Here is a 255,750-nt window from a genome sequence, read left to right as displayed (position 1 = left end):
AAGCAATAAAACATGGTCACATCAAATCCCTTTGGCCTTAGAAGCCCTTTGACTTATCTTGGTTTGACCTAAATGCTGTGCATCTATTGCACTGAGTGCTGCAGCGTTTGCCAAATACACCGTGGACATCTCTTCCAGTTAATGAAATATAGCTGTCCTTCATTCATCTGCCCTGACCAGAACATGCCACCTGTGTCATTTCATGCCAGCTGTGTTTCCCTGGAAGATATGCTTGGTTTGCCTTTTCATAGCTGGAACCAGGGCTCATTCAATACAATTTGCTGGCCAAAGGACGAGATGGTATTCGCTCCCCAAATTCCACATACAGAAGCCATCCAGATTGACAACTGAATCTTGCTTTGACACTGGTGGCAGGCAAGTATCTTCTAGGTGCTGGTGGTTATAAATGCTGCCCAGCGATAAACTATTGTTACACATCACCCCAATATCCACATCACTGTGACATTCCGGGGATTCCAGACGCTTACCTGGGGTTCATGTTTCCTCTTGGGCATGAGGCACAGTGGAGATTGTGATGCCTTTATCATATATGGTTTATTTACACATATATACAACCTGAGTCTATAACAGAGAGGTTCCTAGCATTCCACTCCAAGAGCGTCTCTTGATTCTCCCATAGGTGCTGCTGCCTTGGATCCAAAACAGAAATCAGCCATGCTCTCTGTCTCTTATTTTACAGCCTGCTACAGGTTTTGCCAGTACATCACTTCCAACTGTTATCCCAAAAACTCTGGCCTTTTGTCCCCTTCTGACTACCTATCTGGGCGCGGGTGGTGCTGTGGTCTAAACCACAGAGCCTAGGACTTGCTGATCAGAAGGTTGGTGGTTCGAATCCCTGCGACAGGGTGAGCTCCTGTTGCTCCGTTCCAGCTCCTGCCCACCTAGCAGTTCAAAAGCACGTCAAGTGCAAGTAGATAAATAGGTACCGCTCCGGCGGGAAGGTAAACAGCGTTTTTGTGCGCTGCTTCGGTTTGCCAGAAGCGGCTTAGTCATGCTGGCCACATGACCCAGAAGCTGTTTGCGGACAAACGCCGGCTCCCTCGGCCTATAGAGCGAGATGAGCGCACAACCCCAGAGTCATCCACGACTGGACCTAACCTTTACCTAACTACCTATCTAGAGAAAGACGGGACTCACACCTCTCTGCTATCTGGCACAGAGTAATTGCTTTGTTAATCGCATAGGTAAAAGGTAAAGGACCCTGGACAGTTATGTCAAGTCAAAGGCGGCGATGGAGATGCGATGCTCATCTCGCTTTCAGACCAAAGGAGCCAGCATTTGTCTGCAGACAGCTTTCCCGGTCACATGGCCAGCATGACTAATAGAAATACTCCATTGTCACAGTACCACTTGTTTGAAGTGAGATTAAATGAGCCCCCCCCCCCCCAATCTCTCAGTCCTTGTTACACTCTGTGTGCTGTTGTACAACCACCAACACCGAACGTCAGCTGCAATGTTGCTGTCTTCCATTCAGCAGCCTCACGGCCCACGGGTAGAAACTGTTCTTTAACCTGTTGGTGCAGCTTATCATACTTCTAATCAGGCAGGAGATTAAAAAGGTGCTGGCCAGGGTGTGAGTCAACCCTGAGAATGTCCCTCGCTCATGTGAGGCAACAGTCTCTTGCAATAACATCTAGCGGACTCAGGTGACACCCCATGATATCATGTGCTGTCTTCACCACCCGATGTAGGGACTTTTTGTCCATGGCTGTCACACCGTAATACAGTATGAGAGAACACTTTCTATTGTGGACCGATAGAAGGAAATCATCAGTTGCTGTCTAACATTGTTCTTTCGCAAGACCCTAAGGAAATGAAGTGTCTGTTGGGCCTTCCTAACCACCTGGGCTGTATTGACCTTCTAAGTAAGGTCTTCACTAAGATGGACTCCCAGGAATTTAAAGGAAGAGACTCTCTCCACACAGCCCCCCCCCCCGATATACAACAGGGCTAGCTCCCCTCTCTTCCTCCGAAAGTCCAACACCATCTCCTTTGTCTTGCCAATGTTTAGGTGTAGATTGTTCTCAGAGCACCATGTGGATACCTTTTGAACCTCCCCCCCCCCCGTACGCAGATTCGTCTCCGCCTGTAATTAAACCCATTATGGTGGTGTCATCAGCAAACTTAATAATTGCAGTAGTTGGGTCAGATGAAATGCAATCATATGTATACAACGAATACAGATATGGACTTAGCATGCATCCCTGTGGAGTGCCAGTGCTGAGCTTCAGGGAGGTAGATGTAACAGGCCCAGTTCTCACTATTTGTGTCCGATATCTCAGAAATTCTTTGATCCAATCACATGTTAGAGGAAAGGTCCAGGTCCCTTAACTTTCTGATGAGAATGTCTGGAAGGATGGTATTGAAAGCTGAGCTATAATCAGTAAACAGCATTCTGACATAGTTCCCTAGTCTCTCCAGATGACTCACTGCAAGGTGAGAAGCTATAGCAATGGAATCATCTGCTGACCTATTTTTCCTATAGGTGAACTGGGGTTTATCAAAGTCCGGTGGAAAACATGTTCTGAGGTGTTGAAGGATCAATCTATCAAAGCATTTCATCACTACAGGTGTTAATGCAACGGGTCTATGGTCATTTAGGCAGTTAATTGCTGTTTTCTTTGGGACTGGGATAATGGTGGCTGCTTTCAAACATGATGGAACACAAGTGGTTTGCAGAGAGATGTTAAAAATCCTCATCAAGACCCCTGCTAATTGATTGGCACAAAATTTTACCACTATTCACAGCACCCCATCTGGACCAGCAGCTTTGCTGGGGTTCACTGCCTGCAATGCAGCTTTCACTTGATGGTCATATAAAACAAGTGGCTGTGAGTTTGTAGGCTGGCAGACAGGAACTGAGATATCTGTTCTCTTTGCCTCATAGCAGGCGAAATAGATGTTCAGCAATTCTGGTGCAACAGAACACCATGACAGAAACCAGAGCGCACGGAAACAGCATTTACATTCCTGTCGCAGTGGTACCTATTTATCTACTTGCACTGGTGTGCTTTCGAACTGCTAGGTTGGCAGGAGCTGGGACAGAGCAACGGGAGCTCACCCTCTTGCGGGGATTCGAACTGCCAACCTTCTGATCAGCAAACCCAAGAGGCTCAGTGGTTTAGACCACAGCGCCACCCGTGTTCCCCTAATGATCCACACTCAGCAATGGATCAACAGGTTGGCCTGGCCTGTATTTTTAACACAAGCAGTTTGGCACAGTTTAACTCCACAAACTTTGATTAATTCTAACTTTTATTGGACCCAGGAATTTAGGGTGTCTCGCATCCCACAAACTCATAATGTTTTATTGTGACATCCAAACGCAGCCACTTTGTTCCTGGAGATGGCTATGGCAGTGATCCTTGCCCCCAGAGCAGGGTATTACAAGTGAATCAGCCTGTTCCCATGCTCATCTTGGATGGTGACCAAGATGCTTTCTCTCATGTGAGATCAGACTGCACAAGGGGCAAGACGGGGGGGGGGGGCTCAATCAATGGTGCAAGAGTGTGAACAACACTTGCCTCATTAAAAAAACAACGCAGAAGAGAAGGAAGATGCTCTGAGCTGGCAGGTGTGTAAATAAAAGGAGACAGGAGATGTTGAGACAGAGCCAAATTGCATCAATGCCAAATCAGTCTAGACCCAAGTGTATTGGACTGAAATAAGTGCAGCTGACGCTGGCAAAAGTCTCCCAAGCAGGAGAGCTCTGGGGTCACTAAAGAGCAGTTCAACAAAGCCAGGCTACCCATGGAGCAACTTGAGTGGTAAGACATTTCTGGAGTATAGAACCATTTCTGGCAGCAGCATGTTGAGAGGGCAGGAGGCTGCGTATCTGAATGATTCCCCCACAAAAAGAAAAAACTAGATGTGTAAAAACTTTCCTTGGGAAGCTTCTATATCTTATACATGACATGACATTTCTCTAAGTGTAGGGAATATATACAGTGGTACCTTGGCTTACAGACGCTCCAGGTTACAGACTCTGCTAACCCAGAAATAGTACCTCAGGTTAAAAACTTTGCTTCAGGATGAGAACAGAAATCATGCAGTGGCGGCGCAGTGGGAGGCTCCATTAGCTAAAGTTGTACCTCAGGTTAAGAACAGTTTCAGGTTAAGAACGGACCTCCAGAACGGATTAAGTTCTTAACCCGAGGTACCACTGTATAGGGAAAGCACCAGGACAAAACTAAACAAAATCCTGCTCAGACAGGGAGCTTTAAAGTGTGGGCCTATGCCTGGAAAACACAGCACAAAAGGAAGTACAATGGTACCTCGGGTTACATACCCTTCAGGTTACATACGCTTCAGGTTACAGACTCTGTTAACCCAGAAATAGTGCTTCAGGTTAAGAACTTTGCTTCAGGATGAGAACAGAAATCGCGTGGCGCCAGCGTGAGGCCCCATTAGCTAAAGTGGTGCTTCAGGTTAAGAACAGTTTCAGGTTAAGAACGGACCTCCGGAACAAATTAAGTTCCCGAGGTACCACTGTATAGATAGAACATGTTGCAGAATAAGGCCTTAATAAAACATGGTTCTGGTGGGACCCCAATATTCAGTTTAGTCCCTTATGAGCTGGTGCAGTTTTTCCAAGCTGCAGGAGAGGGAGGTTATAGGAACACAATTATTATTTCACAGTGGGCAAAATCATTGTTCATGCAAATTCATCTTAACTCAGTTTCTTTTAGGTTGTAGGCACTTCCCAGCCTTGCAAAGGATGTTTACTTGTGTTTCTGCATTAAATGACGTAAGCAAACAAGTGTGGCAATCAGTGGGAAAGGGTAAGGCAGAGTGTATGATTCAGACTGAACAAGAAAACAAAAGTAGAAAACCTGGAGCCTGAGAAGGTTCCTCGGCCAAGAGCTGCTGTAAATTGGAACGTCTCTTCACTTGGCTCCTGGCGCCTGACCGCCATCATCTTTCTTTAATTATTGTGTTAGTGTGTCTTTTTATTTAGGGCAGAAACCATTTTCCAGAAATTCCCTCCCAGGTTCATTTTGCTTTTTCAAATGAAGCAATTGTGTTTTTTAATTGTTAAAAAGCACACAACCCTGAAAACCTCACATTGTCTCCACTTTGTACTTTCCCAAACTTGGGTGGCCTATAGAAGTTTGCTTTCTTTCATTATTATTTTTTTTAAGAGAGGCCAGTTTCTAAAGTGTTAGCAGTAACGATTCCATCCTAACCACGTCTTCCAGGGAGAACTGATCTACTTTTCATTGCACTGTTTGTTCAACCCTGACTACTGCATACCCCTCAAGCGTCCTGATTTGAGCAGGACATCCCAGAATTACAGAACCCATCCCAGTTTCTGACCAGATCTTGGAATGTCCCATTTTTTGATCTGGCACTCTAGCGCAAGTCAGCTGCCTCGCAGCAGAGCGCTGGACCAAAAGACTCTCATTTTTGTGTCTCATCAGCTAGCTTCTGTGAGAGTTCAGGAACAAAAAAATTAGTGTCCTAATTTTGATCAGTGGGATGTTGGAGGGTATGCTACTGAATTCAGGTTGCACAGGGGTCCTGGTAACCCAACAGTGTTCTATAAAGTTCTGTAAAGCAGGGTTCTAAACACAGGCCTGCAGCACAAGATGCAGTGGTGCCTTGCAAGACGAAATTAATCCGTTCCGTGAGGCTCTTCGTATAGCAGTCTTTTCGTCTTGTGAAGCAAGCCCATTGACAGCTTAGCGGATTAGCGCTATTAGCGGTTTAGCGGCTTTTAGCGATCAGCTGTTAAGCGGCTTATCAGCGGATCAGCTGATAAGCGGCTTAGCGGCTTAGGAAAAGGGGGGGAAACCCGCAGGAACTCGCAAGACATTTTTTCTTGCGAAGCAAGCCCATAGGGAAATTCGTTTCGCGAAGCACCTCCAAAATGGAAAACCATTTCGTCTAGCAGGTTTTCCATCTTGCGAGGCGTTCGTCTTGCGGGGCACCACTGTGTTTTTATAGCAGGCCTGCCTGATGTCAGGCAGTGAAAGGGACACGGGTAGCGCTGTGGTTTAAACCACTGAGCCTTTCGGGATTGCTGATCAGAAGGTCGGTGGTTCGAATCCGCGCAATGGGGTTAGCTCCCACCCCAATGACCTGCACCTCCATGGACAGCTGTGAGTCCAAAATGACTCCTGGGCTGTAGTATTAGTTCCTTTCATGTAAGCTGCATCTTACCCATTTGTAAGTTGCTTTGGGACACTTCTTGCAAGGAGACAGATGAATAGACATAATAAACAGCAATAATCATAATGTTCTTAAGCACTCTGTTCCCATGTTTACCTAGAGCTGCAATATACCAGTACAGTCATCCACCTTCATAAAAGACTCTTTATTAGGAAGACCCAGTACTTGGCTCAAAAACTCTTGACCTGATCTTGCCACAAAGTAATCATGAGTAGGACAACTGTATGAAAAATAACAAGAACACAGGAGGCTGCTTTATACTGAGTCAGAACCCTGGTCCATCTTGCTCAGTGGCTCTCTGGCTTTTTGGACAAGAGGCTCTCTCTACCTGGAGATGCCAGAGACTTAACTTGGGACATTCTGCATGCAAAGCAGAAGCTCTGCCACTGAGCAGCAGACCCTCCCAAGTGTCCCTATTTTGCAGGGACAGTCCCGGATTTACAGAAGCCATCCCAGTTTCTGATTTGATCCTGGAATGTCTGTCTTTCCCTTAAGTAAAGGTAAAGGGACCCCTGACCGTTAGGTCCAGTCATGACCGACTCTGGGGTTGCGGCGCTCATCTTGCTTTATTGGCCGAGGGAGCCGGCGTACAGCTTCCGGGTAATGTGGCCAGCATGACTAAGCCGCTTCTGGCAAACCAGAGCAGTGCATGGAAACGCCATTTACCTTCCCACCGGAGCGGTACCTATTTATCTACTTGCACTTTGACATGCTTTCGAACTGCTAGGTTGGCAGGAGCTGGGACCGAGCAACAGGAGCTCATCCCGTTGCGGGGATTCGAACCGCCGACCTTCTGATTGGCAAGTCCTAGGCTCTGTGGTTTAACCCACAGCGCCACCTGCGTCTTTCCCTTAGGACATCCCTATTTTCATTGGTGAAATGTTGACAGGTATGGAGTTATGAGACCCCTGAGTCAAGGAGATAAGTAACTATACATCCATTAGAAGACATCTGAAGGCAGCCCCATAGAGGGAAGTTTTCCAATGCTTAATGTTTTGCTATGTTTTTATATATGTTGGAAGCTGCCGAGAGCAGCTGGTGCAACCCAGTCGGAAGGTGGGGTATATTTATGAATGAATCAGACATCCCTATTTTCATCAGAGAAATGTTGGAGGGCATGTACCAGAGAAAACACTTCTGAGGCCTGACAAATAGCTGAAAGGAAGTTGCTTCACTGGGAAAGATAAAGGATGTCTGTTTCCAGTTCCACCCATCCTTTCTGCTTTCATGAAACTCCTTTCTCTTTGCTCTGAAGGCTGATGCTGCTGGTGAGATTGAATAATCAGGATGCGATTGGTGTGGCTGCAGCTACGAAAATATTAACCCCTATGAGCTGCAACCAGGTGGTGTTCCTGCCTTCCCAGTTCATATTTGAACAGAACAAATAAGCATAGATAACGCTGACCTACTGTACATGGCCCTACCCAGAGTCCTATTGGGAAAGCTCTTGGAGGGAAGGGGAGAAAATATCAGCGAAGCCTAATTTCTGCAAAATAAAGGATGAGTAATTTCCTCGCGCTGTGACGTCAAGAGGGCTCTTCTTCCGAGAGCACTGTTTGTTTAGGTGACTGGACTTTCAATGCACATTCATGCGTCAACAGTCCTCTTCCTTTGTGAGCTGTGGTTTTGTGCCCAGCAATAAATCCAGTTTCCAGGAGAAATGGGGAAAGCCAACACCCTCGTCGTTACGCAAGAGATTCCCCCCTGTGTTTCCTGTCCGTTTTAATGCCTCCCTAATGCTCCTTTGACGGAATAATAGCTGAAGGCATCAACATCCTCAGTGGAGAAAAGCCGGCCGAGAACCGTGCCACTGAAAAATCCATAAACAAACCTTTTGGGATTTCAGGGTTAGTAATTTCTTCATAAGTGGGATGAATTGTGAAGCAGTGGCAAAATTAAATTGATTCAGACTGGAGGGAGGCAGTGTCCAGTTGATGTAATTCTCCCACCGGCCCAGAAAATGCTTCCATTCCCATGAGTCCTACTGCAGTGAAAGCAAATCTGAGCTGTGGTCCTAAACATAGAGGGCAGGGGTTATGGGAGACACATCTGTGCCATCTGCCAGTGGGGTGTGTGTGTGTGTGTGTGTGTGACCAAGACTTTCAGTTTTTAAAGTGAAACCATCTCAGCACAAAATAAATGTTGGGGTGCTCAGCATAATGCAAGGCTAGAGACCACCATGGCACAATCCCATGGCACAAGTCTTCTCTTTGTTTTGAACTATTTTGTAGCGATGGATTCCAACATATACTGTTTAAGCAGAACTCAGTATGAGTCAATAAATGGCTTTGACTACTCACGTAATTAGTCCCATAACATACTGTTACAAAAAGGTTGTGAAGATGGAAAAGAAACAAGTTTTCGTTTTCATTTCTAGCCTTTAAAAAACCTTGTTCACATCTATTTCTTTTTAAGAAACAGCCTTGTTAAGTACCATATCCTCAACTGCACAAAAACTATTTCACAACACACCTTTTTCTTTACGCTGCAAAGCATATGCCTAGTTGCATGTTGCAAAGACCTGTCCCCTAAGCAGCTAACGACCTTCACATTCAGACACAATGCAAAAATATGATATAGCATTACACAAACAAACCTCATGCCGTGAGCTCCCCATCTCCACTATTCCCAGGCTACACTTCACGCTAGCCCTACTTCATGTCCCCATCAAGAGCTTTTGCCCAGCTCAAATGGGACCTTTGACTGAGCTAATGCCTCTTGCTTGCTGGATGGAGAACAGGGAGATGTGTTTGGCTGGCGGCTGTCCATAGAAACCTCTGACTTTTGCTATACTGTACAAAGATGGGGGGGGGCTGCACGGCATAGCTCATAGCTTCTCTGAGTTATGCAAGCCCCTTCGCCACAGCAAGGCAGTGATCCAGAGCAGAGACATCACCTTGCCAACAAAGGTCCGTATAGTTAAAGCTATGGTTTTCCCAGTAGTGATGTATGGAAGTGAGAGCTGGACCATAAAGAAGGCTGATCGCAGAAGAATTGATGCTTTTGAATTATGGTGCAGGAGGAGACTCTTGAGAGTCCCATGGACTGCAAGAAGATCAGACCTATCCATTCTGAAGGAAATCAGCCCTGAATGCTCACTGGAAGGACAGACCCTGAAGCTGAGGTTCCAATACTTTGGCCACCTCATGAGAAGAGCAGACTCCCTGGAAAAGACCCTGATGTTGGGAAAGATGGAGGGCACAAGGAGAAGGGGACGGCAGAGGACGAGATGGTTGGACAGTGTTCTCGAAGCTACCAGCATGAGTTTGACCATACTGCGGGAGGCAGTGGAAGACAGGAGTGCCTGGTGTGCTCTGGTCCATGGGGTCTTGAAGAGTCAGACACGACTAAACGACGACGACAACCACAACAACAAAGATTAGAGTCACACCTCTTACACCAGCCACTTTTTCCTCTGGCTGGCATACAGCACTTAGAAGGCTGCCCATAAGGAATGCCACCCTCAGGCTGAAAATGGTTTCATGTATCTTCTTTAGATGCTGCTGCAAATGGCCCAGATGTGGAGGGAATGAGCAGCAGTGACAGTCAAGGAAAGGGGCCCATTGAAGATATCTTGCCCAAACCTAGAGCCAGCATTGGAAATAACCCTTGTCTCTGGTTGCCTTGGAGATCTGTTTCCAGTAGGTTTAGCCCAGGGATGGGGAACCTGTTGCTTTCCAGATGTTGTTGGTCTCCAACTCCCATCATCCCTGGCCAACAACCTTTGGAGAGCCGTAGAGAGCTTTGACAAATACTGACCTAGACTGGCATTTTCAATGGGTTATGCTGGGGGGAGCTCAGCGCAACTGGATGCCTTCATCTGCCCCACCTGCAACAAAACACGTCTCTTCCATATCATTCTCTACAGCCACAGCAAGCACTGTACCTCTCCAAGAGTTTGAACCAATAGTTTGGCTGGTGGCTGTCCATAGAAACCTCTGACTTTTGCTATACTGTACAAAGATGGGGGGGGGCTGGATCACTGCCTTGCTGTGGCAAAGGGGCTTGCATAACTCAGAGAAGTTTGAAGGCACACTCTTCCATTGTCTCCCAAGACAGATGGCTGCCAACCAACTCATTTTTTGTAAACACCCACACCCACACAAACTGTTATATAGTTTGATGATGGCCCTTGGCTAAGCAATTTGGATTTTACACTTCAGCCAGAGGCACTAATTGTACGACTCTGGATAAGGTAAGGTTACCAGATTTTTTTTTCAAAGAATCAGGGAACACTTTTTTTAAAAAAAGAGAGAAAAAAAGTTATTTAAAAAAATTAAGAAGTAATATCATCTCTTCTGTGGTCTCCTTTGTCACACGGCCTTCCTCTGGGCCCCGGCCTGATCTCTTGGAGTGCTGGCCGCCGTGGAGTCGGCTCGGCTCGGACTTGGGCTCGGCCACGTGTCCTTGCCCTCCTGGTGCTCTCCTACCTCTCTTCCTCAGCGGCAGCAGCAGCGCGGCAAGGTCGGGGCTCCCCTCTTTTTTCTCCTTCCTCTTTCTCTCTCCTCCTTCTCCTCTCCTCCTTCTCCCTGCATCAACCCCGGGATTTTTACTGGCCCTGGAGTGCCGCTGGGGAGTTGGCTGGGTGCCCGGGCGGGAGATTTGGGTCAGATTTGTTCTTCGAGTTGACGCACCGGGCGTCCCTGGTTTCCCCTCAGCAGCAGTAGCGGCAGTCTCAGCAGCCCGGAGCCAGCCTGGTAGCACAGTTGGCTCTGGCTGGCTTCAGGAGCTGCTCGCTGCCATGGCACCCACTATTTTGCCTCGCCGGAAGTCCCCATATGATGTGTCTTGTGCCGTTGAACCAATCACACAACATTCATTCCCTACTAATAAATCTACAGCACTTAAAATATAAATCCAGGGACATTAAATGAATTCCAGGGACGGATTTTGTCCAGGGACAGATTTGTAAATCTGGGGACTGTCCCCGGGAAACAGGGACATCTGGTAACTATAGGATAAGTCAGCCTCCTATTTTTGTAGAACATTTATTGCTACTGAGGACATTTGCTGTATTCCAACGGCATCAGCTCTCTTACTGGGCAGAAGGCAGGGAGGCCAACAGTAGGTGGCAGTAGAGCCAATGACAGGCAGAGCCAATTAGTTCTAGTTTTGTCCCCATCCTCCTCCCTGCTGAGCTCTACGAGGGGGCAACTCTAAGGAGGTGGAAGGAGACAGGCAATACCAACTCCTGAAACTCTGAGTAAGCAAACAGGCAGGTGGGGGCTGGCTGAGAACAGGCTTGAGGTTGGTGGGGCAGCCCCCCATTTGTGCAAATAGAACAGGCTCCACTGCCATAGTCTGAAATGGTCCAGTCCATTCTATCATAGGGGGATTATTTTATCTAAACCCCCCCAGTTTGGCTGCATATGTGGACCCGGCCATATGTACGCACAACTACAAAGCATTACAGCTGGGGGGGAGTGGGGGAGTAGGGGGGGAGATTAAAACTAAATACACCATACGAGGACACATGAGTGAAAGAGGAAACAGATGCAAAGCAGCTTAATGGCAGTTCTGCTTCGTTGCGCCAGATGCCTCTTATCAGAGAACAGCTTCTGTGGCTTGAAATAAACATTCCCCCCCCAACCCCATCCCAAAAAATACATCAGATAGGGCTAGTGATTTGTAACTATCTTACCCTTGAGAACATATGGCTGATAGCTTTGGCAGGCTAAAACTATCATGATAATTGCCACACTTGGTGGATAGTTAACAAAGAGACCTAGATGTATCAACCATGAGTTGTTAATAATAATAATAATAATAATAATAATAATAATAATAATACCCATCTGACTGGGTTGCTCCAGACATTCTGAGCAGTTAATGCAGGGATCGAAGATCCAACTGTGAGTTGCTGATCAAACCACGTAGCTTATTTACTGGGGTTCAGGGAACTAGGGATGCTTCTCAGTGGATAAAATCCAGGTGGTGATGCTTTTGTCTGCCGTTGACCTCAGTGCAGAAATAAGGAGACCATAACGTTCACATGTTGCACAAGTGGGAGAACACAGCGGGGGTGCAGTTAAATATAATTTTAGGCTGTGGACGAAAGTCACTTCCAGGCAACTTGTTTATTAAGCCTTCATCCTGTTCTGTTTGCACAAGGTTAGCAGCTACTTATTGAGGATTAATTCAAATTTGCTGGCAGCAGGGATGGGGAACTTTTTTTCAGCACAAGGAAGTCCACCCAAGATTTAATACCAGCTGGGGAGGGCAAAGTCAGATTATGAATGGGAAAACAGGAGTCTGCTTTTGACTGAATGCAAGGAAGGAACTCTAGAATAAAACTCCAGATCTGTTGAGCTTAGTCTGAATCTTCATTCATATTTCTAAAAGTCAGGGGAAACAAACAGAAGAACAGGAAAGAGGTGTAGATCAGTGGAAAGCACAGGTTCTCGATGCAGAAGGGCCCAAGGCATCTCCAGGTTGGGAAATACTGTGTCTGAAATCCAAGTAATCTTCTGCCAGTCACCATGGACAATGCTGAGCTACCTGTAGATAACCCTATGGTCTGACTTGGTGTAAAGCAGCTCCCCATGTTCCCAATGCAGTTGTGAGACTGCATCAACTCCTAAACTTTCTTCCAGCACGGCAGGCAAATGAATCTAACTCTAGGCTGGAGGTTCCTGAGAAGAGAGCAGAAATCCTCTACGCCGCTCAAGTGCAAAGCCTGATTCCCTTGGTAACAGTTCAGCAGTTTCCAAAGGAACCGGCCAGACCGTGATTAATCTTGGGAGACGTTCTGTTTGCATAAGCTTACTTTCACTTTTCTCTTCCTGTTAGAAGAGTGGAAATATGTGAGTGGAAGCTGGAGCTATTATCTCCAGTGACCTTCAGAAAATTTCCTGGAGGTGAAACACAGATTATCAAATGAAGCATTCAGCATTTCCTATCAAGGGGAGATCAGACTTGGGAGTGGGGTGCGTGAGAGATATTATGGTCTTGAGGGCTTCAAATCCTCCTTTCCCCTTACATATCTTTACATGTAGAAATGAACAATATTCAGTGGTGTAATGAGCATGAAAAAGTATTGTAGAAACTCTAGATGGGAACCTTATTTCAGCCCAAAGTCTACATTCCCTGCAAGACTACCTTCCAGGAGCCAAATGCTGTTGGGTGAGACCAGAGTCAAGCATGGGTGAAACAACAAATGTAATTTTTACCTTTCTAAAGTAGACTAGTTTCTTCACCCACTCCACTTTATCATCAAGGTGAACAAAAAGCATTGTCTAAGTTCAATGAGTTCAAGGGCACACTCAATGGCCAGGCCAAAATACCCAAGGAGGGTTTGATTTCTTTTACAAAATTTATGTACCGCTTGATGGTAGTAAAACCTCTGAGCAGTTTGCAAGAAATATTGAAAATCATCAATAAGGAAACTGTTTTAAACATTTTAAATTAAACATAATTACAATTAACAATAAAGGCCATTCAAACACATCGACTTATATGTGCCTGAATAGGTTTTCCTAACTTAAAACGTTTCAAGCAGGTGCCAAAACAAGTACACTGAAGGCTCTTGATATCAATGGGCCGGGAGTTCCAAAGTGTAGGCGCCACTGCACTAAAAGATCAATTCCTTACAACTGTGAAACGGGTATAATGTGGCACCTGTAACAGGGCAGTTATTTAGGGTTGTCATATTTCAAAAAGTGAAAATCAGATTTTGGCAAAGTTGCTGAGCTTTGTAATCCCATGTAAATTGGACGCTTGTGAGCTGTTTTAGAGGGAAATTGGCAAAATGACACAGCCAACATCTGTTGCCATCCCTGATTGTTGTTGTTGTTTAGTCGTTTAGTCGTGTCCGACTCTTCGTGACCCCATGGACCAAAGCATGCCAGGCCCTCCTGTCTTCCACTGCCTCCCGCAGTTTGGTCAAACTCATGCTGGTGGCTTCGAGAACACTGTCCAACCATCTCGTCTTCTGTCGTCCCCTTCTTCTTGTACCTTCCATCTTTCCCAACATCAGGGTCTTTTCCAGGGAGTCTTCTCTTCTCATGAGGTGGCCAAAGTATTGGAGCCTCAGCTTCAGGATCTGTCCTTCCAGTGAGCACTCAGGGCTGATTTCCTTCAGAATGGATAGGTTTGATCTTCTTGCAGTCCATGGGACTCCCAAGAGTCTCCTCCAGCACCATAATTCAAAAGCATCAATTCTTCAGCGATCAGCCTTCTTTATGGTCCAGCTCTCACTTCCCAGATTACAGGATGTGAAACGTATCTGGCGATGCATGTTGCCTCAGGAGAGGGAGTGTGGCCTAGGGAGACTTAGTTTAAAGGGGCAGAAAAAGAGACTTAGCCCTAATGTTCCTAACCTTTGCTCTGGGTCTTCTAGTGGCAGCACACCACCTCCTTTAACCACGCCTATTCAGCACCACTTACTCTAGCTGTGGTAATGCCCCCACTCTGTCTCTAGACTTAGATAAACATGCCCACACTAGAGTTGTCATATTTCAAAGTTGTTGAGTTTTTGGGGGGTTGGTTTTAAGCTTTTGGAACTGTTTCTGCTGCTTTTTCCATCACATTGACATACATCCGGTTCGGCAAAATTTCCCCAAAGCCATTTTTACATCTGAAAACCAGGACATGTTAGGAATTTTCCTGAAGTATGGCAAGCCAAGGTCAGACAGTTATTGACATTCACATGTATTGCCCTGTCACACAAAGGTAAATACAAAACACAAAATTATTTTTATACTCTGCTCGATCCAAAAAAATTGGTTACTCCCAAAAGCTCTTCAGAATTCAGCAGCTTATCAAAAATTTAAAAACCACATTATATTTTGAATGAAGCAGAGACAGGCAAGAAAAAATGAGACGTTGCAAAAGGATATGACTGAAGGGAGTATTCGGACATGTATAGAAAACTCATCCAATTTAAGCTTTCAAGCAAAATGCATGCAACCAAAGTTGGGTTTGTTCTGTCGGCTCAGTGCAGAGGACCAGAAGCCATTTAACTCTCCCTCTTTCCCAACTGTTTTCATTCAAGGTGGTCATTATATGTAGAACTAAGGAACTTGCAGAATTGCTACCCGAGTTTTCGTATTTTCATCTTCATGTTTTCAGCCTGTCAGGATTAAGGATTGAGCGTGTGTGTGTAGAAACAGCCTACTGTACAAAGGTTAAATTGACATTTGTTGCTCCACCTACTTTGCCTCTAGCATGTACACCACAGGCATGTGGCCGTTCCGAAGGTTGCCTAGGGAATGCAGCCCTCAGACTGAAAAAAGATTCCCCACCTTTGTCTTGGGACTGTATTCCTGCAGGCAGGGTCAGCCTTGCACAGCCCTAAGTAAATTTTTAGGCACTTGAAATGGTGAATCACAAGGAGAAAAGCACAATTGAGCATGTACAGAGTGCCTTTCCCTCAACACCAAGCACCCACCACCTGTCCCAACAGCTCTAGAATTCAGGAGTAAGGCTTCCTCCCTGAGCATGTCTAGCGTAGACACTTTAGACAGTCTGCCTGAATAGCACAGTTGGTTAGAGTGGTGCTGATAACGCCAAGGTTGAACCCTGTATGGGACAGCCGTATATTCCTGCATTGCAGGGGGTTGGCCTCAGCCCAGTATACCTAAAGAAGCGTCTCCACCCCCATCGTTCAGCCCAGACACTGAGGTCCAGCTCAGAGGGCCTTCTGGCAGTTCCCTCCCTGCGAGAAGTGAGGTTACAGGGAACCAGGCAGAGGGCCTTCTTGGTAGTAGCTCCCGCCCTGTGGAATGCCCTCCCATCAGAGGTCAAGGAAATAAACAACTATCTGACTTTTAGAAGACATCTGAAGGCAGCCTTATTTAGCGAAGTTTTTAATGTTTGATGGTTTATTGTGCTTTTAATTCTGTTGTGAGCAGCCTAGAGTGGCTGGCAAAATCCAGCCAGATGGGCAGGGGTATAAATTATTATTATTATTATTATTATTATTATCCTCATCAGGGTCTCTTCCAACTTTACAATTCTAGGATTCTAAATAGGAAACACACTTTCAATAAAATAATAATAATAACAACAACAATAATAATTTTTATTTATACCCCACCCTCCCCAGCCAAGACCGGGCTCAGGACGGCTAACACCAGGTATAAAAACAATTGACTGAACTACAACTTAAAAACAAGATTAAAACACAACATTAAAATGCAGCCTCATTTCAGTAGGAACTCAAATCAAAAACTTTTGGGGGGATAAAAACGTCAAGTCTTCACCAAGGCCAACTATCCAGACTGGTCCTAATTCCAGACTGGTTCTAATTCTTGTTTCACATTTTCTGCTCTAGGAGTCAGCTGGGAATTGAAGACAGGAAACCTCCACTGACTTTAAATCTTCGGGGCAAGGAGCCTTTAAGGACACGTAAGTTACTGGAAAGCGAAAGCAATAAAGCTGCTCGCTGATTGGCACATTTGCACAGCTAAGCAGGGTCTGGTCTGGTTTCAAATTGGATGGGAGACCACGTTTCGAGATGCTTGCATTGCAGGGGGGTTGGACTAGATGACCACCTGTGTCCCTTCCCAACCCTACAATTCTATGACTGACAGCCCCACGAGTGAGAGAAAGCAGCTCAGCAACCCCCTCCTGCAAAAGGCTAAGGCCAGCTGCGCGTGCGCACTGCGCTCTGCTGCGGCGGGCGAGGGACAGAAAACGAAACACTCCGCGAGCTCTCTCCTATGAGGGTTACGTCAGGGAGGGAGAAGAGAGCCAGTGATTGGCCCGCTCCCTTTAAAGAGGCCGGCACCTCCCTCACCCAATCCAGCGCCGCGTCCCGGCGCGGCAACAGCCGCAGTCACGGCTTATTACACCTGCGCCAATCCAGGGGGCAGAAGAGAGTTTATGGCGCTTAGAACTCTATGGTTGAGAGGAACGGGGCGTGTGGAGGGGGGGAAGGTAAGGGGCGCGGGGAGCGCATGCGCACGCCGCCGTCGGCCCACGCTCCTCATTGGTCCGCCCGGCTCCTCGCTCCCTCGCGCTATCGCGCTCTTCCTCTCCTCCGCCGCCGGCCGCGGCAGGGTCCGCTTATAGAGATACAGCGGAGTGAGGGTCAAGAGGGGGGGCGGGCCTTAACCCGGAAGTGGTGTCGCAGGGGGGAGGGGGGAGGTGGTGAGGGAAAAAGAAGAGGACGAGGAGGGACCCGAGACGTGATGATGGCCGCCGCCGGCAGCTCCGTGTGAGAGCCCTCATTCGACCCCCCGGCCTCTCTTTCCCCCCAAAGTGGACCTGCCCGCCTCAGGGAAGCAGCCGCGGCCGAGCGGGAACGGGGCGACTCTCCATCCCCTGACTGACTGACTGACTGACAGGCAGACACTCAGACTTCCAGCTGTTCCCCTGCGGGCTTTGGCCTTCTCCTCCTGCTGCTGCTGCCCTGCTCTGCTAGGCGTCCCCTCGAGGCCTCCGTCAGTGTAGGGGGAGCAGTTGGGAGGTCGCGAGCGTGTTGTTTGTGGCCTGGTTAGGTCTTCAGTGTGGGGAGGGAGGCGGAAGGGGGGCGTCCTAGTGAGCTCAGGTGTTTGGGGAGGTTCTCCTTTGAGGAGGGAGAGGCTGAGGGGTCTGCAGGAAGGGGGGGGAAGGTTTTCCCTTTTTGAGGTTGGGACAAGTGGGCTTCAACCGATTAAGGGGCGAGGCTCCTTAGAGACCCTGTGGGACTCTATAGAAGGGAAGGTTTTCAGATTAGGGCTAGGTAGATATTGGGAAGAACTGGAAAGGTCTTTTTTATCTGGAGAGTTCATGGTCTTCGGTTTGAAGGGGAATTGTGTTGTTTTTTTTAAAGGGGGGAGGACCACGTATTTTGGCTGAGCTCTGGGAGGGGCTTCTTCTACCCATTCAGTTCAGATAGATCTGTATAGCACAGGTCAGGAGAGCAAACCCTTGTGGTGTGTTTCAGGTTCCTTTGGTGACAAGATTGTATTGGGGTCATGCAGGGTTTCCGAATCTGGGTTAGGTGACAGTTTTAATGCTGGGAGGCGAGGAGGGCCTGGTAGCGCATGAGGTGGAGGGTCTTACAGGGTGTAAAGATTGAACTTAAGCGGCTTCACGTTGCTGGAAGAAAGAAGCATTTTGTGAGGGCTTGGGTGGGAGGCAATTTTCAAGGAGCTATAGAGAATGGTGTTGAATTTTGGGTGTCGTCTTGGGTTTCCCTGCAGGTAGTTGGTTTGTTGGGTGTAGAAGACTAGTAGTAGTCTAGTAATTAGACTGGTAGTTAATGAAACGGGTTGCAATTAGCCTGTGTAGCTTGGGGTGAGACAGTTCATCCCGTATCCGCTGTGAATTTCCCTCCATCTCTCCTTGGTGCGGTTCTCCATCAAGCGCCTCTGATGCCAGAACAAGGCCCCAGAATGAACGGTTTCTCTCTGGGCGAGCTATGTTGGCTCTTCTGCTGCCCACCTTGCCCCAGCCGCATAGCTGCCAAGCTGGCTTTTCTGCCCCCAGAGCCCACGTACACTGTGATGCAACCAGAACAGCAGGAAGGTGGGGCTGCTGCAGTGGGGACGCCGACAGGTAGCTGCAGCCTGCACTTGACTGAGCGGGCGGACTGGCAGTATTCCCAGAGAGAGCTGGATGCCGTGGAAGTCTTCTTTTCACGCACAGCCCGGGATAACCGGCTGGGATGCATGTTTGTACGCTGTGCTCCTTCTAGCCGGTATACACTGCTGTTCTCCCATGGCAATGCTGTTGACCTGGGCCAGATGTGCAGCTTCTATATTGGTCTAGGCTCCCGCATCAACTGCAATGTTTTCTCGTATGATTACTCTGGTTATGGAGTGAGCACTGGTAAACCATCTGAAAAAAACCTTTATGCAGACATCGATGCAGCTTGGCAGGCCCTCAGAACAAGGTAAATAGCTGTTGGGTAAACATGCCCATGAAAATGGTGGAGGGTATTTCTGATTTCTTTGGGGCTGCTTGCTTGACACAATACTTTTCCCTTGTTGTGGAATCACTGTAAACTGGCCTCCTTTGATGCAGTAAAGGTCTCCACCCGTTTTTTGTGATGATTAGTTAGATGACCTCAGAATCATACAAGCTTCTGTTCAAGGGAGTTTATGTTCCTTGAATGGCAGCCCCCCATGCTGTTTAGCAAATCTCTCCTGAAACTGAGAGGGTGTTCAAAAACAACTTGTAGCATAGTATTGCGAGCTACGGTTGGAGTGGTGGGGAATGCTGGGGGTCTTAATTGAACCTAACCTATCTTTAGATCCTAGATTTTGGAAGGTGGTGGTATTCTTGACTTGCTGCTCTGATCATGGAGCAAGAAAATGCTCAATGTAAAAACATGGAATTAAGAAACATAAGGGAAGCCCTGCTGGATTTAGGCCCATCTAGACAAGCACCTTGTCCTCATAGTGACTACCCAGATGTGCATGGAAATCCCACAATCAGGCCTTAAGTGCAATAGCCACATGTGATTTCTGGCAACTGCTATTCAAACACATACTGCTTCCAACAGTGGAGATAGAACATAGCTTGTTGTATGTACTCATGACAGCTAAATGGTACAGGAGAACAGTAATGGCTAATTATTATACATCATGGTTTCTTTGTATTCTTGGACAGTGCAACAGGGTAAAATATGACATTTTAGAATGCTAGTAGCATTACCAAGGATTAAATGTACCAGTTGCATCATTGCATACTATGATGCAGCTTCAGCACTGAGGTGAGTATGGGAGTACCAGAGCTGGTGTGCTGCACTCTTCAGAGTTCTTAATCTATTTAGTACGTGATGAACTTATGCAGAGACCTTTCACCCACACAGTCTGTCTATTTTTAAAAGATCCAAAGTTCAGGTACATTTGATAACTACCTATAACAAGGAAGTTTCTATCAGTGTTTGTTTCTAGGACTTTGTCTTTACTTTAGATTTAGTTCTTGGCAGGTAGTTGATGGTTTCGTTTTGAGTATTTGCTCCAATGAAGCCAAGATGGATCTTGCCCTCAATGCAACTTGTTTGATTTGGGGCTAATGCTGAGTAGATACTGTATAGTTTTGAGCATAAATGTTGAAAGACTGTGCTAGATTGGCTGCTGGCTGAGAACACCAGTTACTTGGAGGTAGGAGTCAGAGGCAGTATGCTTCGGATTACCAGTTGCTGGAAAGTTAAGGAGTGGCAAGTGCTGTTGTGCTCAGGTCCTACTTGTGGACTTTCCATAGGCATCTGGTTGACGGCTGTGAGAATATGATGCTGGAAAAGAAGGGCCGCTGGCCTGATCAAACAGCCTTTTCTTATATTCTTATGTGTCTAACATGTTTCCTTACAGTTTCTCAGTACTGTATACAGACTTTTCACTCGCAAATGGAAACCAGTTTAATGTCTTGTAATTTTGTTCTCTGTGAAAAAAAGTGAACAAGTTCTTGACTTTGCTTTGTTTACTGTCCCAAGCATTTAAATCAGGTAGGGGGAACCTGTTGCACTCCAGATGTTGTTGGTCTCCAGCTTGCACCATCCTCAGCCAGCGTGGCCAATGGTCAGTGATGATGGGAGTTGTAAGCCCAAAACATCTGAAAGGCCAAAAGTTCCCCATCTCTTTATTTAAACCCTGTTAAACTGGGAGGCTCTTGAACCCATCATTGCATGTGGAAACCCAGGTTGTATAAATGACTAAAAGTGTTCTTCTTCCCCGTTCCTCCCTCCAAACAAACATACTTATCCTGATGAGACAACTGTGACCTTTCAGCTCAGAATGATTTGTTTTCACCTTTATGGGCTTGAGATTTGACTAGTGGGAGAGGTTGTCTTCAAATACATGTCATTTTGTCTTAAGTTTGTTGTCAATCCCAAAGAAAGCTAATCTAACCCAGGAAGCATGTTCCCCATGAACAGAATAATCAGTTTGGTAATTAACACAGGTTATGCGTGTGTTTGATGTAATAAGAAACACTGATAATCCATTCAGTTTGAGAAGAGGCTAACTGAGCTAGGGAGGCTCTGTGTCTTAATTGAAAGTGAACGTTCAGGGAGGGATGGAATTTGAACAATATTAGAGGGCAGAAAGGAGCCCATAGGGAATTTGGGACTGGATTCACGAGGAAGGACATTTGGCCACTGAAACATCTCAAATCTGTGCAGTCTTGTCTTGAGTATGTGGCAGTGGGGTGTATTAAAACAATTGTGTGTCACATTTTTCCTATGAATGGCACGCAAGCTACTAGCTAAAGACAGAGGCTGCATTCACATTTTTAAAGGAAGCTATCTTGCTAATATGGCCTTTTTGTTTTTATATGATTCTTTGGCATTTGGTGAATGTACTGTTAGAAGCCGGTTTCTGAGATCTGGTAAATTTGTTTTTTTGTAAAGTTCTGTGCCTAATTTCCTCTAGTCATTCTTGGTACTTTATTTTAAGATTCATGAGCAGGTTTGATGGACCCATGTACTGTTCATTGGCATCAAATCTTGATCTGGTGATTTAAAGTGGCCACACACCTTTCTGGCTTAAGCTGTTTAAAGGGCCACCTTTGGTACTAGCCTGCCTGTGCTTTGAGATGGGCCTTGGGGGCTTTACTGGCCTGCCAGCCGGTGAGTTCTCATTGGGGTAGATGGACATGAGAGAGATGGTATTATCAGCAGTAGCCCTACAGTTACGGAATTATCTCCCAGGTGGTGTATATAAGACACCTTGTATGCAAGCCTTCAGGCAGGCACTAAGTTATTTCAGGTTGCATTTTCTAAATAAGTGCTGTGATCCTATTGATTTTTAGTGATGTTTAAATGGGCTTTAAAAGCAATGGTGTGTGACTGGTTTTATGACTTAGCTGGGTTGTGTTTTTTTCACGTTGTAAATTTTGGGATTTGTAATTGTATTTAGTCTTGTAGAAGCCAATTTCTGAGGACATTTGTTCTAAAAAGCAGATTATAAATGTAAATGCATAAATAGAATGTAAATGCTTTCCCACTGAAAGTTCCTTGTCTAGCAACCTTCACTTGTGCAGCATTAAAGGCTTAATTTAATTTAGGTCACACTGCCTCAATTTGTTTCGAAGAATGGAATACTTGGATATATGAGTTTAAATAGTATGTTTTGATTGTGTGAGGAAATTCTTGATATGAAAAGTAATCTCATAACAAAATTGCCTGCTGTAATAGATTTTTGTTTGTAGGCTTATGGTGTGTTTCAATAATACCTCTTAATGACATTATGTGAACAAGGGAAGAGCATTTCAGCCTGACTTGGAGAAAATTAAATCCGGCTTTCGGCCAAGGTGTACAGTTAACTACAATCTACTTAGGATTTTTTACATTGCATTCTTGAATGCATTTGAATTCTTTGGGACTTTAACAATTGCCTCTTTCTTTCTACTGCAGACAATATAAAATGGCATCGTATTCATTATTTGAGATTGTGATCTTTAACGTCTTGACTAAACTCTGCATCTGGTTTTCAGTGAGTGGAAAATAATTTTGGTAGAAATATAAAAGTACCTTAGGCTAGCTGTGTTATTGTGCATAAATGATGGCTAAATAGGTGCCTATTGCCTATTCTTTGTCTCCTCCCACCCCTCGTAATAGACCAACAGCTTGTACTTAATTTTCTTCCATACTTAGCATTTATATATAACACAGATTATGCATTTAATTGCTCAACTAAATTTCCAGAAATTCATTATGCATGTAATCATTCCATTGAGATCTCCCAAGTTGAATAGTAATAAATAGAAGAGTGATAACCCCTTAAGACATCTGGCCTATATTTTTGTTACAGTTAAAGCTGCAGTCCTGTATACACTTACCTGGCAGTAAGTCCCATTGAATTCAGTGGCACTTAGCTTCTTCTGTGAATACATCTATAAGATTACACTGAATATGTCGGTTTTTAAAAATTAAATGCACGTACTTACTTGGAGCTGTACCTAGTTCCCTATGACTAGTAACAATCTCTTGCAAGCAACCAAACAGGGAAACTTTTGCAAATCAGAGAACTGGTTCTTTCCCCCCTTTGTGGCATCAGTCTGTCATAAATCAGTAATATAAGTGCAGGTGGGCTACTAAACCTTTGTGGAATCTTTCAAGGCTGCTTGATATAAGTGCTAACAAAACTTATTATAAAGTTAAAAGTAAGCCACCAGCCATTCACATTGTCAAGGCATTAAAACAGGTGTGGGGGGCCCTTGTAGTCCTCAACGTGATTGTTCATCCCAGATCATCGGCGAGGCTTCCTAGGGCTGATGAATGCTGGAATCCAATAACATCTGGAGTGCCACAGGTTTCCAATTCCTGCAATAGAGGGCGAAAAGCCTTAACTCTTCTTTTTAATGAACTGAGAAAGGACTTTAAAAACAAACTCAAAATTTCCTAATTAAGCATGATACCAACTGGTTGCTTAAACAACATATTAGCCAGGTCTAAATTGAGCATTTATTTTGGGCTATAAATAAGTCCTTTGGTCATAAAACTTAAAAATATTCTATAGTGCAAGGGGAAAGATAGCAAGGCTACTAAGGAAGACGATTTGCTTGGAGTACAGTTTTAAATTCATTTATTTGGAAATGTCCCATTTCAGAATTTCTGCGAAGTAAACATTCATAAAATTCTATTGTAGGTATTCAGAACTTTCCAGTAGCAAAGTCTGGTGGTTAATGGACAGATCAGTGTTTTCCTATGAGATGGAAAGAAAATGATCACCATGTTATCCGGTGATGAATATTTATGATTCTGCTTCTATGAAATGGAGTATAATATAGAGCTCAGGTAGTTCAAGGTATAAAATAAATGGAACCAGGACTCTTTGCAAGTCCTGACTAGTGGTTACACATGGTTGGGGTCAGTCTAGCTCTAACACTGCACCTTGGTTAACTGTAAGCAGGGAAGAGACTGCAGCATGTTTCCCATTTCCTAACCATGGTTAAATGGTAATAGAATTGTTGGAAGGGACCCTGAGGGTCATCTAGTCCAACCCTCTGCAATGCAGGGATCTTAACATGCAGTTCCCTATTCAATTCAAAACCATCCCAGACCCTGCATAGCTTTCCAAATGTGCTAGCAGTTTTATTGCTGCCCCATAGCCTATTCTCGCATCCACACCAGACCTAAAAAGAAACACGACAGGCAAGCTCTTAAGTCTTGTTGCAGCAAAAACTTGTTTGCGTGCTAAATTAGTAGAAAGGCTAGTCCCTGTGGTTTTTTAATAACAGGTTTGTGCCGTAGCATGTTAACCTGCCGCATGCCAAGAGGGCACAAAGCAGTTTTCAGAAGCACTTGAAGTTGTGGCATGGGGAAAAACAGACTGTGCCAGCTTCATAATATCCCTTCCAAATGATACCAAAGGAGGTTACGGCCCTTAAGTGTGTGGAAACAAAAACTAGGCTTTAGTCATTTCTGCTGGTCTTACTTTTGAAGTACCAAGAGGTTGTTAGAAACCAACATAGAAACAAATACAGCTTGCAATATATGAGTGTTGTAGTGTGTTTCAGATCTAAGGATTTGGGTTCAGTTGCTGTCACTAAGGCAACTCAGCCAAGTGTTCTTCCACAAGCGCAGTATGGCTGTCAAAATACAATCCTGTAGTGGGGAAGGAGAGACACCATGTAGCTGCTGAAGCTCTTTTGCCATGGTCCCATCCATACTACCGTGTGTTGCAAGCTAAATCAGACATTGCCAAGTAGGGTAGGCTGTGCATGTTGGCATAGCCATGTTCATTTTAATAATAAGTGCTTCATGTGCCCCTGTACCCCTGAAGCACAGTACAGACAGGAATGCGACCATGTTGGCACCATGCCATCCTGCCTAAAGCTACACTAGTGGCCAGAATTGTGGAAACGTTTTGGAGAAAGTGTATTTTCGAAGTTTGATGGCTCTTAACACCACTTTCTTTTGGAGTCATACCATCAAATTATATATCAATGGAAAGATAATTGAATGAAGAATGTAATGCAACAAAGTTTGTTCAATTACCTGTATTCTATCAAAGCCAGATGACACCTGATTGGCTGTCTAAACACTCCTGTTTCTGGTTATTTGGCAATATCTTTTGAAAGAATACAGATAATTGAACAAACTTTGTTGCATTACATTCTTCATTAAATTATCTTTTCATTGATATATAATTTTATGGTTTTACTCCAAAAGAAAGTGGTGTATGAGCCATCAAACCTCGAAAATACACTTTTTTCAAAAGGTTTCCACAATTTTAGCCACTAGTGTAGCTCCTGTTTTGTGGGTGCCTTACTGAAGGGAACTTAATGATCTCATGCATCTGTTTTATAGACGGCTTTAAAAAAAGGTGCTGTTTCTTCACTTCTAGGAATTAAGTACTTATTTTCTTCCAGACTTGTAGCCTTTTTATTCATCATGGAATAAATTGATTGTGTCGCATACACAGTAGCTGACCATTAAATGTACATCAGGAAATAGCTGAGATGGCTGATTTTAGGCCTCAAAGAGATGGGTCCTAGAGAGTGAACTTTTGCCCTTCCAGCTGGTAGTAGATCTCATTAACTGAGTTGTAATTGTTTATAGCTGAATTTTGTTTCTGTTTTTTTGTCTAGAGTCCTGGATTGGGGCTCATCTTGTTTCTGCTCTGCAGACTGGGCATTGTCTAAAATCTCTCAACTGCACCTTGCATACAGTAACTCACTAGAAATCTGCAGCTCTAGTACAACAGCCTGCAAACTGTAGGAGAGCCATGTGCTTTTGACCAGCTTGATTCCTCAAGCATTCAAGTTGCCTAGATACAAGTTTCTGAAAATTGCTGGATTGGATATCTTGGCGAGGTCTGCATCCGGTTTCAAATGCCTAAATACTCTAGGACCGTAACTTCAGATTGCAGCCAGGCTGACTTGATAGGACCAGTGTGGTTTTGTTTTAAGGTAGCTTGACGGGAACTTTGTGTAACTGAATACACTTCCTACCTGTAAATACCCTTGCTTGTCACAGGCTGCTGTGAGCCACTTAAGGAAGGTAGGGGAGCTTCAGAGATTGCAATGTGAGTGCAGTTTATGACTGCAGAAAACAACACTACTTTGCAGGTGGCAGAGGAAAGTAGGAACTGCCTTTGGCTGGTAGGCTACATTTGGCTTGTGGGCAACAAGTTGGGCAGACCTTCTGCAGCATACTTAGGATTTCCTAGTACTTGTATGGAATGTTCTTTTAAGGATGTAGTAGTTATTCCTTCAGGCCCCCTAGGAAGACATGGGCTCCAATTTTGAATAGCAAGGTGGGATGGATTAGCACTTTCTGATTAATTGGTAGAATTAACCAGAAATATATTATACAGTGGTACCTTGGTTCTCAAATGGCTTGGCTCCCGAACAAATCAGCTCCTGAACGCCGCAAACCCGGAAGTAGGTGTTCTGGTTTGTGAATGTTTTTCAGAAGCCAAACGTCCAATGCGGCTTATACTTGATTGCAGGAAATTCCTGCAGCCAATCGGAAGCCTGGTTTTCAGACTGTTCGAGAGTTGAACGGACTCTTGGAATGGATTAAGTTTGAGAACCAAGGTACCACTGTACAAGTAATCAAGCTTTACAGTAAAGTGAATCACATATTGGTGAAAACTGATGTCAGAAATGTTAATATGACCAACAAGCATGGCAAGGGTTGGTAACTATTGTTATGGATGGGCGTGGGGTGGGAAAAAGCTTGCATGTTGCCAGAGAGAAGGGGACTAGCACACTAGTCAAAATCTACTATAGTGAGGGTGAAATACTACTAGCAGTACTAAAGGAAATTTGTCCCAAGCTTCTTGCATATAATTATCAGCAGTGGTAGATTAACCATAATTATTCTACAGTGCTTGTGTTGGTCAGCTAATGTTAAAATTCCTGAAAGTATACTGCACAACCAGTGAAGCAAAATGATTCAAGCAAGTATATTGAATGTTATAATTCCAAATCAGTTCTTTAAGTGTCATTGCTTTAGTAGCTAAAACAGCAAGAGCCCCATATGAGAAGATATCAGTATTGTTTATTGTCAGTTAACTCTTATTTTGCTTTGTATTTATATACCTAAACCTAGATTGTGGATTTTTCTTCTTGTAGTATTGAATTTATTCTGTATTTGTTGAATAGTTGGGGTTTTTTTTTTCATTTTTGAAAGTACAGTGATACCTAGGTTTACAGACTTAATCCATTCCAGAAGTCCATCCTTAAACCAAAACAGTTCTTAAACTGAGGCGCGCTTTCCCTAATGAGGCCTCCCGCCGCTGGTGCCCTTCCACCATTCAGCTTCTGCTCTTAGACTGAGGTAAAGTTTGCAAACAGGAACACTACTTCTGGTTTTGCGGAGTTCTTAAACCCAATAGTTTATAAACAGGGCAGTTCTTAAACCGAGGTGCCACTGTATTTTGATGTTATGAATGTTTGTTGTAAGCCGCTTTGGGCACAGCTCATTGTTGAAAAGCAGCATATAAGTAAACTTAATCAATTTGCAATAGTATAAAAAAACTTTGGGGGGGGGGCAAACCCTGCTTAATCAGAACTGAACAGGTTGGCTGACTGTTGCATGGATAAAAACTGGATGGGAAGGAAATCCATCATTGTCTGGATATATAATTTCCTGGTTAATATTGAGAGAGGCTATTTTTAAATGTCCTAGGGATAGAAGTGGAAATCACCCATAGAAATCAATTGAGAAATTCAAGATGTTAATTAACTGGGATTGGGCACTTCAGGGCAGAAGACTATCTCTTCCTGGTTTTAGTCTGTTAAGCACCACATTTAGTGGTGGTTGTGTTCTAAGAATAAAAAAATCTACAAAAGTTGCTAGTTCACTTTTTTAAAAAAAATAATCTGCCCACTTATACAGTCTTAAATTGCTATCACAATACCATCTATCTGAAAGGAGAAAAGGCAGCAACTTTTCAGTTGGTAAAAACTGAAACATTTTTTGTTTCAGGCAAATGATCTGGTTACAGAGACTAAGACTGCTACGCATAGGCAGGTTACTAAAGATATTGCATATACATGTGCTCAAAAAAACCATTCTGGTTTCCTGGAGACCCTTGATTTACTTCTACAATGCTTTTTATACTTCTGAATCAAGGGGGGAATATATTCTCAGAGCACTATTTACCATAGGTGAGTGGCTACTTAAAAGCCAGAGAAAGTGTATTTTTATAAGGAATCCAAATAGCAAGACTATTTAGAGACACATGTTTCCTATTTCAGAAAACATCATGAATTCTGTACTTTCCTAAAGATCAGGGAAGATAACTTTGTCCGGGGGTATCTGTTGCAGAAAAATTCCCCAGAGAGTAGCTTTGTATAGAACTCATACACCAATCCAGTTAAAAGTATATAATGGAATGTAGCTCAGCTCTTCTGAATTATTGATACTTCGGTCAGTGAAGGGATTCCTTAGTGACCAGAAAATCCTTGCTGCCTGTGGTAAGTAAGCTTTTCTGTTGCTAACATTCCTTTGCTACAGGGCACGTTTAATTAAATGCAACTAACTCAGTTAAAGTGAATTTAGTGCTCTGTGTGTGGTTTTCTAAATGAAGCTGCGTACATTGATATGATATCAGACGATGTTTATCTTCTCGCTGTTCTTTGGAAAATGAAGCCATAACGTTAGGGAAGTCGTGTAGTAAAAGTTAATTCATGAGACATGCACAATCTCTCTTCTCTTTCCATTTAATTTCCCTCTGACCTTCCCACCATCTGCATAAATGCCTGCCAATTTTGGAATACACTTCATTTATCTGAATTGGACTGTGGTCCTTGCAAGTTTACGCCACACTAAATTTGTTAGACTTTAGGGCAGGGGTGGGAAGTCATTTTCACCCCCAGGGCTGCATTTCCTTTTGGGCAGCCTTCCAGGGGCCACATACCTGTGGTGAGGAGGGCCAGAGGCAGAACAACAAATGAGAATGTTATCTTTGTACAGTAGGTTAATTTCTGCAATGTTTCCATACCTCTGTCTGTCTGCCCTCCATCCAGACAAGCAAGAGGCATGATCAGAGTTCAAGAATGCATTTACAGTCAGGCAAAAACATTAATGGAGGGGGGAAAGCAGGACCTGTGAAAGGCATGGCAGTTCCCTTCTGTCTTGCTTATACCACTGTTTCCTCTCTGCTTTACTGTACAACATCTCAGCTACTTGTCTAGAGTTAAAGGGTTAAATCTCTAGGTGTACATTTCACACATAAGACAGGAGTCAAATGAAAAGAAAGTAAAATGAGTGTCTCAACCATTGCATCCTTATTTGTCTGACTTGCAACTTTAAGGAAGAAAATGCTTTGACAGTCTTTCCACCGGAGTCTCCTTCATAGCAGAATAGACAGGCTTCTGGTGCCTCTGTAGCCTCATCACAGCAGGGTTACCTGGTAGCACCAGCAAGGATATTTTTCTTTGAAGCACACAAGTATATTTTGTAGCAAACCAAACTAACTCTTCCATTCATTCGTATCATTAAGAAAAAAAAACACCCAAGCACCGCAGTCATAGTCGTAAAGCCATTAAGCTCTGCATTTACTTCCTAAATAAGCAGCTAGTGTAAATGTGTGTGTTATGCTAACTGCCATAGAGCAAATACACAGGAACTGAGTGCAGTACGCCAAGTTCCGTTTTAATATACCAATGCAGAAAGAACAGCTGTTTTCCATACTTTCTGGTTCTCCCCTGGTCTTGCCATGTGAACTCTGTAGATCTGTGCTGTGCATTCAACACAAGAGAAGCTGCTTGCACGGTCATAGGTTGTTTTTTTTGGGGGGGTGGGGAATTCACTTTCCCTGGTTATTTATAGCAGGAGGCATTCCATGTTTTTGTTCCAAGTCAGTTTGTGGTTTCCTTCTGTTTCCAGCCAGTTCCAGACTTCTGCTTGCTGCCATACAGGTTTCTACCATGGTGTCATTGTGCATCCCCCCCTTCTCTTGCATTGGTAGGTGTGATAAGTGCTCTGCATGGTCTTGTGGTGCTTGCACTGCCACTGGACTCTCTCTTAGTGGTGGCGGTGGTGGTTTGGACGTCATGGTAAAAGTAAGGATTTTCAAGCCTAAGTGGGAACTGTGTATCATCTCTTTTCCTCCCTCTGCACGATGGACCAAAACTGGTTCTGGGCTGCAGCTTTCAATATTAGCAGAACTTAAGCTGCTTCAACATTCTGACCCCTGTGCTTGAGTAGGGCCAGCTGAGGTGGGCTCTCTCAAGATAATTATTGTGAATGTTTGCATTTTTCCGTTTGCCAGTCAAATGAATCCATTCAATCTAGCTCTCTAAAACCTTTGGAGTTCAGGTTAGTTTTGTTGTACAGATACAGTTGAAAATTGCCGTAGACTTTTTCAAGATTGGCTTACTTAGAAGAGCCTAACTTAGTGTACAGATTTGACTGGCTATTTCCTGATTATACATTATCATTCCCATGCCACGGATTCACATTTTGATAGTACCTTAAAAACCTGTAGAGGGTGTGGGGCAAAAGACACTTGCCTGTGGCCAGCTCTCTATGTCATCAGTAACAAAGTCAAAACAGCTGGGGGGTTTTTATACAAAGAAAATGTTGTGGCAACAGAGATGGCATAGACATTTGAATGTGGACATTGTGTTTATACTGTCTCAAGGACGAGGATGGTTCAGCAAGAAAACCTAGTAATTTTTAATTTTAAATGCTGTTTCCATTAACCCATGGGTCACAAATGCTTTTAAAACGTACAGTAGGCACCAACAACCAGCAGATCAGGGCTAAATCTGACCCACCTAAGAAGTGCTGTCCAGTTCCCTTAGTCCAGGGCTGGGTAACCTGTGGCCCTCCAGATGTTTTGGATTAATCCAGCAAAACCTAGAGGGTCATGGGCTCCTCATACCTACCTTAGCCAATCCAGAAGCATGTGTTTATGTGTGGTGGGGAGGGGTCTTTTATATATATAATTGATTTATCATAAGCATATATACAAGCACATAACTGTACAAAAAATAACAGAACTGTACACAGAGCATAATCAGTATTAATTTTTTTTACAGAGATGCAATTCCATATAGCTAAGATTTTAAGATGAGTCTATATAGCCCAGCCTCAATGAAGAGTGAGTCATGGGAGGAGGAGTAATGTGATTCTCCCTTACATAACTCAAAACCAGCAACCAGACCACATCAAACTGTCTGATTTAGTTTTGCCACAAACTATGAATTAACATCTGTTCAGATTAAAGCAATGTTCCATATACAGTAGTATTTTGGATCTTGAACGACTTGTGAGTTGAATGTTTTGGGTCCTGAACCCAGAAGTGATTGTTATGGTTTGTGAATGTTCTTTGGAACCCGAATGTCCGTTGTGACGTCCGTGGGCTCCAATCGGAAGCTGTGCCTTGGTTTCTGAACTGTTTTGAAAGTTGAACGGACTTCTGGAACAGATTCCGTTCGGCTTCCAAAGTACGACTGTATTGGTAAAGCATGCTTCAGGCATAGGAACTTTAGATTGTTTCTAATCTGGCTGCTGATAGTGACATAAGTACTAGAGTTTTATAAGTTATGGGAGGATTAGCATAATTTGATAAAGAAAGAAGGGATCTGGAGGCAAATGTTGTTGAGTAATAGTCACTATCATTGAGAAAACCCAGGTCCAGAATTATTGACTCTCCTTACATTCCCACCACAAATGAATGAATGAACCCTTTCCCCACACCCCATCCAACAAGAAGGAGACACAGTATTCATAGTATGGAAAGGTGTCTAGTGCTGTCACACAATGACTTTAAGAATGGCCGAAATGGATTTAATAGGGGGGCTTCACCCATAATCAATCCCATTGTGCCTCATTGTATGGGTTCTGTGGCCTTGAGACTGACTATAGCAGTCTCTTTTGCAGAGATGGCTCTCCCCCTGCTGTGACTTCAGTAAAACTTGTTTCTGACTCGGAGTAAATAGGGCAGAAACACTGTTTTTCAAGAGGAGAATATGAATAAAGGGTATGCTACTCTGAAATAAGCTGTTGATAATTCGTGAGTCTAACCAATATCGGCTAGCAACAAATATTCAGATTCGCAACTTAATTTCCATCAGAGCAACGTGCATTAGGGCATGGCTGGAGGCTTCGAGCTGAATTGCATTGAACCATTCCAAGTGCACCAGAGAATCACAGCAGTCTCTAAACTGAAGAGTGCTTCTGATATTTCTGCAGTTACGGTTCTCAACACCTACAACTTAAAATGTGGATCATTATCATTTAGGGCTGAAAGAGTAAACATTCTTCCTTCAAGTGCATCCCATTGAACTTGCTGAGTTTTAATTACACCTTGGGTTAGGCTATGTGATGGTTATATGTAGATTTGTGGGGTGATTTACACATGCTTGTACACCGCTTGTTGATTTCTCTGCAGTTGATGATAGACAGCTGAATGTGTGAACCGTCACTCCATTGAAAAGCATTGCATTTGAGAAGGTGTGCCAGTTCTGCTGAGGGTTGTTAGCTATGTGACAGCTCCCTCAAACATGCAACTTATCACTTGATATGACAAACACTCAGTTTGTGCACCAGACCAGTGTTTCTGCAGAATTGTGCCAGCTAACCAGTTCCCTGTTTTTTGGAATAAAAAATATGTGTTCAAATGCTGAAAAGAATTATTAGAGGAAGCAATAAAGTACATTGGAGCAATGAACCTTTTGGACCTTTTCCTTCACCCCTTCTACTCTCTGGCTGAACTATGTATAAATAATACCTTGTTCATAACTGCAGCCAGCCTTTCTCAACACACTGTTTAGGATACAAAGCTAAAGAGTAAACTGTAGTATCTTTCCACTGTGCTGCTCCCCCCTTCCATATTTTTTAATGTGCTCTCCATCTGTTGTTTTTGGGACTGTTCTGAGGAGATGATCTTTACAGGAGCAACTCAGTTTCATACCTATAAATTTCAACCTGGACATTCCATTGGGTTTTCTGTTTTTCTCAGAGGCAACAACCCTGTTGATTCAAGGAAGGTATTTTTAGTAGCTACTCTGTAAGTCTCCTTGAAAATGCACTCTCTCTAAGATAGACCACCAAAGAGCTGACTAGGACAGTCTGCTTCAAGCTATACAACGGGTCAAATGTTTTTGTACAGGAGCAGTGCTCTAAAACTTCCTTGTTGAATATTCAGTAGTATCTGGGAAGCTATCTTGTATACCTCTCCCCCCCCAAAAAATCCTGCATTATTGATTATATAAGATATATTTGCTACAATTTTGTCCTGCTTATGGCTATTTACGCTTTATGTAGAATTTATGTAGTTCTTTCTTCACAATGTATCTTCACAACAGCCTTATTAAATGGATAGTGGTTTCCATATTGCAAGCAGGGAAACTGAACAAGGAACAATTATTTGTTCAAAGCCACTCACTGCATTAGTAAAGAATTCTGAGTATTGCTCCTTGATCATAAGTATTGAGAATGGAAGTCTATGTTTTTTAATGCACTTGATTCCCGGAACTTTTTCTTATTGTTGCACTAAGTCAGTTCGCTGTCAAGATCTCCTTTGCTTTCTTGCTTTCCTTTCTTTGCTCAGCTCTCTCTTTGTTTTTCCACCCGCATGTGGGGCTTGGAAACTCCAACAGCTGTGGGGGTTGACCATGCAAATCTTTTGCACTTGGCTGAAACTAAACATCTTTGAGCATCAGCAGTGCAGTTGGTGTCCCTGACCTCAAATGCATTTCTAGTAATGTGGCTATATATTAAATTTGTTTATGCATCAAAGCAGCTGCTTTTCATGGTCCAAGTCAAAATGGCAGGTCTTGTCCAACGGCAGGCTTGATAGTCTCCCACCGTATTTGCTTCCCCATCTACATTCCTGTGTCTGTATCCCAAGTGGGCAAGTGGGTATTTTACATATGAATCATAGAATCATAGAGTTGGAAGAGACCACAAGGGCCATAGAGTCCAACCCCCTGCCAAGCAGGAAACACCATCAGAGCACTCCTGACATATGGTTGTCAAGCCTCTGCTTAAAGACTTCCAAAGAAGGAGACTCCACCACACTCCTTGGCAGCAAATTCCACTGTCGAACAGCTCTTACTGTCAGGAAGTTCTTCCTAATGTTTAGGTTCTTCCTAATGAGCTCTCACACAGAACTGAAAGCAGTAACAAGAGTATTGAACACTTAAAATATCATATATCCAGACAAGTATTCCATATTCCATACAAGACAGGAGTAACCAACATGGTATCCTCCAGATGTTGTGGACTACAACTCCCATAAGTCCCAGCCAGCAACATTTAGAGGGCATCATGTTGGCTGCAAGGACCTTCAAAGTCCCATGAATTGACAGCTTGGAAAAAAAAATCTGAATTTTACATCTAGAGAATAAAAACGCCAGTTCCCCTCTCCTAGAATACCCTTTTTTAAAATAAATGCAAAACAAAGACAAAATACACTTCTCTTTTCCTCTTTTCTGTGTTTACAGGTATGGGGTCAGTCCTGAGAACATCATTCTGTACGGACAGAGTATTGGAACCGTTCCCACTGTGGACCTGGCATCTCGGTATGAGTGTGCCGCTGTAATCCTTCACTCACCCTTGATGTCTGGGTTGCGTGTAGCTTTCCCGGACACTAGGAAAACATACTGCTTTGATGCTTTCCCAAGGTATGTGCAGAACTTGCTCCCAGGAAACCATTGTTCATTTATAATACTTAAATTGGACATGTACCTTTCAAAATGACAACAACTAAGCAAACGCCATGGGTACATTACTTAGCCAAGAGTAGATGTGGTGGCCTCAGGAATATCAGCATATTAGAGGGTAAAAAGCCCCCTGCTCGGTGGTGCTTTGAGGATTTTATCTTCTAGATATATCCTCCATTTAATGTTTATCATGAAGTATGTTGGTGATGATTTAATGAGGGTGGCCTCATTAGGAGACAGCACCTGCAAAGCATGCCAGGAGGGTTCCATGTTCACTGCTTGGCACCTTCACGTTATTTATTAAATTTGTATCCTACCCTTCCTCCCTGAAGGGTGCCCAGGGTGGCAAGTAGCATAAAATCTGCTGAAACCATATCCAGCATACAATAATGAAAATTATCTATAAAAATCACAGCGCCTAGGTGTAACTCTTCCCTTCAAAAGGCCTGGGGAAATAAAAGTGTCTTAAAATTCTGCCTGAAAGTAGTCGGGAGAAGGGGACTGCCAGATTTTCCCTGGGAAAGGAGTTCCAGAGGCGGTGAAGAACAGAAAGTGACCTCTGAGACTGTGGGAAGACGCTGGCAGCCAGAGTTGATCATGCTTGGCAAGATGGGCCAGCATTCTGGGTCAACAGAAATATCTTCAAATGTTCACATATTGCTATATACTTCTTAACTTGAACTGGCATCTTGAGTGCGGATCCATTGCTGACCTTTGCAAACCAAAGGTATTCTGTGTTTCTCCTGTAAATGCTTTTCGCATTTTCCTGTAAATATTGTGGGGTGTGCCTTTTTCCCATGTTGGAGGGAGTGGTGACTGGACTGGACTGGACTGGAGAATTGTGAAGGGGATATGTAGTTCAACTTGTATTGACCTTGAAGGTGAGAATGGTGGGTGTAATTGCATACAACTTGTAGCAGTGATTGAGTATTAGTCAATGACTGGTTACAAAAACCATTTCTACCTCCATAGTAGGCACCCACTTCAGTATGGATGTTCTATTTCCAGCCCCACCTTCAGAATATGAAAAGTCACTTAGCTGAACTGGTTCCTGTGTCTTGTTCTGAGGGAATGCGTAGCACTTAATAAACTCTGCAGTTAGCAAGTTTGAAATGGTCCAGAGCGCAAGCATTTTGGTGGTACAAGATCCACTGAAATGAATGGGCCAAGCTTTGAGGACCGGAGCTGAACTGGAGCAGTTCATCCATTCTTGGAGGGACGTTTCTGGTGGGTTGCGCTGGAATTATGTGCTTTTGCTATCGTGTCTTGGTATAATTCCTCTGCCCTCCTGCCTTTCTAACAGTTACAAATATTTACTATATGACAAATTCTTCCTCTGAACATTCAGGCTTTAAAAAATTATTCACAAGGTTTGGAACAGAGCTTGGATGAAATAGGCCAAGTCAAATAGGAGGTGAAAAACATCAGGGCAGAGACAGCGGAGGTATTATATCATTCACTTTCTCTTTTTGCTTTCTTGAGAGCTGTTTCTTACCAGTGGTCTGAATTCACTTGATCTGTTAAATGCTTTGGTACTTGAACGAATGCCCCCCCCCCGCCCTTGTAAGAGAGAGAAAATTGTTCATTGCAGTTTACACAGAAATCTTTTGTGTTTGCTGATGTCCGATAGTCTCTGTAGATTTCTCTAGCTGCAGAACGGTGTGGTTAGGAATACCAAGTGAGGCTAATGTGCTTTCTGAATGCTGCGTTCCCAAGCAGCTGAGCTGGCAGTGGGATGCCTTCCAGTGGTTTTGCAAGCTGTAAATATTGTTTTGCTGAAATGCCTGATTAGGGATGAATGACACTAATTATGTGAGCACCACAATGGAGAGACTTCCCCCCTCAAGTTTCCTAAAAGTGAGGACTGACAATCTTGCTGTTAAGTCTTTGCATACATAATTTCATTAAGTGTTATTAATACATGTATGGGAGAATCCCACTTGTGGCTGTGTCAAGGATTCCAAAACATAAGTTAGCAAGGGTAAGATACATTTTAAAAGAAATATATATTTGGGGAAGGATCCCTCTGAGTTCTCACTGAATCCTCACACCAGTTCACTACCCTGTTAGAAATAAAAGACATAGAACAGTGGTTCCCAACCTGTGGCTGGCAGACCTCCAGAGGCCTGTGGGGTTATCCCAATGGGTCAGTAGCAGTGGCACAGGACAGTGAGTCCCTTGAGTGGCAGGGTGAAGGCTAGGACAGGACCTGAAGGCTGGGGTGCCAGCAAGGCAGAGGGATGGTGGCGGCTAACTTTGCCCTTCATCTGAGGTGTGTAAGGCACTTGAGTGGCAGGCTTTTTGGTGCAGGGCGTGTCCAGTGCTGCCGTCCATTGGAGGCTCCTTGATCTCCCTCCCTCACCCAGGGTTTGCCCTGCTTGCAGAGTGACTATCCTTCCAAGATGAGTGCAACCCCCATTCTTCATTCCCTTTGGCTTTACCCAACTGCTTCCATGCCACTGGTGCCTCCAACAGAATGATGCATAGTGAAACTGGCTGGCAGAAAAAACGAAAAGGAGCTGCATTGTGGTACAGCAGGGGTAGCTAGCTGGCATCCCGGGTCATGGCTTGGTGGTAGAGAACATCAGAAGAACCTGGCTGCTGGGTCAGGCCAATGGCCAATATGGTCCAGTGCCCTATGGGAAGCCTGAAAGCAAAGTGTGTGCTTTGCATGCAGAGGGTCCCAGGTTTAATCCCTGGTATATCCAAGGAAGGCAGATAAAGTCCCCTGCCTGAAACCATGGAGAGCACGGCCAGTCAGTGTCGACAGTACAAAGCAAAATGGGCACTGGTCCAGCATGGTATAAGGCAGTTTTCTGTGTGCACTCTCCCCAGCACAGCTCCGATCGAATTCCAGTGTGCCTCAACTGTTCACTTCAACATACAGGCAAATATCCTGCTAACCCCCTCCTCCCTGGTGGGAACAGCATCTAAAGTTTTGGCAGAATGCTTGTCTCGTTTCTGCTGTTCTTCTCATTTGCTTCTTGCATGGACATCAGCTGCTGAGTTGCACAAAGAGAGACTTCAGACAGAGACTTTGATGTTGTGCACACTGGTACGGAGAGGGTTAAATGACCCCTTCCCTGTTCCCCATTTCCTGTGGGAGTCAGGATGGACAGCCATTTCTGCCAGCCCCCTTTGCTCAGTTCAGAATATGGCCTCTCTTTAATAAAAGCAATAACCGTGAGCTGACATCCAGCCCTCCATGCTGTCCTCACAGAGAGGGCTGAACATAATATTTTGCTTTCTTCCTCTTTAATGATTCACAAGAGGTTCTTGCATCTCCCGCAACAACTGCCCATGGTTGCATCAGAGAGGCCTGCCTCAGAATCCAAGAACTGCGAGCCTCCGATGACCCCCTTGTATTAATTTTATTTACTTATTTACATTGTGAATTTCCAAAATCCACTGCGTATCTCCAAGTGGCTTCTTAGAAAGAGCAGCTGTAACCTTCCTGCCAGGCACAGTTGGACAGTGTTGGCAGAAAAGAAAGAACAAATGGCACTTTCTTTTTCGGGACATATTGATGGAAAGACACAGAGCGTAAAGCTCTGAACATGAGAGTAGTCTAATTTAACAACAGCAGCATGAACGCTCATCCGGGCTTCAGAAGTGGCCAGGCTGAATTAGCCATTTCTCCTTCTAGAATTCTGGAAACAGATGACAATAATTGTGACTTGTGTATGCCTGTGGCTTTTCAGTTACCTGCCAGGAACCCTTTTCGCTAGAACAGTAGATAAGACCAGTCGTTGAATTAGACCACCGTCCTGCTTCCTCATAATGGTCCACAAGATGTCTCCAGAAAGCAGGGAATGAAGACAGTTGCCCTCTCCTGCTCTCTCTTCCTCCCTCCAGTTGTTTTTTAGAGGTTTTCTACCTCTGAAATATTGAGTTTATATATAGCTGGGCCCTGTTGCCCATTATTGTCTCGGAGCAGGGCCATAGAACACACCTAGTGCTCTCCTGCAGCTGTTTGATGCAAAGGAGCATCTGCAGTGGAAGACGGGATTATCTTTCAGGTGCTGCTGCTGAAGGACCAGGTGCAAATCCCGGGAGTCATTTTCGACTCACAGCTGGTCCAAAATGGAGGTGTAGGTCAATTCTGTGTCCAGGGCAGCTGTCCACCAGCTCCATCTGGTACGCAAGTTAAGACCCTACCTGCCTGCGGACTGCCTTGCCAGAGTGGTGCATGCTCTAGTTATCTCCCACTTGGACTACTGCAATGCGCTCTATGTGGGGCTACCTTTGAAGGTGACCCGGAAACTACAACTAATCCAGAATGTGGCAGATAGACTGGTGACTGGGAGTAGACACCGAGACCATATAACCCCAGTCTTGAAAGACCTACATTGGCTCCCAGTATGTTTCCGAGCACGATTAAAAGTGTCTGTGCTGACCTTTAAAGCCCTAAACGGCCTTGGTCCAATATCCCTGAAAGAGCGTCTCCACCCCCATCATTCAGCCCGGACACTGAGGTCCAGCTCTGAGGGCCTTCTGGCGGTTCCCTCCCTGTGAGAAATGTGGTTGCAGAGAACCAGGCAGAGGGCCTTCTCGGTAGTGGCGCCCGCCCTGTGGAACACCCTCCCATCAGGTGTCAAGGAAATAGACAACTATTTGACTTTTAGAAGACATCTGAAGGCAGCCCTGATTATGGAAGTTTTTAATGTCTGATGTTTTATTGTGCTTTTAATTCTGTTGGGAGCTGCCCAGAGTGGCTGGGGAAACCCAGTCAGATGGACGGGGTTTAAATTACTTATTATTATTATTATTAATCTTTCCCAGAGTTTTCCAAAACAACTATGACAAACTTGGTTTTCTCTGGTTACTGAACTTAACCAGTAATGCTTTTTTGGTTTTTGTCTTTTACATCCTCAGCATTGACAAGATCTCTAAAGTAACCTCTCCCGTCCTGGTGATTCACGGTACCGAAGATGAAGTAATAGATTTCTCGCATGGTTTGGCGATGTACGAGCGATGTCCCCGGGCGGTGGAGCCCCTGTGGGTGGAGGGGGCTGGCCACAACGACATAGAGCTTTATGCACAGTACCTAGAACGACTAAAACAGTTCATATCTCACGAACTCCCCAATTCCTGAAGAAACCTACTTGATCTCTTTTCCTTTTCTTCTTCTTTTTTTTTACCTCAGTTAACTGTGAATGGAAGAATTTACCTGTTTTTGCACATGCATTAACTGGCTTAGCTGTAATAGCTTTATACTATGAATAAATGCCCTCTCATTAGGGTTTATCCAATCAGCTCTCGACTGTCTTTTTATATCAGGAAACTGTTCTAACAGTCACTACTGTAATCCCAATTGTTTTTTTACCTTCAATACGCTAGAAAAGCTGGGAGTTTTAGAAGGGGTGCTAGCTAAACTTGAGGGATACTACTTAATCTAGCAGTTATAATACTTCCAACTTTTTCCCTACCCAACCCTTCAAGTTGCTTGTCTTATAATGTTTTCTTTCTCTTTGAGAAAAAATCTTCCCACAATCTGGAATGCAAGAAATCTGGATGATAGCTTCCTACTGATGTATGGAACCAGTCTAAGAGCATTCTCCATGTAAAATTTCTAACTGTGCTATTGTAACTGGAAAGGTTTTTTTGTGGTGATTTCTCATTGTGTTTTTTTGTTTGTTTTTTTGCCAACCTTACCTTCCTAAGTAAATTAATTAATGAAAATTTCCTGGGGCCACAGATTTCTAAATGGGGCTAATTCTGAAATGACCTTTCACCAGTTTTCTGCATATTTACAAAATATTCCTAAAGGAATAATGACTGAACGGCTAGACCCTTTAATTCTTTTTACTTTTTAAAAAAATGTGTAAATTTACTAAACCCAGTTATTCAGATGATGTTTACACTCTGAATAGAAGCCAACTTTGGCATTTCCTTGTGTAAAGCATTCCTTATAGAGGTTTTTAAAAGTATTGTACATAAGTGTATTTACATTTATGCATAACTCCTGATTGGTAGTTTAAAATTTAAGTCTAGTTAACAAATTCTGGTTTGTATATGAATACATTTTGTTAAAGTTTTTATCCCTGCATTATTTTGCTATTAAAAGTTTTATAAGATTTCCAGGACAACTAAAAATATTTACACATTTGTTTTTGACAAATTTATGTAAGAAACTTTCATTGAAACTGATCCTTTTTGTTTAGGGGAAATTTTTCATTCTCTGACACTGGAATCGCACAGAATATGCAAGACAATTAAATCATTACACTAAGAGGCCTGAGGTTTTTTCCCAAATTGTACGGCCTTAAATGTACTGTAAGCCTCTGATTGTTGTAAAAATGGATTGCGATGGATTATGGTTTGTGTTCTTGTTGCCAGAATGCAACAACAGTGATTGTAATGGAATAAAGGATGCATGGAATAGAGAATACTGGACTTTGCTTCACTTTGTCCCATGATCAAATTGCACCAAAGGCCACACAAAGGTAGTATATAAGTCTTTTATTACTGACACCAATCAAAGGTTAAGGACTTGAAGATGTACAGACAGTATTGTGCTGCAGTGTAGACCAGAGACTGTTAATGTAGTGTAATGACTGTGGTGTTGGGCTTTAGTCCAGTGGGTCCTGAATTCAAATCTTGACTCCCCATTAGTCACCAGTAGCTTGCATGCTTTTCATGTTGAAAACCATCTCTGGCTTTCTCCCTGCTGCCGATAGGCTATTCTGGCCTAAAATGATGGGCCAGTGGTACAGGCCCTCCCAGTGTCCCTATTTTCTAGGGACAGTCCCGGATTTACAGAAGCCGTCCCAGAATGTCCTGTTTTTCCATGGGCACCTCTATTTTCATCAGAGAAATGTTGGGAGGGTTATGCAACCCTCGAGCCAAGGAGATAATTATGCAACCTTGAAAGCTTGGGGAAGTTTCTTTAATGTCAGCTCGGCGGGTATAAATAATAAAATTATTGTTATTATTACTACCACTATAGAATAGGACACCCCTATTTTCATCAGAGAAATGTTGGAGGGCATGGTGATGTGACTCAGCCGAAGGCATCTTCATCTTCAAAGTTGAATTAGGCAGCCATTGTATCCCAGTCCAGGGACATTCAGACTTTTTGCCTTCCTGGACCCCTTGCACATCACCAGAACAGATGGCCCTTTCCAGCACATTGCAGTCTGCTGCATGTTCTAGGGGCAGTGGCACTTACTTCCACAATTGCTACGGAAGATCAGCAGTGGGCTTGCAAGCTGTCTTTCATAGATCCTTAGCCTGCTGTTCTGAACTCCCTTGCCGATTGAGCCCACCATTCCTTGGGACACAGGATGCAGGCTGCTGTTAGCCTAATCTACCCTGAAGGGCTATTTATGACACACCATTCTCATGTTAAGGAATGTGACCGTTACAGTACAGTACACTAAAACGGAAGCCTTCCTTTTGACTTGTGTAATGCAACTGCTTATGAGTGACACTTGATCAGCTCAGAGGGAACTATTCACTCATTGGAAATCACAGCTTGGTACTTGTGTTTCAGTTTGGCCGTTGTGGCCTTGCTTTGACAGGAATGCAATTAACTCATGTCAGTACTTCAAGTGTGTACGGATTTGATTTCATGAAACCGCAGGGGCAGAGTAATTAACATTAGAGTGGTGCTTCCTTTCAGTACCCGGAACACACGAGAAGAAAACGTCTTCCTGTTAATCCACAGTATCTGGGGAGCAAGTCTCTGAAATAGCCAGTCTAATTCTAAACTTATATGCAGCTATTTTTATTTTATTTAGATTTGTACCCCACTCTTCAAATTATTATCAACACCATAAAATAACTGAAGTCTTGTGGCACCTTAAAAAGATGAACCAAACTTCTTATGGCTTAAGCTCTTGTGTAGTCATAAAATTGGAAGGGACCACTAGCTCCAACCCCCTGCAATACAGGAATATCCACATGTTGTGTCCCATCCAGTTTGAAACCATACCAGACTCTGCTTAGCTTTGCAAATGTGTTAGCAGTTTTCTCGCTGCACCACTATGGAAGCTGTTTCTTTAATAAATCTGTTACTATTTAAGGTGCCACAAAACTTAGTTGTATTTGCATGGCTAACTGGAAATAAAATGACTAATACAAGCCTATAAAAGACAAAATAATAATAATAATAATCCAAGTAAAACAAATATTAAGGGTTTGCCTGGTGCCAGCAAAGCATTCCAAAGCCAGGACACAAAGTGCTGGAAAAATCCTCTCCCCCAGTAACCACTTGCCCCAGCTCAGCGCTCAGGGAAACCCAGAGGAAAAGGGTCTGATTAGTCCCTTTTAAATTATATGAAGGGCTCTGTGGATGCAGCTCCCCTTGGCAAAGGTTCCTTACTCAAGAACATTCTGTAATGCATTTTCTTGTACTGTAACTAGATTACATGTTCCCTGTTTCAAATGAGAGAAAAGAACAGAAGAAAAGTCTCAAACTCTTAAAAGCAACCCTTTTTTGGCCAACCACAGTAGCATCTTTAATAAGCGTAAAAAAAGGTGGATATCTGGAGTTCTTTTTTGTGCACATTAACCCTTATTCATGAGCAACTTGCACGCACACTATGCGTTTACCATCACTGCTATAGTACTACCTACCTTTTCTGCTCAAATGCTGAATAAGTTCTCATTTGTCTCTTGGCCTTATGGGATAATTGGTATTTTTCAGTCCACTGCAGTGAGATTATAGCAGAAATCTGTGGAGGTGTTATACTGCAGCAGGCTGGGGTTTTCCCCCTGCTGAATTTATAGCTGGTGGGGAGGAATTAGCAAAAAAACAAACCCAACGCTTTCTCCGTAAGTTTTCATCCTCCGAACTTGAATTTCATTCCCTCTTTATACAGCCACAGTAAATACCTTTAAAAGATTGCCTACAGAAGACTTTTATCCCTTCTCACAAAAATGATATTTACATAGCTTTCAACATTTTGCTGGTTTGGGGTGCGTGATATTACATGAGTGAGTTCAGATGTCATAAATCCTTGCATCATCACAGGAGCTTCAGAGAGTTGTAGCACCTTAAGGACAAACTAATGTATGGCATAAGCTTTCATGGGTCCACTCCATCATTTTATTATTTACATTTCTACCTCACCCAACGGAGTCCAGGGCAGCAAACAGTGGTGAATAAATAAAGCCTGGTGAGAACACATACAAACATATCTAAAAGCATTTTAAAACACCCACATGCCCTCATAAGCTAATAATTTCAAGGTTGCCAGGAACAGTATTTTTCGGCCAACAAATGCCTGGGCAAACAGGAATGTTTAAAAATTCCTCCTGAATGTGCATTATGAGTGCGTTATATGTGGCGAAAAGAGAGGTCAGAAGGAAATGCAAATGCAAAATTCAGATGGGATGATGATGATGATTATTACAATTTGTATACAGTGGTACCTCAGGTTAAGTACTTAATTTGTTCCGGAGGTCTGTACTTAACCTGAAACTGTTCTTAACCTGAAGCACCACTTTAGCTAATGGGGCTTCCTGCTGCTGCTGTGCCGCCAGAGCACAATTTCTGTTCTCATCCTGAAGCAAAGTTCTTAACCTGAAGCACTATTTCTGGGTTAGCGGAGTCTGTAACCTGAAGCGTATGTAACCTGAAGCGTATGTAACCCGAGGTACCACTGTACCTCCCTATACCTGCAGGTCTTGGGGCAGTATGTAACATAAAATCACAATATAAAAGCAAAATACATAATATAAAACAAGAACAACATGCCTCCATCATGAACCTCTTCCCACCCTGAAAATACTTCCAAACTCAACCCCACCCCCACTGAAGGCAGTCCCCCTCCTCACTCCCACCCTGAAGTAGGGACCTGGCTGTACTTCCCAGCCAGCCCAGCTACCCCCTCTCATGTCACCTGTCCTAATCTCCCCACCACCACTGGGGCAGGACCCCCAGTATTATGTACTTGACAGCCAATCACAAAAAGAAGTAAGTTGCCAGTAGGGACATCTTGCCTTTGGAGAGATGCAATACAACTTCCAAGTCTACAGAAGCAGTCTCGACCTTTATCTAACCTGAATTGATTGGTCAAGGCACAGGTGATCGTTTGGTGTCAGCATCACTGCTTGATAGCCCTGCAGAGAGCACTATTCAACACCTGCAAAGTCGATCCCGTTGATTTAAATAGGGCTCAGTCCCAGGTGAGTTGGAACAGCACTGCAGCAGCCCTAGTTTTTGTGTGTGTTTTTCTTTGGCTAAAGGTTAGTTTAGTTTTGGAGGAAGGTGTGAAAGAAGGGCACGCAGGCTTGGAATTTTGCATCGACGGCAACTCCTGAAACCTCGGCGAAGGAGAGAAAATAAATAACGCAAACCAGGTTATTCAGAGTACAGCCGCCGGGTAAATTTGGAAAGCAGACGCGAGGTGCACGTCCGGTGTGTGTTTATTACGATGAGTAATCCTTATTTTTAATTTTTTTTAATGGTTTTGGGTGCCTTGGAGACACGGTGAAGCTAAAAGCAAGGATAGAAACGGGGTGCAAAATTGATGGCAAGCTGAAGATCGCTCTTTGCTAAGCAACTACGCGGGAGGGAGGTGGCCTCGCATCATCTCGCCTTGGGGACAGCCTAAGTTTTGGCACCGAAAATGCAAAGAGGCTGAAGGGCCGCAAGCCTAGCAGCTAGTTACACTGCCTCCTTCCAAGTTGGCTGCAGTTGAAGGCGGCGGAGGCGTCTGCTGAGGAGGAAGAGAGATAGAGAGAGGCCGTGCGGGAAAGATCAGCGGCCAACGTCCATTGCAAGATGTTGCACAGGCGACCCGACCGTCCAGGTGAGGAGCGAGAGGGTAGGACTCGAACCCGCAGCCCTGTTCCACGTAGAGGGGTGGGGGCGCCGATAGGAAAGCGTGGCAGCCCAAGCTCCTCCTGCCTGGTCCTTTAGCTCCTCCCGGAGACTCCCTCATCAGGGCGCAAAAAGCTGGGAAAAAATGCCTCTCTTTGCCTATCAGATCAGCCGCCCTGAGCCCGGCCTTGGCTGGGGAGGGCGGGGTATAAATAAAAATTATTATTATTAATAGGATCAGACCAAGGCTGTCCGACCCGCTGCGTTCTGTTTTGGGATAAATGTCCACTCACGTTACTCAGGCACCCGAGCAAAGTGTGCACGTGGATCGGGCCGGGCAGCGGGAATCCTATGGGGGCATCCTTGGGGGGCGGGGCAGGAAGAGTACGTCTTGTGCCCCTTCTTGCAGCTGACTCCCGAGTAAGGAGAGCAAGTGGATCGGGGCCTATCCGGCTGGATTTCTAGGCACACTTAATGGGAAGGAAGGCTTCGGTGGGATTTCCGGCGAACTGCGCCTAAGCTGGCATGGGCTAGCTCGGCTGCGATCCTAAGGACGCTTCCTTGGGAGTCAGCTTCATTTCAATTAGCCGGATGGACTTGCTTGCCAAGTTTAACTGCGCCTGGGGATCGAGCCACAAGGCTGCAATCCCCGGCACACTTTGCTGGGGAGCAAACCTCAACGGAGCTTGCTCTCGAGTAACCATGCATGGGATCGGGACTGCACGAAGCCACCTCGTTGCGTCCTTCCAATTCGGGGAGGATCGCTTTGGGCTGATCTAGTGCAAAAATCATGAGGATCCGTGTTTTTTAACCATGTTTTTGCGCCCCTACGAAACAGTGGATGCATGATTTTTTTGATGCTGCCTAAAGAGTAAGAAAATGGTCTACAGTGTCATGGTGGTTTTATTTAACTTGAATGAAAAAATCATATGAATTCATGAGGATCCGTTTAAAATCAGCTGGATCCGCCTTTTACTCTTTTCCATCGCTTTGCGTCCTAGATGCGCCAAGGAATCTTCCAAGGCACGTTGCGCGCGTTTTGGAACACGAATCCATTAAAGCGCATTTATTTCCACCCGACCCCCCAAGACTTCTGGGCCCTGTAGTTTACCCTTCGCAGTACTACGATGCCCATCAACCGTTAAGAAACTACAGTGCCCATAATTCTTCCAAGGGCGTGGGTGCCCGCCGAATGCATTTCATCTCCATTTGCGCCAGGCTCATATTCGCCGCCTGCTCAGGTCTTGAAAAGAGAATCGGAGCGGCTGAAGCTGCTGCAAGGGAAGCCTCAGCCGTTTGCCGGGGAGGAGCGATCGCTTGTCCTTAGACGGTCCTTCCCGCACCCCTCTTCCTGAGCTTTGCAAACATGCCTCGCCTTCCTAGGCGGTGAGAGTGAATGAAGCTCATTCCCTGGAGCAGTGGAGGCGGCGAGACAGGGAGACCGTGATCCGGGCATCCCAACCCGCAAGGAGATTTTAGCAGCTGCTCTTCCTGTCTAGGGAAAACTCTGTAATAGCTTCCCGTCTGCAGGGATGGCGCTAAAATGTATTTTGGAGCAATATCACTCGTCCTGCGGTGGTCCCCACAGGGCAGGACTCTTGGGGGCAAGAAGTCCAGCAGAATGAAAGGCAACATGAGCAGGTTGACATTACAATTTTAAAGGCTGTTCACTAAAACCATTTCTAGGGGAGAACCTTCCGAAGTCTAAAACTGCAGATTCCCAAACAGCACATTTGCAGCCCAGCAACCCTCACACAAGTCCCCCCCCCCACAATTTGTTGTTGTTGTTGTTTAGTCCTTTAGTCATGACCGACTCTTTGTGACCCCATGGACCAGAGCATGCCAGGCACATCTGTCTTCCACTGCCTCCCGCAGTTTGGTCAAACTCATGCTGGTAGCTTTGAGAACACTGTCCAACCATCTCATCCTCTGTCGTCCCCTTCTCCTTGTGCCCTCCATCTTTCCCAACATCAAGGTCTTTTCCAGGGAGTCTTCTCTTCTCATGAGGTGGCCACAGTATTAGAGCTTCAGCTTCAGGATCTGTCCTTCCAGTGAGCACTCAGGGCTGATTTCCTTAAGAATGGATAGGTTTGATCTTCTTGCAGTCCATGGGACTTTCAAGAGTCTCCTCCAGCACCATAATTCAAAAGCATCAGTTCTTCAACAGTCAGCCTTCTTTATGGACCAGCTCTCACTTCCATACATCAGTACTGGGAAAACCATAGCTTTAACTATACGGACCTTTGTTGGCAAGGTGATGTCTCTGCTTTTTAAGATGCTGTCTAGGTATGTCATTGCTTTTCTCCCAAGAAGCAGGTGTCTTTTAATTTCGTGACTGCTGTCAACATCTGCAGTGATCATGGAACCCAAGAAAGTAAAATCTCTCACTGCCTCCATTTCTACCCCCACCCCACACGATAGCTTGTGGTGAATCGTCAAACTCGGTGTAATTGGCATACGTTGAATTGTGTGTGCTCTATATAATTGGGATTTAGCAGGGTGAGTTCTGGTGTTATTACATGAGTAGAATGTGTGCATTTATTTAAAATGCATCTCTGGGTTATTTGTGGGGCATAGGAATTTGTTCATTATTTTTTCCAAAATATAGTCCGTCCCCCGACAAGGTCTGAGGGACAGTGGACTGGCCCCCTGCTGAAAATGTTTGCTGACCCCTGACCTAGAGAGACATGGGGTTGAAACCAGGGCCTTCTGCTTACAAAGCAAATCCTCTCCCACTGAGGAAGAAAGTGTACAGATTCTGGAGAGGAAAGCTGTGTTCTATGTTTCTTGCAGGGTTCCTCTGGCCCTGGGCTGCTTCTCTCCTGCTCCCTCCCTCTAAGAAGCTGCTGCCAGCAGGAACAGCACCTTGTGGGACCAGACTGACCAATTTCTTCCTTTTGGAACTTCCAAAGTCACCCTCCCTCCGACCAAGAAGAGGATCTGAGAAATGGCGGCACCATTGGAGGGACCAAGCTTACCACCATGTGCCTGTGTCCAGTGTCCTGGCATTAGCTGGCTGTCTCCTCCTCCTGTCTGCCTGCGTGCCGGCCAGGTGCTTACGTAAGACATTTAAACAACCATTTCCCTGATGAAATAAATCTGCCTTACCCCTACATGGCCAATGGAATTGAAGTAAATTCCCAGTTTTGTGGATGGGGCTGTTTGCACAAGGAAACTGAATGTTTGAAAATTCCGGACAGCATAGAATTGTAGAGTTGGAAGGGACCCAAAGAGTCATCTAGTCTAACCCCCTGCGATGCAGGAATCTCAGCTAAAGCACCCATGATGCTTAGGTTTTTATACAGTGGTACCTTGGAAGTCGAATGGAATCTGCTCTGGAAGTCCGCTCAACTTCCAAAATGTTCAAGAACCAAAGCACGGCTCCTAGTTGGCTGCAGGAAACTCCTGCAGCCAACTGGAAGCTGTGTCGGACGTTTGGGTTTCAAAGAACGTTCGCAAACTGGAACACTCACTTCCGGGTTTGCGGCATTCGGGAGCCAAAATATTCAAGTCGCAAGGCGTTTGCCAACCAAGGTACGACTGTACTTCCCTTCATTCAGGGAAGGGCTGCAAACTTTAATAAAAGCAATGCGCTCTACGTGGGGCTACCTTTGAGGGTGACCCGGAAACTACAACTAATCCAGAATGCTGCAGCTAGACTGGTGACTGGGGGCAGCCGCTGAGACCATATAACACCGGTCCTGAAAGACCTACATTGGCTCCCAGTACATTTTTGGGCACAATTCAAAGTGTTGGTGTTGGCCTGGGCCTGGGCCCAGTATACCTGAAGGAGCATCTCCACCCCATCACTCAGCCCAGACACTGAGGTCCAGCTCCGAGGGCTTTCTGGCGATTCCCTCACTGTGAGAAGCAAAGCTACAGGGAACCAGGCAGAGGGCCTTTTCAGTAGTGGCATCTGTCCTGTGGAACGCCTTCCCATCAGATGTCATAGAGATAAACAACTACCTGACATTTAGAAGACATCTGAAGGCAGCCCTTCAGCGAAGTTTTTAATGTGTGACATTTTAATTTATTTTTAATCTTTGTTGGAAGCCACCCAGAGTGGCTGGGGAAACCCACCCAGATGGGCGGGGTACAAATAATAAATTACTATTACTATTGGGGGGCAGCTGAGCCCCACTCCACATAATTGATCTCAAGACATCTCACACGCACAGTATTTGAATGGTGATGCCCATCAACTTTGGGTTGGAGGGTGGCCTCCTCAATTTTTTTATTGGCGGGCCAAAGGGACCTTGGCCCCTAGGAGTTGGCTCCTATGGTTCAGGAGCAGGGGATCTCACTCAGCACGAGGACCACTTTACATCCTGGGCAACCTCCTGGGGGCCACATGCCAGTGGTGGGAGGAACCAGAGGCAGAAGTGAGCAACAGGAGCGAACCTTTAGTTTGTACAGAAAAAGTCAGAGGTTTCCTCATACAACCGCCCCAATCACTTTGTCTTCCATCCAGACAAGCGTGAGGTATTTTCGCACCTCAAGGACACAGTCCAGCCAGGCAAAAATACTTGAGGAGGGTACACAATGGGCCATTAAGGGGTGTAGCATGACAATAGAGGGTGTGGACTGGGCCAAATAGAGAGATCCAGAGACCCACATCTGAGCTTGAGATTACACATCTGTGTTCTGGTAGCTCTGAGAACAGAATGTCTGACTAGTTGGGCCTTTCACCTGATCCATCAGGGATCTCCTTGGTGCCTTATTTCATGAGCGTTTCCCCAGCCACTCTGGATGGCTCCCAACAGAATATTAAAAACGTGACAAAATATCCAACATTAAAAACTTTCCTAAATAGGACTGCCTTCAAATGTCTTCTAAAAGTCTGGTACAGTGGTACCTCTGGATACGAATGGGATCCGTTCCGGAGACCCGTTCGCATCTAGAAGCAAACGTAACTAACGACGGTATGTCTGCGCACGCACGTGTCACTTTTTGCTGCGTATGCGCGCGATGTCATTTTGAGCGTCTGCACATGTGCAAGCGGCGAAACCCGGAAGTTATGCACTCTGTTACTTCCGGGTTGTCAAGGAGTGCAACTCAAATGTGTTCAACCTGAAGCACATTCGACCCGAGGTATGACTATAGTTGTTTATTTCCTTGGCATCTGGTGGGAGGGACTTCCACAGGGCAGGTGCCACTACTGAGAAGGCCCTCTGCCTGGTTCCCTGCAACCTCACTTCTTGCAGGGAGGGAACTAGGCAGAAGGCCCTTGAAGCTGGACCTCAGGGAACCTTTCTGAGCTGCTCTTACAGAACAGGGAGGTGCTTATTCATTTATTATATTTAGTATATAATGGGAGAAAACACACCTAAAAGTTATACTTGGTCCTGATCATTTGGTTACAAGAAAAGAGAGAGAGAGAGAATATGTCAACGGGGTACATTTTAAATACAGCTGCATGTGGTCAAATGAATCTTGTGATAACCTATCGGGGAAATAAATATTTTAGGGGCAATGAAGTGCCACAAACAGAGTTCTTACGATATTTATGATTGTTTCAGAAAATAGCCTGAATCCAAACAGTTCTTTATGGGATACAGATTATAAGGAGCTGTTTCAGAGGATTCTCCCAGAGGCCCCTGGATCTTCTAAATTCATGGACCCGCTCAGAAGTAACAGCCCGCTAAGTCGTGAGGAGCAAATGCAGTTGTTAACAAGTCAGAACTTGACGGCAAAGATGGAGGTTGAGCGCGGAACGTGTGATCTGCTCCTGAAGTTTTCCCGATATGTCTTGGTGAAAGCTTTCGGGCCTAGCTTGGCTGCTGCTCTTGTTCAGCGCCAAAGCTGTGACCACCCGGATGACCCACCCCAAATTCAACTGAACCCTCACAAACTCTTGCATTCCAAAGTAAAGCCTTCGTTCTTACACTGGGTCCATCAGCTGCTGAAAAATGTGGGAGTGGCGGTTGAAATAAATCCCTCCAAGATGCCCTCAAGGAACCGGATGCCCGAAACAAAGAAACATCTGGCTAAGCCTGAAACGAAACAAAATGGTAGGTGTGCAAAGAGATTATGCATGTTCCTCTGTGGCAAGGGTGGGCGGCTACTTTGTGAAGGGCCATTAACTCGTGGGAAAACCACACACAGACCATCTTGGACGGTGGGTGGAGCCACAGCTGATGGTGGGTGGGGCCAGAACCAAAATGGGCGGAGTTTGTAGCATGATATAGCTCTTTGTGTGAACCTTTTCAGCCATTCTGAGAGTCACATGAAGTCCCCATCTGCACCATACATTTTGTCATTGAATTCTACTCGGTATGATCTGGAGTAGATTCCAATGTATCGTTAGCAGAGTAACAATTTACACATGTTGCAGGATTCCCAAAAATAGACCAGAGGTAATTGTATTTAATCCAGCAGAGCTTTACTGCTACTGAAGGCAAATGAGCATAATGGTCACAAATCCAATACATTCAGGACTGGTACAGTCCATAAGAAATCCAGTTGCAACCGACTTAACTTAAACTTACAATAACTTATAATAAGTCTAACCTCAACACTAAGCATACTATGTACAGAACACTACACCAGAAGGAGAAGAAACAGAAAGAGAAACCCAGGCTCCTTCCAGTCCTACTTTTATAGTCAGCATGACCTTGAGTCATGGGTAGGCAAACTAAGGCCCGGGGGCCGTATCCGGCCCAATTGTCTTCTAAATCCGGCCCGTGAATGGTCCGGGAATCAGTGTGTTTTTACATGAGTAGAATGTGTCCTTTTATTTAAAATGCATCTCTGGGTTATTTGTGGGGCATAGGAATTCATTCATCTCCCCCCAAATGTAGTCGGGCCCCCCACAAAGTCTGAGGGACAGTGGACCGGCTCCGTGCTGAAAAAGTTTGCTGGCCCCTGCCTTGACTGAAAGAGAGAACAGAACCAGTTTAATCCAGCTGTACTCAGCTTCTCTGAAGGAATAACCCAAACACCAGGAACCTTCTGCTTCTTTCTTTCACATAGAGAAGCTTCCAGAACCCTCTTGAATTAATTCGAATAGGGAAGATCTCTACACATCAGATCAATACTTTCTGTACTAAGAAATGCAAACTGACACATTTAAAGCAGTATCATACCACTCTAAACAGCCACGGCTTCCTCCAAAGAATCCTGGGAACTGTAGTTTGTTATGGGCGCTGAGTGTTGTTATGAGACACCTCTTCCCCTCAAAGAGCTACAATTCCCAAGGTTCTTTAGGAAGCAGCATTGATTGTTAAACCACTTTCTAAAAGGTTCTCCCCCCCTGCAAAAACTTGAGTTCCCCCTCCCCCAAGCCTGCTGATACCTCCCTGTTCTATGTGGATCATGTGCCCTTTTTGCTGTTTGCAAGGACATTCCATGCCTGGACATTATAAATAGAGGGAAATATTGCATGGGGGTTACGTTCTGGGGATCGCACCTAAAGCCAAAATCATGTATAGTCAAAACACATTGGGTGCAATGGTGGGTGAGATTGCCAAAATCTTCTATTCTGGATGTCCGCTTGCTTTCCATCCCCTTTTTAATTTTTTTAAAATTACCGTATTTTTCCCGTCTATAAGATGCCCCTATATATAAGACAGCCCCCTATTTTGGGGGAGTCTGATTTAATAAAACAGAGAGATGACAATGCATGTATAAGATGCCCCCTATTTTTTGACATTATTTTAAAGGAACAAAACCATAGTCTTATACATGGAAAATTACGGTATTTTGCCAAGCAGGCTGAATGCGCACAAGTTAAATGTGTGCAAGTCACGGGCTTACTGTATTGTTGGCATTCATTAACCTGTTTCCCCCCGACAAAGAGCTTGCATCCAAAATGGTATTTACATCTAAAATTGCAATTTTATGAATTTGATTTAAGTGGAACACACACAGAGTGTATTGATGATGCCCGGTGCAAAATCGTTTCCATGATAAGATCAATAGGGAAGGCATTAGGGAGGTGATTGGTGTGTAAAGGCGACCTCTGTTGGTTAAAGTGAGATTGCAGCACTTAAATATTTGCATAAATCTGTCTATCTTAAGTCTTTTCTTAGAGAAGATCACTGCGCAGAGGGGGGAGCCTCTCTTTAATTCTTATCTGCAAAATAGGGTCTCATGTTTCTTTTCTTTTTCTTTGAATGCGTGAAATCTGATTCCTCCTTTTCTCTGATTATTCTCCTCTCACTTTCTGTTTCCTCCCACTCCCCTTAACAGGGCAATTAGCTTTTATTTCTTGGCAAAAACATTGGTCCAAGCTTCAACTTTTGGATCTGGGCTTGAAGGTTCCAATAATACTTAGCATTACAGTGGTACCTCGGGTTACAGACACTTCAGGTTACATACGCTTCAGGTTACAGACTCCGCTAACCCAGAAATAGTACCTCGGGTTAAGAACTTTGCTTCAGGATGAGAACAGAAATTGGGCTCCAGCGGCGCCGCAGCGGCAGGAAGCCCCATTAGCTAAAGTGGTGCTTCAGGTTAAGAACAGTTTCAGGTTAAGGACGGACCTCCGGAACGAATTAAGTACTTAACCCGAGGTACTACTGTATATGGTATTTTCAGGTGTTCAAAGCATTTAACAAACACCCTGCAACATATAATGGTATCATTATCATAGCTGCCAACCTTCCCTTTTTTTGTGGGAAATTCCCTTATTTCAGCGCCGTTTCCCGCCGTTTCCCGCTGCTATCCCGGATTGTTAGATATCCCATAGACTGTCCCCGGGACAGGTGAGGCTGCTGTTCCCTTATTTTCGAGGCTGCTGATCCCTTATTTTCAAATCTGAAAGTTGACAGCTATGATCATTATTCTCATTTTGCAGATTTGGCAGGGGAAGAGTGAGGCTGAGAGAAACCAGCTTGCCTATCTAGTGAGTTCCTGGCTGAAGTGAGATTCAGATCAGAGGGTCCCTGTTTCATTTCTTCATTTCTGAAGAATTCTGGGTGCTGTGGTTTGTTAAGAATGCCGAGCAGAAAAGCAGTCTCTTCCTAACAATGCCCAGCACCCTCAACAAACTACAGCTCCCAGAATTCTTTGAAGCCATGACTACTTAAAGGGGTATCACGGCCCTTTAAATGTATGATGCGAATATGACCCAGATATTTATCAAGGAGCAAAACACACTTCCTATTCATTTGGCTTTTTGTAAGTTGCCGGATAGGGAATTTATGCAGTTGGGAAACCTGGTTATCTCCCCCAGTCCCCCTGCAAATTGCAATTTCTAGCTGTAGGGCATGACAATTAAAGGCAGATTTTGTGTCTTCCTAAAGACTGAAACATTGTGAAATCTGAAAAGAATAATCTACTGGCCGGATTTCAAAGGCACAGCTCTGGTATTTGGCTCACTGTTGGCCTAGCTATCACCATGCCAAGAAAACATAAGAGAAACCTGGCTGGATCTGGCTAAAGGACCATGCTAATGCAACGTCCCATTCCCTGAGCATGGCGGCTCAATTTAATTGCAATGGCCAATGCCTGCTGATAGAGTTTCTCCTCCGTGAATTTGCCCAATCGTGAAAAGGCCTCTGGTGGATCGGAGCAGAGGGTAAGAATTTCCCCCCTGCTATGGCAAACCAGAAGGCAACAGCTCTCCCCTACTGTTGTTCCCTGGCAACTGGTATTTTCCGTGTCATACGGTTTCTGCCATGATCTAGAATTCAACAATGTCTAGGCAACACCATGACCATATACATACGTAATAGATAATCTTTATAGAATTCCTTCAAATCATAAAAAGTTCAGAATGAAATCTTTAGTCTCAAAGTCTTTAAATGAAGCAAGGTACTAAACTTTGTACGGTGGAATGTATATAAATGTATATACCCTTAAATGAAAATATCAAATGCTGTGGAACAGTGCTCATGTAATAATGTAGTCATTCATTCGAAATAAGATGGGTTTATGAAACATTCTATATCCACCCACCACGCTGACGAAGAATTCTACGAAACAGTAGTCAATATCTGGAATTACTGTTCAGTGTTGGACATCATTGTTGAATACACAAAGCTTCACAGCTTGTCTTCCACCGTACAAAGTTTGGTACCTCGCTTCATTTAAAGATTTTCAGAGTCTTTGAGACTAAAGATTTCATTTTGAACTTTTTATGATTTGAAGGAATTCTATAAAGATTATATAATACATATGTATATGGTCATCGTGTTACCTAGACATTGTTGACGTTCTCTTTGCAACACAGGTTTGTTGGGATACTTAATGATATAGAATTCTGCAGGCCCGGCCACCCATGGCTCCTAATACCATTTGCTCCCTTGTCGAACAGATGTCTGGTCAGGGCAGAAAGTGCGGGAAAGCTGTATCTTAGTAACACTTACTTGAGAGAAGGTATAGGTCTCAGTTGCTCATTTGTCCAACCAGTTCTCAATGTTTTAACATCAATTTGCAACACACACACCCAACGTCCTCACAAAAATTCATCAGCATTTTTGGGTGTGAATTTCTCAGACGCAATTCTTATCTGCAATTTTGCCTGATTGATGTACACAATTTTGGCAAACCCATTCCCCCCTTAATACAATCAACATTTTTGTACGTTCGTTTCATCGGTATATGCATTTATATATATATAGTACATGCATTTTTGGACACGCGTTATGTGGCTGGAGAACTGTACTGCAAAATTCAGTGTGGATTTCAAAAGACGGGCCGTGTTTCATTTTGTGTATCGTTTCGGAAACGTTAATTTGTTAAGTTTGAACTGAATCTCCCCTAACCCTACTAAAGATGTACAGTGGTACCTCGGGTTAAGAACTTAATTCATTCTGGAGGTCCGTACTTAACCTGAAACTGTTCTTAACCTGAAGCACCACTTTAGTTAATGGGGCCTCCCACTGCCGCCGCGCCGCCGGAGCACGATTTCTGTTCTCATCCTGAAGCAAAGTTCATAACCCAAGGTACTATTTCTGGGTTAGCAGAGTCTGTAACCTGAAGTGTCTGTAATCCGAAATGTCTGTAACCTGAGGTACCACTGTACTCCAAACGAACTCAGTGGCTTATCATTAGAATGCTATTGGGTTGCACATCTTAAAGGGGACTTCCTAATGCAAAACACACAGAGAGAATATTCTGTGAAATGTCAAATTTTCAGGGATACTGACTCGATCCCTGTGAACCTCATTCATCAGTGAAAAGTGAGTAGTTCTTCCTTCCTCCATCTGGGCAAACAGAAGGAAACAGGACACTCGTCAGGAGGGAGTGGACTAGAGAGAAAAGAAAGGGCCACGCCTCTCTGTTCCTGCATGATATTTCTTTCCAGATCTTGGAAAGGAAAAATATATATGTTTGAATTGTGTTGTCAGAAGCATCTTAGAGATTTGGTTTCTCTGAAAACCATGCCCATTGGTGGTTCTTATGAGGAGACACCACCACCAGATTCACATTTGAATTATGGATACTGATGGAGGAGAAACTCCATACAGTCTGTACATACAGTGTGAACTTACTTTGCACTTTCTGAAATAATGTAAGAACCAAAACACAGCCCTCTTTCTGCACTTCTATTAATTTTGCAAAGCAGTTATCCAGCCAAGTGATGCATCTGCTAGGATAAAGTGTGCATATAATTGCATATATCACTGAAAATAACATACAGAACCACATATTAGGGGGACATTGCTTTGCAAGAATGTGTGTACAGTATTAGGAGAAATTCGGACAGAAATCCTAATGAATTTTTATGAGGATTTCTTTTTTAAGGGGAAAAATTGCAAAGTGATGTGAAAGTATTGGAGAATCCAATTTAAGACTGGAAAAATAAGAAACTGTGAAATAAATTGGAACTGACATATTCGCCCACCCCTAATTATGGGTAGAAAGGAAGTGGTCCCTATCCCTAAGTCCAGTGCTTTTTTTCTTTTAAAAAAAATTGTTTAGGGGTCCTATCATTTTCCTACTCATATTGAAATACTGCCCCTCAATGAGGCCAAACTTAGATTCACAAAATGTTTAGGGGTACGTTACCTCTGCGTCTCCCCCAGGAAAAAAAAGCACTGCCTAAGTCCAAGCCATTGTTTCATCTCCCACTTTCAGCCATATCATATTCTGTAGCCTAATAAACCAATAGCTAAGAAGACTGGTGTAAAAAAAACAAACCACCAACGAAAATTAGGGAGTGGCGTTCCTCTGTGCCCCCTGTAATTTTACCGCTAACATTCATAGCCAGTTTATACAACCAAGAAAACCATGTGCCCAAGCTTTTCTAGGGCTGTATCTCTTTAGATAGTTGGGTGGTGTGTGTGTGTGTGTTTGTGTGTGGAGGCTTTTTATTTTATCTTCCCAAAGAAATGAGGAATCCAGAAACATTGTTTGTTCAGACGATACACTAGGTATTATAAAAGCAATGTGAAAAGCAAAATAGTAAGATTATGCATATAATAAGTGCATCAGAAGTAGTCCGAGACTGCAATTATGTGTGCATTTACTCAGGAGCAAGCCCTTTTGACATTTCTGGGGGGTGACTTACCAGTAAACATGATTGGTTGAGTGTGCTGCAAAATATAATGATTTCGGGGACTTTAGATTTCCCATGTCTTTAAATAGCCATCAGACTCAAAGATAAATAAAGGATTATGAAATAATTCAGGTGAATGATTAGGTAAACATTGACCTGCTTTTCCTAAGTGACACCATTCCACAAGGTTAGAAAATCACAAAAATTCTGAGTAAACTGGATTGTGCCGAAAAGCCATGTTTGGAGTTGCATCCAGTGCTAGTCCTGCTCAGAGTAGACCTATTGAAATGAATGGGCATGATTAACTAAGGACCACCAGTGGCGTAGCGTGGGGGGTGCAGGGGGGGCCGGCCGCACCGGGCGCAACATCTGGGGTTAGGGCAAATCCACGGGTTAGGGGGCGCAAATCCACGGGTTAGGGGGCGCAAATCCACGGGTTAGGGGGCGCAAATTACTTGCCTTGCCCCGGGTGCTGACAACCCACGCTACGCCACTGAGGACCACTAATAACTGGACTTTCCATGGGGGACAAACACTTTGGAAGGACCCGGGTTGATGAAGCAATGACTGTAAGCCTTCCCTTTGTACAGTGAGCTAGTTTCTCTGTCTACCCATCCAGGCACTCGGGAGGCGTTAGCAGAGTTCAAGGGCACATCCTGGCTAGGCAAACACACTCAAGGGGTGTGTGGCCTATGGAGAGTCCCAAGGGCCAGTCAGGGAGGTCTGGAGGGCCACATGCTTTCCCTGTCCTTGTGTTAGCTCATGCCATTGCAGCTATTAAAGATTAGGTGTGTTTAAGTCATGGGGTGAGGAACCATTTTCACCCCTGAGTACGAAAAAATCCAGATTAATGACTAGGTAATAATCAGCCAGGATTTCCCCAAGAAGCCTGGTTGGGCATCCACCCCAGGGGTCAGTTGGGGAGAACATCCATGGATACCGTTCCACAATGTTGGATGGTGCAACTGAGCATCGGTTGGCTTTCCATTGGGTGCCAAGTTTTTTAAAGGTCCAAGGCTGGTGGAGCCATGAATGCCCTGGAACTTGGACGTTTTGGCTCCCGGACACCGCAAACCCAGAAGTGATTGTTCCAGTTTGTGAACGTTCTTTTGGAACCCGAATGTGGCTTCCTGCAGCCAATCAGAACATTCTTTTGGAACCCGAAATGGGTTCCTGCAGCCAATCAGAAGCAGCAATTTGGTTTTCGAATGTTTTGGAAGTCGTGCGGACTTCTGAAACAGATTCTGTTCGACTTCCAAGGTACAACTGTAGTGGGTTGGCCAAGGGGAGCAACCGATACAGCCAAGCAAAAGTCAGAAGGTTCCACACACATCCCTCTGTCCTCTGTCCAGGAAAGCAAGGAGTGCAATCAAACTGCACCATCCAGCCAGGCAACAGCACTCAAGGATGGTGTGGAGTGGGATTGGTGAGGGGGAGAGACCTGAGGGCCAGTTAGAGAGCTCTGAGGGCCACATTCAGTCCCCAGGCCTGCAGGTAGATTTCCATCCCTGGTTTAAGTTGTAAAGGGGTGGGTGTGTGTGTATGTGACATGACATGACAGAGATTATGTGAAATTGTCCAGAGCAAAGAGAATCTCAGCATTCAAGAATTTGGGGACCCCACTGAAATTTATTGGCAGCAGGTTTATGACCTTAAAAGGGAGGTGGGAAGGTCTTTCATATATACAATGCATAATTAACTAATCAAATTCATGGTCCTGATATGTTATTCATAATCAGGGCATATTGGGGAGGGGGGAGGTGCCATAACCCAACATCTGCAGAAAGCAGGATCGAGCCCACTCCATCCATCAGCTGATGGGAGGGGGGTTTTCAATCCTGAGGGAGATCATCTTATCTCAATCCTGCTTAGAATGCAGGATTTCAGTTTATGAATGCTGTCATCAGGTGATTGACAAGTGCGTGGTCTCGCCCACCTGCCCTAGTTGGCCCATGGGATGCTGGAAGGCTCCACACCCCTGCTCTGTGGGGGCAAATACTCCATACTGGAGCGTACAGTTTGGGGCAGGGAAGTCCTGCTATTTGTTAGGATTTATATAGTGCTCTTGAGTGGTCCCCCCCAATTATATTTTATTGTTCCAACATTTTTAACATATGCCATCAAAATACAATTTAGTCTTTTCTCTTAATCTTATCGACTTCCCACCCCTTTTCCCAAGGAGTTCTTGTTTCTCCCCTTCTGTTGCACCCCACCTTCTAGCTATTAAATCAAAGTCAAACTGTATTACCATCTACAGTGGTACCTCAGGTTACATACGCTTCAGGTTACAGACTCCGCTAACCCAGAAATAGTGCTTCAGGTTAAGAACTTTGCTTCAGGATGAGAACAGAAATTGGGCTCCGGCGGCACAGTGGCAGCAGTGGGAGGCCCCATTAGCTAAAGTGGTGCTTCAGGTTAAGAACAGTTTCAGGTTAAGAACGGACCTCCAGAACGAATTAAGTACTTAACCCGAGGTACCACTGTAATTACCGCTGTTGCTCATAGCTCCAAACCTGCTTGTGAGTTCATCAGTGCACCTGAGTGTTCAAAGCACTCCCCACGCATTGGCCTGGTGACTTTACAACAGCCCTCAGAGGCGGATCAGTATTATCACTGCAGAGGTGAGGCTGGGAGTGAGCCCTATGGCTACTTTGCATCCATTTGAACCAGGCACCTTGATTTGTAGCTTAGGCTGCAACCCTTATACACATGTGCCTGAGAATAAATATTATATATGTTAACTTGTGAGGTCTTCAGATGTGGTAGACTCTCCCAGCTTCCCCATCAGTCCAGCCAATATGGCCTGTGGTCAGGGATCATGTGAATTGACAATCCAGCTTACACCTGGAGGGTCACAATTTCTTGCAATTTCTCTATTTCTGATGTATTATAGGGCTGCACTGCATATGGATAGTTCTGTTGGTTAGAGCTTGGTGCTGATAACATGATCGGTCCCCATACGGGACAGCTGCATATTCCTCCATTGCAGGGGATTGGACTGTGATTCTATATCTCTTAGCCACTGTGCTTGCGGTGATAGTAGGGCTCTAAACTGTGGTCTAAACCACTGAGCCTCTTGGGCTTGCTGATTGGAAGGTTGGCGGTTTGAATCTCCGCGATGGAGTGAGCTCCCGTTACTCTGTCCCAGCTCCTGCCAACCTAGCAGTTCAAAAGCACAGCAGTGCAAGTAGATAAATAGGTACTGCTCTGGCGGGAAGGTAAAAGGCGTTTCTGTGCACTCTGGTTTCCGTCACGGTGTCCCATTGCGCCAGAAATGCTTTAGTCATGCTGGCCACATGATCCGGAAAGCTGTCTGCAGACAAACGCCTACTCCCTCGGCCTGTAAAGTGAGACGAGTGCCGCACCCCATAGTCGCCTTTGCCTGGACTTAACCATCCAGGGGTCCTTTACCTTTTTACCTGATAGTAGGACTCTAGTCAAATCCATGGTGCATTGGTCAATCAGCAGCTGTTAGCCATGATGGTTTAGTGGAACATCCATTATCAGAGGCAGTATACCTCTCAATACAAGGCAGCGAGGTCAAGCCATCTGCTTTTGTCCCCCTGGGACTCCCAGGGGAATCTTGCCAGTCAGTGTTGGAAGCAGAATCCTGGGCTAGATGAAACTTTGGTCTGATGCCGGAAGGCAGTCCTTACGAATTTCTGAAGTGCAAAGTTAATTTGGCAGTGTGGGCAAAACAGCCCCCTAATGAAGGTAAATATAATTGGCTGGTTGAATATTAAATATAATTCTCCTGCTTTCCTTTGGACCACATCAGCATCATCTGGGCAGTCCAGGACACTGCAGAGTCTTGCGCCCTGGAAGGGCCACTTGGCTGCTGCTAACGTAACAAAAACAACATGAGAGGCAGCAGTGATGAGTTACTGGTATCTGCAGCCACAGCAGGTGCAGTGATTCCCCAGCGGTTTTTTCACCCCTGGAGGCACACTCCATTGTCTCTTGGATAATGATAATGATAATGATATATTTATATTATATTTATTATATATTATATTATATTATATTATATTATATTATATTATATTATATTATATTATAATATAATATTTATATCCCGCCCTTCCCAGCCGAAGCCGGGCTCAGAGTGGCTAACAACAATAAAAGTAACACAACATTCTAAAATCAATTCATTTTAAAATCAATTCAAAATCAAATTCATGGCAACCATTGGGCTGGATGTCAGCAGCTGCCAGGAAGCTTTGCATAGGATCGGGACCTGCGGCTACACGATTCTTCAAAACCAGTGTGGTAACATGAAGAACGAGTGTGTGTACATTGTGGGTGAAAACAACAAGCCCTCCTCCGTGATGGTCAGTTGGGTAATTTAATTCTGGAAGAAAGAACAAAATGTTAGTACAAATTATTATCATGTATGTCTCGCTACATTACAGCCCTCCCACTGCCAGCAGACATTGCATTTTCCACTATGGGTGTGTCTGTATCTCAGGTTTGATAAGCATCTGTAAGAAACGGTACATCCTGTCTCATTATAAGGAGTAACAGAAATTCGTAGAAACACAGGAAGCTGCATTGTACTGAGTCAGACCATTGGTCCATCTAGCTCAGAGGCATCTACACTGACAGGCAACAGCACAGATGGATTTCAGACTGGAGAGGCATGTGCTCTAACCACTGAGCAATGGTCCTGTTCCCCACCCTCTGCGTGACACTTTTGGGGAAAGGGACTGGTGGATCCTGTTGCTTTTTTGCCTTTGCTATGGGCATCCTCAGCCAACTGCCCTCTTTTATCTCTTTCTTGAGCTTGGTACAGGTAAACCAGGACTGTATTTCCTGGGCACACTAACAAGCCTGGATAGCTCAGTTGGTTAGAACGTGGTGCTGATAGTGCCAAGGTTGCGAGTTCGATCCCCGTACGGGACAGCTGCATATTCGGGGATTGGAATAGATGATCCACAGGGTCCCTTCCAACTCTACAATTCTGTGATTTGGGATTAAGTCCAGGCTGAGCATCAGCACCCAGCATGCACAGCCCCACCCTTCCCCTCGCAACATGCGGGTGAGTCAAAGCACAGCCGCTGTTTTAATTTCCCACAATGCCCCTGCCATAGCATTCCAGTGGTGGAGCACTGTGGGAAATTAAAATGGTGGATCACAGAAGCAGACATCTAGTGCTGGATCAGGGTGGTGCATAGCTGTCAACGTTTCCCTTTTTTAAAAGTGAAATTCCCTTATTCCGAATAGGATTCCTCACAAGAAAAGGGAAAAGCTGACAGCTATGGAATGATGCTGCTCTTTGCTGGGTAAGGCAGCCGGGAGGATGGGGGTGGCACTTGAGAAAGGTCCTCTCTAATCTGAAGCAGGTCCGGATTAATCACTGTTAAACACAATGGGACTTGCATTCCCAGCTTGTGAGTCAGAGGGAATTTTAGGGTCACATAGCCAGTTTGACTGCCCTGGGCCCAGAGGGCGCTGCAACAGTGATGTTGATGGGGCATGGGGGGCAGCAAATGTTAGTGTCTCACAGAGCACCCCTGAAATTTGGGAGAAGGATGTCGGCCACTACGTGGGTGCTTATTTCAGATCCCATGATACAAAGAAGGAAGGGTGAGCCGATCCGAATTTGGGCAGGGGCTCCTGCACCTTTCATAGCTGTGCAGAGAGAACTGCTCTTCAACTAGTGGGTTGGGAAAGGGACGATCCGATAGCCATCTTCAAATATCTCAAGGGCTGGAAGAGGGAGCAAGCTTGTTATCTCCTGCTCTGGAGGGCAGGACTCGAACCCAAGGCTTCAAGAAAGGAGATTCCGACTAAAAATCAGGGGAAAACTTTCTGGCGGTAAGAGCTGTTCCGACAGCGGAACTGTCTCCCTTGGGACGTGGTGGACTCTCCTTCCTTAAAGGTTTTAAAGAATCCAACCTCTGGGTTGGATGGCCATCTGTCATGGCGTGGATGCTTTGGTTTAGATTCCTGCATTGCAGGGGGTTGGACTAGATGGCCCTCGGGGTCCCTTCCAACTCTACAATTCTCTCATTCTGTGACCCGCTGCTTCAAGGTGCGTTGCGATGGGAGCATCGCCACCGTGCCAATATGTGGTTAAATTCAAATAAACAAGGAATGAGTGTCCAAATGCACTTTTGGGTTGCAAGCGAGTCCTGGGTCTGAAAAGGTTGAAGATACCTAGCATAAAGGAAGGGAAATCTCACCAGGTGCCGCTTGCACAGCAGGCGAGAGGGTCCGTGGCTACCGCGTGGCACCTGTCGCTGGCTCCTTGACACTTGAGCCCCCTCTCGCAGGCAGGCGCGATAGCGCAAACCTGCGCGCAAGCCCCCTTTGGAAGCGCATAGCTCCAGTGCTCACGTTTCTAGCGCAAAAGGAAGGGGACGCGTCGCTTTTGGGAAAAGGCACGTGTGGTTTCTGGGCTGCTTGGAAGAAGAGGCGCCCAGGGGTGCGGATCCCGGGGAGTCCTCGCTCCGAACGCTCTCCAAGTTTGCGCAGACTTGGACCTGAACCAGTTCGCTTCCGAGCAACTGAGTAGCAGCCAAGGACACCGGGGGGGGGAGGGGGAGGCGATTCGCTTCCAGGCAAAGTTCAGCGATCGACTAAGAGGAAGAGAGATCGCGACCCGCGCGGTATTCTCTCCCCCCCCCCCTGTTTTTTTCGGGGTTTGCTCTCGCCCCCCTTTCTTGGCAACTCGGCGCCAACAGCCGCGCGGTATGTCCAGAATGCGAAGCGGCGTCACGGGCCGGGGAGGAGCCAAGCGCTCAGCTGGTGTAAACAGCGCGGCTCCGAGATCGCCTATAAATAGCGAGGCTGGTGGCCGGGCAGGAAAAAAAAAAGCCGGGCAGCGGAGCGCTCAAAGGAGAAGGAAAGCCTTTGGGTTCCCGAGCGCGTCTCTGTCTGTCCCTCTCCAGAGCCGTCTAAAAATATAGATGTCTCTAATTAATTCACGTCGCTTCTCTTAATTGCTTCTGGGGGGGAAAGAGGATCGCCACCAGCTCAGACCGTCCAACTAAAACAGAGAGCTGGGTGGGAACAGGGAGAAAAAACCACGCTTCTTCTGTTACCAAAGGGTTCAATAAAAGCGTTGTGCGCTTTTCTGCCGAGAGCGCAGAGGTAAGGTACGTGATGATGGACTTTCTCGAGGGCTTTTCCCCCTTCAAGTCGCCACCAGGAGGCGCTGCTGCCGGTGGAAATGCAGGGAGTTAGGGACGCTTGTAAGCCTGTACGCCGAGGGGAGACCGAGCAGCCCGGTTCCCGTGTGTGTGCGCGCGCCTGCATGTATGTGCGTGTGTGAGAGAGCGCGCGTGGTTTGTGGTGTGTGATCGGAAGGGAGAACTTGTCCTTTGCAATCATCATGACGACAGTAACCAAGTTCTTGCAGAGATTGTTGGACGAGGAGGCAGGCTGCAAAGGCGAGGTAAGGAACGGCGCGGCTGAGGATCGCACGCCGGCTTGCGCGGCCACGTGCTGCTCGACGCCGCGGCAAGCGCGCTTGTGCGAAATCAGGGCTCGCCCTGAGTGGGATTTTTGCGTGCGGCCGACGGTTAATTGGAGAAACAGAGAAGGGGGGCGCGTGCGTCCCAATCGCTGCAACAAGTTAGGAACCTCGACTGTGCGGACGCGCGTTTCCTCCGGCGGCGCCCCGGCCGGCTTGTTCTTCCAGCAGGTGCCGGGATCCGCTTGGAGGGGTCAGGCTGGGCTGGGCGCGACAGCCCGGGGCGCTGCTCTTTCCGGAGTCTGCAGGATCGCTACAGCGCCGGATCCCGGAGCCGCAGCGCGCAGGCAGGTGGGTCCTCGATTCCTTCCTTCCACGCCCGCGCTCTCCCTCTCCGTCGAGGGCTGTGCTCTTGCACGCCGGGCTTGGGGCGGGAGCGCTTGCTCCCTGGGAAACGTGCCCAGGATGGATGGAAGCCTGGGGGTCTTTTTCTCTCTTCCTTTCTGCAGGGAGCTCCTGCCCGCCGCCCGCCGCGCACCTCACCCCGTGGCGTCCGGGACACAACAGCAGCCACGCTGCCGTGGTGGCCCGAGGGGCGGCTCTGCGCTTGGAGAGCTCGGCCACTTTCCACTCGCTGCTCATCCAGGAAGGAGGTAAGGCGGAAAGGCTTTTGAGCGGGCAGCAGGTTCTTAACCTCAAGGGGGAAAAGCTGGCGGTGGGGAGGGAGGTGTGTGTTGGCGGGTGCTTAAGCTGCGCCCGATCCTGTACCACTTACCTTGGACTCAATCCCCACGGAACTCCAAGGGGCCAAATCCCATGTAGGAAAACCCATACCAGTTTAAGTTCAGGTGTGTATTCTCTGACTTCTGTATTTAACTTGGAAGATGTGCCGGGTGGTGGTAGTTGTTTCCAAATGTAAACTTAAATAGGATCTAAACTTGAATAGAGGGATGCAGGTGGTTCTGTGGGTTAAACCACAGAGCCTAGGACTTGCCGATCAGAAGGTCGGTGGTTCGAATCCCCACGACTGGGTGAGCTTCCCTTGCTCGGTCCCTGCTCTTGCCAACCTAGCAGTTTGAAAGCATATCAAAGTGCAAGTAGATAAATAGGTACCACTCCAGTGGGAAGTTAAATGGCATTTCGATGCTCTGGTTTGCCAGAAGCGGCTTAGTCATGCTGGCCACATGACCCGGAAGCTGTACGCTGGCTCCCTTGGCCAGTAAAGCGAGATGAGCGCCGCAACCCCAGAGTTGGTCATGACTGGACCTAATGGTCAGGGGTCCCTTTACCTTTACCTTTAAACTTGAATAAGTGGTGCTGTCTGATCTCATGACATTTGCTTGGCTGTAAAAAGCTCTCTGCATTTCTATTGACCGAATGCATTGATTGATGCATCTAATTGATTCAGATTGCATTTTATGCACCAGGTGCAAGTAACTTGGAGTTAAAGACAGAGGAAAGAGGCTGAGAAACAGTGAAGTGTAGGGGTCGGAATGTAAGACTAGGCCCCTTGAAACGAGGTTCAAAAACCCACTGTCATATTTAATAATAATGTTATTATTATTCCTCTCAACCTAACCTGCCTCACAGGAGGAGGGGGGAGAAGCATGTATATTGCATTGAGCCCCTTGGGGGGGGGAGTGGGACATCATCGCAATAAAACTAGCCAGTCATTCATTCATTCAATCAATCAATCCTGAGCTTTCCAGTGACATAAATTGAATATGGGTTGGTTGCCCTTTAATGTTCTCGGGTTCTTGTGACCTTGTTATATTTGCAATTTTTTAAAAGGGCAAAAGCATTGTTCTCCTCTGTTCAGGGCATATTTTTGTTCATGAAGAGTTGGCATTCATTTCATCAATAAGAATATCAGAGGAGCCCTGCTGAATCAGACCAATGACCTGCTGAGCACAGCATCCTTTTCCTCCACACAGTGGCCCTCTGGGTGAGACTGAGAAACCACAGTGGGCAATAGTACAATCACCTCTTGGTTCTAATGTAGCTCTGTGCAACCTCCAGCATCAAGATGCAAAGTACCAGCAGCTGGGGAGCAGGAAAAAGCTGCCTTTCCCTGCTGCCCAACTGCTGGTACTTGGAGGCATTTGGCATGTTGATGCTGGAGGTTGCATAGAGCTACATTAGAACCAAGAGGTGATTGTACTATTGCCCAGTGAACCTAATATAAGAGTACAGATTATGCAGTGGATGGATGGCTGTGTTAGCTTGTCACACCAAACAGCGGATTGGGGACATCTTGTGGCTCATTACTGTGATGTAAGCTGATATCACAAATATATTTTAGGCTCTTTTGGTGTTGGAAATTTCTGCACCTGAATGTGATTCCTGTGCAATTACCTTTCCCCATCCCCTGTTCTTTGAACAATACGCGTGGGGATGTTTTATAGTATGACCTGCTGCTGCAGTTTAGAACTTACTCCTGAGCCCGCTCCTCCTCTAGTCCTTATTATCTTCAATATTGCAGATGTCGGGGTCTGAGACCAAGAGAGTGACTTCCTTGGGGTCCACCTAGTAAGTTGGCATGGGTGAGATTCAAACTGGGGACTGGCCAATCTGTTGCTTAGCCATTACACCAAGGCTGGATCTAGACACATCAAAAAAAGAGTTTCAGGAAAACGTGCTGTAAAGCGCAAAGCGGGAAAACGTGTTGGCAACAGACGGAACTCCACAGCGCCATCTGGTGTCACCTAATGCATATACAATGCCTTTTCTTTACTAATGTAAGGTAAAGGGACCCCTGACCATTAGGTCCAGTCGTGACCGGCTCTGGGCTTGCAGCGCTCATTTCGCTTTATTGGCTGAGGGAGCCGGCGTACAGCTTCTGAGTCATGTGGCCAGCATGACGAAGCCACTTCTGGCAAACCAGAGCAGTGCACAGAAATGCCATTTACCTTCCCGCTGGAGTGGTACCTATTTATCTACTTGCACTTTGACGTGCTTTTGAGCTGCTAGGTTGGCAGGAGCAGGGACCGAACAATGGGAGCTCAGCCCATCACGGGGATTCCAACCACCAACCTTCTGATCGGCAAGTCCTAGGCTCTGTGTTTTAACCCACAGCACCACCCCCGTCCCATTTAATAATGTAGCTGAGTCCTAAGTGTGGGGAACCTGTGGCTCTCCAGGTGCTATTGGGCTCCCATCAGCTCCGGACAGTGTGGCCCTGTGGTCAGAGATGATGGGATTTGTAGTCTTGGGGTGTCTGGAAGGTCGTAGATTCATCACCTCTGCACTGCAGTAAGCTATGCCAACTCACAAATCTGAGAAAATTGTTGTCTCTCTCTCTCTCTGCTTCCCTTCCAGGGATCTTAGTATTTGCAGATGATCCAGAGGAAGCTATCACCTTACGAGCCCGCAGCATCCTTCTTGAGGATGGCGGGGCACTGTATGTGGGCTCTGAATGCCGCCCATACCATTCCAAGGCCACCATTTCTCTCTACGGGAAAGCCACCGACGAAGCTGACGTGGAGGGCTATGGCAGAAAATTCATGGGAGTGGGCAGAGGTGGCATTCTGGAGTTGCATGGAAGGAAGCCTCGATCCTGGACGCTTTTGGCCAAAACCTTGTACCCGGGTGGACTTCGGTACGGCCGGTACACTTCTGAGAAGCGCTGGAGTAGTCGTGGCCTCAATGTCCAGATAGTGGATGCGGGCACAGCCCAGGTAGTGGCCGCTGAACGCTTTGACACCCACCTCCTTGTTGACGAGAGCCGCAGATTGAGGGAATTTCTTGCCCACCAATCTCTGGGCCATGTAGTAGCCGTGGCAGTAGGGGATTCTGCAGCAAAGAGTTTGACCTTGGAGACCCGGCTGTTCCTCAAGAACCTGCTGCACAGCAAATACGTCCTGCACCTGCAATACAGGTAACTTTGCAAATGTGGCTTCTTACTTTCATGCATGCAATTGTGCAAACATGTAGGGCATCCTGGTGCCCTGTGCTGTGGGGGCTACACAGATAATGACCTCCATATTCCCCCCCATCCCAGATTAGATAATTATCATGCTATGATTGTTTGGATGTGTATATCCAAAGAGATTGCACCCTAATGTTTTAATGTTGTATCTTAATCTTTTAAATTGTATTTTAATCAACTTGTTTTTATTATTGGTTGTTAGCCATCCTGAGCCCAGTCCTGGCTGGGGAGGGCGGGGTATAAATAATTTATTATTATTATTATTATTATTATTATTATTATTATTATTAGCTATATTACAGTGTTTCCCAACCTTGTGCCTCCAGCTGTTTTTGGACTACAATTCCCATCATCCCTTGCCACTGGTCTTGCTAGTCAGGGATGATGGGAGTTGTAGTTCAAAACAGCTGGAGGCACAAGGTTGTGAAACACTGCTATATTATATTTAAGTTCTGCTTGTTTCCTAAGCATGGCCTGTTAACACTAACTTGGCAATTAGGATTAGCTGGCTGTTCATTGTAGTCTTGCTTTAGTGGTGGTGGTGAAACCTCTGGCTCTCCAGAGGAAGCCGAACTACAACTCCCATCAGCTCTGACCATTGGCAATGCTTCTTAGGGCTGATGGGAGTTGTAATTAAGCAACCTCTGGGAGGCCAAATGTTCCGCATCCTGGGTTCAGTGTTGTGCATGCACGTGGTGATTTCCAAAGAAGGGGAAAGGGAAGGAAATGAAAATAACCTGGGTTGTCATGTTTGCCAGCAAATGAAACTCTACGAGGTTAAGAAGCAGTGAGGTGACTTTTTTTGATGGCTCACAAATCCTGTTTTCTTCCATAGGCAATGTGGATACTTTAGTTTGGTACATTGGGGCTAAAAAAAAACCCATGTTCAGTGCCTGTGGAACTTGCCAGTTGAACTGAACGGTGTTCTCCTTATATATTTTTGATAGTCTTGGCATTTTGAGCAGAGTGCAAGAAACCAGAAATTCTGTGGCGTTTAAAATGAGGTTATAGGGATATCTAAGCACAAGGTGTCCCAGCAAACTCTTTTTAGGCCTATTAACCTGTGACACTTGGCGCAAAAGAGAGAGCATGCTTGGTGCATGTAGCAGTGAGCTCCTTCAGAAAATGGTTCTATTGGAAAACTTAACAGTGCCACCATGGACAGCTCCTGGCCCCTTTTCCTAACTGTTGTACTGCTGTCCAATCTAACAGAGTTATCCCCTCCTCTTTTGTGCTTGGCAATTCATGCAAGAAGTTTGTCGGCTTCCACATTCCTCTGAAGGTTTGTCCCCAAAGCAAATGACATCCAAGCTGGAAACCTGTGCCCGTATTTAAAGGATGCGGTGTGCAGTTTTGAAACTATCAAAACTCAGAAGCCTGTGCTACTTTTTTGCCACTGCTGTTGTGTTGCTTTAAGGACAGAGTTTGCCTTCTGCCTGATAAGCTGGTCCCATTTCCCCCTTGTGAGATAACTGAGTGCAAACTAAGTGGGAACTTTGCCTGTATTCTTGCCGAACAGGATGAATTATATTCAGTTCCAGGTTTTGCATTTTGTGGATTAAGGCCACAGCTTGCCTGCAGAATAGCTGCTGGGCTCTGTTGGTCTTTGGAGTTACGGTGCTTCGTTGCTTAATCAGAATTTCTCAAAGCTAGCTGCAGGTCCGTCACGGCAGTGGGAGTTAGCTACCTCCACTGTTGAGCTAAACTTGTGTCCCAAGTTTAGGTGTCCCACTTCCCTGGAAGCAGGTGGTTTTCTGAGAGAGCGTCGTATATTTTGATTGCAAATTTTTGGAGCAGGACTTGGCCTTCAGACGATGCTGGACACTGAATATCTGAATGAATTTGAGGTTCAGATGTGAACCGGGTGTTCCATTTCTGCATCACAAGTCTGCTCCCCCCCCCTCCTCCAGGCAGCCCTGGGTTCTGGTTGGGATTCTTGGCGGTGATGCATCTTCCATCACAGAGGATGCAACGCCTTCTCAACGCAACGGGACAACAAGGTTGGCAACAGCGACAAGAGAATTTAAGACATACGAAGGCATTGTCTTTACAATCGCTGCTCACAGTGGATGGATCAAAGGTTTTTAAGCCCTTTTCTAATCTCTTGTTCAAGTGTTGTTTATCTGCTTTCTCTCTCCTCCCTGAGTATGTCTTTTGAGCTGTCGCCCAGTTTATAGAAATCTCAAGTCTATCTGATTGATTAAATTTGCATATGAGTAAACCAATAAGGCTGAACCAAAATCCACACTCCCGTTTTTAGATCTTTAACTGTGCTTTTTTTTTTTAAGAGCCTTTGATAGATTACAAACCAGTTTATTGATTAAACCCTGCTGTTCTAGCTTTTTATCTCTGAAAGCCAGACAAGGTCATAGGCTGGGGCAGTCAATTGATGATCTATTATTTGGCTGTAGTCAAATATTCCATGAGGCTAAAATTATCCTTGTTTGGTACATGGTATGCATTTTTACAGTGAAGTGTATGTCAAAAGAAGGTATGAAGGCTGCTTGCTTTTCCCAACCATGTGTGAGTTAAGAACTGTGTGTACACACTCTCTCTCTCTCTCTCTCTCACACACACACACACACTTCTTTCATGCTTCCTTTAATTTTCTCTATTATTCATTTTATTGTTTCTTTATTTTTTGCATTTCTATCCCAAGTTGCTCAAAGCCAGAGTTATTTTCACAATAACTTTGTGAGTTAGAAACAAAATAATAAAAAATAAATTCCTTCCAGTAGCACCTTAGAGACCAACTAAGTTTGTTATTGGTATGAGCTTTTGTGTGCATGCACACTTCTTCAGATACGAAAGCTCATACCAATAACAACCTTAGTTGGTTTCTATGGTGCTACTGGAAGGATTTTTTTTATTATTTTGTTTCGACTACGGCAGACCAACACGGCTACCTACCTGTAACTAGATCTGTGAGTTAGGTTTTGCAGAGTGTGTGTGACTGGCAAAGGTGACCCACTGAACTTGACTGAACTTAGGGTCTCTCCAGCCCTAATGTGACACACTGTCCTCTATATTGCACTGGCTTCTGTTAGCACTGGCCCATTCAGATATGGCTTTGATCTTTCATAGCAGGTATCTTCAACCTTTTCAGACCCGGGACCCTCTTTTAACCCAAACACGCATTTGAGGATCTTTTTCTCAAACTTTTACCATGTATATATGCATGGTGGTGGTAGCACACCTGTGACACCTATTTTGGATCAGGCCACGACCCCTTAGTGGATCCTAACTCACCAGTTGAAGATCAGTGTCTTCTACTGACTACACTCACCGGAGACACACACAAATTTAGAACGGTGGTTTTGTGTTTCTCTGGGGAAGCCAGCGAGAACTGCTTGATCTCTTGAATGTCGAAACTCTGCTCATTATGCTAGTTAACAGATTTTTCTCTTCTTTCATTGAAGTATTCAGTGTTATCTGCTGTCAAAATTCTTGTTGATAACAGTTCAGCCGAGTTTCTCCCTCCCTCCACCCCTTAGTATCTTTCCTCATTACAAAATTAACACTTTATGTCCCGGGTCAGCAATTCGGCTTTTTTCTTTTGAGGATATAAACAGCCTTCACCAGCCCAGCAACTTTCAGATGTTTTAGACTGTGATAGGAGTTTGTAGTCCAAATATCAAGAAGGTATCAGGCTGCAAAGTCTGATATATGTGTAAAGGATAGTAGGTCAGTGCCTCAATCCCATTCTCTTATAGAGTCCACTTCCTACATAGCCAAGGTGCCGTGCTTGGGCAAGGACATAGATTTTAATCATATTTCATTTACATCCTGCCTCTTCTCCCTGCTGGAGCTCAAATCACCAAATGTTATGCCTTCTGTCCTGGAGCTACAATTACCCAGAGCAGCTTCCTGGTTGAAGAATTGGGGCCAGTGAAGCCAATGAATTTGAATCCCATGAAAGAGCAGCAAATGTTAATTTATTTTATTTTTTACTGCCAGAGAGGGAGGTGAAGAGGTGCTGCTGGGTTTTTCCAGCTGCTGACCTCTGCTTCAAATATTAGGCCCCTTTGGGGTATGTGTATAACATTTGATCTGTCAATTCACTGGCTAGTTTTGACTGCTCAAATGGCTCTCTCCAATGCAGGAATGGCAAAAAGAAGCAGCGTAGGGAACTGTTCTACTCAGGGCCATATTTTATGTCAATCTATCCCAATATTGGGGACACGGGTGGCGCTGTGGGTTAAACCACAGAGCCTAGGACTTGCCGATCAGAAGGTTGGCAGTTCGAATCCCTGCAACGGGGTGAGCTCCCATTGCTCGGTCCCTGCTCCTGCCAACCTAGCAGTTCGCTCCAGCGGTACCGCTCCAGTGGGAAGGTAAACGGCGTTTCCGTGCACTGCTCTGGTTCGCCAGAAGTGGCTTAGTCATGCTGGCCACATGACTCGGAAGCTGTACGCCGACTCCCTCGAGATGAGCGCCACAACCCCAGAGTCGGTCACTACTGGACCTAATGGTCAGGAGTGCCTTTACCTTTACCTTTTTATCCCAGTATATGTTACTGATCACTCCCCCCCCCCTTTCTAGGAGTACCCCATCATGGATTCAAAGTGGAAGTGTCTAACGGCGTAATTTTGGATTTGGTGGACGAAGTGACTAGCTGGCTCCCCGGAGACAAGGTCGTCATTGCCAGCACAGACTATTCCATGCACCAGGCTGAAGAGTTTAATCTTCTGCCTTGTCCTGAATGTCAGACGAACCAAGTGAAGATTGATGGTACGACCAACAATGCCTCTGTAAGGTCTCCTTTGTTGACAGAGCTCCTTAGTTTATATTATGAATGAATTGATCAAAGAGCTAAAAATGGAAACAGTTTTCAAGTAATGAGGACTGGTAGCATGGAGAGTTCAGTGTCCACCACTAGTTCATGAACAGCAGGTGCAATTATTTGACTCTTCAGTGTAAACAGTGAGCTAGAGACAGGGGTTCCCAAACTGTGGTCCATGAACCACCCGTGGTCTGGGAGCTCTGTTCAGGTAGTTTGAGAGATGTCCTCAGTAAATATTCATATTTATTTTTAAACATATTTTCACTGCTTTTCTGTCTAATATTGTATTTTATTGTATAACAGCTGAATTGAGCTAGGGAAAGTGGGCTAAGCTGGATATGGGGAATTATTTGATAAGTTCTCCTTTTGGTAGAGCGTTAAGACTCTTAATCTTGGGGTCTTGAGTTTGAGCACCACGTAAGGAAAGGTAACAACAGGAAGAATTAAAGGAACTATTGGAAACTCAAGGCAGTAGAGATATAAGATGATCAGAGCCCCACCGAACTTGAAGCATGGGAAGCCCCAATAAAAAATTATAATTTGGCGGAATATTTGGACTATATGATATGTATTTTTATAATTTGGAATATTTAATGTGATTTGATTGAATTGTTAAAATGGAAAATTTAATAAAAATTATTTTTTAAAAAGAGAGTTTGAGCACCACGTTGGGCAAAAGATTCCTGCATTTCAGGGGTCAAACTGGATGACCCTCATGGTCCCTTCCAACTGTAAAGTTCTATGATTCTTTTACTAGGGTCATAGGAAGCTCCTTTAAGCAGAGTCAGACTATTGATCCATGTATCTCAGTGTTGTCTACATAGATTGGCTGTGGCTCTCCAGGGTTCAAAATTGGGATATTTGTAGCCCTATCTGGAGGTGCTCAGGATTGAACCTGGGACCATCTGTGGGCAACGGAGATGCTCTACTTGTAATGGCTTGAGAAAGCACAGTTACTATACTGTAGCCTTCAAATGAATTTCCCTCACTCTTCCACCCTAAGGGATGGTCTTTATCCCTTTATCAGTTTCCTGCTCTCAATTGCGACTGATATTTCACAAGGCTCAGTGGGTTGGGATAGGGCATGAGGAAGACCCTTTCAAGCTTCTTAAAATTATTTTGCCAGGAAGTCCCCTCTATCTCCATATGGGTGAGATTGTGGATGGAGTAGACATGAGGGCAGAGGTTGGCCTCTTAACCCGAAATATACTTATCCAAGGAGAAATGGAGGACTCTTGTTACGGACCAAACCACTGCCAGTTTTTCAGCTTTGATACTTTTGGAGGACAAATTAAAGTAAGTGTGTTTTTGGTGGACATTGACCAAACCCGGCCCAGATATTTAGTGACCTGAATCTCCCAGCCCTAAAAAGACAGGCTCCAAAAGTCTTGGTTAACAAAATGAATACAGTATTGTAGGCCTAGCCCTTTATCTACTTTAGGAACCTCCAGATTCCAAAACAAGGGTAGAAACTTAATATCCTCTTGCTCTCCACACCTCTGGCTACTGTTCATTTCCCTGTCAACAAATGCTGTACCACTTGCTGGTCCTGATAATCAGTTTGTGCTTCTTCTTTCTGCCACGGACTCTTTCCTTATGTGTTCTTGTTTGTCTGAATAGATCCAAAAAGGTTTTACCTCTGTCCACATGTCAGGGGTGGAGTTGAAGAACATGGGCCAGCAGGTCCTAGGCAGCTATCCGGTACATTTCCATCTGACGGGAGATGTAGATGAGAGAGGAGGCTACAGCCCACCATCTTACCTTAACAATCTGGCCATCCATCACTGCTTCTCGAGATGTGTCGCCATCCATGGAGCCAATGGCCTTTGGGTAGGCAGCTGTTTTCGTGTTTCCTGATTATAGTAACTCGCATGTCCATTATAGTAACTCGCATGTCCTTTATAGTAACTCGCATGTCCATAGGGGTTTGGGTACCCCTAAGCTAACGGCAGTTAGCAGTACGCTTGTTGCAGTGGTGGAATGTTTTGGACTAGGGCAGGCATGGCCAAACTTTATCCTCCAGATGTTTTGGGACTACAGTTCCCATCATCCCTGACCACTGGTCCTGTTAGCTAGGGATGATGGGAGTTGTAGTCCCAAAACTTCTGGAGGGCCAAGTTTGGCCATGCCTGCACTAGGGGAATGTTGTTATTCAAGAGAATGCATAACAGGCTGCTGGGAATGTTGTTGTAAGATAGATTGGGCAATCCAATGAGTTTCCACTAGACCAGGGATGTCCAGCTTCCGAGAGACTGTGATCTACTCCCACTAAAAACACTGGCATTGATCTACCCATTGTATTGACCAGAGTTGAAATTGTTGGGCTTTTTTTAGGGAGCCAGAGGGGTCGGGGTTCCACAATCAACCAGGGGCATCCCGCAATTGACCGGTAGATCGCAATCGACCTGTTGGACAACCCTGTGTTGAAGTCCTCCTTTGCACAACATGAAATTTAATAGTGTTAAAAGAATATAATGTCGTATTTGAAAATGGCGCATGTTGCAGTATGTATTCTGTGTGGAAAGTTGAAGGTCAAAATGCAGAAGGATAAATGGAGATGTCTAAATAAGGATAACTCTGTATTGCATATTTGGAAGGTCTTGGAAATATGATATAATTCATGGACCACATTGGTGAAGCCAAAGGGTCTTGTTATCTCGGCAGCCCAGGGCCTCCATAGACACTGCCCAGGCTTGTGCCCCAGGGAGGTCACGTTGGTGCTTGCTAGCTAACGCAGCAGTTTGACCACCCCCAGAGGTGCACTCCATTGTCTCTCTCTCTCCAGAGATGGATGCCAATAGCATGGCTAAGTCTGTTCTTTCTATCCATCTCAGTTTTTAGTGATGAGATGATTTGGGATGGCTCCAAATAGCTAACTTATATATAGCTCTGCAACACAATAAATGACCTTTGTGCTCTCCAACAATGCGTGTTGATGGCTATTTCATGATGTTCAATCATGGTTAGGTTTTGGCACTCAACCTATCACGCAACATGAGGCAGGAGGAACCTGGCCAAAATGTTTCTCAGACTGTATCACCCAGGCTCACAGCCAGAAGTGTGTGATTGTGTGTGTGTGTAGCGTCAAAGAATATTTAGCAGGAGGAATTGTAAGTCAATGCTAAGCAAAACCTTAATCCAAGTAGTCCCATATGTTTAAAGGTGTGTGTTTCGGGTTAAACCTAAAATGTAAAAAAACACCCCAAAAGTCAAATGCTTCTCCTTCAGTGTGACTTGATACAGATTTTGCATTCCTGTCTTTGAGAGCAATCAGACTGGTGTGTCCAAGGAATAGGACCTTTTTTGGGTTCCTTGGCCCCATGCTCAAGGAATTGTTCCAGCTGAAATGCTTAGCATCTTATCATTGTGGGTGTTCAAGGAGGCTGTATACAGTGGTGCCTTGCAAGATGAAATTAATCCGTTCCACGAGTCTCTTCGTCTTGCGGTTTTTTCGTCTTGCGAAGCATGGCTATTAGCGGCTTAGCGGCTTAGCGCTATTAGCGGTTTAGCGGCTTAGCGGCGTTTAGCAGCTTAGAAAAAGGGGGGGAGGGGAAAAACTCGCAAGAACTCGCAAGACATTTCGTCTTGCGAAGCAAGCCCATAGGGAAATTCGTCTTGCGAAGCACCTCAAAAGATGGAAAACTCTTTCGTCTAGCGAGTTTTTCGTCTTGCGAGGCATTTGTCTTGCGGGGCACCACTGTAAATCAATCTTTTTTTTCACAACTCCCTTCTCTTGAATGAGGATCCTTCATGTCTAAAGAAGATTGGAAAATGTTTATTGAATATATGGGGGGAAATTATGTCTACTTGAAAACGTTGGCAGCATTAAGAGAGATTCAACAGCATAAACAAGTTTTGGTGGATGTAATAATGGAATACTGAGCGGTTTAGTTTATGATACGCAAAATGAACCATGGAAGAAGGGAGGTCATTGACATTGTAAGAATATTTAAATGAATATTCTAAATTGTAAAACAGAAAATTCAATAAAAAGTGTATGTGTGTGTGCAACATCTGTAGAACACTACATTGGCTGTCTCCACACACAGGCTCATGGGTGCCAGGGGTGTTCCTAGGGGGGATGGGGGCGGCCCTCTCCTGGTGCCATTCCAAAGGGGGGACAAAAAAATGCCAATCCCCGATCGGCGGCACCCTCCTGGGCTTGCGCCGCTCACTGCGCACCCCCCGGGAGGTGCGCCCTACTGCGCGGGCAGCATGCCACACCCCCAGGACACGTGCTATGCCCACTGCAGGCGGCACACCAGGCCCCCTGGGAGGAGCGCCGCTCCTGTGTACCAGAGCAGGTTGCTTCGCCTCCGATGAGTGCAGCCTATTTTTAACAATTGTCCCTCCTTCTTTTGATGTGGGTGGCTTGTTTAGGTGAAAGATACCATCGGCTATGACACTCTGGGACACTGTTTTTTCCTGGAGGACGGGACAGAGCAGCGGAACACGTTTCACCACAACCTGGCTCTCCTTACCAAGGCAGGCACAATCTTGCCGACTGACCGCAACGAGGCCATGTGCCTCGCAATGCGAGATCATGTGCATGGAGGATATGTTCCTGTCCCAAGCACTGATTGCATGTAAGTAAAACCTCCCAGCCGGGGAGATTGTTGTGTGTCGCCATAGAATGCATGGAAAAGTTCTGGTGTTTTTCCTAATATAAACAAGGTGCTGCGTAAAGGATCAAGCAATTGATTTGTACAACCTGGTAGCTCACTTAAGGGTTTTACAGTCATACCTCGGGATAAATACGCTTCAGGATAAGTATTTTCGGGTTGTGTTCCACGGTGACCCGGAAGTAACAGAGCACGTTACTTCCGGGTTTCGCCGCTTGTGCATGCGCACTGTCAAAATAATGTCACACACATGCACGGAAGCAGCCAAACGCGACTCGCGCATGCACAGACACACAGTTGCATCTTACATTCTGTTCAGGATGCAAACGGGGCTCCGGAGTGGATCCCTTTCACATCCCGAGGTACCACTGTATTTCATCCACACACCTGTCCCATAAAGAGGCAGCGTTTGGATTTTGGTGCATGCAAATGCTGTGTCCGTAGGGGGATTCCTCAAGAACCCTTTCACCAAGACGCAGGGCCACATGGATCTTGCAGCACTCACAGTGTTTGCTTGCAAAATCATTTGCAGAGGAAATAATAGAATCATGGAGTTGGAAGGGACCAGGAGAGTGCAGTGCAAGAATCTTTTGCCTATCGCGAGGCTCGAACCACAACCTTAAGATTAAGAGTCTCAAAGTCTGCCAACCGAGCCAGTATGCAAAAATGGCATATGCTGGGCAACATGCATGCACTAAAAAAAGTTGCAGATTGGGAGCACTGAATTTAATACTGGAAAAATGGAATGGAAAGAACTGAACAAAGCTCAGCGCCCTTCCAGAAAATAATTCTGCTCCTGGCAACCCCAATCACTCTTTTTATCTCAGTAATATAATTAGGGACAGAGTCGTTTTGTTGTTGTTAGGGTTAAACCTTTGGGAGTCAAGAGTCTGTGCCGATTTATTGTAAACCACCCAGAGTTCTACCTTCTGGCACTCCTCTAATGACACATGTCACTTAAGTTTAATGTTTAACCGTTGATTGCATTTTACACTGTCTGCATAGGAGGCAGTGGCACAGCCGGGATAGAGAAGTCATGCAGACATACTGGTACGATATATCTATATCTGGACTTTTGATAAGATAGCACTCTCGAGTGCTCTTCCTCCTACGGAAGTTTTCCTGGAGAAACTCACCAGATTGGTGGTGATGACTAAGGAGATTGCATTGTTGCAGATGTTATGGGCAGTCGGCTAGGTTTTGAGCCTGTTCTGCCAGCTGATATCATGTCTTTATTCAGCAGAGCGATCTGGGAATGAGAAAGATTGAATAATTAGAGACTGCATAGGTAGCTAGTGCTCAATAGAAGAAGAAGAATTTGGATTTGATATCCCGCTTTATCACTACTCTAAGGAGTCTCAAAGCGGCTAACAATCTCCTTTCCCTTCCTCCCCACAACAAACACTCTGTGAGGTGAGTGGGGCTGAGAGACTTCAGAGAAGTGTGATTAGCCCAAGGTCACCCAGCAGCTGCATGTGGAGGAGCAGGGAATCGAACCCAATTCACCAGATTACAAGTCAACCGCTCTTAACCACTACACCACGCTGGCGTGATGGCAAAATCAGGATCCGTTCTTGGGGGGATGCATATAATTTCTGGGGCAAATTTCTTTGTTTTCCTCTGCTGGCATTAATGATTCAATTAGAACAGCCTTGTTCTGAAGGAACATCTGCAGATGGTTCCAGGTTTAATCCCCAGCGACGCCAGCAGGGACTGCTTGCCTGAAACCCTGGAATGCAGCTTCTACTCAGAGTCAGCACAACTAAGTTAGATGGACCCAGTGGTCTGCCTTAGGCTGTGTACACACTCTGCATTCGAAGCACATGACTTTCCCCAAAGAATTCTGGGAATCCTGTTTCTCCTGTGGAGCTCAGCTTTTCCGCTAACGATTTCTTAGCTGTAATTTACAACTCGGTCCGTAATGAGCTTCTGTGACTTGCCTGACATCACTTAACGCCTTGAACTTCTCATAAAGAATGTCATTTATAGGACTTTGCAGACTTTTAAGGATTCATGGCAGTATTGTGGCCAAGCACCAGCCACTGCGGCGCTATAACATTTTTTTATTTCTTCCTGTTCAGTGACTTAAAATAAATCTCTGTGTTTCCCTCTCCCCAGGGCTGTCAGCTCCTTCTGGATTGCTAACCCAAATAATAATCTCATAGACAATGCGGCTGCAGGTGCTCAGGTAAGTCTGATAAAGGCTGTGTGCTTGCTTGTCTCCAGCCCTGAATCTTAAATCTTGTTCTTTAAGCAGGTTCCCTTTTGCCCTCCATGGAATTCTGGGTATTGTGAGTTTTTTTGTGAGGGTTCTGAGAGCTTCTCACAGGCCTGTTGCCAGACATATGGGGTCGTATCCAGTATGCATAATAGACTCATTGAAAGTAATGGAGATGGCTAACTTAGGTCTATTTTCAATGGGTCTACTCTGCGTAGGACTTATATTGGATAAAGCCCATTGTCATGAATATACCGTATATTTTGCTCTATAAGGCTCACTTTTCCCCTCCTAAAAAGTAAGGGGAAATGTGTGTGTGTCTTATGGAGTGAATGCAAGCTGCGTAGCCATCCCAGAAGCCAGAACCAGCAAGAGGGATTGCTGCTTTCACTGTGCAGCGATCCATCTTGTTGTTCTGGCTTCTGAGATTCAGAATATATAGGTGCGTCTTGTGGTCTGGTGCGTCTTATAGAGCGAAAAATACGGTAATATAATGCCCTTGCCCCCTGCCAGTGTAAGCTAGCTGCAAAGTTTAATTCAGTAACGTTTGCTCACTCTGGAGATTCTTACGCATCTTCTCCCTGCCCCCATTCTCCAGGACGTTGGAATATGGTATATCTTCCACCGGGTTCCTACTGGACAGTCTGAAGGACAGTATCCAGCCGGGCAGTCTGAACTGACTCCTCTGGGGACGTTTCACAACAACCGAGTCCACTCCAACTTCAAGGCATGTTGCAAATTTCTGTAAATACCAGGGCAAGGATGGTGAACTAAGGCCAAGATTCCATTGTGGGTGACCTTCCAGGGACCGCGTGCCTTGATATGAACATGGTCACAAGAGAATTTCCCAAACTTGGGTCTCTGGCTGTTTTTGGACTACAACTCCCATCATCCTTAGCTAGCAGGACCAGCGGTCAGGGATGATGGGAATTTTAGTCCCAAAACAGCCGGAGACCCAAAGCCTGGTATAGCTGGTGCTTCTGCCTCTCTTTTCCTTGGGTAAACTGTCTTCCCTTCTTCATTCCCTGCCTTTTTTAAAGGATCCTCTCAAAAGTTGCTTTGGACTACAGCTCCCATCATCTCTGCCCATTGGCCATGCCTGCTAGGGCTTATGGGAGCTGTAGTCCAGCAACATCTAGAGGTCCACTAGTTTTTCCATCTGTGCTGTAGGATTTGAGCAGTCAGCAGTAGGCTCAGAGGCAGTTTTATACCTGCTCTGACCTTTTCGCTGGCATCGGCTATACCCTCATCCCTGTTGGATTTTCTGAAATAGTGGGTGAACACAGCCAGCCTTTGCAATTTGCACTTTTCTAAATCTTGCAGTGCGTTTTTTACAGCCAAGGTGTGTGTGTACAAAAATGCACATACAGTACCAGAACATGCATAATTCTGCGTATATTGGTGAAGCTAATATTTAAAAATGCTCTGTATTAGGGGAAATGGCTTGTCCAAACGCCAAGCAAAATTGTGCAGAGAAATTGGAATTGAAACGTTGGAGAACTTTAGTAAGGATTTTCTTTTTAATTAAAAATCACAAATTGCTGCAGAAATGTGGAGGCCTGAATTTAAGATAAATGAAAAATGAGGTCGACCAAAGATTGAGAAATTCATTTATCCTTACTCCCTAGATGTGCAGAAGTATGAAAGGTTTTCTAAGTAAACACTTAAGCTTCTGGGACTGTCAGAATGTTAATGGGACTCCAACTCCCATCAGCCCCAGTCAGCATGAGCAGCAGTCAAGGATGATGGGAGTTGGAGTTCAACAACATTTGGAGGGTCACAGGTTCTAGCATGCCCATTGTTTTTTGTGCCAATACGTGTCTATGTTTTATATCTCCGCTCCCTTAGCAAAATGCTCCAGACCTTCCTTACCAAGTATGGTACCCTTTGCTTGTTCAAAAATAATTGAACTCAGATGGTGAACGTTTGTGTGAGTGTGTATAAAATAATTTTCCAGGCTGGCTTGTTTATTGGGAAAGGAGTCAAGACGACGAAAGCCAGCGCTGAAAATCCTCGAGAATATCTGACAGTGGATAACGCCAGGTGTGTAAACAAAATGTCATGCTGCCCTTTGCGGCGCGTTGAGTTTAATTTTATTGCTTTAGGGGGATTTCCAGTCTGTTCGGTGCTTCTGTCTTCGCACTTTGGGGTGGGCACTCACGTCTACTAACTAGCAAAATGTCTGAAATCTGAGGGGATGTGCAAGCCAGTGTTGTGTTGTGGTTAAGAGTGTCAGGTTATGCCTGGGGAGGCTTTGATTCAAATTTCCACTCCAGCCACAAAACGCTCACTGGGCAAATTTGGGACAATCCCTGTTTCCTCTGCCTTTTCTACCTCACAGGGTTGTTGTGATGATAAAATTGGTGAGGTGTGTGTCAGCTCCTTAGAGACAGATGGGATGGGGGGGGGGGAACTGTCCGCAAATGGCTTGTGTGTTGCAATGGTCTGCCTGGTGTGCAGTAAGGAAGTGTGTATCCCCTTGTGGTGGGGCTGAATCTGCTTCTAAGACCCTCCCCCCCCCATGACAATAAACACTGCTCCTATTGGATTGGTTTAACAATCAGTCCCTCTTCCCAGGGAATTCTGGGAAGAGGTCTCCTAGCAACTCTCAGCGTCCTTAACAAACTACAGCTCCCATAATTCTCTGGGGGAAGCCATGACTGTTTAAAGTGGTATTGTAGTGCTTTAAATGTACGTTGTGAATGTGGCCTAAGCCAATTCTGCGGATAGAATTTACGCAACCATCCACACACAGTGCTTTGCAGTGTCATCAGCTCACAGAGGCAGGTGAGGAGTAACCCAGTGGCACTGCACAAAATGCCGTGGCTGTAGCCAGCACATAACTTTGATGCTCGAAAACATGTACTGGCTCCCTGTATGCTACCAGGCCGGGTGCAAGGTTCTTGTATTAATTTGCAAGGCCCTTAACAACTTGAGCCCAGCATGCCCCAGGGACTGCGAAATTCCTTATATCTTTGGCTGATCACGGAGGACTTGAGGGTGGAGAGTCACAAGCTGTGGGGGATCACAAGTAACCAGGCAATCTGTATTTGGGCTCCATTTAATGAAACTCCCTTCGTTAAACATACAGACCCCATCTCTCGTCTACTGAAAACTTTTTTTAAAAAAATAAAAAATTCCGACAGGCAATTTTTGCTGAATTTTGATTTTATAATTTTAACTGACTTTTATTTTCTCCGCATTGAGGTTTTTTTTTTTTGTTTTTTTTGCTCAGGGCCGAATATAATTAAGGGGTGTGTAAATTGTCAAAACAACAAGATGCACATCTGAAGTAGCCCAGGCTTTGGAGCATTTGGAGAATCTCAGATACTTGGCGTTTAGTCTGGGATCAGGGAAGAGAGAAGAGTTGGGAAGCTAAGTTATGTGAAGGGGTTTCTGGGACCGCTTCCAAAACGATGAACTATCTCAATCCCTCGGGGCGTATAGCCCAGAGGTTTCTTTCTACTGTACTATTCCAACACTTGCTATTTTTAGCCATGCAAGTACCATATGCAGTAACATAAGCTTAGTTTGCATTGTTGAAGGCGTTCCAAAGTACGTTTTTATGTGGCCAAAATTGCTGGAAGACTGGAGCTTTGTTTCAGTTCAAGTATTTTGGGAGCATGGATGGTGGTTTTTTTATTGATGCTTCCCCCTCATGTCTCTGATTTCCCATTCTTCTGGGCTCTTAGTGATCTGACTCGATTCTTTGCCCCAGATTCCGTCCGCATCAGGATGCCGACCCTGCGAAGCCAAGGGTTCCCGCTCTCATCGATGGCCTTGTTGCTTTCAAAAATAATGACCATGGAGCCTGGGCTAGGGGAGGAGACATTGTCTTCCGCAACTGTGGGTAGGTGTCTTCAGAACACCAGGCTTGTTCCTGTCTGCCGCGTTAAAATTAAGTTACTCGGCCACTTCGATCTGTGTAACTGGCACTGTTGCCTGGTCCCAACAATCCTCATTCCGCAGTTGTGACTAATTGATCTTTTACCTACACTCTGAAATTAGATCAATTTTGCTGCACTCTTTTCGGCACCTGTTTAAAATATTTTTATTTAAGCAAGCCTATCCAGACACTAAAGGACGTGGGTGGCGCTGTGGGTTAAACCACAGAGCTTAGGACTTGTCGATCAGAAGGTTGGCAGTTCAAATCTCCGTGATGGGGTGAGCTCCCGTTGCTTGGTCCCTGCTCCTGCCAACCTAGCAGTTTGAAAGCACGTCCAAGTGCAAGTAGATAACTAGGTACCACTCCGGCGGGAAGGTAAACAGCATTTCCGTGCGCTGCTCTGGTTCGCCCGAAGCGGCTTAGTCATGCTGGCCACATGACCCAGAAGCTGTACGCTGGCTCCCTTGGCCAATAAAGCGAGATGAGCACCGCAACCCCAGAGTTGGTCACGACTGGACCTAATGGTGAGGGGTCCCTTTACCTTTACCTTTATCCAGACACTTGGATTTTATGATGCAATTTAGTCTTTTTTTGATAGCTAAATTTAATTATTTAAAAAATATTTTTACAGTGGTACCTTGGTTGTCAAACCTAATCCGTTCCGGGAGTCCGTTTGACTCCTGAAACCGTTCAAAAACCAAGCTGAAGCTTCTGATTGGCTGCAGGAACTTCTTGCACTCAAACGGAAGCCATGTCGGATGTTCGGCTTCCAAAAAACGTTCGCAAACCGGAACACTCACTTCTGCGTATGTGGCATTGGGGAGCCGATTTGTTCGACAACTAAGCTGTTTGACAACCAAGGTACCACTGTGCTTGTTTTTAACTGGTTTTATTGATAATTTAAATATTTCTTGTAAACTAATCATGGGTTTTGTGACAATCTAGCGGTATATGAAATTTGTCAAACAAATAAAATGAAGGATGTTGGTTTGCGTTTTCAATTGCTTGTGCACTGCTATGGAGACGATTGTGCCCTAAAGGGTGTTCTGTGAACCTGTAAATAAATCAATGACTCTGTAAGGGGTTTTTTTTGTGCCGGGGTGTGTGTGTGGGGGGGGGGGAGAAAGTAGCATTTTGCATTCCCTCAAACTTACCCTTTCGTATGTTTTCTCCACTTCCTAGCTTTGCAGACAACGGGATCGGACTCACTTTAGCCAGGTAAGTTGCCCTTTCTTAATAGAGGCATATTTGTAAGGAACCAGTGCTTTCTAGTAATAGGTGGTAGAGGGTCTCTTAATGCAAGGGTGGGGCTGTGGCTCTTCAGATGTTGTGGACCACAGCTCCCATCAGCCCTATCAACTGGCCATGCTGGTGTGGATTGATGGGAGTCCGCCAACATCTGGAGGACCAGAGGTTCTGCCTGTATCTTGCCATAGCTAACAGCCATTGATGGATCTACCCTAAGTGAACTGGGTAGACTTTTCAAAACAAACAAACAAACAAACAAACAAACAAACAAACAAACAAACAAACCCCTTCATATATTACACACTGAGCAAACAAATCTCTTGGTCAGCCCAGAATTTATTTCCTTTTAGTTTCATTGGATGCCCCACCATTTTACGGAGGGAGAAAAACTTCTTTTTATCAGCTGCCACCTTTGTAAGTCTCTCTCATCTAAGTTGATGCTAATGACCCCTCTCTCTGGCTGCCTTGAGACACTGGAGTGTTGCTACTGGTTAGAGTAACTCATGGATGGGAAACTTGTGGCTCTGCAGATGTTTTGGGATTCCAACTCCTGTCAGATGCAGGTGGCGCAGCCAGTGGTCAGCAGTGATGGGAGAGGCATGGAGCAATATCTGGACGGGCCGCAGATTCTCCTGCCCTGTGGTAGATGGTACTGGGCTAGATGCAAGCCAACTCTGAGCTGGTTTAAGGCAGTTTTCTGTATCCCTGCAAATGATAAAGCATATACAGTGGTACCTCGGGTTAAGTACTTAATTCTTTCCAGAGGTCCGTTCTTAACCTGAAACTGTTCTCAACCTGAAGCACCACTTTAGCTAATGGGGCCTCCTGCTGCTGCCGTGCCACCAGAGCACGATTTCTGTTCTCATCCTGAAGCAACGCACTTAACCTGAGGTACTATGTCTGGGTTAGCGGAGTCTGTAACCTGAAGCGTATGTAACCTGAAGTGTATGTAACCCGAGGTACCACTGTAAGCTGCTTCATACTAGTTGAGACCATTGTTCTACACAGCTCAGTACTGCCTACACTGACTGACAGTGGCTCTCTGGTGTGTCAGACAGGAGATTTCCCCAGCCCTACCTGGAGATGTCGAGAGATTGAACCAGGATCCTTCAGCATATGAAACAGATGCTCTGTTACTGAACTACACCCCTTCCCCTAAATGATTTAGCTTTTCTTCAAGAAAGAAGGTTTTTCAGGGTCTTGGATCATTTCCGTCAGTGTTTCCCACACTTGGACTTGTTTTTGGACTACAACTCCCATCACCCCTAGCTGGCAAGACCAGTGGTCAGGGATGATGGGAATTGTAGTCTGGGGGGGAGCTGGACATCCAAGTTTGGGAAACCCCAAATTAGGTTGTCCCTTTCCTGTTACCTATTTTCAACACAGCTACACCTGTGCTGGCAAAATATTTTTGGACTGCGCTAATACTTGCCATCTGATTTTTGTGTGTTTCTTTGTCCGTGTTCATCTAATTATAGCGATGGAACTTTCCCCATCGACGAAGGCTGCAGCCTGGAAGTGACTCATTCCATCTTTGTTGGCGAGAGCAACAATGTTGGCTCTCAGGGAGGACAAAACAGCTACTGGGGGAAAGGAGCTGGCGGAGAATATAGGACACTGCCCCGAAACAAGTAGGTTATTCACGGATCGTGTCTTCCTTTGGAGGTGAATTGGCATGTGATTTGGTACACAAGTTTTTCCAGAAAAGGGACTAATGCATCGTGGATGCTTTCAAAAATTATAATGATTATAATGATGAGGAGACTGTTGGTGGGTGGTGGCCCTGGGGGCAGCAACACCTGCGCCGTTCCTATTGGTGGAGGTTGGAGAAACATCTGGCAGTGGGGAATGGGAATCAAGGGATGCTGTAGCTTAGGGGTAGAGCATCTACTTTGCAAAAAAACCAAACCATAAACCAAAATTTAAAACACCACAGTCACTGGATTAGGGCAGGGTGAACCTGGGCCCTGCCCCCTAGCCCAGATGGAAAGGGCCTTCCGGGGAGCGGCCTTCAGCACTTACAGCCGGTAGGTGTCTCTCCAGGCTCCCAGGAGTCACTGAAGTAGGGCAGGATGACCCTGGGCCCCACCCCCTGGGCTAGATGGAAAGGGCCTTCCAGGGAGTGGTTAACACAATGTGAGGAACATTAAAGTACAATAAATCAATATTTGGTTTCTTAACTACATTAGTTCATCAGCCAGGTGAGGGGGCACGCCCCTGACCAAATGCACATTTTTAGTTTGCGCCAAAACTAAGAACCGCACCTGAGAGGGAAGGGGATTCCAGAATTGGGGAGCTACTATTGAGAATACTCTCTCGTGAGTTGCCATGGACCATATTCTCAGAGGACTGTGGCATCATGAGGGCATTCATAGATCTTTGAATTCCAAGCAGGTGTATAAGGGAGAGGTGGTCTTTCTGGCTCCTGGGGTGTCCAGAGTACATTGTCAGGCAGTACATTGACTTACCTGCTACTGTTTTCTCTCAAGATTCTATCACCTCAGTATCTTGTGTGAAGAGATGTTTGTTTAAAAACATCGTCATGTAAAAATTGTGCCCCATACCAGAACAGAACACCTCGGGGGGGGGGGGGAGAGACCCTATCTCACTGGTCATCTTCTCTGAGGCAATTATTTTTAACATGGGGTGCTTTAAGACATTTGACTTTCTCTTTCAGATCTGAGGGGGTATGGTCTTGTGAGAAGACTAGGCTGCTCTTTCCAGCGAATATTTGAATTAGTCAAACTTGGGGAAAGATTATAGATGGATTGTCCTCTAAACAGTTTAGCCCTCCAACTGTGCCGCATGTGGACGTTGGAGCTTAGAGTTCAACAAGTGGGACTCTGCAACAAGAGCTATAGATTTAAAGTGCTGTGACACCGCTTCAAGTAGTCATGGCTTCCCCTGAAGAATTCTGGGAGATGTAGTTTGTTAAGGGTGTTGAGAGTTGTTAGGAGACCCCTCTCCCCCTCCCTAAACTACAATTCCCAGAGTTCCCTGTGAAGAGGGATTGATGAAACTACTCTGGGGGCAGAACAGTGGACTCTGAGCATCTCACAGCACCCTTAACAAACCACAGTTCCCAGTACAGATGGGGCACATTTGAGTGGTGGAGGTGTCTGGTTGATAGGGTGTGAAAAGCTGTAGAGGACCATGCCTCAATAAATTGCAATAGTCTTTTGTCACGCGGAAAAGAAAGATAAATAGCCATAGATAAAATTTGTACAATACGTTAACTGTAGATGAGGGAATTAAGTTGGCATGTATTCAGGAAGCAGAATGAGGAAGGCGGGAACTTGCCAAAAGAGAAGGAGAGAGGATCTCCAAGATGTGTACGTGTGTATGTGCTAACGGAGCAGAACAAGGGAGGGAAGTGTTGTAAAAGTCAAACCAAACTGAAAGCAAGAATAACAAGCTAATAAACAAAGCTGTGAACAGATGCACAATCGCTGAGTAGAAACAAGAAGGAAATGTAGAAAACAGAGTTTTGAGAGCATTACTGAAGCGTATTATACTGGACCGGTTTGCCCGTAACACTAAGGCAGACCACAGCTTGGTGAAAATGAAGAAACTTTTAGGCTCCTAGGAAGGAGATTACAGCTGCTTTGCTGCTCCTCAGACATATTGGTTCTGTGCTGAGCTAAACTGTGGTTTGACTTGGTATGTCATTGGGACCCTCTTTCCAAACAAAGCAGAAGTTTTAAACCGTAAGACAAATCTTGGTTCCAACTTTTGGTTTGGAGAAATCTAAACCACGAGCCTGGGTCTGAATAGCATGTTAAGACAAGCCATAGCTTAGCTCAGTGCAGTCTAAGCCACGGTTTGGCTGACGTGCAAATGAAGTTGTGTGTGCTTAAAGGGGGCATTTTAGAACGCTGAACCACCTGTATAAAAACTGACATGTGTTTGTCTGTGTTGCTTAGCCATGTCCGAAATGCTTGAGAAAGACGGCCAGAGCCTGGCATGCTGTTCAAAATGCAGGGGCTCCATTCAGAGTGGCAAAAGAGCCAGCAAGACATAGTAGTTACAGTGTTGAACTGGGACTGGAGAAACCAGGGTTCAAGTCCCCATTTGGCCACAAGGCTCCTATAGTGTGACCTTGGGCCTAGTCACTGTCTCTTTTTTTTTTTTAAAAAAATAATTTTTATTAATTTTCATAAAACCAAAAAACACACAAATAAACAACACATGACTTCCCCCCGCCTCCCCTTCACTGCACCCCTGTTTCAGAAATTTTTAGCAATCCTTCATTCCTTTTCAATATTTCGTTTCCCTCAAAATTTTCTTAACTTAACTATTTACAGCTATAGTTCTTTATTTCTTGACCCTTAACATTTTATCAGTCCGAAATTTTGCAACAGTTCTTAAGATATAGTTTAAATTTTTTCCAGTCTTCTTCCACCGTCTCTCTCCTTTGATCACGGATTCTGCCGGTCATCTCTGCCAGTCCCATAAATTCAGTCACCTTCGTCTGCCATTCTTCCAGAGTAGGTAATTCTTGCATCTTCCAATACTTTGCCAGGAGAATTCTTGCTGCTGTGGTTGCGTACATAAAAAAGGTTTTATCTTTCTTTGGTACCAATTGGCCGACCATGCCCAAGAGAAAAGCCTCCGGTTTCTTTGCAAATGTCCACTTAAGGACTTTCTTAATTTCATTATAGATCATTTCCCAGTAGGCTTTAACCTTTGGGCAGGTCCACCAAAGATGATAGAAAGTTCCTTCGCATTCATTACATTTCCAGCATTTATTATTGGGCAAATGATATATCTTTGCAAGCTTGACTGGAGTCATGTACCACCTATAGATCATTTTCATTATGTTTTCTTTCAAGGCACTACATGCCGTAAATTTAAGGCCTGTGGTCCATAACTGCTCCCAGTCAGCAAACATAATATCATGACCAACATCTTGTGCCCACTTATCTAGAATGTATAACTTGCTGCTAAAATGGAATACACAAGACGAAATGGTTAAATCGGCTATGATAAAATGGGCTCAGGACATTGGGCATAACATGTTTGAGGACTGGGAAAGGTTGTGGACTACTGGGCTGAACTTCACTGCATGTAATGCTCTGAAGGAAAATGTAATGAAAATGATATATAGATGGTACATGACCCCAGTTAAACTTGCCAAAATATACCATTCGTCTGACAATAAATGTTGGAAATGTAAAGAAAATGAAGGAACATTCTTTCACCTCTGGTGGACATGCCCTAAGGTGAAGGCCTTCTGGGAAATGATATATAATGAGTTGAAAAAGGTATTTAAGTATACCTTCACTAAGAAACCAGAGGCCTTCCTTCTGGGTATTGTCGGCCAGAGGGTGTTAAAGAAGGATCGAACATTTTTCATGTATGCAACAACGGCAGCAAGGATTCTCATCGCAAAAAATTGGAAAACTCAAGATTTACCCACACTGGAAGAGTGGCAGATGCAGCTGATGGACTATATGCAACTGGCCGAGATGACTGGCAGAATCCGAGATCTGGGAGAAGAAAAGATGGAGGAAGACTGGGAGAAATTCAAGATGTATCTACAAAAACATTGTAATTTGTTTGAATGTTAAGAAGGATGCTAGATTATAAAAAATTGGCCACCACTAAACTAGATTTAAATTTGATGCTAAGTGAGATTAAAGAAAATATAAAAATTTTATTGGAAAAAGTGCTAGATTATATTTGAATGTGTGGACATGAGACTGTAAACAAGTTGATAATTTGTTTGGAAAAATTTTTTTAACGACGTAAATGGGAGAGGGGGACGTGAGGGAGTCCAAAGAAGCGAAGAATTTGTTGCGATAGAAGCAAGATTGTTTTATGTGTGCATTTTATATCTAAAAAAACCTTAATAAATATTTTTTTTAAAAAAAAAAAAACATCTTGTGCCCACTTAATCATAGCTGATTTAACTGTTTCATCCTGTGTATTCCATTTCAGCAGCAAGTTATACATTTTAGACAAATTCTTAATATTGGTCTCTAACAGTTCTGTTTCCAATTTTGACCTCTCTTTCTGAAATCCTAATTTCTTGTCCTGCTTAAAAGTCTCATTTATCTGATAATAATGTAACCAGTCTCGAACTTTGGATTTTAATTTCTCAAAGCTCTGTAATTTGACTTTTTCACCATCATACTCTATAATTTCACTATATTTTGGCCAATTTGAATCCATATTAAGTTTTTTAACTGCTCTAGCTTCCATTGGTGACAACCATCTGGGTGTTTTATTTTCCAACAAATCCTTATATCGATTCCAAACATTATATAAAGCTTTCCTGACAATATGATTTTTAAAGCCTTTATAGATCTTTGCCTTGTCATACCATAAATATGCATGCCAGCCAAAATTGTTATCATACCCTTCCAAATCTAAAATATCTGTGTCTTCAAGAAGTAGCCATTGCTTCAGCCAGCAGAAAGCTGCTGCTTCATAATAGAGTCTTAAGTCCGGCAGCGCAAAACCCCCCCTTTCTTTTGCATCAGTTAAAATCTTAAATTTTATTCTGGGTTTTTTGCCCTGCCAGACAAATTTTGATATATCTTTCTGCCACTTCTTGAAACAATCCATCTTATCTATAATTTGTAGTGTCTGGAACAAAAACAACAATCTCGGCAATACATTCATCTTAATAACAGCAATTCGGCCTAACAAGGATAATCTCAATCTAGACCATGTGTCAAAATCTTTCTTCACTTCCGACCAACATTTCTCATAGTTGTCTTTAAACAAATTCATATTTTTAGATGTTAAATTCACCCCTAGATATTTCACCTTTTTTGTTATCTCCAAGCCAGTTTCTCTTTGAAAACTATCTTTTTCCCCCATCGTTAGATTTTTTTCCAGTACCTTTGTCTTTTGTTTGTTTAATTTAAAACCAGCCACCTGACCAAATATTTCAATTAACTCTAAAACTCTTTTTGTACTGGCTCCTGGCTGTTGTAAAGTCAAAACTAGATCATCTGCAAATGCTCTTAACTTATATTGTTTAGCTCCGAGGTGTATTCCTTCAACCAGCTGGTCCCTTCTAATCATATTCAACAACACCTCCAGGACCGATATAAACAATAGAGGGGATATTGGGCAACCCTGTCGTGTCCCTTTTTCTATTGGAATTTCATCCATGACTACACCATTCACAATTAATTTAGCTTTTTGCTCTGAATATATTGCACCTATACCGTTTTCAAAGTTTTGGCCTACCCCCATCCCATGGAGATTCCTCTTCATAAAACTCCAAGAGATATTGTCAAAGGCTTTCTCCGCGTCCACAAAAATTAAAACTGCTTTTCTATTTATATCAGTCTCCAGTAGTTCCAAAATATCTATAATATTCCTTACATTATCTGACATATGTCTCCCTGGGAGAAAGCCTGTTTGATCTTTATGAATCTCCTCTAACAACACTTTTTTAAATCTTTTTGCTAAAATGTCTGCAAAAAATTTATAATCCACATTTAAGAGTGATATAGGGCGGTAGTTCTTAACTTGATGTTTCTCAGTTTCTGTCTTCGGTATAAGTGAGATGAATGCTTCTTTCCACGATTCGGGAGCCTTTTTCCCCTCCAAAATTTGGTTACACACTTCTTTCAGTGGTTGTATTAACCATTCCTTCATTTCTTTATAATATCTTGCCGTCAGTCCATCTGGCCCTGGTGATTTTCCTAATTGCATATTCTGGATGGCACCCTCGATTTCCTGATTCGTAATTTTTTCATTTAAACTCCTCTTATTTTTTTCCGAGATCTTTGATAGTCCATATTTTTTAATAAATTCTTCTATCTCTTGTTCATCTTTTGGCCCTTGTGCATATAATTTCTTAAAGAAACTTTGAAAACAATTACTAATTTCATTTGGTTTATTTATAAATTTTCCCTCTACTTCAAGGGACGTCACAGTGTTCAGCTTTTGTCTCTTTTTCAATTGCCATGACAGCAATTTCCCACATTTGTCAGCTGATTCAAAAGTTTTTTGCCTCATTTGTTTTATTTTCCATTCTATTTCTTGGTTCATCAGTTCCATGTATTGGGTCTGGTAGTATTTTATTTCTCTTAGAGTCTCCTGAGATTTTGGTTTTGACCTCAGTTTCTTCTCTCCTTCTTTCATCTGATTCCAAATTTTTTCTTTCTTCTCATTCTGTTGTTTCCTTTTTATCAAATTTTGTTGAATTAGGAAACCACGCATGACAGCCTTACTTGCGTCCCATATTATTCTTCTTTCCAGGTCTGTTCCTAGATTTATTTCAAAGTAATCTTTCAGAGTCTTTTGGGCCTTTTTTACAATTGCTTCATCTCTAAAAAGGGTGTCATTCATTCTCCATCTAAAAGTTCCAGCTGTTGTCAATTTCATTTCCATCTTTACTGCATTATGATCAGAGCAAGTTTTTGGGCAGATTTCTGTATTTTTTGTGATAGTTCAGAACTTAACTGGTTAAGTGTTCTGAGGTGTGCGTCACTTTCCGACGTCAGCTATGGAAGCTGGGAGGAGTCTGGGAGGAGTCTGTATTCTTGTTGTTCTCTCTGTGTGTCTTGAGAGAGACGGACATGTTTTAACATGGCTGAAAGGAGCCCTGGTCTTTTATGGGCTGAAATGTTCCAATAAAGTGCTGTAAATAGACGAATCTGTCTGTGTATGCTTGCATGGAGCAAGGGAGAAAAAGACTGTTTTACACCGCTGTATGCTACTCTGCTAAGCCGTGGCCAAAGAGACAGCAGACTTTGGTGCGCAGCTAGAAGGAAGCGTGCCGGACGCTGCAAATGACTGATTGGGATCGTAAAGCTATCAGAGGCCACGGCTCAACGGTCAAGCTCCGAAGATCGTTATCTCTGACATTTTTAACCCTTGGTGCCAGATTACTAGAGATCCATATTTGGTCAATCCTGGTCCATGTCATTTTTGCTTCAGAGAAGAAGGTCCCCTCTCTTTCCAGAGGATTCCTTATTCTCCAAATGTCAATCAAGTCCATTGTGTCAGTCAGTTCAAAAAAAGTCTTTGGAAGTCTCCCATCCTTAGAAATTACTTGTCTTTGAGCTTTATCCATGTTTGTGGAGACAACTCCATTCATATCGCCCATCATTATAATTTTATAGTCCATAAAATCGGTTAATGTCTCATGCAACTTCTTGAAAAACTCAGCCTTCCCCTCATTAGGTGCATAAATACCTACAATCAAAATTTTTTCTCCTTGCATTTGAATTTCCACTGCCAGAAATCTTCCTTGTTCATCCTTGAAAATCATTTTTGGTTCCCATTTCTCCTTAACATAGATCACCACTCCTCTTTTCTTAACCTTATCTGAGGAAATAAATTCCAGTCCTAATCTTTTATTTGTCAAAAGTTTTCTATGTATTCTGGCAATATGAGTTTCTTGCAAACATATTATGTCTAATTGCTCTTTCTTTAATATATGAAACACTTGAGTCCTTTTTCGGGGATGGTTAAGACCATTGCAGTTCCAACTCAGAAGTTGCAGAGACATATTTGTTATTGGGTGTCTTTTCCACCAACTGCTCCAAGTTCTTGTTCCTGATCAGTCGGTGCTGGAGTCAGTCCAAATGATAAGTTTGCAATATCCGGTATTTCCCTCTCACTCACGGTTCCTTTCTGAAAGTCCTCAAAATTTCTCTCCAGAAAATGTTCCTTATCTTGGATTGTTTTTATTTTAATTTTCTTCCCTTTAAAGTTAAAGGACAACCCTTGTGGGAACTCCCATCTGAATGGGGTGTTGTTTTGTTTCAGCAAGTCCACTAAGTCTTACTCCCAAAAAATATTTAGGAATATCTTTGTAAATCTGTATTTGAGAATTCTTAATAATCAGTGCCTTCTGGAAATGTAGGTTCAATATTTTATCTCTTTCTTCCTTGGATCTTAAAGTGATTAAACAATCCCTTGGTTTCTTGCCTTGCTTCCTGCCAATCCGGAAGGCTGTAGTTATTACAAATTCATCTTCTTCTCCTTCTAATTCATCAGTCCAAAATTCTTGAAATTTGTCTGTGAGAAATTCCCCAAGGTTGCCCTCTTCCTCCTCTGGTACCAGTCTCAATTTCAGATTCTTGCCTTTCCTCTCCAGTTCCATAAGAGCTAAGGTTGCATCATGTTCATGTACCTTCTTTACAATAGGTACAAATTTTCCCTTGACTTCCTCGGCAGTAATTTTAGCAGTCTCGTCTATTTTCCTTGTTTCCGTACTTTCTTGTATTAAACGATTTATAGACTCTGTGTTAGACGATATTGTCGTTGTATTCAAGTCCAATCTTGTTGTTAATTCTGTCAATTTCTTAGAGTTCTCTGTAGATTGCTTAGTGAGTACTTCTAAAGATTGATTTATTTTGAGCAGTGCCTGTGTCATAGAATCCATTGATGCTGTTGTTACTTTTTCTTGTCCAGCTGCTGCTCCTGATATAGAGCTTCTTTTCTGAGCCTGCTTTTGAGCTTGCTTTGTTTTGCTTCTTGTTGATATTTCATCCAGTGGCGTGCTCATAACTCAAGGTCGTTCCCACAGGAAGATTGCAAGTGGAAAAACCCAGTTCTTGCCTCAGTACTGCAGTCTTTCTTTTAATCCTCTAGAGGGGGAAATTGTATCCAAGCAGGAATAACAAAGAAACAGGGAAGCAAGTAGCCATACAATGTCCCAAAGGAGATAAAATCCAACCCAAAGTCCTACTTTGTTGCCATTTAAAAATCTGGGTCTGCCAAGTAAAGTCCCGTTACTATGTTTCAAATATAGTCTTACTTTATATCCGTAGTCCTCTCTTTTTTGACAGTTCGTTTCTAGGCGCTCACCGCTCAGGCAGCCTGATCAAAGGTATCGGCAGCGGAGAGTTTCCCTTTCAAAGCTTACTTCTTCTAGCGGGTTAGATTAAGCCAAATTTTCCTTCCCCCCTACTCCCGCTCCGTGGGGGGAAGGTCTTTTCAATGTCGGGGTTTAGCAAAGTTCAAATAAAGCGTTCCCTTTAAATACAGCTAGCTCTTTTCATTGCTGCGTTAATCGTGCAGTTCCGGGAGGCTGACTTCCTTAATTTTGCCTTTCCCGTTTTCAGCCGAATCTTCTTAAAAATAGTCCTTTTCAAATATTTTGTAATTCCTACTCACAGGTTTTGTTGCCAATCGGTAATTTTCAGGAAGGAATCGGCGCTCTCCGTCAATGGCGACGCGGCTTCGCTCCACGAGCTGGGTTGCGATCCTCAGCACCGCACTCACACCCGATGCCGCTCCGGAGCCTTTAAAAAGGCTCCTTCGCAATACCGGGGGGTGCAAAGGTGCCCACCGAATCTCCTTGTTCACAGGCTTCAGCACCTGTGATTTTAGGGGTCCCCCGCTCGCCGTAGCGGGTCAGACCCGAACCCGTGGAGCAGTCCTGCCTCGGAGCTCAAGGCAAAGACCGCCATTAAGACGCTGGCGCCGACCGGAAGTCTCCCTAGTCACTGTCTCTCAGCCTAACCTTCCTCACAGAGTTGTTATAAAAGTGGACGGGAGCAGTAAGAGCAATGTATGTTACATTCTTTTGTGGTTTTATATCATAAACTGCCCTGTAATCCTCGTATGAAAGGCATTATAGAAATTTAATAGACAAAATAAATGTAGGGAAAAATTCAGTACAAGTAGTCAAACATGCTCTATGTGTTGAATGACCATGTGAAGTGAATTTGAGGGCAAGTGGCAGCTACAAATTTGGAGTTAGTGAGTAAGGGGCAGTTCGTACAGGTGGACTCCACCTGACTGGAGAATCCTGATTGGCCAGGGTTGCCCAATCAGGTGGGGAAACCCTACAGATGCTGTTGTTGTATGTTCATAGAGGCCCTTTCTCACTTACACTGGGTGAGCTGCTGGAGGAGGCATGGCCAGCAGACACCTGACTAAGGAAGGGGCAGAAATTTGATTTGATTTGCATTCATAGCCAAACCCACCCTAATTCACACTTTTTGGGGGTGGGGAATGCAATAACTGAAACACAGCCATCCATCGAAATTTGCTCTTCTCTGAATTTTGCAGTGTAGTTCTCCCAACTGGGTAATGTGTTCACAAATCCATGCATTAAAGCGTGCATTAAGATGCCATTGATTAATGAAAGTACCGTACAAATATGTATTATTCTTTGGAAAATTTGTCTGCAAAAATGTGTATAGTAGGCAAGATTGCATACAAACGTTCATATACAAGTGACCATTTTACGCAGGAGTTCTCTTTCTGGCCCCCATTCGGGTTGGCGGAGCATGCATAAGCCCATCTTGCCCTGTTACAACCCTTTATGCCCCAGCCCGCTCCATTAAACCTTTGTTCTGCCGCCTTCTGGGTCCAAAAGAACCAATGTGTCGGTGGTCCTGTGCAAAATGGCCGCCACCCATATTGCCAAAAAATTGCACGAAAATGCTGATGAATTTTCATGAGGACTTTTTTTAAAAAATGCAAAGTGATGTGAGGAACTGAAAATTGGGAAACCAAGAGAAACCAGAACTGACAGATTTGTCTATTCCTACATATACAGTGGAACCTTGGGTTGCGAACGTGATCCGTGCAGGAGGCACGTTCGCAACCCACAGCATTTGCAACCTGCAGTGCTGTGTCTGCGCACACGTGTGATGCGATTTGGTGCTTCTGCGCATGCGGAAAGTGTGATTTAGCGTTTCTGCGCATGCGCGAGTGTGCCGAAACCCGGAAGTAAACCGTTTCTGTACTTCCGGGTTTTGGCGCATCCGTAACCTGAAAACGCGTAACCCGAAGAGTCTGTAATCCGAGGTACCACTGTAAAGGCTATCATTTGAACCCCTCTTATCTGCTAAATTAATCTGCCTTGCACAATTCTTGGAAGAGGAAATGAGAGAGTCTTATTTAGTGAGCCCCCCGGGAGGGTAAATAAAATCTGATAAACGATAAAATGGAAGTAACACATTTCAGAAAGAGCTAAAAACCCATGTTCCCCACCCCTTCTTGCTTTCGTTTCTGTAACTTTCATAGGACGTTTCCAATCCGTGGCTTCCAGATATACGACGGTCCTGTCCGGCTGACGAAATGCACTTTTAGAAAGTTTACTCCTACTGTGGACAGGCACTCAAGCGCCATTGGCTTTTTCATGAAGAATGCCTGGCAGATAAGTCCTCAGAACAACGCCACGCTGGTCAGGATGGAGAGAAGCGTAAGTCAGGGGAGATGTTAACTGGTCCCATCTTCTTTTTGTGTGGGTTTGGCCATAGGGAATGTGCCTCTGCTTGATTCTCCTGTATGCATTTTATTTATTTAAACAATTTCTGTGCCTGCTTCTCACTTCCAAAGGAATCTCTGAGCCGTTTGCCACCTATTTTTAACAGTCAAACCGGCCTAGCGAGAGAGAGGCTGAAAGACCCCACAGTCCGGTCATTTAAACTTCCCCTGGGCGTGGTGCCAAGGGCCACAATTGGTCATTTGGTCCTGCACCCAGGGGAATGCCCCCTAATTCCTGCAGCCATTGGCCCATTTGGCGGCAGGAAGTCGATCCGGCTTGTGATAAGCCAGTTTACAAGGGAGGCCCGGGGCCTGCCTGCAAAGCCGTCCGCCCAATAAGGAGGCGAACGCACATCACAAAACATCAAATGCTGCAACTGAGAATCAAATACATATACCAGAATAATTAAAATTATTTATAGCTCGCTCATCGTGGTTAACACACTGTGAGGAACATTAAAGTACAATAAATCAATATTTGGTTTAAGTACAAATTACCGTCAGATCAAGCACTTTATTAACTACATTAGTATACATCAGCCAGGTGAGGGGGCATGGCTCTGGCCAAATGCACATTTTTAGTTTGCGCCAAAACTCCATTAGTGTTGCGTCAAAACTCAGAACCGCACCTGAGAGGGAAGGGCATTCCAGAATTGGGGTGCTACCATTAAGAATGCTCTCTTGTGAGTTGCCAAATTCCATATTCTCAGAGGACTGTGGCATCATGAGGGCATCTATAGATTTTGAATTCCAGGCAGGTGTATAAGGGAGAGGTGGTCTTTCTGGCTCCTGGGTTGTCCAGAGTACATTGTCAGGCAGAGTTTCCCTGGATTATGTTGGACTACAACTCCCATCATTCCCAGCCAACTTAGCCCAGTGGTCAGGCATGATATATAAGTTGTCATGCAACATCCACAGTTGAGGAACATTGGTGAGGACAACACTGAGCTAGAGGCACCACTGGTTGGACTTGTTGTAAGGCAGATTCCTGCATAGCATTTAGGTGCCTGACTAATGTTCCTAGTGCATGGTCAGCACTGATTATTAGGGTTCCTAATTTTTGTGTGTAAAGTTTAGGTGTGTCTTCTTCTTGCTTCCTTGTGGTGAAGGGAAGTTCTTTTGGCCTCCTGCCTTTCAGTGAATCACACACTTTGCAACTTGTTTAAACGTTGCCCGTTGAAGGTCAGACGGAGGGTGAGGAATTCATTCGGTTGCACCCTCCCGTAACCACATGGTGCTTGATAGCTGTGCAGAGCAAGTGTAAGAGGCTCTACTCTTGTAGGCCGCTTCTTGAAGATCACAAACTTTGCTTGAGTTGACTTGGACCAGAACTTCCCTTCACCACAAGGATGGCTCACTCTTCCTCATGCTCTCCTCTAGACATCTGGAGAAACTGAATGTGTCAGGGTGGAATCTTGTTTTGTGTTCCCTTGCTCAGCTTCATTTTAAGGTGCTTGGTGGGGGCATAGAAGCACAGAGTGCAAGGATGCCGATGAAGAAGCAATGTAGATGCAGGGTTCTGTAGATACAACAGAGGGTTTCAGCATCCACAGCATTTCCAACAAAGATGTGTGAGGAACCCTGTCTGGAACTGGGAAGAGTCACTGCCAGGCAAGACTAGGGATGGAGAACTTGTGGTTTTTGAGATGTTGGTCTACAACTCCCATTATCCTGTGATTATTGGCCATACTGGCTAGTGCTGATGGGTGTTAGTGTCTAACAGCATCTAGATGGCCATAAACTCCTCATCCAACGGGGCTTGGGCTGCAGATATTCGAGTTCAAGTTTCTCCTTTGCTACAAAGCTCACTGAGTAGCCTTTGGCCAAGTTGGTGCTTTCTCAGCTTAAATCGGCTTGCATGGTGGTTGTGAGGATCAAATCTTATTGTGTCTTTTGGAGCTCCTTGGTACCCTGAAGTGGGAAACTGTCAAGCAAACAGTGCAAGACTGCCATGTTTTGTCCGTTACATAACTCTTTAAAAATAGCATTGGGGAATGAGTGGCCCTTTGAATGTTGCTTGATCACAACTCCCACCATCCCTAAGAATTGGCCACGCTGGCTGGGGGTGGCCGATACTGAAATCCATCAACATCCAGGCTCCCTGGTCCCCCAAACTTGCTTTAAGAGCTATACAGTGGTACCTCTGGTTATGAACTTAATTCGTTCCAGAGGTCCGTTTTTAACCTGAAACTGTTCTTAACTAGAAGCGTGCTTTTGCTAATGGGGCCTCGATTTTCGTTCTCATCCTGGGGCAAAGATCTCAACTCGAGGTAACTCTTCCAGGTTAGCGGAGGTTGTAACCTGAGGCATTTGAAACTTGAGGTACCACTGCATAGCAGGTGGAAATTCATCAGATGCATTCTTTCCAGTGCAGAGACACAGTGATGGGAAGGCCGCACTTGTTGAATTTTCTGCCTGCTATGCAGTTGATAAACCACAAAGCCCTCATGGCGGGGTCCTGTCATTTCCACCATGGAAATCTTGGGACATAAGCACTGAATAGCTATTTTAGTAGCCTGAAATGCAATAGAGTTCCTGCAGTAATAATGACTCCCTGTTCTTATCTGCCTTTCTCCAAAGGTTGGGCTCAGAGTGTTCTTGGGCAGGCCAGGCCAGTGGTTTGGAGACAATAATAATGATGGTGATAAGGTCTCGATTTTCCATGATTTGGATGGTTCAGTGACAGGCTATCCAGGCACCTTTGTGGGCAGGTCAGACAACTATCTGATTCGTCACCCGGGCTGCCTTATCGTCCCAAGGTGGAACGGAATGATTTGCGCTGGAAAATATGCACAGGTAAGGCTGGACCATTGATGCTTCTGCAGAGATGTTCTCAGTGGGATGATAGAACGTGGGTGGCGATGTGAGTTAAACCACAGAGCCTAGGACTTGCTGATCAGAAGGTCAGAGGTTTGAATCCCCGTGACGGGGTGAGCTCCCGTTGCTCGGTCCCTGCTCCTGCCAACCTAGCAGTTTGTAACCACGTCAAAGTGCAAGTAGATAAATAGGTACTGCTCCGGCGGGAGGTAAACGGCGTTTCCGTGTTTTGCTCTGGTTCGCCATGTTGGCTTAGTCATGCTGGCCACATGACCTAAAAGCTGTATGCTGGCTCCCTTGGCCAATAAAGCGAGATGAGCGCCACAACCCCAGAGTCGGCCACGACTGGACCTAATGGTCAGGGGTTCCTTTACCTTTACCTTTATATATGGTATGCTGACCAGGAACAGTGCACAATTTTTGCCTTAAGGCTGGACCATTGATGCTTATGCAGAGATGTTCTCAGTGGGATGATAGAAGGAAGCTTTGGTGTTGCTGAAGTGATGAATGAATTAAGGAAGGAAGGAAGGAAGGAAGGAAGGAAGGAAGGAAATGGAGAGAGGCTGGCATGAAGAGAGGAGGCTGGGGAGTCCCAGAGAGAAAAGCTAGCTGGTAAGAGAGGGGCCTCTATGGAGTTGTGTGAGAGAAAATGAATGGGGGATGGATGGATGGATGGATGGATGGATGGATGAAGAGAGAATGAAGAACAGAGAGAAAATGAATATATCTGCCTACAGCCCTGTCCAACTTTTCCTTTTCTCAATTCTTCACTTCTTGCACATTTTTGCATGGCTCTGCTGGTTAGCATTAGAAGAGCGTTTGGAAAGCAGGAGTGTTGAAAGCTGCCAAAAACAGGGCGGGGGAGAGTTGTTGTTGTTGTGTGTTGTCTCTCAGAGCCTCAGATATATGATTAACATTCTCCAGGACTTTCTCATTAGCAAGGAGAATTCCTGGCTGCATGAGGGAATTTAAAACATGACATTGGGCTGCAGATCCAGCTAGCATCTGCTTAATATCCTTCTCTGAATAATTTACAGGGCAGTTTTCCCCTTGGCATGCAGTGCTGGGATAATCTGTCAATAGGAATAGTTTATTGTCCCCAAAAGTCAATTTAGCTGAGATATATATATATATATATATATATATGTATGTATGTTCTGGCCATCCTCATTGGCCTGAGGCCACCCTACATCTTTGTCTATGTAGTTTCATTTTTGGATTAAAGTAGTTTCATTTTTTACATTTTACCTGCCGTGGCTGAACCATTTTGATTGGGAACATAGTCAATGCATGATTAAGGGTCAAGCTGCAGGTTACAATACATTAGGCAGGCTTCCTCAAACTCGGCCCTCCAGATGTTTTGAGACTACAATTCCCATCATCCCTGACCACTGGTCCTGCTAGCTAGGGATCATGGGAGTTGTAGTCCCAATACATCTGGAGGGCCAAGGTTGAGGAAGCCTGACATTAGGGATGAGGAGCCTGTGTCCCTCCAGATTAGCCACGCTGATGAGGAGTGATGGAGCCCAACAACATCTGGAGGACCACAGGTGTCCCCACCCCAGATTAAATGAATATATACGAAAGAAGAAGAGGAAGAAGAAGACTCTCATGGGTGCTAATGGGAGATTTCTAACACTAGTTGCACCTCCAGGGTTTGTTTTTTTCTAGAACCACAGCTGGGGAGGGAAGAGTTAAACCTCCCCTCTCTATGTTCAGCAGTTTCATTGAAATTTGGGCTTCTCCACTCTTTTTATTTATTCTTTTAAGAAATAATTTGAACCACAGTTGTGCATGAGAAGGAGACGAAGAAGTCTGTGACCCATGTATCCAATTCTGCTTGAGTAGCAATCCTTTTGAGCAACCTAATTCAGGGGTAGGGGGAAAAGCATTTAACTGTTGTTGGTAGACAGTTGCGAGCCAGAAGCCTTTAATGATCTACTGCAAAGGAGCCAGACCCAGACCCATTTTCTGCCCCCACCCCAACTTTCATGAATCTGTCAGGAGCAATGTAAGAGCTGCCACTGTGCTTCTTAAGCTGCATCTGCACTACCATTTGAAACCATTTCCTAGGAAGAGGGGTTGAAGGTTAAACCACTCGGGGAATTGTAGCTCTGTGAAGGGAATAGGGGTCTTCTCCAAGCAGCCTTAACAAACTACAGTTCCCAAGATTCTGTGGCAGAATCCATGACTGTTTAAAGTGGTATGGTGCTGCACTAAATGTAAAGTGCGGATAAGCCCTGATTTTGAATGCTTCTTGTATCCCATCCTCTGTGTCTATTTTGCCCTGTGTACCTGGCAAAAGAATCCATCGGGACTGCTTGCTGTGTAAAATATGGGGGGGGGCAGGTAACCCCCACCCCGCATCATTGATCACAAGACATGGTGCACAAATACCGCTTGAATGGCAATGCCCAACAACTTTGTGGTGCACCGGCCCCCTCAAATATGTTATTTGGGGGCCAAAGGGACTTTGGCCCCTAGGAATTGGTTCCAATGGTATCCAATGTGGAAACAGACATCAGCATTCAGTATATGTGGCATGTGCAAGCTTGTCCCCATATTTACACTGATGAGTAGCAATCTCATGGACAGGGATGATGGTGATGATATTTTAATGTATTGCCTCCTTCACTCTACTAAGATCCCTGGGTAGGTTACAACTATTTAAAATGCAACATTAATAACAGGTTGGTTTTTTTAAAAAAATATGAAAATGCAATTAGAAAAAAATAGAGTGGGTCCTGAAAATAGACATCTCAGGCATGAAAAGGCCATGTTGAATGCTGCATTTTGGCAATTCCCATCCCAACCTGAGGAATGTGGGGGAAATTTGATTCAGGTGACATTTAAAAAGAAGTTGCACTTTTCAAAACAATACATAAATCAGAACAAACCCATCATTTGAAATGCACACCTCTCTAGACTTTGCAATGCAGTTTTTGAGCCAAATAATGCATACAAACACACAAACCCCCCCCCCCAACCCAACTAGGATAAAGTGTGCAAAAGAATGCATATATTAGGAAGAATAACGTTCAGAAATGCATTATATTTGGAGAAATAGCTTTTCATAAATATGTACACCAGGTCAAACTGCATAGAAAACATCACTTTTGGAAGCCATTCGCACAAAAATGCTGATGAATTTTCATGAACTGAAAATTGCAAACCAATGTGGAAATGTGGAGAACTGAACTTAATGATTGTAAAAAATGAGAAACTGAAATGGACATATCCGCCCATCCTTACTTGAGTATGCCTAGGCTTGAGCCCAGTTCCTTCTGTGTGCAAAACATGTTCCATACCAGAGAGCCACAGCTCCACCCTTCACACGGGCAATGGCTCTGCATCTAGCTACTTGGTGCTGCATAAAAATTCTGAACTGTAAACAAGATAAGCTCTTTCCCCCCCTTTTTCTTTCTCTCTCTCTCCTTTTTTTGGTCTATTTTTATAAGCGCATTATGGCACTCCATGCAGTGAGAGCCTTTTTCCGTCCTAAGAACTTTCCTTGGCTGTGTAAGGCAAGAACAAACAGTCATTTTCTCTGGGACCTGTCCCTTCTTTACTAGAGTTTCCCATCCAATCAGCATCTAAGCTGTGGGGAATTTAGTTCAGGACTTGCCTGGACTGAAGGGAAGGCATAAGAATTTGGCACGAGCGCAGGGAGAGGTATTTGCTTTGAAACAGAGCACAAATTTTAGCTTTCAAAATGCCATCAACTTTCAGAAGCTAAAGGCAGCATCCGTCTTGCTTAGACAGACTGGTGTTGTGTGCACGCTCTGAATTTTTGCTCTGAAAGGCATAAAAAGGACTAGTTCCAATCACGGAGGACTGTGAAACCCTTTGCTTCCCTTTGATCTTTGGAAACTCCATGACCAAATCTGCTTTTCTTTCCCCTCCTGTTTTTGGATTCAGGAGACAAGACCCTGTATTCATTTGGCGGTACAGACAGGTGAAATCCCCTTTTAGTAAATGTGTGTTTTGATCATTTTTATGCTGATTCTTGAGTTTAGTCCAAACGTACATGTATGTTCTGTGTGCACATGTATTAGGGATGGAGGGGGAGGGAGGTTTTCAACCTTTTTGAGTCCGCGGCTCCCTTGACCAACCACATTCTTTCTGCGGCACCCCTGTGGGGCTCAGGAGCCCAGTTATGTCTCCCTTGCCTGCAGAGCTGGCAGCCTCTCACCCTTTTTCGAACACCCTCCCTTGTGGAGGGTTCCCTCAGCCTCCTCTCCTCTCCTTGGGAATCCTAGAGAGCCAGGGTGGTGTAGTGGTTAAGAGCAGTAGTCTCGTAATCTGGTGAACCGGGTTCGCGTCTCCGCTCCTCCACATGCAGCTGCTGGGTGACCTTGGGCCAGTCACACTTCTCTGAAGTCTCTCAGCCCCACTCACCTCACAGAGTGTTTGTTGTGGGGGAGGAAGGGAAAGGAGAATGTTAGCCGCTTTGAGACTCCTTGAGGGGAGTGAAAGGCGGGATATCAAGTCCAAACTCCTCCTCCTCCTCCTCCTCCTCCTCCTCCTCCTCCTCCTCCTCCTCTTCTTCTTCTTCTTCCTTTGGGTAGCTGTTGCTGCCACCCCTGGTCTCTAAGCTGCTCACCCACTCCCCAAAGAGAAGTGCTTCCCAGAGGCACCATTCACCTGCGGAGCTTATAGCCAAGGCTGCTGCAATAAACAGCTGAGCAAGCCTTTGGGAGGCAGAGACATGAGAGGGCAGAGGAGGAAGGAAGAAAGGAAAGAAGGACAGAGACCATTGTTGCCCACAGCGCCTCTGACCACCATTCAAGGCACCCCAGGGTGCCACGGCACACTGGTTGAAAAGCACTGCTCTACACTATGAATAACATACGATAAACATAAGAAGAGCCTGCTGGATCAGGTCACATTCAAGCAGAAGAGCCTTTTCCCCTCCTGTGGTTTCTAGCAGCTGGTATTCAGAAACATTGCTGCCTTCAACCGTGGAGGCAGAGCATAGCTATTAAGGCTAGCCTAATCTTATTTATTTATATTTTAAAATATGCTTCTTCTTAGTTTTTCATTTCACATAAACAAACAAAAAACAATAATGTTCCATAATCACCTATCCACTTTCTTTCTCAATGCCCTACTGAGCACTGACTTCCCTCCCTCCCTTCAGCAGGTTTTCTTACTTCAATCCCCTTTCCACAGTTCCTTAATAATATCCAGTCCACGTCATAAGATTTATTTCAGTCCTGCTAACGTCTTCACGTTTCTACAGTTATTACTTATATAATCCACAAATTTACTCCAATCTCTTTGGAACTTTGTTTCCTCCTGGTTACCGATCCTGTAGGTCAGTTTTGCTAGTTCCGCACGATCCACCAGAATTTGTCTAATCCTTTTTAAAGCCTCTCCTTATCACCAGCATTATTTAATATTCCTCCCCTATTTTGTGGTGTTTTGTTTCTTTGCCTATTTTATTTCACCGTTACCAATCATTAGCTATATCTTGTTGGTTGTGTTAGCTTATAGTGCGAGTTTCATTCAGAATCTTTGGGCCAAAAAGGTGGGATAACCTCTCCCACCCCCCAACCATCCTCCATCAATAAGAAATCTCCCTGTTGTCATCTAGTAGTCCTATATTAAAAGTGTTGGCAGAAGGCCAGAAAATGTGCAGGTCAATAAAATTCTGTAGGCCTACTCTAAATAAGCTTTAGCTGAATACTACCCTACATTTTTAAACCAGGTATTTTTTTGGGGGGGGGTGTCATTGGTCACCAGCCTGCAGTCAGGTTATCTTTGCATTCACCTGGATGCTACCATTTCTTAATCATAGTTGCGATACAAGAAAGGACTTGTCAGTCATTCCAAACTACATAGTAAAAGAATGAATATGCAGGACTCAATGTTGACTGCTTAGCTATAGGAAAGTGAGAAATGGTCTTGATTATAATCCTTGAAATTGTGCATGCGTTGGCTGCAGTTAGAAGTGCAGTCAGTCTAGAAATATTTCTAACTAACCGCAAAGCTTCCCCCTCTCTCTTTCTCCTCTCTCTCTCTTTGTAACACTCACTGCATCCTTGTCAGAGAAACAGCAATTGCTAGTCTCTTTCTCTCGTGTGAAACATAGCATGTAATGCAGAACTACCATAAATGCCGTTTGTTAGCATATATTGGGGATAAATATCTTATGGAACGTCTCTCCCAGTGTGAACTTGCTCAGACCTTTATGTCATCATATGTAGTGTAGTGGCTAATTCAGGATCCCTTCTTGATTATCACAGCCATGCCCTCTCACAGCCACCCAGTGGCGTAGCGTGGGTTGTCAGCACCCGGGGCAAGGCAAGTAATTTGCGCCCCCTAACCCGTGGATTTGCGCCCCCTAACCCTGGATTTGCCCTAACCCCAGATGTTGCGCCTGGTGCGGCCGACCCCCCCTGCACCCCCCCACGCTACGCCACTGCAGCCACCGCCCCCTTCTAAGATTATAACCTTCTAAGTTTATACAGCAATCTTACAATTCTAGAATAATAGTGATTAGGGATGCATTGCAATGCTTAGAGGAGATCTCTGCGTGCCTCCTCCAGTTGAATCTGGGCTTTCCCCCCTCTGTGCACATACATGGGCAAGTGATTTGGAGTGCTTTGTTATCTTCTTTTGGAGTGACTTGAGCTGTGTTTTCCTTGGCATTCCATTTGACGTAACAAAACTTACACCCCATTCTCTTGAAACAGAAGCACCTTGTGTTTTCAATGTTCCTAAACGCTTAGCATAGGGACACGGGTGGAGCTGTGGGTTAAACCACAGAGCCTAGGACTTGCCGATCAGAAGGTCAGCGGTTCGAATCCCCGCGCCAGGGTGAGCTCCCGTTGTTCGGTCCCTGCTTCTGCCAACTTAGCAGTTTGAAAGCACGTCAAAGTGCAAGTAGATAAATAGGTACCGCTCCGGCGGGAGGTAAACGGCATTTCCGTGCGCTGCTCTGGTTCGCCAGAAGCGGCTTAGTCATGCTGGCCACATGACCCGGAAGCTGTACGCCGGCTCCCTTGGCCAATAAAGTGAGATGAGCACCACAACCCCAGAGTCGGCCACGACTGGACCTAATGGTCAGGGGTCCCTTTACCTTTCCTTTAAACGCTTAGCATACAGAACAGCTCTTCAGTGCTCTCCTACAAGCCTTCTCTAGAATGACCTAGGAGCCAATCCTCACCTCCTTTCACTTTGATTGGCTCCAGTCAGCACTAAGGATAAGAAGACTTCTTCTCAGTGGCTGAAAAGTCCCCCTTGTTGCTATTCTTGAACAATTGGGAACAGAAATCCTTGGTGAACCAAAGGCCAACCAGTTGATCATGATCTACCTTCTTCCCACTCCCTGAAGCTCCCAAACTTTGCTAATGTATCCTGGCTCATTTTGCAGGGGCCACATTTTTCATTGGCACCTTACATGGCTTTGTTTTTGTTTTCCAAGTAGCATTTCACTGCCCATTCCCTTGTTTTCCCATTGGGGAATCAGAGTTGGAAGTGACCACGAGGATCATATTGTCCAACCCCCTGCAGTATGGGAATATTTTGCCCAATGTAGGGCTTGAATCCACTACCCTGAGGTGAAGAGTCTCATGCTCTACCAACTGAGCTTAAGTGATTCCCATTTTGGGGACAATCTCTATTGCCTGTGATTATTTTCTCTCTCAAGAAATAACCCTTCAGAATGCTATTTGTGTCGCTGATGCACTATTTATGTTGGAAGTGGTCCATTGGCTACAGCTCTGGATGCCCAGAGCCCTTTGCTGGCAAAAGTCTTCAAAGGGGCATGCTGCTGATTGAATGCATGTGTGAAAGCTGAGCTTGATTGGCTGTAACATAGGTCTCTTCCCGCTTTCTCTTTCAGCTCTATATTCAAGCCAGGCGTCCTGAGAATCTGACCTTATCAATTGCCAGAGCCGCATACCATTTCCATCCTCTGTGGCTACACGGTGTGAACAGAGGGGTGCCGTACCAACAGTACCAGCCTGTGGTGATGCTGGAGCAAAGCTATATTATCCAATGGGATGGCAGAGCACCAGAAGATGTCATCCTTTACCCGGTCAACTTCAATAGGTACCATTGATGGAAAATGTGTGGCGCGATGAGCTCTGTGGTGTTTGCTAGGGTTTCTGTTTTTAAAAGCTGTTCCAGGTTCCTGCTGACTTTTCTTCTTCTTCTTCAAACTTTTGGAGAAGTTGGCCTACTTAAGGCTTCTAAAAATGACATTAACAAAAGACCAGCAAAGAAGCTATGCCTCTGTTTTTAACTTTTGCTGCCATCTCTCTGATGTGCCGTGTTGTTTCCCCTTTCAGTAAGGTTTATTTTGGGAAGAGATTCAAGTTACTGTTGGCATTCCGGCCTCAAGATTAAATCCAGCAGATCCCTGGCATGCTGTTCATTCTCATTAGTTTACACTAGCTGCTCCGCTTGTGATTTATATCCCACCTCTCCCTCTTTCTGTAAAGGGCAGCAGTGATTATGAAGATTGCCTATGCAGCCTTGCATTTTCCCAGTAGTCTAAACACTGCATTTGCTATTTCATTCCCCCCCGTTATATAAACCTGAAAAACAAAACACCGGGACCCTCCCTACTGAAATAATTCAGAACTGATAGACAGCGGTCTGGAAGAGTAATAAGTTTGAGTGCAACAAGAAGGGAGGCCCGGATTCCATCTTTTTCTCTGCTGTTTTCTGTTACAAAAAAGGCTAGGAAGGATATGTGTTCGTGTGTACACACACTCACTAACAGCCTCTTTCCTGACATGGCTCTGGAATTCTAAAAAACAAGAACCCAACAAATCAGTGCAGTTGTGTCTTATCAGTCCATATGTCTGTGTCTGCTGTATATTTGGAAAGTTTTTTGTCTGTTCTGTATGCACTGAGGTCCTCCTCTGAGGGTCTTCTGCTGGTTCTCAAACTGCGAGAAGTGAGGTTACAGGGACTTCCAATGCAGGGATCTTTTACCCAACGTGGGGTTCAAACCCAAGACCCTGAGATTAAGAGTCTCATGCCCTTCTGACTGAACTATCCCAACTGGTTTTGCAGAATCGAAAAGTTAAAACCAGTGGATATAAAAAGAATTTAAGGTTTTGAAGTTTTGCATAAGCCCTTAAAGACTAGAAATCAGTTGTATTCTGCACCGAATACCAGTTTATGTGCGTTGTTATGGAATGGTAGTCCTGTCATTTGTTGAATCAATGAATGTGTCTACGCAAAACTCTCATGTTAGCAACTGACCTGTTCTTTTTTTTATATAAAAAAAATGGCACATTGCAGTTACTTTTAGAATCAGGAAGTAAATGTTTGCAGATGTCAGCAAGACTAGACAGGTCGTACCTTCTTTAGTAGGTCTCCCATTTTTTTTTAAGTTGATGGGGGAAACTGTACAAACAATACGGCTGATGATTAACCCTGATACACCCGTGGCTTTTTTGATGCAGGAAAGAATGTGCAAAATGCGTATGGTGCAAAATGAGGAGACAACATGATTGACACTCTTAATGTCAGTCTCCTGGTCTTGCTAAGCACAGCTTGATAGCATAATTAAGTTATTTTTACCCCAGTGGATGGAGATAGCGGGGGATGCTGATGTTTCAGAGAGGCAGAAGTCATGTTTCTGGAATACGTATTTGACATTGGCTAAGAGAAGCTCATAGGGGGAATAAAGAATTTATCGCCGGGGATTTAGACTGTTCCTGAGGTACTGTAATCTGTAATATTGACACTCAAGACTTGCGTGGTTAACTCCTCTCCTGAAGCTAGAATGCCAAGAATCCACCAGAAGTAATGGAAGGGCAGAATCATTGCTGTTTTTCTAGGAAAAGAGGTGCCAGAATTCACCATGTTCTCTTATAATGGCAATGGCGCCCACCTGAGAGGTGTCAGAACTGAGTTCTGGCTGGAAAAACCCCCAGGAATGAGTAGGAAGAGGTGGATTTTTCAGAGGAACAGCTTTGGTTACATACTCACTATATTTTTAAAGCACATTCAAAGCACATCCTGGCCCCCTCAAAGAATTCTGGGCACTGTAGTTTGCCAAGGGTTTCTGGGGATTATAACTCAGTGAGTGATTCTGGAACTACAGTGCCCAGAATTCTTTGAGGGGAAAGAATATGCTTTGAAGGTATAGTGCTAACTCAACACACTAATGATCAGAACTCTGTATACCAAGGATGGGGAACCTGTGACTCCCCCAGATGATAATGAATTCCGGCTCTCATCAGCCCCAATCAGTATAGTCAATGGTCAGGAATTGTAGGAATTATAATTCATAAGCCTTTCTGTTTTGCAAAGTGTTTGCTTTATTAACCAGATAAGCTTTTATCCAGTGTGTTTGTTTTCACCTATGGGATCATCCAGCCTTCCTTTTGTGCCACGTTTCTCGGTACAGGTTTGTGCTTTAAATTATTATTAATTAAAGCTGAGAACTTCTTCTTCTTTGTGTTCTTGCCCCAGCGTTTGTTCCCTGCAAAAACCTGTTCTTTACCACTGAAAACAATTCTATGGAAAACCAGAATTGCTGTTTGTTCCGATATAGAGCATTAAAGAGCGAGTTCTCCTGGGAAAAGCAGCACAGCGAAAATAGTCATCAGGGTTAGTAGTCGCTGGTTGCTTTATCCTCCCTGAATTTGCCTAATCCCAAATTGGTGACCATCACTGCTTCTTGTGGCAGTGAGTTCCGCAGTTTAAGTGTGTGAATAAGTCCTTTCTTTTGTCTGTCCTCAATCTTCCAATGTTCAACTTCGTTGGATGTCCCCGAGTCCTTGCGCTACGAGAGAGGGAGGAAAACTCTCTCCGCACCATGCATAAATATATTCACTTCCGTTCTGTCGCCTCTTAGTTGCCTTTTCTCTAAACTAAAAATCCCCCAAACTAATAAAAGTTTGAGATTTAAACTCTGGGGTGGGAGATTTGTGGTTCCTTGCCTCACCTCCACCAAGAGTTATCACAGGGATTGTTCAGAACAGAATAAGATGTATGGAAGCACCATGAGTGGTGATAAGTTTGAGATAATGACACGCAGTAGTAACCTTTGTGCAATTTAAAACTTCTTGATACTGTTCCATGGTAGGGTGGGAGGAGAAAGGGGGACAGTCTGATGATATTTGGCAGAAGAACACAGAGGGCTGATTGGAATTTTAATTGCTCAGAACAAAAGTCAGTCTCCTGTAGAACTGATTGAGGTCCTTGTTCTTTGCCTGCGTTGACTACATGTGTAAAGTTCTTCCAAGTCCAGAGGCCTATGATCTTTGCACAATGGATTCTTTCTCTTTGTAGGCCAACTTCATACTTAGCGTACGCTTTTTCCTTCTCTTTCATGCACACATCACGTAAGGACCAAAATTGCAGGTAGGGAGAATTGCTCAAAGGAATTGGCTTACGTGGAATGGCCATTTGCAAAAGCAAAACCACAACCAAACAAAACACCCCAACACACCTATGTTCACGAAAGACATTAAACTTGTTAAGAGGAGACTGTCAAAAGGAGAGATTGAGGAGGAGGAGGAGGGATAGGTACAGCTGGCAGTGGGTGGAAATATGGGCATGGAATGAACCCAAGGTGTAAGGACTTGGTGTAACAAGCTACTGCCTGCACACCAGTCTTTTGCCTTTACTTGCTTGAAAAGCAGTGAAATTGAATAACATCTCCCACTTTGAGTAAATTGGCCCATCGGTGCTTTATTTGCAGGCTGAAAGACACACACATTTAAAACATCAAGAGAACTGAAGTGGTGGATTGTGTTTGCCGTTTTTGTGAACTGTTTTGTGGTGCTGTTCATTGGGCTCCAAAAACGCTGCAATATTTACTAAGAAGTCTAGGCATGTTTAATGGGGCACGGCTGGTTCAATAAAGCTTTGGGTCTTTATTTAGCATGGATCTCATCTACACTACTGACGATATCATGGATGCTTTAGTTGAGATTCCTGCATTGGACTAGATGACCCTTGGGTTCCCTTCCAGCTCTATGATTCTATGCCTCAGCCCTCCAGATGTTTTGAGATGACAATTCCCATCATCCTTGACCACTGGTCCTGCTAGCTAAGGATCATGGGAGTTGTAGGCCAAAAAACATCTGGAGAGCTGAGACTGAGGAAGCCTGTTCTATGCGTTACTTATTTTGTTTTTACCCCACCCATCCTCCAAGGCATCATATGTAGTTCTTCCCCCCATTTTAGTCTCCCTCACATGTGAAGTAGGTTAGAAGGAGGGATGGGGCAGCCCAAGGCCACTTATTGAAAGTCTTGAGAGCCCAGTAGAAAAGCCTGGAGCCAACGTTCCATATCTCTGGTTTAGCATTACATCTGAACCAGACCAGACTAGGATCTTGCCTCTTCTTCCACTCCAGGGGTGTGCTGGAGTTCACTGCTTTTCTTCCCTGATAAGTGAATATCTGCTGTAACTAGCACAAGCCATGTGATGTGGAGACACCATGGAGCTTGAGCTCGATATATGGACTAAGTCTGTAAATGGACTTTGCACGTTTCATATCTAAGGTTCAAAGAAGCCATGGTTGCTCTCTGGAAAAGTTAGCAGCTCCTGCCTCTTAACCTGGGACCGAGAGAAGGCTGCAGATAATGTGGACAGATCTGAGTGTCTGCCCCTATTGATTCTTATCTTAAACCCTCATAAGTTTTCTTCCCCCCTCCTCCCGCAGTGTAATTGGCAGTGAAGTCAAGTGCAGTAAAGTTTGCAGGCTCATACTCTATCTTGAACCAACAATAGCAACATTAACCAGAGATCCTTGTAAGAAGCTTATCTGAGCTGGTTCGGTGCAAGTCGGTTGAGATTAAAATTAACTGAGCAGAACAAAAGGCCAAAAAAGAGGCTGTAATTGGCTGTTCAGCCTAAAACTCCGGCCATATGAAGTGCTGGAATGTTTAACATAAGATTGGAAGGAATGCACATATTAAAATTCTTTGCTTAAGATTTATTGGCTTGGCCTCAGGAGGTGGGACTCCTCAGGGCGAATTTGGCAAGGAGTGTAACCTAGAAGTAGTGGCTGAGGCTGGAAAAGGAGATACAGGAACATAGGGAGCTGTCTAATACAGAGTCTGACCATTGGTCCATCTAGACTAGTGTTGTCTGCACTGAGTGGCAGCATCTGTCCGGGATGTTAGGCAGGGAATCTTTCTCAGATGCTGAGGATTGAACCTGCATACTACAGTGGTACCTTGGGTTAAGTACTTAATTTGTTCCGGAGGTCCGTACTTAACCTGAAACTGTTCTTAACCTGAAGCACCACATAAGCTAATGGGGCCTCCTGCTGCTGCCGTGCCACTGGAGCACAATTTCTGTTCTCACCCTGCAGCAAAGTTCTTAACCTGAAGCAATATTTCTGGGTTAGCGGAGTCTGTAACCTGAAGCGTATGTAACGTGAAGCGTATGTAACCCGAGGTACCACTGTAAGTTGATGCTCTACTGCTCTTGGGGTCCTGCTAAAAATGGCAGCTCCTTTTTTACCCTCACCGGTCCCATCTGCACTATACATTTTAAAGCAGTATTATGCCACTTTAAACTGTCATGGCTTTCCCCCAAAGAATCCTGGGAACTGTGGTTTGTTAAGGGTGCTGCCAATGGACCATTCATCCCACCCCAATAGTCAGCCATCATTCCATGCCCAATGAACATGCTCAGTCCTCACCTGACTGGTTTTTTTTTAGGCTGGGCATTATGGGAAATAGAGGAGGAAGAAGAGAGGATGAGAATCCTTGAAGATCTAGTGCAGACCTATGAATCATGGTCCGGCACAAGCCACCAGTTCAGATCTTGCCTTGGCCATGAACTTGATAAGGTTGCAGTAGGACAGCTTATGAATCTCTCAGCCTCAACACCCCCCATTCAGTTTCCTATGTGGGCTGATTGTGTTGGCATATATTCTAGTGCTGTGCAGAAATCTGCTCTTCAGTTTCTTGCAAGTGCTTTTTCCCCTCTGTGAAAGAAGCTTCATTTTTCCTGCCTCATTCTCAGGGTGCTTGGGAGTTTCTTTATAATGTGGGTCAGTGTGCGGTTTTGAGATTATTTTATGGTTTGGAGATAAGAGATATATATGTGTTTCTTTCCGGTAAAGATTTCTCCAGTACTCTGCAACCTTCCTAGCTGCCCACACTTCCTGACCTGGAAAAATCCCATGGGAGGCATTACCTCATGTTGTCTCCTCCTGGCTTTTGGTCTGAAGTATCTGGGAGAACTGCAGAATGAAGCTGATTTGTAAAATGAAAGGACACTCCTGCAGACACCAAGATTCTCTCTACTCGTTGATAGTTTTCCGTTTTATTTAGGGTCAGTTGCCGGAGAATGGTTGCAAGTGGATGGGAAATGCAGGGGGAATTTCTGGCACAGCACTTAGGAGTGTTTGAAGAGTTTGAAGGCAACAGTAGCAAACAGAGGAGACGAATTTCAGTTTTATAGACAGACACAAAAGTTTAGCTTTGCTTGGGAGTGTAACTTGTTTCGTTGAATTAGGGTAGGCTTTCCCAAACTTGGGTCTCCAGGTGTGTTTTGACTACATTTCCCATCATTCCTGTCCACTGGTCTTGCTTGCTAGGGATGATGGGAGTTGTAGTCCAATAACAGCTGGAGACCCCAGTTTGGGAAACCCTGATGAGAATTTTGTATGTTTTTGGCTCAGGGTACATGGGACACGGGTGGCACTGTGGTATAAACCACAGAGCCTAGGGCTTGCTGATCAGAAGGTCGGCGGTTTGAATCCCTGCGACGGGGTGAGCTCCCGTTGCTCGGTCCCTGCTCCTGCCAACCTAGCAGTTCGGAAGCACGTCATATGCAAGTAGATAAATAGGTACCGCTTCGGCGGGAAGGTAAACGGTGTTTCCGTGCGCTGCTCTGGTTTCGCCAGAAGCGGCTTAGTCATGCTGGCCACATGACCCGGAAGCTGTACGCCAGCCCCCTCGGCCAATAAAGTGAAATAAGCGCTGCAACCCCAGAGTCGGTCACGACTGGACCTAATGGTCAGGGGTCCCTTTACCTTTACACCAAGGCCATACTACAGTTCTCCAAAAGAAACCTCTGAGCTGATGATGTGGACCCAGGTAAGCATCTGAGAGCAGAGTGGGGGGGCTGCTTGGTAGGTGCCATTTGAAGTGCTGGGTGGGAAGGCCGGTGCTTAAATCAACCTCTGCCCACAGCTCGGGCCTGGCATTTGCAGGAAGAAGCTGTGGTCTGGGGCACGTTCCCCAAACCCATGCACATCTGCTGAATGCCTCATTCTGCCTTTGCCAACGCTACTGCTTGCTCAGTCTTTGTGAACATGTGTCCCACTCACCTCTGTTGCTCACACCCTCCTTTTAAAGTGTTATTCTTTCTTGCTCTCTAAGCTGTTAATCATGCAGTGATTAAATTCCTTGCCAGTGATGTGTTCCAGGGGGAAAGAGATGATAATAGACCAGGCTTGAACAAGCCTGCAGCAAACATGCCCGGCTCCTATAATTATTTTATTTCTCTCCACCCCGGCTCGTGAGCAATCATCTCTGTGTTTACAGTTGGTAGGGGAGGGGTAAATAGGAGGAGGACGAGGATGGGAGGGCAGAAAAACCTCTTGGCAAGCTTAAGAACTACCAGCAGCTGAGTGCTCTGATGCGCTCTGCAATTAGGATTCCAGTTAGTGTTTCAGCTGATGGTTCCACCTAAAATGACCTACACTGAAGTTCTTTCTGAAAGCCCTTTGCTTGGCCCCTTCCACTGTGGGCAGAATTAACAGACCTGCTTTTCCTAGCTGCTGGGGAAGCAATGGCAAAGGATGCAACCGAGAGGTTTAGCGGTGGAGACACCCTATTGCTTAGGAACATAGGAAACTCCCTTATATACCAAGTCAGAAAAGTGGTCCATCAAGGTCAGTAGAGAGAGACTTTAGACTTGGATTTCAAATGCAGGCTCCCATGTCTGGCACTCAGGACTCACCCCTGAGCCCAGCCCCACTCCACACCCTCTTGAAGTGCTTTTGCAAGTGCTCTTGAACTCAATAATCTCTCTTGGTTTCCTGGAGGGATGTGGGGTGTTTATATTGTAGAAAGAAGCCTCTGCATTCACATGGCTGCAGCAATGAGACATGTTCTTTGCTCTGCCCATTGGTTGCCTCTGGAAGGTTGCCCATGAAGAAGGACAGTCCTTAATGGATGTGAAAGTTACCTCATCTCTGGTCTTCACTGACCGCCTGCAGCTCTCAGGGGTTCTAGACCTGGATGTCTCATGTTCCAAACTGGAGAAGTCAGGGATTGGACCTGGAATCTTCTGCCCGCAAAGCAGAAGCTCCATTACTGAGCTACAGCTTTGTCAATCTTGGTTAAAAACTAGGTCTTCGGGGTTACAGTCTGTTGTATCGTCAACATGTCCCTATTGCAACTGTAATTGCCTATACAAAAGCGGACCCTTAGGGCTGATTCTTACATTTAATTGATATCTCAAAGTGAATCCTTCCCCTTTCACTTCTGGTAGTATCCCCATTGGAGTGGGGATAGAGGTCAGTTTGGGAAAGGGCACATCAGCTGCTGATCTCCCTTATTGCCTCAAAAGAATATATTGTGGTAGGCTGGGCAGCAGTATTCTTGACAGCAGATGTGAACAGCAGCAATGATTTCTATATCGGCTAAAGGTAAAAGTAAAGGGACCCTTGACCATTAGGTCCAGTCATGGCCGGGTTGCGGCGCTCATCTCGCTTTATTGGCTGAGGGAGCCGGCGTACAGCTTCCAGGTCATGTGGCCAGCATGACTAAGCCGCTTCTGGCGAACCAGAGCAGCGCACGGAAACGCCGTTTACCTTCCCGCTGGAGCGCTGCTTATTTATCTACTTGCACTTTGATGTGCTTTCGAATCGCTAGGTTGGCAGGAGCAGGGACCGAGCAACGGGAGCTCACCCCGTCATGGGGATTTGAACCACCGACCTTCTGATTGGCAAGTCCTAGGCTCTGTGGTTTAACCCACAGCGCCACCCACGTCTATATTGGCTAGAGGTGGACACAAAAAGAAAGAAAGAAAGTATGAGAGATGTTGTGGAGCAAGTGTCCTGTGCTTGTGATAGGTAGTGTGGTTTCTCTTTTCCCTATTGTCATTGGCTGGGCTTTGAAGTAGTTGTCCAGGTAGGATGAACTGGAGGGTCCTCAAATTCAGCAGGACCAGGTTACCCAATTTTGAAGTGAGTAAATAATTAGCCCAATTCCATCTGAAAAGCCACCACCACAAGACCATTAGGCAACTCTGTACCTATTCTCTCTGTGTAAATTCATTAGTTTGGCATGACAGTCTTTCCCAATCCCTTAGGATTTTCCCCACCTGAAAATTCTATGCACCCTTTGCTAAACTGAATGCAGTGTGAGTTCCTGCCCAAAATCTGGACCTGATATTTTCCAGGATTCTCTCTAGAGAGGATCTTTCCTCTCTCAGGGAAAGAAATCCAAGTTCAACCAGTATGAAACCTTTAGAAGTCCATAGTATGGGGGACTTACCCAAGCATTCATACCATAAGCAATTCTTGGTTCTCATACTGCTGTCAGCAAACTTCCGAGGAACCTATGGTTGGGTCTGTCTCCTTCTTAGGGATGCAGATGGACCAGTCTATTTCTGGTGCATGTTGATTTTACATGTATTCATCAATCCATTCCATCCCATTTTTGTATCAACTTGCCATTAAAAAAACCCTCACCAGATAGAGATTTGCATGATTTTAAATATATCTCCCTCTCACAAAATGCACGTTTTTGTTTGCATTTGATTTTTATCCTGAAATATGCATATATTTTTCCTATTCTTTTGAAGCAAGGACTCAAGGACACCTGCATTCCAATTCATGAGTTGCTTTGGAAAGTTGGGTTGGTTTGCTTTAAAATGCCATGATGAAATCCTTGAGCATCACTGCTCTTGACTATTACAACCTTTTTGTGCTTCCTTCCAAAGAGAGCTTTTTTTTTTTTTTTTAGCATTACACCAGGTGTGTGTGTTTCACTCAGGCATGCCAAACCCTGCAAATGTCAACACTGCAATTAAAAAGAGACACCACAAAACAGCCACTAGGTCTAACTTGTCAATCATTACCAGGAGGATGTAAACAGATATATATATCTTTATCTGAAGCACACACTGTTTGGATTGTTGGATGGCAGTGATGGCGGGAGAAGAGAAGGAGAAGAGAATCTGTAGAGTTGAAATTCTTGTCACTGGAATTTTTTTAAAGTTTAACACCACTTTTGGAGATATTTCATGTTGCTGTGCTATTTGGTAACTTTGCAGTGGTTAATATTCAGCCTTGCTTCTTCAAAGGCAAATATTTGGAATGGAAGGCAGAGAAGCAAATATATTTCTGATAATAAAAAGCCAAAGAAAATAAAACCCTGATGGTCAAGTGAACTGAACCATATTGCTAGAACAGACAGTAAACAGATGTATTTCCTTATCTTTGCTTGATTTCTACTTAAGTTTAGTTTCATTTCAGTGGACGCACCATCAACTTAAACAGACAATCTGTCTTTTGATTACTAATATGGTTTGCCAGCTTTCTTTAAAAACTTCTGGCCATGCTCATGTGCCTTTAACAGCCGCCATTCAGGCAGATGTCTTGGTGGTAAGGCTTTTTCGGCCATGGAAATGTGATGGGGAAAGCCTTCTATTAGTCAGACTGTTGTTTAAATGTGTAGGAATGAAGCGAGTAGGGGGGAAACCCCCGGCAATCTTGTCACATTTGTTGTTGTTGTTGTTTAGTCGTTTAGTCATGTCCGACTCTTCGTGACCCCATGGACCAGAGCACGCCAGGCACTCCTGTCTTCCACTGCCTCCCGCAGTTTAGTCAAACTCATGCTGCTAGCTTCGACAACACTATCCAACCATCTCGTCCTCTGTCATCCCCTTCTCCTTGTGCCCTCCATCTTTCCCAACATCAGGGTCTTTTCCAGGGTGTCTTCTCTTCTCATGCGGTGGCCAAAGTATTGGAGTCTCAGCTTCAGGATCTGTCCTTCCAGTGAGCACTCAGGGCTGATTTCCTTCAGAATGGATACATTTGATCTTCTTGCAGTCCATGGGATTCTCAAGAGTCTCCTCCAGCACCATAATTCAAAAGCATCAATTCTTCGGCGATCAGCCTTCTTTATGGTCCAGCTCTCACTTCCATACAACACTACTGGGAGAACCATAGCTTTAACTATACGGACCTTTGTTGGCAAGGTGATGTCTCTGCTTTTTAAGAGGCTGTCTAGGTTTGTCATTGCTTTTCTCCCAAGAAACAGGCGTCTTTTAATTTCGTGACTGCTGTCACCATCTGCAGTGATCATGGAGCCCAAGAAAGTAAAATCTCTCACTGTCTCCATTTCTTCCCCTTCTATTTGCCAGGAGGTGATGGGACTAGTGGCCATGATCTTGTCACATACTCCTGGATAAATCCTCTTAATTGTTGGCAATTTTCTGCCCAGTTCCCAGTATAATAATAATAATAATAATAAAGTTTTCCTTTGGAAGTGCTATGGATGCCTCATGCTGTCTACTGCCTGAGGGTTGCCTCCCAATTACAGTTTGTTCAGAGCAGATGCCTTGAAATTAATGGACCTAAGTCAGGCTCCATCTGCACTATACATTTAAAGCAGTATCGCACAACTTGGGTTTCCTCCAGTTTGCTAGTGGTGCTGAGACTTGTTAGAACATCCCTCTGCACAGAGCTGCAATTCCCGAGTTCCTTGACAAGAGGGATGGACTGTTAAACCACTCTGCAAATTGTAACTCTGTGACTAGGGGTCTCCTAACAACTCCCAGTCCTGATTTACTGCCCACCTCTGTGGGACGTGGGTAGCGCTGTGGGTAAAACCTCAGCGCCTAGGACTTGCCTCCCGCTGCTCGGTCCCAGCGCCTGCCAACCTAGCAGTTTGAAAGCACCCCCGGGTGCAAGTAGATAAATAGGGACCGCTTACTAGTGGGAAGGTAAACGGCGTTTCCGTGTGCTGCGCTGGCTTGCCAGATGCAGCTTGTCACGCTGGCCACGTGACCCGGACAGCGCTGGCCCCTGGCCTCTTAAGCGTGATGGGCGCGCAACCCCAGAGTCGGACACGACTGGCCCGTACGGGCAGGGGTACCTTTACCTTTACCTTTACCTGTTTTCAAACAAATGGAGGCAAACGAATATGAGTTTGGAAACACAAAGAGTACGAAACATGAATTTAGGTTGCATTAGCAGCAGGGGAAGCACCAGTCAGGCCTTTGTGATCTGTTTGATTCCTGGGTTTTCCATCATCCTGCGTAGTAGGTCAACAGATCTATCATATTTTACAAGGGAGAAAGAATTAAGGACAAGTTGTTCTAGGCCTTGGAAACCAAATTCAGATTCATAGACCTTCTGTTGTCCGTTGCAGCTTACATCAAACAGTGCCCTCTAGGTATTTGTTCATTTTTTTAAAAGCCATTTTGGTTGTGAATTTACTGCAAATGGAGAAATTTGCAGACGCAACTGCTCTGTTCTTTTCTTTCTTTTGGAGAATGACTCCATTCCATTCCATTCCCTTGTTGTTATAAGAAAGGCTTTCTTCCTGAGTTGCGTTATCTTAAGCTCACTGAGTTCCTGAAGCTAGGACTACCGTAACGTTCTCAAGTTCAGGGAATTTGGCAGTAGCTTTGCAGCATTACAACATTTTGGATGTTGCCATTTGAAGGAGAAGTGTTAAATAAAAATAGAATGTGTACAGAACGTGGAAGAGTGGGGTATAACAACAGCTGAGTAAAGAATCTCTGTACACATTTCCCATTGCAATTATTACAAGCTGTTTGGCCAAAGTGAGTTAACTGACCGGGGGCGGGTGTGTGTGTGTGATTTTGATGGGGACAGAAGAGGTGGGAGTGACTTTGAAAATCCAGTTTGCTTTCAAGAGACTGTTTTTCATGACCAATTTTAGAAATAGTAAGTGGTGGTGTACAAAAACAAAAAATAGAAAAGGAAGAAGGAAGAAGAAGAAGCCCAAATATGCACAGAGAATGACCCCACAATAATGGATATTTTGGCAAAGAAAGTATAGGGTAGAGGTAAGATGACTTTGTGCTACATGTTGAAGAAATCATGCCCCCCTCCCTTTGTTTATTTGAATTCCGGCAGTCTCTTACTAAGATTTGCTGCTTTTCCTGCTGTGTTGTTGTTGTTTTTAACAAAAATTAATACAAGGGAGGCTTACAAAAGAGCAAATTTTCCATTAGATGCAGCAATATTTCATCTAGTACGCAGAGACAGAGACGGTGACAAGGCCAGCTGTAGGTTTCAGAAAGCCCTCAGCAAAGCACTCTCTGCTCCTGGTGGCTCTGAATGTTGTTGGGCAGGGTCGGTGGATGGTAGCAATATTGCAGCAGGTGCCAGGCAACTTGAAACTATTTAAATGTTCCACGGTGCCTTGAAGCAGTGCTACGTACATTGGGAGCACTGTGGATAATTAAAAGTGGAGAAGCACTGAGACCCAGCCATCTAATGCAGAAGGTCTCCGGGCTGGACAATGCTGGCACCACAACAGTTGCCCACCCTACACAGAGCTACATTTCCCAGTACCCTTAACAAACTAGAGTTCCCAGTATTATTTTTTTGGGAATGTGATTTAAACGTATGATGTATATGTAGCAAGTAACTAATAAATTGAATAAATAACAAAATGCTTAAGCCTCACTTCAGCAAGCCAGATGTAAGACACTTGCCCTGGAGTTTCCATGCTGGGTGGCTGAGTTGGTTAACCTCCATTTTGTTTTCCCATAATGCCCCAGAATAGGGACACTAAGCCCGGGGGTGGGGGTGGTAGTGTCCCCCCACTAAGGGGCACTTGAATGAATAAGCATTTATATATTGCAATGCACATGTGAGTCTTATTGGGTTGCCTAAATGTTGCAAGCTGTCAGTCTAAACCCAGCCACTCACAACGTTTTAAAAACATTTTCCCCAAAGTCAAAATAGGAGCACCAAAATAGGACCATATACCAAAAAATACAGATTCTCCAAAGAGACAATTGGTGAAACATACAAATTTTGGGAGAAGAATGTATCATTAAGACAAAACAACAATGAGACATTTCCCTCTCTGTCTCTGTAAACCAGAATGCACACATAGCATCAGTCAGTCACAGTTTTTGAAAATGGAATATGGGTCAAGAAACTACCCAAGTGATCTTGGTTTGTGTTTTTTTAAAAAAACATTGTGACCAGGCCAGAACATGTTCTTTCTGGAAAAGACTTCTTCAGGTTGCATGAATTCCAGGAAGACATTTGTTGGGAAGGTTTCACTGTTTTGAATTTTCTCTGAGCTGTTTCCTTTAATAGCTTGGTTGTTGACCCTGGCCTAATATAGGGTTTACACCTTGCTTGCCCGTGTAGCCATGGTGATGCTGAAACTAATACAGAGAGGATGAACAGGAGTGTAGGGCCTCAAGGTTGACCTTCTCTGTCTCTCCTTGTATGGCTGTCATCAGAAAGATGGCTGCCATTTTGGGAGACAGGAGTTTATATATGAATAGGGAAGGTGACGTTTGAAACCACTTGTGGCTTCGTGGTAAATTGAACTGAGGCCTATTTGAATGCTAACCATGAAGAGTGCCATGACAAATTCACCATCGTACATTTTGTTCCAGTGTTTTGTGAGCTTTTATCCAAATCATGTGCCTTTTACTTAAACCACAGAGCTTTCATATGGTCCTAACAAGAACAAAAAGGCTTATGGCACCATATTTTATGGATGACGTCACGCCTGGTGAATTCTCCAAAACGATGTCCATGTGCATAAAAAAAAAGCCCCAGGAAAAAAATTATAAAACTGAGCACTGCCTTTAAATGCCTGCTTGTACAAGAAATTATTAGCCATGTACCTGAACTTCAACAAGGAGGATACCTGTCTAATCTCAGTTGATAGGAAGTTTCACGGGCCCACTAAACTGAATTCACCACCCTGCCACCTTCTTTCATGGTAGGTGGAGGGAATATCTATTGGAGGCTTAGGAACATAGGAAGCTGCCTTCTACTGCGTCAGACTGCAGCTCAGTATTGTCTACTCTGATGTACAGCATTTCTTCAGAGTTTCAAGACAGGCTCCTCTCCCAGCTCTACCTGTATTCAAAGCAGATGATCTACCCCTGAGCTAAGGCCTCTTTCCCGATGCTCCCAGACGCTCAGTTCTCATAACAAATCTATTTGCTCGTCACAATTTATGAGATGCCAGTCATTGCAAAGCAGTCCTGAGGCAACTGTCTGAGGCCTAATCCAGGCGCCTGAAGAACCAAAGGAGCCTTTTCCTTTCAGCTTCCCTGGATGTTCTGCCAGTCCAGTAATAATAACCAGCAGCAGATGTGAATCTTTCATGGCGTGCGAGAGAAAGGGCTGGGTTGGGGATTGCAAAGCACATTCATGGTCCACTCCACCCCCCTTGAAGATAGATCTCTCAGCTTGGAGCCAGTTTCTTGAAAAATGAGAAACGTTTTCTCTGGTGTACATGTTCATGTTTAACCTTGTTTTCTTTTGCCATCAGGGGAGACTGGCTCCATGTTGCTTTGTGTTACCCAAAGGGAACAGCGTTCACTGTTGTGGGGGACATTTACCAGCGGCAGACAGGGAGAGCGCACAGCGTCATGCACTACCAGGCAGCCTCATCCCACCATAGTGTGTTGAATGGGACTGATGAACGGCTCTTTTATTTCGACAGCACATCAGGGTGAGTGATCCTGTCTACCCGGCACCTTTTCCTTTGCTGTTAGTGCTGCCAGTGAGTTGCAAAAACCTGTATTGCATGCACCTAATCCCTGTCATCTGAGAAAACATAAAGAAAAGAACATAACCTGCCTTATACTGAGTCAGCCTGTTGGTCCTCTCCATGGTTTCAGATATAATAATAATAATTTATTATTTATACCCCACTAGGTTTCCCCGGCAACTCTGGGTGGCTTCCAGAAAAATATTAAAATACTGTAATACAGTGGTGCCCCGCAAGACGAATGCCTCGCTAAACGAAAAACCCGCAAGACGAAAGGGTTTTCCGATTTTTTAGCGGCTTCGCAAGACAAATTTCCCTATGGGCTTGCTTCGCAAGACGAAAGCCCATAGGGAAATCTCCGGGGACAGCGGGGAAGCGCAGCGCGCCTTCTCCTCTGTTCCTGGACCTGTCCTGAAGGCTTGCAGGGCTCCCCAAGCTGCGAATGTCTGCAGAGCGCCCCTCGCGCGGGGCAGCAGGCTGCTATCCGCAGCTTGGAGAGCCCTGCGGGGAAGTCCTGCAGGGCTCCCCAAGCTGCAGATGTCTGCCCCGCGTGAGGGGCGCTCTGCTTCAGAGCGTCCCTCGCACCGGGCAGCAGGCTGCTATCCGCAGCCTAGGCAGCCCTGCAGGAACTCTTCTGAAGGCTGGCGGCGGGAGAAGGGCTTTTCTCCCCCCCCCCCGCCAGCCTTCAGACAGACTGTCCCCAGACCTGGTCTGAAGGCGGTCTCCCTAGGAACGCATTAATTAATTTTCAATGCATTCCTATGGGAAACCGTGCTTCGCAAGACGAAAAACTCGCAAGAAGAAAAAACTTGTGGAACAAATTAATTTCGTCTTGCGAGGCACCACTGTACATCAAACATTAAAAGCTTCCCTAAACAGGTCTGCCTTCAGATGTCTTCTAAAAGTCTAGTAGTTGTTTATCTCTTTGACATCTGCTGGGAGGGCGTTCCACAAGGCAGGCGCCACTACCGAGAAGTCCCTCTGCCTGGTTCCCTGTAACTTGGCTTCTTGCAGTGAGGGAACCGCCAGAAGGCCCTCAGAGCTGGACCTCAGTGTCTGGGTGGAACGATGGGGGTGGATACGCTCCTTCAGATAACTCTGCCAGTCCTACCTGGAGTTGCCAGGGAACATTTTGCATACACAGCACAAGTTCCACCCATGAGCCATCGCCCTTCCCTAAAGAGCACAGATGTATCAGGTCAATCTCTACCACCAATGGGCCATGGTTCACAGGCAAACTTGTGTGCCCTATTGCCCCGCATCACTTTCAGGGGCCTGTGTGTCAGGAACTCCTGCATGGGCAGTCTTCTCCATTTGCATTGGTGGAGAATCTATAGCAGAGAAATCCCCGCTGTGCACTGGAAGCCCAGAGCAATCGACAGACTCAAGACATTAAAAGCCATGCATGCTCCTATTTTGTGTAGGCTGGGAGCTCATTCTTGTCCCTGCTAAAATGTAACAGAAGATCACGTTTTTCATATATATTTTAACTGTCTTAGTGATGGTGCATGCAATAAGGATTAGTACATGGGTAGGCAAACTAAGGCACGGGGGCCAGATCCGGCCCAACGACCTTCTAAATCTGGCCTGCGGACGGTCCAGGAATCAGCGTGTTTTTACATGAGTAGAATGTGTCCTTTTATTTAAAATGCATCTCTGGGTTATTTGTGGGGCATAGGAATTCTCTTTCTTTCTTTCTTTCTTTCTTTCTTTCTTTCAAAATATAGTCCAGCCCCCACAAGGTCTAGGGGACAGTGGACCAGCCCCCTGCTGGAAAAGGTTGCTGACCCCTGGATTAGTAGTTATTCTGCTAAGAAGCCTGTATTAGCTCTGGGCTAGCATAGGACACACTAAGGTGGCTTATGCCAACTCAGACTATTGGTCTGCCTGCCTCAGTATTGTCCACACCTAGGCTGCCAAACAGGGATTTCTTCCATGCCTATCTGGAGATGCTGGGGACTGAGCTTGTATGCATAGCATGTGATGTACCACAGAGTTACTGTGCTTTCTGTACGGCCCCAGTGCTATCATGGCCTATGTGCTGCACATGTGTTTATTTATGTGTCCCCAAGCTCAGCTATGAACTTTTGGTGCTTCTCTGGTATCAATAATAAAGAAGCTTACTAATAATAGTAACAGCTACATATGTTTGGTCCACAGTGTAAACCACATGCTTGTAGTTAAATTTTTATTTTTAAGCCCACTGTGACTGGAGGGGAGACAATAGAATCATCTGCTGAAGTAGGGTTTGGGGTTTTTTTTAAAAAGGGCAAATGTACACCGTGTTCAAAAATGTATTTTCTGCATCTTCATTGCTTCACTCTGACCACGGAGGCTGCGTTCGATTTATGAATGCCGAGTTAAAAATAGAACCTTGAGTTCTATGTTTAGACACAACACCATTGACCCGTCAAGGCTTGGAGTGCATTGCATGTCCCAGATCAGAAAGGACTCTCTTCTACCTGCAACTTTCACAATGAGCTTGTTTTTGCCTAGTCCTTCCTTGTAGAACTGTATGTCGCGTTATCCCAAATTATGTAAACTTGTTGTTTACCAGCGTGTGGATTTTACTAGTTGCAGTTATTTATGAGGATGTGTCATCTGTTGTCCTTAAGAGCTCAGCACATGGATTTGATTATTATTTTTATTTATTTTGGCTGTGGCCTGAATGGAATCCCAGGGTTCAGCAAGTTTACTAAGTAGCAGCAAATTACGGCTGGTTTCTTGTTTTTTTTTTTTTTTAGGTTAACAGAACCAGGTGAGATTTATTTATTTTTGTAGCATATGTTGAGAGTGAATCTTCCTCTCACTTTTTTCAGGTACATCTTAATGCATGATAATAATCGATAACACTATAATCGATAACACTTTAAATCAATAATTGATATTTTTAAAAAGAGTATTAAATTATCATTATCATTATCATTATTATCTTACTCATCGTTCACCAAAAGGTCTCATGACAGGTTATAGCACATAAAAACAAAATGCAAACCCCAACCATAATCACAAAATCAATCGCCCATACAACACTTTACAGCAAGGACACTAAAATAAATTCTTCGATTTTTAAGGGTCAAGATAAAGAGGTGCATCTTCAGCAGGAGCTGAAAACAGGTGGTGCCAGGTGTCCCTCTATGAGGAGGGAGTTCCACATTTTTGGAGCCATTACTGAGAAGGCCCTGGCATAAACTACTGTGTGCTTTGCCCTCCAACCTGAACTTACTGCTGATCTTAATCCTTAGGCTGGTCTATAGGGAAGGAAGCTTCCTCCTATGTATCGCTAAGAGAAGGAGTTTCAAACTGGGAAGTCTCTGGGTTTTAATTTTGCTTCTACCATGAACTCACTAAGGGTGAAGATGAAGGGTGAACTCACTAGGTTCAAGATGATGCAACAAACCAGATTCAGGTTTGTTTTGTCTACACTGAGTCAGCCACAGGAGTGGAGGAGGAGTGCTGCAGGAACTCTCTGAGTTGCATGCAACAGCACACTGCTGCTCATTCACACTAAACCGTAGCTTTGCTTTAAACTACGGTTTAGTGTGATGTGTGAACTTGACTAGCAACTGTGGTTCAATTTCCCCCTTTGTCATGCTCTTCATATTAATAGGTATCTCTTTGTCCAACTTCAAGCACATGAAACTCGGAAGGGCCACAGCTACTGCTCTGAACGTGGCTGCGAACGCCTTAAGATAACAGCCTCGATGCCCGCGGGACATCCCTGGAGTTGTGCTCCTAATCCCTTTTTGGAAAAAGACATCGGAAGGAAAGCTTCACAGCCCGCACGAATTCAGCACCAGGCAGTGCCTTGTAGTCAGTGCGGGGCTCCTTGGGTACAGTATAGTGTTCTTTCATTGGGTGAATTGGGACAAGGATAGGTGTTCTGTGGGAATTCTTGGGGAGAGGTCCCTGGCTCCCATTGTCCCTCCCTCACATTGAGGCCCATTCTGACCAAAATACCTGGTTCTTAAGCTGGGGCCTCAGTATAGCAGTCTAATACAGTCATACCTCATGTTACATCCACTTCATGTTACGTTCTTTCAGGTTACGTCCTGCGGCAACCCGGAAATACCGGAAAGGTTTTGTCACTTCTGTAGGACACAGGGTCCCCTATACAGTGGTACCTCTGGTTGCGAACGGGATCCATTCCGGAGGCCCGTTCGCAACATGAAAAGAGTGCAACCCGCGGCGGCGTGTCTGCACATGTGTGGGTTGCGATTCGCCGCTTCTGGGTTTCGTCGCTCACGCATGCACAGAAACACAAAATGATGTCACGTGCATGCGCAGAAGTGGCGAATCGCAACCTGTGCATGTGCAGACGAGCCGCTGCAGGTTGCGGTCTTGTCATGTTGCGAACAGGCCTCCGGAACGGATCCCGTTCACAACCAGAGGTACCACTGTATAGGGTACCACTATGTCCTACTTTAGAGAACAGTCTTCCATAGTAAGGGATGAACAATCCAAAGTCCTGGTTGAAGATGCAAAACCAGTAAAAGAGAGGGGAGAGTAAGTTTTCCTTTGAGACTTAGCAGCACTTGAACTGAGCAGACAGTAACCAAAGGCTACTGAAGCGGTTTGAAGTAAAATAAGATAAGATGCAAAAGAGGACTGACTCAGTAAAGAAAAAGCCATAAAACCATTTCTACAATTGTTGAACTTTTGTTTGTTTTTTCATAAAATGACTGGGTCAACCTTCAGTAGCAGCCTTCTTAAGCAAACATCTTCAATAGCGGCCTAAATGTCAAAATACAAGGTGCTTGTCTAATTTTAGTTGGTAACTGATTCCAGAGGGTTGGAGGTGCCACACTAAAAGCCTGCCACCTAGTACATACCAAGGACACTTTGGGGCATGTGTCACCCTTAGCAGTACCCCAACTACGGAGTGCAGGAATATGCTGTCCACTGCCACTCTCCTGGGCTCCAATCCCTATAATTTCATCCTGAATATTACTGAAAGGTGTGTTTTTTAAATAATTTCTAGAATAGTTGTGCAAACTATACTTTCCTTTCTCTATTGTACATGGGTAATTTCCTTTTGTTGTAGCCAGACAACAGCCTATGAGAACTGCATTTTATACAGAAGAATTGCAAGTGCATCCTAAATATATAATCTATGGAAAATACCTTGCTTGCAAGCTCTTAGCAAATGTAATTAAAATTCCTTTGGAAACTTGAGTCCCAGGCAATTAACAGTTCTTCTGATTCAATAATGCAGTACAGCTAATCTCCTCATGCTAATCCGAGCAAGCTCCTGTTATTCCTAGAACCCTTTATTTATTGAACTAAATTTGCAAGAAATAATTGGAATTGTCAGGTAAAAACATTTTACAATAATAAAAATTAACTCTAAAAAAAAGAAGATTAAATCACTTCAACATCTATGTGGATAGGCTTGCCTGAACGAAATTATTTTAAGCAGGTGTTGAAAGTGCATAATGAAGACGCCTTCCTGGTGTCAGTAGGCAGGGAGTTCCAAAGTGTAGATGCTGTCACCCTTAAAAAAAATCAATTTCTTACAAGTGCGGGAATAAGGGGATCAGGCAATCCTGCAAGTAATTGTATTTACAGTTATCACTCAGAGTTGACAAATGGTTAAAAGATTGTTCTCTCTTCCCTGCACCTTACACTTGTGCAAACAACCCAAAGTGGTAATTACAGAATATCACTCTTGTATTGATCCTTAGCTTGCTACAATCATCAGAGATATTTCTTAGCCTTTCTGCTTTTGTCATTTTCTCCCCCGTCCCGCATCTCAGAGTTCCTTGCTTGAAAGGCAGGATCTCTCATTGCTATGGCAGACTGAAGATTATCCAGAGTCAAACTGATCCTTGGGTTTTCTCCTTCCTCGCCTTGTGCTGAGGCCCTTTCCGTAGGCCCTATTAGCTAGAGACACGGTGTGGTGGGGTGTTGATCCAGTGGTCTCCTTTGTGTACCCCGTGACCCTCCGCCTGATTTCAGAAAGCTCTCTGCAAGTGATAAGTTCAGACCTCTGGGTGGGTGGGGAGGAAAGGGGCTTGAGGCAGAAAAAGAAACAGCAGGCTTTGGCTGTGTGCACACTAGGCCGTGAAAGAACATCCTTTCCTCAAAGAATTCTGGGCACTGTAGTTTAAGGGTTGCTGGGAACACTGGCGGAGGAAGAGGAGTGCAGGGGGAGTGTGTTGCCCCCGGCAGCGCAACTCTTGTGGGGTGCCATCGTGGCTGCCACCCACCCACGCTGGGTGCCACGCCCCCGCAGGCGGCGCACCACACCCCCAGGATGCGCGCCAGCCCCTCCTGCTCTCCGCCCCCTGGTTCCGGAGCATGAAGCTCCGCCACTGGCTGGGAATGCTAACCCCTCTGTGAGGGGCAAACAACAGTACCCAGAATTCTTTGAGGGAGAGAATGTGCTTCCAGTGTGCTCTAATGGTATAGTGTGTATGCAGCCAGAGAGAGAGAGAAGGTGGGCTCACCCACTACTGGGCTCAGCCCTGTCTGTGGTTGGCATTCGACCCCTGACGGACAATCCTTGAAGGAATGCAGCCCGTGAGAGAAAAACGCCGCCCACCCCTGCCCTACAGGGAAACAGTGTGCTCTGCGGCTGCCATGAGTGTCCCAAATTGCAGTTGCACAAAATTGCTACCCTTAAACCATCTGCTGAAGGATGTACCCTCTGACTTCATTTTTAGGAATATAATTGCCATGTTGGGTCATTTGAAAGGCCTAGCGTTGTTATGTGAGGGAGCCACACAACAAATGCCCCTATTGGCCTGCCCCCAACACTCTGTGAATCCCATGCATATCCTTGTATGAGTCCCAAGAGCTTGCTGACAAATTTTCCAGTCTGTACAGGAGTCTGTAAACTTGGTTCCTCCATATGTGCCAGAGTATATAAATGCAGATACTGTCATATGTGCGGTATAACTATTGTGCAGAGGCAACCAGTTCATAAAACCAGTGCCTTCATGTGATCCTTTGCTTGGTTGCAAGCATTTTGGGGGTGGGAGGGGCTGTGCTGCTATACAAACACCCCTGCAGGCTGTTGCATGTGGACTGCCAACCTTTTGAACTGAGCTGTTTTCTCTTGAAGTCTCCCAGCAACTGTGAATGAGGTCGTCACTCTGACCACAGGCATTCCATCCCATGTACTAATAGCAAATGCATTTTCTCTCGGCGCGAATCCTCTTGTAGCCAAAATGGCATACAGGAGGGGGAGGTATCCATAGCCTTCGGGCTGAACCCCAAGGGATTTGCAGAAGCACAAAAAGATAAAAATGTTGAGGAGGGAGAACCCTCAAATAGGCGTAAAGAGGACTGAGCGTGCTCAAAGGCATTGACGGTTGGGGCGGGGGGGGGGGCCAGCAGATACAAAACAAGGGGGAGAGAATAGGATGGAATATCTTGGGAAAGTCCATGATTGTCTGGACCCCTGAACAGGAATATGGTGGACGCTAAGGTTGCGAACGTGATCCGTGCAGGATGCACGTTCACAACCTGAAGCGGTGCGTCTGCGCATGCGCAGGTTGCAATTTGGCGCTTCTGTGCATGCGCAAACGTGATTTAGCACTTCTGCACATGTGCGACTGCCGAAACCTGGAACGAACTGTTCTGGTACTTCTGGGTTTCGGCAGGTCCGTAACCCAAAAAAACGCAAGTGTCTGTAACCTGAGGTATGACTGTACTCCACAGTGTGCCATTTTGCTGCAGGTTCACCTCCAAGGGCTGTCTCTTGAGCTGAGTACACAACATGCATGTAAACCACACTTAAAGCACATCTAAAGAACACCCTATCCCACTCCCAAGAATTCTGAGAACTGTAGTTTAAGGGTGCTGGGAATTGTAGCTCTGTGAGGGAGAATTCTTTGGGTCAAGTCATGTGCACACTTGGAAGTATTTTATTTTATTTTTGCAGCTAGCCCTGTGTTCAGCCTTTTCTAGAGTAGCCATTCACGGTTCTCCACTGCTTGAAATGGTTTTTATATTACCGCACACCGCCTTGATATTTTACGAGAGGAACAGCACATAAGCACTTTCATTCAAAAATAAAACAATTTGTTTCCAGCTGTTGGCCGCTGCGGGAGTTACTCTCCCTGAAATTTGTCTGTCTCTCAGGCTCAAGGTAGCCTTCAGCGGTCTTGATTTATCTTAATCCTTGGTGATGACTCCTGCCAACCCCAGCCAGCATAGCCCAATGGTTGGGGGGGGGTGATGGGTATCCTTGCCTGACAACATCTGGGAGACTGCATGGTTTCACACTGTAACATCCCAAGGCAATGAATGTCGTGTGTTTAATCTGAGGTGGCAATTCTTCCTTTATAATTGCAGGTTGCTGTTACTAGTACACCTTCAGTTAGATACCTTCGGATCCAAATCCAGTCTGTCAGAAGAGCAGACCTGGAGAACTACTCAAAGGCGGCTTTTATTAAGGTATGTGCAAATAGGAATGGCAGTTTCACCAAATGCATTACAGTGAGAGGCAGAGGGTTATAGTTGTTTAGAGGGTCATATTCAGGCCTGGGAGAAGTGTGCAGTTGTTACCTCTCTGTCTAGCTTTCGTGTGCATGCACACTTCTTCAGATACAAAGAAGTGTATCTGAAGAAGTGTGCATGCACACAAAAGCTCATACCAATAACAAACTTAGTTGGTCTCTAAGGTGCTACTGGAAGGAATTTTTTTTTATTCTGTTGTGATTTTTGCATCGCACACACGATTCGCGATACACTGCCAGGTCAAAAATTATGAAACCGATATCACAATATGGACTTCAAACTAGCTTTGGATGATATAACCCCACCCTCACCAAGATGGCTGGAAGGATAAATGGGTGGGGTCTGATGTGCACCAGGGATGGGCCACCTGTGGCCTTGCAAATGATGATGGACTCAGCCAGCCCCCATCACCAGTGGTTGGGGATGATGGGAGTTGTAGTCCAGCAACTTCTGGAGGGGTTCTCAGTCCTTGTTCTAGGATGCCCTCATCCCTTTGCGAAAAGGGTGGGATAAAGTGAAATACAGTGGTACCTCGGTTTACGAACTTAATCCGTTCCAGAAGTCTCTTCTTAAACCAAGGTGCTCTTTCCCTAATGAGACCTCCCGCCACCGGTGCCCTTCCACCATTCGGATTCTGTTCTTAGACCGAGGTAAAGTTCTCAAACCAGGACACTATTTCCGGTTTCACGGAGTTTGTAAACCGAATCTTTCTTAAACCGGACTGTTCTTAAACCGAGGTACCATTGCAACACATAAATTTCCCAGACTGTTCCTTGCATTTGACAAGAGCTTAGCTTAGTTAAGTTCCAACTGTAGACTGGAAACTGCCACATAGGACCCTTTGATATTTGCATACAGACTGCCTGCAGCTAACTCTTCCCTTTTCTGTGTTGCAGGTCAACGACGACCTTTTCTTGTTCCATGGCCAGGGGATACTTTTCCTGGTTCTAGACGCATGCTCGGGCGCAGTTGTGAGCCGGCAGCATGTTGATGCAGCTGCCCCTTCAAAGGCTGCCAGCACCGTAACCAATTATGTTGAAACAACTATAAACGAAAGGTGGGTGGTGGGGAAAGAGTTTGCTGCATGGGGGTGGGGGGTTGGCAGGAGGGAAATGACCTACTTTTTTGCAACTTGAAATGTATGCCTGGAAGAATCTGACGGAAGCTAATGAAAACTTCAAACTATGTGTGTCTCAAAAGGCTGCCTCCTAGGTCACGGCGGGTGGAAATGTAGCGCTGGAAAGCTGGCAGCGACATAGGAGCTGGCAGCCACTGTGAAGTTAATGGCTGCTTTTCCACCAAACGATAGATAAGAATGGTTTGTTGTCGTCTTATTAAGCATTCTCTATTCTGTAACTTTCACCAAGTGCCCAAGTCTATAATTTCCCAGCAGCCAATAATTCATTCTCTCTCTCTCTCTCTCTCTCTCTCTCTCTTTTCCATTTCTGAATCTTGTCCTATTTATTTCTGCCAGGTTCTCCTTTTCTCCCTCTCCCTCTCTTTTTTGGACAGATTTAAATCAGAGGTGCTGTGCTGCTAGACTTTCCAATAAAACTTGGTGTGAGATTTCCCCCACTCCAACCCCATTTTCTCTCTCTCCCTGCCCGCCCAGCTTTCTCCTCTTTTTTAACACAAGTTGCAGACTGGACTTGCCCTGTCCGTCTGCCCTGCGGAGTCTTTTTGCAACTTGGATGTGTTTTAAGAAGTGGAGCGGGATCCTCTCCCTTTCTGCATCTGTTCCACATTCCTTGTGGTTTCTTCTGCATCGCCACATAAACATGGAACAACAGAGGTTTATAGACACACACACACACAAAAAAAAAAAACCCTGGCTGAAGGCAAAAACAGGTCAAATAACCTGAAAACAGATTTCTCATCCAGGACGTTCCAGAGCAGTTCACGGCCGCAGACCTGACTCATCCGCAGCTATCACATCTCAGCGTATAACTTGCAGTCATGAGGGGTTGGGAGCACTTATTGTAGTGCAATTTGCCCTTGACATGCATTCTGTAGCAATGCTGATGAGGGTTTTAAATCCAACTATAAAGGGTTGTGTTCCGCAACAGAGCTTCCCCTCTTGGGCACCCTTGGCATACATCACACACCCACCCCCGGCCCAAATTTGCTCCAGAGGGTTTGGGGAACTTCCAGAGCAGATGTCAGGGAGAGGGAAGAGAAATTCCATTGTATAAGTAGAACCTGTGGCTTTTTGAGAAGCAGTCCCCACTGATGAATTTAAGGCAGATGCCAGTGCTTTGGGGATTTCGACTGCTTTTGAAGACATAGGTTTGTCGCCAACTAAGTTCTGCTCAGAGTATTGAATCTGGTCATGCTCATTAATTCCAATGGATCTACTCTTTAGTATGAATAAGGTTGGACACAATCCATTTTTATTCCGCTAGGCTTTTCCAGCAGGATAATCCTGGCCTGGTTGCTATTTATTCTGGAACTGTATAATGTTGTTTTAATAGGACTTCATCTGGTTATTGCTATTGTGTTATATTTATTTCTGTTTTGTGCATCACTTCAATGTCCTTTTGGATATTTATTATGATGGTTTATTATCGCTCACTGGGGCAAGATGGCTTGAGCATCCTGGCTCGACTGCACTGCAATTAGTTTCCAGGCCCAATTCAAAGTGCTGGATTTGACCTATGAAGCCTTAAACAGCTCAGCACCACAATATCTCAAAAGCTCCCTTTTCCCAATATGACTTGACCCGGTCCCTACAATCATCACCTGAGGCCCTTCTTCATATGTCTCCTCCACAAGAGGCCCAGTGGGTGCCAACATGAGACGGGGCTGTTTCTGTGGTGGCTCCCCTCTTGTGGAATGCTCTCCCCAGGAAGGCTCGTCTGGTGCCTTCATTCCATATCTTTAGCTGCCAGGCAAAAATGTTCCCCTTCTCTAGGCCTTTGGCTACTTAAACAATCTTTGGCCTTTTAAACCATGTGTGGAGGGGGTTATTGTTTTTCTTGGCTATTATGGTATGTATTGTTGTGGTAAACCACCCTGTGATCTTCAGCTGAAGGGTAGTACAGAAATTTAATTAATAATAATAATTAATAATAATATATCCTGCCGTTGCTCCCAAAGGAGCCCACAGCAGCAAGCAATTAAAATTGCAGCAGCAGCATTGTAGTTGTTGCTGCCATTGTCAATTTTCACATTTATTGCACATTGCAAGCACTATTTGTTAATAAAGGCTACTAACATCTTATGAATAGGTGCCTGAGATGATGTTATGTAACCTGAGGGATTTGAACTCGCGACTTCCCATGTTAATGCCCATGCAGTATTTGATGCTTTGTACTAATTCTAATAAGTAGAGCCTTGTTTACATCCCGCCTTTCTTCTAAGAAGATCAAGGCAGCAAGATCAATTGGCTTAGCCAATTTTGTCCTCATTAACAACCCTGTGACGTTGACTAGGCTGAGAGACAGTGACTTGTCCTAAAACACCCACTGGTGTTTGTGGAAGAGCAGGAACTGGAACCAGTATATCTTTGTCTGAATGTCCAACACCAGCCTTTATATAATCCTTGCAGTTGTGGGGGCAGGATGGGAGGGAAAGTTTTTGTCATGTGAGAGGTTTCTTTTGTTGGTCTGGCTTGTAGTGTTAGCCTGTCATTCTTTGTTTTTTAGCCAGAACTTGTTGGTGACTCAGTGGGAGCAAGGCAGAGGCGGAATATAAAAGGTGTTAAGATCCTGTGGGAGGAACCAGATATCACAATTCTGGTTCAGAAACCACATTAGCCAGCTATACAAAGCTTTGGGGAGAAGGATATAAAAGGTTAAGGAAGGCCTAACTCTTCAAGATCGGGGGGGGGGGGGGGCTGCCTTTCCCTAGGGGGTTAAGGAAGAAGGGGTTGTAGCACTGAGGGCTGTCTTGTCACCAACGTTACTATTTTTAGTCACTTTATCATTTAAATTTATATATTGCATACTTGCCAAAATGGCTTCTAAGATGTTTACAATAATAATAAAAAATTAGACATGATTAAAATACAGAAGAAAACATCCTTCTTTAAAACGTACAATGAAATAAGCCACTTGAAAAGCATAGCAATTCACACAACAAGCTCAGAAGGTCAAGTTCAGGGGTATGCTTGCCCTAAACAGAGCCAGCGGCATGCCAATGGTGATGGGCAGGATGGACTTAGCAGGAGTTAGGGCAGTAGTAAAGAGTGTGAGTGCAAGGGGGAGACTCTCTGAGATTTGTGACAACTGGCTGGCTAAATCCCTGCCTGATATACCTGACATTCTTGCTAAATTAAGATTGTGACACACTCCCTGTCTTATTTCTGCTGTGGGCTAAGTGGAGCTTATGCTTATCACTTAATTCTGGGGGTCGTCTTGTGTAAGGCTTTCCTTGAACGATTCCTGGGGAGAGAAAGAGGATGCCATTCTTCCCATCATGGTATGCATGCTACTATTTTGTTCTCTTCTTCTCTTCCAGATCTATTGTTCTTGTGTGTACTAGAGACCCTGCCAAAGTCATGGGAACCTCTTTAATGCCTGTGTTCACCACGTTAGGTTCTGCAAAGCCGATTGCGTTCCACAAAAAAGGTGACTATATGAATTATGTGACTTTACATATGGTGAAATACAGTGGTACCTCGGGTTAAGTATTTAATTCGCTCCAGAGGTCTCTGCTTCCTGCTACCTACCTAGTTCTTGATCCACAAAAGTACTTTCTCTCCTATTCCACAACTTCTGGAAGCAGAGAGTAAGAAGAAATGGACAATACCCACAATGGAGGAATGTATAATGTGTCTAGAACATGGATTGCTTTTTAACTTGTTTGTAAATGATCTCATGCTTTAAAAGAGGATTATACAAATTCATGGAGGATGAACGCCTGCTAGCCATGATGGCCTCCAGAGTCAAAGACAGTGTGTTTCTGAATATCAGTTGCTGGAAACCACAGGAGGAGAGTGCTCTCGAACTCAGGTCCTGCTTGCAGGCTTTCCTTGGGCATCTGGTTGGTCACTGTGAGAACAGGATTCTGGACTAGGTGGGCTGCAGGCCTGATAGAACAGGTTTTTCTTGTCTTCTTCTGTTAGATGTATGGTGCAGATGTAGCCTTTGTCACCTTCCATTTAAAAAATAATAATTTCAGTATAATGGGAAATTCTGTAGTTCAAAAGCAAGTACGTAAGAAAAGGTGACATAGGCTTTTTGCAGTTGTGGTTCGGTATTGATCCTATTCAGTGAAAACCATTTCCAAAGTGTGTGGAGAGCATTTTTGAGTGACCTTTTATTCTTCACTGCTCAAGGTTAGAAACAGATGTTTCGGGAAATCAGACACATGTCCTTGTTCAGCTGTATCCTTGAAGTTGTTTTGGTAGAGGCTCGTTTTCAGACCCAAAAGGAACAGATAAGTTTCAGATTACTCCAGATGGAATTGGCTAGCCTTGACTGCCGGGTTCTTGACGATGATGGCTGTCACTGCTGGCTTCAGTGAAGTGATGATTCCAAGGTTTGGTGCCACACTGGTTGCACTCGGCTCCCCAAAGGTAAACCAGAAGATAAGGCTTGATTTGCTGATTCAGAAAAAGTCCTTCTAATAGACCACCTGATGCCTACTGAAGTTCCTAAGTACAGCATGAAGGCAATGGGTCTCCCCTATTTTGTTGTTGTTGTTGTTGTTATTTAGTAGTTTAGTCATGCCCAACTCTTTGTGACCCCATGGACCAGAGCATGCCAGACACTCCTGTCTTCCACTGCCTCCCGCAGATTGGTCAAACTCATGCTGGTAGCTTCGAGAACACTGCCCAACCATCTCGTCCTCTGTTGTTCCCTTCTCCTTGTGCCCTGCATCTTTCCCAGCATCAGGGTCTTTTCCAGGGAGTCTTCTCTTCTCATGAGGTGGCCAAAGTATTGGAGCCTCAGCTTCACGATCTGTCCTTCTAGTGAACACTCAGGGCTGATTTCCTTAAGAATGGATAGGTTTGATCTTCTTGCAGTCCATGGGACTCTCAAGAGTCTCCTCTACTTCTCTTTGATGGAGTTGGCAGCCTGGCAGAAACCTAGTGACTCATTGCAGAATGAACAGGGGCAGGGGCGGGGGCGGGGGCTCAACTGTATCAGGGCTGAACTTGAGCACATTTCAAACCAATACCTAAAGAGGGATACCTCCCTTCAGACCATTAATAAGACTCTAAAATGGCCCAGCTGCATCACTGTTCAGAAATACACCAAGTACATTATCATGTCACAGTAAACCTTAGCTAATGGCTTGCTGTGAATGTGTCAGTCTCGCCTGCTAATGAGAAACAAGTCACTACCCCTGACTTACTGTTGCACCCAAACTTGGGGAGTCAGGGTTGCTTTACTCAAACAAGCCATGATCTGCAAACTCGGCATATTATCATATTACCTTACTAGGTGGAACTGAATATAGGAGTAACTCAGGAAAGTAAGTGCACCTGGGCTTTAATAATAATGAGGACTCTCTTGTCAACAACTCACTTTCCAGTCTAGTAACCTGAAGAGTCAGGAAGTTGAAGTCCCTTATCACTAACCTGTGTCGTCATCCCCCCATTGTTGGACTACAACTCCCATAATTCCTGACTACTGACCTTGCTGGATGGGAGCTGTAGTCCAACAACATCTGGAAAGCCACAAGGTCCCTACCATTGCTCTAAAGCTACAAAACCATTTAGGGCAAGCCTTACGTATCTGTGTCGTTTAAGAACCAAAAGCTGCCTCTTCATCACTCTGCTTGTTCCTCAGGCCAAACTGCAAAGTTATGCTGAAGCTTCCTTCTCTGGCATTCCATTCTGCAGCGCTTTTTCTTTTGAAGTTCAAGTGCACAAGTGGAGTCGGTCCCAGGGGTCATGTAAGGACATGTTAGTCCCCTCGTTATTGCAGTTGGAGAAAGGGGGTGCAGGGTTTAGTTTAATTTTCTGAGTTTTTGTTTTCATTGCAAAATAGGACTGGGCATTCAGTTTGAAAGGGATGTGATAAATCTGGCCTGGTGTGCAAGCAATGCCTGCTCCTGTATCATCATTTTACTTCGCTTGCCTTTGAACACCCTGAAAGCTGTTTTGCTTCTGTTTTGAGAAGCCAGGCTGTGTGTTGGTAGGACTCTGCCCAGGCTGCAGTTGTGCAGCTGGAAATTGCTTGTCTTTTCAGAGTAACAGACTCAGCAAGACCAATCCGTTCATTCTGTAAGGATCTTTATAAAGTATCCCAGTGATCTTCCAACAGGTCAGAAAATCTGCCTCAGCTAGTCTGACATAAAAATTGTGCTTTAAATGGTATTTTGTGCAAAGGTAATTGGCATATATGCCTTATTGTACCTTGATTTTTCCCTACAGCAATTCAGTTGAAAAAGCAGGCATGCGATGTAGCCAAATTTCACTTCTTTTTCCTTTTTCTTGTAAAAATTGTAACACTTTAATTGATAACGCTGTCAGTCAGCCAGCTGCCTGTGGTTCAGCTTAGTTGCTTAAGAGGTCAACAGTGGACGTGGATTTTGTTTCCAGTCAGAGATTAGTAGCGTTGTTTTGCTTTTTGGTTCTGTGGTTTTCATTAGCACCACCCTTGGAAAGCTGATGCTATCGAACAAGAACTTCAGACTGAAATTCGGCCTGAAGTTTACTGTCAGAATAAGGACGGATGAATCTGTTGGTTTAGGTTTTTCTCAGTTTCTCATTTTTTCAGTTTTCAGTTCAGTTTGATGCATTTCCACACTGGCTTGCAAATTTATTTATTTTTTAAAAAGCCCACAGGAAAATTTATCAGCTTTTTGATCCTAATAAACTCTTTTTGCAAGCAATTTCCTCTAATATAATGCATTTTTTGTGTTATTTTCACAAATGCAATGCTTTTTTTCGGGAGGAACACAGGGGTACACATACCCCTAAACATTTTGTGAATCTAACGGGAGAAGAAACTAATTTTTTAAATTATTTTAGTTTCTTCTCTAGCACAGTGAATTGTCAATTCCATTGCTACCCCCGATGGTGGCCTCATTTCCTATCATGGTGTTTCCTGAGTCTCAGATGGAATGAGAGTACCCCTAAACATTTTTTTAGGGGAAAAAAGCACTGCACAAATGTATTCATGCTTTGCCCTAGTATATACACTTTTCTTTCTTTCTCTTTGCAGTGCAAGAACAGCATTGCAAAATTCAGAGATGAGCTAATTCCGAAGGACAAATATGTTTCAGTGTGCATAGCTTTGGGAAGTGTGCATTAGATAGGTTCCTACCTTAAAATGTGAACTGATACAAATTTCTTCCCCATGCCTAACTTAAAAAGTAGTCATGCTGAATTGCCTCTGTAATATTGCAGAATAGGCACAGATGAGCTAATTTTGCTCCTGGCCCTTATTGATCGCCATGCAACTGACTGTCCTGCTTTTGCACTTGTTTGAGAGTTGTGCATTCCTACAGTATTCAGCAATACAGTGGTACCTGGGGTTACATACGCTTCAGGTTACATACGCTTCAGGTTACACACTCTGCTAACCCAGAAATAGTGCTTCAGGATAAGAACAGAAATTGGGCTCCGGTGGCGTGGCGGCAGCAGGAGGCCCCATTAGCTAAAGTGGTGCTTCAGGTTAAGAACAGTTTCAGGTTAAGAACGGACCTCCGGAATGAATTAAGTACTTAACCCGAGGTACCACTGTACAGTATTTTCCTTTCGTGGTGGGAATACAGAGTTTAATTTCAGGTGGGGTGGCGATTAGAAAACACATTCACAAAAAATTCCTTTGTAAGCAGGAGGCACTGGACTTGTGGTAGGCAACGCTTTCCTCAGCAGTGCATAAATTCCTCAACGCTGTGTTAGTGGGGCAATGTCATTCACGACTCTGAGAGCGCTTGGAGGAGGGACCACAGAGAAGGGGTGTTTAAACTTTCCCCATAGTCCACATTCCATCCTAGACAAATTCCTGTCTGGATCATCACAGTCAGGCTGATTAAAAACCCATCCCCTGCCAGTTTGAAGGTGTGTGGTGGTATTTGCCCTCACGCTTGTTAATTGCATTGTCCTACACTTTTGAAAGGGGCTGTCACATTCCACATTTGAGTGATAATGGGAGGAGGAATGCTTTCCGTATAATTACAAAACCAGGTTTTCGCCATCAGTGGATTTGTTAGACTTAGGTTGGCATCCAAGCAATATTTGCAGCGCAGTTGCGGCAACCTGCCCTTCCCTTAGGATCCTGCCCCCCTCCCTGCCATCATGCACTGGAGTTCGTAACAGAGGTCCAAATATGCAGATCCCATTGTACTGTGGGATTTTGCAACATTCCAATCATATTAATTCTGGCCTGTTTGCGGTATGTTGGATCACTTGCAAATCGGAATTCCCAATACAGGAACAACAGGGAAGGCATGGCAGTGCTGACCAAAGCAATCCTGATCTCCCTCTGTGCTTTGGCACAGAGCTGTCTTTCAAAACCTCTGTGTCAATAAGTATCCCAATTTCAGTAGTGTGTGAAGTTCTTAGCATTAGCAGTCAAAGACATCTAGGTATGCTTTCTCCTCTGGAGGTCTCCGGGGCAATGTCCTACCTCTCAAGATACCCGTATGTGATATACGAGAAGTTCATGATATCATGTTGCAATTGTGGGGCACTCTTCTAGAGAAGAGTCCTTGTAAGTACATTAGGCTACTGAGTGTGGAGAACCTGTGCTCCTCCAGGCGTTTGTGGACTTCAACTCCCAGCTAGCATGGACCATGGACGATGGGAGATGGGAATCCAACAACATTTAGAAGGCCGCTGGTTCCCCAGTCCTACATTAGGCAAAGCATCGGTGATAGCTATACTTGTGTTGTAGGCCACTGTGTGAAAGACGCTTTGGTCCCTCTTCCCAGTTTAGTTTGGGAATGGGAGAGCATCTTATCAGCTCAGCATCTAGCAACTCAGTCTGCTAACAGCTGCATTTACATACAGTAAACCAGGGCGGCATTCAACTCCATTCTTGTGCTAGCACAATGGGATTCTTCCCCACCGGGTGCACCAACTCTATAAGGCTGAGGTGTCTTTTTCTATAATGCTGAGGTGTCTTCTCAATGTTGGGGGGGGGTGGAGGAGGCCGAGCGCGGAGCCAAGCACTGCACAAACTCCTCTTGAATGTGAGAGCGGAGGAGCTGCCGGCCATTGAAACCTCGCCATGCTGGACTCCATGCTTGGTCTCCTCCTGACGATACAACATTGTGTGTGCACCAGTTCCCCTCAATCTTGAGCACAAGGCGGCGCCTCTGTTCCCCACTTTCCTCTCCCTGCTCATACCACAAATCTTCCCCAAATCTGCTTTAGAGGGTTTGAGGAACCCTCAGAACAGATTTAGGGGGTGTGAGTTGCGTAGGAAAGCAAGTTCCGCTTTGGAGTAGTTTTGTTGTTGTTGTTAAGTCGTTTAGTCGTGTCCGACTCTTCGTGACCCCATGGACCAGAGCACGCCAGGCACTCCTGTCTTCCACTGCCTCCCGCAGCTTGGTCAGACTCATGTTTGTAGCTTCGAAGACACTATCCAACCATCTCGTCCTCTGTCGTCCCCTTCTCCTTGTGCCCTCCATCTTTCCCAACATCAGGGTCTTTTCCAGGGAGTCTTCTCTTCTCATGAGGTGGCCAAAGTATTGGAGCCTCAGCTTCACGATCTGTCCTTCCAGTGAGCACTCAGGGCTGATTTCCTTAAGAATGGATCGGTTTGTTCTTCTTGCAGTCCATGGGAGTAGTTAGGTGAACACTTTAAAACAGAAACTAAACAAAGCTCTACACCAGGAGCAGGAGTTCCTTCGCGTTGCCACTCTGCGTTTAAACATAAGCAACTATAGCAGTCAGAAAGGGAGGCAGACCAAGCAAGTAGCCTTCACTGTAGGAAAGCCCGTGGCAAGAAGCTCTCCAAAAAGTAGTAGAAAGCCGGATGGCATTAAGACATGTGCCATGATGTCACTACATTAGTGCATGTCTTAGCCTCTGGGAAATTCCCACTGCAGGCCTCTCTGATTGGTAGTGGCAGGCAAGCTTCAGATTTGGCATGCTTCTGTCAGAGGAAAATTAAAAACAAACCAGAAATGTTGGATAACTGCTGCATATATAACCAGATTATCATATGTGACAGTTTGAGATGGTTTCTGGGGCTGGTGGGCCCCCTAGAGTCTTGTGGGTCCTAATGCACACACCCAGATGGCCAGCATCCACAAGTGGATATTTAATCAGTAAATAAATGAGTAGGTAAATAAAGAGTGCCACTCAGATGTTAAGAAATTTCCACTGATACTGGGATGAAAGCCAGTGTGGGCAATGGACTGGTACAGGAATTGGTATGCAAACTCTTAAGAAATGATTCACTAGCACCAGGTCCTTTTATTCTGTCTGTATGATTCTATTCTTCAGATTCTGTTCAGGGGTGCTCAGATATCAGATCTGCAAGTTCACTGGCTTTAAGAAGCTTGGGCTGCAATTATGCTGAGCAATGTCCAACATAAGGGTTGTTTACATTAGGTGCATGAGTACGTGATACGGAACCTGTGTCTGCTTTTGTTAATAGCTCCTCTCAGATGCATGCATGTATTCAAAAAGGTAAATAGAAATTGGTTGTCTAATATTTTGGAACTGCTGTAAAATAAGGATTTTCTGCTTCGCTGTAATAAATAAAATTAGTACTCCTTTAGGTTATGATCAACTAATTTTATTATTTGGCAATATAAAAGAGTTAGAGAATACAGAAATGATAATACATTTCTTAACAGTTGCTAGCATAATAATATGCCACAATTTTGGGTGGTGGCGGCGAATATAAACGTCATTGCTAGAGGATTGGACTTAAGGGTTTGATAGCTGGTTCATACAAGAGTTAGGGGGAAGTACGCAACCTATTTATTTATTTGAAAACCTGAGTTTATTTATTTTTTTTTTGTATATAATGGCATAATAAGTTAGAGGAATACACCTATCTTAGTGATAATATGAAAGTATCATATAATGGTTTTATTTTTATTTTTTTATAAATATTTATTAAAGTTTTTAAATATAAATGCACAAATAATAAACAGTCTTACTTCTATCACAGACATAATTTCATCACTTCTTTGGACTTCCTCACGTCTCCCGCTCCCATTTACATCGTTAAAAGTTTTTTCCAAACAAATTATCAACTTGTTTACAATCTCATGTCCACTCATTCAAATATAATCTAGCACTTCTTCCAAACATATAATGGTTTTATATCCATCTTTACGTCTATGTATTCTTTATTGTTTTATTTATGGGTATGGATTTTATATGGATCTATTGTATGCATTGTTGTTTTGATATTTTCTCCTTCCATAAATACAAACCATTGTATTTATTATGAACTAAAATGCAAGGTTTGAAGAAAGAAAAAAGTTGGTTATGTGGAGAACAAATCGGTTATTGATAGTTTTTTCAAGGAATTTGATCAAGACTGCACAGGAATTTGGAAAATCTAAGATTGCAAAAATTGTAAGGATTATTGTATGTTATTTGATTATTGTCTGATAGTAATCACATCCATTCTCCCCAACTCCTTTTCTCTCTCTCTCTCTCTCTCTCTCTCTCTCTCTCTCTCTCCCTCTCTCTCCCTCTCTCTCCCTGTCTCTCCCTGTCTCTCCCTGTCTCTCTCACTCTCTCCATCCCTATAGGTAGTTTTGCGATGCTTGGATATAAAGGAAACCCCACGCCCTACTGGATTAAAATCCACAACCACGCTGCTGATCAGAAATCCGCTTCTCTCCAATATTACGTGCCCCTGATGTTGAGAGAGTACAGATGCTCAGTTGATGCAACAAAACTTCAGGACTTTGTGAAAACCGAGGAAGGCAAAACTCCACAAAGGCTAGAAAACAAACACAACTGAACCATACTTTGTTCATTGGCTTGCCTGTAAGGAGGGGGCATAACTCTTAGTCTTCTTGTTTTTACAAGATTGTAAAAAACAAAACAAAACTTTATTTTGCAGCTAATAAATATATTCTGATATGACAAAGTGGGAGGGGAAGTGTAGTTTGTGTTTGTTTGTTTTTCAGAGCCTGTACTCTTTTCGTTTCTATCCAGAATAGTGCTGTGGTTTAAGTCTGGCTGGAAGCCAGCCCTCTATCCTGGAAGCTGTGTTCTTTAATCCTAGAAATGTGGAGGTGAGGTGCAATTAATCAGTGAAAAACAAAAATGCATTCTGCATTTGCACAGAGGCACTCTTTGTTGTCATTTCAGTGTATTCCAGGACTGAATGCTGCCATTGGCAATCTCAATATGGGGATGGGTAATGCTAGCCCAACATACATATATTTTTAATGTAGCACCTCTCCCTTTCTTCTAGTCAATGTGTGTTTTCTAAACGGCAAAATCAGGAAAATGGCAGCCCATCTTGTATCTTCTCTTTCAATTGCTTTAGGGGAAATCCAGACTAGGGATGCCAGATAATTCTGTCAAAGACTGAAATGGGAGCAGACATTGCCACAATGTGCATGTTCACCCAAGGTCAGGAATGGAAATTATGCAAGCAGATATGAGTGGAATTCACTATTGTTTTTTAATCCATGAATTTAAGTAAGTGACTGTGTTTGGTGGTATTCAACTATGTTTTACCTACAGTAGACCTATTATGCTCATTCATGTCAGTGGGTCTACTCTGAATAAAACTGAATTGAATACCACTTGTTAGTTTTTGTACAGTGGTACCTCAGGTTAAGTACTTAATTCGTTCTGGAGGTCTGTTCTTAACCTGAAACTGTTCTTAACCTGAAGCACCACTTTAGCTAATGGGGCCTCCTGCTGCCGCCGCGCCGCTGGAGCACGATTTTGTTCTCATCCTGAAGCAAAGTTCTTAACCTGAAGCACTATTTCTGGGTTAGCGGAGTCTGTAACCTGAAGCGTATGTAACCTGAGGTACCACTGTTTTGCCTTGGCATTTCCCTTCCATGGAAACGTGTTGAAAATTATGTCACCTTCAGCCAGAGCAGATAGCGAGACATATAATGTGGGTTTCAGCAGAGGCTGAACTGTAGCAGTACAGAAACAGCGCTGGTTGAGATGAACACGGGATAGCACAGAAATTGCTTCCTCCCTGCATCCATAATCCAGACAGTTTACATATTCTGGGCCTAAGACTAAGTTCCAATTAAGACATGCCTAGATGGAATTGCTTGCAGCAGTTCCCATAGGAACTGTCCCTATAGGATTTCCTACAAAACAAAATTACTGCTTCTGGGATCCAGGCACAAAACAGTTCATCGGTGAATGGATCTAAAGCTTAATAACATACAGTATATGACAAGAACACCTTCTAAGGTGGGAAATGTCACTGTAATAATTACATTCATTGTGCTATTGGGCTGTGTGGTGTAGTGGTTAGGATGGTGCTCTAGGACATTGGAGATCAGGGTTCAAATTATGGAACTCACTTGGCGACCTTGGGCCAGTCACTAACCTATTTCATGGGGCTGTTGTGAGGATAAAATGAGGAGGGGGAGAACTATGTGTGTCTCACGTTGAACTTCTTGCAGGGATATAAATGTGATAATAAATAAATAATGGTTGGTCTCAAGAAACCTCCATTGGGTGTGGAGCTCCGCTTGTAAAGTGAAATGGAAGGTGACAAACCCACTTACTTACTTCTCTAATCTCAGAGTAAAAGTTTCCTTTTTCCATTTAACTTGGCATGTGCCGTGCAGTGAACGATTATATAATTTTATCCATCTGCTTTGTGAATTCCGTGCTGGATTTGTAAGCATTTCAGTCTGGAATAAATTGCCCTTCGCTGGGCTCAGGCTCCAGGTTCTTTACCATGCCATCCTATTTATATATAGCCCCCACCTTCCAAGGAACATGATTCTTTCCCTCCCCATTTTGACTTCAGAACAACCCTGTGAGGTAGTTTAGGCAGAGAGAGAAGGGTGGCTTGTTCAAGGTTGCCCAGGCCCCATCTGCAATCTGTACTTTAAAGCTGTATCATACCAATTTAAACAGCCAGGACTTCCCCTAGAGGAATCATGGGACTGGGACTTTGTTATGGATGCTGAGAGATGTTCTATTCCACTCACAGAGCTATAGTTTTCCAGAGTAGCTTAACAGTTAATCCTTCTTCCCAGGGAACTCTGGATATTGTAGCTCTGTGGAGAGAATAAAGGCCTCCTAATAACCCTCAACTACTTTAACAAACTACCATTCCCTGACATCTCCCAAGTCTTGCAGAGAAACACCCTGGTCTAAAACTGTGGTGGCTCACTTCTAGTCAGTGATAATTCTGCACTAAATGGGCCAATGGTACAATTCCTATGTTCCTAACAAGATCCAGAATCATCTGCAATGTTCAGGGATTTCATTGCACGTTTTAGTGGAAAATTGGTGTTGACAGAATTATCTGAAGGGGGGGAGGAAACGGTTTTGAAAACCACTGTTTTCTTTCTGGTAAGCTTATGGTCTCTTGACCCAGATGTTGTGGAGCCCTGTACGTTGATGTGCATATAGAAAATGACATTGATAGAAAGGTCTATGTTGGTTTCTGAGGTTTGTTTTGAACAAAACTGCACCTCTTATGTTCCCCCTTCCTGAGGGGGTAAATATTTTCTTCCTGTATAATTATATAGTGGGATCGTGAAGAACAACGTGAAATGGTAACTTTTGGTGAGGCTGGTGCAACATACAACTTGCTGAGTTATGGTCGCTTTTGCTGAGGTAACCAGAGTAGGGTTTCTTTTCTTCCTTTTTTTAATTAATTTTCCAAAAATGTTAAAACACAAACACACAGACAAACAAACAAACATACATCCTATTTAAATCCTGGTAACATTATTTAGTTACTTCCTCAAATCCCCTTGGCTGAATTTCATTATATATCATTTTAACAGTTTTCCAAACTCAATTTTCTCAAAAAATTAACTTAGTCACTTAACATCTTTCATTCTTTCAAATTTGTCTTTAAACATCTTAATTTCTATCCTTACATACTTAAATCCTAAGCCTATCTGATATTTGCAAGCTTTTCTAATTAAATTATTTTGACATATTTAGCTAAATAGTCTTTAAATTTCTTCCACAGAATAGAATTTCTTGAACAGGTCCCATGCTTGTATTTTTTAAAAAATAATATTTATTAAAGTTTCAAAAATGTTACAGAAGTGAAAAAGAAAAAGAAAATAAAAAATACAAAGTACAGAAAAATAAAAACAATTAAAAACATTTCAATCTTTCCATGTCTTGTCTTTCATTTACTTGTTTCCCTGACCTCCTCACACCTCCCTTTTTTGTATTCTAATTCAATTAGCAATTTCAGCAAATCCTTTCCATTATTTCTTTCCATCTTTTTCAATTTTTACCTTATGTTACCGTAACATACCTTAAAACTTAAAACTTAATGCTTATTTATACATAGGTCCTTATATCATTTCTACTAAAGCCAAACAGTTTCATTCCAACATTTTCCCTAATATTCATTAATTTTACACTAGTTCCCAAAATAAAAAAAATTCTTTATCAACTCTTCCAATTTTCATCCAACATCCCTTCTTCCTGGTCTCGGGTTATGTCAGTCCTTACTGTCTATTCCATCTAGTCCATCAACCTGGTAGTCTTATGTCCGAGGCTCTTAAATCTCTTCCATGTCCCTTCTGCAGATCTTCTTCTTCTTGTTTATACTCATTGAGGAGTAGGTCTCTGGGGGATTTCAGCCCATAATTATCTCCATCTCCCCTCATCAGACCAGCCCATTCCCCACAGTCCCACTCCCCACAGTCATCGATATAATCCAAAAAATATTTAACAGCATATTTCTACGTCCCTCCAAAGTTAAGAGCCTCCTCAGCTCCAGACTCCCTCTGACCCATTCCAAATTTATTCTTCCAAAACAGTGGCTTATGCTCCTGCAGAGCCTCGGATCTCTCCATTTGTATTGCTTGAGGTACAATCGCAACCTCCTCCATTATCATCTGCCCTTGCATTTGCCCAGTCGAACCAGTTTCCTGAGTTGGTCCCTGTATGAATTCTGTGTCAGTATTCCCTGTTTGTCCACTTTCCCTGACTACAACAGTCATCAAATCCAACTTCTCATTCATCAAATCCATCTTCTCATGCAGCTGCTCCAACAAAGCGCTTGTCTTGCAAAAAGCAAGCACCAAGACTTCTTCCAAACACATTTTTATTCAAGGTCGCAGTCTGTTTCCACGATCTTAATCTCGCAGCTGTGAAGTCCCCAAGTAGACTGCAGCAACAATTTGACAAGCTCCCTCTAGAGGAGACAATTTCTATTTGTGTCCGCCTTTTTAAAGCATGTCCAACAAAAGTTACACATCCATCCCTCCTCCATCCAGGCCAAAGCTCTCAAAGAGCACACAAGAGATATGGCCTGGGTGTCCCAAGGACTTGACAGACCTACGGGGGCACATTTGAGCCCTGGGACAAAGGCTTCCTGACCCCTGCCTTTAAAAGACAGAGAAATATCCTGTTCATTTTAAGCTGAACTGTTGTTGGCCAAAGTTTGGCTCCCTGGTGGTGAGTAAGTTCCCCTCTTGAGCTGGCCGTCTTGCCTGCCCGCCTGACATCATTCCACTGACTTGCTTCCAAACCACGGCACACCAATTGCTAACGCGACTCCAAAGTGTGTCAAATAAAACAGGGTTCCTCCCCCCCCCCCGAGTGCTGTGTGGCAGAAGGACACCTGAGAACTGCCAGAAAGGAAACAGATTGAGGAAGGGAAGGAGAACCCAAGAGGGATTTGCTGAACAGCAGGTAAGGGAACTGTTTTTCTTCTTCTTTTCCCCTCTTTTAAGTATTTTTAGTTCTGGAGAGAGCTATCAGAGGAGACCTTGGACATATGATAACCCAAGACATTTTGCATATTTGCACTCCAGGCTTAATACTGCTGTTATATCAGCTTCCTATTTCGTACACTGTGTGCTACGATAGCCCAGCAGTAATTGTACATCCATCACAATAAATGTGTCACTGCTGACAGAAATGGGAATTCCTAAATGTACCGTATCTCGGGAGTATTTAGAGGTGGTGGTGGAAACCAAACGATGTGGGGCACAGAATATGCATTCTTCAAATACTTCCATGCCCACTACGAATATATACCCATTTTATACCTGTTTTGACTTTTCGCGCCTTTGGCCAAATAAAATCCATGGTATTCTTATTTAGGCAGGGTGCTGCTTGATTTGCAGCAATGAGCAGCTGTCGTTGATTGTTTTTAAACTCTGTGGCCTGAAAAGCTTCAGCTGCGGTTTCTGCAGAGAAAACCTCTTATAATAAAGGTCAAATGCAAGCAAGCTTTCTTCACTGAACTGGGTACCTAGCTCCCAAGCCAGGTAAGTGAGGCAGCATGGCTGCACTGTACACTAAAAGGAATTTGAAATTCTACACCAAGAAATCCTGAATTCTGTGATCTCTGTGTTCAAATGATTCAGATGAGTTTCGTAACATCCTGTAGAATTCTGCTTGTGTTTGTCATGGGGAGAGCTGAGCAAATCTGTCGATTTTGGTTCTTCTCAGTTTCTCATTTTTTTCCCGTTGATATGAAATTCAGGTCTCCACATTTCCAGATCACTTTGAGATTTATTTACTTTTCTGATTCCTCATGAAAATTCATCAGCATTTTTGTGTAAGTTTCTCCTAAAGTATATATTTTTGTAAGCAATTTTGCCCAATATGCACATTTTTGCAAAGCATTTCCCCCTTAATGTTTATATATTCCTAATATAATGCATTTTTAAAACTTATTTCCACTTATGCATACTTTGCTGTTTTTTAAAAAAGAAATATGCCTTGTGTGCACATTATTTGACTGAAGAAGCGCATTGCAAAATTCATAGGTGTAAATTTTGAAGAACAGCTGTGTTCCATTCTGCGTATTGTTTCAGAAAGTTCAAATTAGGTAAATTTGCCTTTAAATAGGCACTGAATTGAATTTCTTCCCCCATCTCTATCATGGTAGGATGCAGAAAACTCTGTAGGCTGTAGGAGCTCTACCATTGGACATAGGGCTAAAATGTGCTCAGTCTCTCCTGAGTTCTGAGGTTCCTTCAGACATTGCCCACATGCTTTCAAGCCTACGTCCATAGCCTTGAGGACCAGAAGTGTTGTTTTTTTAAGGAAACAAAACCTAGAGGTGCTTAGAATGCTATATTTTGCATCTAATAACCAGTTTCGTGCAACTGTAGAAAACCCACAAACCTGCCAATTACTTATTTCCTTGTCACATGGCAACCAATCTGAGCAGCTCCAGATTTTTGCCTACATGTTTCCAAGAAGACATTTTTTGCTGCTACCATCATGTCAGGAAACATAACAATTTTATCCTAACCGTGACACAGAAATTGATTTTTTGTGTTGAAGGTGGAAGCGGTGGGGAGGAGAGAAATCATACTTAAACAAAGCACTCCTGGGTTTAAACTGAGACAAAACTGTTCTAAAGCATATTTTGTGATAACACCCCCTCTTTTTTTTTTGCTATGTCTGAGAAGCCTGCCCTCCACTCACCAGTGTGATATTGCCCTAAAATTTCCTTCCAAGGCAAAGGCAGAAGAGCTGGCAGCGCAGAAGCAGAAGGAACAATAAGCTTGACCTTCTGGAAAATTACATATGGACTAAATCCTCCCGAAAAGAGGGGGGAGGCCAGGTGAGGTGAGCCACACGTAAACAAGGCTGGTGCCACCAAGGCACAAAGGAAAACAACCAGGGCCCCACCCTCCTTCATAAAAGCAAGCAGTTGCAGGAGCAGGGAATGGCAGATGGGTTCAGCTGCTAACCTGCTGGGCCACTGCTGGAAAGGCAATTGTTGGGCCGAGTAGGAAAAAATAATCTCTTGATCCACAAAGAACCGATGGAGGAGGCCCAAATGCAGCTGAGCTGTCAGGAAGATCACAGGTACTCTTCAAGCTGTTACCTGTCTGTCTGCAATGAATTTGATTTTCTGACTAGATTAGGACTGTGTCTGGCTTCTGATCTCCAGAAGTTTTTGTTTTTATCTTAGCCACGGATGGGAATCCATTGGTGCCAAGTTAGGTAGGGGTCAGGGATAAAGTTGTCCAGCTTTCGTTTAAAGCCAAATTGATCAGATTTGCAGTTTTTGGAACAATACACCACCTTGCAGAATTCACACTTCTCTGAATTTTGCAATGCCGTTCTCCAACCAAATGCATGTAGTGAGGGGAACTGTGCATAAAAATATGCTCTGGAAAATAACATACAAAAATGTATTATATTAGGATTAATTGCTTGGGGGGGAATGTGTACCTTTGTCAAAACTGCATACAGGAATGTACTTATTAGGAGAATTCACGCATTTGGAAAAAATGTTGGTGAACGCTCATGGTTTTTGTAAAAAACAAAATGTGAATTGCTGCGGAAATGTGCAGACCTGAATTTAACGTGGGTTAAATGAGAAACTGCGTGAACCAAAATGGACAGATCCTTCCACCCCCACGTGCCAAAATTGTCTTTTGGAGCCCAGCATGTACGGGCCTAGATAATATCAGTGGTCTGATGCAAGACATATCCAGGGCAGAACATCTTCTGCTTCTGTTTGAACAGCTGCATCTCCCCCAGTACTGGTTGGCTAAAGTAATTTGAGCAAGTGAACTCAGGTTAATTGGTTTAATTTTAAAATCAAAGCTTATTGTCAATGCGTTTTTTGTTTGATATTGAAGAATTCAGAGCAAACCTATTGAGCACCCACTTTCCCTGAATAGCTCAAATCCGGCAGATGTAGAGGAAGGAGGACAGGAACCAGCACATTTGGGTGCTATGGGTTTTTAATTTATACAATTAACCCTGCTAATTTGTCCTTCGGAATAGGGAGAGGGTTGAGATCTCACACTGCAGTCGTTTTATATCAGGAGATTGACACCTGCAGTAAACAGCTGTTGAAGGTCCCTGACTAACTGCTTCCTGTATCTACTTTTAGCATTGTCTGCTAATATTTGCTCTTTGGACAGATCCCAACAGCTGGGAATCTTTTCAAAGCGAGCCTCTAGCCAGAAGAGGAGATGTAAATCCCACTCTCGCTGTTGCCAAACAGCTTTTTAATGGCTAAGTTTTGCTTTCTTTCTGCCGAGTGGAGAATTTGCAGCTGGAACTGGAGAGACCTTCAAGATTTTCACTGTGCTGGCTGCATGATAAGCCTGCCACTTTTTTTCTTTCTTTTTTAAAAAGCCTTTTAAAGTGCTGCCTTGGAGGCAGAAATGAAGCTGATGTTGCTTTCCCTATCACTGCATTTCCATGCTGGAAAAAGCACCACTCTCTGCCTCCCGAGAAGCTAAAGGTACAGCTCCCACAACAGCTACATTCTACTTTCGCTGTTGGAGTGAATAGGCCTCTTAATGCCTGTTGCCGGGAATTCACAGTGCAGAAAATGCTGTTGCACTCAGATCCCGCTTGTGGGCTTCCTGCTGACAATGGATTGGCTACTGTGTGACTAGACAGGCCATTGCCCTGATGTAGCAGGCCTCTTTTTGTATTGTTATGATTCTGCATTCATCCCCTCACTCTTGCCATGGTTTGCATGCTTGGAGAAGGCAGGTAGGGAGGAAGGAAAAAGCAGCCCAGGAAGCTCATGGCGGGAGGGCAACAATGGGCTCTGCAACTGCATGGTCTTCCCTAGGGATCCTTTCCAAATTCCCTATCTCTGTATTCTCCGTAAGGAAGTGTCTCTAAATTAACATGCTGCTGATAACGCTAAGATTGCAGGTTCGATCCCCATATAGGATGGCTGCAGTTGTACTAGATCAGGCATGTTCATAGTCCATTTGGGGGGGGGGCATAATCTGGCCCACTGGTCAGTTTAATCCGGACCCCCTGTGGCAGTTCATTTCCTGGGGTAAAATCCTAAAAAAAAAAGCTCAACAACTTCAACCCTAAAACCAGTGTGGTGTAGTGGTTAAGCCAGTGTGGTGTAGTGGTTAAGAGCGGTGGACTCGTATTCTGGTGAACCGGGTTTGCTTCCCCGCTCCTCCACCTGCAGCTGCTGGGTGACCTTGGGCTAGTCACACTTCTTTGAAGTCTCTCAGCCCCACTCACCTCACAGAATGTTTGTTGTGGAGGAGGAAGGGAAAGGAGAATGTTAGCCACTTAGGGTAGTGATAAAGCTGGATATCAAATCCAAACTCTTCTTCTTCTAAAAAAAAGGCTAAACAACGTTAAACTCAAAGAAAACTCAACAACTTCAAGCCAAAAAAGGTCAACAACATTGGCTGGCTCTTTGGTCGGCCCTCAGGGCCCTTCACTTCATCAAATCTGGCCCTCTTTGAAGAAAGTTTAGACACCCCTGAACTAGATGTTACTCAGGGTCCCATTCGACTCTACAATTCTATTATTCTAAGTGGTACTACAGCATGGATCTGGGTCTTGGAGCTCACTGATATTCACCCCTTACTAGTTGGCCTGGTAAGAGAAAGGGGTTGATACATTTGGGTGCTATGAGGGCGGTTTAGTAGATATTATAAACCCACCAATCTATTTAGTTCTGCTTTGAGCAGGAAGTGGTGGGAAACTTCAAACGACAGTGCAGATTCCTCTGCTGAGTGTTTTTCCATGTGTGAGTGTACACACACACACACACACACACACAGGAGAGAGATGCAAACAAACAAGTATTTGATAGGATTTATTTCATGCCTTAAGGTTCTAGAGAGGCTTACAGTATAAACACACAATATCAAGATGATTTTAAAAATGTATGTCTACCATTGATCATGGCCAAATTTGGTTACTCGGGAATCGTTTTCTATATTCTGCTGTTTGATATAGTTTTTTCTTGCCAGTCAATGCAAACTTCATTTTTAAAAGCAAGCCAGCAGCAGGACATGTAGCAAGTGTCCCGGCAAAGGTTGAAACTCAGCAGTTATGTAAGGTCTGGCTTCTGTCGTTCATCACATGTTTCTGCCATCTGAAGTCGTGCTGAACGCTTGAAAACAAGAAAGTTGTCTGTGAGTGGCTAAACAATGGACAAATGAGAATAATCGAGGTTCTGTTTCATTATTTTAATTAGGGATGGGCAAGCGTCAGGCTGATTGTCCTGAAAATGAATTAGACTTTTAAAAAAGTATTCTCACTTTAAGTTCTCGTCTCCCTCCATCTCAAAGCAACCATTTGGGAGGGGAAACTTGACTTGGAGAAAAGCTGGGGTAACAGGAGGTGGCAGAGGGCTCCCAGGGACACAGAATCAAGCTCCATGCTCCCTGACAGGAAACAACTACTTAAGGCAGGCATAGATAGGCAAACTTGGCCCTCCAGATGTTTTGGGACTACAATTCCCATCATCCCTGACCACTGTTCCTGTTAGCTAGGGATCATGGGAGTTGTAGTCCCAAAACATCTGGAGGGCCAAGTTTGCCTATGCCTGACTTAGGGCTTTATAGGCCTTGTACCTGGCATTACATGGGAGTTGTAAGAAACAACAACAACAAAAATCTGTGCAGCTTTGTAATCAGTGGTTAAAATCAGTGCATTTCAGTCCACCATCTTAATATAAAATGGCACCCAATCGTATCCAAACACATGAAAACCCGCTTCTTCCATTTCAGGAACCATCATGCAAAATAGAGATTCAAAGGGTGCCTTTTCATGTAGTATATATTGCACAAATCTTATTGTTGTAAACCTCTTTGATTATTTTATGACATAGTGGCAGTGCTTTTTTTCTAAAAATATGTTTAGGGGTACTCTCATTTTGACTCAAGGAAATCACAGTTTTATAGTTCAGATCAGGGAAAATAAATACAGTAAATGGACAAAAGTAAAAAATGTTTAGGGGTATGCATCCCACTGCGTCCCCCCCCCCCCCAGAAAAAAGCACTGCATAGTGGTATATAAATATTTTTTATATAGCAATGTGCTCACTGCGGCAAGAGGGCAAGTTAGTGTGCTTGTTCAGTTTTGGCCCTTCTATATAATATTTTTTAAATATATGGCCAGCTGATGACAGAAATGATTACTTCACTGTAGATCTTAATAGCAGGGCAGCAGTTCAAGTTAAGATAAAATGCAGTTGCTTTATTTCCACACGACTCTGGAGTCGTAAGGCTTAAGAAAACGGCCAGCTGGCAATATTCTGAAATTCTTCTTGGCTTTAGGTGCTGATAAATAGAAGAGTTAGGGTTTTGTTTTTCCCCAGTTTGAAAGAATGCAATTACTCTCCCCCCCCCCCAAATCAAATACTTATGCATGACTCTAAACTAGTACTGTCAGTCTTTTGCCTGAAGTGTGTGTCTTGTTTGCCAAAGAATAATGTCACGGCCCCTTCAACATAGTGGCCAGTCTAATGCAAAACCCAACAAACTCCTCTTGTGTGGGGTTAAAGGTAAAGGGTAAAGGGACCATTAGGTCCAGTCGTGACCGACTCTGCGGTTGCGGCGCTCATCTCACTTTATTGGCCGAGGGAGCTGGCGTACAGCTTCTGGGTCATGTGGCCAGCATGACGAACCAGAGCAGCGCACAGAAACGCCGGTTACCTTTCTGCCAGAGCGGTACCTATTTATCTACTTGCACTTTGACGTGCTCTTGAACTGCTAGGTTGGCAGGAGAAGGGACCAAGCAACGGGAACTCACTCCGTTTCGGGGATTCGGACCGCCGACCTTCTGATTGGCAAGTCCTAGGTTCTGTGGTTTAACCCACAGTGCCACCCGCATCCCTGTGTAGGGTTACCATCTCTTTAATGGCTAGAACAGTCTTTATCAACTTGGTGCCATCCAGATGTTTTGAACTAGAGCTCCCACCAGCCCACCATAGGGTGATGGGAGGGTTTGCCTCTCGACTGATAATGAAAGCAAGATGAATAGTGGACATAAACACCCAAAGAGGAATAATGTACTGTAGTGACCTAGCCTAGGTTGCTGAGCTTTTGGGGGGAACATCAGAGAGTGTGTGTGTGTGTTTAGGCTTTTAAAAAATGGATTTCAAAAGCATTTAAAAAAATAAATAAATAAAAATCACCCTGCTTGCCATGCATCTGGGATTACCTGACCATTTTGCCGATTTGTCTTCCACTGCCTCCCGCAGTTTGGTCAAACACATGCTGGTAGCTTCGAGAACACTGTCCAACCATCTCGTCCTCTGTCGTCCCCTTCTCCTTGTGCCCTCCATCTTTCCCAGCATCAGGGTCTTTTCCAGGGAGTCTGCTCTTCTCATGAGGTGGCCAAAGTACTGGAGCCTCAGCTTCAGGATCTGTCCTTCCAGTGAGCACTCAGGGCTGATTTCCTTAAGAATGGATAGGTTGGATCTTCTTGCAGTCCATGGGACTTTCAAGAGTCTCCTCCAGCTTGAATAACTCAGAGAAGCTATGAACTATGCTGAGCAGGTTCCTGGATATGGCAGCCCTAACCTAGCCACTTCAATTCCCTGTTGAGCTCAAATCTCCATCAGGATGGGGTTGTCTCCCTAGAAATGGACTGGACAAAAACTGAAACTAAGGAAGAGAGACTACCCGTAACCCTTTTAAAATTGGTGGAAAGCTTTAATTTGATTGACATATGGAGATTTAAACACCCACAAGACAGGGAATTCGCTTCTTTCTCAGAACCAAATCAGTCTACCAGAAGAATCGACTCAGTGTTGATATTTCCAGGGTCCAACATATTCTCCCTGAATGATCTAAAATCAGTGGTAGAGCACATGCAAAAAGGACCCAGATCCCATCTGGCATCTCCAGAAGGAACTACAAAATGTTCCTAATTAATACCCTGGAGAGCCACTTGCCAGTCCATGTAGACCTGTGTAAGAACTGTTGTAAAACAGGATCTCTCTCTGGCTCTGCATTTTTCCTTATCAACACAAGGGTTGGTGACCATGAGGACAGGGAGGGCAGAAGGCAGAAAGCCCCGCAAGTAGGTGGAGCTTAAGCCATTGATAGGCAGAGACCCTTCATTCTTGCTTTCTCCCCATCTTATATATTTTCTGAGAATCCTCCGGAAAAATAATCTCTCAGAGGACCTGCTGATGGCATTTTAGCATTGTACGGTTGAGAGTGTATTAACTTATGGTCTGTGTGTGTGGTTTGGGAGCTGCACAGTCAGGGAAAAAACAATGCTGTCCAGGGTTGTAAAGACTGCGGAGAGAATAACTGGGTGCACTCTTCCCACCTTGGATCAAATCTATGCTTCCAGGTGCCATAAGAAAGCTGCAGAGATAGCACAGGATAGTGTGCACCCCAGAAATGATCTCTTTCAGCTTCTGCCTTCTGGAAGAAGGTACAGGGTTATAAAGACTAGGACTAGCCACCTGAGAAACAGTTTCTATCCAAATGCGATTTTGGTTTTAAACGCAGTGTAAGGTTGTCTCTATGTGAGTATAGTGTATTCAGTTATGGGGTATCAGACTTTTTAGGGGCTAACAAGGCTGGGATAGTTGGGATAGCAGGCTTGTTGGTTTTTGAATGTCTGATATAGATTTTTTCCATTCCAATTTCGTTGTTCTGTATGGGACAATGACAATAAAGATTATCGTATTGTATCTTCCTACCTGTTTATTCCCCCCCCCCCAAGCCAACACGTGACACTAAGGAGAAAGGGAGCTGACAGCCTGGTTCGACCCCAGGAAGAGGTTGTTAAGAGGCAGGCGGGTGGAGACTGGCTGACGGAATACTGAGATTGATGGGGCAGTACCCCATTTGCCATAACAGACCACCCTGCCCAAGGACAAGTTGTGAAGGCCTCCAGTTTTACTATTTTGTATGCTAAGAAGGCACTGGCACATGGGTGGCGCTGTGGGTTAAACCACAGAGCCTAGGACTTGCTGATCGAAAGGTCGGCGGTTTGAATCCCCGCGCTGGGGTGAGCTCCCGTTGCTCGGTCCCTGCTCCTGTCAACCTTGCAATTTGAAAGCACCTCAAAGTGCGAGTAGATAAATAGGAACCGCTCCGGCGGGAAGGTAAATGGCGTTTCTGTGTGCTGCGCTGGTGCTGGCTCGCCAGCTGCAGCTTAGTCACGCTGGCCACGTGACCCAGAAGCTGTCTTCGGACAAGCGCCGGCTCCCGGCCTCTTGAGCGAGATGAGCGCACAACCCCAGAGTTGGGCACGACTGGACCTGTTGGTCAGGGGTACCTTTACCTTTACCTTTAAGAAGGCACTATCCAAACTTCTGCTCACACTCGCACAGCACATTTGCCAAAAGTAAAGTGCCCGCAAACGATCTACATTTAAAGTGGTGTGGTAGTGTGTATCATAATGAATCATAACGTTTTGCCTATATGCAGTATGTCAAACTGAAGTAATATTTGGAAAAAAAAATTGGCCAGTGTTAACGGTGGCTGATGTGCTTTAGGGTAATTGCAGCAAAGTCTTGTTATAAGATCCTTGGCTTACTGAATGTCAACACTGTTAAAACGTTGGCTGTGCACTTGGTTTCTGCACAGTCCTATTAATTTCCCCCTGCATTTTGATTCCCTTAAAGTGTAAAACTGGGCACAGTAGCTTTCTACCCATTTTGTGTGTGCTTTCACTGACTTCTCCTCCTGCTCAGCGCTTCCCTAACTAGCTTTATGGCATCCTTTTATTTAATTGCCACATCTCTGCTAGCCTAAAGACTGCAGCACCTGTCAAGGAGCATCAGGGCTGAGGCCACTCGGAGGTTTCACCTCTTGCGATGTTACAATCATGAAAAGCACAAAAGGGCTTTATTTATTTTTAAAGTGTACACTGGTGGTGGCCCGGGAGAGGTGGCGGGAGCATTTTGAAAAGTTGTGAATGAGGGAAGAGCAATTTTGACCCCAATCTTATCTCTATACAGTGGTACCTCGGGTTAAGTACTTAATTTGTTCCATTGTGTATTGCTTTGTAATGATTTGTTGGGTCTCTGGACCGTAATAAAGATTGATGATGATGATGACTTAATTCATTCCAGAGGTCCATTCTTAACCTGAAACTGTTCTTAACCTGAAGCACCACTTTAGCTAATGGGGCCTCCCACTGCCAATGCGCCATCGCTGTGCAATTCCTTTTCTCATCCTGAAGCAAAGTTCTCAACCTGAGGTAATATTTCTGGGTTAGCGGAGTCTGTAACCTAAAGCGTATGTAACCCAAGGTACCACTGTATAGCAAATTCTGGTTTGCATCCTACTTTATTCGTTTTATACTTGAGGGGATGGCTTCCTCCCCATCATACTGTCCACAACAAGTTAAGATCTGCCCCCCCCCCAAAAAAAAATTTGTATGGGTGCACCCACCATCTTGACAGTGTGTTGGGTTAGGGAAATGCCTTCTCTATCATTTTTCCCTATTTGTGAGACTTGTTTGTGGGACCCAGGGAAGTTCACATGCCTCCTAGGTTGTTTCCAGACAACTTGTTTGTTGAGCATTTTGTCCTGATTTGTCTACAAGGAGGTTAGACTGTGCCAGTTATTTCTTGAGCTTTCATTCTGATTTGTTGGTGGGGTGGTTATACAATGTTGTGTTAAGGTGGAGCCCAAAACAACTTCCATTTGCTGGTATGTAATTGAATCCTGTGAGAAAATAGGGACATTTCAGAGTGTCCTTACACTAAAGTCTTTCAGGCATCAGGTGATCTTTACCACTCTTAACTGTATTTAAAGCATTTTAACTGTTTTAGAATACTTTGCAAGTGAGGGACAGGGTATTATGGATGTGTATGCTGCCCTGGGTTTCTTTGGGAAGAAAGGTGTGATATAAATTCAATGAATAATAAAATAATAATAATTTTGATTTCCCTGAGCTTTTAACCTCCGATGCATTTTCTTTTTTAAAAAAAATCTGCTGTGATTTATACTGTTGTCAGTAGTGGTTCTCCTCATTATTACTTTTATGAGGTATTGTCATCTGCCCAGGAAATGAATAAACCTGTCTTGAACCTCCTGGCATTAATTGCTTTAATTCTTATGCTGTTTTAATGGGCTTGTTTTATTTCACATTTTAATTTTGGAGATTTCGCCGAATGTTTTGATGGAATTTTTTCATTGCGTATTTTAAGGAATGTATGTTTGTATTTTATTTTATTTTTTGTAATTGGTTTTACACTTTGTAAGTTGCTTAGAAACCACTTTGGCAATGAAGCGGTATATAAATGAATATGACTCCTACTAATAAATACTTTTTAAAAAACAAAAAAACCCCTACACACACAAACACAGTGTTGTGATTTCATTTGCATTGTTGTAACCAGTTAACTGGATTCTCCCGAATGCTTGCTTGTGTGGTTGTGAAGTCTGGCTGCTGTTGCTTGTTGTTTTGTGGTGTGTATGCACATCTTCAAGCTGACACTAGTTTGTCAAATTTGAACCTTGGCATAATTTTTACTGAGTTTTTCTTCCTTCCTTCCTTACATGCTGAGCTGTATCACTTGTGTTCTCCATGCCGCATTCCTCGCTCATGTTATCTTAAGCCTGCATAAAAGTTAAGAGTGAGGTGTGGTATGGAAAGCACACTTGTTGTCTTAGCTCTGCTGAGTCAAGAAAAGGGATAAACCAATATAGGCTTAGTCATACAATCAAGCCTAACCTTACCTCATTTTATTTTATTTAAAATAAATAACTAAATGTCCATACCTGTGCAAAAAAACGAAGCATTCTCAAACTGCTTTTCTTCCTCACCCCCGCTCCTTTTTACAGGTCTTCAGAAGACAAGGGATATCTTCAAAGAGCATTTCCACACCCAAACATGTTCCTGACCAGCTGCTTAGTGGCCTTGGTATTTATGCTCCCTGCTATACAAATGGGTAAGTCTGGATGGATTTAATTGAATGGCCACAATATTCGTTTTATTTTCCACATTTTGTGTTCTGCTCGCGCTCTCTCTCTCTCTCTCTCTCTCTCTATATATATATATATATATATCGTGAGGGGTTCTTAAGTCAGGCTGCAAATAAAACTTTAAAAAAATGTTTGTGTATATAATAAAAATTAATAATTTTATTATTTGCAGCCCGCCCATCTGACTGGGTTTTCCCAGCCACTCTGGGCGGCTTCCAGCACATACAAAAACATAATAAAACATTATAACATTAAAAACTTCCCATTTAATTTAATAAGTGAAATATGATGGGATTCATAAATTGCACATAACCCCAAAGTGCTAGGAACGCCCTCCTTTTTATTTATTTGCTTGTTTCAAAAAATGACAACTACAATGACACACACACACACAAATCTTTTTTTAAAATTGGCACATAAATATTAATAGAGTTTTATTCTGGAAAGGGAGAGTCACCTGTTTTGCTCCCCCCCCCCGCCCCAGCAGATAATTCAAAAAGCTTAAAGGTATTTGTATGGGTCTCTGTAGTTTCTCAGTCACTGGGCAGCTTTAAAACTCATCTCAGGGCCAAAACAGCTTTAAAGTTCCTCTAAGTTCATGTTTTTCTAAATTTACACGGATGGTACGGGTGCTCAAGCCATTAAATATGGAGTGCTAGAGTTTGTTTCAGTGAAAATGCTGCTTATCCCATAGGTTCAAAGTGGGTGGATTAGGATTTTAAAGTACCTCCCCCTACAACTCATCACTCCCTCAAACCCCCAAAACCTGCATATTATTGAACATATTTTTCTTTTGTCTTCCTTGGTTTCTATTCTTCATGTCTTCCATTGTGGAGCTCAGGGTGACATTTGTGGGGCCACTGTGAGGTGTCTCATCCAGACCCAGACCAGACCCAGTCCTGCTTCGTTTCAGCAAAGTTTCTGCTGTACAGTGGTACCTTGGGTTACAGACACTTCAGGTTATAGACTCCACTAACCCAGAAATAGTACCTCGGGTTAAGAACTTTGCTTCAGGATGAGAACAGAAATTGCACAGCGGCGGTGCATCGACAGTGGAAGGCGCCATTAGCTAAAGTGGTACCTCAGGTTAAGAACAGTTTCAGGTTAAGAGCGGACCTCCAGAACGAATTAAGTTCTTAACCCAAGGTACCACTGTATCTACTCTTTAGAACAGAGGTTTTCAACCTTTTTGAGTCCACGGATCCCTTGACCAGCGACATTTTTTCTGAGGCACCCCTGTGGGGCCCAAGAGCTCAGTTATGTCACCCCTTGCCTGCAGAGCTGGCAGCCTCTCACCCTTCTTCAAACACCCTTCCTTGTGGAGGGTTCCCTCAGCCTCCTCTCCCTGCTCTTTGGGAGTCCTCTGCCACCCCTGGTCTCTGAGCTACCCACCCCCTCCCCAAATAGAGGTGCCTCCCAGAGGCATCATTCGCCTTCGGAGCATATAGCCAGGGCTGCTGCAATAAACATCATCCAGCCCAGATGCTGAGGTCCAGCGCTGAGGGCCTTCTGGCGGTTCCCTCGCTGCAAGAAGTGAGGTTACAGGGAACCAGGCAGAGGGCCTTCTTGGTGGTGGTGCCCACCCTGTGGAACACCCTCCCAGCAGATGTCAAGGCAATAAACAACTATTTTATTTTTAAGACAACTTCCTGTTTACGGAAGCTTTTAATGTCTGATGCTGTATTGTTTTTAATATTTGCTTGGAAGCCGCCCAGAGTGGCTGGGGAAACCCAGCCAGATAGGCGGGGTATAAATAATAATAAATTATTATATTATGCAAGACTTTGGGAGACAGAGATGTGAGAGGGCAGAGGAGGAGGGAGGGAAGAGGGACAGAGACCAGGGTTGCCCATGGCACCCCTGACCATCATTCTAGGCACCCCAGGGTGCCACGACACACTGGTTGAAAACCACTGCTTTAGAACAGGAGGTGCTCTGCAGGTGTTTCAGAACTCCCAATTCCCATCATCCCCAGCCTGTGCGGGTGATGGACAGGGAAGAGGGAAAATGAAGTCCATCAACATCAGTTGCTTCCTCCCTGCCTTTAGAACATGCCCTGTTTTCATGAGACACATTTCCAGAAATGAACGCTCAGAATTCAAAATTGCTACTCTCTGTCTAACTACCTGTTTTCCTTCTCGTGCTCAGGAAGTTTTCATCAGGAAGCAAAAAACAACAACTAATGCTATACTCGGGCCCATTGTTTCTGATCCTTGCTCAATGACAGAGGAGGGATAGAATACAACCTGACCTAGGAGAAGGGAGAGAAGAGGAAATTTGCAGCTGGGTGTGAAATTTCATCTGTGATGGAGGAGAGATGCAGAGATGCAGCTTGTAAAACTGTCTCTCTCCCTGGCAGAGAGCAGGCAGTCAGTTCTTTGATTTGCTTCCTAAGCCCTAACCACCCGCCGTCTGTGTTAGGTGAAATTCTCTCATGCAGTTCTTGAATTATTTGCTGAAGCTGTCATTACTATAGGCTATTAAAACTGTCCCTTCTGCTCATACAGCTGTGCATCTCCTTCTAGGAGCCCGAACAGGTGTTCCCTGAATTATTTTTATAGCCCAGTCAACAGAGCATCTAATCTTCCTTTCATTAGTTTGTTCCTTAATGATCCCTTTAGCTCAACACTCGGTTTCCAAGAGCAGCCAGGCAGATGCCAAAAAGGAAATTTAAAAGAGGACACAAGGGGGAGACCCAGCTCCTGAAGTTTTTGGCCCCTGGTATTCGGAGTTTGTCTAACACTGGGCATAGTACAGTGGTACCTCGGGATACAGACGCTTCAGGTTACAAACGCTTCAGGTTACAGACTCCGCTAACCCAGAAAAAGTACCTCGGGTTAAGAACTTTGCTTCAGGATGAGAACAGAAATTGTGTGGCAGTGGCACAGCGGCAGCGGGAGGCCCCATTAGCTAAAGTGGTACCTCAGGTTAAGAACAGTTTTAGGTTAAGAATGGGCCTCTGGAACGAATTAAGTTCTTAACCTGAGGTACCCCTGTATCTATAATTTAGGAAGCCAGGTGTGGAAGTGCGGGACACCCAAATATAATGCAGTAGTTTCAGAATACTCTAGGTTTGCAAAAGTATATCTTTTTTTCATTTTTTAAAAATATGAAAAAAATTATTCCACATATAACAACATCATACAGATAACCTAGCTTCTGGGTTAAGCTGGGATGTTGCATTGCATAGTATATATATTTTTTTAGTAAAAGGCGAAAGATTTATACGATCTGAAGAGAAACCAGATGGGCGTAAAGCCGAATAAACATTTTTGAATAGGAGTATATATATATATATTTGTAATGTGTTATTTTGGTAGGAATCTGTGAACTCTCTGGACCTTTGCATGTTGAGGCTGTCAGTCGAAGGTAAGAAGGAAAACAAAGGGGGGATATTTGTGGTAACCTGGAGAGGAGGATTAGGGTGTGCGACAAATGAGATTTGTTTTATTCACTTATTTATATATTTCAGAGTTAAATCCTGCTCTTCTTTCCCAAAGGGAATCCAGGGCATCTTGCAGTGATAAAATTACAAAAAACAATTCAAAACAATATTGTAATATTTTGAATTCAGCGGTTAAAACCAGCCTAATGAAATATATTAAAACTGACCTGCAGAATTGCGCAAGGGGAATGCTGATCAAAGCCAACCATTAATATTTTACAGGACAGAAATTAACACAATGAAAGTCGGTTTGGGTTTTGTTCTGCTATTTACTTACTATTTTTAAATTACTGGAAGTTAGAAACATTTCCGGATTTATTTTAAATCACTCAAAGATCTACTAAGAGATCCCGTGTCCATGCCTGTTCTATGGAACTCATAAGAACGTATGAACTCTGACCTTTAGAGCTGAGCGAAGGTGGATTCAGTCGAGAAACCACAGGCTAGGAAATGGACTGATCCCTTTCCAGGGTCTCTTTCAGCCCTGGACTTGTTTGTTTTTTTGGAATGTGACAGGAAACTCAATGCAGATGGAGAGAGTTTGTTTAGAATTCTCAATTTATCTTTCCAATGGCACAAGAAAAGAAAAGAAAAACACACACAGCAGTAGGACTCTTGTCAGTCACAGAATTTCCTGAATAGTTGCAGTGGAAAGTATTTACAGGGCAAAAGAATGAAATGTGATCCTCCTTTCAGAGAGACTTGGCAGGGAGGAATTGGAGTTGGTTGTCAGGTTAATTTTAAAGGACACATCTGGGCCATATAATTAAAGCACCTCGATAACACTTTAAACAGTCATGGCTCCCCCCCCCCAATAATTCTGGGAACTGTAGTTTGTTAAGGGTGCTGTGAGTCACCGGGAGACCCCTATTCCCCTCCCAGAGCTACAGTTCCCAGAGTTCCCTGGGAAAAGGGACTGATTAAGGCACTCTGGGAATCCATTGATTCCAGTAAGTCTACTCTGAGCATGTTGGGTGTCGATCTCTAATTCAGTTTGCGCATTTGAAAGCGCACTGGCTCCCAACCACAGCTCACTGCCAATCCAAATAGTAAACTATCAGAACAATGCAGTCCTAAGCATGTTTAAGTAAAGGTAAAGGGACCCCTGACCATTAGGTCCAGTCATGACCGACTCTGGGGTTGCGGCGCTCATCTAGCTTCATTGGCCGAGGGAGCCAGCGTACAGCTTCCGGGTCATGTGGCCAGCATGACTAAGCTGCTTCTGGCGAACCAGAGCAGTGCACGGAAACGCTGTTTACCTTCCCACCGGAGCGGTACCTATTTATCTACTTGCACTTTGACGTGCTTTCAAACTGCTAGGTTGGCAGGAGCAGGGACCGAGCAATGGGAGCTCACCCCGTCACGGGGATTCGAACTGCCGACCTTCTGATCGGCAAGCCCTAGGCTCTGTGGTTTAACCCACAGTGCCACCCACGTCCCTTTTACTTGGAAGTAATTCCCACTGTGCTCAGCAGAGCTGATTCCCAGCAAAGTGTACAGAGAATTGTAGACTGAACATGTGTTGAGTTGCACCGGATCTTCTTTAAGTGGAGTATGACATGCACTGAGGGTCCTTATACAGTACAGTGGTACTGCAGGTTAAGAACTTAATTCGTTCTGGAGCTCCATTCTTAACCTGAAACTGTTCTTAACCTGAAGCACCACTTTAGCTAATGGGGCCTCCCGCTGCTGCCGTGCCACCGCTGCGCTATTACTGTTCTCATCCTGAAGCAAATTTCTTAACCCGAGGTACAATTTCTGGGTTAGTGGAGTCTGTAACCTGAAGCGTCTGTAACCTGAAGAGTCTGTAACCCGAGGTACCACTGTACTTGTACTTCAAAGACCATACTCATAAAAATAGGACAAAGCCATTTCCCGTCCCTGGGGAGATGACATTGTGCGCTGGGAGCAAGCCCTCCCCACGAAGATGGGGCGGGATAGCCCCTGCGCCATTGGTTGGTCCTAAGCTGTGTCAACCCAGGGCTGTCCAATCCGGACGGTCCAGGGGCATGGTGCGGGCTATTTAAACTGCCCACGGCCAAGGGCAAGTTCCTTTTCTCCCTGCTTGGACAGTTCTCTCCCCCCACTTAGGTTAGGCTCTTTATCTCCTGACCTTGCTATGGACTTCGGTTAGTCGCCTGTTTTTAAACAGGGGCCTGGTAGGAATTTTTTTCCGCTTGGCAAATTGGTATCGGCCATTTGATTTTTCGCAATTCGTCACAACTTTGTAAGGTTTGGCGGTTAGGCATTGGGGTATTAGGTTGAAGACGAGGGGAGGTAGTGGCCAACATCTACCCCTCCTATTTCAAGGGTATTCCGTTAAAGGAATCTGAGGGGTGTGGTCCCTGTCCGAAGCCCCAGACGGGGGGCTAGGGCCATGGCACGACCCCTAGCGGTGACCCTGGGGGAGTTCCTAGTCGATGTGCATCAGCAGGCCTCCCCTTCTGTTGATTAACCCTTCCAAGACTCCTGCAGACGGGCAGGTGTCAGATATAGCCGTGTGGTTTCCAATGCCTAAGCCAATACCACTCACATTCTGTAACCAACAAAGTTGTGGCCTTTTTCGTCCATTAACCTAAAATACTGTTTCATGTGCCTTTATTCCACTTCCTGGGAGGGTTTGAGACCTTGCCACACAATGAAGATTGATTCTATGGAACGCCCAGTTATGGATCATTTTGACTATTAAGTCTTTTCCAAATATGTCCCAATTAGTTCTAAGTCATTGAAAAAGGTTTTCAAAGAAATATTCCTTGGGAAGTGTGCCCAAAGGACCCCCCCCCCCCCCGTTCAGCTTACTTACTGATCAGCGAAAATAATTCTTACCAGCTCCTGATGAACAATTAGATTTTTTGGGGACCTATTCTCCAAAGAAAATTGCTTTGAGAACACTTTCCCAAGGACTTGGGACTAATTGGGAAATATTTGAAAAAGGCTTGGCAGTTGAAACAGATCCATAACTGCTTGTTCCTTAGTATTCTGTTCATTGTTCTATTTTCATGTGTTAGTTCTTCCAAGTACATTGCGAGTATATTTATATATTGGTAGGTTTTACTGCTTGCTTCTTTAAGTACAGCCAGTTCCACTGCGAGATTAAATATGCTTAAGCATTCTTGGTTTTTATTTAAAGAGAAAGATTACAGTCCACTTAATAAAACGTCTGCTTCAGAAGCCAATAGGAAAGAGGTTAAATTGTAAAGTTTAGGGTGCATAGCAGACAAAGAATAAACTTCAGGGTTTCTGTGTGTGTACATGTGTAGCCCGTGAGGTTGCTTTGTCATTGGTATAGACAGTACTGAGTGAGACGGACTAATGTTCTTCCACCTGGGGTTCACAGAAGTGGACTACAACTCCCATCATCCTTCACCATTGCACTAAGCTGGCTATGGATGATGGGGGACCCCAGGTTGAAGAACACTGACCTACAGGCTTCCTTCTCCCTGCCCTACCTGGAGATGCTGAGGACTGGACTTGGGTCTTTCTGCATGCACAGCAGGTGTTCTACCATAGAGCAATGGTCCTTCCCCAAAGAGAAAGAGGTGGCAGAAGTGGGGTGGTGGAACCGGGAGTGTGAGAATAGGGTTATGAAATATTACACAAAGTGGTGTCGATGTTCAGCTGTAAAAATGTTGAATGGTATGTGGTTAGAGTGTTGGACTAGAGAACAGTGGCAAGAAAAATTGATGGACTATGTGGAACTGGCAAAATTGACACATAAACTATGTGACAAGGACAACTGTGACTTTAAAGAAGAATGGGAACCTTTTACAAAGTACTTAAAGAAACAACAAAATGAATTGGACTCCTTGGCAGGTTTTGAATAAACACACATAAATTTATTTGTTAACATAATAGATGGATAATTTAGAGAGATTTTTACATTTTTTTAATATGCAGAGAACAATATGTGATGATAAATCAGAGAGGGGAGCTGAGGGAAGTCGTAGGGTGGAGGGGGCATGTGGGAGGGGGAGGGGAAAATGGGGGGGGGAGTATAATGGTTGAAATAATTTGTTATGTGAAAATAATCAAAAAAATAAATAAAAAAAGAGTGGTTTAGGGTTCAAATCCCCAATCAGCCACGAAGCTCACTGGGTGACCTCTGGCCAGTTACCGTCTCTCATTCTAACCTAATGGGCTGGGCTGTTGTTAGGATAAAATGAAGATGGGGTAATAATAAATAATAATAATAAATTTTTATTTATACCCCGCCCTCCCCGGCCAAGACCGGGCTCAGGGCGGCTAACACTGAATATAAATACAGTAAAAACATTTATAAAACAACAACAGTTGATTAAAATATAAGTTAGAATACAGCTTAAAATGCAGCCTCATTTTAGTGGTAGCCTATAGATCAAAGCCATAAGGGGAGAAAACGTCAGATATTCACCGGGGCCAACAATTCATGCTGGTCCTACATGGGCCAGGAAAAAGAGCCAAGGGAAAATTTATATACAAATCCCATATAAGAGGTTCCATCAAAAAAATAAATGAGAGGGGGGGGGTTAGACTGAGTCCAGCCCAAAGGCCAGGCAGAACAGCTCCATCTTGCAGGCCCTGCGGAAAGATGTCAAATCCGGCAGGGTCCTGATCTCCTGCGGTAGGGCATTCCACTAGGCCGGGGCCAGAGCTGAAAAGGCCCTGGCCCTGGTTGAGGCCAATCTAACCTCTTTGGGGCTCAGGACTTCCAAAGTGTTGTTATTTATGGACCTTAAGGTGGGGCATTCCAGGAGAGGTGGTCCAGTAGGTACGAGGGTCCTAGGTATGAGGGTTGAGCCACATATGGCACCTTAAGCTCCTTGGAGGAAATGTGGGGTGAAAGAACAATAATACCGTGATGAACCAGGCCTTTTGCCTGCCAAATGTGGTGTCATTTTACCCATTGGCCTAGTGACAGACAAATTCATGTCGTTCACCGTTTCCTTTGCTTGTCCCTGCAGGAGCGGCCTCATCCTGTCCTGACCTGGATCCAGAGCTGGAACTCTGGAACCCCGGGCATGACGAAGATAACCAGGTGAACATCAGCAAAGGCCGGAAGCTCCTTTTATCATCTTCTGCCACAGTCCATTCCATCAACATCACAAATGGAGGTAAGCTTAGCTTGACAAAAACAAAGTTAATAGTTGGGTAAATTGGCTGTGGCCTTGGAGGGAAGCCTATGGAAAAAAATAAAATAAAATTTCAAAGCAGCTTACACACACTCAGGATTGAATGCTTCACCTCTACACACACATACATGAAAATAAATCCACTTAATAGGCAGCGTCTCCAGGAGAAACCCAGCTTTGGGATGTTGCGGTGCAAGAGATTTGATCGGCTATGTTGTGTGCATCTGAACTTGTTTTGCTTTTCTGGCTGGGGAAATTGCAAAGGCGACCCAACATGTTTGATCACTGCTGCTTGGTGACTTCCTCTTTCGACGCCTTGCTAATTATGCACTGTGCATGTAATTACAAGATGGGGCAGAGGCACAAACTGCTATAAAAAGGCACCCTGGTGCTGTCAGCCGTGGCTGGTAGCGTCAACCAACGCTATCCATGTGAGCTTTTTGCTTCTCTGCTTGTCGAACAACATGGCTCGCGTTGCATCAGTCGATTTGCATGGAGGAGGACTTGGAGAGGATTAGTACTGCCCTGGACGCACTCTGCCATGCTGCCTTTCAAACTCTGATTCAAAGGTCTTACTCGCAATGTTGAAATAGACTCTTATTCTGTCCTTGAGACTGACCAATGCTTCTTTGCCTTTGTTGAGCAGGGCCAACATTAAGAAGCAAGGCCAGGGATTCTGTGCCAACAGCTTAAAGCAGAATTGAGCACTTTGAAACTCTCTGCTTTCAGAGGATTTATTTATTTTTAAACAAGTTTCTTGTCTTTATGGCAAAGTGTGAAACTATTTGCCTCCTGAAATTGCAAGAGGTTGGTTTGGCGAGTGGGAGGTACTGAGTAAGACTTCCTATGATGTGATGGTAGATTTCTCCTCCCTGTGACTATCGGAAGCAAAATAACATATCTATATAATTTAATATTTGTTGGTGTCAGAATTCAGGTTTTCTTAGTGCAAAACAGACACTGAATCAGGGCTATAAGAAAGGCATAGGCAAACTCCGGCCCTCCAGATGTTTGGGACTACAATTCCCATCATCCCTAGCAAACAGGACCAGTGGTTAGGGAGGATGGGAATTGTAGTCCCAAACATCTGGAGGGCTGGAGTTTGCCTATGCCTGCTTTAAGCCATGGGCTGAAGAAGAAAACAGCCCTGATGTTCCCAAGGTGCAAATATCGAGGTTCGAAAGCAGATTGCATAGATGTATTCACAGGGGGGAAAGGTGTTAATCCATCTCAGGCAGCAAAATGGTTGGGGCTGGCCCTGACAATGCCACATTCACATGTGAAACGTGTTTTCTAACCTGTACTGAAAGTTTGAGATACACAGAGATACAAAGATTTCCTTTGTCCGTGGAAATCTTTGTCTGACTCAATATAAGGCAGCTTCCAATATACCTACAGCAGATTTTTTAAAAAATTAAAAAATCAGAAAGGACCCAATATGGGGTTTTTCTTTTTTTTAAAAAAAAATAATTTTTATTGGGTTTTTACATTTTATAACAACAGACACACACACAAAGACAAAGACAAACAAACACACAGATACAATTACATACCCTAAGTTTCTTTACCCACTTTCATTGACTTCCCCCCACCCCCTCCTCTTACATCCCAATTCCAAAATTAATTCAGCAAGTTCTTACCTAACCTCTTAAAGATATTCACATTGCTTTTAAAAATTAAAATCTTTTGTTTATCTGTATTCAACTATCCAATTCTCTTATAATCATTAATTTCTTTTTTTTTTAAGGTCGATCTAACTTCCCCTTCACAAATTTTCCCTTTATTATATTAATTATAGGTCACATTGACCAAGTAAAACAAAACATAACATTTTATAATTCTATTCTCTCCCCCCCCTGCCCCGGTTTCTGTCCCTTCCTAGACAAATGTCCAGAAAACAAACAAAAAAATATTTCTAGCCCGGATTCCTCACGTCCGAGGCGTCTGATTCTCTGTCAGTCCCTCTCTGCCAGCTATATTGGTAGTCCTCTTTGATGGTCCTAAGACCCCGAAGAAGTTCAGTCAGAGTCAGATCATATTTTCTTTCATTCAGAATGTTGAAGAGTGTTTGCTGCGAAAGACCATCTAGTTTTCCATACTCAAGAGAAAAGTCCCAATCATATTGCTTTGTTCTTTCTAGTTTTAATATTCCAAGTACTCCAGGGGCTTCTCTCTTCTTCTTTCTCATCTTTCGCAGATCTGTAATCCAGAGGTCTTCTTGCTCATACTCTAACGCTGCAGATTTCTGGTTGATATTTTCCACTTGTAGTGTCTGAACTCCTTCTTTTTTCTCTGTCAATTCCAAAGGCATCTCTTCCTGCTCAGCTGCAGAATTTTTATCGTACATCTCCTTTGTGCATTCAGCAGAGTTGTTTGTTTCAGGATTCAAGGTCATAAAAACTTTACTCAGAGCCATACTCTGCTCCTGCAGGATTCCCACGAGAAAAAACATTTTTTCTATCTCCGCCAGTAATTTTCCCTCTGCAGCCATTGTAATGTCACTAATTCCCCCTAGGGGGCTTTCAGTTATTTAGTAGTCCTTTTCCAATAATCTGTTACTTTGTTGTTATCAATACTTTATTTCCAATCGCCTCAGTCCAAATGTATCAGCTTTAATTCCACGAGTTATTAAATAGCAAAATTCTTTACTTTGTCCGCCCGTTTGACAGCTTCTTTGACAGCTGTCAAACTCCTTTCACTTCTTCCTCCGGGACCCAAATAGGACACTCCCGGGTTTTTTTGGCGGGGATACACACAAGTTCCAAATTCCCTTTCTCTCCAGCACAAAAATCTTGTTCTATCAAATTTGTGAGAAACTTTTAAATCCTCAAAACAGTATTCATTCCGCCTTAATTCTCCGTTCCTTGCTTTAAAACGTCTATAAGTAGAGGGGGTGCGGACTTCCCTTTAACACATCCCCCGATCGTGCCGAATTCACAGGATAAAATTTTTTAAAGTCCAAATTCCACTACTCACGGGTCCTTTGTTATCCAGTCCAAATTTTGGGAAGAAAGTCAGCGCTCTCCGGCCATGGCTTGCGGCTTCGCTCTACTGAGGTAGCGGTCTACTCTCAGCACCACGCCACTCTCCGTACCCTCTCCGCAGCCTTTAAAAAGGCTCTTCGTGGGTCGGGGAGGGCGCTTAAGGTGCCCACCGAGTCACCAAGTCCGCAGGCTTCCGCGCCTGCGGTTTCTGAGGGTCCCCGTGTCGCCGGCACGGCAAGACCCGTCCTCAGCAGAGCCGATTCCCTCCGGAGCTCGGAGGGAATCCGCCATTAGCCGTTCGCGCTAACCCGGAAGTCCAATATGGGGTTTTTCACAGTTAAAGCAATAAAGACATGTTTACGCTGTGCCTTATTAAAAGTGGCAAAATTAAGAAACCCAAACTCAGGTAGTAAATAAAAGGATACTCTGAATTCTGGTTGATTTAAATCTTACCACACCATCAAAGCAAAACTCTTTTTTTTTTCCCTTCAGGAAAGCTAGTGATTAAAGACAACACAGGCCCTATTGTTTTGCGCACTCGACATATTTTGATCGAAAATGATGGAGAGCTTCATGTCGGGAGTGAGAACTGTCCTTTCCGGAGCAACCTGACAATCATCTTGTATGGGCGGTATGTAATTAGACAGACTTCATCCCATAATTTTGAAGATTAGGCTTCCTAGGCCCCTTAAACACACACACACACACACACACACACACACACACACACACACTGGTCCAAGCTCCCTCATGAGCTCTGGCAGCAGTGGTGTAGCGTGGGTTGTCAGCACCCGGGGCAAGGCAAGTAATTTGCGCCCCCTAACCCGTGGAGCCAGGTAGGGGCAGAGAGCTGTGAGTGCGAGTGCCCCCCCCAGATGTTGCACCCGGTGCGGCCGGCCCCCCTGCACCCCCCACGCTACGCCACTGCTTGGCAGGAGAGTTGCTATGGTGGTGTTGGCATAAAGACAATGGCTCTGAGGCGCTAATCTCCCGAGAGGTATCTGGGAGTATCGTAGCAGGACAAAGACCACACTCAAAATCTAACAGGTTTATAAACACATTGTGAACCACAGACCATTTATTCCAAGTACAGAAAGCACAGGAAGGATTATCTGTGGGTTATCGTAAAAATTAAACCACATCCAGGACAATGATAAAAGCATAAGGTTGCATCTACTAGCAGTCATACTAAGAGTAGACCCACTTGAATGACTAGGCCTAATTAACTTGGGTCTATAGCTTGGGTCTATTAATTTCAGTCGGGACGCAGGTGGCGCTGTGGGTTAAACCACAGAGCCTAGGACTTGCTGATCAAAAGGTTGGTGGTTCGAATCCCCACGACGGGGTGAGCTCCCATTGCTCGGTCCTTGCTCCTGCCAACCTAGCAGTTCGAAAGCACATCAAAGTGCAAGTAGATAAATAGGTACTGCTCCGGCAGGAAGGTAAGTGCCGTTTCCGTGTGCTGCTCTGGTTCACCAGAAGCGGCTTAGTCATACTGGCCACATGACCCGGAAGCTGTCTGCGGACAAACGCCAGCTCCCTTGGCCAGTAAAATGAGATGAGCACCGCAACCCCAGAGTCGGTCACGACTGGACCTAATGGTCAGGGGTCCCTTTACCTTTACCTATTAATTTCAGGACTTTATTGGATGCCACCTGTACATTTCAAACAATGCATATTATCATGATGGTGTGATTTTTGGACACCGTTTCAGATGCAAACAAATACTAATTCAGAGTAGCCAAGGAACAGCAGCAAATGCTTAATTGTTTAATTTAGTATTATCATTATTCTGTTACTGTCTAGGAGAGGCACTGATGGGGTTTTCTGCCTCTGGTGCCAAAATAACTTGGCCCACCTTGTGTACAATGAGCTCCAGCTAGGAGGAAGACTCAATGTGCTGATCTGCCACAGGCAGCAAAATGTTCAGAGACGGCCCTTACAATTCCACATTCACCTGTGATGTCTTATTTCCTTCAAGGAACCAATACTTAAAGCATGTCGCTTTTCAGAAGATCTAAGCAAAATATGAGTACTACCAAGATCTAGCTAGATGGTTATAAATTCTGTAGACCTTCACATTTGTATTTATGTACTCAAATGATCTAGTTTTTCTTTAACCCCGTAGTGCTGATGATGGCAGCCAACCAGACAGTTACTTTGGAAAGAAGTATATTGGGGTGATCGATGGTGGGACTCTTGAGGTCCATGGTGAGAAGAAACTATCGTGGACTTTTCTAAACAAGACCCTGAACCCAGGTGGCATGCAAGAAGGAGGCTACTACTTTGAACGAAGCTGGGGACATCGTGGTGTTATTGTCCATGTCATTGACCCGAACACAGGGACAGTTGTCCATTCTGATCGGTGAGTCAATCTCTTAATTCCAATTCTACTCAGTTTCTCTTTCTTACAGTCTTAAGTGCAATTCTCCACATTTCCACATCAATCTGAATTTTTTTAAGTCCTCATGAAACCCACCAGAATTTTAATGTGATTTCCCCCCGAACATACACATTTGTTTACGCAGTTTCTCCAAACGATTTCCCCTAACACAATATATTTCTGTTATTATATTATTTTCACAAATAGATGCACTTTGATACACCCTTTACTCTAGTGTGTGCATTTCCATACACAATGCTTGGCCAGAGAACTGGATTGCAAAATTCAGAGAAGTGTGAATTTTGAAGGATGGCTGTGATTTAGTCTACACAGGATCCCTTCAAACTCTTATGATTCTATAATTATATATCACAAAACATACTGTTTCATAAAGTGCAATTTGGGCATTTGAATGTGAACCAACTTGAATTTCTCTCCACCCCACGTTAACTGTGAATATTTTAATCAGCATAGACGAATTTTACCAAGTGCTACTTTATCTTTTCTTTGTGCTCTTTGTAGCTGAACCTTCTGAGATCTGTACCTGTATAGAGTACAGCTTTAGCTGACATAGGTCCTTAATATATGCGTGCTCAATAAATCCCCCTCCCATGCACTTCTTTTTCCAGTTGCCACACTAGCAGCATCTAAGGAGAATGCTAGTAATGGGACTCTCTAGGAATTCTCTGTGTTGATTTATTGGATACTTTACTGCACGTACATGAAACAGATGTATACCCAGATGGGCTGATAAGGGCCTATTCTGCCGTGGCTCCTTCTCTCAGGAATTCACTCATCTTCTGGAGGTCAGACGTGAGTCAGCCAAGCATGCCGCCCCCCTTGGGGAATGAAGACTTTTCCTGGAGGAATGATTGCTTTAATGTACTGCTGCTTGCTTAGGCTGCTGACTTCAGAGCCGTGATATTGCTTCTTTCTGTGCTTCTACCTGGACAGTAGAAACATCAGGTGGTTCATAGCTCCAAAACGAAGGAATGAGCAACCTACATACAAGTCACATTTTTAGACTGTGTGGACAAGCCCTGTGTATTGCTAATGAGCTTTTGTGTACTGCATTAATGATTCTGCTTGTGAGACACATTGGCAAGCCCTGTAAAGCATTGGGTCCCTCCAAACTAAGAGGGGCTTTTTGAGGGTATGTTCCGCAACGTGTCACTGACGTAGTAATAGGGCCTGGGTGGTGGATTTATACTGGCTCATACACGCATAATTCCGCTTCATTAGTTGTTCTGTGATGCTTCCATGGGGTTGTTGCATTATTGCTGTCCGAAGGGGCACTCTTGCGCTACAGCATAACAAGAGCTGGACAAAAAAAAGAAACTAGAACATTTGTGGTGTAAATAGTTACAGGATTTCAGCAGGAAGTTGCAGGGTATGCACTGACTGGAAATGAAGTATGTATTGGTGTCAAGAAAAAAAATACCACCAAAGTACTCTTTGGTGGTGGGACACAGGTGGCACTGTGGTCTAAACCACTGAGCCTCTTGGGCTTGCCGATCAGAAGGTTGGTGGTTCGAATCCCCGCAATGGGGTGAGCTCCCGTTGCTCGGTCCCAGCTCCTGCCAACCTAGCAGTTCGAAAGCACGCCCAAAAAAGTGCAAGTAGATAAATAGGTACCGCTCCGGCAGGAAGGTAAATGGCGTTTCCGTGCGCTACTCTGGTTTTGGTGTTTCGTTGCGCCAGAAGCGGCTGAGTCATGCTGGCCACATGATCCGGAAAAACTGTCTGAGGACAAACGCCGGCTCCCTTGGCCTGTAAAGCGAGATGAGTGCCACAACCCCAGAGTCATCTGCGACTGGACTTAACTGTCAGGGGTCCTTTGCTTTCTCCCCCTTTGGTGAGTGAACCCCAGCAGAGATTTAAAGTCACAAAATATGAAGCAAACTAAAGCATGGAAGTATTAGACCTTTAAGATATGCCCTAGTGAAGTCCAGAATTACCCTTTTCCCCCAGCATAGGAAAATACCACATTTTTAATAAGCTAAAAATGTTTTACTTACAAACTCTCCAGAGGTCAAATTCATGTGCTTTTCCACCCAGCATTAAGTGAAGGTCGCACAGGCAGTAAAACTTGGCTTAGCTACAACAGTGAAAGTTCCCAAGCTGTTGGTATAGGAACACAAGAATGGCTTCTCAGGTAGGCTGAATAAGATAAGATGAGCTAACCCTGGCAGGAAAGCTTACTTTATGGTCTTAAACCTTTCATTTTGTCTTCTTCTTATTTGTTTCCAGCTATATCTATAGATGGATCTATGGTGGCAAACTGCTGTTAATGTGCTCCTGCCTGTTTCTTTAGGTTTGACACCTACAAACTCAAAGGTGAAAGCATCAGACTCGTCCGGTATTTGAATGCAGTTCACAACGGCATGATCCTGGCAGTTGCGGTCAATGATGAAGGATCCAAAAATTTGGATGATTCAGCCAGGAAAGCAATGACCAGACTGGGCAGCAAGCATTTCCTCCACCTTGGTTTTAGGTAGGAGTCTGGTCTGCCAATGTTACCAACACAGAGGCCCTATTGTATCCTGCCTGTACCTAAAATAATTCTGAGTCCCCCCACCCCCACCCCCAATAGCAAAAACATCTCACATAGTGATTTTCCCCTCTTCTTGCCACTTGGAGTGTTCAGAAGTTAAGTAGATAGTTTGAAAGAGATTCAGTAGCTCAGCTGAGCATGTTTCAGTAAGAGACTTGAGTACTTATTGCCCAACTTGGTGGAAAAGCCATAGTGACAGAGCTCTTATTTTGCATGCAAGCATTTCCAGGTTAAATGGCTTGGCATCTCTGGGTTCCTTTGAAAGCTTGGAGCACTGCTGACAGGTCAAAGTAGGGATTTTCCAGATGACCTGTTTGTTGAGTCTTCAACCTGATTTGCTTGCACAAAGCTGACATGGAGGTTAGACTACGGACTCAGCTAGATTGGTAAAGAAAAAGTGTTTTATAGGTGTTGTATATGTGATTTTATATATATGTGATATACAACACTGTGACACCAGATGGCGCTGTGGAGTCCCGTCTTTTCCTACCGGATTTCCCTGTATGAGTTTACAGTGCATTGAACTGAATCGCTTCTTTGACGTGTCTAGATCCAGCCTATATCCACTCTTTACTGAGCATTCATCCTGATTTCTTTGCCGCATTCTTCTAACCATGAATCATTTGCTCATCCCACCTTTTTGCAATGCATTTCTTTGTCACTTTTGTAACTGCAAAAAGTCAGTTTCTTTTCTGGATTTGCTGCACCAGCGTGACACGGCACTTTATTCTGCTTTATTTGCATACACCTAAATTTCCAAGTATGCACTTGGATCCCTTCCACCGAATACTAAGAGCCTGGAGGTGCCCATATGGAATACGGAGCTAGATAGATCAGGGGTCTGACTGTATCAGGCCGGCACCGATTCACCCCCTGTGCTCCACCCAGCTGCTCTTCTCCAAAAAAGACTGAGCTGCAGGGAGTCTAGTCACATCAGCCAAGAAACCCTCTTGATACCCACAGGCCTGGACATCTCAGGTGGTTCTTCCTCTCAGGCTTGCCTGCTGCTCTTGGCAAGTAGGGCTGCAAACTTACCTGCGAGTTAGCAATACTGTGCACCATAGGGCTTACTTCCAAGTAAACATGCATAGACTTGCACTGCAAGAGACCGTGCCCTGTATTAACTATATGGGCCATATTTTTGCCTGTCTTCTTTGGTGTGTGTGTTTGTTTTTTTCTCTCTCTCTCCATTCTGATTTAATCAAATGGATCTCATTTGATGTGTTCAGGTTCCAACAGAGAGCCGTCTACAAAAAACCAACAGTTTTTAAAAGAAAATCTCCTGGCATTTTAAGCAATTGACATGCCCTTTCTCCCACCAGCCCACCCCGCTCATTTGGAGGGAGATCATAGCTTTCCAAATGCCTTTGCCATGTGGTATGAAGCAAACATTTCCAGTAGTTCCACCTGGCTTCCTGGCAGATCTGTCTCAAGAACTTCATATTTGCAGCTTCCATTGGGTTTGCTGCACAGGGTTGCAAGGAGCGATGCTTAGAGACAGTGATGGCTGGGGCCCATTGGAGCCAGTAGGGTGGAAAGCAGGGAGGCCAACAGTAGGTGGCGCCAGAGCTAGCAACAGGCAGAGACCACTGATTCTAGTGTTGTCCTTCCTGCTGAGTTCTGCAAGGAGGGAAGCTGAGACTAAGGAGGAGGATGGCAACAGCTTTATGCTACCCCCTGGAATGCTCGTTCCAACACAGAGAAATCTCCAGTGCAGAAACTCTAGTTCACAAGTGAATGTTTGTCCAATATGTCTTCTGGGACCCTGAAAGTATCCTAGACGACCTATAGACTTCAAGACTTTGTACATTTGCAATGTGGCTTTTCTATATATATATATATATAAAGAGTGAAACTGGTTGATCAAGTGATCTGCTTATAGCCCATTCCCAAGCACGAACTGCCAAGATTATTCAGTCCTTGTTTGTGCCTGTTCTATGCAATCCGTACTCTTCTGCTAATGTTCTTAGCAGTCTCCAAAACTGTGCCCAAGAATGCCAGCAGCCATGAAAAAGCACGTATTGCTCACCTGGAGTTGATTAGAACATGTAAACCTAATTCCTAAATCTTATATATATATAAGATAAATGTTTTATTAGTTTTCCAATAATAGCCAAATTATGACAATAACAATTAATTTCTAATTCCTAAATCTCCAGCATTTTCAAGAGAACTGGCAAGCATAGATTCATCTGAGGCCCTTTAAAACAACAACAGATTGCCAGCTAATCAATAAAATGCGATGCATTGAGCATTCCCACTAATACCCTTTTTGTATGTCGTTGCATCTTTTGCCAAATCTAGATTCTTTTAAAGGCCATAGAGTGGAGGCCAACTATTTTCCGTTTCTTAGACATTCATTTCTGCAGAACTCTGTCACATAACGAGTTCTTTATGGGTCTGACCCTCAAACAACTTTCTCTGGAGGATCGTCAGTGAGCTTTTAACAAGCTTCCCCTCCCAAGTTTGAATGTTTCGTAGTTTTCAGACTGCCCAGGTTTATGTTTGTCTGGCATTTGCAAGGTTAGATTCTCAGTTAAAAGTGGGAACTATGTTACGAGCTGAAGGAAATAAGGGGCATTTGAACAAGGAAAAGGATTCCTTGTCGGTCTCTTTTCTTCTTAGTTGGAAAAAACGAGGTAGAAAAAGGCATTATATAACTTGACAGATTTCATAAATCAGGTTGCCTGGGCAGCTTTGAAATGAAGTATTCTAATAGACTGCAAACTTCTTTATGCTGTACATAAATAACTATGAAATATGTTTTTTCTTTTGATTTTTCTAGGCATCCTTGGAGCTTTATTACAGTAAAGGGGAACCCTTCCTCTTCTGTTGAAGACCACATAGAGTACCAAGGTAATTAAAAGTAAATAGCTCCTTGAAACTGCAGGTTGAAATTAGTCTCTCTCTTTTGGAATAAATTTTATTAGGGTTTATAGAGAATAATACAAAACTTGATGCCAATTTTCCCCCCTTCCTTTTTGTCCAAATTAAGACTTTGATATAAATACAATAAAAACATAAAGGGTGTAGGGAGAGAAAGGATTAAAGAAAGAGAGAGAGAGAGAAATAAAGAAAAAGAAATAAAAAGAGGTTTAAAGGAGGAGAGAGAAAATCAGATGGTAAGGAACTTCCGATTCTTTGTCCACTACATATAAACAGTATTCACTTCATCCACTCCAATATTACACACAACAAAGCCACTTTCTAGAAACAAACAATATCTCCAATCCTCAATTGCAAATGTCATTATTTCATTTTCTTTTTCACACGAAAAGTCTATGAGAGGTTCCCACAAATTAGTCATTCTGACCAGAATGGTTTCCACAGTACATGCATTGACCTGGAGCAAATATAATCTGAAACCATAGTTTGTGCAAATCGTAATTAAGAACCCACACCATGGGGCTGATCCAGGCTGCCACTTTCCCCGGGGGGGGGGGGGGGGGAGAGATCTTTACCACTGTATCAGAGCAAATGTCAATCGGATTTTCCACATATCAATGTCTGCTCTGATTCAGTGCTAACGAGAGGGTGTTCCAGGGGAAAGTGGGAGGGTGAACAAAAAGCTGCTCCAATCTCTGCAGGGACATGCAGAGGTGTGGACAAGACAATCATTTGAGCTTCCAGACAACAGAGCAGGCAGCTCAAGGTTCAGAGCTGCTTGCCTGCTTTCGGATCCTATCTCCTCAGGACTAAGCTTCATCGGTTTACTTCTGCTGCTCATAGTGCAATAGTTCTTGAGGCAGAACAGGGGCCCTTTCATTTGAAAGCCTGTTAATTCAGATGTGGCAACAGCTCCAGTTTGCAGACCAGGCTCAAACTGTGGTTTTAGTTTGTCGGCCCTAAATAAACCACAGCTTGTGGGCAGGTTTGGGTTCAGACATAAAACGAAACCACAGTTCAGCTAAACAAACCTTGTTTTCGTGGCGCACCTGAACCCAGATGTTGTCCTCCCTTTTGCACTCCCAACTTCATAGCTAGTAGGAAGTTCCAGGTTTTACGGAGCCCATTTCCTTGCAGGGAGAGTGCACCACGACTTGCCTTCGTAACAGGTGTGCGAGTACAAAATATACAAGCCGTGGATGGGAGGACAGGCAGGCGTGCAAGGAGGGCAATGAAGGAAGAGCTGTTTCCCAAACGCAAACAGCACACATGAATGCAGACACAAAGGCGTTTCCCAAAGTTCTTCCTCCTTCCTGGTTACCTTTAAAAAACAAACAAAACAAAAACCAACCTGTCAAATTGTTTCTCTCCCAGAACCTGCAAGAAACTAGTAGTGTAAAACTGCTCATCCTTTTAGATGTTTCTAAAGGCCGCATTTCGAGTGGTTGGAAAATGCAGTTTTTCCCTTCAGGACCTCTTGAGGCAAAGACGCCTGGATTTCTTGCAAAAGCTAAATGAATGTGTTATCTAAGAAAGATGAATTGGAATGGAACTTTCCATGTGCCCTTACTGCTGTATTGTTAAGACGTTCTTGCAGAAGGACGTCAGGGGGGACTTATTCTGGAGCTAGAATATGATGAGTGGGGGTGGGGGAGAGAATCTCTAATTCTCCACCCTGACTATTTGTGCTGATTTTGCAGACTCTCCCTTTCAGCAGGGGAGCAAACACCCCATAATGGATGGGAGGAAAGAGGCCAAGATCTAGCACTTGTGTTTGAAATGTTGCAGGTACTTACCAAACCAGTCCTAAATCCCAAGAGGAGCAGGAATGTTGAAGTGTCGACAGCTTCTCCGTACTCATCCAGAAGGGCTGGGGCTGCTAGTAACTTCTTGTACTTTGCCTTTTGCAGGACACCGAGGCTCAGCCATTGCCAAGGTCTTCAAACTCTTCCAAGCAGACAACGGAGAGCATTTCAATGTGTCTTCAACCAGTGAGTGGGTTCAAGGTGAGGCCTCACCCCCACCCCTGCCACCATCACTATTTTTCACTAGCCTGAAGCGTGGGGAGATCCACAACGCACATTTAGGGCACATTCAACACACTTTTAAAGTACATAAAAAGGTAAAGGTAAAGGGACCCCTGACCATTAGGTCCAGTCGTCACCGACTCTGGGGTTGCAGCGCTCATCTCTCTTTATTGGCCGAGGGAGCCGGTGTACAGTTTCTGGGTCATGTGGCCAGCGTGACTAAGCCACTTCTGGTGAACCAGAGCAGCGCACGGAAACGCCATTTACCTTCCTGCCAGAGTGGTACCTATTTATCTACTTACACTTTTGGGGGGCACGCTTTCGAACTGCTATGTTGACAGGAGCAGGGACCGAGCAATGGGAGCTCACCCTGTCGTGGGGATTTGAACCACCGACCTTCTGATCGGCAAGTCCTAGGCTCTGTGGTTTAACCCAAAGCGCCACCCGCATCCCTTAGCTTCCCCCAAAGAGTCCTACAAACTACAGCACCCAGCATGCTCAACAAACTGCAGTTCCCAGGATTCCTTGAGGGAAGTAATGTGGATTGAATGTGCTATAACTGTATGGTTATATGATCAGCCTGTGCAGGCAGCTAAATACAGAGCACTTTGGAATCCTCTCCATTGTTGCATAAATCATTCCTTCAGAGCCAGGGGTGGGTCACCTTTTTGGGTATGAGGGCCACATTCCCCTGGGTGGCAGTAGGTGGGACCAAAGTAAATAAAAATAAAAATGGGTGGGGCTAATGTAAAAAGTGGGCGGGCAATCCTCCCCCTCTTTCCCCATTCATCAGTTCATTCTCTCTCCTCTAGGCTTTCATTGCAACAGGGCAGCAAAATGGCCTCTGAATAACTATGAATTAACTATGGCTACATTCACATCATACATCTAAAGTGCTATGATCCCACTTTAAACAGTCCTGGTTTTCCCTGAAGTATTCTGGGAGCTGTAGTTTGTTAAGGGCGTTGAGAATTGTTATCAGACCCCTATTTCCCTCACTGAGCTATATAATTCTCCAGAGTTCCCTTTGAAGAGGAATTGATCGTTAAACCACTCTGAGAATTGGAGCTCTTGGAGGGCAATAGGGGTTTCCCAACAACTCCTAAGCACCTTTAGCAAACTACAGTTCCCATAACTCTTTAGGGGACGCATTGAGTGTTTAAAGTGGCATCGATTGCATGGTGTGTATATGGCTTGTGTCAGATTAAAAATGTGACTGTTTTAAGAGTCTGCAGTAGCGTAGGCGGCTGTCGGCCCCTATAGCTGCATCATTTCACTTCTTCCAGGTTTCTGCAGAGCACTTTTAGTGCAGTAGTGGAATGCTGTTGACTTAAAGTTACTTAACCTTACCGCAAGTGAGTCAGCTATTAAGCTTATACTGTATTTGTGTTGTGAATCCATGCAACTTTTAATAATAGCACTATCTTCCCCCTACACACACACAGCTTGACGCACTTCACAGCATCCCCAAATAGCAGCTGACAGACCCACGACCAGAGCCAGGGAGTGGGCAGTTGTGGAAGAGACTTGCTAACAGTGCTTGGCACCAACATCAGTGGAACACATTTTTGTCGCATTGGTTAAGGTTGTTCTGTCCAAAATGACCTTCCTTCATGTTGACTGCTTTTCCTTTTCTCCCTGCCCCCTTCCAATCCTGCCCCAGATGTGGAATGGACAGAATGGTTTGACAAGCCTGAAAAAGCAAAATCCAAAGATGGAGAGCGGCTTTCAGATTTTCGGGCTGCTCACCCCGAAGTTTGTGATCACCCCATTAACATCCAGGTAGGACAGCTAAGGGGACAGACCTCTCCCTGCTATTACATCCCTCTTCCCCCTTCCAGTTGTCAGCCAATCTTTTCAACCATTTTATGTGGAGTTTAAAGCTGTAAAATGAAAACGGTTTATTAGACCACATGGCTTTTGGGTGGCCTCTTGTTTTCTAACTACTCTATATAGATGGGTGTGATAGAGATGCTTGCCAGAGAGGCACTTTGAAAGCCAGCTGGGAGCTAGAGCCTGTTTCTCATTCAAGGACTGAAGCCACAGCCTCAATATACATTTAACGCAGTATCCTATCACTGTAGTCAAGGCTTCCCCCAAAGAATCCTGGGAAGTGTAGTTTCACAAGGGTGCTGAGAGCTGTTAGGAGACTCTGTTGCCCCCCTCACAGAGCTTCAGGAACTGAATTTTTAAAGCCTGTGAGAACTGTGGGTCTGCAAGGGGAATAGAGGGTCTCCCAGCAATTCTTGGCACCCGTAACAAACAACACTTCCCAGGATTCTCTGGCTGTTATGCTATTTTCCCGGACTGGTTAAGATGTTGTTCTGGGAAAAGCGAATTCTTTCACAGACCTAATACTTTGTAAACAAGCAGCGGCATGAAATAAAACAATTGCTAGTGGAGGTGAGCTGCCAAAATAAGAGAGAGCCTTGATACCTTTCTCTGTGGCACAAACAATTTCTTTAAAAAAAAACATTGTTATGCAGCAGCTTGTAGTTTGAGTCAACATCTCCTCCTTTGTTCTGACTCCACTGTAGGAGACAATATGCCTCTTGAGTACCAGTTACTGGAAATCACAGGTGCAGGGAGTGCTTTTGAATTTGAATCCTGCTTGTGGGTTGGCTACTGTGAAAACGGGACTAGATGGGACTAGATGGATCTTTGGTCTCATCCAGCAGGTTCCTGGTTTCGGTGTACAGTTTCATGTGAAAGCAAAACACCTGTCTCTCCCCCCCCCCCCCCGCATTGCACAGGTGGTGAGCACACAACTTTTATTTTATTTTTCACGCTCGATTACTACTTATCTTGCATTTCCATTCCCCTTTCAGGCAGTCACACTCGATGGAGTGAACCTGACAACTGAGGTTCACTACAAAAGTGGCCGTGATTATAGGTTTTTCTGCCGTGGCCCAGGACAGACTCCCGGAGGCTGCCGTAACTACAGAGTGCGCTTCTTATGTGGCAAGCCTGGTATGTGACTAATTTTAAAAGCTTGAGCAAAAGTTGCTTCTACTGACCTACTTGTTGTAAAGGAAGTAGCATTTTATCTCAGAACTATAATTACCTCGGTAATGGAGGCTTTCCATGAGTCTGAAACACCTTCTAATTCTGTAGTGTCTTTCTCATCCAAACACTTTCCATTTCTGCTTACTGGCTTCCCATTCTCCCAACCAAGTTTCAAGTCCTCATGCGCCAACTTATACTGACACACTGTGGCCAAGAGATTGATACTGAGGCACTGGGAAAATGAAAGTATGATACCTTTCAATCAATGGACTGATGATATGACATCACTCATAATTCATGAATGGGCTGCTTACAGGCGCAGACTCTGTATGGATAAATACGTTAACATTTGGAATGAGTTTATACAAAATGTAGTAGGCTATTAACATTTACATAAGCACTAGGGCAATAACACTATACCAATTTATATAAGAAAGTATGGGAATATCATATATTGCTTTCCCCCCTCCATATTCTTGCTTTCATACGTATCTTTGCAGTTGTTGTTTTTCTCCCTTTCACTTTTCATTCTTTCTTTTCTGTATCACTTTATTTCTTTTTACTGAAATCACTTTAATAAAATATAAATATTTTTTTAAAAAAACTTATCCTGACACACATCTCCCAGCAGTCAATCACAAAGCATCTGTCATACCTTGGTTCTCAAACTTAATCCGTTCCGGGAGTCCATTTGACTCTTGAAACTGTTCGTAAACCAAGGCACAACTTCCGATTGGCTGTAGGAGCTTCCTGCACTCAATTGGAAGCCATGGAAGCCGTGTTGGATGTTCGGCTTCCGAAAAACGTTCGCAAACAAGAACACTTACTTCCGAGTTTGTGGCGTTCAGGAGCCAAAACGTACGAGTACCAAGACGTTCAAGAACCAAGGTATGACTGTAATCTTAAAGGTCTCTAAAAGGATATGGGAAATCACAATAGTGTGGCCTACGTAGAATGCTAGTCAAGAAAGGCCTTTGGTCTCACCCGACCATTTCTTTTCATTATACATGCTCAACAATTCCAAGAGTGGCACACTGACATCACCAACACCCAGCTAAAACTCCACTGAAGTGTTTCACAAGGTGCTCAATATCTCTTCCCTACATCAAATATAAGTGGGAGGATTAATCCTTGTGGTGAATGCCATCAACACTGGAGAAGCGACAGTTATTTCAGAAAGTGGTCATTTTATTTTGCAGCCGTTCATTTTCAGCAAGCCAGTGATTCCATGCAGTTCTTTTGACCTTCACTTTTTCAAAAGGCAAAAAAAGATGGCTGTTTTGTTGATTAGCATGAGGAAACCATTGTATCATGCTGAAGACAGCTTCTGCAGCATCTTTAAATGACAGCTCTGAGCAACTGTAAATGCTGGGTCTGAGAGGGTGTGGTGCCGTAGGCCCACAAAGAGCTGCGTTTAAATTTAGTGAAGGGGTTAGTGGAAAAACACACTTGCCAGTAAATAATGAATGGAGCCTATTTTCTTTCGCTTGTTAAGTTTTGCACATTAAAAAAGAACCTGGCAGTATGGTTGGAGGAGTTGTCTTGTATTTCCTTGGGGCCAGTCAACCACTTACTTTCGTTGGTGTGAAACATGTCCTATAAGATTAAGTGAACAATTTGTGAAGTATTTTAAATATTCTGTCTCTCCAACCCCCCTCCCCATTTATTTATTTTTTTGTGTGTGTCCTGTATTGGTTTTCCAGTGAGACCCAAGCTTACAGTCATGGTGGACACCAATGTAAACAGCACCATCTTGAGATTGGCTGATAATGTGCAGTCATGGAAGGCTGGAGATAAGATAGTTGTGGCCAGTACAGATTATTCCATGTATCAAGCCGAAGAATTCCAGATCTTGCCCTGCAGAGCCTGTGGACCCCATGAAGTCAAAGTGGCGGGTAGGTCATCATATTGGAATTCATGATTTTGATGTCTGCAGAGTTTATGTCTCTGGCCGCTTCCCGGTAAGTGTTCACCCTTATTTATTTGCAGGGAGATTAGATGAGGTTTTCCATTTCCTGAGCATTCATTCTGATGTGTTTGTGGGGAGGTTAGATGATACTGTGTCAAGCAGTTGTTGACCCACACTTTTCAGTATCTCTTCCCATTACTTTCCTAATTGCAAAATGTCTGGTGATGGGGCAGGGGTGTGTGCAGATGAGTTTGTTGTGCAAGAACAACACAATTGCACAAATGGCAACAGTCTAGAAGCACCCTGTCTCTTTTGCTTGCGTTATTTTTAAACCTCGTGCCTAAAAATCAGTGAACCGTTCAAATTCCTTGTAAGTTTGTGTCTTTCCAGTAGGGAAAAGGGACTGAGATGTTGGGCTTTAAAATAAGATTGGTAGCAGATAAACAAAGTAGACAAGGAGGAAAAGAGGAGATAGATGGGTATAGCCAAGAGACAGCCAGTGGTACAGAGAAAAAGCTTGGATTGAATGCAACAGTGAAGGAGTCAATGCAATGATGATGATGATAGAGGTGTTATTCAGAGAAGTTGAACCCTAATGAAAGGAAGGAGATGGGGTGGATAAAACTGGCCTACCTTATGGGATTGTTGTAAGGATCACTGATAAAATGAACAATCAGCGCTATGTAAATATAAGCAGTGGTCTTGTTGTTGTCAGGAATTTGATCAACACCGTGCTATACAAAACACAGCCCCAAATACAGGTCACTCCTTGACAACCACATGCCCCCATTATATTCATTGTAACCTGCTCAGTAAGACTTGTAGTTGGCCCTTTGTGAAATGGCCGAAAGGAGTTTGGTGCTTTGTTCCAAGGGAAATATTATTCTGGTTTCAAATGCATCATAGGCTCATGACTAAAGATGGCAAGCTCTCTGTGAGAAAAATGTATCAGCAGCGTTGATGGTGTTTTTCCCCCTTTCCCCAGAAACACTTGGATGATTGGAAAAACCACATGAAATGTGTGTGACACAGGTTACATCATGAGAACAATCTTGGGCGATAGTCAATGAAAACAAAGCTCGAACAGGGTGTATTACTTGGGTTCCACTAGCATCTGAAAACCATGCTAGTGGGGAGTTGCAGAAGGAAAGTGGCAGGAGAAGGGTTAAGCGCCTCCCCCCTCCATTTGCAGTTTCTCTGCTAGAAATGGCATCCTCCCAGCACTGCTTTGCAGTGGAGAAGTGTTGGCTGGCTTCTGAGAATCCAAGTTGGTTGCACAGTGCTGGCCTCAGTTGCATAATGAGGTGGCATCGATGGAAAATTCCTCCTGTCTCTAGTTCACTGTCCTGTGCAATAGAAACAGGAGAACTGTTGAATATCTTTTCCTGGACTTCTCATAGAAAATGTTGATAAACATTAGTCAGGGAGAGTTAGGGATAAAGGATGTATTCAACAAAGTTTTATACAAAATAGACCCATAGAAATCAATGGACCTAACTTAGTCATGTTAATGAATTTACTCTAAGACTTAGTTTTATGTCTTCCACTGAATCCTGTTGCACTTCAACAGGTTTGGAGTCAATCATTCTGTAAGGGTTTTTAACAATATTATTAAACAGATGCTAGCTCAGCTACAGATAGGCATTGCTTCTGAGTTTTTGAAGCAGACAGAATTGCAACTAGTAAAGTTTCTTTTCTTCTCATTGCTACAGCCCTGTATTGGGAAAAGCGGTATCAGTTGAATTTATTTCTGCCATGCCACTATAAAAACGCAAAGGGGGAAATGGTGGTAACTGTTAAGTTTGCTCCATGAATAACATCTGCCTAATACAACCGCCTAATGGTTAAACTAGAGATTTGTGGTTTTATAACGCCTTTTGTGACTGAGTCAAGTGCTAATTATAACCAGTGTCCTCATCGTTTAGCGATATTTTCATACACTCTGCATTAGGATATTTGGCCAAATGAGTTGAGCTGTTTTTAACAGTTCCCACTAATAAATTATGCTGGCTTGACAAACAGAACTTCAGAGAAACAGATGGGAACTGGGCATCTACAGGCGGTCAGGAGTGGGGCGTTCAGCTGTGTGCCATAAGAATTTCACACTCTCACACATGAACACCTACCTTGAATGAGTGAAGATAAAATAATTCGAGTGGTGTAAGTGAAGACAGCTATGAAGGCGTTGTACCCAGAAGACGACTGATAAATTGATGTCAGGACAGGAGTTGCCTAACTCGAGCAGCTACTGCAAATTTCCCCCTTATGCTTTCATCGTATGCTGTCATAGATGCCAACTCCCTGGGGCCCTGAGCACCCACAAATTCCCCATGAAGGGGCCAGGCACCCACAAACTTCAGTGCCAGGGCCATGCATGGCACTCATCGCCCCAGGCACCCATGGTCATAGAGCCAAGCAGGCACTCCTGTACGCTGTTGATGTTGCTGATGTTATTTTAACTTCAAAGGAACAGAAAAAGTGAGGTGAGCTTCCGTGTGAAGTTGTTGAAACATGGATGTCTAAGTTATTGGAATCCCACCATTTTTAATCAACATTATGTGAACTTTAGGCACAGGTTATTTAGTCTAGAGGAGACACTGCACAAGTTCAGTAGAGATTGCCAGTGGGGGAAGAGTCAATTTCTCACAAATTATCTCTAAGCATGAGTTTGGAATAAGGTTTGTTCCCAGAGCATTGGATACCCACCTCAGATTAATCAGTAAAGATTTGCTGCACTGACCTCCAGTGATGGATGCATGTGAGAAGTTATTTGGTTTAAATCAAGGGTCTATTGGATGGGGACAAATTGGTTTTTAAGAAATGATAGAAAATTATTGCAAGCAATTAAAAATAATAATCCAAGTGTCCTTTTTAAAAGAAAGAAAGAAAGAAAGAAAGAAAGAAAGAAAGAAAGAAAGAAAGAAAGAAAGAAAGAAAGAAAAACTTCTCCATGGACTTAATTTGTCCCACACTGTCATTGTTCATGGTGCTTTGTGGAGCAAAGTATGCAAAAGGGACAGGTACATTTATATCACATATTGCTCCTTCACAGATATTACAAATGGGGTTCCATGGGAAATCTCACTGTTAAACCGCTCTGGAAATTGTAGTTCTGTGAGGGGAATAAGTGCCTCCTAACAACTCACAGCAGGACACGGGTGGCGATGTGGGTTAAATCACAGAGAATAGGACTTGCCAATCAGAAAGTCAGTGGTTTGAATCCTTGCTCGGTCCCTGCTTCTGCCAACCTAGCAGTTTGAAAACACATCAAAGTGCAAGTAGATAAATAGGTACCATTCCAGCGGGAAGGTAAACGGCATTTCCGTGCACTGCTCTGGTTAGCCAGAAGCAGCTTAGTCATGCTGGCCACATGACCCAGAAGCTGCACGCCGGCTCCCTCGGCCAGTAAAGCGCCGCAACCCCAGAGTCGGTCACGACTGGACCTAATGGTCAGGGGTCCCTTTACCTTTTAACAACTCACAGCACCCTTAACAAACTGCAGTTCCCAGAATTCTTTGGGGGGAGAGCCTTGGCTTGAAGCCACTGTTCTTTCCTTACCTCACCCTATAATAAGCCGCTTCTACATACTTTGCACAGCCTGATTTCCATGCAGAATTCTGCCTCCAGTTCATGGGAATGGGGCTTAAAAGGTTCGGCCAAGTCCCTCCCAGTTGAACGATGTTTCTCAGCTTTCCTATCACTAATTCTGCATTGTTTTTCTATGGTTTGTGTCCTCGCCGCCCCCAGGGAATGGATTCAAATTCTTTGATGCTTTGCATCTGGATTTCAAAGAACTCTGGAGATGCCCAGAGCGAAAGGCAGCAAAATGGAAGGCAGGAAGAGTGGGACAGGGTAGAAGATCAAACAACAATAATTCCCAGCCTTATCTGCAGCTACGTAGCCACATGAGAAGTGTCCAACCCTTGATAAGTTTCACAAATGGGCAGAAATGATGCAACACCCTTCTAATGTACCCGATAATAAGTAACATGAATGAACTGGTGGGTGTCATTGTTCAGACCAGAACACCCTTATAATAGATGGCTGGTTACAGTTCATCTGTGAATGTTTCTTGACTGTGTGAAAATCCGATTATCAGTAAACCTCCGAGGCAGCTCAATCTGTGGGAATCCAAAAGTGTGGGAAAAGTACATTAGAATTGGACATTTCTCAAATCAAATGCAGGGCTTGTTTCTCACGAGTTTGCCCATCTAGACCCTTTTTATTTGTTTAGAAGGAAATGAGGCCATTTTGTCCTTAATGGCTGACTGCATCTCGGACGGCAACATGTATTATAATCCATAGTTATCGACTACTCTGCCGATAGAGACTCAGCTGGCAAATTCTGTTTTAATTTATAAATGCCTGTTGAAAACACTTTTATTCCCTCAGGCCTAGGCAGGCAATTGAGATACAGTGGTACCTCGTGTTACGTACTTAATCCGTTCCAGAGGTCCGTTCGTAACAGGAAGCAGCTCATAACATGAGGCGCACTTTCTCTCATGGCGCCTCCCGCTGCTGCCGCGCCACCGGCGCACGACTTCCGCCCGAATCCCGGGGCAAAGGTCGCAACAAGGGGCATCTACTTCCGGGTTAGTGGAGCACATAGCCCACAGCATTCGTAAGGGGGGCGGTACGTAACACGAGGTACCACTGTAGTTGGAAAAATTCTGATTTTCTCTCTTTTACATGGTTTTTATTGTATGGTTTTTATATGTTGTAGTTGCAAACCACTCTGATTTTTTTTAAAAAAATGAGTAGCTCTATATAAATAGTTTTTTTATAAATAAATAGGCATATCAAATATGATAAAGCAGGCAATGAGTAATGGTTATTATGGCAAGGGATTGGAGAACTTTCTCCAAACTTGTCGGGTGGTAACAATATATCTGAACATATAGGGCAAAAAAGGTGGTGATCCCTAATAATAACAATAAAAACATTTCTCACGACAACCCTGCAAGGTAGGGATGGGGAACCTGTGACTATCCAGATGGGCTTAAGCTCCCAACAGCTGCAGCAAACATGTTCAGTGATCAGGGATGATGGAAATTGTCATCCAATGATATCTGGAGGGCCATAGGTTCCCCGTCCCTGAGGTAAGTGGAATGCATACAGTGGTACCTCAGGTTACATACACTTCAGGTTACATACGCTTCAGGTTACAGACTCCGCCAACCCAGAAATATTACCTCGAGTTAAGAATTTTGCTTCAGGATGAGAACAAAAATCATATTCCGGCGGCATGACGGCAGCAGGAGGCCCCATTAGCTAAAGTGGTGCTTCAGGTTAAGAACAGTTTCAGGTTAAGAACAGACCTCCAGAACAAATTAAGTTCTTAACCCGAGGTACCACTGTACTGCAGATGGTGAGAGAGGGGGGGAGAGAGTTGCCTAAGGCCATCTACTGCGTCAATGAGAGAGGAGCTATTTAAACCAGAGACTTCCTGATAGAGGTGTGTGATTTTATCGTTTTCTGTTTCTCATTTTTCCAATCTTAAATTTGGTGCTCCGCTTTTTTCCCTTTGAAAAAAGGTCCTCATGCAAATTCATCAGCATTTTACTGCGAATTTTAGTGTGCAGTTTCACCTACTATGCACATCTTTGCAAATGAAATATTATCCCTAATAATATTTGCATATTATTTTCAAAAATATTTGCACTCATATGCAAACCTTAGCTTAGTTATATGCATTATTTGTAGAAATTTACTCAGCGGGAGATCTGCATTGCAAAAGTCAGAGAAGTGTGAGTTTTGCAAGCTGACTTTGCATCTTGTTTTAGAAAGTGGGATTTGGGAAAGCTCTGCTTTCAGTGTGAACTGAATCAAATTTCTCCCTTATCGCTACTTCCTGGTTTCTATAACCGAGTCTCTTTCTATCATCTGTGCTACACCAGTTACCATCTGTTTTCCTATTGCTTTTGTTCCTTCTTTCTCTCTTTGAGAGTAGGTTTGCCAAAGTGCTAACTGGAGCACAGGAAAGATAGTCTGCTAGGTTGCCGCTTCTGATGGCTGTACAGTGGTGCCTCGCAAGACGAAAAGAATCCGTTCCGCGAGTCTCTTCGTCTTGCGGTTTTTTCGTCTTGCGAAGGAAGCCCATTAGCAGCTTAGCGGATTAGCGCTATTAGCGGCTTAGCGGATCAGCTGATCAGCGGCTTAGCGGCTTAGAAAAAGGGGGAGGGGAAAAAACCCGCAGGAACTCGCAAGACATTTTCGTCTTGCAAAGCAAGCCCATAGGAAATTCGTTTTGCGAAACACCTCCAAAACGGAAAACCCTTTCGTCTAGAGGGTTTTCCGTCTTGCGAGGCATTCGTCTTGCGGGGCACTACTGTACATGCAATTATTTTGTTGTTGGTACACTGCATGTACACGCAATGAAATGTGTGCACGTGTGATTATCTACATCATCACACCTGCGTGTGCAGATAGTTATCCCATGCGGCAATGTACATATGGATTTAATGGATTTCCTAGATGTAATTATATAAAACTGCATTCCGCTGAGTCAGATCATTGCTCCAGCCAGCGCATGGACTGACTGCTACTTTCTACAAATGGACGCAGATTGTTCTTTCTAGCACAGTATATCTTGACTGCATTCCAAGGCCTGCAGCTCAGCGTTAAGTCATTTGCTTTGCACGTAAACCCCCCCCCCCAATTAAATTCTCCAAGAGGAAGGTCATCATAATATTTGATAGCACAGCTTTCAGAAAAAACAACAACAACCCTGTGTCGAAATCTTTGCAAAGCTGTTCCCTGTCAAACCAACGCACTAAATCCACTAAATTAACTCGGTAATAAGGTAGCTTTCATGTGTCTTGGGCTGCATTCGTAGTCATGTTTCCCTGACTGTTAATATTTGAGCTTTTGCACAACATAAAAGCCACTTCCAGAAATACGGCAGAAGATAGCTCAAGTTGATTGCTCGTTTCCACATTATTTGCTTTCAGAAAAAAAAAATGTTTGCAAATCACATGGAAATAAGCACTAAACCTGTGCTATATTTGGCTATATTTTTGGCAGGGAAGCTAAAATATAGTGAGGAAATGAACAGTTATGGAAACATCAGGAAACAGAATTGACTGCCATGGGAACTGCCACCTTAGGACCTTTATTGCCAGACAACCTGGGGCTTAAATCCAGGAGAAACTTTCTGCATGCATTACATGTGCTCTGCTTGCAACCCACGCACTCCTCCCCTCCCCTAATTTATACAGCAGGCCATGTGTGGAAGAGTGTGCAAAACTAAACAGTGTGGCTGGTGTCACAATAACTGTTTGTCTGCATCCACCAAGCGAAAGGTTTGACGGAACACTCGCCTTAAGCGTCACTCTAACCGCAGATCTCATTTACAGTTCTTTGGGGTGAGATGTTCTTGCCTCCGATATGAAAAGCTTTCTTTCACATCTGTCTCTCTGATGTGCCCCATGGGGCTGGTTGCGCACCAAGCGCCTAATGTAAATTGGCAGCCGGCCCCGCATTCTTGTTGCCCCAAACAGAGCAAAAACAAGAGTTCTTGCCACAACAGGTCTCTTGTGCATTGAAAACAAACACAAAACCCTATGATGCCTCTCTCGGTGTCTATGGATATCGCATTAAAGGAAAAAAATCCTCCCCTTCCAAAAAAAAGAAAGCTAAAAGGGATAAAACTTTAAAAAGGTATGCAGTACAAAACAATAGCAGCATAAGAAAGTACACATATAGTTCAGTATCTGAAGAAGTGTGCATGCACACGAAAGCTCATACCTAGAACTAACTTAGTTGGTCTTTAAGGTGCTACTGGAAGGAGTTTTTTGTTTTGACTATGGCAGACCAACACAGCTACCTATCTGTAACTGGAAATATAGTTCAGCTGGTTAGAGCATGGTGATGATAACACCAGGGTTGCAGGTTCGATTCCCATATAGGATGGTTGTCTATTCCTGCGCTGCAGAGCGTGAAACTATGAAGCTCTGGGTCCCTTCCAATTCTACAATTCTAGGATTCTATATCCCAGCGGTGGAACAGGATGATGAAGATGATAGCTGTTATTTATTGAACTTTTAGAAGACATCTGAAGGCAGCCCTGTTTAGGGAAGCTTTTAATGTTTAATAGGTTATTGTATTTTAATATTCTGTTGGAAGCCGCCCAGAGTGGCTGGGGAAACCCAGCCAGATGGCCGGGGTATAAATAAATTATTATTATTATTATTATTATTATTATTATTATTATTATATCCAAACCTTCCTCCATAAGGAAGCAGGGTGGCAAACAAAGCAGAAATGTTCTAAAAACAATTATAAAATAAAATCTAAAAGCAGTTTTAGTCAAAACTAAAACTAAAACATCCAATGATCTTGAGGTTTCCAAGATCGCACTCTGCTGTTTTCTAAAAGCCAGAAATGAGCTACATAAAGAAATCTCATCTCATCAGGGACACTGTATTGCAACCACCCACAAAGCACAAAGCCCTGATCTATGCCACAGATATATTTTACTCCCCATAGCAAAGCAACATGGATCAGACCCTTTAATAGGCATGGTGTGGAGTTTCTATGAGGAGAGGTTCCAATGTAATTTAGGTCCCCTGTAATAAGGGGACTATGCGTACCTAGTAATCCATATTACAGCACCCACTCCAGATTCCTCTCATTGTACAAAAATAAGAAGAGCGCTGCTGGATCAAACCAAAGGACCATCTCATTGAGCACCCTGTTCTCACAGTGGTCAGGTGCCTATGGTAGAGTTGCCATATTTCAAATGGCGAAAATCCAGGCAGAAAAGTTGTGGAGCCTTTTTGGCAACATCGCAAAAGAAGGCCATTTTTGAACTATTTTTAAGGGAAATCGGCAAAAGCAGCACTGCCGACATGGGCTGCCATACGTCTGGGAAGCCCACAAGCGAGGTCTGAGTGTGAAAGCAAACTGATATTCAGTGGCAACCTGCCTGTGACAACAGAGGTAAGTACAAACAGCCGTCATGTCTAGCAATGAATGATAGCGTTGCCCTCCGTGAATTTGACTAATCCTCTTTTAAAACTGGCCGAGTCAAGGGGACATCCTGACAATGTGTGGGAGCAAATTTGCTCAGCTGTGAGTAATGCAAACGCTGTAAATTTCTGGTTCCTGAGTAAGAATTTCATTTGATTCTGCGTCGTTTATTCTGGTGGGAAAATCCTGGGGTTTTCGTGGCGAATATTGAGTAAGGGCAAAAGAGGAGGAGGAGGAGGAAGGGGGATGTATAGGATTGAAGCAGGAGGCAATAGGTGTTTTAGTAGCAGGGAAATGAAGAAAGCTGAATGCAAGACCCAGAAGAGGAAGGAGAAGGAAACACAAGTCATTTTTGGGTTCTGTCTGGACAGTCCTATTGAACGTCCCAGCCTGGTTCTTGGCTATTGTGTGTGTGTCACACAGATTTCTAGTTTCTCTAGGCACTAGAGCAACTGCCTAGAGCAATTAGATATACAGTGGTACCTCGGGTTACAGACACTTCAGGTTACAGACGCTTCAGGTTACAGACTCCGCTAACCCAGAAATAGTACCTCGGGTTAAGAACTTTGCTTCAGGATGAGAACAGAAATCGTGCAGCGGCAACAGGAGGCCGCATTAGCTAAAGTGGTGCTTCAGGTTAAGAATAGTTTCAGGTTAAGAACAGACCTCTGGAACGAATTAAGTACTTAACCTGAGGTATCACAGTATTTTAATTTAGGTAATCTATGTAATAGGCTTATGTTAGAAAATGAATATGGATTTTGAATTTGATGTTTGTAATTTTTGGGGGGGTTTTGAAAAAAAACCCCAAAACAAATTTCTAGTTTCTCTGCTGGTGGTATAAATTGCCAAATTAACCTCCTGCTGAAATAGACATGCTTGGTGTATTTGTTTTACCATCAAGCATTCCAGGAACCCAATTTATAGCTATTGTCTGGGGTGAATGTGGTATCAATACTCCGTAAGGAGAGGCCAGCAGAGGACAGCAACAACCTGAGACCCATTTCCTTATCTTGAATCTCCCCCGAGTCAGCAAAAGCACAACATGCAAACAAACACTCAGCGTGTTAGTTATATATAGAACTCTCTTAGCGCATATTCAACATTCTTGTTGGCATTTAGCATTCTTAGCATGTCTCTGCAGGTGTTAAATAATACCCAAGCCCATGCAAGCCTGAGATCTTATTATTCTAAAGCCCAGACACGTGTGCCTTTCATAAAAAGAGTTTTGTAGCATCACCAAGACATTTGTTTTGGGAAACTTGCCCCATGCCTAGGGATAACTGAATCTTACCAATTCTGATTTCACTCCGTTCCTCACTTTTCCAATCTCCACAGTTTTCAGTGCTCCATATTTCCATATTATTTTGAAACCTGCATTTCAGCACAAATTTCTCCCAATCCACCATGTTTGTATGCAATTTTGCGTAATACAGTGGTACTTCGGGTTACATACGCTTCAGGTTACAGATGCTTCAGGTTACAGACTCCGCTAACCCAGAAATAGTGCTTCAGGTTAAGAACTTTGCTTCAGGATAAGAACAGAAATCGGGCTCTGGCAGCATGGCGGCAGCGGGAGGCCCCATTAGCTAAAGTGGTGCTTCAGGTTAAGAACAGTTTCAGGTTAAGAATGGACCTCCAGAACGAATTAAGTACTTTACCCGAGGTACCATTGTATGAACATTTTTGCAAAGCAGTTCCCCCTAATATAATACGTTTTTGTTTGTTTTGCGGTAATATATGCATTTCTATGCACAATTTAAACTAGTGTATCCATTTCTGCACACGTTACCTGGCTTCAGAACTGCACTGGAAAATTTAGAGGAGTGTGAATTTTGATGGATGGATGTGTTTGACTTTGCATATTGATTTTTGGAAAAGTGTGAATTAAGGTAGAATTGCCTTCAAAGATGAACAGACCCGAATTTCTCCCCCATCTGCAACCACAATGCTTCAATGCATCTGCACCACTCCAAAGCACTTAAAATGCAAAACAGTTGCAAAGAATCCCAGGGCGCATAAACATGGAAAGCATTCTAAATCTGAAGGCCTGCCATATAAAAATCATCTGTCCAGCAAGACAAGATCGAGAATAAGTCAGAGCTTGTGGGAGATTTAAAAAATGTTAGGGGAGGGGGGAGACCGTTTGAATTGAATAATGCAACTTCTGCAATGGGTTACATTAAGTGATTGTTTGTCCACTGCTTGAACCTTACCCAGGAATGTCTTCTGGTTTTTATGCCAGTTCTATTTGCAGATTCCAGGCCTTTATGTCAGAGGGTGAAAAATAGCTAAATCTGTTCGCTGCTGCGATTAAAACACATAGCAAACTGACAGCAGAAAACGTATTTCTGTATAATCGCCCTGAGCAAATAGCCAATTATTTGAAGCATGTATGTCCCTCCAGTTAATTTTGTAGGCTTTTTGTCTGTGGACCGTATGCACATAATAAAACTTGAGCTGGCTGGAGGAAATGGTATGTTTTAAAGAATGTGGGGTTTTTTGAAAGGGGAGAGAGAAGAGGCTTTGCAGATATTGGGGATCGAGGGAGGCCATCTTCTAGGTGCCGCAGCAGAAAATGGATGGATAGCAGCAACAGCTACAGAGGAGAAAAGCTCACTTTTATTTACTATCTGCACCACTGGACACAGATGAATTCTTTTGCCCTCCTTATCAAAGTTCCGTATGAAGTTTTGCAGGGATCTCCCCTTTCTGGCTCCAGCAGGTCTCCATCTGATAACACCTTGTGCTCAGATCTGCTTCAGCTAACAACAGCCGCAGCAGGATCAAATGATACCACCTTCTCCATTCATTGAAAACTGCATTGCAAAGCGGGTGGGATAGCTCCCTCTGCCCTCCTTGTGTGACACGAAGGCATGTTGTAGCCAAGATGTGGAGCCTGCATCCGTTCTGCTATGACGGCAATTTGCAGCGAGTGTCTTTGTGCACATGGAGAGAGTCTTCTGGGCACCTGCTTTGTTCCATCCTACTGTGGCTTGAGAATTCGGAACCACAGTGGGCCTGCACAGGTTAAATGGCAGGCTTGAGTCTCAAGCTGGAGCCACCCTGAAGATGGAACAGGTTTTGTCCTCACGGTAGTGTCCTTCAAGCACAGCCATCGTTAGGTTTCCTCTATAAGTGAATATTGTCCTCTGTGGCAGGAGTGAAGAACCTTTTTGGCCCCGGGAGTGTGGTGGGCAAACTTGGCAGGTGGGTGGGGCCACCTACATGTCAATCATCTGGTGGTATCCGCTGACCAATAGGTGGGAAGTCCTGTCCTCCTTTCAAAGTTGACCTGTGAGGTGGTGGTGGTGGTGGTGGTTGTGGGGTCTGCTTCACCAGCGTGTTCCTCACAAGAAATGCCCTGGCAAAGCAAAATCAGGCAGGATAAGCAGACAGTTCAGCCCTGCTCTCTGCTTTTCCAGCTCTTTCCCTGAAGGGAACAGTTTGGCAATGGTGTCAACTGAGGACAGATGGGCATGGTTTTGGGGAAATGGCTGGTATGCAAAAATTGGCTCACTGGCCAGAGTTTCCCCACTGTCATGGGCCAGGATTCACTTTCGCCTGCTGAACAGCAGCCTGAAGGGGGAGTGATTCCACCTGCAGCTAATCAACCTTCAAGGACACAAGAAGAGAAGGCACTGATGAGAACCAGCTGCCTTCTGCCTTCTTAAACAGAGCTCTCAGCAGGAGTCAGATGCTGCAAACAACTCTTGTAGTTCTTGGACCTACCTTGCTGCTTCCTATCTGGACCCTTGAGTCTCTGATCATCTGGACTCGTTGACTTCTGGACTGTGAGACTTTGTGTGTGGGTTCTGCTCCCAGGCAAGAGTTCCTCAGAGACCCCTAGCCCCTGCTTGCTTGGTGACGGAACTCAGACGGGGCTACAACAGCCACCCTTGTTCTGTCACAGAGGACTAAAAACACTGAACCCATGGACATGGTTGCAGTTAGGGCAAAACCATGTGCTAAAGCTCATCACCTCTCACTGATGGCGATTCTGCACTGGGTTGCCACTGAATGGTAGAAAGGTAAAGATAAAGGACTCCTGGGCAGTTCAGTCCAGTCGAATTTGACTATGAGGTGCAGAGCTCATCTCCACTTTCAGGCCAAGGGAGCCAGCATTTGTCCACCGACAGCATTTCTTTTCATCTGTCCAGGATGACTAAACAGCTTCTGGTGCAACGGAACACCGTGACGGAAGCCAGAGCGTATGAAAACGCCGCTTACCTTCCCGCCACAGTGGTACCTATTTATCTGGTATGCTTTCGAACTGCTAGGTTGGCAGGAGCTGGGACAAAGCAACGGGAGCCCACCCCTGTCGCACGGATTCGAACTGTCGGCCTTACGATCAGCAAGCCCAAGAGGCTCAGTGGTTTAGACCACAGCGCCACCCGCGTCCCTGCCACTGAATGGCAGGCCCAGAGAGTTGCATAGCAGCTTCCAGGCACATTGAAATATTCATTCTTCCTCATAAAAATGATGTGCATTCTGCCTGTTTTCTTGTTTTAAAGCAGATAACCCTTCTCCTATATCTTCTTTGCAAGGAACAATTCTGACTTGGCTGTTTCTGAGCTTTTGGCATTTGTTTCCAGTTATAAATGTTGAGTATGCACGCCTCTCCTGAAAGAAAATATCTGCAAGTGTAAAACATATATGCTCCTTGAGCGCAGCATTTATTTAATGAGTGTATTGCTTGTTTTTACTGGACCAGTTCAGAATGTGGGCAGTAAGATAATCTCTTCCTGCTTCCTTCCTCCCCCCCCCCCATTGCAAAATAGCTGAATCAGGGAAGACATGGTGTGTCTGCGTGTAAAAGACACAGTGACATATGGAGGAGGGAGAAGTTTTAAAAGTCTTCTCTGGTTTGTAGAGGGTGAGGGGAAGAAGCAGGAAAGAATTCGTATATGTGTGTGCTTGTGTATGAACTGCAATATGTAAGCTGCAATCCTATGTGTGTACACTTGTTAATTAATTTTCTTACTTTGCAGTGAACATTCATAGTGGTGGTGATGATTATGATTTCTGTATATGCTGCCCATCTGACTGGGCTGCCCCAGCCACTGTGGGCAGTTTGCAACAAATTATAAAACCATAATAGCCCAGCGGTAGGACACATGCTCTGTATGCAGAAGGCTTCCCTCGCTGGCATCTCCAGGTAGGGCTGGAAGAGACATCTTCCAGAAAACCCCGAAGAGCTCCTGCTGTTCAGTGTAGACTAGTGGGTAGTCCCTGTGGTGTCCTCCATCTGTTCCTGGACTACAACTCCCATCATCTCTGAACTTTGGCTGTGCTGTCTGGGGTGATAGGTGTTCAGGAACACCTGGAGGGCCATAGGGTGGCTCACCCCTGATGCAGAGGATGCTGAATGAGAGGGACCAGTTGTCTGACTCTGTACAAAGCAGCCTCCTATCATCAGCTGGACCGATTTTTGAAATTATGTAAGGTTCCGTTCCTAGCAGTGCACTTAAGCTGCAAAAACCCCTGAAGTTCTGTGGCATGGGTAGGTAAACTAAGGCCCAGGGGCCGGATCTGGCCCAATCACCTTCTAAATTCAGCCCATGGACAGATCAGCATGTTTTTACATGAGTAGAATGTGTGCTTTTATTTAAAATACATCTCTGGGTTATTTGTGGGGCATAGGTATTTGTTCACCCCCCCCCCTCAAAATATAGTCCAGCCCCCCCCCCCAGGTCTGAAGGACAGTGGAATGGCCCCCTGCTGAAAATGTTTGCTGGTCCCTGTTCTGTGGCATCACACTGGAATAGCTGGAACAGTCAAACTTGGAAGTATGGAATCAAGATGGCAACAAATCAAAGGGCTATTGATCTGGCGGGTGCCTATTTTGCTGATAATTTCATTGCTTTGTTATGTTTGCTGACTGATTTGTGGTCGTATGGCAATTAAACAGTATATAAATCCTGTGGAATAAAAAAAGTTGAAATTCAAATTGAAATAAATAGACGTTAGAGAATGGATTTGTTAATGGCGAATTTTCGTTTCCTGCTCCTTTAGGGAAAGCAAACTACCTTCACACGGGAGAGGTGATCGATGGAGTGGACATGAGAGCAGAAGTAGGCTTGCTAAGTCGCAACATTCTCGTGATGGGAGAGATGGCCAAGGAATGCTACAATTACAACAGTGATCTGTGTTCCTTCTTTGATTTTGACACCTTTGGAGGCCATATCAAGGTATCGCTTGGTGTCCATGTATTGCTGGGTTTTTTCACCCCTGTGCTGGGACATTTGTTCCATGTGGCTGGGGGAGTCTGACATTACATTGAGCACTTGTATCTAATATATCCAATCTCAGACTTTATGTTGGTGGCAGAAATTTTATGTAGTGTGGGTACAATCGTGCCAATAGATCTATGTGCAATACTTTTCAAGATGAGAATTTATTTATGCAGCTCCTATACTGATGTGCCCTTTCATACCAAACAGCAGTCTCCTAAGCTGTGTACAAAACGATAGTAAACAATTCTAAAAAGCAAAAAAATTATAAAGTTTGGGGGGAAAGCTCAGTGGTAGAGCATCTGCTTTGCATGCAGAAGGTTGTAGGTTAAATTCCTGGTCTGAAATCCCCAAGGGCTCCTGCCTGTCAATGTAGACAGTACATCAGCTAGATGGACCCAGTACTGAGCTAGTGTTAGAATTCCTGTTCCGTGATTGCAGTCATAGGATTGTTGTCTATCACATGACAGTGTATGTTTTGACTCCACAAAGTGGGAAGTGATGGAGACAGGATGTTTGTGTCACTGTGTTCCGTGAAGTGAGACTATTGTCCTTTGTTCATTCTCTTTGCTGTCTGATGCTAGAGAGAGAGGGAGCCATGTTGCAGTGCTCCGTGTGTGTTTATATGTAAATAAAGTAGATTAGCCAAAATGCTGAGGTCTGTCACGCGAACTGCAAAGTCTCTGCAGATCCCTAAGTGTACGGATGTCTGTTGGCATTGATCGCTGTGCTGTTCGGGCAGAAGAAAGCTTTTGAAGCTCCCGAACGATTGACCAGGAGGGAGAGAACATGCCAGTCAGGCATGTGTGTCTGCCAGGGTCCTACTTGAGTGTAGGCTGACAGCTAGATGGTCTGGTTCAGTATAAGGGAGTTTCCTATGTCCTTGTTGGATTGCATCCATTGTTCTACTCAAGATCCATTAGTTTCAATGGGTCTCCTAACAACTGTCAGTAGCTTTAACAACTACACCTCCCAGAATTCTTTGGAGGAAGTGATAAGTTCTTGAAGTGGTTTGATACCACTTTAAATGTATAGTGCAGATGTGGCTTTAAAAGCGCTGGATCACACTTGTTTGACAAACGAAAACAACAACCCTGAAAGCGTCTTGCACAAGTTTCAAGCCTGCCGGTTGATGGTGATGATGATGATGTGTGTGTGTTGTTCTCTAGCTTGGCCTTGGATTTAAGTCTGTCCACATGGAAGGGATTGAACTGAAGCACATGGGCCAGCAGTCACTGGGACACTACCCAATCCACTTCCACATGTCCGGAGATGTGGATGAGAAGGGCGGCTACCACCCTCCTACCTACGTGAAAGACATCTCCATCCACCATGCCTTTTCTCGCTGTGTCACCATCCATGGCTCCAATGGTCTGCTGGTAAGAAACTTGAGATTCGTTCACCATCTCTTCCAAATTCAAAGTGTTGGTGCTGCTGGTCTGCAGGTCTACCCAGGTGCAAATAACTTCAAAAACTTGGCGCCAAAGTACCAGAAGGGCTGATTCCTAATTCATCAAAACAATCACTGAGATGCTCTGATGGGGCACTTCAGGTGGTGCGATGTGTCCCTGAGGTATGGCTGGCCTTCAGTAGGGGCTAAGCCCAGGGGTAGGCAAACTAAGGCCTGGGGCCAGATCCCGCCCAATCGCCTTCTCAATCAAGCCCACGGACAGTCCAGGAATCAGCGTGTTTTTACATGTGTAGAATGTGTGCTTTTATTTAAAATGCATCTCTGGGTTATTTGTGGGGCATAAGAATTCGTTCATTCCCCACCCCCAATATAGTCTGGCCCATCACATGGTCTGAGGGACAGTGGACCGGCCCACAGCTGAAAAAGGTTGCTGACCCCTGAGCTAAGCTTTCCTTTTGGCAGGCCTTGCCCTGCAAAACTCCCTACCAGTTTTTTCAGACATCTTTTGAAAGCAGTAGTTTTTAGGCTGGCCTTTGCAACTGAATTTGCAAAGGGAGTGACCGCCGAGACCATATCACACCAGTCCTGAAAGACCTACATTGGCTCCCAATACGTTTCTGAGCACAATTCAAAGTGTTGGTGCTGACTTTTAAAGCCCTAAACTACCTCAGCCCAGTATACCTGAAGGAGCTTCTCTACCCCCATCATTCAGCCCGGACACTGAGGTCCAGCTCTGAGGGCCTTCTGGCAGTTCCCTGACTGTGAGAAGTGAGGTTACAGTGAACCAGGCAGAGGGCCTTCTCGGTAGTGGCGCCCGCCCTGTGGAATGCCCTCCCATCAGATGTCAAGGAAATAAACAACTATCTGACTTTTAGAAAACATCTGAAGGCAGCCCAGTTTAGGGAAGTTTTTAATGGTTGGTGGTTTATCATGTTTTAATATTCTGTTGGGAACCGCCCAGAGTGGCTGGGGAAACCCAGCCAGGTGGGCAGGGTATAAATAATAAATTATTATTATTTGTAAGGCATTGATCCTGTAGTGCGGCAGGAGCTGTGCTTTGGAACTCCCTGCCTCTTGAAATTAGGCAGTAAACCCTTGCCCTCTTGGTTCCTTGTAGCCCCATTGCCCTCTGAAGTTTGGGGTGGTGGCAGCCCAGGAGATGGCATTGCCCTGGAGAGTAGCAGTCCCTGAACTGTGGAATTCCTCCCTCAAAGAGGTGTTTCTGGAACTTTCCTCATAGTTTTCATAACATGTGGGAGACACTCCTCTTTACCATATTCTCTTTGCCCTGGTTTTTGTTTAGAACTCATCCTGTTCTCTTGATTGAAATCTGTTTTAATTGTTTTTAATATTTGATTCTTTTAATTGTTGTGATCAACCCTCAGACCTGTAGGGTAAGAAATAAAAATAGCAATAATACTTTAGACGCAGCTGGGAACTTTCTTGTTTTCCCAAGCCTACCCAGACATGTAAAGTGGGTAGCTATAATTGCTTTAAAAGTTTTATTGATTTTTATCTGTGTTTTTTAATGGTGATGGCTTGATTCATATTCAGGTTTTTTTAAAACAACAACAACCACCCCTGGCTACAAGGATTTTAGCTGTGTTTCCTTCTACATTTTTATTATTTATTTCATAAAAATTAAATATCGCGTGCCTGTGAAAAACACACACCACAAAGCAGTTTACAAAGGGAATGAAACAATGAAATTATCAGTTTAAAAAAAAAATCAACAATACGCTAAAATCAAACATAAATATTCTACATTTCTGGATAGGTTTGCTTAAACCATGGAGGCAAAGGATAGCAATGATAGGACAGGCTTCTCCTCTATGGATTTGTTTAATCCTCTTTTAAAGCCATCCACGTTGGTGCCTACTGCTGCCTCTTGTGGCAAGGAGTTCCAAAGTTTAACTGTGTGCTGAATTCAGAAGTCTTTCCCTTTGTCTTTCCTGAAACTTCCAACCTTGCATGTCTACAGATTCTAGTGTTACGAGAAAGGGTTCTTTTTAGATTAGCATTTATTAATTTACCATAGATCAGAGTCTAGGTTCCTGTTCCTGTTACTACAACTGCTTTCCGATTTGTAGCCACATGTGGAGAGTAGCATGTCAGATGAGCAAGGAACCTAATGGACGTATTAACTGCAAAGCAAGGATGGCCAGAGGCCTGTTAAGTGGTAGAAAGCTTCCTGGTTATGGTACCGTAAATACTTCTGCAGTGGCCGCACAGCTGCTGATTAACATGGGCCAATCCAAACCCTCATCAGAGATTATAAGTTTAAGCCCTGATCCTGCACAGATCGATTTTTTTTTTCAGGGTGCTGCTGCCACCGCCAACTCAAATATTCAGAGTGTGACATTGCAGTGGCTCAAATGGGCGGGTCGGTTTTAGAGGATTTGGAAGCGTCCAGCTTCTCATTTTTGCCCTTTTCCAAGGAGCAAAATTATATTTAGTTCAAAGAAATTCTGGTAAGGAGCCATGTTCCTTCCTCGGCACTTCCACAGCCAAAAAGCAAGCGATGGGGAAGGAAACACAGTCAAGTTGATAGGAATGAAGAAAGCAGCTACCTCAAGGGATTTTCTGGTCGCTGCTCTTATTTTACATCCATTTTGAGATGTGATTGGATGTGCACAGGCTGTTCTTTTTGCATTTCGTTGCCATTTGACCTCCTTGCATACCACTTTCTCTCTCTTCTTACACCTGTGTGTATCTAACTGCCGGCAGAGGGTAACACTACATTTGTGGGAGTAAGCCTCATTGGACTTGGTAGGGATTACTCCTGAGTAAAACAGTACTTTCCTGGGCATCTTGTGCAAATGCATATAGAATCACCGCTCGTACTTGGGGAACCAGTTCCACCAAAATAGCAGGGCTGTTCTCCAAGTAAAACAGTTTAGGGATTTGGATGCGAAAGCGCTGACAAAATTATTGCAGCAGAAACGATATAATAAATATATAGTCAGCATTTCAGCCATAAAATGCATTGAAAAGATGTGGCTCTCTGCCCACCCCTTAGTTTGTCTGCGACTATCTGGATTGCAGAGACTGTAAGGGGCTGGCTAATCTTGTATTTAAATGATGTTACATAATTGCATCCTCTGCTAGTGGAGCAAATCTAGATAGGCTTGGGCTCATGCCACCTTTTGCATGTAAAAACGTCTGAAATATTACTCTCGCCAGCAGCAGTGCATTAAAAGCCCACCACATCCTGCTTTCCTCATTACTTTGCAAATGTGTGTGTTACAATCTGCTGAGCCACAACATTAAATTCTGGCCTGATTTATACCAAGGCTTGTTGTGGAGGGGGCTGGATGAACGCAGGGAGTATGTCATGCCAGAAACTATTGGCATACTCTATAGATTTATGGTGGGTAATACTCTGAGGAATACGCATGAGGGCCTGCTAGCTGTGGCAATGCTTGCATCTGGTGTCATTAATTCAGTTTGAGATTGACGATGCTCCTTTGCTGGAAAGGACAAATGCCATATGAAGTCTGCCCCTGAATTTAGGAGTCCAGCATTTATAAACCCTCTGATTTAAAGCCATGCCATCTTATATGTGCATGCACAGAAAGTGATTTAAATATATATATATTCCCAGCAAATCTAGGGGCATCCTGATTGAAATTTACTCGGAGTCGAGAGTGGATTTCATGCTCTTTATTCAGCTCATAGTGGTGAGGAGGAATGGAAGTTCCCCCAGAATGTCTGCCTTATATACATTACTTACACAATGGGCCCCACGAGATTGGCTAATTCTGGGATTCTCCTGTAGGCCAATCAGGTTGTGGATTCCCATCCACCTGGAGCTGGATTGGGTGGCTCCTGTGGACCAATTAGACTGCTGCATTCTGAATCCTATTGTTCTAGGACCAATCAGACTGCTGCATTCTGAATCCTATTGTTCTAGGACCAATCAGACTGTTGCCTTTTGGATCCTATTCAACTCAGTACATAACACTGATGCTCTTCTCAGACATGGTTTTCACATGTTGCAATGTGGATTCCTGATTACAGTGGCAATGAAGTCAATGAAGGGCTTTTAGTACATGCTCAGGGACACACTTGGCACCAGCCAACAACATGCAGTTGCAAGAAAACCCTTGTGCGTGTCAACCCCTTCGAAATGAGCGTGATGCACTCCTACAATGGAACGGTACACTGATCTGAATCATCATCAGCTGATCTGAATCATGCCGCCTTCATCTCTGATGGAAATAAGACATAATGACTTGCCTCTGTTTTTTAGCTTTAAACTGGTTTAAGAAGAAATGTGTCCAAACCGTAATGTAGACGAGCTATAGATGGTACCTCATTTCCTTTTTCAGGGTTCCTTTTATCTCAGGGACGTCCATTGCATGCAGAAGGTCCTCAGGCTCCATCACTGGGACACTGAGTTAAAAAGGATCGGCTTGCAGGTGATAAGGGGACATTGCCCAAGCCGCTGGAAGCCAGAGTAGATGCTCAAAGGCTGGATCTACAAAGCTTGCATCCACAACATGGTTCCCCCCCCCAAAGAATCCTGGGAAGTGTAGTTTGTTAAGGTGTTGAGAATTGTGGCTCAGGCAAGCTACAGTTCCCAGGATTCTTGGGGAGAGAAGCCAGGACTGTTAAAAAGTGTTGTTAATGCATAGTTTGGATGTGACCCAGTATAAGGCAACTTCCCGCGATCCTGTCCCATTAGATCAGGGGTCAGCAACCTCTTTCAGCTGTGGGCCGGTCCACCATCCCTCAGATCATGTGGTGGGTCAGATTATTATTATTATTATTGGTGGGGCAGGAAATGAATGAACTCCTATGCCCCATAAATAACCCAGAGATGCATTTTAAATAAAATGACACATTCTACTCATAATAATATTAATAAGAATTTATTATTTATACCCCATCCATTTGGCTGGGTTTCCCCAGCCACTCTGGGTGGCTTCCAACAGAATATTAAAATACAATAACCCTCATTTACCCATGTAAAAACATGCTGATTCCCAGACCATCCGTGGGCCAGACTGAAGAAGAAGAAGAAGAAGAGTTTGGATTTGATATCCCGCCTTTCACTCCCCTTCAGGAGTCTCAAAGCGGCTAACATTCTCCTTTCCCTTCCTCCCCCACAACAAACACTCTGTGAGGTGAGTGGGGCTGAGAGACTTCAGAGAAGTGTGACTAGACCAAGGTCACCCAGCAGCTGCATGTGGAGGAGCGGGGAAGCGAACCCAGTTCACCAGATTACGAGTCTACCGCTCTTAACCACACTGGCTCTGTTGAGAAGGTGATTGGGCCGCATCCTGCCCATGGGCCCCTGCATTAGATACTCTCAGCATTGTTTCACAGGTTGTTTTTAAGTTGAACATCATTAATGCCATGAGCCTCACAATTACATCTAGGCAAGGTGCTGTTCTGAGCAACTAGGAAGACCAGCCTCGTATCCATGCCCTCTCCCTTTTTTATATCCACAGGTCAAGGATGTTGTTGGGTATGACACACTTGGACACTGCTTTTTTACCGAAGATGGCCCTGAGGTACGCAATACTTTTGATCACTGCCTTGGACTCTTGGTGAAACCCAGCACATTGCTGCCCTCTGACCGAGACACAAGGATGTGCAAGACGATCACAGAAGGAGCTTACCCAGGATACATCCCCAAACCTAGACAGGACTGCAAGTGAGTCAAAAAACAAACTTCTAATTTCCTTTGGCTTATAGAACTGATTTGCCTGGTGTATCTTAGTGTACCATTACATCCCATTGGGAAGCTTCTTAGTCCTATTATTGTTGCTTAGTCGTTTAGTCGTGTCCAACTCTTTGTGACCCCATGGACCAGAGCACGCCAGGCACTCCTGTCTTCCACTGCCTCCCGCAGTTTGGTCAAACTCATGCTCGTAGCTTCAAGAACACTGCCCAGCCATCTCATCCTCTGTCGTCCCCTTCTCCTTGTGCCCTCAATCTTTCCCAACATCAGGGTCTTTTCCAGGGAGTCTTCTCTTCTCATGAGGTGGCCAAAGTATTGGAGCCTCAGCTTCAGGATCTGTCCTGCCTAAACCATGCTTGAAAAGAGAAATCACCTAAATTTCCACTGTGCATCTCTCTCCCCCCCCCCCTTGAAAATCACAGCCAAAATGAAGCATTTTTAGTCCTTCAAGTCTCAGTGGGGAGAGACTTGGGTACACACTCAAGCGAGAGGAATATTGCATTAGTTTTCCTGGTTATAATGCTGGCGCTTCTCCTGTTTTCTAATGTTCCTTTCACACAGGGATACCTGTTGTGTTAGGGAACTGTGGCTTTTTGACCGATATACAAGCATGTTGTGCTAAATTTCATTCACACCTGTGACACAACAACAAACAACATTAGATGTCGCTGCTCCCCCACTCTTTCCACAAATGTGTGCTTCTGCTCTTCTAAGAAAATGACAGGAAAGAAATGTATGCTGGGATAGCTCCCCGACTTTCATCACTTTACTTCTATGGATTTTTTTCTGGAAGCAATTAAACATGGAAAAGAGTGCGAATCTTCCACCATATTCCGCTAGATCCCTGGAAGTGGTTTTTACATTGTATGAAAGCTTGAATATAATAGGAAAATAGACACGAGGGAAACGGAATATACTGTTGTATACAACACAGCTGTAATTAATCTCTCATATTCAAATCAAAGATTAGTACTTAAAGGTAGGGTGCTGTCTGTTATTATTTAGTGCATGGCAACCCAGGTATACCAGTGTTTAAATGTTGGGGATGTCCACAGCGTATGTCACAGTAAACAGTGGCAAGAAAAAAGTCTTGCATACCTGGGATTCCATTACATTAGTACATTAGGCTACATTAGCCAAGAAACAGCATTTTGAATGCATTATAAACATGTAACACCAGATGGCCCCAGAGAGCAAGAAAAAAATCTAAGCAATTTTCCATAGCGGTTTTTTCTCCTTTTGTTATAACAATTTAATTTCTGACTTATTTATTGTGTTTTATTCCTGTGTGTAAATCCACCCCTGGGTTGCAACGTAAAATGTGTTGTGATCTACACTGGCAGCCACAAAGACTAACAAATTAATGGGACAGTTTTGTAAGTAACGTTAAGCCTAAGTATGGCTAAGTATAATTCTGCAAGCATCCAGATATTTGCAGGAAAAATCTCTGCCACTCTGCAGGAAAAATCCTCCTCCAGTCCTGCTGCTGTGAGCTAAGCCATGTGTTAATATGGCTGGTTTTGTGGTTTGTCATGCTCTAGACAAATCATGAGTCAAGAGCAAACCTTAGTTACAGCTTGTAACTTATCTGGATCAAGATAAGCCATGAGCCCAGATTTGGATAGAACACCAAGCCAAATCATGGAGGAGCAAAGCAGGTGTGTGTGTTTTTTCCTTGCAAGTACCCATGCTCACACATTCACTTCTAGCTGTGCTTTGGCTTAGTGTTACGTGCAAACTATATCTCAATTTCATGGCAGGAATGTGTATGAGATTTGAGCAAAACGATATATTCTTTTCAAAAAGGGAGTTTGGCTGGAAACAGACACATTTTATAGCATTATGTTTTAATAGCCATGTGAATCCTGGGAAATAGGCAATATGCGAGATAATTTCAGTGCCAGCCAGGACTTGGCCAAGCAAGTGACCATGAAAGTCAAGCTGTTTGCTAAACAAGTACCTTTAAATCCTTCAGGGATTTCAGGTACCATGAAAGCACGAAAATTCAATCAGATTCTTACTTAAGGCAACCCCTAGCAAACTCGGGGCTTCCTAGAGGTTTTCCTTACTTCCTTTTTTGCTGACTCATATGTGGAAACATTCGTCGCGGCATAAAACATAATTGATATAGGATAGTTTCATAGCCATAGAAATTCCTTCTGGGATTCCTAAAGGCTTTCAAGGCAGGGCTGTGTCGCAAGTGTGACAGCTGTAAAGATGCTGTAACAGCGACACAGGAAGGTGCCTTGTGCTGAGTCAGAACATGGGTCCATCTGCCTCAGTGCTGTCTGCACTGACTGGCAGCAGCTCTCCTGGAGATGCCAGGGATTGAATCCCGGACCTTCTGCAGGCAAAGCAGGTGTCCTGCCATTTTACTAAGGCTCTTTTCCATGGTGGTGGTAAGAGAGAAAGAGAGATCAAAGTAACTCTGTTCTGTAAAGGAAAACTTCTCTGCTCAGTTATATAACCTGCTCAGTTATATAACCTGATTAAATATACAGTTGTACCTTGGATCCCGAACGCCTTGGTATTTGGATGTTTTGGCTCCCGAATGCCGCAAACTTGGAAGTGACTGTTCTGCTTTGAGAATGTTCTTTGGAACCCGAATGTTGGTCGGGGCTTCCTGGGCTTCCGATTGGCTGCAGGAGCTTCCTGCAGCCAATCGGAAGCCGTGCCTTGGTTTCCGAACGTTTTGGAAGTCAAACAGACTTCCGGAACGGATTCCATTCGACTTCCAAGGCACGACTGTAATGCCCTTCCCTCTGCACACTCCATTTGGGAATTGTGTTTTTTTGTTTGTTTACGCTTGTCTTTTCCCGTCTAACCAACAGTGCAGTCTCTACCTTCTGGCTGGCCAACCCACACAACAACCTTATAAACTGTGCAGCTGCAGGATCCGAAGTGAGTGCAAAGGGAAACAATTGCCTAGTGGTGCAGCAATAAAACTGCTAGTGCATTTGCACAGCTGAGCAGGGTCTGGTATGGTTTCAAATTGGATGGGAGACCACATTTTGAGATTCCTGCATTGCAGGGGGTTGGGCGGCTAGATGACCCCCGGGGTCCCTTCCAACTTTACAGTTCTGTGATTCCAGCTGTAATAACCTTGGGATTCTAATCCTCCACCCCACTACAACCTTTCAGGTTCCTGATGAAACAAAAGCTGTTTGTGTCTGTTCTGAAAACCAGGCACAATGCCTTAATACAGTTTGGGGTGGAAACAAAATCCTGACTCATTTCTGAGCCCAGCTTTGGCTGGGGAGGGAGGGATATAAATAAAATTTATTATTATTATTATTATTCCACCTGCCTTGTGCGAGATCTCAGAGCACAGTTGGCAGCATTCAATGACCCGTTCCATTAGTGTCAGGACTTTTGGCTGTGTAATGGAACTCCCCACCCACCTCTCATTGGTGATACATCCGGGCTGTCCTCGTTTTTACTTTTTGAAATAATGGCAACCCTACCTCTCCCATCGGGGACGCAGGTGGCACTGTGGGTTAAACCACAGAGCCTAGGACTTGCCGATCAGAAGGTTGGCGGTTCGAACCCCCGCGACGGGGTGAGCTCCCGTTGCTCGGTCCCTGCTCCTGCCAACCTAGCAGTTCAAAAGCATGTCAAAGTGCAAGTAGCTCAATAGGTACTGCTCCGGCGAGAAGGTAGACGGTGTTTCCTTGCGCTGCTCTGGTTCGCCAGAAGCGGCATAGTCATGCTGGCCACAACCCGGAAGCTGTACACCGTCTCCCTCGGCCAATGAAGCGAGATGAGCACCGCAACCCCAGAGTCGGCCACGACTGGACCTAATGGTCAGGGGTCCCTTTACCCTTTACCTTTCCCATCACTGTTCTGGGTCATCCCCCCCAACCTTTAAGTGCAGATTTGGGGAGGCCGTGGGACACACACAGGGAAAGGAGGGGGCAAGTTCCCTGGCAGAAGTAACAGTCCTTGTGCTGGCAGAACGAGTGTTTCCCAAAACGAATGGTTGTACTTAGTTCCCTCCCCACGCCCCGCCCCACCAACGTGCAGGCTTCTGCTTTTCACTGTTTTTAATATCTCACGTATCCCAAGTCTGGCATAGGCTGAATCTGTTGTGTTCTCTCTTGCAGGAAACCGGGTTTTGGTTTGTTTTGCATCACGTACCGACGGGACTATCTGCAGGAATGTATCCCCCTGGCTACTCTGAGCACATTCCAATGGGGACGTTCTATAACAATCGGGCACATTCAAACTATCGAGTGAGTACACATGCAATTGGAAATTAAGTTCCTATCTTCTTCTTCCAAATGCTGTCCTCCCCGCTCCCTTTCCAATCTCAGTGTCAAGGCATTATTGGCCACCATTCTGCTTCCATAATATCAACAGCATACGTTGTCTCCCTGCCCTACTCCAAGCATTTTTATCTACAAATGCTGTTTTTAGTTAGCTCCAACTTTTGGCTCTAGATGGAGGAGAGTGATGGATAAAGAGGCCTTTTTCTCTTTTAATTCCCAGCTGATTGTTGCACGTTGTTGTCTGTATCTGTAAGTTTCACTAAATAGGCATGCACACACAAACCTGTACTGTTTCTCAAATGCCAATATCTGTTGAAGCAGCAACCAACGTTTGTGACACATAATGAGTACTGCACTCAGGACCCAAACTAGACAAGGTGTTAAATGCATTAATGTATTTCATGTGTCCAGTAGCTGGATGCCCCCAGGGCTGTTTAGGAGGAGGGGAGGGGGGTGAAACTAGACGTGTCGAGAAAAAATTATTCATTTAATGTGCTGTGTTGTTTGGCCTTTGGGGTGAACAGGGAACGAGTAGGTGTTGAAACAATTGTTCAGTCTTCTAAAAAAAGGCACATAGTAGGTCTTGCAGGGGGCTTGACCTGGGGAATAGTCTCAAGGGGCAAATAGAGAGCCTGGAAAGACCACATGTGGACCCTGGGCCAGAAGCTCCTCACCTCTGCTCTCTAACATAGCTTGTTAATATGGAGAGCTGGTAAACATTCAAACCCTCAGGTGCATTAAAACAAAATGATGGTACAATCTGGATGTGCCAGGCAATGTTCCAAATTCTTTTGCTGGTGTAAAGCGAATGCATTGAAAGTACGTGCATCTATGTATGTAAGTTTGCATGCTTATATATTTCCCTCCTAAGGATTTGGCTGACAGAATCCCTCCCTCCTTCCCTTCTTTTCCAGGCTGGAATGATCATTGACAATGGAGTTAAAACAACGCCAGCGTCTGCCAAGGACAAAAGGCCCATCCTGACTCTGATCGCGGGGAGGTAATCTGATTTTGATTGGTTTTATTTGGAAAGTAGAGTCCTCTTTTTGCAGCTCAGGCTGGCTGGGGAATGCTGATCATAACCGTCATAACCTTTTAATTGTTTGGGGGGTACGTATGTGTCTGTGTGGAAGGGGGAGATTTTCAACAGATCCACATACATTCAGCCACATCTTAAGCATGTGATTTCCCCCAAGGAATTCTGGGTACTTTATTAGTTCCCAGGATTCTTTGGGGGAAAGTTGTGTCCTTTAAATGCATGGTAGGGACCTGCTGTTAACTTTCCTTCAGCCAAGTCCCTTCTCCCAGCAGGATTTAACACCAGTCTTTTTAAGTCCTTACCTTGTTCCCCTGCCGTACCTGCATCATATTCTCTTCTAGTCCTCAGTGTTAATCCTCTCCCTACTGATTTACTTTTGAATTTACACTCCGCACTTTCATTTTTTTTTAAATACAGCAAGGCGGAGTGCAACATATAAGGATAAAATCAACAAAAGAGCCATAGAAATATCAATAAAATAAAAGTTATTTCTGCTCAGTATTATTTTATTGCTTAAGTTATTAAAGCAGAAGTTAAGTCAACCCCTCCTCCTGCCAGCCTGTAAATGACAATACAATAAAGCAGCTTTACAAACTAAGGTTTGCTGGAAATGCAGCTCATCCCCCTGGAAGATATCCATGCCGATGGTGTTTTTATTTAATGATTTGTATTATAAGTCTGGAATGTATTGCTGATATCTCTGCCCCCCTAAATATTTCATATCTGTTTTCTGAGTCAGACCTTTGGTCTGTTTCGGTCATTGTTTCCCACACTGGCTGGCAGCAGCTCTCTGGGGTTTCAAGCGGGGCACATTCACAGCCCTACCTAGAGATGCTGGGAATTGAAGCTGGCACCTTCGGGATGCTGAGGATGCTCTGCGCCTGAGAACTGGCTTTTCTACTCCACCCTTTTGTATCATGGGTTCAGAGTATTCACAGAATCATAGAGTCGGAAGGGACCCTGGGGATCATCTAGTCCAACCCTCTGCAATGCAACTGTCCCATATGGGGATTGAACCTGCGACCTTGGCCTTATCAGCACCCTGTTTTAACCAACTGAGCTAGTCGTCATGATTCCTTTAGCATCAGTAGCTTAATAATAATAATAATAATAATAATAATAATAATAATAATAATAATTTTATTTATACCCCACCCATCTGACTGAGTTTCCCCAGCCACTCTGGGTGGCTCCCAATCAAGTGTTAAAAACAGTACAGCGTTAAATATTAAAAACTTCCCTAAACAGGTCTGCCTTCAGATGTCTTTTAACGATAGGATAGCTGCTTATTTCCTTCACATCTGAAGGGAGGGTGTTCCACAGAGCGGGCGCCACTACCGAGAAGGCCCTCTGCCTGGTTCCCTGTAACCTCACTTCTCGGAATGAGGGAACCGCCAGAAGGCCCTCAGCGCTGGATCTCAGTGTCTGGGCTGGACGATGGGGGTGGAGACACTCCTTCAGGTCTACTGGGCCGAGGCCGTTTAGCTTAAGCTTTTGAAGTCCATAAATTGAAACACCTCACCTTAATTTGGATAATCATCTCGCTTATCCTGACTCATTTCTAGCAGGAAAGGTTATTTGGGACCAGCTCCATATTTGCATCAGCATGTAGCTTCAACTTAGGCAAGGAAAGCCTATTAATCAGGGAATTGCTCTCCCCAGCTGCAAAGGCCGCAATCTGATTGCAGTAAGCCTGCCAAAATAAGGTTAATTTTCTGGAACTCTGCAGGTTCCCCTTTCCCAGTTTAGCTCAAGAGGTTGGTTTATTAAGTGAAGCAAAGGGGCTTTCTGGATATCTGTCAGCAAACGGAGCAAATCTCTTCTGCCTGCCTTGCTGAGTCATGAATTCTTTACTCTTTAGCGTTATCTGTACTTAACACTATTAATCCATCGTGTTTGTCCTAGCTTCATTGTGATCCACAGAGGACAACCCCTTTCTGAGCCAGTGTGGTGTAGTGGTTAAGAGCGGTAGTCTCGTAATATGGGGAACCGGGTTCGCTTCCCCGCTCCTCCACATGCAGCTGCTGGGTGACCTTGGGCTAGTCACACTTCCCTGAAGTCTCTCGGCCCCACTCACCTCACAGAGTGTTTGTTGTGGGGGAGGAAGGGAAAGGAGAATGTTAGCCGCTTTGAGACTCCTTAGGGTAGTGATAAAGCGGGATATCAAATCCAAACTACTCTTCTTCTTCTTCTTCTTCTTCTTCTTCTTCTTCTTCTTCTTCTTCTTTTTTCACTACAGCCCAAGGCAGCTGACACTCTGGGAACAGAAAGGAATAGATGGCATCCCAGCTTTTTCCCTCCAGGGCTACCTCAAGTTTTCTTTCACCAGAGTGGCAGATGATAGGCAGCAGCTGTGTGGAAGCTCTTCTTACAACTTCCTTTCGCTGCTTCCCCCTCCAACAGCTCCTCAAAACGCAAAGGAAGTGTTTTGTGTTGCTATGGCTAAGCAACTGTGACATGAACACGTTTTTGTAGCTTGGATAGGGAACTGCAAAAGCAAATGTATTGGACCAGGTGCCCAGCCTGGGAGTCATTCTGGACTCACAGCTGTCCATGGAGGTGCAGGTTAATTCTGTGTCCAGGACAGCTGTCGACCAGCTCCACCTGGTACGCAGGCTGAGACCCTACCTGCCCGCGGACTGTCTCGCCAGAGTGGTGCATGCTCTGGTTATCTCTCGCCTGGACTACTGCAATGTGCTCTATGTGGAGCTACCTTTGAAGGTGACCTGGAAACTGCAACTAATCCAGAATGCGGCAGCTAGACTGGTGACTGGGAGCGGCCGCCAAGACCACATAACACTGATCTTGAAAGACCTGCATTGGCTCCCAGTACATTTCCAGGCACAATTCAAAGTGTTGGTGCTGACCCTTAAAGCCTCAGTCCAGTATACCTGAAGGAGCATCTCCACCCCCATCGTTCAACCGGGACACTGAGGTCCAGTGCCAAGGGCCTTCTGGCGGTCCCCTTGCTGTGAGAAGCCAAGTTACAGGGAATGAGGCAGAGGGCCTTCTTGGTAGTGGCACCCGCCCTGTTGAATGCCCTCCCACCAGATGTCAAAGAGAAAAACAACTACCAGACTTTTAGGAGACATCTGAAGGCAGCCCTGTTTAGGGAAGCTTTTAATGTTTGACACACTATTGTATTTTAATATTTTGTTGGAAGCCACCCAGAGTGGTTGGGGAATAAATAATGAATTATTATTATTATTATTATTATTATTATTATTATTATTATTCAGGAAAGCCTCGTTTGTTTGGAGCAGACAGGCTTTTCTTTTCCTCTGATGTTCAGTTGTAGAATTTGACTACACCTGAAAGTAGCCTAACTTGGTGGGCTGCATCTTTCTGTAGGTCCCTATCTGGTCCTTGCCGCCGCTGAGTGGACAAGCAATGCATACCCTCCAACATTTCTCCAATGAAAACAGGAACGTCTTACATAATAATTCTAATATTTATACCGCACCCATCTGACTGGGTCGCCCCAGCCACTCTGGGCAGCTTCCAAAATACATTTAAAAACATAATAAAACATTTAACGTTTTTAAAAAACCTTTCCTACACAGGACTGCCTTCAGATGTCTCCTAAAGGTTGTCTAGATACTGATCTCCTTGGCTTGGGGAGGTTGCATAACTCCAACATTTACCCTCCAACATTTCTCTGATGGAAGTAGGGACATCCTAAGGAAAAGCGGGACATTCCAGGATTAAATCAGAACCTGGACAGCGTCTATAAATCTGGAACTGTCCCTGGAAAACAGGGGTGCTTGGAGGATCTGGGAATGTCACAGGGGCGACATGGGACCTCCTGTGGTGAACATTGGTCTGTAAATATTGGAAATAAATATGCAGCATGGCCATAGAAGCACCCCATGTTAGCAGCTCTGAAATCTCTTGAGGGCCGGTGCTCTCCATGTTGCTGACGGCGTTTCCTTCCACCTGTTGCAATTCCAGATACAGCCCGCATAAGGACGCTGACCCTCTGAAGCCCAGAGAACCTGCTCTCATCCGACACTTCATTGCTTACAAGAACCAGGACCACGGCGCCTGGCTGAGGGGAGGAGATGTGTGGCTGGATGACTGCCAGTGAGTGTGGCCTCATTTCAACCCTCCAGAGTTCAGCTGGGTGTTTATGGCGAGCAGAGGGCTGTGTGGCTAGGACTGTGTTTCTTGTTTATAACGCTCCACATCTTTTATCCGGCGGAGATGAATGCAAAGAAAGGGAACCAGGAAGAAAGCAAACCAAGCTTGCTGTTTTGCAGAAACAAACCCCTGAGCGCGAGAGTTGTCGAGTTGTTTGTGTGCCTACGTGTGTGATCGAGACCCGTTACAATGAGCTTCGGCAGAAAAGGGACTTTAAATAAACCTTTTCTGCTTGAGCCTGAAATAAAATATAAGCAGCTGCGCCAATGGTTTTGTTTTATGTGGTAGCCTGTTATTGCCAAAAATTCCAGTGCCAGGGAGGTAAGACATAAGACAGTGCAGCTTGGAGAAGGGTTGTGTAAATAACAGGCGGTTGGAGAGTCTGGAAATGGGAGCAGACGCTTCCTGACTTCTCCTTCTCCGAGACAAGATTGTCAGGTTGTGCCCTGCAAAACTTACCTGTCTGTTGCATGGCTGCAAAGTGCCCCCCATTCAGCAAAGAAAACTTTTAAGAGCTTAGGATCCTTCCTTATACTGGATCAGACCATTGATCCATCTAGCTCAGCACTGTTTCCATTGGCAGGCAGTGGCAGTTCAGGGTTTCCTGCAAAGGATCACCCCAGCCATAGTTGGAGATGGCAGGACTTGAACCCAGGGCCTTCTGCTACGGCCCTTCTTCAGTTAACCTCCTTGCCTTTCTCTGCCTCTGTCCCTTATGCCCCTTGTTCCTTTGCTACCTGCTGCAGAGTCATATCAAAGCCATACTTATTCTAAGAGGCAGGAAGCTGCAACTTTCCACGACTTCTGCCATTGTGGAAATGGAGGGGAACCTAAAGCAGGGGCAGGGAACCTGTGGCGCTCTCAGACGTTGGCAGACCACAAATCCCATCGTCCCCGACCATTGGCAATGCTGGTTGAGGCTGATGTGGAGGTGGGGGGCGAAGGGCTGCAGGTTCTCAGTGTTAAAAGAGACGAGGAAGCTCTCCTGGTTGCAACCTGCCAACTCGGAGAGACGACCAGTCACATGTCTGAAGGCTTTCATTCATTTCCCCTGCAATAATGTGCAGGGGATGGCAGGTTTTGTGGAAAGGGAGCCACTGAGACACTGCTCTCCAACAAATTCAATTTATATGGTAGAACCCCAAATTTTGGGGGCCTGCACCAATGGCGGCCAGTGCCCACAGGGACTGGTAGCACGGAAGGCAGGGGCAACAGCCGCCATTGCTGCAGGGAGTGGGCAGTGCCAGCTAATTCTGACAGAGCAATGGCACATGTCACTCAAGAGACAGATGCTTAACAGTTGTCTCTCTGTGCAGCTTTGATTTCACGCTGCTGTTTGCAGGTGAGAACCGTACCTGGGCATTTCCTTGCTCTGGACTCAATACTGATAGCTGCAAAAATTGCTTTTTGATGCATGTTGATAGCACTGAATGAATGATCCTTAACTATCACCTGCGTTTGCAGGTAACGCTAAGCCCAACCACGATCTGTAGGCAAGGTTGTTCTTAACTACAGATCGTGGTAGAAGAAGAGGCAGCTGAACCAATATCCTGGGTTCAGACAACATGCCAGGCCAAATCTAACCTAAAAAGACTTACGGGAGGAATAAAGTGCGTTCAAGCTCCTTTCTGGAAGCCAGCATATTTGAGTGGTCCTGGTATGCCATAGTTTGGCTTTCAGTGATGACTGAACGAAGCCAGAGTACCATACAAATAAGTAAAATTTGAGAAGGGTTATCTAACACTGCAGCCACATGTGGTTCCTTCCAACTTTTTTCCTGTTTAGCTGCCTTCTCCCTGCTGCTCCAAACGTCCTCATAGCCAAGCTAATATCTCAACCCCTTCAGCAGAGCACAGAAGTATTTTCCATGTTGTTAAGTTTTTGGCAGAGTTTATTTCGGCAAAGTTCAAATCAGACTCCAGCTCTCGTAACCTAGCGTTTTATAGACGTGGGGACCTAGCCATTTTAATATTTGTTACTGTAATATATTACACCAGAACAATATATGCTAATGTGAATTGCAACACTCGACGTCTTTCAACACTGACTAGACGGCCACGGAAGCTGCAGGAATTCTGCGCAAACGGTAGTCGTGTGACGTCTCTGCCCTCTTGTGGCGTAATAGCACCAGTGAAAGCAAATCTCTTTCGCCCCTCTGCTGTGCTTTTGATAAGTCACATTTATAATTGCCCTCTGTTCAGAGACATTTCTGCAGTCTGTGGAATTGCTCCAGAGCAGGGATAGACAAACATTTCCGTTTGTTTCTCTCAGTTTCCTATTTTTCCAGCCTTCACTTGTCTACATTTCCACATCAGTTTTAGATTTTACATCCTCGTGAAAATTCATTAGCGTTTTAATATGAATTTGTCCCCAATACACAATTTTTGCAAAGCCCGTTTCCCTAATATTTTTTCATGTTGCTTTCACTGATATGTGCATTTTCAAGCACACTTTATGCATCATAAGAAAAGCAAATGCCTCTATTTCTACATAATAGATGGGGGGGGGATAACCCACACTGAAAGAAGGTGACCCAGTTTGTCATGTGTCACAGCCCAGTCTTGAACCCAAGACCCACCAGGCATCTGTTCTAAAGTTCTCTTTTCATTGCAGGTTTGCTGACAATGGCATCGGGCTCACTTTGGCCAGGTAAGTGCTCCTGGTGCTTCTACGTTTTCTGTATTTTCACTTGCATAAGATGTTAAAAGCATGATTTGACCCAAGCACTTCTGCTAACGTGCAATTCCATCCCTTCTAGTGGCGGAACGTTCCCACACGACGACGGATCAAAGCAAGAGATAAAGAACAGCCTCTTTGTAGGTGAAAGTGGAAACCCGGGGACAGAAACAATGGACAACAATGTCTGGGGACCTGGAGGCCTGGACCACAGCGGACGGACTCTTCCCATTGGCCAGTGCGTCTTCAGTTTCTGTATTTTCCATTTTGTTCAGGTTTCCAGGAGAGTATAGGGTTTGGCTTCCCCCACTCTACCCCAAATCACTGTGGATGGAGAAAACGGAAATTTTTTCCTCCCTCTCATATAACACTAGAAGTGAGACATTTAGCCCAACTGAATCTTGGTAGATTGAGGATGGACGAAAGAAAGTACCTTTTCACAAAGTATGTAGGCTTTGGCCAATATTCTCTTTCTGCTAGCGCAAGGGTTCTTAGGCCAGCGGACAGATGAATTTTATGTTGTGCAACAGAGGGAATCTTGTGGCGCAGAGTGCACTATTTCCCAGTAGGTAAAGGTAAAGGGACCCCTGACCATTAGGTCCAGTCGTGGCCGACTCTGGGGTTGCGGCGCTCATCTCGCTTTATTGGCTGAGGGAGCCGGCGTACAGCTTCCGGGTCATGTGGCTAGCATGACTAAGCCGCTTCTGGCGAACCAGAACAGCACACGGAAATGCCGTTTACCTTCCCGCCAGAGTGGTACCTATTTATCTACTTGCACTTTGATGTGCTTTCGAACTGCTAGGTTGGCAGGAGCAGGGACCGAGCAACGGGAGCTCAACCCATCGCGGGGATTCGAACCGCCAACCTTCTGATCGGCAAGTCCTAGGCTCTGTGGTTTAACCCACAGCGCCACCCACGTCCCTATTTCACAATAGTTACCAGCAAACTACTTGTGCATTCTCTTGTGCAACCACGTCCCACAGGCCCAAACATTTCACCAGTGGAACAAGCATTCTGCTTAGTGACTCTTAACTTTGTGTTATGTTGGATGCAACCCATCTTCTCCACCCCCTCCCCCTATTCCAGAGTTGGTATTTAGGGTTTGGCTTCATGCCCAGCAGGCTCTGGAGCGACCTGGCCAATTTAAAACCACCTCCGACAATGAGCCGCATTTTTATTTCGTGTCTTTTAATGGCTCTGTGTTTAATGTTGTATTTCGGAGCTCATTAAGTCTCTGTTTTGGGATGTTATCCCTGCAGTGACTGAATGAATGAGTAATAAAGCAGCTGACCACTTAAGAGACCGGAGACCAAGCTCAAATTTTGCTTTTGATTGGCTTGCGGATATTATTCCTTTTTTTTAGGTCAGTGGCCTAACTTTCCAGCAAAGCTCCTTCTAAGAATGCCAAGCAAATATGTATGATCTGCCAAGGCATGAGAGACCCCGAGTTGAACTTGTTAAGAATCACAAGGTTTTCCTCATATATATAAAAAGACCTAGCAGATTATAGAAGCTAGTTTTTCCAGTGGAGTGTGAAATTGTCAGCTGAAGCTCATGTATAGCTACAATGCAATATATGTTTACAGTGGCAACTCACTGCAAGGAGATTAATAACTTCCCCTCTTTTTTCTTTTCTTTTTTTTAAAAAAATGTGCTTTAGGAATTTCCCAATTAGAGGCATTCAGTTTTACGATGGGCCCATCAATGTCCAGAACTGCACCTTCCGAAAGTTTGCTGCGTTGGAAGGCCGTCACACCAGCGCTTTGGCGTTCCGCCTCAACAATGTTTGGCAGAGCTGCCCCAACAACAACGTCACAAACGTATTCTTTGAGGACGTCCCGGTGAGTTGGCTTTCAACGCGGGCTCACCATTGCAGGGGGAAGACATTTTGCTACAGAAGAATTGCATTCCATCATTGGCCACCTTCTGAGGGTCACATGGCAGTGGTGGGCGGGGCAACAGGTGCACCTCATATTTCTGTACAGTGGGCTGTAATCTAGCCATACAAAAGTAAGATGTTCCTAGATGTACATCTCTCCAGAAAAGCAAGAGGCCTTATTACAGTTTAAGGACACAGTCCAGCCAGGCTAAGAAACTGGAGAAATGCAAGGACTGGAGAGGGGGGTGGTCTGTGAGGAAGATGAGGCCTGTAAGAAGGTGGGGCATAAAGAGAGTCCTGAAGACCAGAAGCTGTTTGCTCCTGGGCCTGAGGTTCCCCACCCTTAGCTTAGTGAAATTATTATTATTAGTGAATTTAGTATTACAGTCGTACCTTGGAAGTCGAACAGAATCCGTTCTGGAAGTCCATTTGACTTCCAAAACATTCGGAAACCAAAGCGTGGCTTCTGATTGGCTGAAGGAAGCTCCTGCAGCCAATCGGAAGCCGTTGAAGCCCCGTCGGACGTTCGGGTTCCAAAGAACATTTGCAAACCGGAACACTCACTTCCAGGTTTGCAGCGTTCAGGAGCCAAAATGCCTGAGTACCAAGGCATTTGGGATCCAAGGTATGACTGTATTGCTATTACTATTATTTATTACATTACTCATTTTTTTGCCACAGCAACTCAAAATGACTTACAATATTTTAAGCAATACATACATACATAAAAACTAGCATTTTTAAAAAAACATTACATTAAACTTCCCACCCATGCAAAAAGCCATAGATGGTAAAAAGCCAAAGGCCTTATTAAAAAGGTTTCTTTTTGCCTGGCATCTAAAGATATGTAACATTGGCGTCAGGTAAACTTCCCTGGGGAGAGCATTCGACAGGCGGGATGCCACCATTGAGAAGGGCAGTTCTCATGTTGCTGCTCGCCTGACCTCGCATTGAGAGGGCACACAAAGAAGGGTCTCAGATGACAATTGCATGGTCCGGCTGAGTTCATGTGGGGAGAGGCTTCCTTTGAGGTCTTGCACCATATAAGACTTCATAGGTCCAAGCCAGAGCTTCAAATTGGGCCTGGAAACTAATTGGTAGGATTTCAGGATGGGTAGCCCTCAAGCTTTGGGGACGCGGGTGGCGCTGTGGGTTAAACCACAGAGCCTAGGACTTGCCGATCAGAAGGTCGGTGGTTTGAATCCTCGTGACGGGGTGAGCTCCCATTGCTCAGTCCCTGCTCCTGCCAACCTAGCAGTTCGAAAGCACGTCAAACTGCAAGTAGATAAATAGGTACCACTCCAGTGGGAAGGTAAACAGCGTTTCCGTGTGCTACTCTGGTTTGCCAGAAGCGGCTTAGTCTTGCTGGCCGCATGACCAGGAAGCTGTACGCCGGCTCCCTTGGCCAATAAAGCAAGATGAGCGCCACAACCCCAGAGTCGGTCACGACTGGACCTAATGGTCAGGGGTCCCTTTCCCTTTCCCTTTAGCCCTCAAGCTGTTTTGAACTCCATGATCAGTCCCAGAGTCCATGGCCAAGATTCCAGGACAACTCACACAGGGCTGCCATGTTCTTTTCAGGGCACAAATGGACTGCAGAAAAATAGGAAGCTTCTGTGTTTAGCTCTGAACTTTTTTTGGTGGTGGGGGGGGGGAATAGCTCCAAGCTGTTACTAAGCTATCGGTTCAGAATTAATTGGTTAACGTCTCATATTTTGCCTTCTGTTCAGATAACCTCTCGAGTGTTTTTCGGAGAACCAGGACCTTGGTTCAATGGGCTGGATATGGATGGGGATAAAACATCGGTTTTCCATGATGTTGACGGCTCTGTATCTGAATATCCTGGGTCGTATCTTATAAAGGAAGATAATTGGCTGATTAGGCACCCAGACTGTATTGATGTCCCTGACTGGAGGGGTTCTATCTGTAGTGGTCGATATGCACAGGTAAGGCTGATGGGTGTGTTCAGAATTTGGATCTTGCTGGCTTACAGTTCTTTCGCATTTCTGATTTCCACAGCAGATCATTGCTGTGGGGTTACTGGTCTCTTCCCTATGCATGTTCTTCTTCCTTAAAAGCTCTTAAAAAGGAAGTAAGTTTTGCTTTGCTTTGACTTCAGGTGTACATCCAAGCCTACAAATCAGCCAACCTGAGAATGAAAATAATAAAAAACGACCATTACGGACATCCTCTGTACTTGGAGGGGGCTCTGAGTAAGAGTGCCCACTACCAGCAATATCAGCCTGTGATCACTCTACAAAAGGGCTACACCATCCATTGGGACAAGACTGCTCCCGAGGAACTGGCTATCTGGCTCATTAACTTCAACAAGTGAGTGTGTGGCCTGTAAAAAACAGCATTTCGATTGAGGAATATAGCTTCAAGTTGCTAAAGAAAGCCGGGGTGTGTGATGATGATGTTATAATAGCCATTGCATTCTTCCAGGCCTGACATCATTGTTCCAGGAAACCCTCTGCAAGTTTTACCATCTTCTCACCTAAACATCCAAGTCCCCTTAGAATGGATGTAAAGAAGTCATGCGATAAATATTTGAGGCACTGCATGGGCCAAGTTACTCCCTGACTCATAGAAGGTGGTGGCTCACTACAGAGAAATTGCTCTGTATTGCTATAAGGGATCTTTATATTCTTTGGAATTGACTCTGCCCAACATGTAAACATTTAGCCCAGGCATGTCCAAAGTCCGTTTTGGGGGCCTAATCTGGCCCGCCAGTCGATTTAATCTGGCCCCCGTGGCAGTATATGTCCTGCAGTAAAATCCTTTGAAAAGCAACTTCAATCCTAAAAAAAAGCTCTACAACTTTGGTTGGCCCTTATGCCTCAAATCTGACCCTCTTAGAATTTTTTTTTTTTAGCCAGTTTGGAAGTAAATGTTTTTTTATTTTTGGAGTGGGATTTGACTTGTGACATGTTCCTGAAAAATCAGTCACAGAGCTTGGGGTTGTTATTGTTGCAATCATCATCATTATCATTTTAGGAATGATTGGATCCAAGTTGGGCTTTGCTATCCTAAAGGGACGACGTTTTCCATTCTCTCCGACATCCACGATCGCCTTTTGAAGAAAACCAGCAAAACAGGGACATTCTACCAGGCTCATGAGATGGACAAGCTTGAGTATCGATATGCTTCCAAGGGATACTACTATTGGGATGAGGACACTGGGTAAGGAAGCAGCAAGCATGCCCCCCGTGTCCTAAAGCTCTCTTAAGCACAGAATTGCTTTGGAGGATTGTAGAGATGTGTTGGGTGCAGGGTTGTTTTTAATGGATGCACAAATGACATCCTTGAGTCTAGTCTATATGCCATCTTTCAGATTCAGCTCCGGTGGCAATTTCCCCATCTTTGGTGATCATTCCTCTTCATGAAGCAAAGCCATGCCATTTTGGGTCCCTCTTAACTTGTTGCAGAGTTTTGACCACCTTGTCATATGGAATGATCAATTTGCATAAGAACGTGAATTGGGGATCAGCTCAATGGCCGAGTCCAGCATTCTGGGCTCATGAGAACCAGCCAGATGACCCAATGGGAAGCCCACGAAGAGAATTTGAGCACAACAGTGCTATCGCTGCTTGCGATTCCCAGAAATTCAGAGACACACAACTTCTGACAATGGAGGTGGAACATACCCATTATGGCTAGTAACCACTGTAGCCACGATTTCGTTTGTACCGTCTCTGTTTTTAAAATAATGGGGGCCTAATGGTATCCTCATTGGGTGGCGCTGTGGGTTAAACTACAGAGCCTAGGACTTGCCAATCAGAAGGTCGGCGGTTCGAATCTCTGCGACGGGGTGAGCTCCCGTTGCTCGGTCTCTGCTCCTGCCAACCTAGCAGTTCGAAAGCACGTCAAAGTGCAAGTAGATAGTTTCCTGCTTGGCAGGGGGTTGGACTCGATGGCCCTTGTGGTCTCTTTCAACTCTATGATTCCATGATTCTATGATTCTATATAGGGACCGCTCTGGCAGGAAGGTAAATGGCATTTCCGTGCGCTGCTCTGGTTTGCCAGAAGCGGCTTAGTCATGCTGGCCACATGACCCAGAAGCTGTATGCCGGCTCCCTCGGCCAATAAAGCGAGATGAATGCCGCAACCCCAGAGTCGGCCACGACTGGACCTAATGGTCAGGGGTCCCTTTACCTTTTACCTTTAATGGTAAGCACTGTGGTCAAGCACTGTGCATAGGGCACTTATACAGAATCAGACCATTGCATACCATCCAAATTTCTCTGATGAAAACAGGGACTTCCTATTCCATTATTTTTATTATTCCCTGCCCATTTGACTAGGTTGCCCCAGCCATTCTGGGTGGCTTCTAACATATATAAAAGCACAATAAAACATTTTTAAAAACTGCCCTCAGATGACTTCTAAATGTTGTATAGTTACTTATCTCCTTGGCTCAGGGGGGTCACATAGCTCCATACCCTCCAACATTTCTTTGATGAAAACAGGGATGTCCTAAGGAAATACAGGACATTCCAGGATCAAACAGAAACTGGAGTGGCTTCTGTAAATACAGAACTGTCCCTGGGAAATAGGGACACTTCGAGGGTTTGCCATTGGCCCCTCTATTTCAGTACTGTCTACACTGACTGGCAGCAGCTCTCCATGGCTTTGGGCAGGGAATCACTCTGGGGCCGACCTGGAGATGCTGCCAGGGATTTAACCTGGGACCTTCTGTGTGTAGTGCAATGCTGCACTATTGAACTGTGGCCCCACAGCAGAAGGGAAGTGCACAGTCGCTTTGTTACGTCTGGACCATCGGGTTGGCAGCAGGGAACCAGCAGTAGCTGGGCAGCCAGTTAATGGGGTGTTGGCACTAGTAGTGAGCTGCAGTGTGCGTGGCTGATCACTGTGCCTGCTGGTCTTCAGCCACTTGCTATCTTCATTTCCTCAAAAATGCCTTTGTGCCTAGTGGGGCCTGGGGCCACTTGGAGGAAATGAAAACAGGAGATAGCTGGAGCTTTGGCTGCCGGAGAACTTTGCTTCATGCAAAGCTGCCCATAAAGCGTTGTTTTGTTTAAAACAAGCAGGCTGCAGTGATAACATGGAAAAGTGAAGGTCATTGACTGTAGCAATAAGGATTAGATAAATAAGATCAGCCCCGATACCCAAAAATTTTGAAAGGAAAAAGCTGGCCATCAGTGGCAGTGAAGGGACTGGGGGCCGGCTGGGAGATTTTGTCCAAAACAGCTGGAGGGTGCCTAGCTGGTACTGACTGTCTTACATAAAAAGGTAAAGGGGCCCCTGACCATTAGGTCTAGTCGTGACCGACTCTGGGGTTGCACACTCATCTTGCTTTATTGGCCGAGGGAGCCGGCGTACAGCTTCCGGGTCGGGTCATGTGGCCAGCATGACTAAGCCACTTCTGGTGAACCAGAGCAGCGCACAGAAACACCATTTACCTTCCCGCCAGAGCACTTTGACGGGCTTTCGAACTGCTAGGTTGGCAGGAGCTGGGACCGAGCAACGGGAGCTCACCCTGTCGCGGGGATTCGAACTGCCAACCTTCTGATCGGCAAGTCCTAGGCTCTGTGGTTTAACCCACAGCGTAAATGTCAAATTTCTTGAGCAGCCTCTAATAGTATGAGATGTAGTAGTTGCACCTGGAAGTAAGAATGATGCATAGGAGAGCACCTGCCTGGGATGGATGAATAGAAATGCTTTTATCAATGGGCCACGTAATTCATTTAAAGCATGCTCAATGCACATATAAACCTCCCCCTCCCCCCAAAAAAGATGTTTTCCCCTTCCAGAGATACAGTTCCAACATCCTTAACAAACCGGTTCCCAGGATTCTTTGGCAAGAGCAATGTGCTTTAATGGTGCAGTGGAAGGGTTCAATATGTGCCATTTCCAGGATGAGCTTCATCCTGTTCCGGCTCTGGCAGCGTCAGAGTCAGGGACGCTCACGGCTCTTCTATCTTTTCCAAAGGTTGCTGTTTCTCAAGTTAAAGGCTCAGCATGAAAAGGAGCCATTTGCCTTCTGCTCCGTCAGAGGTTGCGAGCGAATCAGGATCAAAGCCAACATCCCCAGGAAAGCAGGGTCCAGCGACTGCCAAGCGAGAGCCTACCCAAAATATGAGGAGCAACCTTCAGTGGATGTGCCAATGCCCAAAAAGCTGCCAAGCACACACCTGGTAAAGTAACTGATTTACTGTTGCCATTTTCCTGGGTCTTTGTCTCTGATTAAATCAGTGGATAATTTTCCTTCTGAAAGCTCATCAGACATACAGTGGTACCTCTGGTTGCAAACGGGATCCGTTCCAGAGGCCTGTTCGGAACATGAAAGGAACGCAACCCGCAGCGGCGCATCTGTGCATGCGCAGGTTGCGATTCGCCGCTTCTGCGCATGATGTCATTTTGTGCATCTGCGCATGTGTGAGTGGCGAAACCTAGAAGTAACCCTTTCCGGTACATCCGGGTTGCCACAGGACACAACCTGAAACAACGTAACAGGAAGCAAACGTAACATGAGGTGTGACTGTACTTCAGTCCCATTTTATGGGCAAAGTCTTATTTTGCCCAAAGTGGAAAGTCAATATTCCTGTTGAGAAACTAGGAAGCTGCTATGTACTGAATTAGACCATTAGTTCACCTAGCGTAGTATTGGCTACACTGGCTGGCAGCAGCTCTCCAGGGTTTCATCTTTGCTGTGTGCTACTTTTTCAGGGGTCGGGGAGGGGATACCTGGGATTATACCTTTAGGGTAGGGGGAGCAGTGTACAACAGCTCTCCTCCACTGGCTGTCAGAAGCTATTGCAAGAGGGGGTCCAAAAGGCTCTCCATTTGCCTCCAAACGTTCTGAATGTCCCTTGTCAGATTTGTAGATCACTCCACGTAAGACTCCCCCAAAATTGCCAAGGAGTTAAATTTCTGGCAAGACATAAACTGGGGACGCCTCATTTGAAATAATGAACCACAAAATGTGTGAGTGTAACTGCCAGAATAAATGTATGTTTGGAAAAAGCATGTCTAGAAGAATGGTTTTGAAAGTCAATAGATATACCAACTTTATTTTCTGTTTGAAACTAGAACAAGGACCATTTTGTAGAACTGAAGCTGGACAGCTACAAGACCAAATACTTCCATCTCAGGGATGATTTTGCGTATATCTCAGTAAGTCTTTCTTTGCTCTTGAGTAATGTGCTGTATTTTTGACACACACACTGTTTCAGAAACTTTTCATTATATTTTAACATAGCCAAAAGTTGTCTTCTATGGGACACAATTTGTAACAGAATATATATAAAATATGCAGTTGAGGAAAGAAACTCGAAATAATTGAGAAAACTAACAGATCTAACAAAGGCTTATCTGGAAGAATCTATATTTCTTCCTGAATTCTTTTAAAGTACTGTTGAATGGAATCTGAATGGATTTCGTATTACTAGCAAGGCAAGTTGATATTTAGAATTGGGCTTAATTTTCTACCAAATCATAATTAAAGCTGGACTTTGATGTTTGATTTTATACATGAACACACACTCCTTGGTTGGTATAAATATTATTTTTTTACATTTCGCTGCAATTTGGAACCAGTCTTATTTTCATAGCAGCAATAAGCTTGCTGCCAATTTGTTGCTTTCTTGTCCTAATGCCCAACAAGACTGCCTTAGAATCAAGGGGGGGGGGGAGGAATATCCTGCAAGTTTTTAATATGCCATCATTACTCAGTGCTTTGGTCTGTTGGGACATCTCACCAGCCTGTTTTGCCACATCATTTTCTAGCAATACTTTTGAGCATTACTTGTTCAAAAATAAGTTTTATGGGGTTGCTAGATACTTTATATTTCATTTCTTTCCCTGCCCCCTTTCCATCAGTGTTTCCAGATGCTTAATACATATGAAAATGAGGTGTGTAAAATACATAAATTTTGACTAATTTCCAGTGTTGCACCTTAAATCAACAACACAAAGTTAAACGTAAAAGTTTGAAAATTTTCGTATTTCGAGGTCTGCCTCTTTTTCTTTTCTTTTCTTTCATATACAATATTTCAAATCAGCCTCTACTTCTGAAAATCCAAAATTATCAACTGTTACTGCTCTGGTCTCCCTGATAACAGCAAGAACTGATTTGTTTCCCAGGTTGACGGCAGGAAGTTTTATCTCTCTGAAGATGGTATCCAAGTAGTTGTGATCAATGGGCATGATGGGAGATTTGTTGACCGGATGAGTTTCAAAAACTCCGTTCTACAAGGAATCCCAGCACAGATGATCAACTATGTCAATAACATTCGGGAAAAGTAAGTTAATGAGAAATGAGGGCATTCAAGTTCTGGAAAAGTGGAAAACCTAGTGGTTGTAGATGTAGCCTAACAAGCCATATGCTGTCGTATAGCAGCCATGTGATTTTCTCATTGCTCCTGCAAACATTATACATACCAACCATTTCTGATAACAGATGTAAGGTGACCTAATTGGATGTGCTTGTTAAACTTCAGAATAAATTATGAATGCCTGGCAAGACATGATTGAATTGATACAGGGACCAGCACCCCAGAGTTGCACAACTGGTAGCTTTTACCAAATTAAATCACTCAGTGGAAGAATAAATGGTTTATGGATGCCTTTGTCTCCTGTAGTTCTATAGTGGTGATGACATCTAAAGGAAGGTTCATTTCAAGAGGTCCTTGGACTACCGTCCTGGAGAAACTTGGAGCACAGAGGGGCTTTAAATTGAAAGGTAAGTAGCTATTTTATAAAAGAACCTTTGTTAAAAGTGTGGATCGTTTCAGTTTACTGTGTTCTTCAATCTTTGGCCCCCAGGTAATCATCCTTCACCGCTGGCTAGGGATGAGGGGAGCTGTAGTCCAACAGCTGGGGACCACAGGACAGAGGGCTAGAGGAAGTGTTGTACCACTTCAGATTTCAGGCTCAGCAGAACTGAGCTGCTGGATCTCCATTGAGTTTAAAGATGCGAAGGCTTAGAGAATTCATGGGGAGAACAGTACCTCAAAAGCAAAATAATTTTTAGGAAGGGAGAATACCTCTTTAACGAAACAGGCAGCACACCTTTGGGCTTTTGTGTTCGAATGGCACTCTGAAATAAGATACTAAAATCAGGTGGTGGTTGTTTTTTATTTAATGACCCTCAGAATTATTTTTGGCATCCCCAAGCGTGCTTGCATTTTTGTTGCCAGAGAGAGGCTTTCATGCTTTGAATAGCTTCTTTGCCTCTGTTCCTTAGCCATGCCTGCATCCTCTTGCCCTTGGTGGGATCTTTCCTTATCTGCATTATACATTCTAGCCGAGCTTCCATTATTGTGGTTTTAAGCATTCTCCAAACATTATGGAGATAAGTGACCCCCTGACTTTATCATTCAACTTCCTTTTTTTAAAACCAGTACCTTCATTTTTGAGAAGCCTCCCATTTTGAAGTTAAAGGTGACTATGTTGGACTTTCTTGGCAGCTGTCCACTTACAGACATGTTGTATTTGATAGAACCATGATCACAGTTCCCAATCGTACACCAGGTTCTCAGCACCATTAAAAATTATGTCCATGGTTTGCCTCGTTTCTTGCTGGTTCCAAAGCAGTCATTTGGAGGTTCTCAACTATCCTTTTTTCCTTTCGTTCAGATAAAATGGGTTTTGTTGGATACAAGGGCACCTTCCGGCCCTTCTGGGTTACGCTGAAGACAGATGACGAAGCAGTGAGGATTTTCCAAGCTCTGCCAGTTCCAGTGGTAAAGAAAATGAAACTGTGAGAAAGTGACCTGCATTGTGTGCTCCTGCTCATTAGCACATCCTCAATGGAAAATGCGTTGAGGCACATGGCGTGCTCAAGATGTAGTATATTTTGATGATGTACATAGAAGAAACCTTATTGTGAATGGGTTAAATGGCCACATCAGACAACCAACATTCCGTAGGCAGTGCAGGATACAGTTAGTAATAGGTCTGTTTCTCTCACAAGCGTATTTGTGATAAGAAAGGTTTGATTTCACATCATGTTGCCTTGGTGTACTGCAATGGTCTCCTTCATGTCTGTCCGTAGGAGTCTCAGGTTTTGAATCAGTAGAAATGTACAAAGTGTTCCTTCTCCGGTCTCAACTTTCCAGTCTCAACTTTCAGACACCTACTCAGGAAAAAACATGCACTTCTAAGTTGAGCTCCTGGCTATGTATATATGAAAATGTAAGCAGAAGTCAGTATCAGACACAACGGCAAAAACTGAAAATGCTTCGTTGATCTCCTCAAACTTTCTGGTGTGCTGGCATTCAATGCCAGCAGGACACTTCATAAGCACCGACTGATATCCTATTTCTGCCTGTGCATCAGCGATCCACTGAATACCTGAATGCTGCAGTTGTTCAGAGTATTGCAGAGGTTGCTGGATCTTCACAAAGAGTCTCTTGTGACAAAGGACCAAATCACTGTGGCCAAGGATCAGCTTATGAAGGACAAACGTTATCAGTTTCTCAAAGAAAAAATTGTGCTTGGGCTTCCTGTTACCAGACACTTTTTTATTAATAAAAGCACATCAAAGTATGTCCCCTCACCCTGCCAATATGTAACTGCTTCAGAAGTGAGGCTGTCACCCAGAAAGGTTTTTTTAAAAAAAAGAATTAAAAAGGGAGGAGAAAATATTTATGGGTCATCAACAAACTGCCTTCAATGTGTGCTTTTTTTTAACAGTGACTGATTGGTCTCTACTAGTAACTGACCATTCGCAATCTGTAAAATTGCTTTTCAAAGGTTGCATTGTAGAAATACTGCTTTCTGAGAGCCTTGGGGAGGGTTGTGTGTTGTGTGTGTGTTCGTCACTCCAAGTATTCTACCCGAAATAGCTGGTCCTTTTTCGGAACTAGATGTATAGTGTTTTCTATATTTTCTTAAAGCTCCTGCTGAAAAAGATTTAATTTTCTATTAATTTATTGCAAAAGGCACAAAGAAGATTAAAGCTGAAGAGATAAATGCTGTTACGGGAAATTTTTTTTTTTGTACAATAGGGTAAGGTCATGGAAATGTTTCTTCAGCTAATCTGCTTTGCACTTGAAAACTTCAAAGGGCTGCAGAATGTGGTACTTCCCTTGGCAGCCTGTTTTGTATGAGGACAAAAACTCTTGGAATGTTACTTCCAAATGTTTTCGCTTACAACTTAATTAACATTTAGTTGTTTGGAATACACATTTATTGGAATAAAATTTCAATGCAACTCTTACATGCGTGTGTACCGTTTACCTGTGTTGGATTATTTTATCACAATGAACTGATAGCACAGACCATCATCACCCACAAACAGTTGATCTAAACCTGCCAGCAAAATGCACATTATCAGTCTAAGGATGGTGTCATGTCACTTAGACCCTACCACAGTAATCCCACCATGAGACTATTTCCCTTTCCTGCCACAACCTTCCGTGGCAGGAAGCCCTTATTAACCCTTCAGATCCAGAACCTTGACTTATCCAGGTATAACTGCTTGTTGGTTAAGCTCCCTCTCCTCTCCACAATGGAGAGGCCAGGACAGAGCGAGGAGAAACTGTGCTGACATTTGCAATGAAGACCATGGCTCCTTGGGTAGGTACCATGTTAACCTGGCCAATTCTTGTCTACTCTGACTGTCAGCAGCTCTCCAGCTTCTCGGGCAGAAGGCTCCATCATCACCTGCCTTACAGGCTAAAAAGTCTGACTTTGAACATGGTAATTCTGTCCCTCTTAAATGAGCATGGCCAGCCCAAGGTACCGTATTTTTCGCCCTATAAGACGCACTTTTCCCCCTCCAAAAATGAAGGGGAAATGTATGTGCGTCTTATGGGGCGAATGCAGGCTCCTTGGCTTCAGCGATAGCAACGCGAAGCCTCCGAAGCCTGCGCTCCGGAGGCTTCGCGTTGCTTCTGCTGAAGCCAGGAGAGTCTGCTCTTTGAGGCTGGCGGTGGGGGAAAGCAGCGCTTCCCCCATCGCCAGCCCCAGAGGATGGGGGGCAGTGGGAAGGCGCGCGAAGCCTTCCTGCTACTCTCCAACCCGGCTTGGAGGCTGGCGGTGGGGAAAGCAGGCTTTTCCCCAAGGAGGGAGAAGGGATGGACTGGCGGAGTCCGTCCCTTCTCCCTCCTGTGGGCTTTTGCGGGAGATGGGGGAATTCCCCCACCTCCCGCAAAAGCAGGCAAAAGCCGGGCGCTCTTCCCCAAGGAGGGAGAAGGGACTGACTGGCCGTTTCAGTCCCTTCTCCCTCCTGGTCGAAAAGCCCGCACCACTGCTTTCTCCCTCCTGGTCGAAAAGCTCCTGTGGGCTTTTGCGGGAGGTGGGGGAATTACGCCACCTCCCGCAAAAGCAGGAAGAAGGTCTTGGAGTAGTGCACAGGCTGCATGCAGCCTGTCCGCTGCTCCCAGAGCTGCGGGGGGGGGGGGATCATATTTTTTTCCTTGATTCCCCCCCCCCCCGAAAACTAGGTGCGTCCTATGGGCCGGTGTGTCCTATAGGGCGAAAAATACGGTACTTTGCCACATGAGGCACAGCACAAAATAAAACAAAAACACACACCCCTTCCATACACAGAAGCTGACAAGCTCTCTTAAATCAAAGGTGAACTCAAGCAATCTTCACTTTCCCAAACGAGATAACCATCCATTAAAATCCACACTTCCAAGTTTTGCAATACAGTTCTCTAGCCACATAATGTGTACAAAAATGTACACAGTGAGGTAAAGTGTGCATTTTCTTTTGCATATTTTCACTAACATACAAAAAGGCATTGTATTAGGGGAAATCGCTTTGCAAAAACAACCATGTACTAGGCAAAACTGCATTAGGAGAAACTCACATTAAAACACTGATGAGTTTTCATGAGAATTTGTTTTAAAAAATAACCTCAAACTGATAAGGAAATGTGGAATACAAGAAAGAATACTAAAAATAAAAACAGAGAAACTGAAGTTGACAAGATTCGCCCATCCCTAACCTGTACCGTTTGAATTATTTTATATTGTTCACGGCCACAAGATTCCCATGCACAGAGGTGTTGTAAGCCAACTCTGGTTTTTTCATGTCTGGATAGTGAAGGCACCAATTTCAGACAAAGGGAAGGGTGATTGGTTCCTTACAACAAATTGGTGCATATTCACCAATGTGCCCTTATAGAGCAGAAATGTAAACAATCCTGAAGTTTGGTCTCAAGTCACTGAAATACTAAGGGCAGAAAACCTGTCCAAACTGTTGCTCTATCTAAAATGACAGCCCTGCCTGGGGGTTTTACTCAGTCACTGCTCCTTTGTACAAATCTAATTCACACACTTAAAATCACCACTGATATTTTAAGTTAAGAACAGAGATGAAGCGCACAAAACTCACAGCTTGCAGGTCTAAAGAAATCAAACATTTTGAAAACCTGGCCAAGGCACTTGAAAACCTGCTGGGTGGCCATTCTGGAAGGGAAAGCAAGCAAATACAATCAGATTTGGACTTTAACAGCAGAAATTTACTGTGACATTTCCTTATGCTCGACCACCCTCTAGTGGTTCACTGCTGATAACAGAGCATATCCACCACCTATGTCTCATAGACTTGAAAGATTTAACTCCAGACAGAATCCTTGCTGCTGTAAATGCAAGGAAATTATTTTAAATGGCAAGCAGAAACTTGGGAAACCCAAAGACAAAGGTAAACTTGAAAAATGAACACATGATCTCTCAAAGATGCAAGCGGCAGCTGCAGAAACATCCTGCCAAAGCTCCAGGCACTCATAAGGTAAGAGGAAGTTTGCTTAAGCAAAGAAAAGCTCTCATGGGATCCACCTGACTTGCATACATGAAGAGAAGGGCACACCTAAATAAAACAGGCCACTTCCAAGGGGTTTTAACGCCTCAAATAGTCAAGCTAGCTGGTGATACTTTAAAAATGCAGCTAATTTCTGATTTCTTCTGTATTTACATAAACACAGTAAGAACAACCCAATATTGCCTCTCTCCCTCATGCTCCCATCCCTTTGAGGGGGCTTATTTGAGACACTTGGATCTGAAGATTGGGGAAAGTGGGACTGTTTGTTGGCTGTCAGACTAGTGAAAGTTTTGAATAATTTCTTTTATGTAACTGACCGTCAGAAAGTTGGAAGTCCTTTTTCCCATTCTCCGTTCCCTTCTTCTATCCTTCCATCTCTCTCTTTTTATTTGGGGTCCTCTGTTCTGGGCCATTATCCACCAAGGATTACATGCACATGAAGTTGGTGGAAGAACCCTGTGTGAGAGACGGGGAAAGGAGAAACTGAGAAGAAAATTCCCAGGTGAGAACTGGCAGGGTGCACCACTTTCAGCGTGAGACGACTTTGAGAGAGGAGCCTGCATTTTTCTCTTCTTTCTCTTTCTGTTTTTAGTTTCTTTTATCATTGTATTATGGAAAAGCTTTAATAAAATCTTGAGGCGGCTTATTTTCTGCAACTAACATTGCAATCCTATGCATGTTTACTCAGAAGGAAGTTCCACTGTGTTCAGTGGCGTCTGTCTCCTAGTAAGCGTGTTTAGATTTGCAGCCCATGGGTGGAGGTGGTTCCTGGGAAGGCAACCATCATACCCCAGTTAGGATAGGAAGCTTGTGGTTAGTCTTGGCATGAAGTTAAATGGCATGAAGTTAGCTTCATGCCATTTAAGCCCTTATTGCCTTAAAACTTTATTAAAGTTTCATTATTATAAGCCTGCACCTTGGATTCATTTCCACACAGCTAAATACCAAGTGTATCATGCGATCAAAAACCACAAGATGGTGTCCACTTCAAGCACACTACAAATATTTTCTAGCTGGGTTCTAGAACTACTTCAAGCTGACTCTACAGCTTCTATACCTCCTGTGGAATTTGTTTTACTTTTAACAGCAGACTTCTGTCATGCAACATCCAGAATAATATGTTTAAAGTTAAAATGAAAAGAAAGAAAGAAAGAAAGATGTTAAGTGATTAAGTTAATTTTATGAGAAAATTAGTTTTGGAAAACTGTTACAATGATATACACTGAAACTCAGCTAGGGGGATTTGAGGAAGTCAAGTAACAATGTTACTAAGATTGGATTAAGTATAACTAAGATCTATGTTTGTTTCAAAATTTTAGAAAATCAATAAAAAAACTTGAAAAACAAAACAAAAAACATCCAGCTTCTTCTAAATGTTCGGATTCAAAACATGTTTGCTACATGACATAGGGCCACTATGTAGCAAACATAGTGTAGTCACAGAGTAGTCACACAACCTTAGCAGAACCAGAAGACCAAAGACCAAAGCACGATACAGCTAATGATTAAACCTTGCAAAAAAAAAAAAAAAAGTCATCAAGAATTGCTAGCCTGAATGCCCATATCTAACCTGGTTAGTCATTTCGGACACACTGATGGCTTGAAAGAGGCACACACAAATGCAACTGCCTCTCAGCTCAAACACTTCCCAGCCAAAGGCAACCAGGTGATTAGTGATCTTCAAGGCCCAATGACTCCCAACACAAAAGTGTTCCCCTCCACTAAAATCAGAGGGATATAAAGTATGTGAATTTGGTTGTTTCATACCTTGCATTTTCTTACTGCCCTGCAGGGCATTTTGTAGCCTGCTAAGCTGCCACCTATGCTTATGCCTTTTGTTTGTGTCCTAAAAAAGCTGCCACCTAGTCACCTGGAAGAAATTTTTACTTAGCACAGGTGACCAGCCAGCTTTTCATCATGCATATACCAGACAAATTTAGAAGGCAGCATTTTCAAAAACTGGCATCTTTTTAAAAGCACATCTTGCATGTGAGTTTTAAGCGCCTCTTAACAACAATAACAAATGCATCCACATTTAGCTCAGTTGGTAGAGCATGTGACTCATGAGTTTGAGTCATTGGGCAAAAGATTCCTGCATTGAGGGGTTGGACTAGATGACCCTAGTGGTCCCTTCCACCTCTGTGATTCTATTTCTCAACATTTCCCTGTTCTTTTGTAACAGCAGAATGGAACGCAGGAGAGCCCTTTCAAAGCAAAATCCCTAAAAATCAAGTAAAAATGAAAATAAAACCCGGGGGGGGGGGCAGGATAAACAGAAGTCTCAGGACAAACACAGTATTCAGCTATTCATTAACACTTAACCTCTCATCTCCTTCAGAACCTTGAATTAGGCCAGGAGAGAGCTTTTATCAATGGTATTTATATATAAATGGTCCAAGAATCAAGAGAATAGAAGCCACTGAAGGCTTCTCAACATCTGAATTTGGCACTTAATGGTGCCACCTAGTGGCCACTCTGAGCAGATACAGACATCACAAGACAGCTGTGTCCAGACACAGGACTCCATGTGTCAAACAGAAATTTGTTCTGAAAAAGGTACAAATTTATTGACAATCCAGAGGGAGTGTTCATGGTGACAGCAATATTTTCCCAATTATCTACCAATGTTATATATGAATGAACAAATTAGGGCACCCAAAGTATTGAAAGTATTTTTGGCACCAGAGAAATACAAGCTATATTCAGATCAAACATGGCATGATCTAATATGGTGCGGTGTCCACAAATCTGAAATAAACTTACGCACCAAGGCAGTATTCTTTCAAATTAACATTGAGAAGGAAACCAGCACCACCTCTGTGTTTAAACAGAGTAAGCCCCCAGTTTATAGTCACTGCAATTCTGGAATGCCTTGAGCCCAATTGCAACTGAATAGCTTAACTCCGATCCAATTTTGGCCTGTAGATGTTTGCCATGAGTGCTACAAATAAGGGGTGGGGCGGGGGGGGGAGAGAACTTGTATAAAATTGTATAAAAGCCTTGAAAATCGTGTTGGCATTAAAAAAGACTGTACAGTGGTACCTTTATACTCGAACGGTTTGGCTCCCAAACAAACTGGCTCCTGAACGCCGCAAACCCGGAAGTGAGTGTTCCAGTTTGTAAACATATTTTGGAAGCCGAACGTCCAACGCGGCTTCCGATTGAGTGCAGGAAGCTCCTGCAACCAATCAGAAGCTGCACCTTGGTTTTTGAACCGTTTTGGGAGTCGAACGGAGTCCTGCAACAGATTAAGTTTGACAGCCAAGGTACCACTGTAGCCAGAAATAATGTTCTTCCAAATAGAATACTGGTCGAAATTGACTTAAGCCCCTTTTGGAATTAAGCTCTTCAATCAGTGTCAGGGTTAATTGCATCTTGATACATTTGATATCCTTGTTACATTCCTCTTACTGAATTGGCTCAGCCTTTTATCACATGGCTCAGCCTACTCCAGATGTTCTAAACTACAACTTCCAACAGCCACAGCCCAATGCTCTGAAAGTGATGAGAGTTGTGGCCCAAAGCATCTGGCGGGGACCAGGTTGAGGAAGGTTGGAGTAAGTGAACTGGCCCACCATTAGTCTATGGAAACCCTAAATCTGTTAATTCAATAGACGAGTTTATTCCCACTTCAGCTGGGCATTTGACCACCAGCAGTGAAACCAACTTACATAAAAACACTCATTGCATGCATCAAACCTGTGCTTTCCAGAATCTGCTTTGGCACCACAGCAGACACTATGAGATTGCCACTTTCAAGAAGGGGTATCATTTATTTTCATTAATGAAAATATTGCAAAGGTAGAAACTCCTAGAAAGTTAAGTCTTGTTTCTTATCGCCAATGAAGCATTCACCTTGTTGACTCCTCCAAAATAGCTGACGGCAGAATTCCAACTGCAACAGCTCTTCCCCTCTCATCCTTTGAGGAATGTTCGTAATACTGAAGGTAAACACACAGGGGCTTGTTTTAAACTTTAAACAGACAACTGTTTGAAAAAACCCAACTGCTTGAAAGTAGACAAGGCACAATATACCAACTCCAGATCTAAAAGAAGCAATCCACTGATGTTAAGCATTAACGTTGCTGTTACTGAACAAATGCCTCTCATTAATAAGTAAACTGGTCCCTTGATTTGAAACCCAGAAAGGCCACCCTATTTTCTCCTTCCTAAACTTCCCACCAATCCTCCTCTACAGTCAAATTAACTTATCAGAGCTCTTCCTTTGGTTTGGCTGCACGGTTGTCGTCTTTGAGGGGTCCATGTTTCTTTTCAGTATCTTTTTTCTTTTTGGATTTTTCGGGCTTGGTCTCATTTTTCCCTTTTTCGCTTTCCTTGGCTCCTTTACCAGGGTACACCTGACCTTCCAGTGTTACGTCCGCACACCTCTCCTGTTTTATCAGAAAGTCTTTGATCTCCCACGCATAGCCTCCGTCCCGCAGCATAAAGATGGCACGATTTGAACCGACGATAAACCTAGGTTTTAAAAGGGCATTCAATTAGTGCCCGGCCTTTGAAGTATTGAAAATTTACGTTTCAGGTAGGGAAGAGCCTCCACCCCACCCCTTGCAAAAAAAAAGAACGATAAATAACCCCAAGGATTAAGTGGCATATTGCATTTCTTAAAAGCAAGAGGTGTTTATCTCAGAATGGGGGGGGGGGGACGACAAAACTTGCACTGCAGGATTTATTCATAAGTAAGAATATTACAATTTACTACCTTGTGAAAATACAGGCTATTGCATTTCTTATTCAAATTTATGGTAGAGGGGAGACACACAGATGCAGCAAAGGATGGGGAACCTCAGGCACAAGGGTGAATGTGGCCCTCCAAGCCTCCCTATCCGGCCCTTGGAACCCTTTTCATCCCGCACTGGCCCTGCTTTGCCCGCTGAATGTTATTGCCTAGCAAGAGAATCTGTCCCTGAACTGTGATATGGCCCTTTGCTTTGATGGAGGACAGAGTAGGGTATGTGCAGAAACTATCTTACTGTAGAAAGGTAAAGTTTGCATTTGTTTCTCTGCCTCTTTTTGCCTCTGACCCAGCCCACGATCAGCGTGCGCACTCTTGATGTTGCCCAAAAGGGAATGCAGTCACTGGATTGAAAAAGGATCTCCCATCCCGGCTAGAAGAGATGGCTCTCAGGCTTTATTTTAGATGTAATGACAAAATGCAAAATATCTGGCTAACAAATGCTTTGGGGTTTAAAAAAAAAAAAAAAGCCTCTACATATGCTAATGTTAAAATGTTGGCTTATATATCAAGATTTCATCGGAATTTATCCTTGTAGGACACTTAAATAGCTCCATGTTGTCAAAGCTGGATAACTGGGTAGGATACAAGTGAAGTCATGTACAGTAATCCCTCCTACTTCTCTCAAGCATGTTTTTTGTGAGTTATACCTATCAGGTGCAGATATTTCGTTCCATGGCTTTCTTGGAAGGAGCTGAAAACAACACAATAAAGGGCTGCTCAGTTCCACAACAATTTCTCCCATAGAATGGTGGAAAATTCAGGACAGGGAAAAGGGAGCACTTCTTCACACAGTGCATAACTGAACAGCAGAAATCACGGCTACCAGATGTGGCAGGGGCTGCCAATTTGGACAGTTTTAAAAGGGGATTAGACAAAATTCTTGGCAGCTAAGACTATAGACGGCAACCAGTCACAATGGATACATTTCTCCCTCTTATACTGGAAGTAGTATCTCTGAATATCAGGTGCTGGGGAACAGCAGCAGAGAATGGTTGGGTTCGTGTCCTGCTTGCTGGCTTCATACAGGCATATGAAGGTTGGCCACTGAGGGAAATAGGTATCTGGACTAGATAGGGCTTTGAGCAGGGTGGCTTTTCTTACATCGTTTCTTCAAATTCCAATCGGGGGCAGGGGGGGCACACAGACATATTTGTATCCAAAGGGACAAACAGTGTGAGAAGAATACTACCTATAAATAGCCACAAACATCCATTTTCACAGCCCACTGGCAATTTGTAACAGGTTTTAAAGTCAACTACGCTTTTCCAAACTAATCCAAGTGTGTTTCTACGACAGTTAAGTCCTACTATGTTCAATGGGACTTATAAGGTAGGTTTATATTAGATTGCAGCCATAATGGTGTCTAGATTATTTCCTTCCTCGTATAGGAAAATATGAGACTATTTCAGCAGTTTATTTTTACCAAATGAAAATTGCAAGATTTTTTTTTACTAATTTTTAATAAAATTCCACACTGCTTTAGACTGCACTCAGCAAGAATAAGCACTGTGCCTCTGTCTCAGGAGGGGGAAGGTTACATCAAAGGAAAAAGACAAAATAAAGCTATTAATTATGATAACTTTATCCATCTTCCTGAGCATGCCATTCTTTTGAAAACTTTCAAACAATTTTTCATATCCTCATTAATACAGATTAAAATACAGGAAAAGGTATTAATTTAAAACATGCAGTAATTTAGGTGGCCATACATATAAACACAGCCCATACAAAATGAAAATTAAACCAGGTAAGTGAGGGTGGGTGTGCAACTCCAAGACAAAAATCTTACCTTTGCACGTCATAGTTGGCATTGAAAAGACTTCCCTGCCACAAATTAGTAATTTGCTCTGTCTCTTTTTCTGTAGGTTCTCCTGACACAGTGACAAACATCATAAGAGTCTTCCCTTTCTTGGTCATCTTCAAGATACTCTCAGGCTTGCCCGGGTCAAGTTGGGAGAAGTCTATTGGTGCAGATGGACGCTTGTGCTCAGGAAGATCTCCTTCTTCTATATCATCATCTTTCTGTGTTGGAAACAAAATACAGGAACACTTAAGAATGCATTGGAACGGGCTGTCGTATCCTGATACAACAAGGTATGTCTTAGAAAAATTAGGCTTATTGAAAGATCTCAAGTTTAGAAGACCATGCACACTTTGTATGCATATGTAGAAACTGTTTGTCTAATGCAGCTTTCTACTTGCTAAAATAATAGAACACAACTTTTTTCTGTTTCAGAAACAGAAATCTGGTTTTCAATTTAGCACTCTGGATGAGTGCATGGCATTACTTTATGTGCCAAGCGGCTCACTCAACAAGCTAGTTAACAGCACCAGAGATCATGGAGGGTCTGGATGTGGGAAGCAAAATGAAATATTAATTCAAATAAGGGAGCACTAATGAAAAAACTGATTTAAAAATAGGCATTCTACCTACATGAAACTCATAAGCAGTTTCAGACTACTCCTAGATCCAGCTTTGCATTTAGACAGGTGGGGGCAGTTAACCTGGGAAAAGGTTAAGCTGCTAGTCACATGTGCATTGGATACTAAAGAAATTGGGCTGCTGTAATGCAGCCTATGTTGGGCTACCCCTGAAGAGTATCTAAAAGCCTATTAGTGCAAAATGCAGAGCCAAATCATATGAAACTGCTGCTTTATTCTACTATACAAAATGCACTGGTGGTTATCACTACAAAAGCAAAGAGGGGTGCTAATTACTATTGAGTTCTGCTTATAGTCCTTTAAACTCTTCAGTAGGCCTGCTTCCTGTTTCTTATTTCAGAGAACAGCTCCTAATTTAAACTTAAAAACCCATACTCTGCTCAAAGCAGCATGCATATACAAATCATAGAATTGTAGAGGTGGAAGAGGACCCTAAGGATCATCTAGTCCAACCCCCTGCAATGCAGGAATAGGCAGCTGTCCAATACGGGGATCGAACATGTAAGCTTAGCGTTATCAGCACCATGCTCCAACTAAGCTATCCAGGCGCACTCTCGCGCTCTCTCTCTATAACACACACACATAAACATATATCATGAAACAAACAAACATATATATATATATATAACATAAAACAAAACTGAAACAGTTCAAGCTGCTGAACTTAATATTACATTTATGAACCTGAAAACCCCAACTTAAGTTTCACGCATTGCAAGGACAGTACACCCCAGTAAAAGTACTGGAAATGTTCTGACTTCCATAATACTGTACCTGGTTTTCTTATAGGATCACAGTGCGGTTGCCAACCCTACTCTTCCCCAATGAAGACCAATACACTCCACACATGCTCAGAGGCAGCCTCTCCTTCAAGACTATTTCCTCACTATCCCCACATTCAATTAAACTAGTTCTAGGCTCGAACCTCACCAACTTATCTCCCCCTATTCCCCTTCAGCCTGTGCTCATGCCCTACTCAGAGCACACCCACTGAAATTAATGGACTGGGCACACAGAACTCGCTCCGTTAGCTACTGCTGATTCTAATCATCTTCTGAATGCTTTTAAATGTCTTGCTTTAATCTGTCCTTTTAAAAAATCAACGGAAAATATTTTTGTTTTACATTTTTAAAAAAAAAGCAGTTGAGAATATTTATATCCTGCTAAATGAATAAATAAAAATAACTGAAGCCTGGATAGCTCAGTTGGTTAGAGCATGTATAGGGAAGCTTCCTCGTGTGTAATGTTATATTATATGTGTGTGTGTATATACATATAGCGTTATATATATATATATATATATATATATATATATATAAAATGTTGAAAGCAGCCCAGAGTGGCTGGGGAAACCCTGTCAAATAGGTGGGGCATAAATAAATAAATAGCAATAACAATAATAATGCTAAAGTTGCAGGTTCGATCCCTGAATGAGATACCTGCCTATTCCTGCATTGCAGGGGGTTGGACTAGATGATCCTCAGGGTCCCTTCCAACTCTTACAATTCTAATTTCTGTCGGCTTTCTGTTCGGTTGGTTTGGTTTTTGTGGGTTTTTTTGGACTGGGGTTGGATACAACCCTTGGCGAGCGCAACGAACCTGCACTCCAGCCTCAAATCCTTGCCAAGGAACTAGACGAGGAAGACGGTGAGGGACCCCTCCCCCCGTGACCCTCCCCCCCATTTTGGGGTCCCCGCTGCGCCCCCTTTTCCCTCACGGACATACCTCCCACTGCTCCAGCAGCCGCGCCATGTCGGCGTCGTTGTAGTCCCGAATGTCCTTTTTCTTCTTCTTCTCCTTCTTCGCCTGCTCAGGGGACTTTTCCTTCGGCTCTTCGGCTCCGGAGGCCGCGGCCGCCAAGGCACACAGCACCAAGACCAGACCCAGCCATCGGTAGGCCGCCGCCATCTTGTCCCGACGCGCAACGCCGCCGGCACTGGCTGGAGAAGGTTCTTCCGCCCCGATCCCGCCCCCTTGCCAGTTCTGCGCATGCGCCAGGAGGGAAGTGGGCGGGGCATCTAGATTTGAAAGCTACAGGCGGAGGAGGGTGGGTGAGTGAGTGAGTGAGTGAGTAGGAAGGTGCCGGAAGGAACGAGGGGCAGAGGGCTGTACCACTTCACACTGCGGGGGGAGCGGGACGAACCATGTTTTAGAAATTGAATAGAACAAAACTCCTTTCCGTTTGTTTCTGAAGGGAAAGAGGAAACCATATTTCTGTGTTGTGAAACGCCCTAGGATCTTTGGATGAAGGAAGGAATACAAATTTAATAAAAACAATAATAACAGTAATAACAATGTCAAATAAAATATGATGGTTGTGGTGATAATAATACAGTAATATTGTATTCCGTGCTCCCAAGACACTCAAGAGAACCTGAGAACTGTAGGTGCAAAATCCAGCCAACCATGCAATCTCCTTAATGCCTATTCTTATTATTTTAAATTTATATACTGCCTTTCCATTTCCAGAAGAAATACTATGGTGGCTATTAAACACATGAAGGCCAGCAGCAAAATAATAGGAACAAAATACTTTATACAGTGGTGCCCCGCAAGACGAATGCCTCGCAAGACGGAAAACTCGCTAGACGAAAGAGTTTTCCGTTTTGGAGGTGCTTCGCAAAACGAATTTCCTATGGGCTTGCTTCGCAAGACGAAAATGTCTTGCGAGTTCCTGCGGGTTTTTTTTTTCCTTTCCCCCCCTTTTTCTAAGCCGCTAAGCCGCTTATCCGCTAAGCCGCTAAAAGCCGCTAATAGCGCTAATCCGCTAAGCCGTCAATGGGCTTGCTTCGCAAGACGAAAAAACCGCTAGACGAAGAGAATCGTGGAACGGATTCTTTTCGTCTTGCGAGGCACCACTGTACTTAACAAAGGACTCCCCTGTGAGTGCCTGAGGGCCCTGCTCCTTCCTGCCACTTACCACCTGGCCCAGGGCGGGACCTGACAGGCCTCACAAGGACTGCTCCTGCCACCTACTATCTGGCCCAGGTGGGGCCTCACAGGGACGGTTGTTGCCACTGATGCTGCTACTGCCCAGGAGGACCCGGAGGGGTGCAGAGTTCTTTTTAACAGGTTTTAAAATCTCCCTTTCCCTTTAGATTTTTTATATATGGGGGTGGGATGGATGTTTGGGTGGGCTTGGGAATTTGTTAGATTTTGATGAATTTGTAATTTTTGCAGTTTTTATTTGTATTGTTTTATTGTTTTCTGGGTTGTTTTTGTTTTTATTGTTTTAAGGTTTTATTGTTTTAGGCTGCGAAAGAATAACATTAATTGCCATCAATGGAGGCTACTATGAGGCTTGGGATTGCTACCGTGGAGGGGCGAGGGAGGTATGGCGGTGGGGGCAGATGTTATAGGCGAAGGGGATCGAGATATGGATATGCTCGTACCCCTTCCAATCTGCGCCTCATCCCGAGGGACGAGGATAGGGTGAGCAAGGATTACTCACCTCCGTCACTGGTGCTGTGCAATGCCAGGTCTATAGGCAACAAAATCGCCACCCTGCGAGATTTCTTGTGTGACGGAGACCTGGGTGCGTGAAGGGGCAACAGTTACCTTACGAGAGATGGCGCCCCCGGGTTTCTGCGTCCTCCACCAGTCCCGGACTGTGGGCCGGGGAGAGGGGTGGCATTATTAATCCGGGAAGATTGTTCTTTCAGGGCTCTACCATCGCCATCGATCCCCGGCATTGAATGTGTTGGCCTAGTGTGGGGCTCCGAGGAGAGCTTGGCTGTCTGGCTGGTGTACCGGCCACCTAGCGCACCAGCAGCCACCCTGTCAGGCCTATTGGAGGCGGTGGCCGGCTGGGCCTTGGAGTTCCCTAACCTATTGGTATTGGGGGACTTCAACATCCATGCTGATGCCACTCCCTCTTCACAGGCTCTGGACCTGGTGTCTTCCATGGCAACACTAGGGCTCTCCCAGTTTGTTTCAGGCCCCACACATCAAGCAGGCCACACGCTGGATTTGATCTTTGGCGTAGGTATAGATGAAGGTGCCATGGTCTGATCACTACGCTCTGAAAGCCAGGATTGAATTTCCACCCCCACCCTGCTTAGGTGGCGAGCCAATTTGGGCTCGCCCGCAGAGGCTGATGGACCCTGATAGATTCCGCCAAGCCTTGCGGGACCTTGTTCCCCCTGGCGACTCATTGACTGAGCTTGTTGAGGGCTGGAATATCCAGCTCCTGGCAGCCATCGATGAAATCGCACCGAAGCGCCCTCGACCCCGCAGAAACCAGGCTCCCTGGTTTACCGAGGAGCTCCGGAAAATGAAGCGGGACCTCAGACGGCTAGAGCGAGTATGGCGGGGTGCCCGTGACGGAGTCTCAAGAACATCTTATAGGGCTTTTATGAAAACCTACGAGATGGCGTGAAGGCTGCTAAGAAGTCCTACTTCTCAGCCTCCATTGCCTCCGCTAGCTCTTGCCCGGCGCAATTATTTAGTATAATTAGGTCTTTAACATCCCTTAAAGGACAGCCAAATTTAAATAACAATTTGACACACAGCTGTGAGGCATTTGCGAGCTTTTTTGCGGAGAAGGTCTTGTTGCTCCGCCATGACCTCCCTGCCAATTTGGATACAATAAAGGAACTGGAGGCCCCTCGACTGTCTTCGGGTCCAGTATTGGACCACTTCGACCGGATATCCCCAGCCGATGTGGACAGACTCCTCCAAGCTGGAAAGCCCACCACCTGTCTTCTCGACCCATGCCCGTCTTGGCTGATTAGAGCGTGTCCAGATGAGGTGCGGGCCCTCCTGGGGGATATCATCAATTTGTCCCTTGGCACGGGGACATTCCCAGGGGAACTGAAGGAGGCAGTGGTGCGCCCGCTCTTAAAGAAAACGTCATTAGATCCTTTAGATCTATCCAATTACCGCCCGGTTTCGAATCTTCCGTTCCTGGGTAAGGTGATTGAGAGAGCGGTTGCTGAACAGCTTGGTGGGTTTCTGGATGAAACATCGGCTCTGGATCCATTCCAGTCCGGCTTCCGCGCTGGTCATAGGACCGAGACGGCTCTGGTTGCCCTAACAGATGATCTTCGTAGACAGCTGGATCGAGGCGGGTCGGGGCTGCTGATTCTTCTAGATCTGTCAGCAGCTTTCGACATGGTCGATCACGAACTTCTGGACCACCGCCTTGCCGACGTGGGGATCCAGGGCACAGTCCTTCAATGGCTGCGCTCGTTTCTCTCTGGTCGGGGACAGAGGGTGGCGCTTGGGGGGGAATTGTCATCGCGCCACTCCTTGGTGTGTGGAGTACCTCAGGGTGCGATACTCTCCCCGATGCTTTTCAACATCTTTATGCGCCCCCTCGCCCAGCTTGTCCGGAGTTTTGGGCTGGGTTGCCATCAGTATGCCGATGACACCCAACTCTATCTGTTGATGGATGGCCATCCTGACTCGGCCCCAGACACACTGACCAGATGTTTGGAAGCTGTGGCTGGATGGTTACGTGGGAGCCAGTTGAAGCTAAATCCTTCAAAGACAGAGGTCCTGTGGCTGGGACGGGACGATATGGGATTGGGGGGGCAACTCCCATCTCCTGCGGGGGCGCAATTAGTGCCAGCACCGTCCGTTAAGAGTTTGGGTATAATCTTCGACACCTCCCTTTCCATGGAGGTGCAGATTGCAGCTCTAACAAAGGCGGCATTTTTCCATCTCCGCCAAGCTAAGCAGTTGGCTCCTTACCTCTCTCGCCCTGACCTAGCCACTGTGATCCACACGACGGTCACCTCCAGACTGGATTATTGTAACTCGCTCTACGTGGGGCTGCCCTTGAGACTGACCCAGAAACTCCAGCGGGTGCAGAATGCTGCAGGAGACTCCTTACGGGGTCTTCGCTGCGAGATCACATTCACCCGGTGCTATACCAGCTGCACTGGCTCCCGGTGGAGTACAGGATCAGGTTTAAGGTGCTGGTTTTAACCTTTAAAGCCCTATACGGCCTAGGACCCTCGTACCTACCTCTCCAGGTATGCCCCACAGAGAAACTTATGGTCTTCAAATAAAAACATCTTGAAGGTTCCAGGCCACAGAGAAGTTAGGCTGGCCTCAACTAGAGCCAGGGCTTTTTCGGCTGTGGCTCCGACCTGGTGGAACACTCTGTCACAAGAGACTAGGGCCCTGTGGAACTTGACATCTTTCCGCAGGGCCTGCAAGACAGAGCTGTCTTTGGCCAGGGCACAGCCTGACTCCCTCCCTCGGCAATCTTCGCGGAGCTCTGGCCCAATGGTGGCGAGTGGCTTGAATTTAATTAATTTTATCATGAATGATTTTAGAGTGTTGTTTGTGCTGTACTTTTGTACTGTTTTATTGTTGTTAGCCGTCCTGAGCCCGGCTTCGGCTGGGGAGGGCAGGATATAAATAAAATTTATTATTATTATTATCTAAATTCTGTGGTTTTTTTATTTTAATGTTGGTTTATCTAGCCCAGTATTGTCTATTCCCACCATCCCTGACCGCTGGTCCCACTAGCTAGGGATGATGGGAGTTGTAGTCCAAAAACAGCTGGAGACCCAAGTTTGGGAAACCCTGGACTACACCGACAAAGCTTGGCAGAAAGATGGTACAGTATATGAATAGAATAACTTAGTATCTTTTCTGTTTCCTGATCTAGGTGTTGTGTGTGTGTGTGTGTGTGTTTCCCCCAGGGAGAGATTGCTCTTTGCTGAGGCCAAGACAGCCAAAACCACAACAGACATCATTGAAAAAGGACAGCAACTCCCATCAACATAGCTGTCAACATTTCCCTTTTTTTTAAGAGAAATTCCCTTATTCCGAATAGGATTCCTCGCAAGAAAAGGGAAAAGTTGACAGCTATGCCCATCAACCTCTCTCCTGTGAGGATCCCAAAATTACACTGGCTTGCTATAGTTAGGACTGCTCTGTTAAGTTACTTTCCCAAAAGTAGCAGATAGATATTTACTTCTGAAGAAGAAAATAAAAGTATGTAACTTTATTAGTGCTTTGTGCACAGAAAAGTCACCAGTTTGGTGTAAAAACAAATATCATTTTACGCGCCAAATGCAGGAACACAGCAGACAATGTCTGGATGCCTTTAGTCACGTCTTATTAGGCTGAAAAACATAAGCACTTTTCAGGGCAGTCTGCATGGATAACATGACTGATTAAAAAAAACGAGTCACCACCATGAACAGGAATTTGTAGGCGCACCCTTAAGGCCTTTTTTTTTTTTTAAAGCATCAAAGGAGACTACAGTGCACAAACACAAAATAAACGGACCCCCACCCTTCCTGAGCTGGACTATATAATTGAAGTGTTATGTCCTGCACTGACTCTGGGTGCCTTCCGGAGTATATTAAAATGCTTTAGATTGACTTTTCACAGAGGCATTGTTTGTATTCTCCATAGATTAGCAATAATTTTTAAAGTAGCCCCTTTGCTTTCGATGGTACCATCTCCATTCACACCAAAGCATGCCTTGAAATGGCAAGTAGAGCTTAATTTAGTTGCCGAAAACTACATGAACATGCCGTGGGAGAAGGTGTAGCTCAACGACAAGACAAGGCGCTTGCACTCTGAAGGTCCTAGGTGGAGAACCAGTGGTCCACCGGATGCCAGTGGACTCCATCTCCCATCAGCCCTAGCCAACGGTCAGGGATGATGAGATGATGTAATGTTTTTGATTTTTTTAAAAAGAACTTTTACAGTTTTAAAACTTTTCTGTTTAGATAAGCCTACCTGGACATGCAATATTAGGCACATTTGTTTCCAAAACTGTTGGTTTTATCTGTATTTTCACAATTTTATTACATCTACTTGCTTTTAAAAGTTTGTTTTTAATTGCTGTTTTTAATGAATTATAGAATAGTGGAGTTTGAAGGGACCCCATGGGTCAACCTCCTGCAACACAGGAATCACATCTAAAAATCCCTGACAATGACCATCCGACCTCTCCAGTGAAGGAGAGTCAGCTTATACTATTTCATGTAAGCCACTGAGAATTTTCTTCATTAAAGCTTGCTAAATAAATAACTAGAAGTAAGTAAATAAGTTATCACATCCTAGTTTGTGAGGGAAGTGGGAAAGATACATGGAGCAGGGCCTAGACCACAGTGGGGACCCCTGTTCGCTCCTTATTAACCTCACCTCCGCTCATTCTTGCTTGCCTCTCAGAGATACATTAAAACACTTTTCTTGAACCATGCTTTCAATCTCCCACAGGCCTTTATGCGCTCACAGCTTGTTAAATTGTGGTCTGCTAATTATCTTTTATCACACATTGTTTTGGTCATTTTATGTGGACTGTTAACATCTCTGTAAAGCCTGGCAGTGGCGTAGCGTGGGGGGTGCAGGGGGGGCCGGCCGCATTGGGCGCAACATCTGGGGGTTAGGGTTAG

General features: G+C 44.5%; 4 protein-coding genes across 10 annotated transcripts; 3 read left to right on the top strand and 1 right to left on the bottom strand.

Moving 5' to 3' along the window:
* The first annotated feature begins 17,240 nt into the window (after positions 1-17,240).
* Positions 17,241-41,084, top strand: ABHD17C (abhydrolase domain containing 17C, depalmitoylase). The gene is made up of 3 exons (XM_081839280.1): positions 17,241-19,012; positions 34,477-34,656; positions 39,571-41,084. The coding sequence occupies exons 1-3, from the start codon at positions 18,492-18,494 to the stop codon at positions 39,788-39,790; spliced, it is 921 nt and encodes a 306-aa protein (XP_081695406.1). The 5' UTR covers positions 17,241-18,491; the 3' UTR covers positions 39,791-41,084.
* A 4,126-nt stretch (positions 41,085-45,210) lies between these two features.
* LOC309328603 (cell surface hyaluronidase CEMIP2-like) lies at positions 45,211-147,137 on the top strand. 3 transcript variants are annotated; one of them, XM_081838675.1, is made up of 25 exons: positions 45,216-45,455; positions 48,260-48,526; positions 50,986-51,477; positions 65,838-65,981; positions 68,647-69,205; positions 71,167-71,336; positions 73,799-73,987; positions 75,166-75,335; positions 75,660-75,869; positions 78,420-78,625; positions 80,780-80,849; positions 81,478-81,606; positions 82,837-82,922; positions 84,598-84,729; positions 85,948-85,983; positions 87,492-87,644; positions 98,968-99,145; positions 101,791-102,006; positions 109,877-110,085; positions 125,485-125,667; positions 129,317-129,539; positions 134,008-134,109; positions 135,069-135,229; positions 138,631-138,740; positions 146,794-147,137. In XM_081838675.1, exons 1-25 carry the CDS (start codon positions 45,428-45,430, stop codon positions 147,006-147,008), a joined length of 4,638 nt encoding a protein of 1,545 aa, XP_081694801.1. In that variant the 5' UTR covers positions 45,216-45,427; the 3' UTR covers positions 147,009-147,137. The 3 variants fall into 3 exon arrangements, with proteins under 3 accessions (XP_081694803.1, XP_081694801.1, XP_081694802.1); XM_081838676.1 differs by lacking the exon at positions 48,260-48,526 and having other exon boundaries at positions 45,218-45,455; XM_081838677.1 differs by lacking the exons at positions 134,008-134,109; positions 135,069-135,229; positions 138,631-138,740; positions 146,794-147,137 and having other exon boundaries at positions 45,211-45,455; positions 129,340-129,463.
* CEMIP (cell migration inducing hyaluronidase 1) lies at positions 64,730-237,634 on the top strand. 5 transcript variants are annotated; one of them, XM_081838723.1, is made up of 29 exons: positions 64,730-65,006; positions 163,702-163,808; positions 172,228-172,377; positions 175,872-176,010; positions 177,508-177,744; positions 180,077-180,256; positions 183,102-183,172; positions 185,113-185,208; positions 186,893-187,011; positions 188,058-188,199; positions 189,939-190,130; positions 205,130-205,305; positions 206,517-206,726; positions 212,215-212,420; positions 215,279-215,348; positions 216,551-216,679; positions 217,630-217,715; positions 221,706-221,837; positions 224,508-224,543; positions 224,653-224,808; positions 226,231-226,411; positions 228,180-228,395; positions 228,569-228,780; positions 229,447-229,632; positions 232,403-232,607; positions 233,503-233,586; positions 234,556-234,713; positions 235,053-235,153; positions 236,050-237,634. In XM_081838723.1, the coding sequence occupies exons 2-29, from the start codon at positions 163,751-163,753 to the stop codon at positions 236,175-236,177; spliced, it is 4,056 nt and encodes a 1,351-aa protein (XP_081694849.1). In that variant the 5' UTR covers positions 64,730-65,006; positions 163,702-163,750; the 3' UTR covers positions 236,178-237,634. The 5 variants fall into 5 exon arrangements, with proteins under 5 accessions (XP_081694849.1, XP_081694848.1, XP_081694847.1 ...); XM_081838722.1 differs by having other exon boundaries at positions 64,730-65,011; XM_081838721.1 differs by lacking the exon at positions 64,730-65,006 and adding an exon at positions 65,184-65,310.
* Positions 237,635-242,727: 5,093 nt separating this feature from the next.
* On the bottom strand, positions 242,728-249,337 carry MESD (mesoderm development LRP chaperone). Its single transcript, XM_081839333.1, has 3 exons — positions 249,110-249,337; positions 246,732-246,964; positions 242,728-244,662 (listed from the first exon to the last, which is right to left on the bottom strand). The coding sequence occupies exons 1-3, from the start codon at positions 249,290-249,292 to the stop codon at positions 244,398-244,400; spliced, it is 681 nt and encodes a 226-aa protein (XP_081695459.1). The 5' UTR covers positions 249,293-249,337; the 3' UTR covers positions 242,728-244,397.
* Positions 249,338-255,750: the final 6,413 nt, after the last annotated feature.

This window comes from Podarcis erhardii (assembly GCF_964252035.2).
Source record: "Podarcis erhardii genome assembly, chromosome: 14".
Lineage (NCBI taxonomy): Eukaryota > Metazoa > Chordata > Lepidosauria > Squamata > Lacertidae > Podarcis > Podarcis erhardii.
This window is presented reverse-complemented; position numbering and strand designations above follow the sequence as displayed.

Excerpts from the sequence above, each read along its gene's own strand:
- ABHD17C (XM_081839280.1), top strand. The coding sequence starts at position 18,492 with ATGCCAGAACAAGGCCCCAGAATGAACGGTTTCTCTCTGGGCGAGCTA. Across the intron at positions 19,013-34,476 it reads TGGCAGGCCCTCAGAACAAG|GTATGGGGTCAGTCCTGAGA; the intron begins GTAAATAGCTGT and ends CTGTGTTTACAG. Across the intron at positions 34,657-39,570 it reads TGCTTTGATGCTTTCCCAAG|CATTGACAAGATCTCTAAAG; the intron begins GTATGTGCAGAA and ends TTACATCCTCAG.
- LOC309328603 (XM_081838675.1), top strand. The coding sequence starts at position 45,428 with ATGTTGCACAGGCGACCCGACCGTCCAG. Across the intron at positions 51,478-65,837 it reads GCCTGAAACGAAACAAAATG|GGAGCTCCTGCCCGCCGCCC; the intron begins GTAGGTGTGCAA and ends TCCTTTCTGCAG. Across the intron at positions 71,337-73,798 it reads TCACAGTGGATGGATCAAAG|GAGTACCCCATCATGGATTC; the intron begins GTTTTTAAGCCC and ends CCCCCTTTCTAG.
- CEMIP (XM_081838720.1), top strand. The coding sequence starts at position 153,969 with ATGGAGGAGGCCCAAATGCAGCTGAGCTGTCAGGAAGATCACAG. Across the intron at positions 163,809-172,227 it reads GCTCCCTGCTATACAAATGG|GAGCGGCCTCATCCTGTCCT; the intron begins GTAAGTCTGGAT and ends TTGTCCCTGCAG. Across the intron at positions 232,608-233,502 it reads AGCTGCCAAGCACACACCTG|AACAAGGACCATTTTGTAGA; the intron begins GTAAAGTAACTG and ends GTTTGAAACTAG.
- MESD (XM_081839333.1), bottom strand. The coding sequence starts at position 249,292 with ATGGCGGCGGCCTACCGATGGCTGGGTCTGGTCTTGGTGCTGTGTGCC. Across the intron at positions 246,965-249,109 it reads GGCTGCTGGAGCAGTGGGAG|AAAGATGATGATATAGAAGA; the intron begins GTATGTCCGTGA and ends TTTCCAACACAG. Across the intron at positions 244,663-246,731 it reads GCCAACTATGACGTGCAAAG|GTTTATCGTCGGTTCAAATC; the intron begins GTAAGATTTTTG and ends TTTAAAACCTAG.